The sequence below is a fragment of the Phocoena sinus genome, chromosome 2 (genome assembly GCF_008692025.1).
Source record: "Phocoena sinus isolate mPhoSin1 chromosome 2, mPhoSin1.pri, whole genome shotgun sequence".
In the NCBI taxonomy this organism is placed as follows: domain Eukaryota; kingdom Metazoa; phylum Chordata; class Mammalia; order Artiodactyla; family Phocoenidae; genus Phocoena; species Phocoena sinus.
In genome coordinates this window covers 151,732,759-152,021,116 of record NC_045764.1, presented here as the reverse complement: position 1 = coordinate 152,021,116, position 288,358 = coordinate 151,732,759, and the positions used below count along the sequence as shown (strand labels likewise).

The 288,358-nt window shown below is 48.4% G+C and overlaps 1 protein-coding gene and 1 pseudogene across 2 annotated transcripts; one reads left to right on the top strand and one right to left on the bottom strand.

The window, feature by feature from the left end:
- Window positions 1–6,488: 6,488 nt before the first annotated feature.
- Window positions 6,489–7,100, top strand: LOC116748645 (annotated as a pseudogene).
- Window positions 7,101–84,565: 77,465 nt separating this feature from the next.
- Window positions 84,566–259,491, bottom strand: ESRRB (estrogen related receptor beta). 2 transcript variants are annotated; one of them, XM_032624607.1, is made up of 8 exons: window positions 259,337–259,491; window positions 258,925–259,077; window positions 139,323–139,732; window positions 120,157–120,273; window positions 103,692–103,802; window positions 102,720–102,881; window positions 94,307–94,576; window positions 84,566–88,288 (listed from the first exon to the last, which is right to left on the bottom strand). In XM_032624607.1, coding segments are annotated over exons 2-8 (1,317 nt in total). In that variant the 5' UTR covers window positions 258,927–259,077; window positions 259,337–259,491; the 3' UTR covers window positions 84,566–88,043. The 2 variants fall into 2 exon arrangements, with proteins under 2 accessions (XP_032480498.1, XP_032480497.1); XM_032624606.1 differs by lacking the exons at window positions 258,925–259,077; window positions 259,337–259,491 and adding an exon at window positions 193,613–193,889.
- Window positions 259,492–288,358: the final 28,867 nt, after the last annotated feature.

The window sequence follows — 288,358 nt, the reverse complement described above, 5'->3', positions numbered from 1 at the left end:
CCATAGCACGCATCTCGTGGAAGTTTGTGTTAATCATTCCTTGCCTTTATTTACAATTTTACCACATGTGTAAGCATCTCTGAACAATATATTATTTCGTTGGCATGTTTTTGAGCTTTATACCAATAGAACTGTATTCTATGTATTCTGCAGTTTGCAGTTTTCAGTCAACATTATGCTTTTGAATTTCAACCATGTTGATGTATGGCTGTTGTTTAGTTTCACAGTTGTGTGGTTTTCCATTTTATGATTATGCCAACATTTATTTACCCATGTTTCTGTCAATGAACGTTTGGATTGTTTCCAGTTTTTGCTATTATGGTCAATGTTGCTGTGAAGATTCTCATTATGTGCATCTCTGGGGCGCATGTGCAAGTTTCTTTACCAGATGTACTGAGAGTTGAATGCTGGATGGTAGAGTTCAGCCTTAGTAAATATCACTGAATGGCTTTTCCAAAGTGGTTGCACCAATTTACACACCCAGTACCATCAACATCCTCATAACACTTGTCGTCAGACTTAAGTTTTGGCCAATTTAATGAGTGTAAAATGGTATCTTGTTATGGTTGTAATTTGCATTTTGTGGATTATGAATGATTTTTTTCTCTTGTGCTTATAGAACATTTATTCTTTCCTTTAATGTGTGTTTCCTTTTCATATCCTTTGCCAGATTATTTCTTGGGTTGTTGTTTCCTATTGAGTCCTATGCCTTCTTTATGTATCCTAGATATTAATCCTCTATTAGTGACCTGTGTCACAAATATCTTCTAGTTGGTGGCTTTTCTTTTTTTTTTTTTTTAACATCTTTATTGGGGTATAATTGCTTTACAATGGTGTCTTAGTTTCTGCTTTATAACAAAGTGAATCAGTTATACATATACTTATGTTCCCATATCTCTTCCCTCTTGCGTCTCCCTTCCTCCCACCCTCCCTATCCCACCCCTCCAGGCGGTCACAAAGCACCGAGCTGATCTCCCTGTGCTATGCGGCTGCTTCCCACTAGCTATCTATTTTACGTTTGGTAGTGTATATATGTCCATGCCACTCTCTTGCTTTGTCACAGCTCACCCTTCCGCCTCCCCATATCCTCAAGTCCATTCTCTAGTAGGTCTGTGTCTTTATTCCTGTCTTACCCCTAGGTTCTTCATGACAGTTTCTTTTCTTAAATTCCATATATATGTGTTAGCATATGGTATTTGTCTTTCTCTTTCTGACTTACTTCACTCTGTATGACAGACTCTAGTCTATCCACCTCATTACAAATAGCTCAATTTCGTATCTTTTTATGGCTGAGTAATATTCCATTGTATATATGTGCCACATCTTCTTTATCCATTCATCCGATGATGGGCACTTAGGTTGTTTCCATCTCCTGGCTATTGTAAATAGAGCTGCAATGAACATTTTGGTACATGATTCTTTTTGAATTATGGTTTTCTCAGGGTATATGCCCAGTGGTGGGATTGCTGGGTCATATGGTGGCTTGTCTTTTCATTCTCATTATGGTATCTTTTGGTGAACAAAAGATCTTGATTTTAATGTAGGCAAATCTAACAATCATTTCCTTTATGATTTTTACTCCTGTGTCTTAAGAAATCATTCCCTCCATCGGGGGCATACAGATATTCTCTTATTTCCTCTATTTGCTTCTTGTAGGAAGATGCCCCGAGGCTCCCACCAGTGGGTTCTCTCCCATCTCATGCTGAACATACCTCCTTCACAGCTCTTCCCCTTCTCTGTTGCAGTGATCAGTTTATTTACATTCATCCCACTGGGTCAGGAGCAGGGACCTTCCTTTCACCAAGTTCCAAATTTGCAGCTCTTTCAATGCCTGGCACACAGCTGTCTCTCTTCTCTATGGCTTCTTACCTCTTGTTTTGTTTTTGCCTCTGCAGCACTGGGTTCTCAGCCATACCTGCACACCTTGCCAAGCCCCTACTCCAGGCTTTCTGATTTAATCATTCTGGGTGGGGCTCTGGCTTTCATGTTTTTTAGAAGCTCTCCAGGTGATTTTATGTGCTGTCAGAGCCAAGAACCACTGCTCTGTAGTTTGTGAAGAAGGCAGCCTCCAGCACATGCCCTCTGTGAAGCAGACCCACTTCTCACCCTCCTCTGGCCTCTGACCTCAGCCCCAATCCCAAATAACAAGCTAGGAAGGAATGCTGGAATATTGCACTGCAGGCCCTGGAAGTCCCCAGAAAGTGGTCTGCCAAGAGCCCACCCTGTCTCCAGCCCCTCAAGGCCTCCATATTGGTGGTTTCAGTTGCTGATGATGGGAAAAGAATGAATGGGGTGTGTGAGGAGGTTTGGAAGGGGCAAGAGGATATATGTACCATCTGCGAGAAAGGCAGAGGGAAAGAGGGAGAAGCAAAAGAAACACATTTTGGAAAGCGCCAAAGTTTTGACAGGAATCTGCCTCCTTCCCCCCACCCTTTCCCATCTGTTTTGGAGAAATGTAAATGTGCCTGTGTTCCCAGGTGACTGGCCGGCGGGTTGCCTCTTTGGAATTCTGTGAACTGGCCATCTGTCGTCCTGTAATAAATGATAGCTATAAAAGAAAGTGATTATGGTGCCGATAGGGGGAGAGGCATTTGTTTATATTCTTATAATATGTATCAGATTGAATAGAAATTATCACTTAAAATTGACAAATGGAGAGCAGGGTTCCTTGGAGAGGGAGTCAGGGACACAGCAGCAGTGACGGGACCATGGGCAAACTTTATTTGACCAAGTGTCAGGGACCAGCTCAGCCTCAGAGGCTCCCAGAATCACTAGGTCCCTGAGGGTTGGGACCCAGAGTTCAAATTTCTCTGGATGTCTTGTGTGTGCATTTGGCGGATGTGACTCGGCTGGTGCATATGAGGGTCATCTGTCCCCACCTGCTAGGGAAGGAGGAGGGGTGTGTCTTTGAAACCAGCACAAAGCTAGAGTTGCCTCCTCTGTGTCTGTGGGGACTACTTAACCTTGTGACTCCTATGTATGCCCCCAACAAATGACTACCCCCATTTGATTTTCTCCTTCCAGCCAAGATTTTCCAGTCTCAGGAGTGAAGCCTGCCAGCTGGGTCTCTAATCTTCTGACTTAGGCTTTCTCTTGCACCCATCCTTGTCCCCCAGCTTGCCTTGTTTTCTGTCCTTCCAGAACAGCATGCTTCCTCAAAGGTCCCTGGGGGGCTTACTTCCCTAGGGTGTGGCTCCGCATTTCTGGTGCAACCCAGAGCAGCCTAATGAGTGGCCAGGGCTCGCGTCTTCCGGAGAGAAGCAAAAGGCTTGAGTAGCTCAGCTGCATCCTCATCTCCTCCCGCTCACACACTTTGGCTAAAACCTCCAGTCTCTTCAGCTCTTAAATGCGTTATTTTTTTCCAGGTCGTAGGTTAATAAAATTTGATGTTTATAGAATGTCAACCACTTTTTCATACCCTACAGGTTAGGCAAGGAAGGTTTTATTTCCCTCCGTCTTCCAGTTGGGATAACTGAACATCAAAGAAGAAGTTACAGCACCAAGGTGACATATTAGGGAGGGCAGAATGACCCACTCACTATTCTTTCCTTGCAATGGCTTTTTTTTTTTTCAGTACGCGGGCCTCTCACTGTTGTGGCCTCTCCTGTTGCGGAGCACAGGCTCCGGACGCGCAGGCTCAGCGGCCATGGCTCACGGGCCCAGCCGCTCTGCAGCCTGTGGGATCCTCCTGGACCGGGGCACGAACCCGTGTCCCCTGCAGCGGCAGGCGGACTCTCATCCACTGCACCACCAGGGAAGCCCTTTGCAATGGCTTTTTACTCCCAATTAAGACCTTTAAGGTAATCAGATATCTTATTATGGTTTTCAAATGCTCTTCACATTCTTCCCTCTTTTTTGATAATTTGACTGTATTTATATACATTTATATAAACATAAAATTACATTTGTATATTAAGCATATGTTTCTATATATTAAATATATTTATGTTTTTAATGCTCATCTCCAGCCTTAGTCAATATTACTCCAATCATTTTTATTGTCTTAGTTCATTTTTAGTAAAGTCCTTAGGAGGGGTTCACGGGGATTTCTTGGATGTTCAGAAGTCTGTCTGCAGTCTTTGTACTTGACTATCAGTTTGTCTGGATAGAACATCCTTCACTCACTTTTACTTTCCTGGCATAGCTTTAATATATTGATCTATTTTAAAAAATTTTTTAACACAAAGTAGTGCTGTTGGAAAGTCTGATGACAATTTGATTTCCTTTCCCTTATAAGTGACTTGGCCTTTTGGGGGGCACTTGACTGCAGTCCTTTTCCTTTGCCCTTGTCTAAGGGAGCTGTGTGTTCCTGAACTGTTAGGAAGGGGATATGGGAAAGATAGCTTTTGTAGCTTTCTACTCAAGAACTTGCTCTTTGGTTGTTTTCTTGAAATGAAAAAAAGATGACCTCTTTCTTTCTGAGGCCTCTGCTTCCCTCCCCGACTTTTATCTCCAGTGCTGTCCAGTAGAACACTCTATGATGGTGGAAATGTTCTATGTCTGCATTGTCCGATACAGTAAGCATAAAATGGAAGCCACCAGCCACAGGTGGCTGTAAGAATTAGGAACATGATGGAACCCTTGCACATGGTTGGTAGGAATGGAAATTGGTGCAGTCACTGTGGAAAACAGTGTGGAGGTTTCTCAAAAAACTAAAAATGGAACTACCATACGACCCTGTAACTCCACTCCTGGGTATATATCCAAACCAAAACCAAAACCAAAAACATGAATTCAAACAGATACATGCACCCCAACGTTCGTAGCAGCATTATTTACAGTTGCCAAGATATGGAAACAACCTGTGTCCATCAACAGATGAATGGATAAAAAAGACATGGTTGATCTATATATGCCCAATGGAATACTACTCAGCCATAAAAAAGAAAAAATTATGCCATTTGCAGGAATGTGGATGGACTTGAGGGCATTATGCTAAGTGAAATAAGTCAGACAGGAAAAGACAAATACTGTGTGGTATCACTTATATGTGGAATCTAAAAATAGAACAAACTAGTGAATATAACAAAGAAGCATACTCACAGATATAGAGAACAAACTAGTGGTGGGGGAAGGGCAATATAGGGTGGAGGAGGGGTTGGTACAAACTATTGGCTGTAAGACAGCCTCAAGAATGTAGGGTACAACATAGCCAACATTTTAGAATAACTATAAATAGAAAGTAACCTTTAAAAACTGAATAAAATTTTTTTAAAATAAATAAACAAAAGAATTTGAAACATGACAAATGCAACAAAAGAACTAAATATTTAATTTTAGTTAGCTTAAATGTCAAAAGCCATATATGGATAGTGGCTTCCATCTTGAGCCACGCAGAATTCTAGACTTTATCTCTCTTTTGCCCCCGCTGTCACAGTCCTCCTCAGTTTGAAGACTCCAACTAGTAGTCCCTCCACTGTGTGCGGTTCCGTCCTGAAAAGGAACTCTCATTTGTGAGTTTCAACAGTTGTGAGGTCTAGACTGCTCCAGGGCACCCTCCCCTGCTATTCAAGGCCTGCTGAGACCCCTCCCAGCATCACTGCTCCTTCACGTTGGCCTGTCACGCTTTCAGGCCAGCACCTGCTGGTGGTTTGAAGGGTCTCTAGCTGCTCCAGCCATCAGAAGCAACTTGCACAGTTGCTGATACTACACAGGCCTAATGCTACTGGGTGCTCGTCCTCACCCGCTCATATCTGGGTGTTCATGGGATTTCTCCTTACCAATTTTGTTGTAGAGGTTGCCTATAGGTTTTTTGGCTTTCCATCCTGGTTCCTCCATCTATTTCCCCAGGAGAGCTTACGAAAATTCAAACCTAGCCTGACCTTGGTGCCATGGTTCTGTTTTTATTTTGAAGACTTTGCCCATGTGTGTATCTCAGAAATACAGCCATTCTTGTGGATTTTCTGGTGCTTAAGTCCCAGCAGGAAAAGCTACATGTACAGGCATGCCCCGCTTTATTGCGCTTTGTATGCAGGTACTGTGGTTTTTGTTTTTTAAACAAATTGAAGGTTTGTGGCAACCCTGTATTGAACAACTCTATAGGCACCATTTTTTTCCAACAGTATTTGCTCACTTCATGTCTTTGTGTCACATTTTGGTGATTATCACAATATTTCAAACTGTTTCATCATTATTATATTATATCTGGGATCAGTGATCACTGATGTTACTACTGCAAAAAAAATTACGACTTGCTGAAGGCTCGGAGGATGGCTAGCATATTTTAGCAATAAAGTATTTTTAAATTAAGGTATGTACCTTAGTGCGGGCCGGGCGCCAGTGGGCAGGTGGTGGGAGGAGCTGCAGACAGCAAGGGTCACTGCGGGCCTCGGAGGGAGCGGGGAGCAGAGCAGGGCCACCGGGGCCCCGCTAGGGCCACAGCGGCTGCGGTTGGGCGCACCCCCCGCCCCCACCCCGGCCGGCGGCCGGAGGGCGCAGAAAGGGGGCCAGTGGGACACGCCCCTGGCCGTCAGCAGTCGTGAACCTGCCCCGCCCACATCATCCGCTTGGTGTACAAGGAGGCAACGACACTGACAGCTGAGCCACCTGATGCCATCAAGGTCTTTCCCAACGAGGAGGGCCTCACTGACCTGCAGGTCACCATCGAGGGCCCTGAGGGGACCCCATACGCCCGCAGACCTATTCCGCATGAAACTCCTGCTGGGGAAGGACTTCCCTGCCTCCCCACACGAGGGCTACTTCCTGACCAAGGTCTTCCACCCAAATGTGGGCGCCAACGGGGAGATCTGCGTCAACGTGCTCAAGACGGGCTGTACAGCTGAGCCGGGCATCTGACACGTGCTGCTGACCATCAGGTGCCTGCTGATCCACCCTAACCCCGCGTCTGCCCTCAAGGAGGAGGCGGGCGGCGCGCGCGCGCCTGCTCACAGAGATCCCCGGGGCGCAGGCGGGCCCGGCGGGAGGGCAGGGGCCGGCGGTCCCCGGCTAGCGGGGCTGCGGCCTCCACCGCCGACGCCATGGCTCCTGGGCACCCGGGAGGGGCCGAGGGGCCCATGGCCAAGAAGCACCCTGGTGAGCATGATAAGAAGCTGGCAGGCAAGAAAAAGATGGACAAGAAGCGGGCGCTGCAGCGGCTGTAGTGGGCTCTCCTCCCTCCCTCTCCCACCCACTCCCCACCTGACCCCACCTCTGTCTCTAAGTTATTTAAATTATGGCTGGGCTGGAGGAGGGCACTGGGGCACTGGGACCTGGATTTGTTTTTCTAAATAAAGTTGGATAAGCAGCAAAAAAAATAAAATTAAGGTATGCACATAGTTTTTTAGACATAATGCTATTGCACGCTTACTAGAACTACAGTATAGTGTAGACATAACTTTTATATGCACCGGGATACCGAAAAGGCCATCTGACTCACTTTATTGCTATGTTTGCTTTATCGTGGTGGTCCGGAACTGAACCCCCAGTGTCCCCGAGGTATGCCTGGTGAAGTACTTGGTATTCAGGAAGCACTTAAAAAGTAGGTGTTAGATGAATGAAGGCTCTCAACAACTTTGGGTCAACTTCAGACCCTTGAGGAGATCCTAATAGTGTAGCAGACATTCTGGGACCCTGAGCCAAAATGGCAGAAATGGACCTCTTGTGCAATGATACTTTAGTAGCCAGGACTGGGTGGCATCCATGACTTTGAAGCAAGGCAAAGGGGCTGACTCTAGCTAGCTCCGTGCTGCCCTTGCGCCTCCGGGATGCAGGTCGACAAGCAGCAGAGCAAGCTGGATCAGAGACCCCCAGCAAAAGAAGGGAGGCGGTGAATTTAGAATTGAGCACCAGAGGAATCGAGAGACATGACTTAGAGCGAACTATTTATTATGTGCACGGCCCCGCAAAGGAATTGTGGACAGAATAAGTGAATGGCTAAACGAATGAATGAGAGACCCGGGAAGACTTTCTTGGTGAGGAGACAAACCTTGAGTGGGCTGGATGTGGCTCTAGCCACCCTGATACTGCAGTTCTCAGAATGCTCTCCTGTGTGAAAGTAGCTTCAGGGGGCTCTTCCAGGCATTGACTCCGCCACCCCCGAAATCCCATACCTCCGAGGAGGTTTGGCCTATAGCTCCATCCTGAGCCTACTTGGTTTTGATCTCTACTTGGTGTTCTCTGCGGAGATGAACCGTCTCTGTTTTGCCCTAGTGTGGGAGGCTCCCGGTTCCGTGGGGTGGGGTTCCCCCTCCTCCCTTAGCCCTGGGGCTCCACCCCGCTTCTAAGCGAAGATTCCACGAGAGAATCAGATACTTTCCCCACATTTGCAAACACGCTTCACTCCATGTCAACTAAGAAGTTCACTGATGAGAAAGCACGCTCATGTATAGAGACCTGCAGAACGCACGTGGAAGCCCAGGACCCACAAAGTCTTCGCGTACACTCACAGGGTGCCCTGAGCCTCCCTGACCGGCTTCCAGAGGTCTTCACTGCTGCCCTCCACCCAGTGCTGGCCTCTCCTTGCCCCTTGGCCTCAGGCCCCAATGGGGCACCTCAGTGCTACCGTCTTTCTAATCTGGTGTCCTTTTTTCAAACAAACGCATGCAGCTTCTCCTCAGCCCACCCTCGCAGGTGTCTGAGTGGGGAACACCTGTTTGGGGCCTCTCCTGGCCCCTTGGCCTTCTCTTCTCATTCATTTCAAAGAGCTGAGATTGGGGAAGTGGTGCAGGGAGCAGCCCACCCCTACTCCCCTGGGAAGATATAGCACTTCCTTATTTCCTGCAAGAAGTGGCCACCATCCAACCCGAGGACCAGGACCCGAGGAGCTGAGAACCCCCGATCTCACCTGGGGCTGCACCTGCAACGTGGTACACACTGTGTCCCAAGGATCATGAGACATTCCAGGCATGGAACGCCCACTGGACAGGGACCCATAGGAGAACTGCAGAGGTTTAGAGATGAGAATTATCCTAGGGCCCTCCTTTACCCCATCCCAACACAACAGGGGCCTTTTGAGACTTTCTAAGGCTTAGAGTGTGTGTCATCCTCAGAAGCATGAAGTGAGCCGTGCAGACAGGTAACATCAGTAGCTGCCCCTATGACCGCAGGTTGCTGAACAGTCCTGTTTCTGGTGGTCTTCTGGGAGCTTCCCTCCCTTCCTGACAATGGGATGTTGATGTCTAGGAGCTTGTGCTCTGCACTGGTTTCTAGAAAACCTTTTTTCTCATTGCTTTGGTGAAGACAAAAATAAGACAATCACTCCCTGACTTGGACTCACAGATACTCTAGTCCAAGGGACAGGTCATGGGACCTCTGAGGTTATTTGAAACCTCCCAGACATGTCCCCAACCACACCCACTTTCCACAAATCACCCATTTTGGATTTATCAGTTTAAATTTCTCTAACTCTTCTAGAATCTATTTAACTTTTCAATCTGTATCAGCTTGGATTTTTGGGGCAGCAGTTAACAGAAACCTGAAGCTACAGTAGTTTAAACAAGTTAAGGGTTTGTTTTTCTCTCAGGCAAAGGGCTTATGGAGACAGGAGGTCCAATCCCTCGATGTGGTCAGTGTCTCTGGCTCCTTTACCTTTCTGCTCTACCACCCTTACTGCATGCCTTCTATCTCAAGGGGACCTCAGGGTTGCAGAATGGCTGCTGCAGCTCAGGTCATCATACCCACCTTCCTGGCATGAAGAAGGGGGGAAAGGATGAGCTTGCCAGAAGAGTCAGTCCCTTTTAAAGAGGCTTCCTGGAAGACCCGCACAATGACCTCCTCTAACATCTCATGGGGTAGCCTAACTGTGAGGGAAGCTGGGAAATGTAGTTTTTTAGCTGGGCACATTGCCATCCTCAACAACATAAGGATTTTGTTAGTAAAGAAGTATATAACGACAGCTAAACTTGTTGAGTACTTATTTGATGCTGGCTCTGAGCACACTACATACATCACTGAACACCCATAACAACCCTATTAGATGGAAACTATTATTACCCTTATTTTCCATAAGAGGAAACTGAGGCATAAGGATTTAAGTAGTTTTCTCAAATGGCAGAGCCAGGATTTGGATCCAAGCCATCCGGCTCTAGAGTCACAGCCCTTAACCTCCAGGCAATGCCATACCTCAAGGACGCAGGGGAGACAGCCCAGTTCCACCAGGGACGGCAGCTGTCACCACAGATCATAGACAACACGCCGAGGGCATTTGATCAGGGTGATCCTGAGGGCCACTGTGGGGCTACCAAGCTCCTCCCCCACCTGGGCCCCTTCATCCCTGGGCCCCTTCGTCCTGGGCCCCTTCGTCCCCAGAGCCTCCCTCTCCACCTCTACCTCCACAGCCTGTGGCCTGGTGAAAAGCTTGGCCTTTGGGGTCAGAGAGGCCAAATTCAAAGCCATTCTTTGAGACCCGAGCAAGTTTCCCCACCTCTGAGGAGCAGCCCCCCACCTCCCGCCCGTATCTGGTGCCCAGCCTCGTTAATTCCTGGTGCCCTCTCCTGTTCCCTCCTGTCCTTCCTTGTCTTTCTGTCTCTTGTTCTGTCTTCGCCTCTTTTTCAGTTCCCCCTCTCTGTTTTTCTCAAGCAACATCCCTTAATTCTTTCTTTAAAATAAAAGAAACAACCTTTCAACCAGGGTTTAGTGTTTTATAACACGCTGTGCTCCTCCCTCCTTCCCTCCCCGCACTCCCCACCCAACCCCATGCGTGCTGCTTCCCCCAGCCCCCCACCTGGCACACAGCCACCCCCTGAACTCACCGGGAAGCCTGCCCGCCAAGCCTGCCCGCCAAGCCAGGGCCATAAACGTAATGGAGCTGGCTTGGCCCCTCCCCTGGGCTTGCCCCACAGTTAGTCACTGTCACCAGCAGGCCCGGGGTCCCCAGCTCCCTTCACGGTGCTTGGGAGGAGAGAGCCTGGGGTGAAGGGGACTTTGATTTTCCTCTGAGGGCCTTTGCCTTCCTGTTCCTGCTGAAATCTCTCCTGCCCTGCTCTGGGTCCCCCGGCAGCTTGAAAGAGGTTTTGGCCCAATGGGTCTCTCTCCTTCACTCAGCAAACACTAATTAATGAACAAGAATAATCGATAGTACCAATAAAGAACTTGCAAGGGGTGGAGACAGCATTTTGGAAATGGAGGGCTGCACATTCTGTGACGAGTGGGCTGGGGCTCCAGGGTCGGGTCTCCTGTCTTCCCCCTGCATCTCCTCTGGCCCCCGCAGGCTGTGATTTCTGGGTAAAAGTAACTTGCTCTGCTACGTAACAAATCTACACAGCTTGTCTCATTCATCCTCAGAGCAGCTCTGCTTCACTGATGCAGAAGTGACCGCATTCACACAGCAGTGAGAGCCACAATCCTACCACGAGGCTCCCCTGATTTGTGCAGACAATCTGCTTGTTAGGACAGGATCGTGAAGAAGAGTAGTGGCCACGAGCCCCCTGCAGCACCCCGCCCAGTCCCAGGTCTGCTATGCAAAGCTGTGTGCGAGCTTGTGTGGCAGACATCACAGCACGGACACCCAAAGCCATTTCAAAGCCCCCTCTGTTTCACCTGCCTCTCTCCATACAGGATACAAAGTCACATACTTTCCCAGTGTCTTTTGCAGTTAGAAATGGCCATGTAACTCGGGTCCCATCAGTACATGCAAAAAGGAGTTTGTGGAAAGCTACAGGAAAGGTTTGTTGCCTTGGATGAAAGGGGAAGGCCTTTCTGCCTATTCTCTTCCTTCCTGCTTGGCATAGTGGTATGAGGATATAATGTTGGGGGCCGAGGCAGCTGTTTTGTGAGCATGAGGTGGGGAGCTTAAGAACCAAAGCCAACATATGGAAGGCTATAAAGAGCCTGAGTCATAAAGCAATGCCCCCAAGCCTCAACTTCCACTTCCAGACATATTATTATGGGAGGAAAATAAAGCTCTATTTATTTATTTTGACTATAGGCAGAATGAATTCTTCCCCCCGCCCCCCAGAAATATTCATATCTTCATTCCCAGAACCTGTGAAAATGGTAGGTTATATGGCAACAAAGAGTAAAGGTAGCAGATGGAGTTAAGGTTGCTAATTAGCTGACTTTAAAATAGGGAGATTATGGTCCAGTGGTCAAGACGCCGAGCTTCCACGGCAGGGGGCGCAGGTTCGATCCTTGGTTAGGGAATTAAGATCCCACATGCTGAACCGTGAGGCGTGGCCAAAATTTAAAAATATAAAATTAATAAAATAGGGAGATTATCCTGGATTATCTGGGTGGACCAAGTGTAATCGTATCAGTCAGGATTCTTCAGAGAAACAGAACTGTATAGGAAATATATATATGGAATTGGCTCACAGGGTGGTGAGGGCAGGCAAGTTTGAAATGTAAGAGCAGGCCAGCAGTGCTGGAGATTCAGGGAAGAGTGGATGTTGCGGTCTTGAGTCAGAAATCTGCAGGATGGAAACCCAGGCAGGGTTTTTTTTTTTTTTTGTGGTATGTGGGCCTCCCACTGCTGTGGCCTGTCCTGTTGCGGAGCACAGGCTCCAGACGCGCAGGCCCAACGGCCATGGCTCATGCGCCCAGCCGCTCCACGGCATGTGGGATCTTCCCGGACCGGGGCACGAACCCACATACCCTGCATCAGCAGGCGGACTCCCAACCACTGCGCCACCAGGGAAGCCCTCCATCTTTGCTTTTAAGGTCTTCAACTGATTGGATGAGGCCCACCCACATTATGGAGAGTAATTTGCTCCACTCAAAGTCTGTTGATTTAAATGTTAATCACATCCAAAAAATATTTTCACAGCAATGTCTGCACTGGTGTTTGACCAAAGAAATGGGCTGGCCAAGCTGACACATAAAATTAACCATCACAGTGATCATACAGTTCCTTAAATTACGGAAGAGAGAAGCAGAAGAGTGAGTGTCAGAGTGATTCCCTGTGATAAAGACTGGACTGGTTATTGCTGGCTTTGAAGATGGGAGGGGCCGTGAGCTCTTCTAAGGAACGTGCCGAGGAATGCCAGCAGCCTCTAGAAGCTGGAAAGGTCAAGAAAACGCGTTCTCCTCTAGAACATGGCCTTGCTGACATCTTGATTTTAGCCTGATAAGGCCCCTTTGGGTCTTCTGACCTCCAGAACAGTGAGATGACCAACATGTGTTGTTTTAAGCCACTAAGCTTGTGGAAGTTTTTTGTAGCAATAATAGGAAATGAGCACAGTCATTATCAAGTTTTTTCCAGGTCCTTGCTGGTCCCTGCAGCAGGGCAGAGGGCGAGGATCCCACACTCTCTTCCTTCCATTGTAACCTATTGGGGCTACTTTTCATCCCTTGAGATGGACTTTCGTCTTCCCACCTCTGGGCCTTGCTTGCTGTCTCTTCCTCACCCACCATGGGAGGCAGCCCTCTCCTCCCCTCTCCCACTTCTGCTTTTGGAAATCCCATCCATCCTTCAAAGCCCAAGTCACCTCCTGTCCTGACCATACATAGAGGTTTCCCGGACAATCCGACCCATCTTCCTTTGAAAACCTCGGGCTGCTGTATCTACAGGTGATGATCTAAATGTTTGAGAACCAGGGCACTGGAGGGTCAGGATGTGCCCCAGCTGTAAGTAATCGTAAGGCTCAGTGGGGCTCCCCAGATGAAGAACAACACTTGGAGGCCACTCAACTGGCACTTGGCCTTGGCTGCCTCGAATGGCAGGTATTTAAAATTTTTTTTATCCTTTTGCTCTTCATGGTGACTAAACTGTAAGCTTGTTTGAATTTCTCGCAGCACCCAGCCTAGTGCCTGTATCATGTGTATCTATTAGGAACACTTTTAGATGCAAATAACAGAAAAAACGATTATCGGTGTTTTCAATAAACAGAGGGTTATTTTTTTCTCCCAGAACAAAGCGTCTGAGAGTAGATGATTCTGGGGATGCTTCACGGGCTCAACAGCATCAGGACCAGCATCTCTACACGTCTCTTGGCTTTCCCCTCATGTTCAAAAAACAGAAGACAAGGAACAGGGACACCAGAACCGTCCTTTCAATCTTGCTCCCCCCCTTAAATCTTATTGGCCACATGGTGTCACATGACCATCCTCAGCTGCAAAGGAGGCTCTGAATCTAAGTATTCCCTTTTTTAGCCTGAGATGGAGGCAGGCTAGGAGAGCGGGGCTTGGGATGGATGTTGTATTAGACAGTGAGCCACCAGTGTCCACCACACCGTACCTCAATGAATGAATGAATCTAAGAGAGGGTTTTCACCTGGACAAGTCTGGGCTGGAAAGAAATGCAGGGATCTGGTTTTCAGAGCCCTGTGTGGTCACTACCTCATCAGGGGTCAGGCCTGATGAGACTTTGCTCCCAACTTTCCCTCAGGCTCAACTTCCCTCCCTCCTCCACTAGGCCCCCTTGCAGGCTCCCCTCAATCTTGGAACCACAATACAGCTCTTCACAGCCAGAAGAGGCAGGCAGGGGTCCAATCCCCTCTGCCGGTCCCTGCCCCCATCCTGTCCATACAAGATTGATAATGAAACCAATACCTTTCACCAGCGTAATTTTCATATTTAATGAGCGTGACTCAAAAACTATTACATTAATTAGTCAAATCCCACAAACTGTTAATGGTGCACGCAGTAATTAATATCGTATTCAATTAAAAAATGACCTGTTTTGGGGTCTCTCCCAGGTTAGAGGCGTGGGGACCTAGGAGTGTTTGCAGATGGGTTGGCAGAAACCCTGTGGTTGGTGCCGCTCTTTCTTTTCCTTTTTCTTTTCCCAGCGCTTCGTGGAGAGAGGAGGTGCCAGGAGAGCACGGTCCTTCCAGCGCGGCCGCCCTGGCAGCCTCTGGCTTCCCTTCTGCTCCACTGCTCTCCCCCTCGCCCCTTCCCCCTCTGCCAAGCCGACAGCCTACTTGCTGTGATTTATGGGAGGGCCTGACACAAGGCTCAGAGACTGGAAAATTTCCAGTTTACACAAGAATTCCCTGAAAAATGAGCTTGGTTAATTTCTTTCTTTCATTAACGAGTTTGAACTGTGAGATAATCTTTCTGAGCAGTACCCCCATGCCCACACTGCATTGTTCACACATCCTGACAAGCTGCGCCCTCGTCTGCCTCTCCTCCCGTCTGGGCAGGGCCCAGGAGGGCTGACGGGGGTCTCTGCCCATTGGCCCATCTGCTGGGACTGGCGGCCTGTGGCCAGTTGGGGATCCCCTTGTCTCCCACCCTGTTAGTAACCAGGATTGAAACTGGGGCTAAATCAACAAGACTCCTTGGCTTCATGTTTGCCCAATGCACTTAAAGAGGGTACAGCACCCTGCTTAGGCCCCGGGGGGTTGAGAGGAGTTTAAGTCAAAGTGCTTCTCAACCAGGAACTTAAGACCAAAGCGTGGAGTTGGAAACTATAGGCAGCACACAACTGGAGGGCAAAGCCTGAGAGCCCGCCCGCTCCTCACCTGTGTGGCTGCAACGAGAGCGTACAGGGCTCTCCCACTTCTCCTCCCCAAGGACAGCCCAAGCTTTGGCCCTGTGCCACACAGCTGACTCTTGACCATCCATCAGGCATGGGGTGAGCACGTTGGAAGCTTGACCCACCTCCTAAGGGTGGACCCAGGAAAGAGGCCCACATAGATGCTGGAAGCCATTTAGGGCCAAGTGGACGGGGAATAATGCAGAATATGGTCTACAAAGGGGCACAGGCTTGGCTCCAGATTCCTTGTCCCATGGGGAGGAGCACAGCCGGAGAATAGTGACTGTAGGGGGACAGGGACCCCATTGCCTGGGTGTAAGGGCAGATCTCGTGAGATTATGGTGGAAACAGAATTTAAAACCAGAGGAGGACAGGTTGAAGCCAGGAGGAGATGGCATAGTTTGTGGGTGGAGAAGCTGGGCTTTGAAGCAGGACTGCCTGGTTGGAATCCTGACTCTACCACTTTCTGGCTGTGCAACTACTGGCACGTTATTTAACCTCTCTGGTCTAAGTGTCTTGGTTTTAGGATGGGGATGAAAATTGTTTCCTCATAGGACTTTTGAGAGTCAGATAACCTATGAATGCACAGAGCCCACTCTCTGACACATAGTAAGGATTCAATTAGAGGAAGCGATTATTATTATATTAATGGAAGCATTGTTAGGAGACTTAATGACAGTGCTTTGGAAACATCCAGCCTTGTGGTTGATATTGCAGACTCTGGAGGTACCTGCTTTCTCCGCTTACTTGCTATAGGATTGTGGGAAAACCACATGACCTTCCTGTGCTTGGTTTCCTCTTTTGCAAAACAGAGATCATAAAAACCACCTCATAGGACATCATGTGAATTAAGTGGAACAACGTATGTTAAGACTTTAGCATACGGTAAGCACTTTGACAAGCTTAGCTGTTATCTGCTAAGAGTCTGTTACCCCGTCTAAATATTTGGGGTTCATCATTACCATCGTCCTCCTAACAGTGCTATGGGATGGGTGTGGCAATGCCCGTGAATCCCCAGGGATCTTGCTAAAGTGACTTTCTGACTCAGCAGATCTGAGGTGAAGTCTGAGATGCTTCATCTCTGTCCAGCTCCCAGGTGACACTGATGCTGCGGGTCCAGGGACCACACTTGGAGTTGCAGGGTGTTGTTTTACCTACACAGCTGATGCGGAAATGGAATTTCAGAAAGGTTATACTTCATGTGCATGGCTAAGACTAAATGACAGAACTAGGGTTTAAACAAAGGCCCTTGGACTCTAGAGGATCCCAGAAAACCTGTTTGAGATCTGAAAATTATCAATAAATAAGAACTTGATGGTGTTCTAAGTACTAACCATGCTTGGCCTGTCTCAGCTCTTTGTGGCACAGTGGAGGTCCCAGACCTCAGAGAGCTCCCCGAACCCAGCTCCCTGGATGCATGTCTGAGTCCTGGGAACAGTAGGCTAACATATAATTAGTGCTACACACTTTTAAGTGCGTTATCTCCTGTATCCTGCCTGCTTATTCTCTCTTTGCCGCAGTTGCCACCTCTGTAAAATGGGTATAATAACGGTTCTTATGTCCTAGGATTGTGGGAGGAGACGTGAGTTCTTTCAAGCAAAGCACTGAGAACAGGGCTCCCCATGAGGGACAGTGTGGCACAGAGGTTAAGCACATGGCCTCTGGAACTGGAAGGTCTGGGTTCAAATGCTGTCTATGCCGTTAGTTAGCTCTGTGACTGCTGGTAACTGAAGTTAATTACTGTGTGTCTTCGTTCCCCCATCTGTAAAAGGGGAATGATAATAGTTGGTGTGAGGATTCGATCTCTTAGAATAGTTCTTGTTTCGTATGAAATGCTAAGTCGTTATTATCATGCATCTTCATACAAAACCTATGACATAGTTACTATTGTCTTGCCTGTGTTTCTGATGTGGAAACTGAGGCTCAGAAAATGTCTTGCCCAAGGTCATGCAGTAGAGAGCAGATGTGGATACAAAAGCAAGCATTCTGACTCTAAGTCTGCCCTCACCTCCCCCTCAAAACAGTTTTTACTCCAAATCTCCTTGGGCAATTGGGTGTACACGCCAGCCCTGTTGGGAGGTAGGGGGATGCTAAGAGGAATTCTTCCCCCTCCATGCAGCAGAGATCGCTCTGGCATGTGGGAGTCCCCAGGGCACACTGTGTCAGCCGTGTCCACGACAGGAGGGGGCCTGTGGTGTAGGATGTGGCGGCAGTAGCTGTGGTGGGAGCTCCTGGTGTTGGAAGGGTGCCGGGTTCTTTGGGAGGCCTGAACGATGCCCACCACCTACGCCAGCTTCTGTAAGGGTAGGTTTGGTCAAAGGCAGCAATATTGGTGTCTGTGCCCACGCAGCCCCCTTGCAGAAGCCACAGAGGCAATGGTGGTGAGGGTAAGTGCTCTCAGGGGTACCTGGGTGGCACCCAGCTGTGGAAGCAGAAGGGTTTTGCCACCTGCTGGCCAGAGGGCTTGGTAATGAGATCACAGCACACGTCTGTTAGGAACTCCCAGAAAACACCTGGATGGCCTTTGGCTGATAAAGGGTGTGGAGGAGAGCCAGAGAGGTACTCTCCTCGCTGTTGATGCTACTGAATTTTCATCTTCAGATCCTGGGGTTGGGAGGGAGTGGGTCTTTGAACACCCCAGCGAGCTGTGAATTCCTAGAGAACAGGAACCATACTTAATCATTTCTGTGTTCCCTGTAGGAAGTTATACCACCCTGTCTTACAATGAATGTGAGTCCCTTGTTTGTTGGACAAATTAATCTAAACCAGTGTAGGAAAGTGCTATGGACTGAATGTTTGTGTCCCCCCATCCCCATTCATATGCTGAAGCCCTCATCCCCAGTGCAATGGTATTAGAAGCTGGGGCCTTTGGGAGGTAATTAGGTTTAGAAGAGGTCATGAGGCTGGAGTTCCCATGATGGGATTAGTACCCATATAAGAAGAGGAAGGGAACAGAGCTGTCTCTCTGACATGTGAGGACACAGCAAAAAGGCAGTCTACAAGCCAGGAAGGGGGCCCTCATCAGAACCCAGACTAGCATCCCCATCTTGGACTTCCACCCTTCAGAACCATGAGAGATAAGTAACTGTCATTCAAGCCACCCAGTCTATGGTATCTGTTCTAGCAGCCTGAGCTAAGGCAGAGAGGGAGAAGCAAAGGGCTAAAATTCTCTTGCACAAAAATAGCTAATACCCAAGCAAGCACACTGATGAGGTACCCAGCAGTGCAAGGGGACAGGGATGGTTACGGAGCTGTGGATGGCATTAACCTTATCAATTCTTCAATCCCGTCCCTCTCTTCTGCCAAATGTTTTAGTGCCTCTTTTACCACTGTAAAATGCAATCCACAAATAATATAACCTACATAAATGCATATTTTAAGAATAATAAGTTCTAAATGTAGAACAAGGAAGAAATCAAATAAAAGTAGTTTATTTAAGAAAATAATGTGACTTTAAGCATCATATATAGAAAAAAATATAAATAATTTATAACAAAACCATTTGTATTTTAATCTATTAATGACCAGGTCCAATGACACTAGATGACACAAAGGAAGAGTCAGTTGGAGAAATCTGAGTAAGGTGTATAGTCTAGTTAATTGTACTGTGCCAATCAATTTCCTGAATTTGCTGCTGAGCTATAGTTAGGTAAAATGTTTCCATTGGGGGAAGCTGGGTGATGGGTATCGGGCACCTCTCTGTACTATCTTTGCAGCTTCTTGTGAGTCTGTAATCGTTTCAAAATATGAGCTAAGAGTTTTACAAAGGAGTTGGAACCTTGCACCTATTCGTAGATTCACTGTGAATTCGGAAGTATAGACCAATACATGCTACCAAATGAGTGAAATACTATGAGTGGTGTCCCCATTTTCTGATTTCATTTTCTGAAATAGTGAACAATTCATGGCAAGTCCTGAACAAAACAGAGTCCAATTTCACCTTGATTTACAAGAGTTGAATGGCTGGAAAGTTTGGTCATGTTAAAACTTTGCAAAAGATCGCTTTGTGTTTACATGTTAAAAAAAGTGTCAGGTTCAGACTCAGATCATTCAAATCAGGTTTTTCAATTACATGAATGTCCAGTAGAGTTTTTAAAATTCACATGAGGTAGGAGACGATCTTTGTTGTGCAGGGTTATCCTGTGTGCTTTTGGATGCCAGTCTCCCTGGACACACCCACTAAATGTGAGTTGGGAAGCCCAATTATTGGAATAGCCAACCCCTCCCCCTTGCACACTAAAAGCCATTATCATGAACTGGGTTCCTAACCTCTAGGCAGGAGTTATTGTCTTGAATTTGGGCCTGTAATGCCAAGCTTCCCTTATTCCTTCCACTCCAGGAAATGGCTCAAATTCCCACTCCCTGCATATCTTTCCTCAACTCTGTATTCCTTTAACTGGTCCATGTCAACATCATCCTTATGAATGAGGCTTCTGAAGCCAGTGCCAGGAGTTGAATTCCTGGATACAGCTGCTGTCCTCCTGAGAAAGGAGTCATCCTCTCGGCTTGGTGCAGAGGGAGAGATGAGACCTAGCCACAATCCCAAAGACCTTCCCTGTCATGCAGCCCAGCCCCACACTTGAGACCAGGGTCTGCAGCACATCCTGCTCTTCAGGTAGCTCTCTGGAATTAGGAATTTGGGTAGGAGTTCCTACCATCATAATACACCCTCAAAGAATGAGCTGCTCAATCAGCCTTCATATTTTCTTACTAATAAGAGGGACGTATGGAAATGGGAGACAGATGTGACCCTTGGCAAAACTGATCTCAGGGACTTCCCTGGCAGTCCAGTGGTTAAGACACAGTGCCTCCGCTGTAGGGGACTGGGTTCGATCCCTGGTCCGGGAACTAAGATCCCACATGCCATGCATTGCGACCAAAAAAGAAAAGAAAACAAAAAACAACAACAAAAAACTGATCTCAAACAGAATAAAAAATGCCTCAAACAGATAAAAAATCTGAGCAAGTCACTTAACTTTTCTGAGTCTTCATGTCCTCAACTTATGTAAGGATCATGTGAAACTGTTTATATGAGAGAGATCTGTAAACTGTAAAAAGTTATATTAATATGATAAATTGCTATCACTGTTGTTATTTGAGCCAGTCCAACAATCCATTTAAATATGCCAATGAATAAAAGAAGAGTGGGTGGGAATCCTGAGTTATAGGACACAGAATACACATATACTTCAAATCCATCATCTAGACCAGGGGTTGAGAAATTGTGGCCCATAGGAAAATCCGACCCCCAGCCTGCTTTTGTAAATAAAGTCTTATTGGGACAGAGCCAAGTTCATTTGATTATATACTGTTTCGGGCTGTTTTTGCACTATAACATCAGAGCCGAGTTGTTGTGACAGAGAGCAGATGGCCTGCAAAGCCTAAAATATTTACTATCTGGTCCTCTGCAGAAAAAGTTTGCTGACCCCAGGTCTATACAGTTGACAGAAAGGTCAGTCTAAAGGGTACAACCATGTCCCGACCCACCCTTTCAATGGTTCCTGTTGGTGATGGAGTAAACATTTTAACCTAGAACGCAAGACGCTCCAAAGCCTGGCTTCAGCCCACAGCCAGCCTCACTCTTCTGTTCCAAACTGCATGCTTTAAAAAATAAGCTTCTTTCTTGCATTTCCCTTGCTCAGTGCTGTTTCTACCCCCTTGCCTTTGTTAAGGGCACAGGCTGGCTCGGGATGGTTCTGGAAGGCTGAGGCCTGAATGCCTTTCCCAGGTAACACTCAGACCCCTGGAGGCCTACGCCCCTCTGTCCTTGAAACACATTTTCAGCGTGTTCCTCTCAGCCTGGGAAGGCCCTGAAGGAGCGGCATCCCTCAGGAACTTGCCTCTGGGGTGTGTAAAGCTCCAGCTCCATGCCTGTCACCCAGGAAGTAGCAATGAAGAGCCACTCTTATTTTATATCACTGCCTTTGGGCCAAGGCTCAGAATGCTCCAACTTTCATGGGACCATGAGACTTCAAGGGGAGAAGACTCCCTCCCCCACTGCCTACCTGCTGCTTCATCCTCTCTGCCCTCTGGAAGATGGCAGGGACTTTTCTAAGGCAGGTAACTCTGTAATTTCAAGTGCTCTGTAATGACTCTTTAGTTACACAGACAGTTAATGGATTTTCTGAGAAAGAGGCTGAGTCCACGGTCATTCTAGACCTCCTACAGACTGGAGTGTAATTGCTGCTAATAGACAAAGAGGTAATTACTGTGTAACCTGCCTTCTGGTTTCAAAGCAAACAATCAACACGTGATGTGCTCTTGGAGGGATCTGAAGAGCATCACTGTTGTGCCCGATTGTGTCCGAGTCTCTGTCCTGCTTGAAAAGACCCAGTGATCCAATCAGTTATAGGACCCCCGAATCTCTGGCTGGGAAGGGACACGGAGGTCCTATGGTAAGCAGAACGGTGGCCCCCAAAAGTGTCCATGTCCTAATCCCACGAACCTGGGAATACATCACCTTACGTGGCAAAAGAGAAGTAAGGTTGCTGATGGAACGAAGTAAGGCTGACTTACAAAAGTCAGCCAACTTTAAAATACAAAGATTATCCTGGATTATCTGGATGGGCCCAATATAATCACTAGGGTCCTTAACTGTGGAAGAGGGAGGCAGAAGAGGAGGTCAGAGTGATGTGATGGGAGAAGGACTCAACCCACTGTTGCTCGAAGATGGAGGAAGGGGACCACAAGTCAACGAATGCAGGTGGCCCCTAGAAGTTTCTGATTTCATTTTCTGAAATAGTGAACAAAAGGCAAGACAACAGATTCTCTCTGGAGCCTGCAGAAAGGAACACAGCCCTGCTGACATTTGGATTTTAGTCTAGTGAGATTCATGTTAGATTTCTAACCTATAGAACTGTCAAATTATACCTCTCTGTTGTTTTAAGCCACTAAGTTCATGGCAATGTGTTATAGCAGCCGTGGAGAACTAATGCGAGACCCTCATTTATTCCAGCTTTTTACCTGATACAGAAACCCCTCTGTAGCAAACCTGATTTATGGTCATCAGCCTCTGCTCGAGGACTTCCTGTAAGCGGGAGCTCACTCCTAAAGTCATAGCCTATCAGATACTGGTCAGCTCTCATTGTTGGAAAGGGCTTCCTCTTGGGCTCAAAATCTGTCTCTCTGCAAACACCCTCCCTTGTTCTCCACTTGTCTTGGCTGACAGTGTTCCATTCCTACCCTCACCTCTGTCCACAGTGATTGATTTAGGATGGAACATGACTTAAGCCAGAAAAACTGGAACCAATGAGACCCAATTCTTGGACTTTGGTGGGAGGACACCATTAAGAAAGAGGCACTCTTCTCACGGGAGACCCAGGAATCCAAAATTTACACTAGTACCCCAGCTTGCATATATAGTATTGCATGTTCCACTGGTAACACTTGGAGAAACACTGCGTGGGTGTTTTTTGTCTGGACTCTCATACTGAACCCCACAAGTGTGGACTCAAACACCAAGCCTGAAGGTGGCTTTTCTGCAGGATCTTATGAAGGCAATAGAAGGAGTGTTTCAGAAGACTGGAATCTACATGAGAATAAACTGTGGGTAGTTTTGTTAAGCATAAAAATATATGGTTTAACAATATTATGGAGTCCCCTTTTTTATGGTTTATGTTCTCACTGGAGGTCCTGTCAACTTACTAGTCAATCAGGTTCTCTCTCTGTCTCTCTGTCTCTGTCTCTGTCTCTTTCCATATCTGTCTCTCAGATTCTCATGCAGACACCCAAGCTATGGAGAGCAAAGAGGGGCCCAGTCCAGGGAACCGTCCATTGCTCCCCCCCACCCTAGCCCCTAGCCTCAGAAAGAGTGAAGGCTTCATTGTTCCCATGGATGCGTCAGGGCCAAGGTGCTCTTGGGAGCCCCTCCAGGGGACAAGTACCCTGTCTTCACTGGGGTACTTGTGCGTGTTAGCAATTGGGCCTTTGGAAGTTCCCCAGGTCTCTTTAACTTTTGAACTGAGCCCTTTCTGCCCTTTGGATGGAAGCCCAGTTCAGGTGCCAGCCATTCTCTCTTTGCTCTGAAGGCAAATGGGAAGTTGCCACCAGAAGCCGGAGTGGCATCTGTAGTTTGGGGTCATGATTCCCTGGGACCTGGAGCTGGGAGTTAGCAATGCTGCCCAGGGTCCCCACATAGAGGGTCCCCCTAAACATTTGTTGAGTAAATGAATGGATGAGAGCAGAGAGGGAGGAGAAGGAGAAGGGGAGAGAAGAAGAGGGTGAGAAAGATTGAGATAGGGATCGTTCTCATTGTTTCCTTTCCTACCTTTGGGAGTGAGGAAGTGAGAGGGAGGGAGGGAGATTTCTCTAGAAGTCCTTTATTCCATTTTATTCCATACAATAACCACTGTAAACGCCCACTTGGAATACAAACATAATAACCATAGTAACTGTTCTTTCAACATTCACTTGGCCGGAATAAACAGCTACTTTCACAAAATTCCTATCAAAATTACATTGCATGCCCAGTAACTAAAAGATGGAAACAACTCAAATGCCCATCAAGGAATGATGGATAAACAAAATGTGTATCCACACAATGGAATATTATTTAGCTGTATAAAGGAATGGAGTACTGATACATGCTACAACATGGATGAACCTCAAGATGCTAAGTGAAAGAAGCCCCACACCAAAGGTCACCTATTGCGAAGTTCCATTTATGTGAAATACCCATGCAGAGAGGAACCAGATTAGTGGGTGCCAGGGAAGGAGTGGGGAGCAATGCTGAGTGGCTTCTTAATGGGGGTGGAGTCTCCTTTGGGGGTGATGAAAATATTTGGATAGATAGAGGGGATGGTTGCCCAACCCTGCAAATGTACTAACAGCCACGGAATTGTACCCTTTCAAATGGTTAGTTTTATGTTAGGTGTATTTCACCTCAATTTTTAAAAAAGATTACATTGCATGAGATCTTCCTCTTGTCACAGTGCCATTCGGCAGCTTCTCCGCACCCCCATCCTCCATCTGTGAGACAATCACCTTCTCAAAGACTTGCTTTAGGGCTTCCCTGGTGGCGCAGTGGTTGAGAATCTGCCTGCCAATGCAGGGGACACGGGTTCGAGCCCTGGTCTGGGAAGATCCCACATGCCGCGGAGCAGCTAGGCCCACGCACCACAGCTACTGAGCCTGCGCGTCTGGAGCCTGTGCTCCGCAACAAGAGAGGCCACGATAGTGAGAGGCCCGTGCACCGCGATGAAGAGTGGCCCCCACTTGCCGCAACTAGAGAAAGTCCTCGCATAGAAATGAAGACCCAACACAGCCATTAATTAATTAATTAATTTTTTAAAAAAGAGAACAAACCACTCAAAAGTCATAAGGAGAGTGTGCTTCCTTTAAAAAAAAAAAAAGGCTTGCTTTACAATTTGGGGATAATCCCATCTGCGCCCTCACGTGACTTTCCCCTCCACTTCTTGCCTTAGGGTATTGCTAGAATTCTGCTTCCTGGGCTTTCTCTCATAGGGCTTTCTCCACCAGGCTCTCTGTAATCCCCTGTTCCCTGCTGCCCACTCCTGCCCTTTCAGTGGCCAAGCCTCAGCAACCCCCTTTCCTTCTCCTTGAGCCAGTGTCCATTCAGTGCAGTTGAGAATGAAGCCAGGCGGTTCAGGGGTTAGCTGACAAAGCTGTCCTGCTAGGGTTTTGGTGACACCTATAGCCAGGAGTGTCTAGAATTGTACTTGTTTTTGATTTCCTCGTGTCCAGCTCTCAGTCGCCCAGTTCTACTTCAAGTGTCGTCTATGGCAGCAGCAGCTCACCAAGTCCTGGCACAGTGGGTCATTTCGGGCCCCAGGGACTCATAACTATACTCAAAGAGCCCTCAGCCCCTGCCCCTGCAGCTTCCATCACGGGGTCTCTCAGACACAGCCTCTGCCTTCCTCTCTGGACTCTGTCAACTCCTTCAGTAGCGCTCAGGCCCCTCCTCTTGGCCTCTGATGCTGCAGATGTGTGCTGCGAATGTGTGCGAGATGGGCAGGCAGGTGGAGGCTCCTGAGCATGCCCACGAGCAACTCCGTGAAGCCTTCCACGTGCCGTGGGGCAGAAGGGCTTTAGTGGACCTCACTGCCTCAGGTGGAAGAGTGTGGCCCCAGGGACTCTCCCCTCTTACAGCAGAAGACACAGCAGCTGTCTCTAAGGCTGATGTCAATCACAGGCTTGCCTGATTTCAAAACACATGCCTTTCCATCACTGTACCTCTATGTTATGGGTCAGATCCTGTCCCCTAAAAAGATACGTTTAAGTCCTAAACCCTGCACCTGGGAATGTGACTTTTTTTTTTTGCAGATGTAATCAAGTTGCGATGAGGTCATTAAGGTGGGCCCTAACTCCAATATGACTGGTGCTTTTAGAGGGAAATTTGGACACAGACACAGAGAGACGGCCATGTGAAGAGGGTGGCAGAAATTAGAATTAGGTTGCCACAAGCCAAGGACCGTCTGGGGCTTCCAGAAGCTGGGAGAGGCAAGGAAGTATCCTCCCCTGGGCCCTTCAGATGGAGCCTGGCCCTGCCAACATCTTGCTTGCAGACTTCTGGGCTCCAGAACGATGAGAGAAGACATTTCCATTGTTTTTTTTTTTTTTTTTTTTGCGGTACGCGGGCCTCTCACTGTTGTGGCCCCTCCCGTTGCGGAGCACAGGCTCCAGACGCGCAGGCTCAGCGGCCATGGTTCACGGGCCCAGCCGCTCCGCGGCATGTGGGATCTTCCCGGACTGGGGCACGAACCCGTGTCCCCTGCATCGGCAGGCGGACCCTCAACCACTGCGCCATCAGGGAAGCCCCATTTCCATTGTTTTAAGCCACCTAGTTTGTGATACTTTGTCACAGCTGCTCTGGTACACTAACACACTCTTCCACGCTACACATCCCTAAAGAGAGAGAGAACAGACATCATAGGAAAAGCTCTCCACACGTGTGAGGATTTTTAATTGCTTCACAGAATTGTTGAGGATCAGGAAGTTTACCCGTGAAAGAAAGAGGTTTAGAAAGTGTTAAGCACCGATCCCATAGATTATTATGAGATAATTATACATTATTGTAAAAGCAGAACCAATTCTGATTGCCTGGCCCTTCTTCTCCCTTCCACGCTCATCTGATAATTTCTTAACCACTTTCATTCCCCTTTCTGTCAGTTCCCGTCTCTCTTCTTCCACTACACCCTGCAAACATGAAGAAGCGATGTCCCTGACAGCCCAGTTAGGGACACGGGGTGGGTTAACCCAGCTCTGAGGAGGCGCACTGCACGCAGTTGACTTACCACCGGGGCTTGGGAACCCCTGTCTCCCTCCTGGTGTGTGTGTGCACTCATGTGTGCCCCCGGAGCACAGGGAGAGAATCCAGTGATATTTCACACAAATGAGAAATGTTATTCTGCAGATTAAAGCCTCGCCGAGCCTGGTTTTGTCTTTATTTATGCTTTTCCATTTCCCTCTGCGCTGACATGGGTGCCCACGCCAGGGAGCACCGAAGGACGTAATTGGCGTGGTGAAGGATTGTTGAGCGGCCCGGGCGCTCCCTCACAGGGCTACCCCCCTTCTCTCCCCCATCTGTCACCATCTAATGTGACAAAGTTTTTATCGGGCATTGAGGCACAGGAGATTAAAAGTAAATACTGCAATCAGGAGGCAGCTGGGGAGAAAATGCAGCGCATTTCACAGTAAGCTGCACAGCTCATCAGGGTAGCCTTGTGGCTCCCTGAGGCAAGGGTGATGGGGGAGGGAGAACTCCAGGTGGGGGACTGGGGAGAAACATGGGCCCAGGCAGCTGCACTTTCACACTTTGGTCAGTAATAGTAAAATGATAGCAGTCACCACATATCAAGTGCCTACTATGTGCCAGGCTTTTGGACCGGGTTCATTTGGGTACATTTTCTGATTTAATCCTCACGATGTTCATGGAAAGTTGGAAGAGGCTCCTCCTTTAAAAGAATCAAAAGGCCAGAGAAGTTAAGGAGCACACCCAAGGTCACTCTGCTGGTGAGTGGCCCAGGATTCCCTCTCTCCTCCCACTCCTTCTTTAATGAATAAATAGTGGAGCCTGGGTTTGCAAGATAAATTATCACAGGGGAGATTTTGTTTTGTTGCAACTTCATTACTATTTTGCACTAAACCACAAGTTTCCACCACTAATTAACTGATTCAATCATATATTTGTTCATTTAGAATCTAAGCTCTATGTTCTGTTTTTTGTTTCAGTTTTTTTTTTCTACTTGGTATCTCCACACTTAGAACATTGCCTGGCATATAGTAAGTGTTCAATAAATATTTGCTGGATGCTTGAATGAATGAGTGAATGAATGACTATTGGTCCAGTACCTCCTATGCCATTGTTACTAAAGTGTGGTTCCTACACCACGAGCAGCATCTGCATTCCCTGGGAGCTTGTCAGGAATGTAGAATCTCAGGCACCACCCTGATCTGCTGAATTAGAAGCTGCATTTTAACAATCTCCTCAGGTCGTGTGTGGGTTTTCTGACGTTTGAGAGACATTGGCATATACTAAGACCCTTGCCTTGATGGCCTAGGCTTTCCAGCTTCATCATCTTTTGTGAAAGGGGTTGAACTTCACACTTACTTCTGTGGCAGTGCTTTACTCCGTGCACCATTAAATCCCACTGTTAAATCACTACCGTTAGATGGTGTTTCAGGGTGGTCCAAATCAGCCATGGATGGACATCTGCAAATCCCTTCTCCCTTTGTCTCCCTGATCCTTGCCTTTTTCTCCTTCTGCCCTCCCTACAAGTCCCAGCCTTGTAATCCTGGACAATAGTGGATCCCTGAAATCTTCTTAACAGGCACCACCCTTAGCCACAGTGCTCTCTCCTGAAGAGTAGATCCCCTCTCACTGGGAGAAACAGAGGGGGCGAAGAAGAAACAGAACTCCATCCTGCCGAACTTGAGCCAAATAAACCTTGACTGGTAGTGGTCCATTGGAAAATGTAGTTCATTTCCATTTTACAGTTAGGGAAATTGAGGCCCAGGAGCGAGGAAAAGCTCCAGGAAGACTGATGACACCAAACACTGAGTCGTATAGGGTCCTTGATAGGAAGATACAGCACTGGGCCAGGTAATGCCTACCTGCTACGGAAGCAATTTCCCTCATGGAGCCTCTGCATTGTCCTTCCCTTCCTGCTTCAGACCCATGGGCTCCACTGCCTTGGGGGCAAACATACTCAGCTGTGACAGTCTTATGCTCCATCCTCTAACATTGCCAGTCTCTAGCTGCCAGCCTTCAGATACTCTAGGATTTAGAGTCATAAGGCATGAAGTCAGTTACTCAGTAGCATCCATTATCACATTACCACAAATAATTTTATCAGGTACTATAAATTTAAATGTGTTTTTCACATTTTTTTATATTTCCAAAATCAGAGTGTAACTTACAGTAGGTAAGTACATTTGATAGATTGCTTTATTAAAAAAAAACTTTTATTGAATTGATGTGTGTTACAATTGATGGCATTTTAGAATTGAGGGAATATGGTATTAAGGCTCTAGTAGAATGGGACACGTCGCAGGTACATTTAATGATAAGGGGCTTAGGAAATGTGGAAATGAGGATAAATTAATAATCACTGAATAACTATAATTAATACTACTTACTGTTTTATGCCAATTATACATTTTCTCTAATTCTTAAATAATCCCACAGGAAGATAATGTGACTTTAATCATTTTAAACATGTATATTGTGGTCTCCACCCTGTGGTCTTTTCCTTTAATAACAGTTTTACTGATATATAATTCACATGCTATAAAATGCATCCTTTTAAAGAGGACAATTCAGTGGATTTTAGTATATTCCCAGAGTTGTGCCTATAGTCTTTTTATCTGAATTTCTTGAGGATCTGATTTTATCTGTTCTGTCTGCTAACTTTCAGTCATGGTGGATTATTTCCCCACGTGCTTTGTAATTTTGGATTGGGAGCTCATTTTCAGGTAGGCTTTATGTGCGGAAATACTCTGTTGATTGGTTAGTGGATGTATCCCTCTAGAGGGGGACCCGACCCACGGGGTCCAGCAAGAAAATTGGTGGCTTCCCTGCCTGGGCCTCAGCGTCCTACCCAGGAGGTGGGGCAGCCTGCCACACATGGTTATTGAAGGAGACCCGAAGACCATGAAGCCTTGTTCAGATGTCTCTGTGTTAGCATGGTCGTCAGCAGGACCAATGCTGCTCCCAAACTAGGGTACAAGCTCCCCGAGGGCAGGTGTTTATCTTGTTCACCACTGCTCCTCCTGCATCTGGATCAGGGCCAGCTATGGTAAGTGCTCAACAACTAGCTGTTAGAGGAATTAGTCATTCCCTGGAGATTAGGATATGGACATCTTTGTGGTGCCATTATTCACTGTCCCACAGAAAGGATCTTATAAATAATCTTTTCAACTTTCTTAACATAAAAAAGAAACAGAGGTCTCAAGAGGTCTCCTGGCATGCAGCCTCATGCTTTTTCCATTCTACCTATCAACCTCCACCTGCTTACATGCTCAAGGTAGACTAGAAAATGAGTAACTAGAGTTCATTTGTGGAGCTGTCCTGAAAGAGGAGAGATGAGAGTGGAGCCTGAAATGAAAGGAAGGACAAGCCTTGCTGGGGGCAGAGTTCTAGCAAGAGGAGCAGTTGGGAAATGTCAATAAACTCAGGAGTTTCTAGTAGTCCTGAATCTGGGTACCTAAGCTAATGATGGAAGGAGTGATGGTTCTGTTCAATCTATAAGCATTTTTTGAGTTCCGACGGTGTACTGGGTGTTGTGCCGAGCTCAGCCACAAGAGGAATAAGACCTACCACTCATCTAGAGAAGACACCTGGAAGGAGGTATTATATGATGGAAAATAGGCACAAGTTTTGGAATAGGACTGGCCTGAGTTTGAATCCAGTTCTACTTACAGGAATTTTAGGAATTAATTGACATGAATTCCCTACATTACATGGTGAGCATCAAAAACTATGCTTTAATTTTTCCCTAGTCCTGGAACCAGCACCTAATTGTGTGACTTTGAGACTGACAGGCTTCTTGAGTCTCAGTTTGCTTACCTTTGTAATAAGGATAATATTGCCTATTTTGGAGACTAAAGGAATGCTTGCTAAGCACTTTTATGCTCAGCTCTGGCCATGTTTGCAAGGGCCCAGCAGGAGGCTGTAGGCAGCCAGAGGCTAGTGGGGACTGGGGTGCTCCCCAGCCCTACCTGGATGCCTCAAGGGTGAAGAGGAGGATCTGCTGTGTGTAACATGCTTATAGCTCTGGACCCGAGTTGGGAAGTTCTTCCTTAGAAGGTTGTCAGGAGGACTAATGATATGATCCACGGCAGTGCTTCTCAACCACTGCACTAGATCATTCTTTGCTGTGGGTATTGTTCTGTACTTTGTAGCATGTTTATCAGTGTCTAAGGCCTCTACCCAGTAGATGGCAACTCCCAGTTGTGAAACCAAAAATGTTTCCAGACATTGCCAAATGTCCTCTGAGGGATAAAATAGTCCTTGGTTGAGATCTATGGGAAAGGACTCTGTAAACCTAAATGTGTAAGATGTCATTCCTTTTTTTTCCAGTGAAAGTCATTTTTTTAGGATACATGTTATTATTTTTTTGAAGTATAGTTAATTTACAATGTTGTGTTAGTTTTAAGCGTAAGCAAAGTGATTCAGTGATACCTGTATAAATATATATTCTTTTTCAGATTCTTTTCCATTATAGGTTATTATAAGATATTGAGTATAGTTCCCTGTGCTACACAGTAGGACCTTGTTGTTTACCTATTTTATATATAGTGATGTGTATATGTTAATCCCAAACTCCTAATTTGTCTACCCACCCCGGGCCCCACCCCACTGTCCCCTTTGGTAATCTTTCTACGTCTGTGAGTCTGTTCCTGTTTTGTAAATAAGTTCATTTGTATTATTTTTTTAGATTCCACCTGTAAGTGATGTATGATATTTGTCTTTGTCTGACTTACTTCACTCAGTGTGACAATCTCTAGGTCCATCCATGTTGCTGCAAATGGCATGATTTCGTTCTTTCTGATGGCTGAGTAATATCCCATTGTATATATTGTGTACCACATAAGATAGCATCCTCGCAATGGTTTATTATCATCTTACTGCCACATGCTGAGTATATGCTACTTTGGAGGCAGCGTATGTTCCTTCTAACCAGGGCCCTATGGAGAGAATTTGAGGTCAAGGTTAAATGGAATTTGGAGAAAGCCTCAGCTAGCAAGCAGCACTTTGTGGGCGGTAAGCAGTGCCTGCCTCGCTGCCTCAACCGCTGCAGACTGGCTGGAAGAGGCAAGAGACCCAGCTCTAGTCTCGGCTCCTCCACCACCTGCTGGGTGACCCAGGCAGGTCCCTTTCCTCTTTAGGTCTCTGTTTCCACACTAGATGGACTCTGAGGTCCCTCAACATGTCTGTCAGTTCTGACCATCAAAATGGCCATGGATGGGGCAGGGAGAGCCTCCAGCAGGAGCTGGGAAGACGGCCCACATCTGTAGCAGTTGGAAACTGGGCGGGATTTTGAGCCAAGGCAGTAGGTCCACCTGGATAAAGAGTCACCAAAGCTAATTAAAGGTCAACTGTGGCCCCATACACCATGGGCAGAAGACATGGCCTTTCCAGGCTTGGTGATGAGAAATGCTACTTAAAACCAAAAGAGTACTGTTTCTGCTTCCCAAGGAAGAAAGAATAATTCAAATGAGTACAGAAAATCTCTCTACTGCTTTCTTCCTCTAGCTGACATGTGCGAGAGAAAGAGAAGAGAAAGACAGAAAGGTCCAAAGACCTGCCATGTGTCCTGTTGCTGAAGACAAGTCCTGCAGTAAATTGTCTTTGCAGAGCAGGGCAGTGGGCTTTGGAGGGTCAGGTGAACCCAGAGGAGAGGAAGACACGGGGACTAGATGGTTCTGCATAGCGAAGTGAGGAGGTTGATTTTCTAGAAGGCGGAGGAGAGACATTGGGGAAAAGGGCATCCCAGTGTCTTAAGGTCACAGGTCACTGATGTGACCAAATAAAAACTCCTCCAAACTTTCAATAATGTTTGCTACACACACAAATGTCTTGTGTCCATGATGGGTTTCATCTGTTTCTTGCAAGGGTGGGTATTAAGGAATGGAGTTGTATGGAACAAGGTCAGCCCAAGTGTATTAGATTCCTAAGGCTGCTGTGGGAAAACATCACAAACTGGGTGGCTTAGAGCAACAGAAATGTATTCTCTCACGGTTCTGGAGGCTAGAAGTCTGAAATCAAGGTGTCAGCGGGGTCGTGTTCTTTCCAAAGGCTCTAGGGAAGAATCTTCCCGTGTTCATTTCTGACGGCTGCCGGCAACCCTGGGCGTTCCTTGGCTGGTAGATGCATCACTCCAGTCTGCTTCCATCATTGTTTGGCTTTTCTTCTCTGTGTCTGTGTGTCTGTGTGTCCTCTCCTCTTCTTATAAGGATACCAGTCATACTGGATCTAGGGTACCCCTAATCTAGTACGACTTCATTTTAATTAATTACATATGGAGAGACCCTATTTCCAAATAAGATCACATTCTGAGGTTCCAGGTGGATATGTGTTTTGGGAGACATTGTTCAACCCAGCGCACCAAATGAGAGGCACTATGATCCGTAAACGGGATCCTGGAGAAAGAAGAAGGACCCAAATCTCTGCTTCCCCCACCCCCACCCTTACACCTGCATCACATACCTGCAGGGTGTGGCCTTTACCTGTGCAGTGGACTCTGGATCAAGCGAGGCAGACCCAGAGCTCTGGTCAAGTGGCCGCTGCACATAGTAAGTGGCTCCCGGTGACTGACCTCCACAACCTTCCATCCAAGGGTCCTCCTGGCCCTGGGCAACACATCCTCTTATTCTGGGTGTGTATTAATAGTGAGGATTTGTTGTTTGTGGCCTCTGCCCTTGGCTTCCATTCCCCTTCTTTGAGTAAACAGCACTCAGATTCACTTTTGGGGACCCATCTCCCTTACTCTCAGGGTATACAGGGCCCTGTCCAAGACTTTAGAGCCCGGTCAATCAGCATATTAAATACCCCTGGTCTCAAAGGTTGGTTCAGGACGGGCACATTTTCCAAATTAATGCAATTAGAGTGATTCCCAGAACTCGTACAGGAAGGGAGAATTCTTTCTTCTGGTTTTGAACCCACAAGGCTATGGACTGGACCTCTGGCAGCCATTTTGCCATTGTGAGGTCAGGACTTCTCCAAGAATGGAACTAATATGGAAAAAGTGGAGTCAAGAGACGAGCAGAGAGAAATTGGGTTCTGATGGGATCAAGCTGCGCCTGTAGCTCTGCTACTGGCCTTTTTAGTTATCTGAGCCATTAAATCCACCACCACCTCTCCCCCTTGCTTAAGTCATGAGTTTGGGTCATATTTTCTATCGCCAGGAAAGGAAGGATATTAATTGCAATTCATCTAGAATGGGTCTATCAGGGACTTTCCTGGCGGTCCAGTGGTTGAGACTTCACCTTCCAATGCGGGGTGTGCGGGTTCAATCCCTGGTCAGGGAGCTAAGGTCCCACATGCCTCGGGGCCAAAAAACCAAAACATAAAAAGAACAGAAGCAGTATTGTAACAAATTCACTAAAGACTAAAAAAAAAATGGTCCACATCAAAAAATCTTAAAAAAAAAAATAGAATGGATGTATCAGACTCCCTGCCTGGGTTTTATAATTTATCTAGTTTTGGAAAATATTTCTTTTTATTTACCTTTGGAACCATGCAGATTCAGAAGTGGATGGCACGCTCCCAGAGTGTCACTGCAGCACCCTGGCAGAGTAGATAATCTCGAGAGCCTTCGTAGAAGTTCAAGCCCGTCTGCATCATGCCTCCATCAGCAGAGATTTTTTTGAGTGCCCATCTTGTGTTCCCCTGGGGAGTGGCTTAGATTAAGGTGGTGGCAGTGGAGATAGAACAGGTGGCAACAGGAGGGAAAAATCCGTAGAACTTGGTGTTGATTGGCCATCAGTGATGGGGGAAAGGAGGTGTCCAGACTGGATGCTAGGCTTCTAGCCCGAGAAATGCAATGACTGCCACACTCTGAATGGGGAACATTAAAGGTGACCAGTGTCTGAGAAGGAGGGGAGATGATGAGCTGGTTTTATCCTTGTTTAGTGTATTGTGCCCTCACAACTTCCAAGTAGAGATGTCAGATAGGGAGCTGGATACACAGCACTGGGACTTGGAGGAGAGGCCAGACTAGAGTTATCTGAAGGGGGGGTCACTTGCCTACCAGGGAAACTGAAGCTTTGGGTGCAGGGAATTGGCTGAAGGAGATGATATAGGGTAAGAAATAGAGGCCCCTGGATGGAGCCATGAGGAGTACCAACAGGAGGAAGAGCTCATGGCTAGAGCATCCTCTACCCTCCTCCACTGGGTGCCAGAGCTCAGCTCTGAGCCACTGAGTCCTGACTCTTGAACTTGACTTCCTGGTCTTGTTCATTAGAAATAAGCTCCTTAGAGCTTCCCTGGTGGCGCAGTGGTAGAGAGTCCGCCTGCCGATGCAGGGGACGCGGGTTCGTGCCCCGGTCCGGGAAGATCCCACATGCCGTGGAGCGGCTGGGCCCGTGAGCCATGGCCGCTGAGCCTGCGCGTCCGGAGCCCGTGCTCCGCAATGGAAGAGGCCACACAGTGAGAGGCCCGCGTACCGTAAAAAAAAAGAAAGGGACTGGGTCTGCCTTGCGCACCACTGAGAAAAAAGACTACTGCTGTGGCCCACATTTCCTCTGCACTCACCTCCCCTCTGCACTAATAATCTCCCCTCCGTACTCACCCCTCCTTTCTGCACTCAGCTGTCCCCTCTGCACTCACCCCTCTCCCCTGCACCCCCTCTGCACTCGCCCTGTATGTACTCACCCTGCAGGTACTCCCTGCAAGTACCTGTGACCCTGAGGACTTGCTTGGCAGGGAAGTATGCTTGGTCTGCTCAAGGGTTAGACTGGGAGTGCCAGGGAGCTAAGGCCCCTGGGGGCACCCCTCAGCCCTCGCTTTTGATCACTGGGAGCTGAGGGTAAACGCGGGGCTCCTGGAACAACTGTGCATACTCTCTCCAATCCCGGCCACGCAGTGGTGAGTTGTTCATTGCTGCTCTCAAATCCCCTCCCTTCCCTTCCTAGTTTCACTCCCCACTCCCCGACGGGGCTTCCTGGGATCGTGTCCCCAAAACCCCCTTGCTCACATCTTAGGCTCTGCTTGGGGGGTGGGGAGGGGCCTGGATCCAACCTAGGACAACCCCTGAGTGCCCAGGACGGTGCCTGGCTCACAGCCAAATAAGGACTTTTTGAAGGAATCCATGGATTCACGCAGCTGCACTCCCTGCCACGAAGAGGCCGCCAGTGAACTTTGGTTGGAGTGAGAACCATTGATCCCGTCGTTCATCCACCCCAACCGCTACCACGTGCCCGTGCACACACACTCAGAGTCTCTGCCGTGGTCACTGCCGGCCCTTCCCCCTGGTCAGAGGAAGCCAACGAGGAGCCCAGGTCCCCGTGGCCCACTGGGGAGCCTTGACACGGGACACAGCAGCAGGGGCGTTGCCGTGGAGCAGGGCCCTTGTGCTCTTGGCAGTGGCCTTGGGTCCACCCACAGTGTCCCATGGTCATAGGGGCTTCATCCTCACCCAGGGGCTCCTAAAATATGGGCAGCCCAGTGGTCCCTGTGCTAATCAGCTCTGTGTGTGTGTGTGTGTGTGTGTGTTTAGCTTCCATGAGTGTACGTGTACCTATGTTTTTGTGCTTCCATGTGTATCTGTGTGTGCACGGCGGCTTCTGTCATTATGCCCCTAATGGAAATACTGCCACGGATCGCAACTCTCAATTAGCTCCCGGGGCGATCGCTGTGACAGCCAGTTACAGAACAGCAAGGCCTAAAGGAATGAATTAATTTGTAGTACACGGCACTTAGAATCACCGTGTTAGCCACAGACTCAACAGCCAGAGACCCTGAATAGAGGAGCTGAGACCACTGGTCACCAGCGGGGACCCGGGAGGCGCCTCCCCTGGGGGCCTGACCTGGGAAGGAGATCAGAGGAACCTCGGGGACCTTTGCTGAGCTCAGGGCTATGCAGCCTATCAACCACTCTAGGGCTGTACCACCCACCCACGGGGGCAGAGGGCTCTGGCTGGCACACAGCCAGACCAGAGGCCCAGGGTGCCAGGAGCTGCGAGAGAGGGGTGAAGCCTGTTCTCTTTCTCTGCAAACAGGACCTTCTATTGTCGCATTTTGGCTGGAGTGGAGTCAGGACTCTTCAAGGATGGAGTCTTTGGTCAGCGGGGGCAAGCCCTAGGGCACATGGGAAGGACAGAAGCCTCCCTCTCCCCTCCCCAAGTATCACTTAAGATTCTTTCTTTCTTTTTGTATTAGTAATTGAGGTGACATTCATATCACATACAATTGACCATTTTAAAATGTACAATCCAGCGGTATGTAGTGCCTTCACAGTGTTGTTGCAACTACCACCTCATTCCAGCTACGAAACGTTCATCACCCCAGAAGGACATCTTATCCTTTAAGTAATCACTCCCCATTCTCCCCTTCCCCCAGCCCCTGGCAGCCACAAATTTACTTTCTGATTCCATAGATTTGCCAATTCTGGATATTTCATATCAAAAGAATCATATAATACATGACATTTTATGCCTGTCAGTATGTCAGAGCTATGGGAAAAGACACACACACACACCCCTGAAACACTTATCTTTAAGTGTGTGATGCACTCTGCCATCATCTATTTTATTCCTTTTCATTAAAAAAAAAAAAAAAAGTGTGGATCAACCACCCCTGAATTGATTTTATGGTCCACACATGGGTTGTGACCCACAGTCTGGAAAGCACTAGTGAATCCAAAGCAGAGCCTCAGGGACCCCAAGGGCTTGTCCTAGCTGAGCAGGGCACTCTCCCTCTTCTAGGCCCTGAAGGCCTCCAAGGTTTCTTTAAAGCCAACTCACTATGCATTGATCTATAAGCTAAGTTGTCTGTCCAGCCTGTCTGAACTTAAGGAACCAAGCTCAAGATGATCTTCCCTGCTTGTGTGCACAGATGCTCATGGCCATGTGGTCTGAAGCAAATAACTTCAGGCTCCATGGGAAGCCTTGGGGTTTGGTATTTGTGATGTTTTTTCTGATGTGTCAACTTGGCTAGGCTATAGTCCCAAGTTACTCCATAGAACACTAATCTAGGCTTTGCTGTGACGATATTGTGTAGACGTGATTAAACTCCATAATCAGTTGACTTTAAGAGAGATTAACCTTGGAAATTCCCTGGTGGTCCAGTGGTTAAGACTCCACGCTTCCACTGCAGGGGGCATGGGTTAGATCCCTGGTCGGGAAACTAAGATCCCACATGCCATGTGGTGTGGAAAGAAAAAAAAAAAGAGAGAGAGAGAGAGATTAGCCTTGAAAATCTGGATGGGTCTGGTTTTTGTTTTTTAAGTTCTCTCGGACTATTTATGTTCTTATTTATTATCCACGTTATTTTCATTTTCAACTTGTTGTATTTACTTTTTTTTAAAATTAAAGATTCAACAACATACACAGGCACACTTATATGAAAAGTAAACTACAGACCGTCATACGAGAAGCATAGCCACTAAAGGATTAGCAAAAGTTTTGTCCAGAGAACCAGATGAAGAGGCAGTCTAGACCAGGAGTCAGCAAGCTACAGCTTTATCCTGCTCTTTGTAAATAAAGTTTTATTGGAACACAGCCACACCATCGGTTTACCTATCATCTATGGCTGTTTTGCCCTACTCCACAGAGTGGGGTAGTCGCAACAGAGACTCCCTGGCTCACACAGCCTAAGATATTTAATATCTGGATTTTTACGGAGAAGTTTGCCAACGCACAGTTTAGATGAACAAATGCTGAGAACCCAAACCAACGAATTTACTGAAATAGACGAGAAACTTGATGCCTGTTAATTCAGGCTCCCACACAGGACTACTTAGAATGGCCTTGCTTCTTCCATGTGGGTTAGCTTGTGAAATCAACATGTAAAGGAAAAATCACATACAGTCAAACTTATCCTGGAAGGTCCCCTGAAAGTTGTCATGTCAGAGATTGATCTATTTCTCACTAGGTCTAGCTCAGTCAGTTTACCAGCATCTACAAACCCATGATGAACGTTTCAACATTTGTACACGTAAGGTGCAAGGAACTCCTATAGGCAGCATCACCAGCCCTGAGACCTGTGGGCTCAAATCTGCAGTGTAGTCAACTGCAATTCTGAAACCAAATCACACATGTGCCGGCAATGTTTACAGGAAATAAATGATTAAAAACCCTAGGCTCGCATTCCCCAGAAGCTCTCTCATTTGGAAAATTGCAAAAGGAAATTGAAGAGAAGTGGGAAATGTTTTGCCAACATGAAAACTAGAAAAAAAAACCCTCTTAAACATGTGTTGAAAGAGACTTTATATTTTATATCTATATCCATGTCAATTACCTCAATTATTAGTGAGTGCAATAAACACCATCTAAGTATGAATGATTAAAGAACTGATTTGAAAAAACATTCCAAATATCTTTGAAAGGCTGTGATGTGGTTAATGCAAAAATGAGATACTATTTCATACCCATTGGATTGGCAAAATATAAATTGGATTACACTAAGTGATGAGCAAGATATGGAGAGCTGACAATGCTTACACATTGCTGGTGGGAGTAAAGTTAATAAACCCACCTCGAAGAGCGATCTGGAAGTGACAAGTAACGGTGAGATGTGTACATCCAACCACCTAGCAATTCAGCTTCTGCTTAGATACCCTAAAGCAGCAATTCTCAAAGTATAATCCCAGACCTCTAGGGATCTTTGAGCTGCTGCCAGGGGATCTGCAAGGTCAAAACTTTTTTCAGAATAATATTAAGTTGTTATTTGTCTCTTTTGCTGTGTTAACATTTGCACGGATGGTACAAAAGTCATGGTGGATGAGACTGCTGATACCTTAGCATGAATCAATGCAGTGGCCCCAAACTACACCAGCTATCATTGCATTCTGCACTGCCATGCACTTTGTAGAGGGAAAAGAGTTTCGCTAAAGAATGTGCTACTTAGAGCAGTAAAAATTTTAATTTTTAAAAATCTTGACCCCAGAGTCCTTGTCTTTTTAAAATTCTGTGTGATGAAATGGGAATTGCACATAAAGCTCTTCTGCTGAATACACAAGTACAGATGTCTGGAGGAAAAACACACCTGCAACTATCTTGAGTCGAAAGATAAGCTAGCCAGTTTTTTCATGGAACACTATTTTTCCTTTAAAGCACAACTCACACACTACAGTTATTTGGGGAATCCCCTGGCGGTCCAGTGATTAGGACTCAGTGCTTTCACTGCTCAGGCCCTGGGTTCAATCCCTGGCTGGGGAACTAAGACGCTGCAAGCTGCGTGGCGTGGCCCCAAAAAACAAAAACAAACAAAAAAACTATGTTTATTCAGGCTTGGCTATTTGGTAGATATTTTCTCAGAAATAAAGTGAGCTTCTCACATTAAGAATAAAATTTTGAACTTTAAAATTTATTGCCAATGTCAAAATCTGAACTTTTAAATTTTAGGAAACTTATGTCTGTCACCATGAGTGTGACAGCTTCCCACACTTAAAGACTTTTGTGATAAGATCAGAGGTGATATTAACAGATTCTTGCTATTGTATGACGAAGTGTCAACATCTGGAAGATCTACAGGACTTGGTGAACCAATATTTTCCAAATGATCAACGTATTATGCTACAAAAATCACGAGTAGGGCTTCCCTGGTGGCGCAGTGGTTGAGAGTCCGCCTGCCGATGCGGGGGACATGGGTTCGTGCCCCGGTCTGGGAAGATCCCACATGCCGCGGAGCGGCTGGGCCTGTGAGCCATGGCCGCTGAGCCTGCGTGTCCGGAGCCTGTGCTCCGCAACGGGAGAGGCCACAACAGTGAGAGGCCCGCGTACCGCAAAAAAAAAAAAAAAAATCACGAGTAAAAGATCTACTCAGAGTACAAGATAGATCATTGCCTTTTAATGTACAAAAAGTTAACAATATCAGGTTTCAGATTTCACACTGCAACTGACCTTAAGAAATGATGCTTGTTGAGTTTTGGTGTATTTTCAAACAGTATCCACAATTACCTGAAAAGGCTACTAAATTACTCCTCCCTTTTCTATAACTATGTATCTATGTGAGGCCAAATTTCCTTTATAGACTTCAACCAAAACCATGTAGTACAACAGATATTAGATTTGTAAAAAATGAAAAACAGTGCTACTCATCTTACTATATTTATTTTGAAAAACATTATTTCCCATAAAAATATGTTATCTATATTAACATGTAATGGTTTACTATTGTTTTAAATTAATTAATGAGTACCTATTTTTAAAATTCTCAGTTTTAATTTCTAAACTGGTAGCTCTGATACTTATTAATAGATACAACACTCTTACACAAAAGCTCTTAGGGTCCTCAATAATTGTTAAGACTCTAAAGGACTCCTGAGATCAAAAAGTTTGAGAAGTGCTCCCCTAGAAATAAAACTCTCCCACAAATACACAAGGAAATCTGTATAAGGAAGTTCATGCGTTGCTGTCAGAAATAGCAGAAAAATTGGAAAGAAACTGAATGTCCTTCAGTTGGAAAATAGATAAATTGTAGTTCAGTGATTTAATGTCATATTAGTTAGCAATTGAAATCAATGAATTAATGAAATCAATGAATCCATATATATATAAATATGAAAAAAATCCATATATTTATAAACATGAAAAAAACACAAGGTTTAAAAAGCAAGTTGCAAGAGACTATCAAAACAAGTTGATACTATTTGTAATTTTTAATTGTAAGACAAAATTGTTTATGGAGGCATACGTATAGTAAAGATAGTAAAAACATGCTTGGGGTGATTTACATCACCTTCAATATACTGATTTTTTTGAATACAAGTAGGAGAGAAAAGGCAAGAGAGCAAGGTTTATACTATATAACATTAACAACATTTCTTAAAAACTAAAAGTTCTAAAGCGAATAAGTTAACATTAGGTACATAAGAATTTGTATTGTTTTCTATAATATTCTGTATGTTTCAAATGTCATAATTGAAAACAAAACATTTTTCTTCGTTTCAATAAATGATTTATTTCGAAATAGAAATATAGAAATTTTTTTGTTGTTCGGTAAGTGTGCTTCTCCTCACCCCCACTGAATCCCTGTTGAATGTGTGCTTGAAGATTATCAGCATAACCTGTGTTAATTCTAACTTGGCCTGGGGAGCCCTCACGCTTTTGTCTGGCCTTGTGCTTGGGTATAGGGAGAATTTTCACTTTCTCTGTATTGTTTTAACTTTTTACTACAATAATGTTTTATCAGGAAAAAATTAAATACGCTTCCATTGTGAAATAACACAAAACTATGTCCTTCTGTTTTCACATTTTAAATAATATCGAGACCATGCTCTTCACCCCGCTTTAGACTGATTTACAGTGATCAGTGTAAACTGATTTTTCTCATTTAACCTTTAATCATTTTCTACGTATGTTCATGGCTGCCTAATATTCCATCTTACAAAGTGCCATACATTTTGAAAAAAATCACTCTGATTTTTAGTCACTTTGGCTGCTTCCAGCTTTTTGCCATTATAAAAACTGTTGTGATGCATCCCCTCATACGTAATCTCTTTTTACTTTTGATTAGGAAGGAGCTCAGAACATGCCATTCCAAAATATGCCTCTCTGGCATATTGACTGTTTTGAGTTAAAGGCACTTGAAAAACAGCGAATATAAGGAAAACTCTTGACCTTCCTTCTTTTTCTTAAAAGCAGGAGATGAAACTCCCACATGAAAGATGTTCTCCCTCTACCAAGGATAGTAACATTCTTATCACCGAGGACAGAAAGTTGAGACCAAGAAAATTCTATACAACCAGACCCTGTTAAAATATTTCTTCTCTTTGTTCAACCTAATATAAAAGCAAGGAGGTTTTGCCATTTCTTTGGGTCTTCCTTCCTTATGAAGGCTCCCATGTCACATAAAATGTTTACTAAGTAACATTGTATTCTTTTCTCTCTGTTCATCAGTCTTACGTCAATTTTATTCTCATGCTCAGGCAAAAGGACCCCTAGAGAGTAAGGTAAAAGTTTGCCTCTCCGATGATTTTCTGAAATCTTAGCTGTGTCACTTTTCTTTGGCAGAGAATTTAGCCTTTCTGAGCCCCAGGCAGAACTGGAATGATTCCTAACCAGGGAAGACTTTTGTCCCTTGGGGGACATTTGGCAATGTCTGGAGACATTTTGGGGTTGTCATATCTGGAGGAGGGAGAGGTTGCTGCAGGCGTCTAGTGGGAAGAGGTCAGGGATGCTGCTAAACATCCTACCCTACACAAGAGAACCCCCGGAACAGAGAATTATCCGACCCCAAACGTCAACAGCACCGAGGCTGAGAAACCCTGGAACAGAATGATCACTAGTGTCCCTTCCGGCCCTGAAAATCACTGGGGACTTCTGAAGGGCCTCACTGACTGGCTAGGGCTGGAGGAAGTGTTGTCTCACTTTGAAGCCCTCGAGGGGGATGCGTCAGAGCACAGGAGGTGTTTCCTAGCCACTGAGAGTCCTCCAATCCCTGCAGGCGATTGTTAAACTTTTACGCCCCGCCCTAGAGATTTCAGGGTGGGGCCCAAGGATCTGTGCCTTTAACAAGTGCCCAATTTGAGTCTAGTTACAGGTGGGTGGTTCCCGCCGCCCAGACTATCAGAATCTCCCAGGGGCTTTCTAAGCAAGGTTGGGGTGGAGTCCAGGAATCTGGGTGGTTTGTTGTTTGTTTGTTTGAAACTCCAAAAAGGATTCTAAGGAAATCATCTTGGAAGTTTACATCTTCAGCTTTGGGGAATATCTGTGGGAGTTACCTGTGCACACATTCATTCATTCATCATTCATTTATTCATATTCAAGGATTAAAGAGATACTTAGACACAGGATCTGCCTTGACTCAGGATTAGTAGGGAAGGACCAACCCATTAGCAACTCATTAACAATTCAACTGCCTGCGAACTAGGCGGGAACAAAATTCTTGGAGAGCTCGGAGGAGGGAGGGACCCACTGTGCCTGAGGGCTTCACGGAGGAGGCAGACTTTTGCAGTGGGTCTTCTTAGAGGATGAGAAGGGAACTATAGGGAGGAAACCGCACCCTCGACCATAGGAACAGTTGAAGGAGGCCCCTTGGCACAAGAGGCAACAGGAACAAAATGAGAATGGGGAGGAATGTGCCCCCTCTGGACTTAACATTCGACACAGCTGCATTTTTTTTTAAAGGAACATTTATTTATTTATTTTTGGTTGCGTTGGGTCTTTGTTGCTGTGCGCCGGCTTTCTCTAGTTGCGGCGAGCGGGGGCTACTCTTCGTTGTGGTACACGGGCTTCTCATTGCGGTGGCTTCTCTTGTTGCGGAGCACGGGCTCTAGGCTCGCAGGCTTCAGTAGTTGTGGCGCGTGGGCTCAGTAGTTGTGGCGCGTGGGCTCTAGAGCGCAGGCTCAGTAGTTGTGGCGCACGGGCTTAGTTGCTCCGTGACACTTGGGATCTTCCCGGACCAGGGCTCGAACCCTTGTCCCCTGCGTTGGCAGGCGGATTCTTAACCACTGCGCCACCAGGGAAGTCCCACAGCTGCAATTTTAAGCAAATCGGAAACTGGGCAATACGAACAATGAGTTAAGTTTCACTTGTCCAAAATTTGAAAGAATGCAGCTTTTAACTTTATTTCTACAGGAAAATTAGTCTTGAATTCTGTGAGTTTGAAATTAGGAGAGGTTTTCCAGGAATGCATCTCCTTAAAAACTGTCCTGCCTGGAATTGAGCACCTGCTGCGTGCCAGGACCTGTGCTCGGAGCTCCAGAGAGGCAGAGGCCCCGCCCCCACCTTGAGGAGCTCACGGCCAGGTGCCCATGCCCTCCCCACCCCGTGACAACATTTCTTCTGAGTTGGGCCAGTGGAGGGCCACATAGAAGGGAAGGGCCAGGAGCCCAGCCAAAGGGCAGGCTGGGATCAGGCGGGAAGGGCGGCGGATTGTCTGGGGAACCACAGGGGCATTTTAAGGAGGATCCCCAGGGCAGAGAACAGGCACTGGGCAGAAGAGTTGGAGTGACCGTGGGCTGAGCCTCCCCTTCCCACCACACAGACACCACCGCTGCTCTTCTCTGAGCTCGACTCTTGGTCGCTTAATTCATCAGTAAATATTTTCTGAGCACCTACTCTCTATCGGTCGCTGTTCTGTGCACCAGGGACATATCAGTGAACAAAACAGGCCAAAGTTCCTGTCCTCGTGGAGCTTACACTCTTGTAAGAGGAGACAGATTGTTACAAGTCCAAGTTTGCTCTGCTCCCCGGGCCAATAAATCAACAAATCAGAGACGAGGTGCTGAGGCAAGGATTACGATTTTATTCGGGAAGATGGCAGACTAAAGTCTCAAAATAACCATTTTATCGGGGCTTGGATGCCAGTTTCTTTTATAGCACAGAGAGGGGGAGGAGATGAGGAAGTAAAGTAAAAAGGCCATAAGTTTTGCAAATATCCCCTGGAATGGCCAGCCTGGGGGAGGGGATGTGTTAATTTCTTCTTTCTTATAGCCATCCACTGGTGGACGGGGTCGGGATGTTTGCCTGAACAAAGGCACTTCGGTTTTACATTAAGGCAGAGGGGCAGGGTTCCCGGAGGCAGGCCATTGTGTATAGACAGTTTCCTTTTAGAGAACAAAAGCAGCGGAAAGCAAAGGTTAAAGTGAAAGAAACAGATCCAGCTTGTAGTCAGATTTGTCTTCCTGCTACAAGATCATAAGCAAAATAAACACAATTTACAAACGTGGCGGCAGGTTGTGGGCGCACTGGAGGAGAGTGCAGACGGCACGATGGATGCTGGATAGGGGTGTCTGTGTGCACGCTTAGGCGCACAGATTTTAAAAGCCGGTCGGGGAAGGCCTCACTGAGGATAGGACGTTTGAGCGTTTCCTTTGAATCTCGCGTAACGGTCTCAAGTCTCATGCACACGTGTACGTTGGCAGTGGGAGCATCTTGCCAGCAAGGTTATACACCCCTCTAAGGGGCAGAAACCACTTTGCTTGTCTCTAACCTTGTCCACGGGGCCAAGCATAGAGTTGGCCCCTCGTGGGTATTCAAAACTACTTTTTGGATAAATGAATGAAAAAGAAATGAATAAATAAATTAAAAATGGGATGAAAGGGAAAAGAGTTCTGCCATCCTGCCAGCTAGTCCAGACGTTATAGAATCTTCGCTGCCCTGGCCCAGCCCGAGACACGCCCCCTCATCTGGGGGGAGAAAAGGCTGAGAATTGGGAAGGGGAAAGCCCAGGGTGGGGCGGGGAAGGGTCGGCAGGGTGGGGAGGGTGAGGAGGGATGGGGTGGAGTGAGGTGGAGCGGGGGAAGGGGAGACAGAAAAGCCAGAAGAACTGGAGGCGAGAAAACACAAGATCAATAAGAACAGCAGGAGGTGACAGCAGCCAGCCAGGGAGTGCGCCTCCCTTGATTAGAATTCATGAACTCTCCTCTTACATTAAGTCTTTATATGACACCTGGCCTTTAATGCAAAGCTGGCTGCGAGCATTAAAAATTAAAAGCCGAAGGTAGGCTACATCCATCTCTGATAGCGCAGCTCCCCTCCTATCTGAGGTCTGCACAAAGCTATTACACATTGATGAATTATTTGGGGTAATAGCCAAGATATTACATTGTTTCTGAGTGAAGGTAAAATCTCTCCCTGACACGGGCATTTATCAGGAGCGCCTTTCATCCTATTTATTATGGGCCAGGTGAACAGGAGCTACAGCTGGCTGGGGTGTGGGCTGGGTTCCCTTCCCTTCCCCCGCCTCCCCTCCCTCTCTCTCTGCCACTCCCTTGATGGGGCATTGATGAGCTTGTGACAAGTTAATTATTAACTTAAAGATCTGCAGTTCACCTTAAGAGAGGCAGGGACTCCTGGGGAAGAGGGAAGTTTGGTTACTGAGCAATCACAGCATGGGTCCGTGGCCCCACCTTGGTCCCGCCTGGCAGACCTGAACTCTACTCTAAGCCCGCCTCAACCAGTTTGCAGTCACCTGGGAGGAAATCCACAGAGCTGGTGCCGGGCTCCACCTTGCCCACCCCCACCCCTCCCCCACCCCATTCCGCCAGCTGGCAGCCAATCAGAGTTGCTGAATGACTGTTCGGCGAAGGGATGAGGGCTCGGAGCTCTTCACCCTGAAGCCCCCTCTCAAAAACACACACACCGAAGGTTCATCCGGAGTCTAGGCTGGAAGCCCCGCCTCCTGCTGTGGAGTTCCCAAACTGGTAATAACCCTTCCCTCTCCTTTTCCAACCTCCACACCCTCACCCCAAACTCCTCAATAGTGTCCCCTGTGTTGACAGTTGAGAAGACAGCCTTTGGAAGCTGGGTTTGACCGTGGGCAAGTCATTTAAACTCTCTGAGTCTCGATTTCCTCAGCTGGAGTAGGAACATCCATCATCACCATCATCACCATCATCCAAGCTCTCGGGGTCGCTGTTACAAAGGGTCACATCAGGACTGGCGTGGCATCTATGTGCGGGTGTGAATTGACACGTGACCCTGGAGAGGAACAGCTGCAAATGTGGGCCATCTGGTTTGGGGCACTTGGGGACCATCTATCCACAAACCCTTTTGGGAGAAGCATCCCCTCCAGAGTGCCTTCTCGTTTCCAGGCACCGCGCTAATCGCTGACTCGACCGTAATGAACAGAACGGCCCCTTTGCTGCTCTCCAGCATCTCACAGCTAATGGAATTGGCTTACTGTCCCCAGAGAGGAGAAGCAAGTGCTCTGGGTGGTTTTTGTCTCCAAGCTCACTGGCTTTCTAACCCTGGATCTGAGTCAGCTCCAACTCCTATCAAGTGCTTGACACATAATCGGCACTCAGTAACCATCTGTGGAATGGATGAATGGAGGACTGAAGTGAATTTGGAGTCCCAGGTGGAGAAGTGTGAGCTTGCTGAGTCGCACTGGGCCCGAGGGGTACAATCAGCTCTGCTTTCTAGGAATCAAAGGCTGCGAGCTCAGCTCAGGGGAACCGCCCATTTTCAAGCCCCAGCCAGGTAAGATGACCTCCAGCAAAAAGGAAAGTGACCTTTGTTGCTGGATAGAAACTGGGTGCTCAAGTCCCCACTGCTGCTGAAGGAGCCAGATGAGTGTCTTCTTTCTGGAATTTCTGCCTAATGACCAGACATGCAGGGACCCCACCAACCAGCTGGAGGAGAAGTGGGGAGGTCACCACAAGGGCACGTACTCCCTCTGAGCCCGGCTTTCCACTCAGTCTGGGAGGTGGCCCGGAATGCGGCACTGGTAGAGGCTGGAGGAGGCCTGGCATGAGGTATATTGTCGCAGTCATGCTCTACAAGCCCAGCCAGCAGCTCTCCAGGCTCCATCTCTCTAGCCAGCCTCTTGAACTCAGGTGGGACCATCTAACTGCTTCTCAGTTTTGGCGTCAGCCCTGCTTGCTGTCTTTCCAGTTTCCTGATTCCATTCTCTGCCGGCCAGGACCAACCCCACCCTGCCCTGCACCCAGCCTTGCTTCCCAAAGCCCAGGAAGGACCCCTTGGCCTGGAGGATGGATGAACCTGGGCATCTCCCAGAGTGTCGGACCTGTTTGGCTACGCTGAGGATTCAGTCGTCAGGCTGAACCAGCTCCTTTCTGATGGATGTCTTTTTATAGGGGAAGCAAGAGTGATTCTCAGCTGCTATTGGGGGCTGTTTCCTCTTCCCTCTGTGCGATTCTGATATCCCTGCTGGCTGAATTGAGAGTTGCTGCTGTCTGAGAGTGGGTCTTATTCAACAAGTGTGATGAAGCAGAATGAAGACAGAGGTGCCGCTCTAAAAAGTCGATTGCGTAAACCAAAATGAAAAGGAAAGCCCTCCAAGATTAGCTCAATGACAGAGGGATAGTAAGTCATCGTCATTATCATCAGCATATCAGCAGCTAACACTGAGAGCTCACTGCGTGCCAGGTGCTGTGATCAGTACTTTGTATGCAGTCTCTCATTTAATCCTCATAAAACCCCAGGAGGTGGGTTTTACAGAAGCTCAGAGAGATCAACAGTGAGGGGCAGAAATGGGGTTTGACCCTGAGCCTGACTCTAGACCACATGCTCTTAACCACGACACTGGAAAGGACCTTCGTGACTAGCTATTCCATCTCTTTATTTCTACACGAGGAAACTTCATTTCTTTATCCCCCAAAGAGGGAAACCCACTGCCTAGAATCAGTGGCAGAGCTGGGACTGGATGCTAAGTGTCCTAATCCCAAATCCAAAGCTTTTCTCTACTGTGCCACACTGGTCTCCTCTCCTATCCCATGTCCCTCCGAGGCCGAGGGAAATCATCCAGGCAGGGAGGGAACCCAGAGCCAGGAGAGCTGGAGTCTGGATATGAGCAAACATTGCCGAACAAACCAACAGGCATAGACTTGAGCTCCAGGGAGCTCCAGGAAGCTGGATTCAAAGATGGAAGCCAGAGTCAGGAGCCAAAAAGCAACTGGAGGTAGGGGGTGTGCAGGTACCTGGGGGCCCAGGTGCTGCAGAAGTCAAGAAATCAGAGAAGACAGCGGCTGTGAGGCCCCGGTGCTGAGGGCACTTTGGAACAGAAGCCGACAGAACCAGGGGTCTGCTGGGAAAGGAAAGATCCCGACAGACTTGAGATAGAACCACCAAAGGAAGGCAAGAAAGGTGCCAGCGGCAGGTAAAGGCAGAGACCGAGGGGACAGTGAGGCCCGGTGGTGAGGAGGAGGAGGGGGTCTAGTTACTAACAGGAGAGAAAATAGAGGCAGCCGCGTTTGAGGGCTGGGTGGCAGTGACAAGAAGCAGAGAGCTGGGCCACTGCCTTGCATAGCTTGCTTGGGCGTGGCAGCAACCTGACCTGGGGCCACACGCAGGAGCTTCAAGAACTTCTTGGGTAGAGTTGATAGTTGCGGAGGGAAAAAGATGTCAAGAGCACCTTAGAAATGTTTTCCGAGCATCAGATAAATATTTTCCCTTTGTTATTTTCACAAGCGACTGCTATAAATATTTAACTGGTATGAATGACTGTTTTGTCAGACTGGCTTTTTTCTCCAATGGAAATTTGTGTTGAGGCTGGACCACATGGGAGGCTAAATCTTTAAGGGTTGTATATTTACTCAAGAACAAAAAAAGTTTAAATAATAAAAACGTGGTACTGGTATACCTACACCTGTTCCTAGAACTGCTTCCTTTCTACACAATGTCAATTTTAAACTGATTTTTAAAAAATAAATGCATTTATTTAAATTACTTTTATCTTTGGCTGCGTTGGGTCTTCGCTGCTGTGCACGGGCTTCCTCTGGTTGTGGTGAGCGGGGGCTACTCTTTGTTGCGGTGCACGGGCTTCTCATTGCAGTGGCTTCTCCTATTGCGGAGCAGAGGCTCTAGGCACGTGGGCTTCGGTAGTTGTGGCACGCGGGCTTAGTTGCTCCGCGGCATGTGGGATCTTCCCGGACCAGGGCTCGAACCCGTGTCCCCTGCATGGGCAGGCGGATTCTTAACCACTGCGCCACCAGGGAAGCCCCTAAACTGATTTTTTTAAATGTTGGCGAGGAAGGGTACATGGTATAGGACATTGTTTGTCTTGATTTGTCTCTCATGAGGCTTGCCGGGGTCCTCAAAAGACTTTCCATCTCCAAAAGGAGTGCTCCAGCCAGGTGGGAAGTGTGCTCGGGACTTCGCACTTTTAAGGACGTAGACGGGCCAGGAGAGAGACTTCCCACATCAGATAGCAGAGGAATCGCCATCATTTAGGATGCACAAGCAGGCCAGCCTTGCGCCTGAGGTCTTTGCTAATTCCGCACATTCCTAAGCTCTGTAATATTTCAAGCGGCTGGATTTTAGACTTGGCTCTTTAGAGTTAATATTGCTATGGGGGTGGGGTGGGGGTAAAAGGAGGAGGGGTGACGAGTTTCTACAAACCCAGTGCCTCTGCACCCAGAACCTGGTAAGGGGGCAGTGGTCAGAGGGAAACAGAGGGAGAGAAAGATATCAAGTGTAGTAATCAGGATGAAAAATGGAGCCACGGTTACTTTAAACAAGAGCTAATTCATCACAAGAACGAGTGGATAAGTAGCTGAGTTTCAGGCGTTCAGTAAGTTCCCCGTTCTGCTCCAAAAATTATTCCACCCCTGTCTGCACGCTCCCATAAATCATCCCTTCTTCACATCAGCTCCGATTACCAATTACTCCTGCCTGTAACATGCTTTCCTTGCCCAACACCATCTGATGGGGCCTTGCCATTTAATTTTACAAATGCCTTTTTTCCCCCACTTTTCCTTTCTTCTTTCTCCTCCAGTCTCTCCCCTCCCCACCCCCATTCTCTTGCTCTCTTCCCCTCTCTCTGTCATCTCTTACTTGCACAAAGCCCCTCCCCAAACCCCAAACCCCTGCCAACCTGGCCCTCTGCAGTGGTCCCTTGGGAAGGGGAGGGAAAAGCCGCCTCAGGTAGCACTGGCGCTGGGAAAGCCTGCGGAAGATGTGAGAAGGATGCAGGTCTCAGCCCTCTGGAAATTGCCCCATAGGGGACCATCCTCTCTGCCTGCTTCCTGGTCTTCAGACCTGGGTGGAGTTTGAGTCTAGGGTTCTGACCACCTGTTGGAAAGGGTTATGGATTGTCCCTAAGAGGAGAGCTTTACACTCCCCGGGCACCTGGCATGATGACAATGGTCGCTGTAAATATTTACCATGCTGTTTATGGGCTGCTGGCGGTGTTTGATGCAGAGGTAGAGTCTGTGCAGGGCGCTAAAAATCCCTTTAGAAGCAGTCCTGCCTCCCAGCTTCACTTCTGCTCCTGACATAGAATCGCCCAAAGTTGTGTTTCCCAAACTGTAATGATTGTTGTGTCACTTTCACAATTTTTGTCATATTGCAGTACCACATGTGCCATCTTTTCTTAAAATCAACTTTAAATTGATTTCAAAACTTAACTTTACCCTAAGCAAAAATTCATGAACTTATGTGCTTGAAGTGACAGTTATATTTTTCCCAATACTGTGAAAATGAATGCTTAGCTACTACAACCAACGAACTTAACTTCATACCAAGCAGCACCGTGGCACACACACATGCTACACATTGGTTGAAGCATCACTCCCTCCTGGACACTCAGATATGTGGTGTGATGGCTGACATGGGACCACAACACAGAAGTCAGAGAAGTTAGGACCTCCACAAGCTTCTCTACCCATTCCAACCCCACCTCCAGAGACTGAATTGGGAGGTCTAGGGTATCGCCCAGGCCCAGAAATCTGGACTTGGACAAGTACCCCTGGTGACGTCTGACTCTGCTTTGAGAAATACTGGTCTAGCCAGTGCTTCAAACCTAATCTGCTTTGTGACCTTAGGAGAATCACTCATTTCCCCACCTCCTAATCGCTTAAACTGGGAGAACCCTAACTGTCCTTCCTACCTCACGGAGGTCAGAGAGGTCCAGACTTGATGAGCTAAGTAGGGGATGGATTGTGAAAGGTGCCCAGCTCTGTTCGGGTGGGTCTGGGAGTCACGGCATGTGTCCTCCAGCAGCTGCACGGGGACAGGGATCCAGCCCCACCGCCCAAGGGCTTTTGCATACTGACCTAGCATCAGCACTTCACCATCTGTTTTGATTAGATTTGAAAACTACAGATTCCAGCAGGTTTTTTGGGGTTTTTTTTTGCGGTACGCGGGCCTCTCACCTAGCCGCTCCGCGGCATGTGGGATCTTCCTGGACTGGGGCACGAACTCGTATCCCCTGCATCGGCAGGGGGACTCTCAACCACTGCGCCACCAGGGAAGCCCAGATTCCAGCAGTTCTGAGAACCCCAAAGGGGATTCCAAGCCAGTTTCATGTTGGTCATTTAAATTAAATTGTGTATCGGTACGGAGATACAAAAAGTCATGCAGGAGCCCCAGGTGGAGACTAAGTTGCTGCAAGCAAAGCATCTAGGGAGCAACATTTAAGGAGGCGCTGACTCTCAGGGGCTGACCATGCACTTGCATAACCCTGAGAGTCGGGACCTCCTTAAATGCTGTGGTGTCTTGCCTCCCCTCTGGGGCCTGTCCCACCCGCACCCCCCCACCAGGCCTGGGTCTGTAGAAGCTGCAGGGTGACTGGATCTAAATCTTTACAAGGCAGGGCAGAGTCAGGAGTACTTGAACAGCCAAGGGGAAAGGCTCTGTGTCAGGTGTACCCATACGTGTCATATCCTCTTGTCACAGCAGCCTGCAATGGAGACATCATTAATTTCACTTTACACCTGAGGAACTCAAGGCTTAGTGAGGTTGAAGACTCTACCCAGTAAAAAGAAGGAAAGGAGGGAACTGGTAGATCTGGAATTTGAACCCAGGATTCCCTATGTTCTATTCTCTTCACTATTGACTTTCCTGTTCTTGTCGGATGTTAGTTAAAGTAGAATTGATTCCACCTCACAGATGAGTCCAGTGAGACCCAGACTCCTTGTGTTTTCTGTGCATTTAATAATTTATTGCTTTTAAATCACTCATTGCCCGGCAAGACTTTAGGTCATTCATATTCATTTAGATGTCACACCCGTCCACCATCAAACATGACGGAGTGGCCGTCCGGTGAGACACAGCAGAGAACTGCAAGACTTCTTTTGGGGGATCCGAGAAGCCAGTGGGGAGACAAAATTAGCTAGTGGTAAGGAACGAGACCAAGGGAAGTAAAGAAGGGTGACAGACTTATACCAGAAAACTTTGTCTAAAGACGGTTGTCAAAACGTCGCAGAAACGGGTCCTGAGTTCCCTTGGTAACACAGCAGCTGTTGTTAACCAATAGAAGTGCTCCGGATAATCGGACGAGAGAAAGGTTCCCTACACTAAACTGTAAGCATGACTTGTTGCTGAGAATCTTTACCTAAGGGGCACTGACAGCAGCAAAGCCAAGAATAATCATATGGGAGTAATAGCAGTAATAATGATAGCTACCATTTATTGAATAGGCACTGTCAAATGTTACTTAATCTAAGCCTTACAGCTCTACCAGAAGCAAGTATCATTATAGCCCTGTTTTCAGAGTGGGAAACTGAGCCGTTAGCAGCTTGGCCACAATCCCACAGTCAGAAGTGGCAGATCTGATTGAGAGCAGGTTTTTCCAAAGTGGCCTGTCTCCCTCGGCTGTGACCAAAGCTGCCGGTCACAGGATGAAAATCACCTCTTACTGCTGAAGGGATATATTAAATAAGTGCCACAGACATTCAAGTTAATTAACTCTTCTGCCCTCTGCCCTTTCATTTCATAATCGATCCTATTTATCTGAGGCCGAATTTCCTCATGTCTCCTATTTTATTAAAGTCCTCTCTTCCTGCACGCACAGTACTGTATGGAGCTATGGGGGGAGGGCTCTCATGAGGGAGGGGTGACACAGAAGGGAGATGCACAGTGTTTTGGGTGCCCAGTAGTATCTGCATGATTGGGTGAGACTTGAGTGAGGCCAACTAGAGCATCGGTTCTCAAAGTGTGGTCCAGCAGGGGCAGCGCCTGGAAACTCATTAGATATGTAATCCTTGGGCCCCATTCCAGCACTACTGAAAACCTGGGATGGACCCGGCAATTTGAGCTTTAACAAGTCTTCCAGGTGATTCAGATTTACTCCAGAGCTTGAGAGCACTAGTGTGAGAGAGTTTTTCAGCTGTGGCTGCATGTTGGCGTTGCCCGGAAAGCTTTCGGAAATACCAACTCCTGGGTCCCAACCCAGAGATTCTGATTGATTGGGTCTGGGATATGGTCCGAGCATCAGGAATCTTTTAAATTCCCCAGGTGATTCTAGAGTGCAGCCAAGGTTGAGAAGCCCTGGCTTCGAGGGTCAGCAGACTCAAGGCTGCTCCCCAGCTTTGTGCCCATGAAGGACAGGGTGGGTGGGCTCCCGTGGGCTCAAGAGTTCAAAGTTGTCTCTTTGTCCTGGAATTCTCCTCAGCTGGAAGCTTAGAACAAGACTTTGGGAGCTAGGAGGTAGGTAGCGTGCTATCAAGAAAAGAACCTGGATTGGAAACAAGGTCATAGTATTCAGCTCTGTAACCACCCCCTCTTCAACCTGGCAGAATACTAGAAACAGAAGTTGCTTAGAAAAGAATGAATTAGATGAGATTATCTGGATGGAAAAGAGCCTCTCCCAAAAAGCATAGTTAGCGTTTACTAAGCACTTACTATGTGCCAGGACTACTTGCACTGTCTCATTGAGTCCCACCGTGAAGTTTTAGAGTAGACTCCACTGTCCTCCTTTGATTGATGAGGAAACTAGACACGAGGAATTCAAGTAACATCCTATAACCTAGAAGTGGTGGAGGCAGAATTTGAACCAGACCCCGTGCCTGTACCCAGGCATCTACCTGCCACTCAGGTACAAACTCCAGACCTGTCCGGTCAGGGACAAAGAAATACTAGCAAGAAAGGTGATCCTTTCCTGAATGACTGGGAGGTGAGTGAAATTAATCAGGGCCCTTAAGTGACTGAGAAATGAACCACCTATTAAAATCTGTCCTTTTTTTTGCAGCACGCGGGCCTCTCACTGCTGTGGCCTCTCCCGTTGCGGAGCACAGGCTCCGGACGCACAGGCTCAGCGGCCATGGCTCACGGGCCTAGCCGCTCCGCGGCACGTGGGATCCTCCCGGACCGGGGCACGAACCCGTGTCCCCTGCATCGGCAGGTGGACTCTCAACCACTGAGCCACCAGGGAAGCCCTAAAATCTGTCTTTAATAAGAAAAATAAAGTTAGGAAATGGGTGCAATTAGTAAGTCACAATAAAAAACAGGTAAAGGGTCACTTAGAAAAATTAAATCTAGGAAGATGCATAAATCAGAGCACATAAACTAAAAGGTCTGGCCAGAATTAGCTAATGAACTTAAGGAACTCTTGACATTTACTTTCAAAAAGAGAGTGAACCATGGGAGATGGTGTAGAGAGGAAGAACATGGGACTGGGCTTGAAAAACAGGAAGAAAACCGATTCCAGCAATTCCCCCCCAGGGAAGCCGTAAGTTCCGTTTGTAGGCAAGCCACAGAACAAATTTTATGATTAAAAATTTACGATAAGTTTTATGAGTAGAAAATCCAGTAAGCAGCTGGAGGGCAACAGAGGCCTGAGCCATAAACTGTGCTGGCAGGTTTACGCAGAAGTCATGCCGGGAAACCATAACCCTTTTTTTATTCTAACTAATTTGTAATATTAGTGGGAAGAGTGTCCACTGAAGATTTAGTGCTTTTTGATTTTTAGAAAAGCTTTTGATTCAGTGTCTCATGAAATCTGACCGGCAAAGTTAATTTAAATTGGCATGGACAGGGAACATCTCTGGGATGGGGTTACACTGAAAGGCTATAAACAAAGGTGTGATGAATGGGAGCCACAAACAGGAGGGGCGAGGGGCCAGGACCGGGCTGCTGCTGGCGGAGGTGAGCTGAGCGGAAGTAGGTGCCTGATTACATCGATGGGTCTCAATGAAGAAAAAGTTAATGGCTGATCAATTAAAGCTGCATGTATAATTCAGCCAGAGTGACACAAACAGGGGAGGGTGGGAAACCCGAGAGACATGAAAAGGACAGAATTACCCCCAGGAAACAGTGTGTGCTGTGCAGCACATGCCCAAGACCCGAAGAACCAAGGTCCACCTAGCAGGAGAAATCTGAGTCCAGATGAATGTCTAGCAAGATCCCCAAGAGATGGGGACACACACAGGTGGTCGAAGCTGGAAGGGATGCAAGTAATAGAAAATCTGCCTTGAACAACAAAGAAACGTATCTCACATGTAGGAAGTAGAGAGGTAGGGTTAGCTTGGTTTCTTTGCCATTTGTTGGCTCTGCCCTCTCCCACATGTTAGTGTTGTCCTCAGGCTGGCTTTCCTCAAGATTGGAAAATGGCTGGGATGGGGTGAATGGTGGCCCCCCAAAAGATATGTCCATGCCCCAGAACCTGTGAATATGACCTTATTTGGAAAAGGGTCTTTTCAGATGGAATTAAGTTAAGGATCTTGGGATGAGATCATCCTGGATTGGCCTGCTGAGTCCTAAATCCAATGACAAGTATCCTTATAACAGACAGAAGAGGACTTGGGCACAGAGGAGAAGGCCACATGAAGACAGAGGCACAGACTGGATTATACAGCCACAAGCCAAGGAACGCCTGGAGCCACCAGATGCTGGAAGAGGCAAGGAGGATTCTCCCCTAGAGCCTTCCAATCCTGCCAGAGCCTTGATTTTGGACTTCTGGCCCCTGAACTGTAAGAGAATACATTTCTATTCTTTTTCTTAAGCCACCGGTTTGTGGTCATTTGTTACAGAAGTCTCAGGAAATTGCAAATGCAGTGCCCGCTAGGGAGCGGCGTGGCTTTGTTCTCGAACAGACTAGCTTTGTGTGGCCGTCTGGTGAGACTGAAGAAGTTCTTTTCCCGTGATCCCCAAGCAAGCCTCTCCCCACATCTCACTGGCTGACATTAGCCCAGCCTTGTCCCTGAATCAGTCACAGGCAAGGGGCTGAGACCGTGTCGCATGGCTTCCACTCACCAGCTGGGTGGAATGGGCGACACCCAGTGACTACCTTCAAGATGATGGAGCCTCGCAGCCAGCGTCTCCTGTGAGGGTGACGTGGAGCAGAGACTGTTGTTCTCTGTGATGAACATGCGACGTGCGTGAGAAAGAACCCTTTCCCATGAACCCACATGGCACTGAGATCTGGGGGCTATTTGTTACTGAGGCCAACCTGACTAACACAGAGGGGAAGATTATTGATGTTACCTGGAAGAACTGGCAGAATTTTGACAGGAAGATATGAGAGACAGTCCAGGCAGGCAGAACTGCATGAGCAAGAGATGAGGGGCCAGTGTATTCAGGGAAAGATGGGTGAGGAAACAAGTGCTAGAAAGGAAGAATAGGGCCCAGTCAGGGAGGGACAAAGGCTCCCAGTACAGAATTTGTATGTGAAAAGGAGGGAATATGGGGGTGACAAGATAAATTTAGGAAGCTGTTGCCAAAATCCAAAGGTGCTAAGGACCTGACCCAGAGAGGGGCAGTGAAAATATCAATAGTAGTAGCAATATTGTAGTAACAGCAGTAATAGCTACCACTTATTAAAGCCTCGTTATGTTCCGGGCACGGTGCTAAGTGCTTTATCTTCATACCCTAATGGAAAGGAGGGTTAGGGTTGCGGGGGAGGCAGCCAATGCAGATCCGACACAGGTTAGCCCCGAACTAGCCAGGCCTAGTGCCCTGGGCCACAGCACCTCCACTTTGTCTCTGTAGAGCTCCCACTGCTAGGCTTGCAGACAAGGAGAGTTGCCCTGTTTTCTAGGTTGGGGACCCACTGGGGAGGAGACAGACAGGTCCGGGGGGCAGCAAGCCCAGGGCCGCAGGATCACAACCCAGGGAGGTGAGCCCTCTCTTGTCTTGATCAGAGATGCACTGTTCAGAGGTGACGAGGAAGAGTGTGCTCTCTCTCCAGGGGGCTGCTGAGCTGTCGCGGTTTTTGTGCACTCGGCCACCTTGGAAGCGGCAGACCCAGTGAGACAGCACAAGAAACTCCCACTGTCCTTTGAAGACGGTCACCTCCGCTGGGGTCATGAGAAGCACAACGTTGTAAGGAAACTAAGGGTTTTATCAGCTCATGTCACGGAAAGGTCCACAGGTAGGTTGCTTTCTTGCGGAGCTGGGACCTGGGTGCTTTCATCCCTCCCACCTTCTCTCGGCCTTCTTGGCCTTGGTCTTTCTCTACTTGGCGATGAGGCAGAATCTGGTAGCTGCAGGCCTTCCTGGTCTTTGTGGCCAGTGACCCCAGTGAAAAAGGCTGTCCCCTTTTCCATACGCTACCAGCGAAAATCACAAGGACGACCCTAGCCCCTGCCTTGAGTCGGCTCCACCTGAAATGCATGAACGAAGGATGGTGAAAAAGTGAAGTCTTTGGCTGGGTTCCCCCAAAGACCCTGAGACAAGGGTCTGAGTGCAGGTGTTTTCATTGGGAGGTGGTCCCAGAAAGCATCATTAGGGGCATGGGAAAGGGAGACAGGGAAGGGAAGAAACAATTGAACTGCATGAACAGGCAGGTTACATGATGGGCAACTGGGGCTCAGCTCCACCGAGGCCCTTGGGAGACTGTGTGGAAGCAGATTTGAAGTTGTCACACCCGAGGGCTGAGGAAGTGGGGCATTTACCCACCACTGCACAATTTATCTTTAGTTGAGGATTGTTCCTGGGGACGTTAACTCCCCAGCACTTCTTACCTGCTCCATGCACGTGGGCTGAGCATGCTTCTGGGGACAGAGAGCCCTCTGGCAAGTGCTCACAGTGAGAAGTCACCAGTGTGTTTGGGAAAATTGGTACTCTCTGTTGCAATTGGTCCCCAAGGGGAAGTAAGAGGCTACTACCGAAAACAGAGGATGGGGATGCAGGGCAGGCATAAAGAGCAGATATCCATTGTAGCCAAGCTCCTGACAGAATGTACTCTGACAAGGCAGGGAAGCTGATTTATGACGCTGTCCCCCCCCCCTCCAAATTTGTGCATGTTTCTGGACAGAACATCTATAGATTTCATCAGACTCTCAAAGAAAGTCTGGTCTTAATTCCAGAAATTTTAAGAACCATTTCTCTAAGGGATAACCTGATAAAACTGAAGGTATCACCACTCCCAAAGGATTCATACTAATAAAGAATGATGATAGATCCAAACAAGTACATCACTAACGGTAGAATTTCAGACTCCACAAAGTTGTTTACAGTGGAGAGATTCTAGGTGAGGTCCTTAGCATTGATACCCCACAGGAGGTCATCCTCCATGGCTAATTAGACATAAGGTGATAGGACCACAGCTAATAACAATCATCACTAACCTTGTTTAGCTCTTTTAATAATCGCTGAGGCAGAAGGAATAAGTATTATCCCACACAGAAAATTGACGCTCAAAGAGGTCACACAGCAGAGCAAGACTCTAACCTGGCTCATCTAACTCCAGCTGATTCCCCCCTTGCTGTCCCACAGGTGACAAAGGGCACTGGCAGGAAAGTGTTTGCAAATGGGGCGTTATGCTCCAACTCAAAGCACATTCCTTTAAGACTCTTCCCTGTGGTCCTAAGCCTTCTCCCAAATCCAGACTCCACATGGGGGCTGAGTCAGAATGGGACGAAAGCATGGGGCCCCCTGGAGCCAAGTGTAGAAGAAAACTCAAAAGAACACCATATAATAATAATGGCAACCCACATTAGACTAGGAAGACAGGAGAACAAAAGTCTCAGAGTCTCTAAAAGCATCCAATTATTGATTTTGCAGTCACTTGATTGAGCATTTTTGCCCTGTCTGTGCCCTCTTATATATGCACAAAACAAAGTTCTCACGTGTTCCAGAAAGCATTATCCTTCTTGGTAACTGCTGCACCCTCTGGGCACTCGTGCCAGCAAATTGTGCCCCACCCTAACCCATACCATCCAAAGCGCTCAGATCAACTCTCCAATGTTGGTATTCACAGTACAGACACACCTGAGCTAGAGAAAAATAACTTACAACACTCGTGTACGCCCAGGAGGGTTTGCTGGTGTCCTGTGCGCCTTTGTGTGTTATAGCAGAGGTCCAGAACGCTTGGCTCTGAAGCTAGACTATGTGAGTGTGGATCCTCGCTCTGGTGCGTCTAGGTTTTGTCATCTTGGGCAAGATTCTCAACTCTCTTGTTTCCTTAAAAGGCAGATAATAACAACACATACCTCTTAGATTGTTTGGAGGATTAATTGAATATATATATATGTATATATATATAGTGCTTATATTTTTAAAATTTATTTTAGAGATTTTAAAAAATTAATTAATTAATTTTATTTTTGGCTGTGTTGAGTCTTCCTTGCTGTGCACGGGCTTTCTCTAGTTGTGGCGAGTAGGGGCTACTCTTCTTTGCGGTGTGCGGGCTTCTCATTGCAGTGGCTTCTGTTATTGCGGAGCACGGGCTGTAGGCGCACGGGCTTCAGTAGTTGTGGCACGTGGGCTCAGTAGTTGTGGCTCACGGGCTTAGTTGCTCCGCGACATGTGGGATCTTCCCGGGCCAGGGCTCGAACCCGTGTCCCCTGCATTGGCAGGTGGATTCTTAACCTCTGTGCCACCAGGGAAGGTATTCAACAAATGTTAGCTATTTGGATCATTGATAAATGAGTGAGGATGTGAGAGGCATCTAGCCCTGGAATAGAGCTGCTGTTTGCAGGAGGGGTGTTCCGTGAGGGTCCCTTACAACTTCTAAGGTGTCCTTATTCTTGCACCATCAACGTTAGGTGAGCTGCCTGTAAGAAACATCACCTCTGTTTTCCTGCCCAGCAGCTCTCCTGGAGAAGAGGCACCAGGCTGTGGAGTGGCTGTCTTGCATAGAGAAGCTTTAGATTTGCTTGAATTTCACTCCTAAAAGGAAAGAGGGCAGGCACCCTCCCTTAGTTCAGCTGGGGATATTAGACAGAAGACAATGGCCAGCTACTCCCCCACCTCCAAGAACTTGTAGAGAGGAAATTGTCCTGACGTGAGGATACACGTAGGTTAGTTATTGGATCAGACATATTTCGAGGTCTCCTTCCTGAGAGTCTTGAAGGTGAGTGTTGGCTGCCTGTCTGCACTGGGGACAGCCAGTTTTATTGCCAGGACCGCTGCCCTTCCTAACTCTACTCACTCCCCAGAATTTTTTTTTTTTTTGGCTGTCCCTCGAGGCTTATAGGATCTTAGTTCCCTGACCAGGGATTGAACCCAGGCCCTCGGCAGTGAGAGCACGGAGTCCTAACCACCAGACCTCCAGGGAATTCCCATCCCCCTGAATCTTGCTTGGCCGATTTTTTTCCAGGGCAGAAGTATCTCACTATTTTATTTGATCTTCACAATAGTCCTCACGAGGTAGGTATAATTTTATCTCTATTCTAGTAAAGAAACAGAAACACAGAGACGTTAAGTAACTTGCCCAAGGTCACACAGCTATGAAGTAGAAAAGTCAGGTTTCAAACCCAGGTCTCTGGATCCTATTCCAGAACTTATGCTCTGAACTACTGCTTGCAGTTGCCAAGGAGAAGAATGTCTGTAACTCCTTTCAGTGCAGCCATCAGTGATCTGCTCTAAGCAATTAGGACATGAGCTGCCTCATTTAGATCCCTAACTCTTGGCTGCTCTGGTTCTGCCCTTGTGTGTTGCAATGATGTATAACATCCGCAGAAGAAAGGAGGCTCCAAGGTTCCTGCGTTTTGTTAATGGGAGAAGAGATCAAAGAGGTTCCCCCCAAAGTTCCTAGTTGGATGACCCAGAGATGGTGGCAGTGCCATGGAGGGGAGAATCAAATTCAGAAAGGAGAAGCCAGAGGCAGAAAAGGCAAACTTCCCACAAATTCTCAGTTTGCCAAAGACTGGCTCCGCCTGGCACTTTCCTTCCCAGGCACCCCTTCTGGCCTCCCCAGCCTCCCTTTCTGGTCTCCCCAGCCCCCAGGCCCTGATCGGGATGCAGCATCACAGTGGGCTGTTTTTAATCCTTGCTAGATCTCTTTTATTTTTTTCCCCCTTTGCCAGGCTTGCTGGGCTGTAATTTTTCCCTCTGTGTCATCCATCACAGACACAACATCGCTTGTGCAAATTAAAATGCACCTCAGAATAATAAAAAAGGGGCCTTCTTTCCCCCCTCCTTTTCCTTCCCTGCAGCAACTCCTCAACACAAAACATTTGTCTCTGGGCAAGAGCCCGAGCATTAACCCTGCACGTGCCATCACCAGGCCCATATAGTCCCAGCAGCCTCGTGTAACCAGTGATCAGGGCCAGGGGACAGCTGGAGAACCAAAGAGCCTGGTTCCCACCACTTCACTGTGTGCTGTGTACCAGGCACTGTTCATACATTGCCTCTTTAGTCCTTACTATAACCCGATAGGGCAGGAGCTAAGCTGTCTTCATTTTACAAATGCAGAAACTGAGGGGGGTGTTTAGCGACTTGCCTAGTTAGTTGGAGCCAGAGCTGGTATTTGAACACTGTCTGACTCCAAAGTCCATATTGTACCCTTGTTACTCAAAGTGTGGTCCGTGGACTGGTAGCACCACGGGCATCACTTGAGAGCTTGTTAGAAATGCAGAATCTTGGGGCCTATTCCAGACCTACTGAATAAGGGTCTGCATTTTAACAAGATGCCCTGGTGATGCACATGAAAATGTAAGAAGTGCTGCTCTAAACTATTTTGCTATCCTTGCTCTCACCTGCTCCCCACTCCCACAGCTTTGATGTCCCCACCTTGACCTGCCAAGAAAGGGCCATTTCTAGGGATGGGCCAGGAGCTCCAGTGGACTCAGCTCAAGCATCTCCTCCTCCATGAAGCCAGGCCCCAGGATAATTTGACCAGATCTCTTTACCTGGGCCTATTTCCATCACAGCAAGTGTAACAGGTATTATACCTACTTACCTATGTGCTCGCTTCAACTCTCCAGGCTGAGGTCCTAGAGGCTGGAGTTGTGCCTTATTTTGTTCTGTCCCTGTAGTGCCAGTACAGTACCTGGCAGCTAACCAAAAGGCTGACAATGAGCCTTGATGGGCCTGTGTCCTTTTTTTTTAATTAAAAAAAATTTTTTTTGGCTGCGCCAAGTGTCAGGCAGGATCTTAGCTCACCAAGCAGGGCGCGAACCCCTGGCCCCTGCAGTGGAAGCGTGAGGTCTTAACCACTGGACGCCAGGGAGGTCCAATGTGCCTGTATCCTAATGCTCCCAAACACACCGACACAGGCACACACACACCCATATACACTCACTGTTTTTTCTAATTTTAAAAGTCATGCAGTAGGACTTCTGCTTCTGGGAAACTGGAATAGACATACTTTCCCCTATTACTTCCACTAAGTAAAACTAGAAACCCTGGACATTCCATATAAAACAACCAGTAAAAGGCTCTGAAAGGTGAAGAGAAGATGGCAGACCAGGTAGGGATGTCGAGACCCAAGGAACAAAATGCTGGTGCCTTCTCTGTGTTTTCTTTTCACCTCATAACCCCCCAAATTGAAGCTGAAGAAGCTCGCAACCTGAAACACCAATAAGCACAGATTTTTAAAAGCCCAAACAAAAGCCTGCTCTCCCCATCCAAAGGATCAGGAAAGGCAAGACAGAAAACTTATAGACGATAACTACTCTAGCCAAATACCACTGAAAAAAATGAGGCCACATCCCCTCCCAGCAGCAAAGGCCAAGTGCGAAGCCTAGGTTTCCATCCTTGCCAGGTTGTGATGAGGTACCCTACCCCTCAGGGTAGTGTTGGAGAAGGCCATGTAGGGAGCTGGGAATTTTACCCCGAGTTGGTGATGAGGCCACTCCCTCACTCTGTGGTGTCAGTGGAGGCCACATGGAGAGCAGTAACGAGGCACTCCTACTCCTCCCAGCCAGGGAGGTGTCAGTGGACGGCTGGTGAGGAGCCAGAGCTCCCACCCCCCACCCAGGAGTAATAAGAAGCACTGTCTTCGGGCTTCCCTGGTGGCGCAGTGGTTGAGAGTCCGACTGCCGATGCAGGGGACGCGGGTTCGGGCCCTGGTCCGGGAAGATCGCACATGCCGCGGAGCGGCTGGGCCCATGAGCCATGGCCGCTGAGCCTGCGTGTCCGGAGCCTGTGCTCCGCAACGGGAGAGGCCACAACAGTGAGAGGCCAGCGTACCGCAAAAAAAAAAAAAAAAAAAAAAAAGCACTGTCTTCTACCCTCACCTAGCAGTACAAGGCTGCACCCCCTCACCTCCTGCTGGAGTAGAGTCAAAAGAAAAGTAGCTAAAAGAGAAGGCTTAAATAAGATCCAGAGTTTCATAATATAATACCAAGTTTTAATGAAAAATTATCATACCAAGGTTCAGGAAGATCTCAAACTGAAAAGAAAAAGACAATCAATAGATGTCAGTGTCAAGATGACAGAGATGTTAGAATTAGATGACAAAGATTTTAAAGCAGCTATCATTAAAAGACTGCAATAAGTAACAAACATGCTTGGAACAAATGAAAGAAAAACAGTCTCAGAAAAGTAATAGAAAATATAAATTAAAAAGAAGTGGACATTTTAGAACTGAAAAGTTCAATAACCAAAATTAAAAAAAAAAAGACAAAATTCAATGGATGGGCTCACTAGCAGAGTGGAGAGGGCAGAGGAAAGAATCAGTAAACTTGAAAATAGAACAACAATAGACTTTAAAAATGAACAGTCACAGGAATCTTTGGACTATAACAAAAGATCTAACATTTGTGTCATCAGAGTTCTAGAAGGAGAGAAGGAGGGTGTGGTTGAAAAGTACTCAACGAAATAATGCTGAAAACTCCCCAAATTTGACAAGAGACATAAACCTACAGGTTCAAAAGTTAAGCAAATCACAAACAGGATGAACCTAAAGAAATCCACACCAACACACATGATAGTCAAACTTTTGGAAACTAATGACAAAGAAAAAATCTTGAAAGCAACAAGAGAAATGACACCTTACTTATAGGTGAAAAATAATTTAAATAGCAGCAGGTTTTTCATTAGAAGCCATGGGGCCAGAAGGAGGTGGCACAACAGTTTTCAAGTGCTCAAAGAAAAGCGCCATCAACCAAGAATCCTATAACCAGAAAAAATATCCTTCAGGAATAAAGGAGGAAATCAAGACATTCCCAGAAGAAGGAAAGCTGAGATAAGTCATTGCCATTGGAGCTAACCTTGAAAGAATGACTAAGGGAATTTATTTAAACAGAAAGAATAAAAGAAGGAACTTTGAAACACAAGGAAGAAAGAGAGAATACAGTAAGCAGAAATTCGGGTAAATACAACAGACCTTCCTTCTCCGCTTAGTTTTTCTAAATTACATTTGACAGTTGAAGAAAAATTATAACACAGTCTGATGTGGCTCTAAATTGTGTAGAAGAAATATTTAAGAAAATTATATAATAGAGGAGGGTAAAGGAATATATAGGGGAGTAAAGTTTCTACAGTTCATTTGAACTTATAAAATGATGATACCCGTAGATTGTGATTTGTACATGTAATGTAATCTCTAGAGCAACCATTAACAAAGCAATACAAAGAGAAATACTCAAAAAATAGATGAATAAAAATGAAATTCTAAAAAATGTTCAAGGAACCCAGAGGAAGTCAGGAAAAAGAAAATAGAGAAACAAAACACAGAGAGAACACAAAGAAAAAAACCTCTAGCATATCTATAATTATATTAAATATAAATGACTCAAAGATACTACTTAAAAGAGAGTGGGGACTTCCCTGTGGTCCAGTGGTTAAGAATCTGCCTGCTAATGCAGGGGACATGGGTTCAATCCCTAGTCTATGTGCCACAACTACTGAGCCCATGCTCTAGAGCCCACAAGCTGCAATTACTTAGTCCGTGCACCTCAACTACTGAGCCCGTGCACCACAACTACTGAAGTCTGTGCGCTCTAGAGCACATGTACCACAATCGCTGAAGCCCACGCGCTCTAGGGCCTGCAGGCCACAACTACTGAGCCCGAGTGCTACAACTACTGATGCCTGTGTGCCTAGAGCCCGCACTCTGCAACAAGAGAATCCACCACAATGAGAAGCCCGTGCACCGCAATGAAGAGTAGCACCCGCTCACCGCAACTATAGAAAGCCCACGCACAGTAACAAAGACCCAGCTCAGCCAAAAATAAATAAATAAAATTTAAAAAAAATAAAAAATAAAAGAGAGTGGATAAAATAACATGACCCAACTGTCTTAGCTCAAGCTACTATAACAAAATACCATAAATTTGGTGACATAAGCAACAGAAGTTTATTTCTCACAGTTTTGGAGGCTGGCCGTCCAAGATCAGGGTGCCAGCATGGTTGGGTTGCCTCTTCTGAGTTGCAGACATCTGACTTCTTTTATCCTCAAAAGGCAGAGAGAGCTAGCTAGCTCTCTGGCCTCTTCTCACAGAGGCCCTAATCTTATTCATGACCTCATTACCTCCAAAAAGCCCCACCTCCAGATATCATCACATTGGAATAGGGTTTTGACATATAAATTTGGAGGGGGGACACAAACATTCAGTCCATGACACCAACTATATGCCATCTACAAGATATTCACTTTATATGTAACAATATAGGTAGGTTGAAAGTAAAAGGATGGAAAAGATATGTCTTGCAAATACAAATCTGGAGAAAAGAGAAATGTCTATATCAATAACAGAGTAAATTTCAGAGCAAAGAAAACTATTGGTGACAAAGAAGTACTTTACATAATGATAAAAGTGTCAATCCACCAAGAACACCTAGCAATCCTAAAGGTGTATGCACCAAACAACAGAGCTGCAAAATATTGATAAAAATGCAAAAGTTGATAAAACTGGAAGGAGACATAGGGAAATCCATAATTAATGTTGGAGACTTCAATACCCCTCTCTTAGTAATTGATAGAACTAAACAGAAAACCAGCAAGAGTATAGAAAAATTTGACAACACCATAAACCAATAGAATCTAATCCACTCCACTCCACAAAGCAGAATACACATTCTTTTCAAGTGCCCATGGAACATATATCAAGACAGATCATATTTTGGGCCATAAACTAAATCTCAACAAATTGAAAAGAGTTGGAGTCATTCAGGGTGGTTTATCTGACCAAAATGGAATCAAACTAGAAATCAATAACAGAAATATAATAGAAAAATCTCCAACTATTTGGAAATGAAACATTCCGTGCAATTCCACGTAATCTATAGGTCAAAGAGGAAAGTCTAAAGGGAAATTAAAAAAAAATCAAACTGAATGAAAGTGGTTAAAGCTTGTGGTTTTGTAGCTAAAGCCATGTTGAGAAGGAAATTTATAACATTAAGTGCTTATACCAGAAAAGAGGAAGAGTCTTAAATCAATAATCTAAGCTCCCACCTCAAGATCTTAGAAAAATAAGATCAAAATAAATGCAAAGCAAGAAGAAGGAAGGAAATAAGAAAGATGAGACCCAAAATCAGTGAAATTAAAAACAGGCAAAAAATTTAAATCAATGGAAAACAGAGCTGGTTCTTCAAAAATATCAATAAAATTGACAAACCTCTAGCAAGACTGACAAAGAATAAGAAGAAAAAATGCAAATTACCAATATCAGAAATGAAACAAGGGGTAACACTATAGACGCTGCAGATATTTTTTTTTAAGTAAAAGGATACTACAAACAATTCTACACATAAATTTGGCAACTTAGATGAAATGAACTCATTCCTCAAAAAACACCAACTACCACAGCTCACCCAATATGAAGTAAGTAATTTGAATAATCCTATACTTTTGAAGAAATTGAATTTGTAATTTAAAAACTCCCATATTAGAAACTCCTGGCCCAGAAAGCTTCACTGGAGCATTCTATCAAATGTTTAAAGAAGAATTAACACCAGTTCTACAGTAATCAAAACTGTATGGAATTTGGCAGATGGATAGACACATGGATCAATAGAACATAATTTTTACAAAACAGAAACAGACCTCCCATAAACATGCCTACCCTTAATTCTCCTTTGTTATATAACGTAATCCCCCAGGAATTAGGACATGGGCATCTTTGGGACGCCGTTATTCTGCCTACCACAAATATATCTAGAGAAATAAGTTTGAAGTAAGAGCAAGGAGTATGAGAATATAAAGAACAACTTAAATAGCTGGAAATAAAACAAAAGGAACTTGTAGCAGTGGGAACATAATAATTAAACTTAGAATGTCAATGAAAGGATCAAACAAAAAATTAGACACAACTGAAGAGAAAAATACTAATAATATGAAAGATAGATTTAAACATTTTCCAGAATTTAGTTCAAAGAGACAAAGATGTGTAAAATATGAAAAAGATGTTAAAGAGGCATGGAGGGTGGAGTGCGAAGATCTAAGATACGCCTGTTTTGAGCCCCAAAAGGAGAGAAGCAGAATGACGAGCCAATACTTGATGAAATAATGCCTGAGGATTTCCCGGAGTTGTTGAAAGACATCCTCACATCCTGGATGTCCAGTAAACTCTAAATATAATAAATCAAAACACATTCATTCCAAATACATCAGAGTAAAATTGCAAAACATCAAAGAAAAAGGGATTTTAAAAATAGCCAGAGAGGGCTTCCCTGGTGGCTCAGTGGTTAAGAATCCACCTGCCAATGCAGGGGACACGGGTTCAAGCCCTGGTCCGGGAAGATCCCACATGCCGCGGAGCAACGAAGCCCGTGTGCCACAACTACTGAGCCTGCGCTCTAGAGCCCGCGAGCCACAACTACTGAGCCCACGTGCCACAACTACTGAAGCCCGAGTGCCTAGAGCCTGTGCTCTGCAACAAGAGAAGCCATCACAATGAGATGCCTGCTCACCGCAACAAAGAGCAGCCCCCACTTGCCACAACTAGAGAAAGCCTGTGCACAGCAACAAAGACCCAATGCAGCCAAAAAAAAAGCCAGAGAGAAAAGACAGATCACTTAAAAAGGAACTGCAACTGGGTGATGGCTTACTTATCAATAGCACTAATGGAAGGTAGAAGACAATGATGATATTATCTTCAAAATGTCAACCTAAGATCTATACCCAATGAAACTATCTTTTAAAAACTAAAGTTAAGTAATACATTTCATATGAATAAAGACTCAGTTTACCTCCAATTAATATTTTATTAAGTACCTACTATGTGCTAGGCACTCTGTGTGAGCCATCAGTCTGATGAGGTAAGTATGATCATTCCCATTTTAAGTATAGAAAAACTGAGCCTCAGAGAGGCTAAGAGACTTTCCCAGATCCTTCTGATTCCAGAGTCCATGTTCTTTACCCCACACCAAGGAGGTGCATCTTAGATTGACAGTGGATGTTCCAGGATCATTCTATTTCCAGGCTGGATATAGGATGGACATTTTGAAGACAGGAAGCCACCTATTTGAGGAAGTGGAGCTTCAGACTCCCAGATCTCAAAGAGTTTACCACTTTCATCCAGCAAATCTGGGTAAGTCTGTGCAAACAAGCGATCAGGGCTTGGGTGGAAGAACTTTCTACACGTGGTGGTTGTGTGTGTGCGTGTGTGTGTGTGCGTGTGTGTGATGCTGTGGGGAGAGGGCTCTGGGAAAAGCAGTTCAGCTCCATTCTCCTCCCTTTTCTCTCCTCTGCTTTACCCTCTCATACCCACCTTGCAGGTCCAATGTTCCCCAGCTTGGACAGTCCTCGTGATAGTTATAATATCATTTACCCTTGGTTGCCATGAAAACTAAGGGAGCAAATGTCCAGGAGAGCAACTCCCAATGTGTACACCCCATCAACGTTACTCTCCTCCTCTCTGTCCTGTCCCCATCCTCATCAGCAACATTTGATGCCATGTTCTGTAACTGGCACTGAGAATCCAGACAAAAATGCCAGAATGGGATGAGAATCACCATCATCACCCAGCCAACATCTTCCCAGTCCCCCGGGGAAAGAAGAAAGTCAAGCGAAAATTCATAAAGAAGCAAACATGTAGCCTTTCTGTGGGAGGAGAGGAAAAGGAGATAGGGGAAGGAAGGGGAAGGGAAGTGGAAATCACCATTATTCTTAATCATTACATGGGGCATTAGAATACTATGATTACGCATTGGCATTCTAACTGGGCTTAATGGGTATGAGAGAAGGCCTAGAATATACATGGTTTTATATGCTGTACATACCCCGCTGCCAGGGAAGCACAGGACCTCACATCAGGACCCCAGGACTCAGAGGCTAGAACAACATGGCACCCAACCATAACTCCCTACATGTGTGGCTGATGGCATTGGTATCTGGGGAACCATGATACCAATGTGTTCAAGAACAGACAGCCCAGGATTTCCTTGGTGGTGCAGTGGGTAAGACTCCACGCTCCCAATACAAGGGGCCCAGGTTCCATCCCTGGTCGGTGAACTGGATCCCGAATGCCGCAACTAAGAAGTCCACATGCTGCAACTAAAAGATAACACACGCTGCAGTGAAGATCCCACATGCTGCAACTAAGACCTGGCACAGACAAAATAAATAAATATTAAAAAAAAAAGAACAGGGTGGGGACTAGCAGAGGGACATTTTGTGAGCTGTGAGTGGTATGGACACTCGCTGAAGGCAAGCTGGTAGGTGGCATGGGTGTGATATTGTGTGAGTTGTGACCTCCTCTCCACTCAGGGTGTGTATACCTACCTATAAAGGGTATCTCAGGGTACATATGAGTTAGGAGTGGGACGAGGGTCAGATTTAGAGGGTAAACTCACTGTGAGTTTTAAGGATCCCCAAATAACTGGTTATATAGAGGACAGAGAGGAAAACTACCCAGCTCCCCCTTTGCTGTCTGAGCGTGGGCTGGGCTGTCTTCATGGTGGTGAACTCACTATGGATTTCACAGTTCTTTTTTTTTTGTGGTACACGGGCCTCTCACTGTTGTGGCCTCTCCCGTTGCGGAGCACAGGCTCCAGACGCACAGGCTCAGCGGCCATGGCTCACGGGCCTAGCCGCTCCGCGGCATGTGGGATCTTCCCGGACTGGGGCACGAACCCGTGTCCCCCGCATCGGCAGGCGGACTCTCAACCACTGTGCCACCAGGGAAGCCCTGGATTTCACAGTGCTTGAGGCCATGTCTCCCAAGTGGCCATTCAGCTGGGTTCCTAGTTAATGGTATGATGGCTTTCCTTCCTTCCTCCCTCCCTTCCCTCCCCACTTCCTTCCTTCCTTCCTTCCTTCTTGTTTCTGGGTGAGAGGGGTATGGTTAGGCAAGGGTCAGCATGAGCAGTGAACTAGACCAGAATGAAGATAGAAGGATAGAATATAGTTTAGATTAAGTCCTTTGGGCCCCAGGGGCTACATGGGTGTGTTAGTTGTGATAGGTAATGCTGGTTAAACAAAAAAAATCAGAAACTTACTGTAACAAAGGCTTATTCTCATTTATCCCACATGTTAATCACAGGTCAGCGGGGGGCTCTACTTGGCATTGTAGGCACTCTAGGATTCCGACTGATGGAGAAGCCACCATCTGGATCATTGCAGGTTTTCAGAGCAGAGGGAGGGAGAGCTCTGGCATTAAATGCTTCAGCCTAAAAGTGACTCTTGGTAATTCTGCTTAAAACTCATTGACCAGAATAACCACATGGTCCCCACCATGTGGGGGGCTACAGGGGGGCCAGGGAGTGCAATCCTACTGTGTGCTGAGCAGGTGGGAAGTTAGAACTACTTGGTGGATAGCACTAATGAGTTTAAGAGGCTCTATGGTTCCAAGCCCCTTTGTCATGAGCTTTCCCAGGACTGTGGCCATCAGCTACTCAGTAGTCAAATACTTGCTGAGGGCCTATTCTCAGTCCATCATTGGGCTGGGTTCTGGAGATATAAAAGTGAATAAGCCGGGCTTCCCTGGTGGCACAGTGGTTAAGAATCCGCCTGTCAATGCAGGGGACACGGGTTTGAGCCCTGGTCTGGGAAGATCCCACATGCTGCAGAGCAGCTAAGCCCGTGCGCCACAACTACTGAGCCTGCGCTCTAGAGCCTGTGAGCCACAACTACTGAGCCCATGAGCCACAACTACTGAACCCCACGTGCTTACAGCCCATGCTCCGCAACATGAGTAGCCACCGCAATGAGAAGCCCGCTCACCGCAACGAAGAGTAGCCCCCGCTCGCCGCTACTAGAGAAAGCCGGCGCACAGCAACAAAGACCTAATGCAGCCAAAAATAAATAAATTAAATAAATAAAATTTTTTAAAAAGGTGAATAAGCCATGGATCCTGCCTTCAAAGACTTTGAGGATTTATGAGGCAGGTGGACAAACAACTGGGACTCATTATTGCAAGTACTAGGATGAGTAAGGGTAGGTGCTGTGGGAACATGAAACTCAAATTGAAAAGTCTGGGCTGGCTTCTTGAAGGAGGTGAAGCTTCAGTGGATCCTGAGGATTGAGGGGGAGTAAGGCAGAAGAAGAAAGGGAAGGGCATTTCAAGCAGAAGCAGTGGTATGTGCAAAGGCCCAGACGCATGGTGCTTTCAGGGAAAACTACAATATGGCTGATGAGTGGGGTAGGGAATGCAATTGGTAAGAGATAATGTTGGAGAGGTAGACAGAGGCCAGGTGACGAAAGGCCTTGTCTATCATTCTAAAGACTGTGAGTTCAACCTGTGAGCAGCAGGAAGCCATCAGGGGGTGGAGCTGCATTTTGGAAACAATCCATTGGCTGTTGGGTGAAAAAAATGGCTTAGATGTGGCAAGACTGGAGACAGGGACAGTAGTCAGGAGATAGCAACAAACAATATTTCAGGTGAGATATATTGGTGGCCTGACCCGGGCAGTAGCGATGGGGATGGATAGCAGTAGACAGAAGGGGTGGTTTTAAGCTACTTATCGAGTGGTTGGGATTGGTTGACCAGTTGGACAAGATAAGCGTGCTGTGAAAAAGGGCTAGAATTTGTGTCATGCTTTGTTTCTGTGCAAGTCTACTCTGTGTCGTCTGCTTTAATTGTTTTCTAGAGCAAGGCAGGGCATAAAACTATTATTTAATCTGTCAGTACTTCCTATTTGCTGGCTGTGCACTAGACACAGAGGAGTCAATGCGAACGAAGCCTAGCCCGTGCCTGGAGGAGCTCACAGACTCAAGGTAGGTTCCTCACCCAGCCACGCAGAGGCAGAGGTGTTGGCTGGAGGTGGTGAGGGGGCGGGGCAGGAAGTGGGGGGAGGCTCCGAGCTTCTCTTACACAAGAGCTGCCCAACTTCAGTTACTCCAGCTCCACCTTCGCAAAGGTCACCAAATTCATATCCCACTTATACTGTTACATACTTGATATCTTTATTCAAACGAACTCACTTTTTAGCCTTATGAACCTACTTTAGCTTCTTCCTAAGCAAAATATCTGTAGATCGTATTTGTATTGGTTAGTAATATTTTCTCTAATACACATTAAAATAAAATAAAACAAAACAAAATTTAAAAATAAAAAAAAAATTTCTTTTTTGGCCACACCATGCGGCATGTGGGATCTTTGTTCCCTGACCAGGGATCGAACCCGTGTTCCCTGCATTGGAAGTGCAGAGTCTTAACCACTGGACAGCCAGGGAAGTCCCAATAAAAATTTTTTAAATGTCCAAGTGCCATGAGAAAATATTTCATAATCACACTTTGAGAAACACTGTCATATAGGGAAGAACTAGAAAGTCCAAAATAGAGTTCCTTTTCAGGTCTGCTCCCTACGTGGCCAGGTGATCTCCCTTCATCATTCTTTTTTTTTTTTGCGGTACGTGGGCCTCTCACTGTTGTGGCCTCTCCTGTTGCGGAGCACAGGCTCCGGATGCGCAGGCTCAGCGGCCATGGCTCACGGGCCCAGCCGCTCCACGGTTGGATCTTCCCAGACCGGGACACGAACCCATGTCCCCTGCATTGGCAGGCGGACTCTCAACCACTGCGCCACCAGGGAAGCCCCCTTCATCATTCTTATACTCAAATTCATTTAGCAAAGATGAAGTCCCTGACCTCCACTCTTGCTCGAGTTCTTTTCTTTCCAGCTACCTAAGGTTTCAGACATTCAACAGCACACTTGTTAGGGCTTCTTGTAAGGCCAGCTCTATAAGCCCATGGAGGGCACTCAGTGGCTCCTTCCTTGTTGACTTGTTAAATGCTATTGGGCAGTGTTGGGTCAGGGGCAGTTGCTGAGGTTATGTGAACTGCTGACTTACCTGGCCTGGCCTGTTGGAAGCATCATTCAGGTCACAGGTGCACCCAGGTCTGGGCTCAGGCACAGAGGAATACCCTCGGTGGGAAATGCCAAAAGACACTGGCATATATGGCATTCTCTCAGGGAGCCTCAGAGTTTTCTCAGAATTCTCCAAGGGATCCCCAGCTGCTGAACAGGCACCCTTTTCTCTCAGGAGCAGACAGTAAAACTTAACAAGATTACTCCCTGTTTCTCTATTAAAAGTCTCCCCAGCCGAGAGGCAGCTTTATTGACAATTCAATCTGTGCCATCTCCAGTCACTTTCTGATCCTGGATTCAGGATTCTAACAATTTATCATCAAGGTCACTGATTATAAGCACCAGACATTGACCCTGGAGAAAAAGGAATTTTATTGGAGCAACACTGGAGAGCTTGAAGAGCTGAGGAGATGGACAATCTGACCTCAGGCAGGGCAGGAACTGGGGCAGCTGGGTAGCTGGACCCACGGCAGGTCCCTTGGGGGGCTGCTGACATGTGACCCTGTCCCAGAGTCTGATTGGCCGAGCTTGGATCCTGGCCCCACCCCTTGTTGGGGAGGGCAGGATGGTTGACAGCCTGGCCAGGACTATGTGGAAAGGGAATGGTGAAGTGGGGTGCTGTTATCATAAAGACAGAAATGGGTTGAGAACACCACAGATGCCCATTGCTGAGTTGCACAAGGAATAACAGAATAAGAAAATAGGAAGGTAACTCGGGGTTCATTTACTCAACCCAACAAGTTAGGGATTAGGAGATCAAGACTCAGAGAGGTGAAATAACTTTTCCATGGCAAAGCCAGACCCCGAATCCAGGCAGGTTTCCTGACTGTCAGAGCATGGCTTCTTCCACTTCACACCCTACTGTGGACAAAGGAAGAAAATATGCAACAGTCAAGTCTCTGGGATCTTCTCATCACCCCCAGCAGGTGCATTTCAGTTTGCTTATTCTTGGAGCATCTTTATTTTAATATTTTAGTGCTCCATAAAAAAGGGTGGGACAAATGCCCTGCAACACGCATGGGAGCCAACACCATCTGGTTGACCCCAGGCAAGGAAAGGACCAGTAGGGTCACATGAGACCACTACTGCCCAGGAAGGGGACATTGAAGAGGACAGCTGGCTCAGGTTGACTTCCTTCCGTCTCACCAACCCCAGGATACACATCTCCCCCCAGTTTCAGAAGACACCCCAAGGAAGACGAGCAGAAGGGGACTGAGAGTCTGTGCCTGTTCCGAAAGCAAGGCACTGCCAGGTGCCCGCGTCTTGGAATGTGTTGGCTTCATTGCTCTGACAGCATGAAAGATGTTTGGTTTTGTTCCCAGCGCTGCTATCATTTATCATCCTCTTATAAAAGCTGGCACCCTCTGCCTGGTCCCCCTTCCTTCCCTCTCTCTCCCCACCCCCATCTCCAATCCAACCTCCTCATTCTGCCACTGAGGGGAGCCCTCTCACATTTACCCCAGAGGAAATTCTCTCACATTTGTTCCCAGAAGTGTCCCAAGAGACACCCCAATTGAATTCAGCTCATAAATGTGTACTGAGCGATTCCTCTGGCCAGAGCAATGTGCTTGGGGCTTTGGGTGGTAAAACATAAGACAAGTCCCTGACTTCAAGGACCTTGCATTCAAGCGAGGAAATAACATGATGTCCCAGGCAGCAGAACACAGACCTGTGCAGAGGGTGAGGGAGAAGAACCACATGTTTAGGAAGTCTGGGAAAGGTGGTACTGACTGCCTTTCAAAGAGCAGAGGCCATTGGGTGGAAGATGGCAGAAGACAGAAGGCATGCGTGAGGAGTGAATCAGAAGGGAAACAATGAAGACATCAATATCTTCAGAACAGAACAGCTAAGAGCACAAAGGAAGAGATGAAAGTCACAGCTGGAAGAGGAGCTATCAAGTTTGAGCTAGTTTGAAGGTGAAAGAGGAGGAGCCAGTGGAATGGGCAAGGTTGAAAGTACAAGACAGAGGAAATAATTGACGAAGCAAAGGCCCCAAAGGGGCTGGGGGGAGGGCTGGCTATGGAGGGAAGTCAGAACAGATTTCAAGAACAAACGAAAGGAAGAAATTGGTGTGTGACCATGGGAGGAAACTTGGTGATAAAAGGAAGTGTGTTGCCTCCATCTTCTTCGTGAATCAGGAGGTGAGGTCACCTGCTAAAGGATGAGATTGGCTTGGGATCTTAAGAATACTGGAAGTCAGAATATCCACTGAAGATAAAAATAAAAATATAAAATGAAAATTCTGGGCAATGAAAGAGTTGGCTAACATTAAGCCCCACTGCTGAGATTCGGTCTCACCCCAGGGCCTTTGCACATGCTGTTTTCACTATTTAGAACATACTTCCACTCACTCTGCACAGTTAACATTGTCTCATCTTTCAGACCTTGGCTTTAATGTCATCTCTTCAGAGTGACCCTCCCCAATAATCCCACCTAAATTAGCTTTCCTCCCCATCCCATAGTTCTCCATCTCAGCTTCCTTATTCCTTTCTATCCCTCACACTTATAATTACTTTATTAGCTGCTGCTTCTTCTTTTTAAAAAAAATCTGTCTAACCCAAGTAGCATGGAAGCCCCAGCGAAGCAGAGACCACAATTGTCTATTTTACTACTGGATCCTCAGTGTCTACCCATGTGTCAGACACATAGCATGAACTCAACAAACAGTTGCTGAGTAGAGGAATGAATATTGAAGACAGTGTATTTGGAGTGGAGCTCACAGCAAAGCTGAGTGGTTTTCCCCAGGGTTGAGGACCACAGGCAGAGGCTAAGATGGGGTTGGGAATGCAGGACATTTATGGGTGGGGAGAAGTATGGGGAACCTGTGAAAGATAAAGGGAAGGAAGTAAAGTTGTTGCACGTGGTCTGGAAGGCAGAACCGGGATGGGCTGGGATGTGTAGAAATAACAAGAAGGCAGAGGTGGGCTCAACCCATGACTTAGTGATTAGATATGTGCAGAAATGGAATGGATCGTCCAGGCTGTAGGGTTGCCAGATTTAACAAGTAAAAATACAGGACACCGAGTTACATTTGAATTTCAGACAAAAATCTCATGCAATATTTTGGGCATGCTTATACTAGAAAATTATTCCGTATTTATCTGAAATTCAAATTTAACTGAGCATCTAGGATTTTACCTGGTAATCCTACCAGGCTAAGTTTTTGTCACTGAAGTTATACAAGCTGAGTCTGGAACACCATGATGAAGAGCAGGTACGGTGATTGGCTGAGATATCAGATGGTGGGCTTGAGTTTAAGAGCCCCACCCCACCCCTAACCAGGCCTTCGATTTCCCCAGTTTTCCCGGGGCAGAGTGTTCAGGCAAGGGGCATCCTCCCCGCTCACCTATAAGGATTTAATTCACTGTCCCTGAGCCTGTCAGCTCCTTGTTTAGAGCTCTGTCCTTCTATCACCTGCAGCAGCATCCCACGCCCTGCATCCCCATCCAAGAGCAGCTCGCCTGGAGCGGGGGGTGGGTGGTGTGCGCAGGTGGCAAAGCTCATCCCTACTGCTGGGGATCCACCGACACCCCGACCCCATGCCCAGGGCTGGGCTCCCTCCTCCCACCCCCTTATCCAGCCCCTCTCCTGGATAAGGAGAGCTGTCACCCACCCTTGTGCTGCTCCCGCGGCCTGCCGTCACCACACGCACTCGATTAGGGGATCCGAGTGACTTACAGGGGCTCCTCTTCCCCAGGGTCTGTATTTGCATAGGGTGATGAATTCTAAGATGTCATCTAAACACATCTGCACTTTGCATTTTAAACAAAGCAATTTCCAGAGGAAGCTGGGGGAGCTTTGTCTCCTTCCAGGCACATTGCCTCTGAGTCAAATTCTCTCTCTCTCTTTTTCTGTTGGCCAGCTTTTCACATCTGTCTCAGGTCCCTCTCCTCTACTGGCCTCCTACTCACTCCCCACACCCACCCCACCCTCGTGGTAGTGATCTCAGTGTGGAGTAGGGGGTTACACATGCCGTAGGATGAAGAGGACGTAGGACCTGGCCAGGGACAGGCAGGGATCGCGCATCCCCTCCTCTGTGCTGGACACTTGTACCCCCTCCCCATGTCCACTCTGCAGGAGACCTATGACTAAGAAAGTGACCTTAGGCAGAACCAACCACCTACCAGACATGGTTTGAGGGACACAAAATACCTGCCCCAGGCATCCCTGTCTACCTCCACCTCCCAGGGTACCCTACGATCCTCCGTGTTTTATTTGGGGACAGAGGATCCCTTCTATCTAAGCTCTGACCTCTGATAGCATATAACTGAGGCTTTTCCTCTTAATGAGTCTACGCCTTCCATCCAGGGACCTTTCGGATGATGACAGAAATGTCATCACAATATTGGCCCATGAGGCAAGGCTGACATTTTTCAAAGACAAGTGGGTAAGAATGAGGTATGGAGATCCTGGAATTTTGTCCCCAGTAATGTGGTCTGAAGGCCAGCGGCGTCACCCCAGCTACCTGCAAGGGGCATGACTTTGGCTAAAGTCACTTAACTGGCACAGCAAGACACCCTCCAAAGGCCCCTTTGCGATCGTGTACATGAGCTACATGGCACAGAAGAAGGCTCCCTATCCAGCTGGAATATTGGTGAGCTGACCTGGATTGGCAGCAAGCTGGCCCTGGCAGGGGTGGGAGCAGACATCTGTGGCTTGGGGTGGCTCCTGTGAGGCCATGTGGCCCCCTGCTGTGGGAGGAGATCTGGGAAAGGAACAGACACGTGCTGAGTGCCTACTATGTGCCTGGCCCTTAAATAATTAGTCTGAAATATGGTGTGGTGGTTAAGAGAAGAGAGTTTAATTGAACTCATACAAATCTGGATTCAAATTTGAGCTCTGTGACCTTATGCAAGTTGGTTAACCTTTCTGAGCTTTAGTCACCCATCAAAGGAAGACAGCAGCATTCGTGTCAAACACTCATTATGAGGGACGAATGGGATAATACATGTAAAGTGTCTGGGATGCAGCTGGGGTCCCACGAATATGTAACTTGTTAGCATCTTTACAGGGTATGGTAAGCTCCATTGTGCAGATGGAAAGGGAGGTGCCTGGCCTCGGCCAGTGAGGGCAGAGCAGGGACTTCTGAGCCTAGGCCGTGACCGGAGCCAGTCCATGGAGGACAGAAAGCTTGACCCACTATCTCTAGGTGGGAGAGACGGATATGACTATGTCCCTTCCCTGTTTAAAACTCTGCCAGGCTTTCCCGTTTGTTCTGGGATAGAGAGCAATGTCCTCAACAAGGCTGACCAATCCCTACGCAGTCTGGCCCCTCTGACTTCCAGTCTTCTCTCTTCTTCCACCCCTCTGCCACCGACCAACCAATCAAATGGTCTTCTTCCAGTTTCTTGAGGAAGCCTGGAGCACATCATCCTCTGTGTGTGTGTGTCTCTCCTCTCTCTATTCTGGAAATTCTCTCCCCAAGGCTCACCTGGCTTCCTCCTCTCCTATAGGTCTCAACCTCCACCTGCTCCCAAAAGATGGTTACTTGCACAAACCCCACTCCCCCAAACACCAGGTTGGTTGCCCTGTTACACATGCCCATATGTTGCTGAAAGTCTCCTGGATAAGATGGCCTCATAAACCGCTAGTTCGCCATCTATCTTCTCTGCTAAATCAGGAGCCCTCACCATACCCCCAGATCTAGCCCCATGCCGGGTGATGAATGATGGAGTAAAGAGAGCAGGCCAAAGTGACTAGAATTAGCAAGGAAAAAGAGGGCTTACTGGGAAGAGACAGCACATCCTGGATCGGAAAAGATTTGCCTTTCTGGGTGTTTCCCTAAAACAGCTGCCAGCCTTTTAGCCTGGAGGTGGGTTCCTGGATGGGCACGTCCTGATTCTGTGGGACTACAGTCTGCACGGCAGAGCCTCGGGGCAGGTAAGGGACAGCTCTCTGGGATTCCAGGTAGCGTCTGCTCCTTTGGGGGCGAAGTGAATTTGCATCAGAGGCAAAATAAGATATATGAGGTGGTGAGGTTTTCAGTCTTCTTCCACTGCTCCCACCCCACACCCTCTGCTCAAGAAGAGATTTTGCTGCTTGGATCAGCTTCTAACTCCTCTTTAGCTTGTGCAGAAAAGTGGAAAGAAGCTGGGGAGGCTGAGCTGATCTAGGTAGCAAAGAGCCGAATCAGGGATGGGACAGTTGAGAAGGGGCGCCCAGAAGACTGAGTTAGGGGGAGCTGGGACAGTATGGAGATGCACAGGAGAGATTTCCAGGAGCAGGTGCTGCCTGGGAGAGAGAGATGTAAAAAGAGGTTCCTGATGAAGCTTTGCTGTACGTTGATAATTTAACATCCCACTGGTGGTGTTAAGCGTATGCTAAGGGTAAGACTACAGTCACTTTTAGTTATTTTGTGGCTGCTGGACTGTTGTTTCTTTGGAAGGGACCAGCTGGGCATTGAATGTGGTATTGCGGCTTTACCCGGAACATGTATTTAACGAGGGGCCTTGAGAACGGGGTCTAGTGCAGTCCGTGTGGCCCATGGGTTGCTCCGGAGTCTTCTCTCCTTTATGCCAGCCCCTGTCCCAGCCTTGCTCCAAGCTTGACTATAGGGCTTGTCATGTGCGTGTGTGGGAGGAAGTGACGGGAGGCTCTGGTGTTCCTTCTTCTCCGCAGGGGAGGTGGGGAGACTCTTCAGTACCCAACTGAAAGCCACAGTGCCCTCGCTTTGACTTGAACCGGCTGCCAATGGGACCTTTGCACAGATGGGCTGGGCATTTGGTCTGAGAATGGGGGGATGACTGCAGAAGTGAGACCAACTTCCTGGAAAAAGTAAATTGGAAAAAAAGGTCTCCTATAGAGAAGAAGGCTTGGCATGTGACCATCAGACACGGGATTTTGAAAGGCTAAACCCCAGGTTCCCTGCCCATCCCAGGCCAGCGAGGGAAATGATCAGAAAAAACTCACAGATGGAGCTGAACTTGTAGGGACAGTCATGGGAGGGCCGCTGGAGGCCTAGAGGAGCTGGAGGCAACTTCATTCTCAGCACCTCAGACAGGGAGCACGGGGTTTGCCAGCAAGGCGCTCCACTTCCTCCAGACAGGAAGCCACAGGTGTGACCTTGCTTCCCCAAACCAAAAGTTTACATGTAAAAGGAAACCAGATCGGCCTGACTGCAGGACCGGACCCTCTCTGCTCGTACCGCTAGGTCGAGTCTAAGTAGGAATCGTTCACGTAGAGCGTAGGACGTCTGCCCGACAGATGTGTTGGGGTCAGAGCGACACCAGGTGAGGCAGAGGTGGCATCTAGTGGTGGGAGGGGCTTGGTAAGGTGAGTTGACACCCCCAAAATCTGTTCCCTGGAACTCAGAGTGGGGGGTTTCCTTGATAATGCCCAGAATGTGTGTAAATCAGGGTTTTTCAACCTCAGCGCTGTTGGCATTTGAGGTCAGATTATCCTTTGTTGTGGGGCCTGGCCTCCACCCACCAGAGGCCGGTAGCGCCCCCCTTTGTGACAGCAAAAGATGTCTCCAGACGTTGCCAGTGTACCCCTGGGGACAAAGTCGTCCCCATTTGAGAACTTCTGGTCTAAATCAAGTCAAGTAGCTGTGCATGCCTGAGTCCAGCACCCCGCACTGTTTTTGAGAATCAAGGGTGAGGTTAGAGTTTAGGCTCATTTCTCACAACTGTCAAATAGGGATATAAAACGGTAGTTGCTAAGCCCCTTCTGATCCAAAAATCTGTGTTTCTAAGATGAATTCTACTTTACTGGCTTAGAGAGCAACGGCTGCTGTTGGCTGGATGTGAGAAGGAATCCACAGCCGCTGAAGATGGTCAGTGCTAACATCTGCTCTCTAGGGATGCACTCTCATTCCCTGGTCCCCATTTAGCAGGCCCCACACCTGCTGTCTTCTTGGTGTCTCCTCTGGACTTTCAATAGCTTCTCAAACGTAACACAGTTGATTCCCCGCCTCTGGCTCCCAGAGCTACCTTCTCTGAGTCTTCCCACCTCAGTGGATGACAACCCTAGACTAGTTGTTGGGGCCAAAATCTTTGAAATCCCGTATGTCTCCTTTTTTCCCTCACATTCCACATCCAATCTATCAGCAGATCCTGGTGGTTTTGAAACTGATCCAGGACTCAAGCACTTCTTAACCCCTGCTCTTCCCTGACCCCAGTCTAACCCACTGTCACCTTACCTATGGTCTCCTAATTGGTCTTCCTGCTTCCATCCTTGCCCTTCTATGGCCTGTTATTAACACATCAGCCAAAGGCTCCCATTGAGACATGAGATCATAGGACTCCTTTATTCAAAATCTTCCACTTAAAGTGAAAGCCACACTTACTGTGGCCTCAAGCCCCCTCGTGATTTCCCCACTCCCTCTCGCGTTACCAATTCCACTTCGGCCACACTTGTTCCCTTGATGTTCACTGAATGCACCAGGCATACTCCTACCTCAGGGACTTTGTACGGGCTGATCCCTCTACTTGGAGAATTTTTCCTCCAGACACTCACATGACCCTCACTTTTTCAACTTACTGTTCAATGAAACATCCTCATTGAGGCTGCTCTGACCACTCCTTTAAAAATTGTTTTTGTTTGTTTTTGCGGTACGCGGGCCTCTCACTGTTGCGGCCTCTCCCGCTGCGGAGCACAGGCTCCGGACACGCAGGCTCAGCGGCCATGGCTCACGGGCCCAGCTGCTCCGCGGCGCGTGGGATCCTCCCGGACCGGGGCACGAACCCGTGTCGCCTGCATCGGCAGGCGGACTCTCAACCACTGCGCCACCAGGGAAGCCCTAAAAATTGTTTTTTTAATTAATTTATTTGGCTGCGCTGGGGTGGAATCTTTAGTTGCAGCATGCTGGATCTATTTCCCTGACCAGGGATTGAACCTGGGCCCCCTGCACTGGGAGCACGGAGTCTTAACCACTAGACCGCCAGGGAAGTCCCTCCTTTTAAAATTATATCCCAACCCCCCATTCTTGATCCTGCTTTTCTCCCCTCATGGAACTTATCACATTCTAACAAACTATATAATCTGGTTATTTATTGTGCTTATTGTCTCTCTCTTTCTCCCACTAGACTGTGTGTCCATGAAGACAGAGACTGTGCTTGTTCTCTTTACTGATATAGTCTCTCTGCCCTGGCACAGGGCAGACCCTCAGTAAATATTTGTTGAATGAATGAATGACCCTCAGTTGTGTTTTTTCCCCTTTCTTTGAAGCTTCAATTCTTTTGCTAACATGAAGGGGGGAATATTTGGAGAACGAACAAAGAGAGATAAAGAAATGGATAAGGGTTAAGTCTTTGAAAAAATAAACTATTAGCTAGTCTGATCACAATTATCTAGACAAATCGAAGACGTAGTACAGAAAATCCTAAAATAGAGAGTCCAATAAGAATTTCTGTTTTGATTGCATTATATGATGCTCTGGTTAACTCTTTCCTAATTATTTTTTCTTAAGGTAGTAGCATGAATACCAGCTGTGTGTTTGTGTACACACATGTACACATGCACCAGATATAGGTGAATTGGGAATTTACCTAAAATAATCCACAGATCAGGTACTTTCATTCCCACAAACAGTTTATGTATCAAATGCACAAGACTTGCTAGGTATTGAGTTCAAAGACTGCCACGTGGATCTTCTCTTTCAAGAGCTTCAGGAAACTTACAAAGAGCCCACTGAAAGTTGAGCAGACCTTGAGTTGTCTAGGTGTGTGGGTTCTGTGGGCATAATGATTGGTTGGTCACCTCCTAGACTTTCAACCTAACCCTTTTTGTGTAGCAGCTAGACTGATGTGTGGGACTGGTCCCACCCCCAGGTGGTCACAGTGGTCCATTAACAGATAGGCACAAAAGCTGCTGGGATTTAGAATGAAGCTCTCAGATATTTTCCATGGTTGTAGGAAGAGATTTTTTTCTCTCTCCCCATGATGCTAAATAAAAATCTGGCAGCCTTCTTGCTACTATGAAAGAGGCTAGTTTGAGGACAAAGCATACAGACAGAAGAGGGCAGAACTGAGAGAATCACAAATGTAGAGCCAGAGCCCTACTGATTTTGTGAACCTCTGGATCAAACCCTGCCTGAAGCCTGATCCACTTTTAGACTTCACATATATCCAAGGCAATAAGCCCAGTAAGCCTTATAAGCTGTGGTGTCTTTAACTTGCAACAAAAAAAATCCTGATACAGTCCTCTCGATTTCTTTCAGGCCCTCCCTTCTGCCTCTCACAGGTCCTTAGTGTGTCCTGGTAGAACACGTGGGCTTTCTGCACTGTCTGTGTCATGTGCATGTATACACAGATGCATTTCAAAATCCTAAGGCAATGAAATGTTTTTGGTTCACATATACTTGACGCTCCATTTCTCTGACATTAATGAAAATAATAAAGGGCCTCACCACTAACACTAGAAGTCTGAAAAGAAGTAGAAGTGGTTCTCAGACCTGTATCACACTGCTCAAGTTACGTTCCTGAGTTTTGCAGCTGAATACACATTTTAATGCTCACTTGAATCCCCAGAGGGCTCTGAGGCTGAGGTGGTTCTCCTGACGGTCTCTTCTAGCATCCATCTGAGACCTGAGGGCAGTGCTGTCCAGGGGACAGCCAGCCAGCAAAGATAATGTGTGAAGAAACTCTCCGATAGGCCGTTCCTTATTTATTAGATTCCAGATACATGGGACCCGGATGGAAGCATCCTAGGGTGTTTGGGAGAACATATACAGACGTGGAAGTACGTACAGGTGGGTGATGCAATGAGGGACCGCCATTTTAAAAAATATATACATCTTAAGAAGCCATTCCAGCCATATTATCATTATTAGAAAATAAAACAATCTCCACATAGTGCTTTTCTTTGGTGCTCTTCCGTGGGCACGGGCCCCTCTGTCTTCTGGTCACGAGTTTGTCACTACCTCCCCTCGCCACAACCCCCCTCCACCTTCGCCAACTGCGCAGGGGGAGGGGAGAGTCTGGAGGGAAGGGAGACCCCTGACACAGGGGTGGGTGCAGATTCTGGCTCCTCTAAGGCCCTGCCATGACCTCCCACCCAACATCCTACTCTGGTCTTCCTACTCGGTTCTTAAATTGTGCCCTGGGAAATCACTGAAGTTTCCTCTATATCCAAACTGGGAGCCACCATCAAGGTTCACATGAGACAAAACCAGTCTAGAATCTTTAGAAAGGGTGGGGACATGGGGACCAAACAAAACCCAGCCAATACCACCTTCTCCACGGTTGGATTTTTTTCATTTTATTTCTTGGTTCATTTCAATGACCTGTATCATGAGAGTACAACTGAGAAGGGCTATTTCCTTTTTACAGATTTTCCAGGAAGAGCGGATTTGTGGGTAAACTTCAGTTTTGCTCTGATTGGGGGGATGGGGTGTCCTAAACTCTCCTTGCTCCACTGTCTTCCACTAAGTCAGGGCCCCCCCTCTTCCCAGGGAGGTCCCAAAGCTGGCTAGACTTCCACCTAAGAAGCTGGCTCCTAAACTTTTTCTCTGAATGCCAATGGATCCATCAAGTACACACCAGGGCCTTTCCCATTGGACAGAATTCTCATCATTACTGATACATTTCCTTTTGCCATTGGCGCTTTTTAAGTGTAAAAGCAGCAGCAGGGGGATCCATCTCGTTAGCACCAAGCCATCAGGACCACTGCCCCCTCTTTGCTTTAAAGGGGCTCTGATGCCGGGACACTTGCAGATGTGCGTGATCCGGCGAGGCAAAGCTGCCCTGCGTACAGAACACCCACCCACCGCAAACCAGCTGTTGCACTGTTAGCCAGAGACGCTTTTTCTAGAAAAGATGGACTGCAAAGGCCAGTTGCGCACAAGCCCCGGCCGCAGCTCACAGCTTGGGTCCTCGTGCTTGAGCAGTGACGCTACAGACAGCGGGGTGATGAGGTGCGACTCTCTGCCCCACCTCCTCGAGCGCACGGCACAGTGAGGGGCTAGGGGAGGCTCCCGCACGGCAGACCCCAAGTTCTCGCACCGTGCCATCTCCCTAGTCCAGACTTCATGGCATGGCCCCCAGTGGCTAGGTTAGGCCTGGGTTCTACCCCTGGTCCCTTAGAGGCACCTGTGCGCCTGTCCTCCCAGATTGGAGACTGCACAGAGAGCTAGGGCTGAAGCATCCCGGATCATTCCAATGCTGACTGACAAGTGACTGTGGCCATCTCCACAGGCAAAAGGGAGGGGGGGCACACTTTGCTGGTCTGTGAAGTCTCTTGGAACCCCTGACATTTTCTATGTGAAGGTATCTGAGAGCAGCTGCTAGGATTTAGCCAACCCTCCTGCCTGGGGTGACCTCAGCACGTCCCAGCAAAAGTTCAGAAGGAGCGGTGTCTGGGGTTGGAGAGGTGGAGCCAGCGGTAGCTGCTCCCCTTGGAAAGCTGCGAGACTGGCGGAGGGCGCCTGGCCTCCTGGTCCTAGCGACGGGTGGGTGGGATCTGCCTGTCTCTCCAAGTGACTAGAGGTCGGGTTAGAATGTGTGTGTGGATTCCCCAGGGATGTGCCCCAGCGGGGATGCTCTTATCCCTGCTTTAGAAGGCAGCTGATTGGAAGCAGCTTCTCCAGAATGCTCAAAACCATTCATCCTCGGGCGATCCCCCGAGCGGCCCTCAGCCAACCCCGTGAGCACCAGATGGCATGTTCAAGGCTGCCCCAGACTTACCACAAGTGGGTGAGAACAAACTTTCAGAGCCACTCGCAGAAATGGGTGACCAACTGTCCCTATTTGGGCAGGACTGAGGGGTTTCCTGGGAAATGGACTTTCAGTGCCAGAACCGGTCCTGGGCCAACTGGGGTGGTTGTCACCTTACACAGCAGCCTGGAGGACTGATGGGGGGCTGGAGTGGTTGTCCTGCCAGAAAGCTGGTCTTCTAAGTGCACCCAGGGAGCTATGCTACACCTCCTTAGGCCAAGGATGGCAGGAGCAACCCCTCCTGTGGCGCTGATTCACCCAGCCCTTGGGATGCAGGGGAGGGGGCTTCGGTGTCCACTGCCCCTGGATACCAGGAAAGATCAGGTGGGCTGGTGACCTCCAGCGAGCCTCTGTCTTCAGGGTTCCCCCGCCTGCTCATCTCTGCTTCTGGGACTTTCTGTGCTCAGCAAAGATTGGTTTGGGCTCTCCCTACTATCCTGACCCGGTCCTCCCAGGGCTGCCAGAATCAAGTGCACAGGGTGCCTTCAGACGGGGTCAGGCCCCTGCATCTCCCTGACTTCCCAAGGCCTACCTGCTCTGGACCTGCCCCCGGGGAGTGGGAGAAGCCAGAAGAAGGCGGAGCGCTGGGGAGTGTTGCCTGGCCCCTGCTCTTCTCTGAACCAGCACCAGTCCCACCCACGGGCCCTGAGGTCTTGGCTGGCTGAACCCACTGTGGGAGTGAGCTCTGAGGTAGGGCAGGAAGTAGCAGCAGGACTCCTGGGGGAGAGAGGGGGAGGACAGGCCCTGGGGCCGCGGTGACAGGCAGGCAGGGGGGCGCACCGAGGGTTGGGGTCACCAGGGAAACGCATGAGTTCTGGCGCTACTCTCCTGATGGTGAACCGGGCCTGGGAGCTTAGAGGAAGGATGGAGGGAGGGAGCCGTCTGGACTGTGGAAGGCGTAGGGCCTCTTGAGGGGCCCCACAGAAGCCCAGAGTAGGCAGCACCCCTGCAAGAAAGTAACTGCACTCTGGGAGAGGGAAACCTCCAGAAGGTACCCCACTTGAGTATGCTGGGCGCTAAGCGCTGCCCACCCAGGCCATGGACAGAGGACAGGGGGTCGGGCATGGGGTTAGGAAACGTGTTCTGTTCGTGCTGCCTCTTGGTGATTTGGCAGGGAGAGGGGGCACTTCCTTGGTGGTCTCCAGCCTCAGGGGAGTCAGCTCTGGCCCAGGCCTCAGCGTTGCCCGTGGCGGAGGAAAAACATACCAAAGAAAAAGCCAGTTACAGATGAGCCCCGTGCCCTGCCCTCCCATCCCCGTTCCCTACCCCACAGCACCCAGGGCTCTGCACACAGCCAGGAGGCCAGGAGCCCCTTCCTCTGGGACTGCTCGCGGCCATGATACAGGACTTGAATGTTGAGGCTGGTGGCTGTGGAGGTCTCCCCGTCGGTTTGTCTGTCCTTGGGTGGGAGTCGGTCCTTGGGCTAGGCCATCAGACCTTGGCCTCCAGCATCTCCAGGAAGAGTTTGTGCATGGGCACCTTGCCTTGCAGTTTGAGGCTGTAGAAGTGCTGCACGGCCTTGGCAGCCGTCTGCCGAAGCAGAGGCAGCGTCAGCAGCAACTTGCCCGTCCTCCGCGGCTCCTCGTGGCGCTGGCTCAGCTCGTAGTCCTGCAGCGCCTCATGCAGCAGGTCCTGCAGCTTCTGGACCGCCTCCAGATCCTCGATGTACATGGAATCTGTGGACACAAGGCAGAGCATCAGTGGGCGTGGCCGGAGAGCACTGCCCTGGGCGTGGGGGCCACCCCAGGGTCCTTGATCTCTGCTTTGGAGGCTTCCAAATCCTCACTTTACAGAGAGAGAAACCCAGGCTCAGAGAGGTTAAGTTGCCAGTCTGAAGTCACAGAGGCCAATGACGGAGCTGTGGTTCATACCCAAGGAGAGATCTGTATCCACTGGGGACTTTTCTTGAGAACCCACCAAGAGGTGGCAGTGGAGACCCTGAAGGGCTTAAACACGAGCAGACCTGTCATTGTCCTGGAGGTGTCAGGTGGACTCTGGACCCAAACTGGTGGAATTGTAATCTTGTGTCCCTCACCTGCTAGCTCTGTGACTTTAGGCAAGTTATTTAATTTCTCTGTGCCTCATTGTCCTAATTTTTGAAAAGAGATAATAGCCATACCTACACCTCAAGAGGTTAAGTGAGTTAATACAGATCAAGGGCTTAAAACAGTACTTGTCACAAAATAAGTGCCCAGCTGGTGGTATCATCATCACCATCACCACCACCACCACCAGCATCATCATTAACACCATCACCACCATCATCTTAGTACCACCATCATCACCGTCAATCATCAGTACCACCACCACCATCACCTTCATCATCATCGCCATCGCCACCATCACCTTCATCATCATCGCTATCGCCACCAGCATAACCGTCAATCATCATCGCCATCGCCACCATCACCTTCATCATCATCGCCATCACCACCAGCATAACCGTCAATCATCATCGCCACCACCACCATCACCTTCATCATCATCGCCATCACCACCAGCATAACCGTCAATCATCATCGCCACCACCACCATCACCTTCATCATCATCGCCATCACCACCAGCATAACCGTCAATCATCATCGCCACCACCACCATCACCTTCATCATCATCGCCATCGCCACCAGCATAACCGTCAATCATCATCGCCACCACCACCATCACCTTCATCATCATCGCCATCGCCACCAGCATAACCGTCAATCATCAGTACCACCACCACCATCACCTTCATCATCATCGCCACCACCACCATCACCTTCATCATCATCGCCATCGCCACCAGCATAACCGTCATGACCGTGACGACCTTCATCATGATTATTATTGTTACTGCTGCCAGGAGGCACCAGCTCAAGTCTTCAGCGCATTCACTAACCTTACAAAATAGCTGTTACAGTACACACACACAGATAAAGGGGCTGAGCTCTGTGTCTGCGTGCCATGTGGTGGGGGATACGGGGGGACTAAGCATGGCTGGACACACGGGGCACAGTGACGGAAGATGCTCTTGGGAGTTCTACAGAATCCTGGAGAAGGCTTCGGGCTCAGGCCATGAACTTCAAATGAAATTTACCTAAATCCCAGAGGGGCAGGGAGGTGCCTGCTGACAGCTGGGTCTGAGCAGAAGCAAAGTAGAACCCACTTCATGGCCTTGGGGAAAATAACCAGCCCTCTGCTGATGTGCCTGAAAGATATGGAGCCACCACCCTGAACTGCAGCCCCCAGGGCCTGCCAAAGGTGGGAGGGTATGGGTGCATGTGAAGCAAGGGAACTTGAAGCTCTGCGTGGGTTGTCAAGGAAGACTGGGCAAGTTTCCTGAATTCTTCAAAAAAAAGCAGGGCAATTCCTTTGCATTGCTGGGTTGGTTTAGATACCAGACTGCCAAGGGCAGTTGTACCAACTGGCTAACCCCAGTAATTCCCTCTGACGTTTTGGATCCATACTCAGCCCATGCCTCCAAGGGTCCTGTCTCTTTTTCTTAGGAGAATAGCAGTAGAATGAGGTGGATAAGACTCTGGAGTCTCAGATGCTGTGTGACTTTGGCCAAGTTACTTAGGCTCTCTGAGATTGTTTCCTGTCTGTGAAACAGAGCAAATGAGAGTGCCTACCTCACAGGGTAGTGGTGAGGGTTAAATGAACTAGCACGTCATCAGGCACTAATAAATGCTGTTATTATCATTACTGTGAAAACTCAGACTGCAGGAGAGTGCTCCTGCAGGGCCGGCCCCATACCTAAGACTCCTCCACATTTTTCTGCTCCTTGTTACCAAGGGGGTGAGGACTCTTCCTTTGCCAGCTGGGGATGAAGCGTGGCTCCATTCCTACACTCTTGGCTGATTCCAGAGCGTGCAGCCAAGATGCACTAGTCCCTGTAAGGCTGGGACCTGGCCATCCAGATTCCTTTCCTTCCTGCCGGTTTCCTCTCCCCACCACCCCACGCTCCCCAAGGAGGCCAAAATTGGCAGCTGGCTTCGACCAAAAATGAAATAAAATAACATTGGAAGATTAATTCCTGTGCAATCCATCAGCGAGTCTGTATCGATGGCATTGATAAACTGTTAATTACAAAATCAATGGCTATGAATTCTTTCTGCTGTCAGGGAGCCTTGGAGAGGCCGGGAGGTGGGGTGAAAGACAGCCAGCAGGCTCCGAGGGGGCGTGGTTTGGGGCCAAAGCCTCTGACCTGCTACCACCCACTCAGCCTCCGCAGTGGCACCTGCGGTGGCCCTGGGGGCTGCCACCAGCACCACTCCAGTGATCTCCTAGCCCCTGTCTCTCCTCCAGCTAACACGCTGTCTGCCTGGGTGACTGTCCTACCTCACTGCTGGGGACAGGTCGCTCCTCCACAACCTTTCACGGCTCCCTATACTGACCCTATTCCACCCCACTCCCTTCAGAGTCCTGGAGCCTCTGCTCTGACACCAACAGCTGTTCTAGCCATACCTCCAAACAGGTCTGCTCTTTCTCTGTTTCCTGCCTGCACCTGATCGCTCCATGACGCAGCCAAGGCCTGAGGCATCACAAACTCCTCTTTTTCCACTTGGAGCTCTTGAACCTGCACAGAGCTGCAGGATGGCCTGGTAAATGCCACTGGGGCAAGAAGTCCAGGTTCCCGGCACTTTGTCTCTCATGGCAAAGCACCTACTCCGGCAAAGCTTGATGCTAGCGGCAGCTCCTGCCGGGCTCCGTCGGTCCTCAGGTGTTTTATATTTGTATGTGTGTATGTCTGTGTGTGCGCGCGTGTCTGTATGTACTGAGACCTAAGGCCAGAGCAGCTGGCAGAGCTAAAGAGTCCTCTGAAAGCTTGGCGTTGAGGAGTGGGTGGAGGCGACAGATGAGTGGCCTCCTACCTCCTCACGTTCCTCTCCTGGTCTGGGCAAGCGTGAGCTCCGGTTCTTGTGAGAAGTGGTCAGGAGAGTCCAACATCCAGGAGGTGCCCTCCAGGATCTGGGCGGCCTCGCTGCATCTCGCTGTGCTTGCCCTGTGTCCTCTGATTTCACTGGTTCCCTCTCCTCCTCGGCCCACCCAAACCCCCAGCCCCTCTACAACCGCTGATGACAATGCTTCCCTTGGAATAGGAGAGTGCAGGGAACTGTGACGGTGTGAAACTATTCTGCATGATATGTGATGATGGAGATTTGTCGTTGTGCATTTGTCAAAACTGATAGACCAGACAACACAAAGAGTAAGCTCTGAAGGCAACTGTGGACTTTTGTTAATAATAATGTATCAGTATCGGCTCATTGGGCTTCCATGCTGGCTCAGTGGTTAAGAATCTGCCTGCCAATGCAGGGGACATGGGTTCGAGCCTTGGTCTGGGAAGATCGCACATGCCGCGGAGCAACTAAGCCCGTGCACCACAACTACTGAAGCCCGCGCACCTAGAGCCTGTGCTCCGCAACAAAAGAAGCCACTGCAGTGAGAAGCCCGCGCGCCACAACAAAGAGCAGCCTCCGCTCGCTGCAACTAGAGAAAGCCAGCGCGCAGCAATGAAGACCCAATGCAGCCAAAAATAAATAAATAAATAAACGAAACTTAAAAAAAAAAAAAGCCGTCAGATTAAAAAAAAAATTGGCTCATTAATTGCAACAAATTACCAGACTAACGCAAGATGTTAATGGGAATTGTGTATAGGGGCTGGGGAATGAAGGTGGGATGGTGTATGGAACTCTATATACTATCTGCTCAGTTATTCTGTCAATCTGAAACTGTACCAAAAAGAAACCAACAGCGTTAACATTCTCTAACAGACTACATTACAATTTTGGAATCAAGGTGTGTGTAAATGGTCTCTACAGAAGTATGTAAAATGTTTAACTCTTTTTTTTGCATTAGTTTTTTAATAAAAGGGATTTGAACTGAAAAAAAAAAAAAAAAGCTTCCTTCTGTCTATTAGGTCACATTCCCTGGAAGCAGAGCCTGAGATGGGGGTTCAGGTGCATGGGATTTGTGGCGAGCGTGCTTTCAGGAGAAAGGAAGGTGAGGAGGCGGGATAGGGCGAGGGCGGGGCAAGCACGGTAAGGATGCACGTAGCCTGGCTTGTGCCTGATCCCACTCCAGGAGTCCAGCCTTTGGCTCCCCTGTGTGGGTCTGCTTTTGGCTGAAGGTGAGAAGGGGGCGGGGGGTTGGATATGTAACCCTCCAAGCAAGGCAGGTGAGGGTAGGTCTCTGGCGAAGGGGGCAGGTGTGTGCTACCAGCAGCAAAATTCAGCAGCTGGGGCACGGATGCACTAACCCAGTAAAGGGGGTCTGAGTGGGGCAGTGACAGCATCCCCTGTATTCTCTGTGAAGCCATTTGTTAGGGGACCAACTGTCTCAGTTTTACAGGGATTGAGGTTTCCCAGGACATGGAACTTCCAGTGAAAGTGTGACAGCATTAAGCAAACTGGCTGGTTCCCGTATTTGTACTGTCTCCATCTGGAACCAGCTCTCTCTCTTCCATACACTGATTACACTTGTTTTCTCTAATATTAATAATAATGATAATAATTAATACTTATTGAACATTTCCCCTAGGCCAGGCACTGGGCTAAGCGCGTTATCTTCAGTCGATCATTTAAAAAAGTGCTTGGAGGAGGGATGGGGACATCCCAACTTTACACACAGGAGAGCTACGGAAGGTTGCCAACTTGCCCGAGGTCACACTGCTACGAAGTATCAGAGCTAGAATTTGAACCTGGGTCCACTTTGAACTTGACTGAGATCTGAGCAATTGACTACTGCATGCGCCCAGCAGCAGAATTATGTATCTGCGTGCCTGACACTCTCTCTTTAGGACAGGGACCCCGCCTTTCTCCTTCTTCTGCAATCTCCACCTGGCCTGGTACCTGCAGAGTGTGGACACAGGTTACATTGAAGCTCACTCACCTGAGTTACCAATGCCCGGTCCCTCTCCCCAGATAGTCTAGCTAGAAGTTGGTGGGCGCTAAAAGAAATGGAGTGAAGCCTCCTTTTTAATGCCAGGAAAGTTTTCTCTCTTGGGCCTGAGCAATTTGAGTGGGAGATTCAAGGAGTGTGTATAAGCTTGGAGTTGATTTTGGAATCAGAGGACCTTGGTTTGGGTCCTAGCTCTGTCTGACACTCTTTAACTGTGTGACCCTGGGCAATTTGCTTCACCTTTCCAAGCCCCAGTTTCCCCATTTGTAAAATGGGGTTAAAATAATAACTTTGCTCATAGGGTTGACTGTAAGATGAAATCAGTTCAGGGCTAATTGATTTAACAGACTGAGCACTTATTATATGCCAAGCATAGTGTAAGCGTAACTATATATAAATAAATCCCTTCCATAGTCTTCTGGACTGTTTGTTGTTCCCATTTTACTGATGAAGAAACTGAGGCACAGGGTGAAGTGCGGCACAGACTTGCCCAAGTGGCAGGAGCAGGATTTGACTCTTAGCAACCTGCCTCTCAAATCTGTGCCCTTAACCCTGTGCTGATCTTCATGGCAAGGGCCCAGGAGGATGCTCTGCAAATCAAGGCCTTAGGAAATACTCAGCCAATGCCAGTCTTCATCACCATCTCTTCGACTCCAGGCCACCCCTTGCACAATCTTTGGTGACAAGAAGCTCTGGCGTTCTCACACCATTCCTGCCCCTTACAGAGGTCCTGCTCACAGGCCCCAGAGCTGTGCTCCCCAGGCCCAGAAGACCTCTTGCGGCTCCCCCTGGACGCCGCATACCCGCCCGTACCTGAGTTGGCCAGGGCCAGGGCCTTGAGCGTCACAAACTCCTCCTTCTCCACCTTGAGCTTCTTATACCTGCGCACCAGCTGCAGGATGGCCCGGTAGAGCTCCAGCAGTCCCGCGAGGCGGGAGCGTTCCTCATCCATGATGTAGTCCTCAGCGTACACCAGCTTGTCATCGTAGGGCAGTGAGCGGTACACGATGCCCAGGATGAGGATCTCCATCCAGGCACTCTGCAGCAGACTCATCTGGTCCCCCAGAGAGAGGCTGGAGAAGCCTGCAGGAAGAGGGGGCAAGCAGGGCAGCAGAGGTCAGGGGGCCTCCCTGGCGCTCGTGGGGAACCTCTGGACCCTGCCCCTCCCTTTTACCTGCTGGTCTCATTGTCCTTCCCTTGGTGAATGAGTCAGACATGGAATTCACGGAAAAGACTTAACAAAACAAGAGCTCAGTCAATGCTGACGGTTGTTATTATCATTATTAGTTCTATGGCATTTTTCGAATGTGCAGAGAGGCTTTTTGATTAAAAGTATTTGTAATTTAAGGAGTTATTGAATTCATAGTAGAATCAGGAGGTGGCAGTATAGGGTGCCTTCCACTCAGAGGAGTTTCCATATCCCCCCTCTCTGCTCAGCGCAGGGGAGGCTTTAGTGCTTTCGAGTGACGCCTGACCTCAATGCAGAGTCTCAGCTGTGCTGAGACCCAGGGGTCCAACCAGGAAGGAGGAGGAATCAGCTGTCCCCGGCCAGTGACCACAGCCTGGGGCTGCTAAGAGCTCAAGAGCGCCCAGGGTCAGGGGGCACTTTCTCACAGGCAGCCTGTCCTCCCAGAGGTCAGACCCCCATTGGCCTGGCCATCACTCTCCACCTAACAATGACCCAAGCAGTCCTGTATTCTGTGAGCTTGGATCATGGGCATTTCCCCCTCCCTACTAGCAAGGAGGCTGAGTTCAGAGTGAAAGAAGGATGGGGGCAGGGGCGGCTCCAGAGTTATGACACTGTCTTGTTCAGTGTGCTCTGGAGATTGCCTGGGCTTGAATCCCGACTCTGCATTTACTACCTGTAGGCTGACCTTGTAAGAGCTGTGCTACTTCCCCAAACCTCAGCTTCCCCATCTATGAAATGGGTATAACAGTAGTGCCTGCTTCAGAGAGTCACTGTGAGGTCTAAATGAGACCATGATTACAAAACATACATTTACTGAGCTCTTACTATTATTATTAATGATGAGAAGAAAGTCTTCATCTGCAAAATGAGAATGACGCCCTGGAACTGTATTATATATGCACTTAACTTAGGTAAAGTCACTTCACATCTTGATTTAAGAGAAAGAAAAAAAAAGGAAGGAAGGAAGGGAGCAGCGAGGGAAGCAGGGAGGGAGGAGGAGAGTTGATTTTCAAATACCTTGGTCACTAAACACAAGGCAGTAACTTCAACCAGAAACTCAGTGATGGGTTCCAGGACTGACCACACCCGATGTACCAAAAAGGAAAGGTATCCACAAAGCCATTGCACTATGCACCCGTCATGGACAACTGAAATTAAGGGAGCTCCACGGGTAATTTTGCTTATGTAGGACTCTTTACTTGCTGACCTAGAACCTAACCCCACTTAGATGCAGTGTTCTGACTCAGGGTGCAGTGAGGATGAAAAGAGATGGCCGCGGGAAGCACCTAACACCTCCCCCTGCACACAACTGGTGCTCAGTACATGTGAACGAGGAAGGTAGGTACTATTACTGTTGCTGTTGTTGTTAGCACGCTACTGACGTGATTCTTCTCCCCCGCCCCCAGACTGGAGGCCCAGGGGCGGTCCCAAGCCTCTGGATTTCTTGGAGTCTATTCCACCCTCATCTGCTGTCCTCTGTCTCTAAAAGCCACTGTCCCTCCCTGTTTTCCAACCAGCGCAACAACCAGTGTCCAACTGTAAGGGGCATCCCGGGGAGGAAGCCCCCCTTCGCTCAGCAGGTACCCCTTTCCCAGTAAACACCCTTTTTAGTCTGACTATCACAGTTCGCAGGCCGATCTGTACAACCCGGACCTGGGATCACCACCCGGCTGCTGGCATCCCCGGGTGATCGCCCACAGAGCTGGAGCGATTATACTGCCGACACGGGGTGAGCGTGGATTGATGCGCCTTCTCGGGGGAGAGGCTGTGGCACAGAGGGGTCAGGTGCTTGTGTGTTGTCGTCCAGATCCCAGAGTGGGAGCGGGTGTGGGCTGCCCGTGGTGGCGGGGAGAGCCGGGTGGTAATGAAAGATAGATAGAAATGGACATCCAATTTCCCTTATCGGGCCTCTGAGCAGGAGAGGCCTGGGGCGACATTAATTAACAGATACCAATCAGCCAGCACGGGGGGTGTGTGTACGTAGGGACGTGTGGGAGTGCACTGGGGGTGCGGGTCTGAAGGCAGACAGACTGGGAGGGAAGATGTAGGAGGTGGACGGGGCAAAATTAATAGACAATTGAACTGGAAGGTGGCAGAGAGGAGGGTGAGGTAGGAGCTAGGCTTCTGGAAACGAAAGACAAAAGATTCACGAGAGGTTCAGGGCTAGGAGAACATGAGCGACACGCTCTGCCCCCTTGTTCACGCCCCACATACTTTCTGAGCACCTACTAAGTGCCAGGCACCAGGGACAGAATGGCCAGCTGGAACCAGAGCCGATCCCTGACTTCCAGAGCTCAGTCAAGAGGGAAAGCCACACCCCAAGTTACGGCGTGTCCCCATGAGGTTACAGCTGTAAGAAGAGCTCCAGTGAGATGAAGGGCTGAGAACATGCAACGGGGGAATGTGGCCCAAATGAGAGAGTCCGGGGGACTCTGCAGAAGAGGAGACTTTGGGGCTGAGCTCTGAGGGGCGAGGTGGAGCCCTGAAGGGGTGTGTCTGCACGGACCGCTGTCACTCCTGTGCCCCGGGCTCCCGGGAGCACGGGCACCAAGCCGCTCACCTTCCGAGCCCCACTGCCAAGTGCCCAGCCTGGTGCAAAGGGGCCCCACAAACATTCCTGGCACAGAGGCAAGAATGGACAGATGCCACCGGGCCTCGACTCCTGGGTGACGAGAAGATGGGCCAGAAGAACATAAGATGGACCCTCTTAGTCCTCTAGACATGAGTCTGGATTTAGCTGCCTTTGCTTATCATGCCTGAGTCAGAGGCAGGCCTACAGGGCAGGTCAGTGGCAGAGGGTGCGGTGGAGGGGGGGATGGAGCAACTTGGGGATGTGGGACCACCACCTGAGGGTGTCCTGAGGCCCGTGTGCACACCCCTTGCTAGGCTGGTTTGAGGAGTGACTCAGCCCCTGACTCTTCTCTTCTTCCTTGAGCTTCTTCAGAAGGATCTAGAAATAGCTTTGAAAATCCAGGTGCACACCCCAAAGTGCTGCACAGTGGATAGAGGCTGCTTGGTTTTGTGCAAGGTCAGGGGGGAAATATTGGATATTTTCTAATATTTGAAATAGCTCAAATATTTTCTAATGTTTGACAAAAGAAACACAAGAAGGAAAAATGAGAAATAAAAATTATCTCTAGGAGAAAGGAGGGAGAGGGGATGGGGATGGAGGTGAGAGTTCTGCCTACGCGTTTTTGTCTAGTTTTGGCTTTTGAACCTGTCCGTGTTGAAGAAGTGACATTAAATCAAGCATAACACAAAAGGCATTCTCCCTCCAACCTAGCAATCTCACTGCTAGGAATTTCTCCTAGAAAGAAAAGTATGCATAAACATAAAAAGATAAATGTGAAAAGGCTGTTGGTCAGATCTGTTTGTAACGACCCAAAGCAGGCGACAACCTGAATGTAACCAATGTACTATATGTACTTATTATATAAATGTAATAAAATGTAATTATTAGCTAGGTGAATGGAACAGTAGAAGCCACTAGAGAGAATAAGGAAGAACCATGAATGTGGATGTAGAAAGATACTCACTGCCCAAGAAAGACGTTAACTATTAAGGGCACAGATGCCAGAGCCAGCCTGTCTGTTGGAATCCTAGCTCTGCTGACCACTGGCTGTGACCCTGGGCACATTTTCTATGCCCCAGTTTCCTCATCTGTAAAATGGGAATAATAATAGTACTTACCTCATTGGGTTGTTTGGATTAAATGAGCTAACGTGTGGACCGCTTTAGAACACGGCTTAGCATATAGTAAACGCTACTATTTCATATAACTAAATGAGAAAAGCAGAGTGTAAAGCAGTGTCATAGTATGAACGATGGCAGGGAGGGGACACACACACAGTGGCTGTACACATACACAAATTCCCAGAATGAGACTTAAGAAAGATGGGTATTTGGAACACATCACTTCCACCCCTCTGCCACATCTTTACTGGAAGCACATATTCTTTCTTTTATTAAACCCAAACAAAGGAGCTGAAGCACTCCTCCCTGCCCTTCAGCAATGCACCCTTCACTTCTGCGTTCCTGTGCTGGGCGGAGTCTCCTCCATCAACTGATCAGCAATTCTGGGGCAGAGGGGCTGCTGGGAGAGGCTATGTGTGGCCCGTGCCCCTGGGGCTCTCCCAGCTGGCTGCCTACTCCCACCTCTCCCACCCTGAGCTCTGCTGCCCCCGGAAAGTTGCTTTATCTGCATCAACTGATCTAATAACATTCAGGCTCTTCCCAAGCCCCCATCCCCCAGTGATTTGACAGCATGAGCTTCTAGAATTTAAAAAAAAAAAAAAAAAAGAGCACATAATTTGTGGCAAGTGGAGTTCATAATCTGTTAATTTATTATCGTTTCTGTCGACCTGGAGGGCCATTAGCAGAGGTAATAAAGGGAGATGTAATTATAGGATCTGAGGCCACTCCAGACACAGCTGCTGTCACTCGTCAGCCCATATTTCATCGGCCGCTGGTGTTCTTCTCTCCCCAGTGTGAGCCAGACAGTGGCTTCCTGGTAGCAGGGTCTCTGAGGGACCCTCCGCTAGGAGGTCCCTTGGGGGTGTCCCCTGCAGAGGCCGTGCACGTGTCAGCCTGGGCTGGGCAGGGCCAGCTGGAGGAAGCTGTCCTGGCTGGGGCACCCTCGGGGCTGCCTGGGCTGGGAGGATAACACCTAATAACATCTGCAGGCTGCAATTCATCAAGTGATACCCACTGCCTGTGAATGTTTGGTGCCTCTTGTTCTAATCTCTCGCTCATGGGGAATAAGAGGCGGACACTCTAAAGACTTGGGCTTGTTCTCTGGGCAGCCCAATACTTGGAAAATTCAACTCAAGGGAAAAGCCTGTGCTGGGGTGGGCAACTTCAGACTGACTCAAACGAAAGAGTGGCTGCTGCTCTGGGGGAATCACAGCAGCCCCAGCTTTCCCACGGAACTCACCCTTGCAAAAGTATCCTGTGTGTTCAGTAATATGGGGAAAAGGGAGGGGAGTGCTGGGAATGAGTCCGTGCTCAAATGAGGCTTCCTTCCGGCTAAGCTGGCCACTCAGTGCCCGCATGAATATGTCCGCTTCTGTGCACAGCACTTAATGTCCCTCTGGACTTTTCCTCCATGGCCACTTGCCCATCAATCCTGAAGGCCTCACTCTTGTTCAACTCTCTCCCCACAAGCCCGTGGCATCCCTCCTGCCTCTGCACTCCATCCTGTGGTTCTTCCTGCTGCCTTCTAACTAAGCATCTGCCTTCTCACGTCTGAGATACAGGAGGTGGGAAATGGGTGGGTAGAGAGGAAACAAGATTGGCCGTTGAGGGGATAACTGTTGAAGCAGGGTAATGGGGAGGCTCATCATACTCTTTGGTCTACCTCTGTTTGAAATTTTCCATGAAAAAAGTTTTTTGTTTTGTTTGTTTTTAATTATCTAACTTATTCCCAAATGAGACCCTTAGGGCAGCAATTAACCTAATACTTTAGATGGGCCACAACTCCTAGCAAGAGAGTTTACATACAGTTAGTGCTCAATAAATGCATGCAAAAGCAAGTAGGAAGCACCCTCTGTGTGCCAGGCTCTGGATTAGACGATACTGACGCATGAAATGTGGTATCCTATGCTTAATTCAGGGCAGCGGCTTGGGCTCCTCTCCAGAGCTCTAACCTGAGCCATCTAAAGAACACAAGCCAGTCCTTCTGTCTGTCCAGGGACCAAGATGGACAGTTGCTGACAGAAGTCCCAGGGTGGGGCCCTGGCTTGTATCCTCCCTACTCAACCTGCCCTGTTTCTCATTCTCATTCTCTGACCAGGTCTTCAGATAAGTTTTCCATCTAACCTGAGATGGGATTAAGTCAATTAGTTTAACTATATCAGGCACTGGATTACGTCATCACCCTTAATATGAGGTTTACATGCAGTAGCAGGAGACCCTATTAATTAATTTTACCTTAAACACTAGAAGGTCAGGCCCAAATAATTCAGCATGCAAATGTATGCAAAATAGGCAAATTAGCATTTGAGACAGACAAATAAGCCCCTATGCTTATTTTATTTTTTAAGCAAAAAGAATTCAGCTTTGGACAAGGAGAAATGATGATGTGAAAGGAGGCTTTTCATACTATTAGCAATGACAATGGTCACAGTCTCTGCCATTTATCAGGTGCCCACTCTGTGCGGGGCCTGGGCTAAGCGAGCCAGGTCCTCCCAGCAACCCAGTGAGGGAGGCTCTACTACTCACAGGTGGGGACCCTGACGCACAGAAAAATGAAGCAGCTCGCACAGAGCCAGTAAGGACAGAGCTGGGATGAGAGGCCAGGTCTGCCTGAATCCAAAGTCTGTGCCCTCAGCAGCCATTCTGCTCTGCCCACTGCCCTCTCGGTTGGGCACAGACGGGAGGTGGGGCTGGGAGATGAGAAGGAAAATGGGTGCAAGGGAGGCACTGCCTCCTGGTTCTACTCTACCCCCTGGGGGTTAACTGTGGGCACGAGGTGGTAGAAGAAGCAGGCAGTGACCCACGGGCCCGCCAGGAGCCACTCCTGAGCCGTGGCTGCGATGCAGTACCTGCTCAGCCTGGAAGAGGAGTGTGTGATGGGAAGGGGGTGTGTGCGGGGGGAGCGGTGCCTAACCTGGCCCTGGGTTAGTGGAGCAATCCAGGCTGAGGTGTCTTAAGCAGTGGCCTGACCCCACAGTGGTGCTGAATCAGCGCAGGGCAGATTCAAAAACTACTGAGTGTGTAATCCCAAGAGGCTGAGCTCCTTAGTGAGGGCGCTCCAGCCCAGATCCCCAGGGAGCCCACCCGTGAGTCAGGGAGTCCCTGTGGAAGGAATTCTAGGCTTCCTGCCAGCTAAGTGACCCAGCACCCCCTCTGAGCCGTTGTCCGCAGGAAGGCTCCTTCCTGTAAGCTGTGCCCATAACATCTTATATGAGGACTTTCTGACTTGCCCCAATCAACTGTGGGCCTTGGCATCTAAAGTTTCGGACACCTTTGCTACATAACCATGCATGCTGTATTCATCTTTCAGAGCCGGTGGCAAACACAAAATGGATCTAGAGACAGGAAGATAAACTGTCCCACATCACAAAGGTAGGAAGAATCTGAGTCCGTGGCAGGCCACTGCCAGAGAAGAACAGGACGTCTCCCCGACGGTACGAGCCAAGCTGTTAGGACCGCAAAGGAATAAGCTGCACAGATTTTAGAAAGCCCCCCGAGAAGGGTGTGATGCAGAATATGTGGCTATCGGAGTCTACAAAAACAAATTAAAAATCAGCTCCCTCCCTTTATCCAGGATGAAAAAGACTGAAAGAGGGGTTTGGGGCCACATGCAACGAAGACAAGTCCAGATCACCCAAAACACATTTGTAACATGTACTTTTCATGCCAGAAATGATCTTAAAAATCATAGAATCCAAACTGAGAGACAGGCCTCCCTTAAGATCAGGCAAATGGCAAGAGTGAGCAGGCAGCTGACGCCAGGGTGTGCCAAAGCATCACACACACGCTCGCCTTTCATCCCCACATCAAAGCCCATGAAGGGGGTACTGCTGGTATTTCCCGTTTGCAGAGAGGTCGGGCGACCTGTCTTGGGTTACACAGCTAGCAAGTTGCAGACCCAGAACCTGAATCTCAGTCTGATTCCAAAGCGCATGTTCTTAACCACTCCACTTCACCTGCCTCTAGTAGGAAACAAGAGTCAATCCCTCTTCTGTGTTGTTTTCCAGTATATTGCCAATAAGATTTAGGATAAGACCCTGTTCTTTGGCCTTTAAGGATTCAAAGAACCTGCTCTGATTATTACCTATTGTAGAAGCAATCATACCCCTGCTAGAATGATAATCCGTTCTGAAGAGCCCCCAGCAGTTCAGGAACATCACTGGACCTTCCAAACAACTGCTCACCTCCAATCCCACAAAGAGAGAAAGGAGGCCAGAGAAAAATAGTTTTGCCAAGATTCCACAGGGCTCCTGGGTCACGGGTTCCCATGCATCAGAACCAGAGCCACAGAGAGAGCGGCTGTGAGCCTCTGACTACACTCTCCCCCAGTCCTATGGGACTCACCTGGGATGTGCTTGGCCCAGCCAATAATGACCACGAGCTCCCTGTCTGCCAGATCACAGAGAGTGGTCAGAGCCTTGATGTCGCCCTCTGGCATGCCAGGGGGTGGCATGGCGTAGAGTTTGTCCGGCTCAGCCACCAGCAGGTAGGAGACGATTTTAGTCACTGCAACAACAAAAGGGAGAATGTAAATGCCTGGGAAAAGAGGAAAGGGGCCAAGGTGGAATCTGAGATGGCTCAGGAAGAAAAGTCGGGTTCCGAGGAGCCCCAGGAAGCTCAAACATGGCTAAAAACACCCCTCCATTCCTCCCTCCCTCCCTCCCTTCCTTCCTTTCCTCCCTCCCTCCCTCTTTCTTTCTCTCTTTCTCTCTCTCTCTTTCTTTCTTTCCTTCTATTTTATTGGTGATAGTTGATTTACGATGTGTTAATTTCTGCTATACAGCAAAGTGACTCAGTTATACATATATACATTCTTTTTTATATTCTTTTCCATTATGGTTTATCCCAGAACATTGACTATAGTTCCCTGTGCTATACAGTAGGACCTTGGTGTCCGTCCATTCTATATGTAATAGTTTGCATCTGCTAACCCAAAACTCCCAGTCCATCCCTTTCTGACTCCACAGAGCTGCCGGCAGTGATGATTTGGGCTCTTGGGAAATATCCCAACAAGGGAAGTTGCCTGGTGAATTCTCTTGAGATGAACGTGGTTCGAGTGGGAGGTGAGGGATGCTGGGCCTGTGCCCTCTTAGGATCATGCTGCATTTGGAGCTACATTCTGTAAATGCCACAGGAAAGAAAGGTCTTCTGAATGAAGCCTGAAGTACCCGATACCAATGCCAGACACTGATGCCCCTCCCCGTGACCCTCTGTGCCCCATAACCCAGCAGTGTGAAGATGGCATTTCCCCAAAGGGACGCCAGATGTTCCAGGAACAGATGCTGGCGAGAGGGGCAGGGACTGCCCTGCACTCACATGGCTTTTTAGCAGGAGGAGAAATCTGTAAGCTCAGGTATGGGCTGCTCTCTGAGTCCAGCCGTCGCTTGTATTTCTGGCGGCCTCCACGCACTCGATCAAGGCGCACACCTTTTGGGGAGGAAAGGGAGAAGGTCTCAGAGTTGTTCAACATCACCAGGGGTGTTAGCGCTGACTTTGGAATTTCAGCAATGGCTAAATCTTCAGGGCTACGTGCCGATGGCTTTTTTTTTTACAGCTGCCACATGGCCAGCCTCAGGCCAGGTGATTGGACAATCCTAAGATAATTGTCTTCACAGTAATAATGGCCCATCCGGGTTGCCCTAGGCCTGGTCCTGCCTCTCTGGAGTCAACATCCTCCTGCAATCCATCCCAAGCAACCTTCAGCTCTTGAGTCTTTCTGTCTCCAAAAGACAAAGCACAACAAACACACTCCTCCAACGGCTGGGGAAAGAAGACACATCATTTTAGATCTGCCGTGAAGCCAGGCAGGACTGAGTTAGCTTTACCAAGAGAGGAAAGGAATCCCTGCCATGCGCGGCCCCTCCAAAGAGCTGTAACAAAGATTTGCAAACTGCTCACATAAAAAGCATCTAGATGGGCACTCGTTACAGATGTCAGTTTCTGGATCCCTCCCTCAGAGATTCTAGGATTCAGTTCTGTCTGTCTATACAAACGCCCCACGGGATGAGCACGCTGTCTGTCCTGCCCACACCGGGAACACCGGTGCCGGAAGGCTCTCAACAGCATGTACAGAAGCAGCTGTGGCCATTCCACCCTGACGTCCCTTTCCAGGAGTGAGGCCCTATCCTCGGGAGACAGACCCCTTATTGTCACTGGGTCCATACCACCTTCAAGAGTGCTGCCCACCCACAGCTCCTGCTGTCTGGACAGAGCTGTTGGTACCATTTGACAGCCCCACCAGCAGGCGGGGCGGACAGGACCTCCAGGGGGCTCCTCACCCAAGGCTACACAAGCCTGTGTGTGGCCACCAACCTATGTGACCTGACATGAAAAGATGGATGGGACACATCAACTGAGCTCCAAGTGAGAACGAACACAGAAAGCAGAGCGGCTCTCCTTTCCTTACCATGAAATGGACCTTGACTAACACACATAAGAAGTCAGAGACAGAGCCAGCATCCCCAGAGGAAGCAAGCTCAGTGGCTTCAACTCCTCCTCCTTTCCCCAAAGGTCAAGAGTGTCATGGGCACAGGGCCCCAGTCAGGTGATCTTCGGGGCCCTGTCTTTCCCCGGCACTTCCTCCTGCCGGTCCTACCTTCTTCCATCTTCCTAGCGCACGGGGGTGCTCGGAGGACCAGGAGGATGCTGTAAGCACACCCAGCCAGACTGCCTGAGGGGACTGTCTTTTGGGGGCTAATCAGTGCTCGCCCTTTCACCAGCAGCATCCTTTTTACCCCACAACCTGGCACTTTTGTGTTTGATGCTGAACATGGCTGTAGTGAACTCTTTTCCCCAGGAAAGGGTCTACCCAGCATCCCACCCCTGCTTCCTATTTCAAGGCAATTCCCCTGTTGTGAGTCATCTTACTGGGGAGGGTAGCAGTAGTGCTGTCAGCCGCAGGGGTGTGGGCAGCCCTGGGCCAGACTCTCCTGATTACTGCATCTCCCGTGCCTGGGCTCTCAGGGGCTTCCCTTGGTCCTTGTCTGACTAAGTGTGGTCCTTGAGCCTCCTGACGGGTGTGCAATGAACTCCCCTTCTGCTTCGAGAGTCAGAATGGGTTGCAACTGACCACCTCTACAGTGGGTTCTCTGGGACAAGACACTGCGATAAGGACATGAATGTAGGCAAGTTTATTTTGGAGGCGTTCTCAGGAAGAAAGTCAATAACGACCACAGCTTCCTAGCGGATGTGGCTGTATAATCCACATCCATCAGTACCTCGGACCTTGAAGGGGCAGACGAATCTCATCCAGCACAAGACCAAACTCATGTGCTGATGGGACTCTGGCTCACCCCTCCCGGCCCCTTCTGTGAGGGTAGAAGGAGCAGGCACATAAGGGCAGGAAGGAGGATGGTTCCTCCCTTTGGGGAAAAGGTTTTTGGGGAGAAGTTCCCTGTTTGGAAGAGTCTTCTTGACCCCATCCTGTGACACAGCCGCAAAGCAGCTCAGCCCTGCCTAATACACCTGAGGCGAGTCAAACCCTCCACCAATCTTCTCCCCCTGGAAAGCTGGCAAGACCAAGAGTGAAAATGCCAAGCGTCAGGCATAAAGGACCGTGAGGACCCCAGTTTCCTGAGCACCTACTATGTGCCAGGGTCTGACTTGGAGTCCAAGATGAACCCCTTCCCCGCTTCACTGACTTTGTCTGCTAGATGCCAGTCTCATGAGCTTCCCCCTCCCACCCAGGCTGCCTGATCCCAGACAGATGTCAGCAGGAGAGTAAACTGTTCCACAAAAGTAAAAAGAGGCGCCCATCCCTCAGCAAGGCGAGAAGATGGGCAGATGCCACCTCTGTCGCGGCATCCGTGTGAAATACTCTCTGTCCTGATACAGGGCCTGGCTCTTCGTGGGTGTTCAAGAAAGTCTTGACACATACAGGAATGGATATGCCTCCACCCAGGCTGGGTGCTTCTTCCTGGGCTCCAATAACACACCGGGCTTCCCCGAACGACTAGGCGCCCCTGACAGCCAGAGGCTGCTCACTATGCTACTCCAGGGACTGTCGTGGCACCCAATGTGCCACGTGTATGCTTAGAAAATGTGAGCTGTTACTATGATCACCGCTGTCATCATTATTATTACTCTTCCCCTGTGCTGCGTACAACCCTCTGGTAAGTCACATTGATAATGATAATGAGAACAGCCTAACTTATGGAGGACTTTCTGTATGTGTTGCCCTATTTAAGCCACAGCATATAAAGCAGGTGCTATTATCCCCATTTTACAAACGAGAAAAACTGAGACTCACAGAGATTTAGCAATGTGCCCAATAAATGAGCCAATATCTAAGCTCTTTGCCATTCCAGTGTATGACTTCCCAGGGCACAGCAGGTATAAACTCTCTAAATTTTCTCCACAGATCTTTATAGCACAATGGTCAATAGCTCCAATCAATAAGTGTATCAATTAACATGTTATTCTGTTTAAAAAAAAAGTAGCCTGTTGTGTTTGATTATGCACGGATTGATCCCTGGTATGAGGTGTGTGTGTTCTCCTTGCTTCCTGTCTGCTTTCCAAGTCCTACTCTGAACACAAACCCAAGTCACTCAAGCCCACGGGATCCAGCGATCAAGGTCCCTTATGAGTTGTGTGGCCTTAGCCAAGCTGGCGCTCGTGGCCTTGGTCTGGGATACAGGGGAGGGGGCAATGGTAGTAACAACTCTGCTCACCGCATGTGGCTGTTGTGACAAATGACATCATAGTGGGAAAATTATTGGTAAATTGGGAATTGGTTTCAGTAGCCAGGTGAGGCCATCACTCCCATGGCTCTGTGCTCTGACACCCACCTGGCACTTCACATGCCACCTCCAATTCAGTGGGCTCTTGGAGGACAGGGCCCAGGTCTGCCCCATTTTCTGAGTTCCCCTCCCCCCCACCTACACTGCCCCACAGTCAGGGTTTATCAAAGACCATTTAGGGTAGAGGGGTCCTGGGGCATAGACCCAGGCTGGGGTTGGGCAGATGGGCCCCCACCTAAGTGACCTGCCCATACCATCAAAGGTACCCTTGAAGGCCCCGTTCAACTATTATCTCTACCGGGAAACCTTTCCAGACTCCCCTGGCAGAGCTGGCCACGCCATTCTTGGGCTCCCTTTGTTCTTTCTCTGTACAGCAACTAAGGTCAAAACAACTCTTCACCATCACGCACTGTGTGCCCATCTCCCTGGCGGACTGTGGGCAACTTCTGGACAAGGACTTTCATTTATCGTTGCAGCCTAAGCTCAGCACACAGCCTGCGGTCAGTAACCAAGTGTCTGAGTAAAATGACGTGCCCAGTTAAAATGAAGCTCTTCAGAGTTAAGAAACAAAAGAATCTCAGGGTCTGATCCTTGCCCCAGCTTCCATTTGTCTCTCCAGCCTCCAGAAATTCATGCTCTCAAGGCAGCCTATTCCTCATGAAACTTCCTCCTTGTATTGAGATAATTCTTTCTCCAGATCACTCCTTACCCTGCATCCCATCCAACAAGGCCACCTCCCTTCCATAAGACAACGCTTTATGGACTTGAACATCCTTGGGCATCCACCTTCTATGCTCAAGTACCCTTTATGTTCTACATTTATACAGTGTTTTAGGCCAGCCACCTCCTCGCCTTCCACACACTTGTCTGTACTGATGCGACCTGATGCGAGAAAGGTCAGCCCCTCAAGGGCAGAGACAGTGGACAGAGGTCTGAATTCCTTTGCGCTCTGCCTAAACAGACATTGGTCTATGTTTATACTTATTATCTGCCAATGTGTGTTTATTGGGGGACTTCCCTGGTGGCACAGTGGTTAAGAATCCGCCTGCCCATGCAGGGGACACGGGTTCGAGCCCTGGTCCGGGAAGATCCCACATGCCATGGAACAACCAATCTCGTGCGCCACAACAACTGAGCCTCTGCTCTAGAGCCCACGAGCCACAACTACTGAGCCTGCGTGCCACAGCTACTGAAGCCCGTGTGCCTAGAGCCCATGCTCCACAACAAGAGAAACCACCGCAATGAGAAGCCCGCACACCGCAGCAAAGAGTAGCCCCCGCTTGTTGCAACTAGAGAAATCCTGTGCGCAGCAACGAAGACCTAAAGGAGCCAAAAATAAATAAATAAATTTATCAAAGAAAGAAAGAAAGAAAGAAAGAAACAGCCCCTCCCCAAGAGGTAATACAGCAAGATGTTGTATCATGAATCCTTTAGAAGTGGATCACCAAATACTAACAGTTGGATCTGGCAGACATTATTAGTTTCCCACCCAATTTCATTCCATTCCCCCTCTTCCATGCTAACAGAGACTGGATTTTCTTCATAGGCACATAGGGCTTTCTTCATAGAGAGCCCTAGCCAGTCCCAGCATTCCTGTTGCCCACTTTCCCAGTTTCTCTGGTAACCAAGGCTGGTCATATGACCTGGTTCTGGCCAATGGGATGTAAGGTGAAGTCCATGGTGGGGGCTTCTGGGAATGGTTTTGTTTTTCTGATAAAAGAGACAGACATTAAAAAAAAAAAAAAAAAAAAAGAGACAGACATAGTTGGTGCAGCTCTTTTTGCCCTTCTACTGCCCTGACCTGGAAGATGAAGCCTAGAGCTGTGGCAACCACCTTGTAACAATGAGGCAGCCATGTGAGGATACCGGAGAAGAAAGGCAGAGCCTGAGCCCTTGATGCTGTGGCTGAGAAGCCTGTGCAATTGGCCATTTCTGGTCTTCTTAGGTGGGGCGATCAATCTCATTTATCGATGCTTAAGCCACTAGCAGTCAAGTTCTCCATAACTTGTAGCAGAAAGCAATTTTCACTGATAAAATGGGCAATTACTTTTTAAATTAGGATGCTTAAGTCTTACAAACAGCAAATGGAAAAAAATAAAGGCGGGGACTTGAACCTGAAATAAGAGTTGCCTTATTGTTTGTGTTCTTATGTTAGTGAAATATCTAAAAAAGTAGGCTCAGGGAGCATATTAAAATACTAATTAACTTAAAATTGCTGTCCAGAATTATTAGATTATATCATCTTATTGATACTTTCTGAATTTAAAAAAGCATCAATAATATTCTCATGTAAAGTATACCAGAGCTCCAAATACTATAATAAATACTTATCCTTTGTTTTAACTACAGTTCAACACTGTGTCATCTTTTAACATGTGCAGGCCAAAATTTAAACATTCATAAGTGTGTCATGAATACGTAGTGAGTGCTCAACAAATGTTAGCCAATGTAATTATTATTAAAAATATCAATACTTCACCCTTGAAACTGTTCCGTATCTTGACTGTATCAAAGCAAATATTCTGGCTGTGATATTGTACTATAGCTTAGCAAGATGTTACCATTGGGAGTAACTGGGTAAAGGGTACATGAGATCTCTCTGTATTACTTCTTACAACTGCATATGAATCTACAATTATATCAAAATTTAAAAGGTTAATTAAAATTTTGTTTAACTACTTGTGGAAATGTAACCCAGCGATTCCACTCCTAGGTCTATACTCAAAAGAACTGAAATCAGGACCTCGAACAGATACTCATCTGCAAATGTTCATGGCAGTATTATTCACAATAGCCAAAAGGTAGAAGCAACCCAAGTATCCTTTCTTTTTTTTTCAAAGGTCCTTTTAAAATTTTTTTTAATTTTAAGTTTCTTTTTGGCTGAGCTGTTTGGCTTGTGGGATCTTAGTTTCCCGACCAGGGATTGAACCCAGGCCCTGGCAGTGAAAGTGCCAAGTCCTAACCACTGGACTGCCAGGGAATTCCTCAACCTAAGTATCCACTGACACACAATGTGGAATTATACACACAATGGAATATTATTGAGTCATGAAAAAAGAATGAAGTTCTGATACATGCTATGGCATGGATGAACCTTGAAAACATTATGCTAAGTGAAATAAGCCAGACACAAAAGGAGAGATGTTGTAGGATTTCATTTATAAGAAATAACTCGAATAGACAGAAAGTAGATTGGAGGATCCCAGGGGTGGGGGTGGGGGAGAAATGGGAGTTATAGTATAGTTTCTATTCGGGATGATGAAGAAGTGTTGGAAACAGGTAGTGGTGATGGTTGCAAAACACTGAACGTGCTTAATGCCACTGAATTTTATGTACACTTAAAAATGATTTTTAGGGAATTCCTTGGTGGTCCAGTGATTAGGACTCAGCACTTTCACTGCCATGGCCCAGGTTCAATCCCTGATTGGGGAACTAGGATCCCACAGTCACACAGCTTGGCCGGGAAAAATAAAAAGTTTTTAAAAGGCAAATTTTGTTGAATATGTTTTGCCACAATTAAAAAAACAATGTAATATACCTAAAACCACTGAATTGTACAGTTTAAATGGGTGAATTATATCTCAATAAAGCTATTAAAAGATTTTAAAAAATACTTCACTTTTCTCTGATTAGTGGAATTAAATAACATAAAATGTGTGAAACATAGTAATGTGCTCAGTACACAGTAGGCCCTCAATAGTCATCTCTTTCCTCTCATCTGCCTGTGAAAGTGGTAGTGTCTGCCTTAAACTGCTAGCTTTCTTCATGGGAAGAGAGAGAAACATACCCCTTTAGTTATAACTACCGTGGGTCAGATGTTTTAAAACTCTCAAGAAACTAAGGTTCAGAGAGGTTGAATATTGTGCCCAGGGGCACACAGCGCCAACACAGGTACTCTCTTGGATATGCTCGGCTGCAGCCATATAGTCCCCAACCCCCAGCGGTACCATCACTAGGCTGGTGGCCCTATAGCTACAGCGTCCAATCCCACTTCCCAGCTCAGGGCACAGGAAAGAGCAAAGAAGCTGCTGGGCTGCTCTGAGGAAGAAACTGCCTGTGGGGAGGGGAGTGGGGCTCCCCCAAGCCTCTGCCCCATCTACTGACCTATCCACACTGCAGGCACGTCAGAGCAGCCGGAGCCCGCGGCTGCCGTGTCCTGGATCACATGTCCACTTGCTGACTTGATAAGATGAGGCTTCTGACTTTTTTCTTAATGGAAGTAAAATAATTCCTGCTTCCCTCCGACTCCCCCGCTTCCCCTCGGTCGCCCCCCACCCCGACGCTGGATGAGATCCCAGCCTTTCCGAAGTAAAAATAGCAGAGTGTGCCAGGGCGGCAGCAGCGTGGGGGCAGTTTTAAGTTTCTTTCTTTTATCCCAGGCACTAAAAATAACCGGTTAAAGCTCAGAAAAGCCTGGCCCTGCACCTGGCCCCCAGCCTGTCCCAGGCGCTGCCCCATCACATTTCTCTTCCCACAGGAAAGGCTCAGACAAGGCAGAGAGGGAGAGGCTCTGAACCTGTGTCCTTCTTCTGCCTCCTCTGCAGAGCTGCCGTCCTGACACTGCAAAGCTGTCATGGTCAAGACTCTTCTCTTCCCCTTACCTAGAAACCCTCCCCCCCCCACACACACACAATTTAATGTCCTTGGTTTATTAAGGATGTGTGCAATGCTTTACAGTTTACAAAGCTATTTCCATATGTCATTTGATCTGTGTACCAAAATTGAGGGAGGGAGAACACATGATGGTTATTATTATTCCCATGTGAAAACTGAGGCTCAGAAAGGTCAGGTGACTTTCTCAGGGCCACACAGCCAGGAAAGGTCTGAGGGAGGATCTGAACCTTAATCTCTAAGTCTTATCTCCTTTGCCCTGAACTTGAGACCACCTACCCTGTATGATTGTCAGAATGCCCCGAAAGCCTTTGAACTACACAGACCTTAAGGACTTACCCACTTCGAGGTTCTAAGTCAATAGGGGAGATGTACAGGAATGGATAATTTTGCAATGCTCCTCTAATGATTCTGACTACCTACCAGGTCTGGGGAGCATGCACTAAACCTATTTTATGCAGTACTTTTGTCTAACCAGTGTTCCTTCCAGGAGACTTAGGTGTTGACTCTCTACCTATAAGTTCTACCAAACTATAGCTGACTCATCTCCAGAAAGAGGAACAAATCACACAAAAGGTGATAGGAGTACTCTGGGCTCCTGAGGGCCCAGGGGCTGTGGGTCACGTGGACACACTGATGGATACCCCAGCCCAGCAGAATGCCCTGCCTAAACACTCATCTACACCCCCCGCACGATCTGAGCTCCCTTCAGCCACCCTGTCTGGCAGGAGGTCCTGGGTGACAGGTGAGCTCACCTTGCTGCCTCCGACAGGACAGCTATCTCGGGCTGCCCCTTACCTGGTGCCATATCATAATGGTGAAGAGTGCCTCACTCCTGACTCACTATAAGCCCAGAGAGCCTTGCGGGTGGATAAACACACATGCCACCTAATATTCCAGGGCTTGTGCCAGCTGCTCCAGGATGGGTAAGATGGTACTGGGTGATGAGACCCTGGCCTTCGGCTTATTAAGGAAGTGTCCGCTCTCCTGCTGCTCTCTCCTCTGGACCCTTCTCACCCAGGGCACCGTGTCCCCAAGGACGTTTCAGTAGGGCTGTCCTATCCTTGCATTCCCAGCTGCCAAAAAGTCTCTAAAACTGAACACCTAACCAGGAAAGACTATTTCAGCCCAGCCTCCCTTTCCACTCCCTTCCTCTTTTTCCCACTTTGAGGAAGGGCTACAGGCTTTGCTACTGGCCAAGGCATCTCAATGAGTTGGACTGGGCTTCTTAGAAGGAATTCTTGTATAACCAAGGAGACTACATTCCACCCAGCTCTGTTATTTACTAGCTGCGTGGCCTTGGGCAAATCACTTAAACTCAGTTGCACTAGATCAGTCATGGCAAAAAGCTGTCAGCTGTGCCACCACCCTCCATTTCCTAGTCTGTGGCAGACATTGCTAATCAGTCACAGCACTCTTGCTGTGACTGATCCCAGGCACTGCCTAAGAAGCCTTCCAATCGTGCATTCTAGGCAGCTGGTCCCCACCCTACAGTTGACAGTCCAGCTAAAAGCAATTTGCCATCCTGGAGCCAGCTCATTGTACTCAAAAGTCAAGTCCAGCAGGATCCAAGACCAACATGGGTAAGGCAGATTAGGAAAGCATCTTTACAGTAGCAGGTTAAGTAAATAAATAATATATATTTTAATGACACAGAACTGCAAACCATAAAGGAGAAGACTGATACATTCAATTTATTAGAATTATTAACTTCTGTTCATCAAAGGATGCCATAAAGAGAAGAAAGCTACAAATGAGATTTTTACACCACCAGCTACTGAAAAAATGACTCATAAAAATGACCAGAATATATAAAGATTTCTAAATAAAGCAGAAAATTTGAGGAAAGCCTCAGACAAGTACCTCACAGAATACAACTCTGTTTACTCCTCTACATACTGTCTGTGGCTACTTTCACATTACAACAGCAGATTTAAATAGTTAAGACAGAGACCTTTTGGCCCACAAAGCCTAAAATATGTATCCGGCTGACTCCTGTAATACAGAAATGAAAATAAATGAATGATAGCGCCATGCAACAAGAAGCATTCACCTCAGAAATACTGATTAAAATAATTAAGATGCAGAAGAATATGTATAGTATAATTTCATTTAAAACTGAAAAACATGATATGATTTGAGATACAAATATATGATAAAACCATAAAGAAAGGCAAGGGAAAATAATGTGGAATCAGGATGATAGCTGCCCCTGAAAGTAATGAATGCGGCTCAGGCAGAGGGAAGCTCAAAAGTAAGGGTAAAATTTCTTTTTCTTAGACTGGGTGGAACGTTATCAATATTCTTCCTACTTCACATACGTTTTTGGCAAATGACAATGCCTGCCCTTTAAAATATGTTATTCTTTTCCCATCCCAACATAGTTTTAGCTGGACACATGGCATCCCAGCTAAAGACTACAATTCCCAGACATCCTTGCAAAGACGTGTGGCCGAGTGACTAGATTCCACCAATGGGCTGTGAATGGAAGGAACTTGTACTACTCTGGGTCTTGCCCTTCGAGGGATCGGATACAGGCTTTTCTTCCTTTTGGCTGTCTCGGAGATGGGTCCACAAGTAGAAACCACTTGTTAAGGATGGCAAAGCCGCCAACCAGTCCTGGATCACCTTAGACATATTGGACTGTTATATGAGAGATGAGAGAGAATTAAAGTTCTATCTTGCTTAGGTTTGAGTTTTTTGCTTTGAGGGAGGGAGTCTCTTTGCACAGAAGTTTAGCCTTACCCTAACTAATATAACATACTATAAATATTTTTCTGGATCTACTTGATGCTTACTTTTTTAAAAAAATTATTTATTTATTTATTTTGGCTGCGCTGGGTCTTAGTTGTGGCACGCAGGATCTCTTAGTTGCGGCATGCGGGCTCTTAGTTGCGGCACGCATGTGGGATCTAGTTCTCTGACCAGGGATTGAACCTGGGCCCCCCGCATTGGGAGCACGAAATCCTACCGACTGGGCCACCAGGGAAGTCCCTCAATGCTTACTTTTTAAGGAAGTGTTTTGCTTGTTTTCATTTTTATTTTTAGAGTGGATAGATATATAGTAAGGGCTGTCAACCCTTCAGGAAAGTTTTGTTGAGAAAGGGAGCAGGGTAAGGTAGCAGCAGCTGAACAGAGATCAAGTTTGGATCAAAATACACTTGTGGGTGTTTTAAATTAAATTCTGTTTGGGTGCTGATGAAAATGATCCAGCAGTGAGGAAGGGTTTGATGGGGTTGGAAGCAGACATGATACTATAGGAGTGAAGTCCCTAATAAAGAAAGAGGAATGCGATTCAGCGCAGAGATGGGGAGACTGGCTTTTGATAGGAACAGAAATACCTCTACCAAGAGTGAAGACAGAAAACAAGTAGGTAGGTTTGCGGATTCAACAGCAGGAAGTTTAGAAATTCCCCACTTGACTGCTTCTATTTTCTCAAGCAAATATCAAGCAAGGTCATCGGCCAAGGAGCAGGGAAAGAAGCTACGGGAGATTCACAACTGCCTTCTGAAACACGGAAGAAACCAGTGATGTAACATGATGCAGAGTATCTTAAATCAGTGACTAACATTTTACTCTGCGGTACAACTCTAGGGGTTTTCCCTGGTGAATCAGGAGCAAGATGAAACAGCAACTAACTACTATCATTCCCATTTTACAGAGGAGGAAAGGGGAGGCTTCAAGAAATTAGTAAATCACCCAAGGAGCTGATAAATGGTGCCGCTGGGCTTTTACCGGGTCTGTATGACCACTGAACCTGTTATCCAATGTCTGACGAGCCAGAAGCCCTGAATGAACAGTAATAAGGGCTCAGCACAGACAAGACCACTCCTGTGACTTCATTCAATTAACACTTCCCCAACCAGAGGTCATCAGGTCATCGTGCCTGAGTGGCCCAAGGCGTGAGGCCACATGGGAAGATCTTGTGAGGCGTCAGATGTGTGTGTGTGAGCATGTGTGTGTGTAGGGTGGAAGGTGGTTCGGGGGATACAAACAGCCATCAGAGTTCTTGGGCTCTAGTTCAAAACTATTCTTTGAAGTGCTCGAGAGTTGTTTTGTTTCAGAGCACTAATGTATTTTGGAAAAGAAAAAGAATTTTTAAAGGCAAGTCATCTCTCATCCTCCTTCTTCATTCACAGGGCCAGAAAAGTGGTATTTCTGGCATGGGCTAGAGGCGGGATACTCTATAAATACAAAGCCATTAAATCCCATGCAGCGGGAACCTGATCAGGGCCTCCTTTTAATTTCCTGACATGAGCTGGCCACTAACCCAATTACCCAGAATCCCCGGAGGAGCCCTCTGCCTTCCCAACAAGCACAAAGAGATTGAGAGCGTATTGCATGGATGTCAGCCCAGCTTTCACTGAAATCAAATATCTTTTAGAAAACACTTGGGGAAAGGCAGACCAGGGGCTGAGGGGAGGAGGAAATGAAGCGGGCCCGGGAGGCTGGTGGCCTGAGGGAGGTAAAGTGAGGTGAGCAGAAGAAGTTTGCGGGGAGAGTCTGTGCGGGAAGATTTGCAGAATTCCCGGATGTACGGGTGCCCCCTGTGACATGCAGCAAATGGTTTTCCAGGTTCTCCTGGCTTAGAGGCCATCAGGCCACACCCTCACCTATCTGGGGAGGGCGTCTCCATGGTCCTCCCAAGGGACCCTCTCATTCTCATTTTAGACCCCAGACGGGGTCAGCCTAAGGCGATGCCACCTCTAAGTCTCCCACCAGCCAATCCAGGAGGAAACTCAAGGCAGCTGGACACTAGTATGCCCCACCTAACACAATGGGCGCAAAGCAGAATATCTTTGAACCCAGTATTACTTTAACACGCCCAGGAAGCTGACATTTTAAAGCGGTCCCACAGCAGATCTTACCAAGGAGTCGTCCCATCTGGTCCTCACCTTGACCTGGTGATAGACAGGTGAAGAAATGCAGGCCCAGGCTCGTAAGTGAGAAATCATAGACAAAGCAAGGATACCTAAGAGCCAGGAGGGGACACAGGCACTGACACCCAGCCCAGAGCATATTTTGTATTCAGTTTCCTATAAAGAGAATCATCACTCTTTTCTCTGAAAATACAGATTTTCATACACGGGATTTGCTTGAAGCAAGACAGACCCTTGGACATCACCTGTGCTCCACAGCCGACGCTTCCAGAACTGACAGCAGCCTCGAGGCAGAGGCTGAGCCAAAGAAAGTCCCACTTCTGACCTTTTCCCTGGCAGCTGCTGGGCCCCCAAATCACGTGGCGCTCTCTCAGGTTATTTTACTTAAGAAAGGAAAGACCGAATAAGGCATCCAGAGCTTCTGGACAGAAGAGGGAAGCAGCGTTCTGATGTGCAGGTGAGATGCAGAGGAGGGGGAGGCTGGTCTTCCATTCTCCCCTTCTCCATCCCCCTCCCCCAGAAGACCCAGGACCCCAGCCCCTGGCTCCCCGATGTCGAGGAGCCTTGAAGATGGGGCGGGGGGGGGGGGCACCTGGGGAAGGCTGGGGTCTGCATTTCAGAGTCAGGTCAGAGTCTGAGGGAGACAGAGGGAGGCTGGGTGCCTGCACATGATGGGGGGTGGGGGGACGGGCACCTAAACAAAAGCAGAAGCCAGGGCAGCTCCCTGGCAGGGACACAGGCTTCTCGAGGAGGCGCGCTCCTCTTAAGGGGCCGGTCCCCGTGGAGCTTCAGAGCCCAGGATCTTGCCAAGGCTCTGTACTGCGGAGAAGAGCTGAACGAAGGCGCTCAGAGCCTTTGTGTCATCTTCCCCCGTCAGCAGCGGGGGCAGGGCAGGGGGGGGCGGAGGGAGCGTTCTGGTGACTGCCCTTCTCCTGGGGCAGAGCTCCTGAGGGCTGAGCCCCCGGGAAGTTCACCTCAGCACACCTGCCCGGCTCCCGCCAACAGCCTCAGATGCCCACCACGCGTGTGCTCCCCACCTGAGGCTCTCGTTCCCCCAGCAGCCCACACCATCATCCTGGGACACACAGCGTCCATCTCACTCCTTTTAAGTAGCTGGCGGGGTGCCTGGCCTGCTGTTGTCGATGGATTGCGCCCCCGGCCACCTGCTTCCCTGCCTCTGTGGATCCCCTCATCATTCTGCCTTTCTGGGGCGCCACTGGGAAGTACCCCTGCTCTCTTCCCGGCACCGGGTAACCCCTCAAGAGACTCTGCTCAAAGGTTGCAAGGTGGTCCAGGGATTTCAAGTGGCGGTCCCCACTTTTTCCTTATCTCTCCCTCCCTGCTCATAATCCTGGGGGGGCGGCGAGGTGGCCTGGGATTGGAAGCCTCCCCACCCCTGACCTGGGCCATGCGGAGCAGACACAGCAGAACAGAGAGAAGCTCCAGGCTCTGGGACCAGCTCCCCTCAAACCAGCGTGAGTCGCTGCCGGACTCAATTTTGTCTCCCTTCAAATGCAGGAGTATATTGATAGCAATCAGCTTCTTCTGTTCCAAGCTCCCCAGACGCTGTGAAGTAAGCCAAGAAGGCTACACGCTCCAACCAGGAAAGGCTGTTGGACAGCTGGCCCCTGCCCAAGTCAGGCCCCTCACACCTGGCTTCCCAGAACATCCTCACAGACTTAAGAGCAGAGTCTCTCCAAGGCTGACAAAGCCTTCGGTTGCTTCTCAGCAGCATGCAGAGGGGGGAGCCAGGAGACCAGCGCGGAGGCACGCTTCTGAGGGCCTCTGCGCCTCAGTTTCCTCATCTGTGCACCCCAGGATGCTCTGGAGGAGGTACAGAGGACCTGGTTCAGCCACTAGCTGGGGTCACACCCCACACAGGGGTAGACCAAAATTGGGGAGAATCAAAATGAACAGACACAGTCTTTCAGCAGGTCCAGCACAGCCTGTTTCTAATCTAGAAAGAGAACTGCTTCTTCAGTTGGTTCCCCGGGTGGAGCAGCTGGCATGCGAATAAGAGCTGAGGGGCCTCCTCCACGTCAAATGGGTTGCATGAAACAACTAGTAAGAAACGCAGTTTAAAGGTCGATGTGCCATGTTGACACAGGGGTGGTGGAGGAACCGGGCTCAGCTGAGGTGGAGGGAGCGCCTGGAATGGAAAACGGAGGGAGTCCCCGATTTCCACATCACAACAACGTCCAAGTCGTCCTACTAACAAAGCACCTTAGATTCGGGCCCTCTTCCCAGAGGGCACCTGGAAGCCAGGATGGGAGGAGGGCCTCGGGCTCTTAAAGGCTGGTAAAGGCTGGGCTGGGCTCCAGAAGCCCCTCCCAGTGAAGGCCTGCATTCCAGTCCTGCCCCTTCCTCTCCTCTCCCAGCCCCTCTGGATTGGATAATCTGATCACCAGCACACACCTCTTTTCCTGACTCCTCTCATTTCTGCAAGGATCCCAGGGCCCAGAATCATAAAAGCTGATCTGTAGAAATTGTCACTGGCTCCCCTTGAAAGCAGGGGAAGGGGAGAAACACACACACACACACACACACACTACCCGTACCCAAAAATGGCACTAAACGAGCCTCGTCGGCCTGAGCAGATCAACAGGGAAGGTGGTGCGGGAGACCGAGAGCCGTGCTGTCCTAATAACGAGAGCCACAGGTCACTTACAATTCTCTAGTAGCCACACTAAAGAAGGTAAAAAGAAGCTGTGATATCAATGTCATAATATGTTTTGTTTAATCCAATATGTCCAGAATATCATCATCTCAACATGTGATCATTTAAAAACTTATTACCACAATATTTTACACTCCTTTTTATCATCCTAGTAAGTCTTCAAAATCTGGTGTGTATTTTACACTTAGAAGACGTGGCTCACGCTGCCGTTTTGGATGGCAGGGCTCTAGAGGAGAAAGAGAGGCAAGAGGCAGAGAAAGGAAAGGGAAGAGAGAGGATGGGGGTGGGGGCAGGGGACAGGAGGAGGAAAACACTGGCCAGCTGACAGCCATGTCCTGTGCACCTGCTGGGAAACAGAGGTTGACCTTGGCAGGTGAAGGGTACGTGACGTGTCATTCTGGGCCTCAATGTCTCTGCTCTCTGCATGCCCACACTCCATGGGCCACCGAGAGGTAATAAAGCATCCCAAGCCTTCCTTCCCAGGGTGGAGAGGGTTCTTGGCCCCGACGAGGGCCTTCCCCAGAGCGCCAAGCCAGCTTTTCTAAGGCCCAAGTGGGGTCATGATTCCCCAAAGGATCTTTAATGGAGAACTTCCAACTCCTGTTGCCCAGAAGCGTCCCGAGAGCACGGAGAGCTTTAGCTGCACACGGGGACTGGAGGCTGCACACCTGCCTGCAGGGTGTGTGAGACAGGCAGCCTGGGGGGCAGGGCCTTCACCCGGGCTACAGGGAGAGACCTGTTCTCGTGCGCCGCTCAGGGAGAAGGTCCTGAGCTTGCTGGCATTTCCCGGGGGTCTGAGACTTCCCGTGGGAAGAAGAGCTTGCCCAGGACCCAGGCTTCAGTTCCGCCTTGCATGGCCAAGCGGGGCCTCTTACCTTCCTTCAGCATCCCCACTTTGAGGCATTTCATGAAGCGACAGGCCTGGCAGGACTTGCGCCTCCGTTTCGTGATCTCACACTCGTTGGTGGCCGGGCAGCTGTACTCAATGTTCCCTGTAAGCAGACACAGAAGGGTTGCCAGGTACTGCCCCCATCTGCCAGCCACAGGCTGGATGGGGATTCACCGACCAAATCACTACTCTCCAGCCCCGAGGTTCCCACAGGGCAGTGGTTCTCAAAGTAGGAGGTGCTCCGAGACACGTGCCAGGGTGTTTCCTACTCTCTTAAATACAGAGATCCCGGTACCAGAGGTCAGGTCGGCCAGGCAGCCACAGCTTTGAAGAATGGTCACCCACAGTTTTGAAGCCACCACTGAACTGGGACATCAAAACTCACTGAGCTGACATTTTATCCCAAGCAGAGAAATTTTATCCCACTGCTGACCAAAACATCAGTGTGGCCCACCGGCCCTATGCCCTCCAGCCTGGGCCCCAACTCATGGGAAAAACCTCTTGGCAGCTCTGAGCCCGCAGGGACCGGGGCCTGCATCCCACATCCCACGGCAGAGGCCCAGGCCACCCAGCTTGGCTGACCTTGAGAAAGTCACTTTCCTCTCACTGAGTTGCAGTTTCCTCGTCTGCAAAATAGTCTGGTATCTGCTAAATGAAGGACTGAGCGGGACCAGGTGCAGAAGACTGCCTTAAAGATCGTAAAGCGCGATTTGAAGGGAGCTGGTGATTTTAAGCACAGTTCATCACTGCAGAGGGAAACTGTGATTAATTTTCCATGTCACCCCTTAACTGGGTGATAATAATGGCTTCCGTGAACCTGACCCCATGCTCCTAGTAGGCTGTGAGCACCACGAAGGCAAGAGGTGTGCTGTTCATCACGTCATCTCTATTGCACTGAGATCAACCCCTGCTGCCCAGAAGGCGTGCAAGACCAGCCTGCTGAATAAAAAATCTACCGAATCCTCATAGCAACTCCATGACGTAGGTACTGATACCATCCCCATTTTACAGATGAGAAACCTGAGGCTTACAGAGTGGTTTACAGTCTTATTCAGGATGAGCTGATCTTCGAATGCTCTGGGGAGGCCATTGTCCCTTTGCAGGGCCTCATCCTGGGAGGGCTGACAGCATGGTCGGGAGAGGCTGCAGCTGCCTTTCTAACGTTGGGGCACAGCATCTGCCCTGAGTGCTCTTACGTGTCTGCACTCATGTCACAGATGTGCACTGTGCAGCTATAACAAGCCTGGAGGCCAAAGGAAAGGCAATGGGAGGGGGAAAGGGACTGGAATTGTTGGGGGTGGGCGGAGAGACAGGCAATAGAAAGATACAAGTGCAGGACAGCGGACCACTGTGCCGTTTTGGATTTTATCAAGTCTCCTCGGCCCCCGTCCCAGCCAGTGCAGTCTGCTTGAGTCTGTGGTTTTCAGAGAACAGACTCTGAACTACTGCAAACCTTTCATCCCAACACCCATCCAGCTGCCACCTTCTCAGGGAGCAGGGACAAGTGATGCCCAGCAAGCCGCTTGCCCAGATTCCCCTCCTGGGCCCAGCTCACCCAACAAGGACACTGCCTGGCACGGAGCAGCCTCCAAAAGGCCACTCCCAGCCCTGCACCGTGCTAGAAAGGGCAGCTCCAGGCCTGCCTGTGCCCAGAACCCCGCCCCCCACCACACACACACAACCCATCCACTTTAGCAGCAATAAAAGCCACCTTCATTGTGCACCTGCTATGAGCGTGACCTGCCTCAGATCCCTCCATCCTCACGGCAACCCTCTGGGACCCACCAGTGCCCCATTTTACAGACCAAGAAACTGAGAGTCAGGGAGCTGAAGTGAGTTACCCGAGGCCACACAGAGCCGCTGTGCCACCCCTGCACCCCACAAGAAGCTTGGGGACTTCAGACAGGCCCCTATGCTAACCCAGCTACTGAGGTGGTCTAGAGGAAGGGGAGAGGGGCTGTCCTCAGGTGTCCCCGTGCCTCAGCCTCCCCAGGTAGCATTTGGATTTTCTGAGAACAAACATGAACCAGGTTCCACCACTGACAAAAGTGTTTTGAAGTACTGAAATCATTGAGCCCCAATTACAAGATGCCTAAGTACACTGAGTACTCACAACGTCCCAGTGAGGATTCCGATCCTCATTTTGTACAGGTGAGAAAACTGAGGCTCACAGAGGTCGATTTGGCTGGAGCATCTTATAGATCTCTCTCTCTCAAGTCTAGCCGGCACCATGCTTCTGTGGGGAGGGGGGCCAGAAGCCATCCTCTGTGCTGGAGGATGGGAGGTAAGAGGAAAGGGGAGGAATAAAGATTCCGTGTGCCCCTCCCTTCCATTACCTGACCCTAACCATTTCTTAGGTCACTCTCTTTGTGACTTCTTGGGAAATAATTTCAATATTCACATAAGCATGGTAAGATTAAAAAGAGAAACAGGGGAGGGATGAATTAGGAGCTTGGGACGTACAAATAAACACTATTATATATAAAATAGATAAACAGGGGCTTCCCTGGTGGCACAGTGGTTGAGAGTCCACCTGCCGATGCAGGGACGTGAGTTCGTGCCCCGGTCCGGGAAGATCCCACATGCCGCGGAGCGGCTGGGCCCATGAGCCATGGCCGCTGAGCCTGTGCGTCCGGAGCCTGTGCTCCACAATGGGAGAGGCCACAACAGTGAGAGGCCGGGGTCCCCAAAAAAAAAAAAAAAAAAAAAAAAAAAAAGATAAACAACGAGAACCTACAGGGAACTATATTCAATACCCTGTAATAATCTATTATAGAAAAGAATCTGAAAAAGAATAGATATATATGTATAACTGAATCACTTTGCTGTACACCAGAAACTAACACAACATTGTAAAGAGAGAGAGAGAGAGAGAGAGAGAGAAACAGAAAGGAAGAAATCCCATACATAAGCTAGTCCATCCAGGTCTATCCCGGCTTAGAAGGTTCTGTAGGATTTGGCCCCGACCTCCCCCCACTCCCCTCCTCTCTCTCCAGCTTCGCCTTCCCCATTGCTCTGCGTAACTACCAGTTCCTGGAACTCAGTGACCTCCCAGGCTCCCAGGCCTTTGCTGCTTAGGACAAGGCCACTCTGCTCCCTCCGCCTCCTGGCCTGGCCTGCCCACACCTCCTGGTCCCCCTTGGGAAGGTGACCCTTCTCTCCATCACCCGGTCGCCACTGTGTGTCTCCTCCTCCCAAATCATCTTTTCTCTGTAGTCCCAGTGCCTGGCACACAGTAGGTGCTCAATACACACTGAGAGCTAACACTGACGAGAGCTTGTTATGAAGCAGCTGCGGTCCTACTTTTCTTATGTTGAATCTTTAATTTTCCCAACAACACTGGAGGTAAACATCTTCCTCTCCGTCTTACAGATGAGAAAGGTGAGCAGAGTCCAGGATGAGGCAGAGCAAGGACTTGAAACCAGGGGGTCTGGCTCTGCTCTGCTCCCCTGGGCGGTGAGTTTACAGGGCCTGGGGCATGGGGACTCGGGCCGCCTTGGGATGCCACTTGCAGGTGGCTAACTCTTCATGTTCACTGGCCTCAGCCCCCGAGCCAGCCTGTCAATCCCTTGAAGGACAGATCTTAGGTTGTCACTCCAGCAAGGGGTCCATAAGTATCTGTTGATTTGGCACTGCTGCTCTCCCAGAACAAGAGACTGAGCATTAACAAGAACCTAGGGATGTTCTTGACTCTGTGGGTGTGGCTGTGTGTGTGTGTGAGAGGGAGAGAGATCTAATTTTTATTTATTTATTTTTGTTCCTTTCAATTTGTTTTATGGCCCCAGCGGCTGACTGCCAGCAAAGCCAGGCTGGTGGCCTTGCCTTGTAATTTCTGTAAGTGCCTTCTTGATAAAGTGATGAGATTAATTCATCAGAATTCCTGTGGTCTCTGGAGGGCAGTCTAGGAGAGCACAGGAGCAGGGAGGGGCGTGTATACACACACACACACACACACACACACTCACTCACCAGGGGCTGAGGGGTGGCAGGGTTGGGGATGGGCTCTCACAGGACAAGGACACAGCCAACATCTAGCATAAATTCAGAGTTCTAACCTGGGAGTGTGCCCAGTATAGACATATGCAGACTCTACCTCAGGCAAATCACCCAACTTCTCTGGGCCCCAGCTTCCTCATCTGTAAAATGGGCACAATATGTTCCCAACTGTACAGTCCTGTGGATTCAGCACATAAAGGGCTTAGTGAAGTGCATGCACTGGGTGGCAAGCAATCAAACTGAACATGCTTATTTTTACATGCATCAGGGCTGCCAGGGTACATATAGCCAGAAGACCCCAGGGTAAGTCCTTTCCAGGTGTCAGACCTGAGGCCAGCCACCCATTCTGCCATTTAAGAACATTAGGACCAGGCCTCCCATAGATAGACCTCAGAGCTGATGCTGCCTGTGGGAGGGAGGGAGTCAGGAATGATCTGGATTTCAGTGTGACCTCAAGGCACAGGGGAACTCCCCACCATCAACTCTCTTCAATCCTGTGCCCCAGGAGAAGGAAAGCCCAGGGGCATCCCCATCAGCTGTCCTGAAACAGCTGCAGGAAAGTGGGCAGTCCCCTCCCTGGGGCTCAGGGATGGGGGCTGCAGAGCTTAGATAAACAGCTCTTGAGGAATTTATGGGCTCAGGGGCTGCTGGTTAACATCAGAGCCTGAATGGCCACCATTTTTAGCTCTGGAGTGATAGGGCTGGGCTGGGAGTCACTTGGTTCCACTCCCTTATTTATCTCACTCCTGGAGGAGAGAGACTCTCCCTTTCATCTCTGCACGGTCCACTGTCCTCAGCTCTCCACTCTTCCCTCCTCCTTACCCTCCAGCTGATGATCTCATTCATGCCACTGGCTTCAGCTTATGTAACTGGCAAGGAAGGGCAGCAAGAGGCACTGTCTGTGCTTCAAACCCTTATATCCATCTGCCTGTTGGCTACTTCCACCTGGAATTCCCTTGGGTTCTTCATACTTCCTCCACTTGAACCCATCCTCACCCAGACTTTCTCTTACTGTGTTCCTTGTCTCAGCAAAGCCATCACTAAGCCACCCGCCACCTGGGTCAGAAACTGAGGTGGCATCGTAGACTCATGCCTCTCCTTTACTTCTAAGGTCCTTTTCATCCCACCTGCCTGATATTTCCACCCTCCTTCCCCTCCAGCCGCAGCTAGTTCCCACGCCCGTCGTCTCTTCCCTCTCCTCTAATGCACTTGCTTCCTCTTGTCACCACTGCCCTTTCCAATCAGTCTACCCTCCACACCGCCCCTGGAGAGACATGAATAACTCCTGTGCAAAATGCCTCGATGGATCACCCACTTATGTCTGCATGCCTTCCCAGGAGCCCACTAAAGGGCAGCAAGGGAGTGAGAACAGTCACGGAAGAATGAAGGAAGTCAAAACCAAAGTAACCAGAGGGGATTCCAGATAAGAAATAAGCCCTTGTACCGCAGAACCTCAAAAAGCCTCAGGTGTTGAAGACACAGTAGAAGATGGAGTGAGGTATGGGAGTAAAAATAGGAATTTGCTGGAAGTCTGTATTTAAGGAGTACTTAGATGCCACTACAGGTGGCCACCAAGGATCTCCCCACAGCCTGCACAAGAGAAGCCAACTTAATCTCTGGAGAGTATAAGCAAGTGAATCCGGACTCAGGGGCCCCAGGCTTAGCTGAGGGCAGAAGGGAAGCTGAAGTTTCCGAATACTGCACACCAAAGAGTGAGACCGCCCAGCCCCACTCCCCAAGCTCACTCCCCAAATTCTAGCAGGCAGACATCTACTCCACACCCTCACTCCCACCCTCCACTCTCCACTCCCCTAGCCCGAAGATGGGAATTTGTAGCAATCTTCTCTGGAAAAACAAATGGCATCAGAGAAAAGACCAGCAGGTATAGGGGCAGGACAGGAATAAAGACACAGACGTAGAGAATGGACTTGAGGACACGGGGGAGGGGGAAGGGTAAGCTGGGACGAAGTGAGAGAGTGACATGGGCATATATACACCACCAAATGTAAAAAAGATAGCTCGTGGGAAGCAGCCACGTAGCACAGGGAGATCAGCTAGGTGGTTTGTGACCACCTAGAGGGGTGGGATAGGGAGGGTGGGAGGGAGGGAGGGAGACGCAAGAGGGAAGAGATATGGGGATGTATGTATATGTATAGCTGATTCACTTTGTTATAAAGCAGAAGCTAACACACCATTGTAAAGCAATTATACTCCAGTAAAAATGTTAAAAAAAAAAAGACCAGCAGATAAAAAATAAGCCAAAGGAAAGCTCCTTCTATGCTTTTTATCCCTGTTTGCATTTAAGACAGCCAAGGATTATCACTACATCTGTGAAAAGCTTCAATATAAAAACTAACCAAGATAAACAGGGGGAAAATTATGTGGGAAGAAACCAGGACAAAGCAAGAAGGAGAAATAAACCTCCACAAGCAATACTCAGTATACTGTTGACTTGAGAAGATAAAAATACTGCATTCATGAAACAAGAACAGCATGCAATAAAAATAAAGTATAAAATGGAGCTCAGGGACTTCTCTTGTGGTGCAGTGGTTAAGAATCCACCTGTCAATGCAGGGGACATGGGTTTGAGACCCAGTCCGGGAAGATCCCACATGCCGTGGAGCAACTAAACCCGTGCGCCACAACTACTGAGCCTGTGCTCTAGAGCCTGCAAGCCACAACTACTGAAGCCTGCACGCCACAACTGCTGAAGCCCGTGCACCTAGAGCCCGTGCTCCACAGCAAGAGAAGCCACAGCAATGAGAAGTCCGCACACCTCAACCAAGAGTAGCCCCCGCTCACCACAACTAGAGAAAGCCCGTGTGCAGCAACAAAGACCAATGCAGCCAAAAATAAATAAATAAATTTATTTTTTTAAAAATGGAGCTCATAGAAATTAAAAATACAAAAAAATTCCAAAGAATCAACTAAGCAGCTACTCTAAAATAGAACAAAAAATCAAAGAGATGGACAATAAGCCAGAAAAGAGGTAAGAACTAGAAGATTGGTCCTGGAAACTCAATATCCAACCCTGAGGAGTTTTTGAAAGAGAAAACAGTGGAGAGAAAGTTATCGCCAAGGGAGAATGGGAAGGCGAGAAGAGGGGAGGGACGAAAATGTCTAAGACCAGAAGAATATGAGTTTCCAGGTCAAAAGGCCTGCTGAGAGTCCAGAAGAATGAATGAAAATGACCTGGACAGCATTATAGAGGTGGAGAACAGATCAGTGGCTGCCAGGGTCAGGGAGGGAAGAGACAGGGAGGTGGTGTGGCTGTAAAAGGGTAGCACCAGGAATCCTGTGTGATGGAACCGTTCTGTATCTTGACTGTGGTGGTGCTCACAGGAATTTGCAGTGATAAAACTGCACAGAACTTAACACACACACACACACAGATGAGAGTGTACAACTAGTAAAATCTGAGTAAGGCTGATGGATATCAATGCCATTTTCCTGCTTGTGGTATCTTGCTATATATACTTATGTTATATAGCCCATATGTGTTATGTCATATAGCTACATATAGTTATATATGCTACATTGTTATGTAAGATGTTACCACTGAAGGAAGCTGGGTGAAATGTATGGGATCTATGTACATGGAATCTCTCTGTAATATTTCTTATAACTGCATGGGAATCTACAATTACCTCAAAACAAAAATATAATAATAATAATAATATAGGGCCTTCCCTGGTGGCGCAGTGGTTAAGAATCTGCCTGCCAATGCAGGGGACACAGTTCGAGCCCTGGTCCAGGAAGATCCCACATGCTACGGAGCAACTAAGCCGGTGCACCACAACTACTGAAGCCTGCGCGCTCTAGGGCCTGTGCTCTGCAACAAGAGGAGCCACCACAATGAGAAGCCCGCACGCTGCAATAAAGAGTAGCCCCCGCTTGCCGCAACTAGAGAAAGCTCACGCACAACAACGAAGACCCAAAAATAAATAAAATACATACATTTTTTAAAAAGTATCTGAAGGTACTAAAAAAAAATAATAATATAAAGACCTATACACACAACATAGATTTTTTTATCATGGAAGACCAAAAAAAGATCCTAAAAACTTTCAGCAAGAGTGTTAAAAACAAGTCAAGGGCTTCCCTGGTGGCGCAGTGGCTGGGGGTCCGCCTGCTGATGCAGGGGGCGTGGGTTCGTGCCCCGGTCTGGGAGGATTCTGCGTGCCACGGAGCGGCTGGGCCCGTGAGCCATGGCCGCTGGGCCTGCACATCCGGAGCCTGTGCTCCGCAGCGGGAGAAGCCGCAGCGGTGAGAGGCCCACATACCGCAAAAAAAAAAAAAGTCAAATACAAAGGATCAAGAATAAGATTGGCCACCATATCTCAAACCATAAGGGAAAAAACCCTCTCTGTACACACACAAATACACAAAACTAGTGCATATACTCGCCACTCTTTTTTCTTCTTAGCACTCATCACCTGACTTTTGTTTATTTAGCTTGTTTATTATCTGCTTTGTTCATTGCTGTTTTCCAACACCTAGAACCATGTCTGGGAAAGAGTGAGGCCTCAGTATACATTTTCTAAGTGAATGAATCAAACTTCTGGACAGCAGCACTAGAAGCTAGAAGACAAAGCAGCAATGGTGTCCAAATTCTGGGGAGAAATTATTTTCAACTAGCGTCTAATGTATGGGTTGAAGGATTGAGTAAAGACATTTCCACACATCCAAGATGTCAACAATTTTACCTCTCCTGTGCCTTTCTAGCATGAGCTTCTCCCCCACGCCCCACCCCAAAAAGGAAGGACCCAAAAGGGGAAGAGGACAGAGGATCCTACCAGGAGAAAAGTCAAGGGGACATCCAGGAGGAATTGGCAATAGACAAAGAGATTTAACCAAAAATTGTGATATAACCATATTCAGACAATGGGAAGACGGGAAATGTATGTGTGTTGGGATGGTTTGTATAATGGGAACTAACTCTTCATCTTCCATAACAGGAAGTCAAGAAATAATGTAAAATTGCTGTCAGTAAGTATAGCTATAAAATCATAGTCGTAATTAAGAAGACAAAGGGCTAGCAGAAAGATTTTCTTAAATGGCTAACTCTAGATCACGGAGGGAAAGGGAGAGAATGGATAGGGTCAGGGACCCTTATTTTTCATTATAAGAGTTATACTTTGGATCTTTGTAAACTATGTGCATACATTACTTTGGTAAAAGTTAAAAATTAATTTAAAATTAATTTGTTCATTGTGAGGGGCTTCCCTGGTGGCGCAGTGGTTGGGAGTCCGCCTGTGGATGCAGGGGACGCGGGTTCGTGCCCCGGTCCGGGAAGATCCCACATGCCGCGGAGCGGCTGGGCCCGTGAGCCGTGGCCGCTGAGCTTGTGCGTCCGGAGCCTGTGCTCCGCAACGGAAGAGGCCACAACAGTGAGAGGCCCGCGTACAGACAAAAAAAAAAAATTAATTTGTTCATTGTGTAAAGATGAAATCTAACCTCCAGGGAAAAGCACATCGGGCCCTTTATGATCTGGCCACCTCTGACCAGTCCACTGTAACCTCCCTCCACCTAGGCCCCCGGTTTGTAGGCTCCAGAAAACCACATGGAGCCTCTGGGCCCTCTCATACCTCCCTCTAGCTGAAACCCCTCCCGGCAAACTCTTCCACATCCTTGGAGCCTCAGCGCGCATGTGGCCTTTTCAGTGACGCCCTCTTCCCTTCTGTCCCAGGTTGGCTTACATGCCCCTTCCTGTTTGCCCCCATAGGCCTCATCCATCACCCCGCCTGCCACACACATACACACACTGAAAGCAACTAGCTTAATGTTTCATAATCAGGATTTTGCATGCTGTCCTCCCTTCTGAACTGCGCGCTTACTGGGGATAGAGATTGTTAGGTCTTTCATTTCTGTATCTCAAGTACAGTGTCTGCCCCCTGAAGCACCCGTTGATCAAGGCAAATAAATTGAAAGCAGGAGTTCCCACCCAGAGAAACCTAGAATTCAACAATGACCTTCCAGTTGTCAAGTGCAATCCCCTCCCTTGGGCCTTCCCCAACCTGGTCCTTCCTGAAGCAGCAGACACCCATCACACCTCTTAAAACCCACTCTGTTAGATTTCATCTCCCTTCTCTCCAGGGACTCTTGTAACGTCTCTGATCGCATCTATATTTATTGCATAGAATCTAAGATGCTTTTGATGGTAAGATTGCACCATTATTTTATATACCACCAAGAGAGGAAAAACATCTGCCAATCAAAGTATGGCTGTGCTTCCTTGACACTAGTATTTTCTTTTTTTTTTTCTTATTAAAAGAGCTCTTTGAGACTTATTGATAGATACAGATTTGATCATACGCATTCTTGTGGATACATGAAAGGGAAAACATAAGAAAAATAAATTGAAGATATTGCTAAAATTTCTCAGAGTGTGACTCTTCTTAATCCTTTTTGATCAAAGTCATTGTTTTTGTGTTTTTCTACAGTTCGGTCCTCTTTGCTAACAAAGGAGCTGAGGACGCTGTGCTTCTTGAGTGTCCCTTGTTCTCGTAGGGGTCTCCTTCCAGGTCACTGGCCCCCTTCTGCAAGTTTTAATGTGCTTGTGAGGGCAGTGATAACCACATACATCTGTCACCTAGCAGACAGTAATCGGCCCAATTCAGAGATGTTACATGGGGGAAACGTGCATCTTACAACTGACAAAATATGGTATTTCTCAGTCTCCTTTCAAGGCTCTGACCCCTTCCTTTCACCAGGGTCCCTCTTCCTGGCGCCTTATCCCTTCACCCTCTCCTTCAGAGCAGCTTTCCCTAGAACAAGCTCTCCCAGAGGGCCTGTTAAATCAGAGCCTCAGATTCTGCAGTCCTGAAATCTGCATTTCTAACCGGCCCCCTAGTGGAGCCTGTGCTGAGGTCTGGGGACCATACTTTGAGAACCCCTGCCCTAGAGGATCTCATTGGACCCAAAACCCCACTCGGATTTTACTCTTGGGGTCTAGCCCTGCATTTCCAACTGCCCAGGTTAAGGCCTGTGAACTGATCAAACTCAACATGCCTCAGACTTCATCCATTATCCCAACCTCTCCTCCCTGCTCACCCTCCTTCCACCAGCAAAATTATTCTTTCTAGGTTTCTCCCCCGCCAATGGCCTGACCATCCTCTAGTAGCCTAAATTAGAAATCTAAGAGCCAGTCTCACAATCCAGTTACTATTTTTTTATACTGAAATCACTTTCAAAATCCTAACCTCTCCTTTTAACCTTTCTGCCACTGTTGGGGTTTGGATGCTTCTAAGTGGACTGTTAACTAGATCTCTGAACTGGACTGTTAAAATCGCCACCTAGTCTGCCGGCCCCTAGACTCTCCCATCTCCAGCCCATCTTCCCTATCACTGCCAGAATTATCTTGCTAAAAGGAGATGTGATTAATTCCCTGCTCAAAAATCTTCAATGGCTTCTCGTTGCCAAGTATAAATAACAAATAACAAATCCTATTTATCTAATGGTTATCATAGTCCAGGCACTAAGCTAAACACTCTACATTCATGTCTCATTTAATTTCTGCAAGAATATCCTGGGAGCAGGAACTATTTATTAGCCCCATCAGTCCCCTTTTACTGACAAGGAAATGAAGGACCAGAGAAACGAAGTAACTTGCCCAACTTGACACAACTACGAAATTGTAAAGTTGGGATCCTAAGCCAGGTGAAGCAGCTCAAGCAGAAATATTACTCTATACTTTTCCTACCAAGGGCCTGTGAAAACCTTTGACATCCGGTCCCAGCTTCTGTTCCAGCCCCTCACCTACCACTGGTCCCCTCTTGCTGAGCAGAGCACACTCAACTCCTGTGGGCCTCTTCCTGCTGTTCTTTCTACCAAGGATGTTCACTTTCCACTCCAGCTTAAATGCCCCTTCCTCCGGGAAGCCCTCCCTGCTCTGTCTGGCTGTGTCTCACCTGACTTTCACCCTGGCTGTGCCCCTGAAAAGAGGAAATGTGATTTGTTCTTCCTCTCATTGCCTCAGTGCCTGGCAGACAGCAATGTTTTGTGGGTTTAATTGACTCTTTTTATGCATTTGTACAGACGAGGAAACTGAGGCCAGAGGATCCTAGGCCCTGCTCAAGGTCAGCTGGCTGGCGAGTGGCAGGGCTGGGACAGCACTCCACTCCGGGCTCCCACTTACTCCTGGCTTGTCTCTGCATCCCTGTCATAGTCTCTGTCCCCTGGGATCCCAGGCCTCATTCACCAGGACAAAAGGCCTGGAGGTGGTCCAAGGCAGGATAACCCATCAATCATCCCCCTGCCCCTCTCCTTGGGGAGTTTCCTTCCAAGCCTGCATCGGGGCCCCATGTGAACAGAGGGAGCTCGGTGCCAGGGCCTCTTTCTTGCTTGTTCCTCTTCATCTTAAGGAGCTACTCAAGGGGCCTCCTGGTGACCTGCAAAGTTGGCCACTTGCCCTGGGAACACAGGGAAGGGGACAGGGCAGTTTTACCCTCCGCACAGCCCCTCATGGCCACGCAGCATGTGTTGTCAACGGCTTCCATCCCACCTAGAAGAAAATCCAAGTGCTGCACTCACCACGGCCTGAGTTTTATCAGCCTCTCAGCCCCGTCTCCTTCCACTTGGCCTTTACTCACTCGTAACAGCCACAATGGCCCTCCTTCTGGTCCTGAAACAGATCCGCTGTTTCCCCTGCCTGGAACGCCCGAACTTGCCCTTACCTTGAAAGTTCTTAGCACGGCCTTACCTAATCCTCAGACTAAATTAGACCCCCTCTCTCAGCCACCTTTGCTCTCATCACTGGTTTTTCTCTTTCACAGTACTCACCTGGGTCTGTCATTATGCCTCTTTGTTATCGTGTATACTGTCTGCCTTACCCCCGAGAATACAAGACCACAGAGTAGGGTCCATTGTTCTGTCTTCAGCTGCCAGCACAATGGTTGGGACTCAGTAAAGTATCACCAAAGAACTGAACAAGTGCTTCCTAAGCTCAGATGTAAGGCAGGAGTTTTCCCCCAACACTGTCCTTTAGAAAAGAGGAAGTGGGCTTCCCTGGTGGCACAGTTAAGAATCTGCCTGCCAATGCAGGGGACACGGGTTCGAGCCCTGGTCTGGGAAGATCCCACATGCCGCGGAGCAACTAAACCTGTGAGCCACAACTACTGAAGCCTGCGCATCTAGAGCCCATGCTCCACAACAAGAGAAGCCACCGCAATGAGAAGCCCGCGCACTGCAACGAAGAGTAGCCCCGCTCGCCACAATTAGAGAAAGCCCGCGCGCAGCAACGAAGACCCAACGCAGCCAAAAATGAATGAATGAATTAATTAATTTTAAAAAAAAGAAAGAAAGAAGAGGAAGTTGCTTAATATCTTTATCTTTGTGAAGTCTCTTATCAGAGGTGCTGTGTCAGTCCCTTCATATTGAACAACTGCCTTTTGGGGAGACTCAGTGCCCTGAGAAGACCCCAATCAGGGCTCGTCACAGACTGAATCAGTAACAAAGGCAGAAAGAAATTTAGCCCAAATTTAGTTATTGCTGGGGATATGAACCATAATTAACAAACACTGAGAGTCAAAAGCAGTATGGGGGCTTCCCTGGTGGTGCAGTGGTTGAGAGTCCGCCTGCCGATGCAGGGGACACGGGTTCGTGCCCCGGTCCGGGAGGATCCCACATGCCACGGAGCGGCTGGGCCCAGTGAGCCATGGCCACTGAGCCTGCGCGTCCGGAGCCTGTGCTCCGCAACGGGAGAGGCCACAACAGTGAGAGGCCCGCGTACTGCAAAAAAAAAAAAAAAAAAAAAGCAGTATGGTACCTGGTATGTTGTGGAAACCATGACTATAAATTGACCCAACTATATAAAATAGGTAAACAACAAAGATCTACTGTGTAGCACGGGGAACTATACTCAATATCTTGTAATAACCTATAAAGAAAAAGAATCTGAAAAAGAATATATATATACACACACACATATATATGTATAACTGAATCACTTTGCTGTACACTTGAAACTAACACAACACTGTAAATTAATCAAACTTCAATTAAAAAATACTGACACAACTAAAAAAGAACTATCCTAATGGTCTATGAAATGTACTTAGTGCTCAAAATAAAAATCTGAGGGACAGCAGCACATACATGCTCACATAATCTCCCATAACCAAGATGAAGTGAAGGTGGTGTGCTCTGGAACACGGCACCAAATGATGCGGAAAGTGGCAAAGACACTTTCATCAAAGAGTCACGTGAAACATTTGATAAACCTTGCCTTCCAAAATGTTAAGAAAAAGTTTTTCAAAAAATAATACATGGTCTTACATAATATGACTGAAAATATGCAAGTTTAACAAAAGGGCATATTGTTGTGGGTTTTGTTTTGTTTTGGGCCACGCAGCTTGCAGGATCTTAGCTCCCCAAACAGGGATCAAACCCATGCCCCCTGCAGTGGAAGCACAGTCTTAACCACTGGACCTCCAGGGAAGTCCCGGAAGGGACTTTCTTTTAAGACTGGAGATACTAACAGTATTTAAATGCTGATGGAAAGGAGCCCATAGGGAGTGAGATGATGAAAGAGAGGAGATGATGGGTAGGAAGGTCTCTGGGAAGTGGTGAGGAGATGGATTCCAAGCCTGAGAAAAGCTGAGCCTGGGGTGGGAGCCACCTCTCCCCGCATGAGTGGGTAGCAATGAAGATGTGTGCCATCAGTGAATGAGAGATGCTGCCGAGAGTGGGTAGGGCTGGTGGCAACAGGCTGAGGGAGTTCCCATCTGAGGGCCTCCACTTTCTCCATGGAACAGGAGAGGAGGCAGGGTGGTTGCTGAGAGAGGGTCAGAGTTTGGGGGTATAGCTTAGCAGAGATCCCCCAGGTGGCTCCCCGAAGGGCCCCCTCATCACTGCGGTACTCATGACAAAGGTTTTCATTACTGTGGGTCAGCGTCACAGTCCAGAAGCTGGCACTTAGCCCTATGATCCAAAAGCCTGACTGTGCCAGCCACAGAAAAGGGCTCCATCTCTCAGGGGCTGACTCCCATTGCCCAAATTCAGGGACCAGATGTATAAGCCCAGGATGCCTGCACACTCAAGTATGATAAGAAATTGATCTACCCAGCCAGCATTCTAACCAGCAAGGTGGCTCCAAGCAGAAGACCAACAGGGTACCCAGATTATAATCAGAAAGATGTTAATCAAATCCATTGAATGTTTAATCACAATAGGCTGTCCCAGGCTGACTCCCTTTACCTCGGGCGGGGACTTTGCCAAAGTCAGCTTTCTTTTTCTGTGCCTCCAGGGCTGATCCATCCTCTTTTTTTTCTATAGATATGCTAGTAAATTCAATCAGGTTGAGGGTGGTTCCTTTGCCTTGGAGCCTTTCTGTCCCTTCAGGACTGTGCCTTTTTGTCTACCTCCGAGCTCATCTACTCTGGGTGAGTGTCATAAGCCCCAGCACTGACAGCATAGAATTGGACAAAGTGTAATGAAGACTTAACATGCATTACTAGGCATTGAGGGCTGGTGGGCTGCATCTACCTTGTTCAATGCTGAAGTGCAGGGCGGCGGGGGGTGGGTGGGTGGGTGGTACAAGTTTTTACTGTAAAAAGCCAGAAAAGTGTCAGTGCTTTCTGCGTGTGGCCAGAAGGTCTCTGACAACTACTCCACCAAAGCACCAAAACAGACAATATGTAAACAAATAGGTGTGGCCCTGTTCTAATACAACTTCAGTTACAAAAGCAGGAAGCCTCCGGCAAACTGTACTTTGCCCACCACTCCCGTCCCCTCCCCCCATCCACACAGCGCTAGCCGCCACGCACACACACCATCCCCCCCCCCCCCCCCCCCCCCCCCCCCCCCCCGCACAGACAAACACACACTGAGTGTTCGATAAATATTTGTAGGCAAGGAATGGCGGTCGGAGGGCTTTCTCCCTAAGTCTATCGTGACTTCTTTGTTTCCATAAATTTCTTCTCATGTTGATGTAACCACCGAATTGGGCAGATGGAAGGGATCTAAGGAGGGAAGGGGGGGGTTGTGAGCTAGCATGATTTTCAGAGCTGTCCAGGCGTTTACTTTGTGAATGGATCATTCTGTGACTAAAGGCCTTTTTAAAGATGGCCTACATACCCTCCTTAATCGGGGAGGTGCTTAGGAGACTGCCTTGGCTGGGCTAAGGCTCTGCCTGCAGCCTCGTGTGCTCTAAGCCTTAGATTCCAGCTTCTTGAGGGCAGGTACCCTGTCTCTTTCTCTCCCTGAAGCACCTTACTAAGCGCAGGGACTAAATTAATGCTCTCTTGGTACTAAACTGACTCTGGGGTTGTCCAATTGTAGACCATTTGTTTCCTCTTTATATTTTCCCCATTTTTCCAAATTTCCTACAACTATTATGCTCAGAAACAACAAAATCAAAATCTTTGTTAGAAGAAAACCAAATAATTGATAAGATAACCAGAGCAATCCGTCAGCCTTAGAGTTCACTGGTCCCTGTTTCAGATAGAAACCTTTCTGGTTGGAAATGAGTTACTCTTCTTGTGACAAAGAAACGAGAGTACTTCAGTTCTGATCGCAATAAAGCCTGCTGTTTGTCTTTGGACTTCTAGGAAGAGATCTTTTATCCTTTACAGGGTAGCAAATAACTAAGACTATTTACAAATCCTTCCTCTGGGCTCTTTATTTATTTATTTAAAAAAATTTTTTTTTGGCTGTGTTGGATCTTTGTTGCTGTGTGCGGGCTTTCTCTAGCTGCGGCGAGTGGGGGCTACTCTTGGTTGCGGTATGCGGGCGTCTCATTGCGGTGGCTTCTCTTGTTGTGGAGCACGGGCTCTAGGCACGCGGGCTTCAGTAGTTGTGGCATGTGGGCTCAGTAGTTGTGGCTCGCGGGCTCTAGAGTGCAGGCTCAGTAGCTGTGGCGCAGGGCTTTGTTGTTCCACGGCATGTGGGATCTTCCCAGACCAGGACTCGAACCCGTGTCCCCTGCATTGGCAGGCGGATTCTTAACCACTGCGCTGCAAGGGAAGTCCCTTCCTGTGGGCTCTTGACTTGCAGAGGATGTTGTCAGCACCCAGGCCGCTGTTGAGGGTATGGTAAGGTTCTTGAGTCTACACCAGGCTCTGCTTTCAGAAAATTTAATCCAGAACTCTCCAGCACATTTAAGAATATGGACAGAAGAAAATTTAACTGTCTCTTAAAAAGCAATTTTTCAAAAACCGCCCTCCGAGAGTCTAAAATGGTGGCAATCTTACCAAGATTACTTCCCAATTTGGAAAGAAAAACACTGTTATTTCAGTAGCTTAAATTGGTTTAAACATCTCATGTTTATTTGTCAAATATCCAATGATACTGATTGGATATTGGACTGGAGGTTTTCAACCCTGGTTGAGGCAGGATACTGAGAATTAATGCAGTGCTTTTGACATCTAGAGATTCCAGGGCCTCCTCCCAGACTGGGGAATGTGAAGCTGGCAGGGACCAGGATGCATCCGTTCACTGTGCTGAAGGCTAGCACGGTGCCTGATACAAAAGTGCTCAATCAATATTTGCTGAGAGAAGTTGGTATCATGACTCCTTTGGGGAAAGGTCTAGGGAACTGGGGCCTAGGGTTTTAGGAAAACTTACTCTTTACTGTCTTATTCCTTCGTACTGTTTGAATTTTTACCATGTTTATATTTTTTTAAAGGGTTCACTTAATGAATAAATTTATCTATAACTAAAGTAGCTAAAATAATTTAAATCCTGTTAAGTCAAAATAGTGATTGTACTGTTTCATTTAAATGTATGTTAATTACAAAGGCCTGCTCTGGAAGATAAAACAAATTTGATCTGTTGTCTTAATAATATGTCCTAAGTGATATTGCAAAAGTGAAAATAATAATTGCAAACATTTATTTAGCGCTTATTAAGTGCCAGGCAAAAGTATGAGTGCTTTATAGCCATTAATGCACTTAAGCCTGTTTTAGCAGCTCTGTGTGAGGTAGGCATGACATCATCGCACCTTACCCAAGAGCAAACTGAAGCAGAGAGAGAAACTGAGGCAGGCCCCAAAGGCATTGAGGTATAAGGTAAGGGATGGAGCTGTGTGACCCAGGAGCCCGCCTGGCGGTTGGCCAGGACAACACACCATCTCAACTAACACATAGAACTGGAAACATAGCCAATCCTAGCGCCCTCAATTAGTTTAATAAATAACTCATCACAAGAAATTGAAACAAATATTCGCTGAATGAACAGGCCAAGAATCACCCCAGGGAAGCTCAGCCTGCCTCTTCCAAAAGTGAAATAGGGGAGTGGCAGAAGGGAGGACCCCCTCGGACTGCCGGGCAGGACGGGGACAGGATTGGCACCCCTGGGTTTCCTCCAGTCTGGTTTGCAGTTTCTGTCCCCAGGGGTCGACATCTGCTCATCTCAGTGACCTCCACAAGCAGGGCTTTTGGTCTATCCTAGAGTCAGGCTGGACGGGAGGGAACGCATGAAGCAAGCGCCCCACGCGTGACCTACTGTAGAAAGAATCTTGGCTGGCATGTCCAGCCATTCCTCTGCGCTGGGCCCTGTGTCGTGACCTTCATAACAGCCCTGTGAGGGCCGACCCGTTGTTATCCCCAATTTGCGCAGGACTGACTTCCTCTGAGTGAGTACCCACCGAGAGAGACAGCCACCTCATGGCCTTTGGAACATGACTCAGCTGATATGCACATGCCCTCAAAGAGCGGCCCCACGGGGATGGGACAGGATTAGTAGTCAGGGGGAGATTTCCCTTGCTCTGTGGCCCTGACCGTTTCACGATGAAGAAAATAGTCACATTCCATTTGTGCAATTAAAAAAGATAAAACCAAAAGGAGAGATCCGTTACAGTTCAAGAGGTCTGGAGTTGCAGGGCAAATAGGGCTTTTTCTCCAAAAAATTCAGCTTTCTAGGGACACTCATTTGACAGCGTTCCCCATCCTAGCGAGAGAGACACCTGTGCTAAGGCATTTGTGTGGATTTTCTTTGGGTCTTCTGGGGCTCCCTATGGGGGTGCATGCCATTTCAACAAAAGCCTGGGACTTAGAACCCTTGTCCAGAATCCCAAAATGAGAAAACCTGGGATACAGAGAAGGGAGCCTCCAGAACTTGGGCTCCAGTGGCTCCCAGACCCAAGCTGGCAGCTCGCGAGAATCACCCGGTTCCCTGCCGGGCCCGCACCCTGCCTGGGCCCACCCTGCTGCCACGCACCTTGGATGGTCCTCTTGAAGAAAGCCTTGCAGGCCTCGCAGGAGGCCACACCGTAGTGGTAGCCGGAGGCGATGTCCCCGCACACGAGGCACAGGCGCTTGGGGATGGCGTTGAGCATGTACTCGCACTTGATGGCCGAATCCTCCATGATGCCGCCGGCACAGTCCTCGTAGCCCTTGCGGCAGGGGGTGCCTCCCAGCCCGGCGCCCGCGAACATGGGCGGCGAGTCCAGACCGTTGGCGTGGGCGCCCAGGGCCAGGCCGAAGCCGCCGCTGGCGTCGGACGAGCCGCTGGGGCTGTGGTGGCTGAGGGCATCGATGCCCGAGGACGGGCTGGATGGCTCGGTCTTGATGAAGGAGCCGCAGCTGGAGACCAGGTGCCGGTCGTCTGCGGACATTCTGTTCAGCAGCCTGGGGACACAGAGCGCAGGAGTCAGCTCGGAGAGGGTGCGGTGGGTGTGACGCTGTCCCCAGGAATTAGCTTTGGGCTCCGGGCACCGGGTGGGCGGGGTGGCTGGGAGGGGCCCTACATTAAGGCATTGGTGAGATAAAATGCTGGCCGAGAAGGTCAATTGGGCTGAAAAACGGCACAGCCCAGAGCAAGTTTCTGGCATTACCCACCAGAACCTTCTAAGTCCTCCAAACAAAAACTACATTTTGATGGATCAGTAAACTTCAGATGAGGCCCCCCAGTCCTTTGCAAATTGCTGGTCTGAGGGTGACAAAAGTGGTAATAATTCAGCCAAAATATTTGGCCAACCTTCCGGCACAACCATAATACATTTGAAAGTCCAGGGGTGCCAGCTCCTGGACCAGACACCCTCAGTACAATGACCTGATGACCCACTTCACCTGAGCCCCGGGGGGCAGCAGGTAAGCCCGAGCTTGGAGCTTCCCACAAATGCCACCATCGCTGAGATTGGGACCAGAGATGCCAAGTCACCTGGCCAGGGCAAGAGGCAGGGCTTGTGGCTGCCCTCCGGGTTTTGCCTGTGGCCCAAGGCACATCTGGTGGGTGGCCCCCAGGCCCCCTCTTTCATTCCTCTTCATAGCCCCATCAGGCTGGCCTCCCCCTCAAGAGACTGTGCCTCAATCATGCAGCATGAGGAGGCCTTCCAACCCCAACTCCGCACATCCCCCAGCTGTTTCTTAACCTTAAACTTCAACCTCTAGGGCCCCTGCCTCACTGTAGAGTCAAGGGAGCATTAACAGTGAGGCAGGATCACGAGGAAGGGTCATAAGACGTTTCCCAAAACGAAAACCCCTCCTCCCAGAACCATGCTGAGAGGGTAAGAAGGCAAAGTGCGACCCTCACACATCCTAGCTCCCAGGATGAGGGGAGGGGCTTCTTTCCCACGTGAGCAAGGAGAGTGAAGGGCCGGGAAATGCATTCAGGAAAGCCCAGCTGCAGTCCATATGCTCAAGAGCTCTGGGCCAGCCAGGCCCTGGAGTCGGGAGGCTGGGTCAGGGTTCATCTGTCCATGTCCTGGCCTGGCTGAGTGGAGGTAAAGAGGAGGCCAAGGTGGATGCCTAAGAAGCAGGTGAAAGTTAAGAGGGAAGGGTCCTGCACAGGTTCGATCCCTGGTCCGGGAAGATCCCACATGCCGCGGAGCAACTAAGCCCGTGCGCCACTACTGAGCCTGTGTGCCACAACTACTAAAGCCCGCGCGGCTAGAGCCCGTGCTCTGCAACAAGAGAAGCCACCGCAATGAGAAGCCTGAGCACCGCAACAAAGAGTAGCCCCCACTTGCCACAACTAGAGAAAGCCCGCGTGCAGCAACGAAGACCCAACACAACCAAAAATAAATAAATAAATAAAATTGATTGTTTAAAAAAAAAAAAGAGAGAGGGAAGTGTCCTGGAGAACGAAAAGGGCTGGAGAGGGTGGCAGTACAGCCCCATTCGTCGAAAGATGGCCCCAGTGGGGAGGGAGGGAGTGTCCCAGTGCTGGAGGGCCCACTGGGGAAGCAGCCACAGTCCAACGATGCTCAGAGGTAGCCCCTGTTTTCTGAGCAGATCACTGGGGAAAGGATTATTCACCATGTGGGGAAAGGCCTGTCTTATCACACCCACAAAGCCCACCCTCCCAAGAAAACCTTGGCCACACACTTGCACCACCAAAAGCAATCTTATGATGGGGAGGGGCCTCCACTGTCCCTGGTCCCACCAGTGATTTCATAGTCAATACCCCTCCCAGGGCACTGTCCCATCCATCTACACTTGAACATGTCCGGAGGCAGGGAACACATTGCCCCGCAGACAGTTCTAATCAGAAGCTGGGAGCTGCTTCTGATAAAAAGATAAAAGATACCTATAAGGAGCCTACTGTCAAGAAGTTTATTATCTACTGGAATGTACTGTTTGAAGATAGAGGCTCCCAGGTCTGTTCTGTTCCAAACTGAATATTCCTGAGTCTTCTGAGACACCTCTCCTACTAGCCCATCCCTTACATTGGCAGAGGGTACCACACTGAAAGTCTTCTCTGGTGGTTTTTTTTTTTTTTTTTTTACATCTCTGGCTGGTGCCCTGTCATGTCCCCAGCCTCCACAAGGCTACCTGCCACCCCTCCATCCACCAGAGGCTCCCTGGTGTGTTCTCAGGAAATGCCATTGGCCTGAGAAACACAAATGCACCTGTGGGTTAACTCCCCACAGTGCCTTGTGCTGGGCCTGCAGGGAGAGCGGACCAGGTGCTCTTACATTTGTAATCCCCTCCTACTGCTGCTTTAGGCTCTGCAGTGCCCAGGAACATCCCAGGCCCACTGTGACAAACACTGCAGGACAAGGCAGCTCCCAGACCCAAGCCCCCCATCCCACTCCTCTCCCAGGCTGTGAGCACCCCAGAGATTTCAGGAGATACGCTTGATATAAGCAGTAATTATAGCACTGCTATTTAGTGAGCACGTGTTATATGCCACCCGCTTCAGATCTGTCTCTTGGATGGATGAGAAGCTTGTGCCCTGAGAGACGCAGCTGGGGAGCCCTACAGCCATGCCTGGTGGACAGCAGGCCACAGTTTCCCCAGCTGTCTTCCCCAGACTCATGGCTCAGCCAGCCCTGAAGGACACTCAGGGCAGGCAGTAGTTTCATACCCTAAGCCACAGGTCTCCCCTCCTGCCTCTCTCCTTATTGGTTCAAAGCCTTCGTTAGTGACCGCTGCCCCCAGGCCCTGGTCAGAGACTCTAGGACTGAGAAGGAAGCAAACTTGACCCTGGCCTCAGCGTTGGCACAGAAATCCACCTACTGGTTTAGTGCCTGAGCCCCAGCTGAGGAGGCTCTGATGATTTCATCCCTGCAGGCGTCTCGCTTTGTGACCATTATTTTGGCCCCTAGAATGTCTTTTCCAGGGTGAGTCAACAGGTACTTCGGGTACCTACCATGTGCCAAGTGCTGGCCAGACAGCAGGACGTGACCAGCGCAGCCCGTGATGTCAAGAAGCTCATCCTCTCACCGGAAGGACAGACACGAAAGAAACACACGTGTGCAGAGCGCCAGCAAGGCAGGGGCTGGGGGTGTGGAACACAACACAGACAGGGCTCCCTCCGCACCCCCCGCCATGCCCCTTTGGTCTGGCTTCATTCATTCACTCATTCATTCATATTTGCCTTCATTTTCCCTCCAGGAAACCTACCCCTCCCTCCACCCATCCTTGACCTCCTGGACATTGTTCCTTTATTCAAAAGCAAAATTTAAAGGAAGGACAGAGGGAAAGAAGTCCAAGAAGAGGGCAGAGAAGAAGTGGCCAGAGGAGCTGGAGGAGAAGAGAGAGAGTCGTGGACACGCAGTGAGGAGAGCCATCGAGAGGGAGGTGGCGGCATGTCACGTGCAGCCACGAAGTCAGGTGAAGTCAGGAGTGCAGTGTCCCCGGCAGTGAACAGTCAGGATGCGGCTGGTCAGAGCAGTATCACGCGTGGGGGATGGGAGCCACAGGGCCGGGTCTGCAGGAGGCATTGAACAGCAGACAATCCTTTCAGGGAGTTTGGCCATGTCTGGCCGAGCCGGGCAGAGGAGGGAGTAGGGGTGGCGTCCTCCTTGCTCACCTGTAGGCAGCACCATCCACTTGAACTGAGGGGCGGTGGTGGCAGGGAAGGAATGTTTTTGTTGTTATTGTCCGTAATTTATCAGCCTCTTGATGAGGAGGGGGTGTGTCAAGAATGTAAGGAATTTAAAAATTACTTTCCAGTTTGCCCTGGGCAATCATGATCCCACCTACTGACCCCGTATTATTACCCATCACTCCCCATTACTCCCCAGAGGAGGCAATGAATTCTATGGTGACTCCATGTTACATGCTAATGGTAAAGAGCAAATCAAGATGGAAAGATTGCAGTTACAAAAGATTTTTCTCAAATTCCAGTGCAATCTTCATCAGAGTCAGCCAACGTGCTGGTTGAACAGGTAGCTTCCTGGACCCAACCTCACCCCAGTCATATTCTGGACATTCAGCCCTGCAGGAGGGGCCCAGAAATCTGCATTAAAAATTTTTTTAAAAATTTATTTATTTTAGGCTGTGTTGGGTCTTCGTTGCTGTGCGCGGGCTTCTCATTGCGGTGGCTTCTCTTGTTGAGGAGCACGGGCTCTAGGCGCGTGGGCTTCAGTAGTTGTGACTCACGGGCTCTAGAGCGCAGGCTCAGTAGTTGTGGCGCACGGGCTTAGTTGCTCCACGGCATGGGGGATCTTCCCAGACCAGGGCTCGAACCCGTGTCCCCTGCATTGGCAGGTAGATTCTCAACCACTGCGCCACCAGGGAAGCCCCTGCATTTTTGGTTTTGCTTATTGCTTTGCTTTCAGCACCCCAGATGTGAATCTTAGGGGAGTCAAGTTTGAATCCTACAGGAATAACACATGCAGTCAGGGGACCTGGTGGGAGTTTGCAAGGTATCTGGATGCCCTGGAAGAGAAGAGAAACGAACCAAAGCAGTAAGAGGGGGAGGGAGGGTTGGCTGTGCAGAGGGGAAGTTTGGAGGTGGCCTCCCTTGCCCACCACATGGCCTCTCCTCACTCTGTGAAATGGGAGGTGAGGTCAGGAGATCTAGGAAAAGGAAGGAAGTTTGCAACAGCAACTGTGGGAGGAGGAGAGAACATAAATCAGGGGCATAAAGCTTTACCAGGCCCCTTAACTCACTCTGCAGGGGCAGCAACACAGGGGAGCTTTGATCTGCGTTTCTCAGCCCGAGCACGGCTGACATTTGGGGCCAGTGATTCTTCACTGTGGGTCCTGTGCGCTGCAGGACATTTAGCAGCACCCCTGCCCTTTACCCACTAGAAGCCAGTAGCACCCCCAGCCCCAGATATGACAACCCAAACCTTCTCCAGACACTGCCAGATGCTCCCCGGGGGGCAAAATCACCGCCAGTTGAGAACCACTGACTTGGACGTTGGCGGGAAAGGGGTAGGCACAGGGCCCGGGAGCTGAAGCGTGGGCACATGGTGTAGTTTGGGGCTAGAGTGATGTCACAAAGAGAGGAATTGGGGGAAAACGGCGCGCCCAAGAGCATGGGGGTTTCCAGGCGGGGGAGGCTGAGGTACGGCAGGAGGAAGGAGCAGGACAGCTGCAGGGATGGGAGATTGGGTCAGGGAAGATCTCAGAGGTGGAGCCTGGATGCCAAGGCCCAGGAGGATGTGGCCACTGGGTAGGTGGCTAGGATGGGCAGCAGGGAGAGCACAGCCTAGGGGTGAAGGGGAGGTGGCTAACACTTGCGCTCTGGGGAGGAGAGGGTCATGTCGAGTCCATCATCTGTGGTTGGCTGGGTCCCAGTTCCCAACTGGTCGATGACTATTGACTTTACAGGAGGGGACCGCTGCCCCATCTGAGCCGCCTTTGAAAGAGCAGTAGTCAGTGGTCGAAGCCCCTCGAGGCATCATTTTCCCTCTGATCCATCTCGTAACAGGAGCACAGCCAGAGCTGCTCTGGCCTCAATGTCACCATCTGATTAATGTGGGTCCCCTCCCCCACCTAGGCCTGCCCCTCTTAGCGTCCAGTGTGGGACCCTTACCCCAGAGCGGCCTGACCTCCTGAGCTTACTGGGGACTCTCTGCCTCTGCTGGACATCCCCTTGCTGGACAGTGAAGTGGGTTGAAGTTTTTCCGAATACAACAGAATCTTGGAAGTTCTGAAGGAAACCCAAACTCTTCAGCTATTTAGCCACGGACCTCTAGAGGAAGAGAAACTCCAGGATATCAGCAAGAGACAGTCATAAATCTTTAGGTTGGAACAACTATACTGCAATAAATATTTTTTAATAAAAAGAAATAAAAAAATTTAAAAATAAATTTATAAAAAATTATAAAAATCTGAGCTGGAATCCCAGGGATCTACCCCCCTCAAGGCTACCTACTGGTGGGCAGGCAGCAGAAGAGAAGCTTCTGGAGGAACAGAGGCTCCTGGAGGGAAGAGGGATGTGATGGTCTGATTAGGGCCTGGCTTGTTGTCGTCTACTGAGTAGAGTCCACCCTACAACACGCCAGAAGCCAGATCACATGCAGAGGGGCTGCCCTCACAGCCGCCTTTTGGCTCTGAGCTGGGGTTGCCCCTGTAACAGCAGAAACAAGCCACTGAGTCACTTAACGGTTAAGAGCCATCACTCTGACGTCAGATGAGCACTGCAGTTCACAGTAGCTGCTGACTTTGCGTTAAACAGGTCACCATCTCTGGGCCTCAGGGTCCTCATCTGTAAAATGGGCTCCACCACAGCACCTCCTTCCTAGGTTGTTCTGGGCGAGCAGAGGCTAATGCAGGCAAAACGTTTAGAACGTGCTAGAGCCCAGCAAGCTCTCAGGGGACAGTGGCTGCTGTTGTGATTCTCCCAGGAAGCCCCTTCCAGAAAATCCAGCAGCTGGCGGCGGCCTGTGGTTAAACCTAGCAAAGTTCTTCGCTCAGCCAAGTATAATAATTCCACAAGGAACTTGCCATTTACCAGGAAACAAAGTAGCAGGTTAGGTGAATTAAGAGGATAAATAAGCCTGAAATGGGAATCCACTCTACAGAAGAAAAATGGTTTTGGAACACTTGAAAAACTCTTGTGTACATTTCCATGATTAATTTGCTAACCAGGGGTCACTGAGCTATTCATTAAAGCAGACCTTCAGACCCTCCAGCAGGCTTTATTTGTTATGAATCAGCCCCTCAGCCACCTGAAAGTAACACAGCTAAACTTCCTTTAAAAATATTATTAGATAATGCACAATGGGGCCTTCAATGGACATATAGGATGGGGGGGGGGACCGTATGGCTAAATTGACAAGGTCCCAGTATTCCTGTTGGGACACGGATCCATGGGTACTTATTACACGGGAGGGAGGGAAGAGAGGAGGGAAGGGAGGGGGAAGGAAGGAGTGGAAATGGGAAGCCAGTGATGAAAAGTATTAGGAACCAAGGATTATAATTAATCCACTTCCATGCATCTGAGTCTATTCGTTATATAGTCTTTCCTTAAACACAGATATTTCTTTAATTCAAATTGACCTTCCCTCGGAGTGGTCTGAATCACCTGTTTTAATAAACAGTGTTTTTATCACTCCTTGTGAAATCCTGCAATGAGTATCTTTCATCAGTGGATCTATTTTTCTGGACAGACAGAGCACAGAGGGAGTCAGTGAATCATAAGTGCTCAGAGATTCTCCTGCCTGGCCTGGTGGCTTTCAGATGAGGAGCTGAAGGCCCTAGAAGTCGTGACTCACTCAGAGACACTCACTAGAGAGCCAGGCTGGCTGGGGGCTGGCTGGGGGTGTAGAGACACGGTGGGTAGGTGACCTGCGCAGGGGAGCAGGTTGACTCAGCCCACCTGCTACCCTCCATCACCACGTCACTACCACAGCACCGGTCCTGTGCTGGTTCGATTTTGTCTGGTCTCCTCAGGAATACTTTCCTCATTCTTTCTTTCTCTCTCTCCCCTCAGGGGACCCTCTGGGACTTAAGACTACAAAATGACCTGATAGCAAACTGGCTTCAGTGAGAGCTGCCTCCCCCTGTACGCCAGAACTCAGGCAAAAATCTGTAATTAAGCATCTTGTCGTTAGAAAGATTAGTCAAAACCAGGTTGATCCCAGACAACTGATTGAAATCTCGTTCCATACAAATTACAGCATGGAAAATAATGATGGGTAATTAGTGCCTTTCAATCAGGGCTTTTTATCCATGATGTCCCAGGCTGCATCCATCATCATGAGAAGTGAGAGGCTCGCCAAAGCAGGAGGAGACCACTGGAAGCGAAGTGGCTGCCACGGGACAGCTGGGAGGGCCCAGCCCCCCACCAAAGCTCCGGCCCACAATGGGCAGCCGCTGCTGGCTCATTCTGTGGCTGTGTGTGGATTAGAAAGAGGGGCCCCCTCTGGGGAGACCAATTCAAAACTTCAGCCCTCACCTCGGTCCTCTCAAGGGAGTGTCCTCATGCAGGAGCCAAAGGTACTTGATGGCTCTTACTTTAGCCCATATGGCCAACTCTAGCCTCTGACACCACAAAGGGGTGTGTCTGGAGGAAGGACAGCTCACAATTTCAGAAGATGCCCCCAAACACACCTCTAGCGATCTTCCTTTCAATATCTCTTGGAGATCTGACATCTGTGAATTTATCTTAACTCTACTTGAATCTGTTTTATTTTTACCCCATATCAAGCAGTGATACAGCATAAACATACCACCTACTGTCACTGAACAAATTCAGCAGTTTCCAGATGGCATTCAGTCCTGGAGGAGCTGAGATGCTGGGCCGTAGAGCTGAGTGGTTGGAGCTGGACTGCCTGAGTCCGAATTCCAGTTCTGTCTCTTACAAGTTATTTAACCTTTCTGAGCCTCAGTTTCCTCATCTGTACAATAGGGATGATAATAATTATTGTATTCATCTTATAGGGTGGTCTTGAGGGTTAGCGAGTTAATACAGAAAAGAGCTTAGAACTGTGCCTGGCAAAAGTGCTCAATAAATACGTTAGCAGTTGTTACTAGCACCCTTTTTGGTAATGAGGAGATGGCTTCCATTCAGTCTCTAAAAAGTCCATTCCCACAGCAAGCAAGACTGTCTTGCTCCCTCTCTCCTTCCCATCATTCATCCATCCGTGCATCCGTCCATCCACCATTTAATCATGCATTTGTGTGCCTCTCTGCATGCTGGAACATCCACTGAGGAAGTCCCTTTTCAGACAAAGGGGTTCCTTATTCAGGCACTACTAGAACCAACTATTAAAACTAACTAGGCTCTCTTCTAGGAGCTGACAACCGACTCCAGCCTCCTTTCTCTCTTATTCCTGTGTGCACGCCAAGCTCCCCCAGGAATCGCCACATTCGTATGCATCTCCACCTGCTACCCAGCAGCGTCACCCAGGGCTGCGCAACTGACCCAGGCTGGGCAGTGAGTCTCCCCCATGAGACCTTGGGTGTCGTGGCTGCCTCTCCAGGGACAGAGGCAGTAAGACGGACAGCTCAAGTGGAGCGAGGTCATACTTCACACCAAGAAAGAAGAGTACGGAAGCTGGCAGCAGAGAAGGGTGCCAGCCAGGGGCAGGGGGCCCGGGAGCCTTAGTTGGCAGCTGCTCGGCAATGCGGCAGCACCTCTGCTCGGGTGAGCGATGAGGCCTGACTCCCCGGTGTGGCAGCTCACACAAGGGGGTTCTGGCAGCTAACCAACTGACACGCCCTCTCATTCGTTCATCCACTCGCTCCTTCCCTCCCTCATTCATCCCATTACTATTCCTTGAGTACCCTCGGTGTGCCAGATACCGTTCTAGCCCTGGGGATGGTTGGTGCCCAAGGTGGACACCGTGCCTTTCCTCAAGGAGTGACAGCACATATTTCATTGACTCTAAACTACACCATTTTTTTCACTTTTTAACATCTTGGCAATCAGAATGCATCTTGAGTGGATGGCTTGCCATAGTTTAATTTAATTAGTGGTTCCAAAAATAATGGTGTCTATGATGTCAAAGATTCAATGAAATATGATAATGAGTAGAGCTGAGACTGCCACGAGGTCGTCAAAAGCAGTTCCGTGTTCTTTCTAGACCCAGGAAGACCACATTTCCCAGTCTCCCTTGCAGTGAGCTGTGTGCATCAACTGGGTCCTGACCAATGGAATGTGGGCAAAAGGATGTAAGGCAGTCTTCCCTCTGGCCCATAAAAATCTCCCATGGCCCTCCCCGCCCCCACTTCCTCCCTCTCTCTGTCCTCCCCCATCTGCAGGCCACACAAGATCCATGCAGAGGCTCCAGGAGGGCCCTCCAAGGCCCTGGGGGATGGCAGAGCCACAAGTTGGAAGGAGCCCGGGCCCATGAAAAACCTCATGAAAGGTGATCTGCCAAGTACCTTCACCAAAATGTTATGTGAGCAAGATGTAACCTGTCATGCTAAGCCACTGAAAAACTGAGGTTGTATGTAACAATAGCTAGTGTGACCCACCCTAACGAATACGATAAGCAAACAACCAAATAGTATAAATTCAGTTAGTGATGAGCACTATTAAGAAAGATCAGGGCTGCGGACAGACGGCAGAGTGGAGGAGTGTCCAGACACAGTGGCCAGGAAAGGCTTCTCTGAAGGCGTGACATTTAAGCAGAAGCCCAAGGAAAAACAGATAAGGAGGCATGCAGGGAGAGCTCCGTGTTGAAGGAATAGCAGAGAGACAGGGAGAGGTAGGCGGGCAGGGCCCTGTCCCAGCCAGGGGCACTCGGACCAGGCCAGGACCTCAAAGGGCTCCTGGTCTGTCCCATAGGCTGCCTGCCTTTGCTAAAGACCCCAGTGATAAGGAGATCACTAGTTCAGGCAGCAGCTGTTTCCATCTTTGGACAACTTAGATTTTTTTTTTTTTTTTTGCGGTACGCGGGCCTCTCACTGCTGTGGCCTCTCCCGCCGCGGAGCACAGGCCCTAGACGTGCAGGCTCAGCGGCCATGGCTCACGGGCCCAGCCGCTCCGCGGCATGTGGGATCTTCCCGGACCGGGGCACGAACCCGTGTCCCCTGCATCGGCAGGCGGACTCCCAACCACTGTGCCACCAGGGAAGCCCTTTTTTTTTTTTTTTTAAGTTCTTTATCAAGAGCCAAAATATTTCTTCTTTCTGGAACTTTCAGTTATAGTTTATACAGCTCTCTCCCTCAAGACCTACAGAACAAGTCTAACCCCCCACTTCCATCTGACAGCCCTCTAGATTGCTGAAGGCAGCTTCCTGCTCCCTGCTGAGCCCCGTCTTCACCAGGAGCACATCTCCTGGACCTAGAATCACTCCCGCAAACATTTTGCCCTCCTTTGAGAACAGTCCATCTGCTCTGTTTACTCCTCACAGAAAGAAGCATCAGAATACAGCACAGCCTTCCAGGTGAGTTCTGACCAGTGCAGAGCAGTTCTGACACCTCTCTCGTCCTAGATACTATACTTCTGGTTTTTTTTTTTATCCTCTAAAGCTAAGTTTGTTTTAAAAAAAAAAAAAAATTTTTTTTGATACTGTACCTCTGTTGATGCAACCCTAGACGGGATCAGCGTTTAAGGCCCTTGGTTCACACTGCTAACTTCCCCTCGGCTCCTTATGCAATCACACACCTGAGTCTCTTTCATGTGTGCTGTTCCTGGGTGTCACCACCCGCTTCTTATGTGCGTTCCTGCAGGGCAGTGTGCAAACCCAGTGAGAGGAACCACACTTTCATATATCACCTGGTCACAGCAGTGGCCCTTTCCATGTGGCCTTATGCACGGCAGGGATGACACAGGAAGCTTGGGGCTCCCAGAATCCATTTCTCTTCCTGACCCAGTTTTTCAGTCTTTGTGCCAATGGGCAGCCTGGGCAGATGACAAAGATACATCTTAACTCGGGTGAACAGGTGGGGACCTGACACTGCAGCCAACTGGGAACCTGCTTCTGAGCTCCATAATGGTGACGACAGAGGGCTCACTCTGCACTGGGCACGAAACTATACGCACGAGGTCAGCGATTCCTTTCAACAACCTGTCGTCATTTTGCAGATGAAGAAACAGAGGCCAGAGGGGCTAAATATCTTGGCAGGGGTCTCACTGCCAGAAAGTGCTGGAGTGAGTTACAAAGCAAAGGGGAGTAAGTCACAACACTTCCCTGCTCCAGACAGCCAGGGACTTCCCATCACACCCCCAGGAAAGCAGGAGTCCTTTCCGCAGCTGCCCACTCCCCCACGGGGTCACTCCGGGCCGGCCACACCGGCCTCCTGGCTGTTTCTGGACTAGACCGCATGCTTCCACCTCGGGGCCTCTGCCCGCCGCACAGGAGGCAGAGGCTGCCTCTGCTTTCTTCTCTGTTGCTCTCCACTGTCTAGGACGCTACCGGACACGACAGATGCTCAGAAAAGATTTGTCGAGTGAACAAATGAAGCAGGAGGTCTGAGATTTGGGTGGGATACGAGGCCCCAAGGCCTGCCCCCGCCTTGGGCTGTGACAGTCACAGGCCTGAGCCACAAGACAGGGCCAGAGTCAGGGCAAGGGAGTCAGCCAGCACCTCAAGAGCAGAGGCCCAGCCAACAGTCCCACTGAAACCTGCCCCCAGTTCCCATCAAATTCCACCAATCCTGGTGGAAAAAGCTTTGCTTATGATGTATGGATTTTTCTTACTTTTATTTATTTATTTTTTTAAGCACCCGAATGCCTGTCATGTGTTTGGAAGGAACTTAGAGAAGCTAGCATCTCAGACCCACTTATCAAGAAATCTAGTTTTGAAACGTTAAAGAAGATATTTTAACACAAAAGGCAATGTAATTAATGAAAACCTGTGGGAAGTGAGGTTGGAAAAAGCTTGCCTTGACTTCAGAGCCAGGACCCCGACTCTGTATAAGTGAAAAAAAAAAGCCACTGCCTCTCCCTGCCCTCTAGAGGGGACAGAACCAGGCCCAGGCACAAGGGTTCTGGGCCCAGATCACCTGGGTTCAAATCCTGGCTTTGTCACCTACAGGCTGTACAACTGGCTGCTTTTCCTCTCCATGCCTCAGTTCCTTCATGTGCGAAATGGGTAATATAAAGATACCTACCTCCGAGAAGTGTTCTGAGGATTAAATGACACAATAAATGGGAAGCGCTGACACCAGTGCCTGCACATAGTAAGTGCTCAATAAACGTGAGCTGTTACTATGATTCCTCAGGTCTCTGGGATGCAGGTCCTTCCAGCCATGGCAGGTATGGTCTGACAATTTGGCTCTCAGTCGTCTCCTCTATAAACTGGATATAAGAAGAAAATGAGGAAAGGGGGAAGCAGTGGTGGGTCACTCCCAGGCTCCTTGGCTCTCCTTAATCTAAACCTTTGGGAGTGAGGGGCTGGATTCACCAGGCTGGCCCTTGGAAATGCTGTCACTTATCACGCGGACTTCTCCAGATGGGGCATTTTGACTATTGATCTGATAAATAAACAGCCTGCTGGCTCGATCAAAATGTTATTTTGCATTCCAATTACTGCTCGCTAATGCAACCTTCATCCCGCCAAGATGCTGCTGGCAATGACACCAGCCCTGCCACTGGCTTGAGAGGTGGAGCCACCCCCTGCCAGTACTAAGCAAGGATTAGGGCCCTTCTCCCTGGGAAGTCACAGCCGGGGTGGGGAAGACAGCTGCTCCAGGAAGGCGAGACAGGAGGATGACAGGAAATTGTCCTTTTCCTTCATGAGGGGAGCCCCGGAGGGGCAGGGGCTGCTGTCATTCCGGACAGGAAAGGCCCTTGAGGCTGCAGGTATGCCAGACTGGGATACCCCTAGGGACCTCAGGGTCAGGCCTCAGTGCCTCCACTGCCTTGTTGAGTGGCCTTGGACAAGTCACTATACTCCCTGCATCTCAGGTACTGCACTGGTAAACTGGATCCAAGAAAAACCACCCTACTTTCCTGGGTGGTTGTAAAGACTCAGTAAGAAAATAGACGTGGAAGCCCTTTAAGGGAAAAAATAATAATAATGCTGCTGTATTATTTAACGCAGTAATTATACTAAATTTCCTATCTTGTTTAGCAGGCATTTACTATGTACGAAGCGTTCTGCGCATACAAGCTTATTTAATCCTCCCAATAATTCTGGATTTTTAGTCCTGTTTTACTGGGAAAACGGGAAAGTCTATGGGGGCACCGATGGTGAGCCTCACAGGCCACACAGCTTCTATGGGTCATTGAAGGTTGAATGTTAATCCAACCTGACACCCACGGTGAGGGGTTCAGCCACTCTGCCCAACCTGCCCCCTTCCAAAGATTAAGGACTGTCTCTGGAGAAGTGTGATGACTCCAAACAGTTACTTTTTCCCTTTCTTGGCCAGTCTGGTCTTTAAAGGTGGCAGAAGAGAAACTCTTTCCTCCTCCTAGTGGGTCTGGCTGGGAAGAGGGGCAGAGGCTACTGACAGCCAGAAAGAAGACAGCAGGTGTCATAGACCCAACGTGTATGTCCTCAGCCCAACATTCATATGTGGAAAACTAACCGCCATTGTGATGGTATTGGGGGGCCTATGGGAGGTGACTGGGTCATAAGGGAGGAGCCCTCATAAGTGGGATCAGTGCTCCTATAAAAGAGACCACAGGGCTTCCCTGGTGGCGCAGTGGTTGAGAGTCCGCCTGCCGATGCAGGGAACACGGGTTCGTGCCCCGGTCCGGGAAGATCCCACATGCCGCGGAGCAGCTGGGCCCGTGAGCCATGGCCGCTGAGCCTGCGCGTCCGGAGCCTGTGATCCGCAACGGGAGAGGCCACAAGAGTGAGAGGCCCGAGTACCGCAAAAAAAAGAAAAAAAAAGAGACCACAGAGAGCTCTCTCCCCTCCCCCTGCACCACGTGAGGCCATAGGGAAAAGACAGCTCTCTACGAACCGGGAAGTGGCCCCTCCCCAGACACCGAATCTGCCAGCACCTTGATCTGGGACTTGCCAGCCTCCAGAGCTGTAAGACATAAATTTCTGTTGTTCATAAGCCACCCAGTCTACGGTATTTTGTTATTGAATCACAAACAGACTAAGACAGCAGGTCTGAGCAGAAACTCTTCTCTGGATCACCCAGGTACGGTGACCCATGTCCCAAGGCCAACCACCAGGGCCAAGAGGAGGAGGGAGCGGGCGAACACTCAGCCTGCTCCGTGAGACGCTAAGCTTCTCAGAGATCTGAAAACCTGGGCACACCTTGGTGATGGGGGACACGCAGAGGAGATGTCACTTAGAACCAGAAGAATTGCCAGGTCCACGTCATCCTTGTGCAGAACTACAAGGGGGTGGGGGCAGCCTGTGGGCCCCGAATGTAGAAAGTTCAAAGAGGATGGAATGGGAACCTCAAATATCAAGGGAATGGCAGCCACAGGCCCCAGAGGTCCTTTCAGAAAGGACTGCCCACCCCTCCACCCTCTGTGTGCCTTGGTGGAATAGAGGGTACATTTTGGCTCTCAGGCTTAAATGCCAAAATTGCTTTGTTCTCTGTCCTCATAGTGTGCGTACACACACACACACACACACACACACACACACACACACGCCCTCCAGCTCCCTTTTCAAGGGTGGAATTGCCATTTTGTAGTTTACATTTCAGGTTTTTAAAGAAATAGTAAACAGCACAAGGGTCTTCTGAGCTCTTATTATGCCAGGTAGAAAGAGCCCAGTGACTAATAAGGCTTCTGCCCCAGCTCCAAGGCTGTGTGTTCTTGAGACAGTCATTTGCCCTGTCTGATCTCAGTTACTCCATTTCTCTTTCTGCAAAATGGAGACAGCCTAGCCATCTGCAGGAGAGGCCTGAAGACACATGACACAGGAGGTAGCACAGTGGGCCCTCTGGGGGGAAGCTGGAGCCACTGGTCCCAAGATTTCCCCAGGAAGCAGGCCCCAGTCACAAGCTTTTGGCTCATCCCAGTTTCACAGGTAATTCAAGGGTTAAAAATGAAATCACTTAAAGAAAAAAAACAAACAAACCCACATTACAAAATGAAAACACTCCCTGGGGCTTCCCTGGTGGTGCAGTGGTTAAGAATCCGCCTGCTAATACAGGGAACATGGGTTCGAGCCCTGGTGTGGGAAGATCCCACATGCCACGGAGCAGGTAAGCCTGTGCGCCACAACTACTGAAGCCCGCGTGCCTAGAGCCCGTGCTCTGCAACAAGAGAAGCCACCGCAACGAGAAGCCTGTGCACCGCAACGAAAACCCAACACAGACAAATAAATTAATTAATTAATTAAAAATAAATAAATAAAATAAAACAGGGTTAACCCATCTTGCTGCCTCATGGAGTTACTGTGGGGATCAAGTCAGGATCTTAGTTTCAAAAGCTTTGCAAAGTGTCAGCTTCCGACAAAGTTGTCACACCTTCCCGGCCATCCTGCTCGCTCTGGCATTTCACAACCCTGGCTCCTGGAGAGGAAGTGAACAAGGTCTTCAGGGCAATCAGTCCCAGCAGGTGTCCATCGAAATGAAAATGAAAATGAAACCTGAATTTCTGAGCACTTAAGCAACCATCCAGTGAACCCTCACCAGGTCCCAGCGGGAGGCAACTCACGCCCACTGTAAGGGGGGAGGAACGGAGGATAGAAGGGTTCCTCAGTCACCTCCTGGGTTGGGGGCACAGCCAGGATTTGAACCCAGGCCCTTCCAACTCCTGCATTCCCAACGTCACGATTTCAGATGGAAATAGAAAGTTTAAAAATGCAAAAGCAAAATACCCCAGCAAGCTTCAAAGCTGTCAAGGTCATGACAACTAAGAAAAGTCAGAGAAGCTGTCACAGACCAGAGGATATTAAGGAGACATGACAATTGGATGCAGGGTGGGGTGGTGAGCTGGGTCCTGGAAGAGAAAAGGGACAGCAGTGGGAAATGAATGAAACCTGAACAAAGTTCAGTGTTTAGTTAATAGTAGTGTCCCCATGTCATTTTCATCATTGTGACAAATGTACCATGATAACGTTGTAAGAAGTTAGTGACGGGGAAAGCTGGACAGGGGTATACAGGAACTGTCTACACTATCTTTGCAATTTTTCTGCAAAAGCAAAACTATCCTAATAAAAAGTTTTTTAAAAAATGGGGACTTCCCTGGTGGCGCAGTGGTTAAGAATCTGCCTGCCAATGTAGGGCACATGGGTTCGAGCCCTGGTCCGGGAAGATCCCACATGCTACAGAGCAACTAAGCCCGTGTGCTACAGCTACTGAGCTGGCACTCTAGAGCCCGCGAGCCACAACTACTGAAGCTCGCACACCTAGAGCCTGTGCTCCGCAACAAGAGATGCCACCGTAATGAGGAGCCTGCGCACGGCCATGAAGAGTAGCCCCCGCTCGCCGCAACTAGAGAAAGCCTGTGTGCAGCAACCAAGACCCAACACGGCCAAAAATAAATAAATTACTTTTTTAAAAAAACTGGAAAAAATGCAAAAGCTCCAACTTTGCCTCTTGAAGAGAAGGTGAAGAGCCACGCGTGCTGACTGTCCTTAGGTGGCATCTACCTTCCCATCGCCCACTGCTCCTTCAGGGCCAGAGGCCTCCAGACAAGACTTACTCTTCCTTGGCTCTGCTCCTTTGCACTCACACATCCGCTGGCTGCAGTGCCTTCCCCTCTCTCCACCACAAGTCACAGCCTGGCCGTACTGGTCTAGTCACACAAATGATCAATCACCAAACCAGTCACCTCAATGCCTACTGCTTTAGACTAAGAAAGTTCCAGAAGCCAATAGCCATATGCCTGAAATGCAACCTGTAGTGTTCACTTCAAACACACATGAGTGCACACACACACACACAATGCACACACACTGCCCCCTGGAAACAACCTCAGTGTTGGTAAATAATGTCACATCCACTGGGTTGACTTTTGAAACAACAGGAACTGGAAGACAATGGCAAAACCTGTTGGGAATAAAACCCAGCCCCTACCAAGGTCTACAAAGCCCTCATGCCCTAGCCCTGGCTGCCTTTCCAACTTCACCTTCCACCCTTCTCCCCATATTGCAGCCATCCTGGCCTCCTTTCTCGTCCCCAAACACGCCAAGGGCATCACCACCTCAGGGCCTTTGCACTGGAGAGATGTATATATTCACAACATAAAAAGGGTATGCGTGGAAGATAATGTACAAAAAAATGAAAAGAGAAGTGATATTTGGGGAAATTAGCTGAACATTTTAAAACCCTTTCTCAAACTATTGAACACTGTACATGGTAGAAAAGTATATAAAGAGGACATGCTTTCATATCATTCGCACCTCATTTACTTGGTGTGTGGCTTTAGGCAAGCCATTTAGCCCCACCAAGCTTCAAGTGTCCCGTCTGTAAAACTGCTATTGCATTTCCGTAGTCACAGGCTTGCTGTGAGGATTACAGAGGAAATGAGAAGAAAGGGCTTAAGCACAGTACTTGGCACAGAGGGGTGACCTCCATAAAGGCCACTGCCCCCCATCACAGTCTGTTTTGTTTTGCTTTGCACTGAGGTCACCCCCTCTACCGCTTTCCAGAGTTAGGGACTCCCCTCAAAACCCTGTTGAACTTAGAACACAGGTAAGTTATAAATGCTGGAATCTGCTGCTTGTCAGGCTATCCCCACCCCAGCTCCTGGAAGGCAGGGCCCTGGTCTCACTCACATCTGGATCCCACAACACCTGGCTGAGTGCTGGGCACAGGGTCTCAGTGATGCTGAATGAATGAATGATTCACAGACCAAGGCGGGAGCGGGGGCAGGGGCGGGGGATGGTGGTACTTAGATGTAGAGTTTTTATAGCATTTTTGGGCAGGAAAGGATCAGAAGGCTCACTGAGTTCAATCCCCTTTTTACAGAGGAAGAAATTCAGGCTCAGAGAGGGTAAGGAACTCACCGCAGGTCACTCAGCCAGGTAGGGTCAGGTGCCTGGCTCCCAGCCCACCAAGCCATGCCACTGCGTCCCTAGGGCAGGAGCCCTGGACCCCAACAACCAGCCCAGGTCCTCTCTGGGCAAAGGTACAGGCTGGGGGAGGAGAGGGTTACAGAGTATCTCCTTCCAATCAGTGATTGTGCTAATCAATCAACTCAATTAAATCTCGAAGGCTTTAAAAAAGTAATAAACAAAAACAGCAGCAGAAAGTAATGACTAATAATCAAGTAAAATTGGATTACTTCCGTGCTGACTGGCTGTGGTGGGGAGGGAAGTGAGAAAGTTCACCGGAGCGAGGGGAGAGAGAGAAATGGCAAGCTCAGCAACTTGGGGGCGTGGGAGGGGGTGAGGGTGGGCTGGGAGGATCCGCAGGGGCAGGATTCCAGAGCCCTCCGGAATGAAATCCACTGCCCGGCACAGAACAACGTCCAGGCCCTGTTCTAAGTGCAGCACTTACTTCATCTTAGCAGCAGCCCTAAGAGGTCTGAACTATTACAGTCCCACATGAAGGTTGGGGAACCTGAGAGGCAAAGTAATTTGGTCACAGAGCTGGTGTAGAGCCAGGATTAATTTCGACTCCCACAGTCTAACACCAGGCTTTGGTTCTTAAGGACATGCTGTATGCTTCCTGGGGGATGTGGTGCCTGGGGATGAAGCACATTTACCTCACATTAAAAAAATTTCATTTACTACAAGCTTACTGAGTCAAACACAAGGACCCTGCCCCTAATCTCAGCAGCTCATAGCAGCTACAAGCAAGTGAACGCTGACAGTAAAGTGTCCAGTAATGTTCTGATAGAGTCACACATGCCTATGCACGGGGACTCCTGAAACAGAGAGGAAGGGTGTCTAACCTTCCTCAGGGGAAAGGGGGTCAGGGAAGCCTTCCTGGAGGCGGTGTCCTCTAGGCTGTCTTGAAGGACAAGTAAGGCGTTCGCTAGGCCAATACGGAAAGCGGGTGTGGAATGGCCTCTAGGTAACGGGACCACCACGTGCAAGTCACAGATGGGAAACAGCAGTATACATCGAGGAATCGGAATCTGGAAAGTCTAGGACAGGGGCAAATGAGGGCACGACAGGAGATCTGGATGGAGAGGTGGGCAGCGGCTAGTTCCAGAAAATCCCTGGGGGCTACGTTAGGGCGTCTGGACCTCTGAGCTTTTGCGGGGTAGCTGCGGGGCTCTGGAGCATCTGCTGGGCTGGTGCATCACACCCACAGCGCGTGAGGCGGGTCTGTCCCCCCTGCTGCGGTTTGAGCTGGGCGCCTTAGCTGTGCAGCTCAGCCTTGACACAGCGGTTGGCGGTCCTCCTGCCGGCTCCTCAGGGCAGACGCTTCTCATTTCCGTCAAGGAAACTGAGGCTCCACGAGGTAAAATGCCCGTCACGCAGCAGGCGTAGAACGAAGACCTTCTGCCTCACAGTCCTGTCCCCCTTTTTCCCCCACCCCCTTTCTTTGCAGTACAAATGCATTAGCAAAGCCAGCTATTTAAAGGAACCCCGCAGCTAATCCTTGTGTAAGCAGAAAATCTTTAAGCAAAGCTAATAATCGCCCTGTAATCCAGCTGTTACATAATTCTGGGTTTTACACTTCAGCATCAGGGCTGAGGTCTTCTGGTCCCTACAGACTGTGGGGAGAGGGAGCCTAGCCCCCTTACCCCATGCACTTCCCAGTCCCCCCCAAACAGCTTGGACTGCGATTGACTCCCCTGTTCTCATTCTCCCCTAGAGAAATTAGATTCAGAATGGAGATAAAAGAGAACCAAGATCTCGATTTAAAGCTGGTAAAGGGAAGGGAAAAAAAATGCAAAATCACATTTATTGAGCATTTCTTGTACGCCTATCATTACACTAATTCTGTTCTTTAAAAGCTCTATTATGTAAACAGAATTATAATTTAATTAATATTAGCTATTAAGTAATAGTAAATAACAGTATAATAATATAAGAACAGTACTATTCTTATATTTTGGTTGGGGTAACTTGTACAGAGTAGATGAGTAATATATGAAAGTTTACCTAGGTAGTATTACTAATAATTGCTAATATTTATTGAGACATTACCATGGGCCAGGTGCCATGCCATCATACCATTCAGACCTCCCAAGAACCTTATGAGGTTGGCACCAGTACCATCTGTAATAAGCTGGGCGCTGACCCTGGGTTCTGAAGCCACACTTACTTTACAGCCCACACTGCCACTTGCACACATTTCTTCCCTCCTCCACACACACACAAGTGCCTGGTAGGGAAGGGGACAGAAGGAGGCCGCCCACCATATCCTGATAAAACAGACAAGGATTCACTCAAGGCCGTCTCATGAGGGCTGTCGAATTGGAGTCTCCCACCAAGATGCCCTTGCAAGTTTCCATCCTGTTTTGAAGATTCTTGAGTAAAAGTGGACCAAATGACAGCACATGAGTGGACTCAAGAGAAGAGCTGGAGAAGTAAAAATCCAAGGGTTTAGCTTTAAGCAGTCCCCTCTCTTTTCAGGACTGGTACACGATTCCATGAAAAGACTCCAGGATTTAAAGCCAGACCATTGACAATCTGGATCCTGGCCCTGCCACTCACCAACTGGCATTTTACCAATCTGAGCCTCAATTTCTCCAGGCTCCCTTGCAGGTTTGCTGGAAGCGTTAAGAAAGCTCTGTATGCCCATGGAAAATCTGAGAAAACATATAAGATTCATAGAAAACTTGGTAACAGTGGTTACTTTGGGAAGGCTGTCTGTGGAACCAAGGATTATGGGAGAAAGAATAACTTACCAGTCATTGCCTATACTCACAAACTCTTTGACTTTCTTGGTTATACATATGAATATTACTTTAAAAAAAATTTGTAAAATGAAAACAAGATACATATAGGAGCTTAATAAATTGGCAAGCAATGCAAGTCCCTTTAAAAGTTGGCTTCATTCTCCTGGACTGGCTAAAACCATCAAAAATGCACACCCTTGGCAATGTTGGGTACAGCTACACCCAGGACCTGTGCAGAAAGCACCTCTTTCATTTCCTCAGCCTTCCCACCATCTCCCTGCCTCGACCCCACCAAACCCTCTCCCCAAAGGAGCCCCCTCAGCTTGTTTGGCTAATGTATTTGCAAACCAAATTAGGGGCCCTGGCTCCCAGGGAGGTCCCCAAGCCAGTTGCTAGATGCAGGGAATTAGATACCATCTAGTGCTCAAATCCGATTAGGTCCCCCCAACTCCCACCCCACATGCACAAGCCCACTTTCTAATCAATTTTACAAAGGGCCCTCTGCAGATATACACTAATGGTATTGAGCTGAGATCTTTAAACCAAGTCTGCAAGAAGTCTGCAGAGATAAAATGTACACACTGTACGAAGGAGGAGGCCTGTCGCCACAGTGTCCTGCCCCTCAAGGAGAGGGGCAGGGGTGCAGGGGGATTGTCCGCTGCAGACAAATGCCATCCCTGCTCTAGGGATACCAGCCTCAACTCTCTTTCTCCTCCCAGACTGAACCCTCACCCCAACTCCTTCCCCTTAAGGTTCCTTTTCACTTAACCTTTACACACTAGAGCCCAACAAGTGATCCAGAGACTAGTATGTTATTCCCCCTCTCCTAATTCTTGGTCCCCTAACAGCCTCCCCACAGTAACCCCTGCTACCAAGTTTTTTTTGTGAATCTTGTATCTTTTCACAGATTTTCCATGTGCATTCATGCATAGATTTCTTAATCCCTCCAGGAAACCTGCAAGAGAAGCCTGGGTATCCCATTTTTACAGATGGAGAAATCGAGGCTCAGATTGATTAAGTACCAGTTGGTGAGTGGTTTAACACCTGGCTCTACCACTTACTACCTGCATGGCCTGGAGCATTAACTTAACCTCTCTGGGCCTCGGGCTATGCAACTGTATAATGGGAGTGATAGCAATCTCCAAGGGTTAAAGAGATTGCTATCACTCCCATTATACATTGGCATCCCCTGAGGGTTAAGAGCATATGTAAGAACATTGCCTGGTTGGGACTCAGTGTTTAATAAAAGTTAGCTCTTACTTCTCTCCTCTACACTGCCACTCACACCAAATTTCTTGGCACTCCCCGAATATTTTATGACTCTCACACCTTTGTCTGGAATGCCTTTTCCCTTGTCCTTAGAGAAGAAGCCTTCCCTTGCGCCATTCTCACTCCCTCCTCAATGTTCCCCTGCACCTCTCTCTTCAACAGAGATTTACTGGGTGTCTGCTGCGTGTAGCACTGTGCACTCAATGGCTGCTTGCTGCTCTGTAAGTGCTTGTGCCTTGGGGCATCATTTATTGGTTAAGTTCCTTGAGGACAGGGACTATCTTATTCATCTTGGTGTCCTCATAGAAGGTGCCTAATACATTTTTGTGGAATGAACAAAAGAATGAGTCAGTGGGGTTTCCTTGGTGGTGCAGTGGTTAAGGATCCGCCTGCCAATGCAGGGGACACGGGTTCGAGCCCTGGTCTGGGAAGATCCCACATGTCGCGGAGCAGCTAAGCCCGTGCGTCACAACTACTGAGCCCGCGTGCCACAACTACTGAGCCCGCGTGCCTAGAGCCCCTGCTCCACAACAAGAGAAACCACCGCAATGAGAAGCCCGCACACCGCAACGAAGAGTAGCCCCCGCTCGCCGCAACTAGAGAAAGCCTGGGCGTAGCAACCAAGACCCAGCGCAGCCAAAAATAAAAATAAATTAAATAAATAAATTTATAAAAAAAAAAAAAGAACGAATCAATGAGTGAGGCCAGAGTTCTGGCAACGGCCACCTGCACTCTTTTTGGGCCAAGTCCTGATGGCCCCTCAAACAGGCCTCATGACTCGGGGGTCCCAAGTCTGCTCTGCAGATGTGAGTAACTGTGGCCAGATACCCTGTCCTCGAAGATTACTGGTGCATTTGTGACCTGCACACCACGTGCTACCTGGTGTCTGTGAGAGGGCTGGGCAGCCAGGACCCACAGGCCCGTGTCAACAGTCACCCAGCCAGGGCCTGCACCAGAGTAATTCACGGGCCCTTTGCGCAAGCAGATCAGGCTGGGAGGATCTGTCCTGCTTCAGAGAAGCAGCCAATCAGCTGCCTCCATCCACACTGGGCTCATTCGCTTTGGGCTGTTCAGCTTCCAATGCCAGCACTTCTGTGCCCCGTGCCAAGGTCTTCAGGCAGCAACCGGTTACCTCTGACCTCCTGGGCGCACCCAGACCTGCTCCTCCAAGACAGTTCAGCCCCTATCGATGTTCAGGCTGAGTGTGAATCAGGCCCAGTGGCCTGGCTGGCCTCGCAGGACCTGGTGTGCGCCCTGAGCTGCCTGTGTGGTTGGCAGCTCCCAAATCCTCTGGTCTAAAAAGAAGAAATAGGCCAACTAGAACTCCAGCACCCAGGGGTACCAAGCCAGAGTCACGGTTCTCAGTGCAGGCTCCTGGGACCTTCAGAGGGGCAGCCCCATTCCCACCTGCCAACAACTTTGGAACCATGGGCTCTGGAGTCACACTGCATTCCAGCTTGAGACAGCCCAGGGGCTCTGGGTTCTTGTCTTGATCTGCGAAATGAAGCGAAAGTTACAGCTAGTGCTCGGTGAGGGCTTCTCTCAGTGTGGTCTGGTGACCAGCAGCATCAGTATCAGCCAGAAAGTTTGTTCAATTCAGATGCCAGGGCTCTGCCCCAGACCCGTGGAATCAGAATCTTTGGGTGTGAGGCTTCAACCTGCACTTCAACACGTTTTCCAAGTGACTGTTACCAAGATGGAAGTTTGAGAACTGCTGTCCTGTGAGCCACGTAGTGAACACCTGGAAAGCCCTCTGCAAACAGAAAATGTGCTCTGACTCCTGGGGCCCCTGGTACATTAGTTTATCATTTGAAGAGTGCATCTCTTCTCACCTGATTCTCCTAACAGCCACTGGAGGCAGGCAGGCAAAGATCATTCATTCACTCATTTATGGAGCCAACAAGTATTTACCATGTGGAGTTACTAGGTGCCAGACACTGTCCAAGGAGCTGGAGACGCCGCCATGAACAAAACACAGTCCCACTCAGGAAAAGGGTCCACACAGACCACACGCAAGTAAATAAACTAATGCACGACAGTGGACACTCCCTACTCCCTTGTCCTGATTTATTTGTCTTCATAGTATTAATGGCTTCTTAACACTGCATCGTATATTGGAGAAGGATGAGGTACCATTTTAACTAAGATGACATTTGAGTAAGGTCTTGACTGAAGAGAGGGAGGGAGTTAAATGGCTGTCTGGAAGGTCGGAGGAGAAGCACCCCAGGCAACAGAACAAGGCTTCAATGCCTTTTTACAGATGAGATCAACTAACAATCAGAGAAGACTCCAGAACACAGCCCTGACTCTTAGCCCTAGCTCCACCCCAGTTGGCTCTCAGAGACCCTGGGCTTCTCCAGCCATCACCTTCCCCTTCCCCACCTCCCCCTCCTGCCCCTTCCCTACCCTGTAACTCCCAAGGGTGGAACAGGGTCGGTTTGTCCACTCAGCTCTATATACACAGAGCCTCTGGCCTGTGAATTTTTTCAAAGACCTTCATATATTTGAAATATGCAAAATATTATTAATCCCCAAATATGAAAAGGAAAAAAAATGCAAAATCAAAAAATTTTTAATGTTTAATTAAATGTCCACAAAGCATAACATGGTGTCAACTTGCCTCGTTAATGATTTATTCATAAACATTTCATCACATCTGAAAATAATCGGTAGGTTAGATTGTTTTTTTTTTAGTAAGAATATCTGAGTTGGCTTAATGATTTCCAAGAAATCAGAGTCTATTGTAAATTCAATGAGTTATTTGCATTCCTGAAATTCCAAATGTTTTTCAACCTTTCCAAGTAATTTTTACAATAAAAATTATATTAATGAGGCATTTAATATGGATGCTTTGATATGGATTTGTGAAGATCTCAAACAGCCTTGGCTGGGAGCGTGCAAGGCTCTGTGCTAAGCTGTGAGAGCAGCAGCAGGGGCAATGGCTCCAAACCAGGCTCAGTGCCCAGTGCCCCAGGATCAGGGCTCCCGGAGCTTGGGCAGAAAGTGGCAATGCAGCTCAAGGGCCAGCGCTGTAGACAGAATGAAGGGCCTGCCCAGCAAGAGGTAGTCTGTGAGGCAGGGCACAGCCATTCTGTCCCACTCTAACTATGCCCAGGGGTAGCAGGGCCAACCTCTGCCTCGGTGGGGGTCCATCCATCACAGGAGAAGGGCCTGGCTTCCTGGGTAGCTGCTCTCCCAGGCAGGTAGTGAGCACAGGGTGGAATAAGATGCAAGCCCAGGAGAGAGGAAATCAGAGTGGGAGGAGTCGCTGCCGAGGTCCCACAGTGACACATCAAAGGCGGAGGGAAGGCTTGGCAGAGAGGAAGAGCTAAATTAACCTTGGTTTACCAACCTGACCAAAGCAGGCCCTTGGAGATTCTGGGCTTCGTCCACTTCCCTCTCCCCTCTGGGATCTGTTTGCTGAAGTTCACAGAGCCTCACCCCCAGGTTCACTAGGAAAAACTGCTGGGAAGACTCTACCCTCTTCTGGTCATGCCCATAAACTCAGCATCCAAGCTCCCAAACCACCTCAAGAGGAAACTTAGAAGGCAGTTCATCCCACCCTCTGGGCGCTGGGCCGTCTTCAAAAAGGTATTAATAGTCAAAAATATATTAGTCTGATTACTACTACACTCATTTATCATCTCTGGGTTAGTGACCAACTTGGCCAACAAACCAGCTCATATGCTTGGTTCCAAATGACTTTTGTCTCTTAGAAAAAAAGGTAAAAATCGTCATTAAGGATATTCAAGAGGCTGGGCTGAAGCCAGAGATGACTCTGAGCACCAGGGACCTGGAGGGGAAACTGAGCAAGAGGGAGGGGGAAGAGGAGACGAGGGAGGGGGAGGAGGAGTTGGGGGAGGGAAGGGGAGATGAGGGGAGGGGAGGGGGAAAAGGAGGGGGAAAAGGAGGGGGAAGGGAGGGAAGGAGGGGGAGGGGAGGGGGAAAAGGAGGGGGAAGGGAGGGAGGGGACAGAGAAAGGAGGGGGAGTGGCAGGGGGAGGAGAGGAGAGGAGGAGGTGGGGGAGAGGAGGAGGGAGAGGGAGGGGGCACAGAAGAGAGGAGAAGGGGAGGGTGAGAGGGAAGGGTAGAGGGAGGGGAAGAAGGGAGAACTGGAAGGGAAGGAGGAAGGGGAGGGAGAAGGAGGGGAAGGGGAGGAGGAGGAAGGGAGGGAGAGGGTGGGGGGGAGAGAGAAGGGAGGAAGGGAGGATAGGAGAGGGGAGGGGAGGGGTGGGGAGGGGAAAGGAGAGGGGAAGGGGAAGAAGGCTGAAAGAGCTAACTGAAGTTTCCGAAGGGCTCTGCTGAAGGGGTGCAGTTCACATGAAGGTGTAAATTTCAGGACAATTTACTAAAAGATTATACCTAGTGGTCTGTCCATTCATCCATTCATTCATTCATAATATTTCTTGGGTACTTCAGTGCTCTGGATACTCCCTGGCAGTGAAAATAAGGTCTGTGACCGCAGGCAGCTTTTATTGTCTTGGGAGGGACAGATGATTAACAAGGATATAATACATTATAATACATACTTATAATATAATTGAAATAACTTAAAAGTACTGGGTGATGCAGGAACACATTTATGTGTGGTGTGTACACAAGTATGCAGACACACTCCTGTGGGCACCTCTGTGGCAGGAGCCAGCCCCTCCCTGATGGGCACCGACTGCTGAAGACAGACATGGTCACACACGCATGCACACACACCGCTCCTCCTCCGTGGAATACCCTTGTGCCAAATCGGATGCAGCTGCCTTGCTCACTTAGCAGATAGGCAGACAGCACGCCAGATGTTTGGGAGCACCCAGCTTGTCCAAGCCAGGCCTATGATTGGACCAGAAGTCCTGCTCCCGGTTAGCAGGACCTTGCTGCCTGTTACCACCTCAGCCCACTGGCGCTCTCAGGGATCATCTCCAAGGGCACCAGGCCGTTCCTGCACCAAGTGAAACACACAGCTGAGCAGGGTCTGTCTGTCACCAGCAAGGGGGACCGTGGGCCAGGACATTCTAAGCTGCTGCGCTTCTGCCTTTCCCTCTGGAACATGAGCACATTTTACAAACACAGTCTCTCTTCCCTAACTGGCATTATCTTCCTCCCCTTCCCTAATCTCTCCAATTTTCTCTTTTGCCATCAATAGACCGATTTCAAACTACATGCCTGTGAGAACTTTGCTTCCTTTTTTCCTAAAGGTTTCCCAGTCACACATTGCAAATCAGGGTAGCACGGTGGTAAAGGGCATGGTTCTGGAGCACATGGGCTCCAGAACCCATGTTCAAATACTGACTTCCCATTTGCTAGAAAGTAATGGAAACTCTGTGCCTATTTCTCTCTTTTTTTTGTCTGCGCCACGTGGCATACGGTATCTTAGTTCTCCAACCAGGGATTGAACCCATGCCCCCTGCAGTGGAAGTGCAGAGCCCTAACCACTGGACTGCCAGGGAACTCCCACCGTGCCTATTTCTTTATCTGTAAAATGAGATACCAGTTCCTAACTCAAAGGGTGGTTGGAACAATTAAATGAGATCATTCATATAAATAAGGCACTTAGCAGCAAGCCAGCACTGGTAAGTACCTAAGAAAAGCCACCTAATTAAGAACTCTCAGAAAGTTCTCTCCTAAGTCCTTTTACTTTTGGTTGCAGTTTGACCACGATAGTGCGTGAAATCTTCTACATGCACAATAGCCCCAATCGTGGACAGGCCACCTTTGTGCCAGCACAGCATGGGGGAGAGCAGGGAAGAGAAGCCCAAGAAGCCAAAATCAAATATTGGCAGGGATGCAGTTATGGCAGAGGAAGTTCTGAGGACCAGTGATGTCTCAACTAATGTCTCCAGGGCAGTGTTTCCCACTGCCTGGTCCACAGAATCTAGTTACATGAGATTTTAACAGGTATCTTGTCTGTTCCCCACACCACCTCCACAAAAATAAAAGAAAGAAAAAAATCATTGTCAAATAAATAAGCAGAACACTTGGGTGAACAAGTCAAATAGGTTTTTTTTAACTGCAGAACTTCTCAGAACCTTTAATATACTAACACACACTGGAAGGTGTAAGACACAGCTATAGTATACAGAGTATCCCAAGTTCTTCTGACCACGTGATGGTTAATTTTATGTGTCAACTTGACTGGACAACAAGGTGCTCAGATATTTGGTCAAACATTTTTCTGGCTGTTTCTGTGAGGGTGTTTCTGGATGAGATTAACATTTGAATCAGTAGACTGAGTAAAGCAGATTGTCCTCCCTTACGTGGGTGGGCCTCACCCAATCAGTTGAAGGTCTGCATAGAACAAAAAGGGCCTCTCCCAAGTACGAGAGAACTCTTCCTGCCTGACTGCTTTCAAACCGGGACATCAGCTTTTGCCTGCCTTTAAACTCAAACTGAAACAGCAGCTCTTCCCGGGTGTCCAGTCTGTCGGCATTTGGACTGGAACTACACCATCAGCTCTCCTGGTTCTCAGGCCTTTGGACTAGCTGACTGCTGGGATTTGTCAGCATCTGTAATTGCATGAGCCAATTCCTTAAAATCTCTTTATATATACATATATATGTATATATATGTGTGTGTGTGTGTGTGTGTATCTTGTATCTATATGTGTGATACACACACACACACACACGCACATACACCCTCACTATTTGTTCTGATTCTCTGGAGAACCCTGACTAATACAGCCACAGAAACCTTTTTTTCCCCGAGAGCATCTTGCAGTCCCTAAGTTCCACGAATGCTTCAAGGAGTGCTGTAGCTGAGGGTCAGAATCGAAGAGGGCTGTAGGATCTGCTCCCACCCACTGCCCAGAAAGTGGAGCCACCCCCAACCTAAATCCTGGGGTGCTCTCTGAAGTAATGTGTCACTGTGGTCACTATTCATCATGGCCCTTTAATCTGAAGTCTTCCAAGCTGGAAAGGCTGGAGTGGGGATTAAGAAGACATGCTCTTTCATGGATGACAATTCCCAGTCTGTTTCAGATTTTCCTTTATTGTTCCCTTCTCCTTTGACGCAAGGAGTTGCTTGCTTTTCTCCTCTCAATCCTCCCACGTGAATATCTGGGGCTATGCTGGCCTCAACAGTGGCCTGGCCCTGAACTGCCATTACCACAAAGGGTAACAGGAGCCTTTCTTCTCAGACACACAGCTGCCGATGCCTCGCAGGAGGCCAGACCTTCGGGTGGAATCCAGGGAGGGTGAAGACAGCGTTCTCAGCAGCACTTGGCCACAGCAGAGAAGAAATCTCCTCTCTCTGTGACTTCTAGTCAGCTGCCCTTTGAACAGCACAAAGAGCAGAGCTTCAAGGGGGAAGAAGATTCCTGGGTGGACGGAGCCCCATCTCGTAGGAGCCTCCCCTTGAAAAACATCAGGTGCGAGCACTAGTTTCCCGTGTCTGCACTTGCTGCCCCAGGTTCCCTGCAGAACCCGTGGTCCAACCTGAGGACAGCTGGTGTCTGGGTTCTGTGGTCTAGGCCAGTGGTTCCCCGTCTTTCAGTCTCACAGAATGAACCTCACTCTACCCTACTACCACCAAATTTGGGAATCAGTACAAGGTTGACTATTTTGTCAGGTAAGAATGTTAATGAAAAAAAAAAAAAAAGAACCTAGTATGACCATCATTTCATAAAAGAAGAGCCATTTAAAAATAAAAAATGAAAAAAGAAAAGCCATTTTAGCACCCCAAATGAGGAAAGCAATAATCTCACAATAAAGGACAATCTTGCCCTTGAAGTGGGAGGTTCGTGGTACTGCTCCTTTCCCATTTTGTTCTGATCTCTAACCGTCTTCAGACCAGCATTTGAGGTCCACCTGCCACTATTCAGGGTTCTCTGCCCCCGTACTCTGCCTTTCTCCCCAAGTTATGTTCTTGGCTTGCTATTTTCTTATTCAAAACTTCCGAATTTCTACGTTTCCCAGAACAGTTTCTCTGGAAGTTTTCCCAGAAGCAAAATGCCAGGGAATGGCAGTACAAGAAAAGGGGAATTAAGTGCCCATTTTTAGGGCTCCCACTGCCAGGCTAATTCTCAAGAGCAAATGATGTACTGGGGGTCGGGAGGGGCTGAGTGTCCTTTTTCCCTTTTGCCTCCCGCTAGACTCTCCAAAGCTCCGGCTCATTTGGCCTTCCTGGCCAAAGCAGCATGGGTTCTGCTAGGTAATTTGCAGGTTTGGCTGGTAAAACGAGAAAGTTATAGGCATCTTGCTGGGCCGTTACTTATTCTGCATGGAGCAGGGACTGAGACTGACCCGTGGCTGCCACAATTACCCAAGTTCCCCTGGATGCCTGCATGAGCCCCCCGTCCCCCGCCCCCCGCCCCAAGTCTGCTCTGCCAACGGGGGCAGCTCGTCAGAAGCAACGGAGTGTGACTGTGAAGTCAGGAGACCAACCGATATTTATACACCTGGAGAGTGCTGTCCCCTTCCACGTGGTCACCTTGGGCATCCCTTCCCAGTTCCCAGCGATGCTGTCTTTGGTCAAAGCCTTTTTAAAACGCCTCTTGGGAACTGCCTTGAGAGCTAGATTACCTGAGACAGAGTCACATCCTCACTTTTCCTTGTAATCAAGAATCGCTTCGTCACCCAGTTAATTCCCTACACTTGCCTCCATATGACCTTGGCTACATTAAAAATGACATCACCCCCGTAGGAAGAAGACTCTCCACCAGCGGGCAAATTCAGAGATGATGCAGACTGTGGGGCCCACCAAGGAGGAGTGAGGGATGGAGGCACTGCTAGGCTGTACCTCCCAGGGAGTCGAATCTCACCGTTGTTGGAGACTTGATTTCACCTAACCCTCACATGTACCCGGTGAGCTGGGGTGATATTATCCGCATTATACAGATGAGAAAATGGAGGCTCAGAGGCTGACTAGTTAAGATGACAGATCTACCAAAGGGGCTAAGCTAGGGCCTCAGACTCCGCCACAGGGCACTTCCTGTTGGACTGGCCAAAGCATTCCACCTGTTTAAATCAGGATGTGAGTACTGATTTAAAAACAAGCAAAAAACAACCAGCCAGCCAACACATCATCCAGTTTCCTCCCCTTGCACACAGCCATGTGACCATTTCCTTCCAAATGACCAGCATCTACTGTGTGGACCCCTCTGCAAAGAGAACAGACCGGAGACGGGGGACAAGGAGGGGCCTGGTGGTAACTTTGGTCCCCAACTTCTGACTTCAACAAGACACTCTGGGGCCTCACGGTCTTGATCTGGAAAAGGAGGATTAGAATAATCCCTCACTCACCTATGGAACTGCATCTCTTCTGTTTCCCCATATATCCCCTCAACAAGAGAGCAGAGACTGATCTCTATAATATGCAGGATGGCGGTGGAGAGACTGAGTTAGGAATCAGGTAGATCCTGATCTGATCTGAATCTGACTCCACTGTCCACTAGCTGATCAACCACGCAGCCAATCTGGGCATCAGTCTCAGTGTCTGTGCAGCGAGGCACGGGAGAGCTTCTGCTCCACTGCGTTATTGCAACGATTGGATGAGCATGTGTATCTGGGGCCTGGGAAGGCTGATGCTGAATGAGGTGCCTGACGTTAAGCACCCCCTACCCCAGGTGAATGCCCTCATGTGGCAAGAGTGCTGCCCAGAGAGTCCTCTTCTCAGACCCCCTCCCCTGTAGCCCTGCCCTCCTCCCAGCCATTAGGCCTGCCAAGGCAGGAAGCAGCAAAGCAGAGACCACCCAGTTTCTTGACTGACTTTAAACTCTGATAGCGTAAACAGTGACAAAAAGGAGAACCAAACAATTTCCAACGGGGAGCAAAGAATACAGAGGGAGCCATTTGTCATCTACAAGTGTGTCCAGCAGAGTGGACTCCGAGGTGGATCTGGGTTCAAATCCTGGCTTTGCCTTTTATTAGCTCTGTGACTTTGGGGATGCTACTCAACCTCTCTGAGCCCCGGCCTTCTCATCTGTCAAATGAGAAAAATATATGTGCCTACCTTGCAGTACTGCTGAGATTCAAAGACGAAAAGTAGGTAAAAGCATGCAGTGCTATGCCTGGCACATAGTTAAACACATAGATATGTGTTAGCTATTAGGGTTATTGAACCAACTTTCCAGTAAGTGCAAGGTAGCTCAGGAGGCGCTGCCCCATGCTGGAAAGATCAGAAGTAAAAAAGTGAGATGTTGTCCAATGTGGCCCCGTGCAGGTGCACCGTCTCCTCCCCACCGATATGAAACGAAGGGGTTTTTTCTAAAGAGCAAAGTGTACAACAGCAAGCTCAATCCAAACAGGTCCCCTTTCCACTTACATGCTCCTAGTGATGGAGAACTCACTGCTCAGAAGATAGTCCAACTTTGAGTACCAAACATCTAGGTTAACCAAAGACCCTCTCCTTTGGGACTTCCCTGGTGGTGCAGTGGTTAAGAGTCTGCCTGCCAATGCAGGGGACACGAGTTTGATCCCTGGTCCGGGAAGATCCCACATGCCATGGAGCAACTAAGCCCGTGCGCCACAACTACTGAGCCTGCGCTCTAGAGCCTGCAGACCCTAGAGCCCGGGTGCGGCAACTACTGAGCCTACGTGATGCAGCTACTGCAGCCCGCGCGCCTGGAGCCTGTGCTCCGCAACATAGAAGCCACCACAATGAGAAGCCCGCGCACCACAACGAAGAGTAGCTCCTGCTCGCCGCAACTAGAGAAAGCCCGCGCACAGCAACGAAGACCCAACGCAGCCAAAAAAAAAAAAAAGACCCTCTCCTTTGCACAAAATTACTTTACCCCAAATCACTCTGTTTTGGAATTACTCTAAAGCCAGCAACCTCTGCCTTCCTAAAGCAAATACGGATCTGAGACTAAAGCCGATATTCCCAGGGCCAAGGTCAAACTCTACACATTTGCTGACACCCCAGATTGGGTACCTGGCACTTTGGCTATTTTGTGTGGGAAGAGTCAGACTGCAGGGAAGGAAGCCCAGAGCTGGTAGCACCAGGAAGTTCTGGGGCCAGGCCTGGCCCTGTGGGACTGGCCTGCCTGCGGCGGTGAGTAGGGTCTTGCCCCCTCCTGAGGCATCCACAGGACGGGAGGCCCCTGGTCCCGCAGGCAGCCTCTGGAGGCTGCACCTACCTGTGACCTTGAATCAGAAGGCCCCGCCAAAGGAATAACAATGAGAAATGTCACCAGACACAGCTCTATTTGATGTGTCCCGACCTGGGGAATTCGTGTCAGAAGACACACAGAAAAGCCAGATGGTATGTTCCAGGGTCACGGTCCACCGCAGAGAGAAGCCCAGGGCCCCTTTCATGTCCTTTCCCGAGTCCGTCTGTGCCAGGGCTCAGCGGGGGTGGGAGGCCGAGGAGACACAAGATTAATGGCTTCTGAGGCACGTGGGGCAGCCGCCCACTCATCCAGCCAAGATCCTCCAGCGACTCCCCCGGCCTGGCTCTGAGAGGTGTGAAGCGGAGAAAGGCTGTGGTGAGGAGGTCAGCCCTTGCCAACCCGGGAGAGCCCGGCTGCCTCATCCACTGTCAGCACCACGCCTGCGAGCCCAGCCTGCGGGCGGACCTGCACCCAGGCTCGTCTCTGCGGCTGCTGCGGGCAGAGGTACCCACCCCTGCGTGGTGAGGCGTGCACTGCAGGGGCCAAGGGGGAGCAGGGGGGCAGGGAGCCCAGCAAGGACAGAGCCCCGTTTCTGGAAGTCTGTCTGTCCAGAGCGCTGGCTTCCAAGCTTGTAGAGGACCCTTTTTTATTTCGATGTTTTTCTTGTGAGCATTTGCCAATGTGCTTGCTTAAGTCGGTTTCCTTAACTTTTAAATTACAATTGTTTTCATATAGAACCCACACTCACATATGACCAAAAGGGTAAGGTCAAAAGAAAAATCTTTCCCAATTCCAGGATTTCCAAGCCGACTCCCCAGAGGTAACTCAAATGACAGCTTTTTGTGTCTCCTCCCAAAATTCCCAAAGCATATGCCCAGCATTTGGAACTTAAAAAGCCATAATGTAATTTTACTATATATTCTGCGTCAGCCATCTGCTTTTTCACTTAACTCTATGCTGTCTGTATTTCTGCATCAGTCCATATGGACCTAGGATGGTTTTTTAATATCAAAACATTTCCTGATTCCCCTGTATCATAATCTTGGTACCTTTATTCTTCATCAGTTGGAAAAATACATAATAACTTCACAATTCAGTCCATACTTTAAAATGCATTTGCACGTTTCCTTTCAATGTACCGCAGAATGTTTACAGAGAATGCTTGGGGCATAATGGACCATTGTGAGGTCCTGTATGAACATTTTACAAGCATTATTGCACTAAAGCTTCTCACAACCCTTAAGGAAGGCTTATTATTTCTTTTTTATTTTTTGGCCGTACCGCGTGGGCATGTGGGATCTTAGTTCCCCGAACCAGGGATCGAACCTTGTGCCCCCTGCAGTGGAAGCGCAGAAGTCTTAACCACTAGGACTGTCAGGGAAGTCCCAGAAGGGTTATTATTTCTATTTTTTCAGATGAGGCCAGCGTGGCACAGGGAGGTTAGATGACTCTCTCAAGGCTGCACAGCAAGGGGAGCCAGAATTACCAGGTGAATTCAGACCGGTCTGACGTCAAAGTTTTCCACCCTCTCCAGCACATCACACAGGGCTGGTCTATTCCTGCATGTCTGCTAGTGTGAGTCAGGAGTCAGGAAAGGGTACCCTCTCCTTCCTCCAAGGGGCCCTTCTCTATCCTCGCCAGCCCAGCCGGGTGCATTTATGTACACGGCAGTATTACAGACCCTGACGCTGACCTCAGATCAGGGATGGCCAGTTACGTGCTGACCTTGGACATGGGCTACGGCAGCTTGGATGCTGCCTGAAAGTGCCCACAGTGTTGGCAGCAGGGCAATGTGTTCTTTTTTGGTGCCAGCCATGGGGTGAGGCACCAGGAAGGCCAGCGTGAGCCAGACAGAGCACGTGGTCATTACCTGTCATGTGGCTCAAATCTCCCACCTTCTCTCCTCCACATGGGGAGATCCTTGCTGTCTTCCACCTTGGTCACCGAGAGCAGAGGACCAGTCTAAGATGCCCTGGGAGGGAAACATGAAGGAGCTCACAGGCGTGCATCGGGGACGGATGGCAGGGGAACCACGAGGGGGGGGGCCTCCTTGCCCAGGACCACCAGCTCATCTCTCTTCCTGCCAGTTTCCAACTATTGAAACTCTCTCAACCCTTCGATGTTTTAAAATGATTGGAATTGTTCATGTCAGTCTGTCCAGCACCCCTATGATTCTGTCTGGCTCCCACCGGCTCCTGCTGTTGCCTGACCCAGCCCGGCTAGGGTGGACGCACAGGGTAACAGTGGAAGAGACAGATGGTGACGAGCACTGCTCGGCCCTGAGGCTCACAGTTCGGGTCCTAGAGGCCCTCCCTGAAGCTGAGGGCAAAGAGGATTTCCATCCAGAAAGATAGGCAGTGCACGACCAGGCGCTGGGTGGGGCCTGGGCTGGATTCTGCACACGAGCTGCAGGACTGCAGACAAGACCCTCATCCGCTCAGGGCCTCAGTTTCCCATCTGTCAAATGAGGGCTGAGGCGCCCATGAGCCTCCTGGGTCTTCCCCAGCCCCCAGGTTCTGCCTTCTCCCTCTGGGAAGTAGGGAGTCCCACACGCCACCCATGTATGGTGCTCAGGGGCTCCCAGGGCTGAGTCTTTAGAACAGAAGGTCTGGAAAGAGAGGACGGAAAAGATGCGAGTGTCCACAGGAAGCGCTTTGCACGGTGCCTCACTCATAGCAGGCATTCAGCAGATGTTAGTGATGATGACTGTGGCCATGAGCAGCAAGAAGAGAAAAATACAGTGAAACAAGCCTAGGATAACAGAGGCAGGACTACAGGGCTGGGAGGCAAGTATGATGGAGAAACAGAAAAGAGCTGCAGACGCGGAGAGAAAGTGGTTTAGCCTGCAGTGGCTGGGTCTCCCGGTCATGGGCACCATCTCTGGCCTCACCTGCATGGCCAGGAGTTGTGATTACTGAATAAACCAGAATCCAGTGACCCGCCGAGAAGACTGCGGCTATGGCGTCCCTTGCCCGAGTCCCCACCTCTACACCCCTCGGTCCTCCTGCATGCCCGTGGAGAGCCTCTGCTTCAGATCCTGCAGGTACCTGCTGCACATGGCCACTGGCTGCTGGGCCCCTGCTCGGCAACACTGTAGACCCACCGACCCATGAGCAGCGGCCCACACCGGCCGTACCCACGATGACGACCTGGCACTGCCAGGACCCCTGCCTCCCGTCCTGACCTCTGCACTCCCTGTGGGCCTGGCTTGGCTGCCAGGGGTCCCTATTTTCTGGGACTGCTCTGATCTCAGGTTACTTTAACCTCTGCCATAAAGGTATTTCATGCAATATCTAGATGTCACAACATGTAACATTTTTTAGATAAATATATTTACAGACCAAATAAAAAAAGATCCATTGCGGACCACTGTAACTATATTTTTTACTATTACCGGGGGAAAGTACCTGGCAGAGTAAAGACTCAGGAGGTTGCAGGGGTGGAGGAGGGGTGGGCAAGGCTGACAGCCATGAGCACACGTGCGGGTGTCTAGTTGCGCCAAGCTGGGGCCCTTCCCAAGGCGATGAGAGCCTTTTTGCTGAGGGGTGCCTGTCCCCAGGGAGGGCAGGGTGGGTCCCCTACTATCGCCCCAAGTCAATCCTGGGACTGCTCTGCTGGTCGGGATGAAGCTGCGGCGATGGGGAGGTTGGATATACAGCAGAGAGAAAACCTCAAACCCAAACCCAGGCCTGCTAAACACTGGCCACAGCACAGACAAGCCAATGCAGGCTCCCTCTCCACTGTGCCCTAAAGGCTACACGCAGGACCCTGGCCTCTGGCACATCCCCTCCCCCACAGACCTGCATGGAGGCCCTTGGAGGCACCAGCCACAGGCCTGAGTTCTGCTCTCAGCAGCTCCAGGCAGCTGACCTGGAAGCAGCGAGGGGGTGGTACTTCATTCCTCCTCTTCCCTTTTTGGCGAGAAGAGGCACTTCCCTCAGCCCAGCACAGACATCCACAGGCACCTACATCCACACTTCCGGATGCCCTGACCCTCTGCTCAGGTGCCCCGGGCAGCTCAAGAGCTACATGCCCTCCTCAGGGGCTCTGCTCCCCCTTCCTGAGCCCAGGGGCAGCTCGGGACCACGTTATCGTGACAGGGGAAATGTCAGGAGGGCTGGTCTGGAGTGCTGCACTGTTTCAGGGAGGCTTGGATTTGCAGCCTGGATCTTTAAAGTGGACCCACATGTCACCTTGGGCAAGTCACTCAATCTCTCTGGACCTCCAGTTTCTCTTCCCATAAAGGGGGATAGGATCCCCTACTTTACTGAGGTGTTACTGTAAATTTAAAGAGATCATGCCTGTGAGCACCCGATCAAACGCTAACACAGCAGTTCCCTTCCCTTTCAAGTTACTAAGCTCCAGCGCTCCCCAAAATCTACTCACCGAGGCCCTTGGAGCCCAGGGACCATGTGAGACTCTCCCTCTAACATGCCCTGCCAGCCAGGGCCCCCGTCTGCCCACACCCACACACCACCCGGCCCCTTGAGTCTGGGAACACAGGGGCCCAATGTGTTGGGCAGCAACAGAACAGGGCCTGGGTGACCCTTCCTGGTCTTGCCTATGGAGAGCTCTGGGGGCCCACTAAGAACTGCAGTTAGACAAAACAGAAAGCTTTCTGAAGACCTTATCAGGCTCTAACTTCAGGCTGCAAGGATGGTGCTGAGCAGCTCTAAAAACACAGCGGCTTTTAGAGAACCAAGGCATATGCTAGTTAGGGGGGTTGTTCCCATTGTGTGTCAGAGCCTGAGACTCCTCAGCCCCTCTAGGCCCTGAACTTGAATACTCACTGCCTCTCCTCCCTGCCATGTGCATCTTGGGGTTAATTAGAACAACTAGGTTCAGACCTCACCCACACCCTCAACCAGGAACTCTTGGTCAGTGAACAACCTGTACAACTGTACAGGTGGCCCATCAGCAGCTCAACTCAGCACACAAATTTTCTCAAATTGTATCCAAGCTTTCACCTCGTATTTACTGAAGGCTCCTCCATGCCTGGCCCTGCACTGCAGATTCACAAATAAATTGGACCCAGGCCTTTAAGGGGCTCAGGGTGATGGGGCAACACTCATGGAGATGTGGGAAAGAGGGTTTGATTCTCAGGGCTGCCTCTTCCTTGACAAGGCCACTTCTAAGGGCATTTCTCTACAGAACAGGGATTCAGAGAATGAAGTGAGCCCCCAGCGATGAGATGCACCCCTGGCCTGGAAAGCTGTGCAGATCTAGCTGTTACCCATGTCTGCAGGCTTGCAGGCCACTCAACACTGAAAGCGGGCTGGCCTGGCCTGGCCTGGGGGCCGTGTGTGACTGAGTCATTGAGCTGAAACTCCTGATGCCAAAGGTCTGAGCCAGAAGCAATTTCCAGGGAACTGCCAGTGCAGAGACCTCCTCTGGGGCCAGAGTTGACCGCGGCCCGAGAATCCAGCCGAGGAAGAGTCCAGGAGAGCCTAGCCCACTCTGGCCTCTCCTGGGCCTCTGCTGTGCTGAGAGCTGTGGATTTTCCTGCGGCTTCCCCAGCAACTGCAGCACAGCCCATGCAACTCCAGCTCAAGCTGATTACAGCATGTGTGCTAACTTGGGGATGGTCTGGAATATTCCTTCAACTCCCAAACCAAGGGAGCCCTTGCCTCCGCAGGCATGGCTGCACTGCCCAGCATTTCCTGGGAGACGATCTGCCCCCTCATGTGATCTAAGGGACCCATTGCAGCCACTGCACAGCCTCCCTTCACCCTGGCGCTTGGCTATTCTTTGCATCTGCTCTGTTTCTCTCCTGACTTCACCTGTGCCCACCTCACCTGCTCAGCCACACTGGTGGCTGCTGTGGTCCCAGTTCCTCTCTTGGCCCGGAGGCTTGAGTGTGCCTCTCCACAGGGGCCTTTCCCCCTGGAAGATTAGTGCTTTCTGCTTCCTGCTCTTGGCTACCACAGTTAAACCCCATGGACAAGGGTCCAGCAGGGAAAAACGATAACCTTACACTCTAAGGATAAAACTCACACTCTGCTATCTGGGAAAGTCATTAGTTTTGATAGAATTTCAATAGGGACATGCTTGGAACCGTGAGGAAGAAACACTGAAAAAGAGTCAAAATTTCTGGAGCACTTACTGCGTACCAGTCTCTGCTTTAAGTACCTTATATTGATCAATTTTTAATCTTTACAGAAATGAAGGTCGTCACTGATAATGAGGAATCGGAGGCACAGAGAGATTAAGTAACTTATCCGGGGTCACAGAGCTGGGATGTCACACAGCCAGGCAGTGGTGTGACAGTAAATGTTTAAGAACTGGATGGAAGAAGGGGAATGATTTGCCTGCTTCCGTAGTGTAAATACCATCGTGGCCAGCTTCAAGCTACCAATGTGACATCACTGATGCCGTGTTACTGTGAAGAGATGGGCAGTTAACAATCCGTCATATAGTAATTACTACCATGCAGACATACTAGATGCAAATTTAGTTCAAGAACATAAAGGTAATAAAATATTAAAGTAGTGAGTTTTGAGTATTTATTACCTTTGGGTTTTTTTTGTTTTGTTTTTGTAAAAACAATTATTTTCTACTTAGCTTTTTTAAAAAAATTATTTATTTTATTTGTTTTTATTTGTGGCTGTGTTGGGTCTTTGCTGCTGAATGCGGGCTTTTCTCTAGTTGCGGCAAGCAGGGGCCACTCTCCGTCACGGTGCGTGGGCTTCTCACTGCGGTGGCCTCTCCCGTTTTGGAGCACGGGTCTAGGGTGCGCGGGGTTCAGCAGCTGCGGCACGTGGTCTCAGCAGTTGTGGCACAAGGGCTTAGCCACTCCGTGTCATGTGGGATCCTCCCGGACCAGGGCCCAAACCCGTGTCCCCTGAACTGGCAGGTGGATTCCCAACCACTGTGCCACAAGGGAAGCCCTACCTTTGTTTTTAAGACAATGTATTTACTAGTAAGTTTATATAATTTCACTTTTAATGATGATTGTGTTTAACAATCAGCTACAAAATTCCTGAAAATGTAATGGTCGGTTCTCCCGAGCCAGTTTGAGCTGGTTCCAGCACACCACTGGGGCCAGGATTTAGACTCAGTCATTCTGGAGCCAGCGCTTTCCCCCCTAACCATTACATTATACTGCCCCCAAGAAGGGCATGGAGACCACCTAGCCAGCCAGATCTGCCCTCATTGGTCAACAGGGCAATAGATGCTGCAGAGCCAGGCCCCTCCTGGCCACTGTTTCCACGGCCTTCTACCTCCCTCTTATGCCTCCAGAATTCCCCTTTACCCATATCTGATCTCCCTAGGTGAGCCCCACCAACATGCATTAAGCACCTTCTCCATACCAGGTGCTGTTCTAGGCGGTGGGGACAGAGATGAGCTTGTACTCTAGGGGCTCATGAAGTTGTGGGAAAAGATAAGCATATATTCAAATCCAACAGGTTACAACCCAGTCAAGGGCATGGGCCAGACTGTAGCTGCAAAAAGAGCGAGATTACTTCCCCCTGGGAGGCGTCAGGGATGGCTTCACTCAGAGGGGGACACATGAGCGGGGTTTAAAGGATAAATAGAGGGGACTTCCCTGGTGGTCCAGTGGTTATGATTCTGCACTTCCACTGCAGGGGTCTCGGGTTTGATCCCTGGTCAGGGAACTAAGATCCTGCATGCTGCGTGGTGCAGCCAAAAAAAATAAGTAAATAAAATAAATAAATAAATAAAAATTTCAAAAAGTTCAATAAAACTTACAAAATTAAAGTTAAAAAAAAATAAATAAAGGATAAATAGAAGTTTGCCAGGCAGACTGGGGGTTGCAGGTATGTAATAGCACGAATAGGAAATAGATCTGAGGTGTATATTTAGATAGATGCTCCATATCCTAGCTGGGGGCCCCTGCATCAAGGGAGGGTGAGACAAGGGAGACACGGGGAGAAGCAGTTTGGAGGGCGATGCTTGCAATTCTCTTTTGCAAGTGCTTGGAGTGAGGTCCAGCCAGGAGCCCAAGCTGGACACCAGAGTCCAACCCTGAGATTCAGACTTAGGAGTTGTTGGAGAGCGGGTGATGAGAAAACAAGGGGAAGGCATGAGATGAGAGAAAATTACAGCTTCAACATACACTGATGACAGTCTCAGAGGGAGGCACGAAGGGGGTGCCCCTGGAGGTTGGCCATGGGCTCTTGGAGGATGAGGTCAGGAAGACTAAAAGTTCCTTTCTCCAGCCTTCCCTTCTGCCCATGACACAGGCTAAGGGGGGAACAGGGCCCAACCCGCTGTGGCCATTCTTCCCTCTGCTTTTCTAGGAACAAGACATGAGGCCCAATTTTCCCCTTCCACCTCCACCCCAAACTTTACCTATGTGTTCGACCCACACAGCTAAGAAGGGGTGGTGTAAAAGCTGGAGTTAGAAAGCTAGAATTCTAGACTCAGTGAGTGACATACAACACATATAGCACTGGCTGGAGTGCAGGCACACAGCCAGATTGCTCCTGAGCAAATCCCAGCTTTGTCAGCTGTGTGACCTTGGGCAAGTGACCTAGCATCTCTGTGCCTTCGTTTCCTTACCTGTAAAATGGGGATAGTAATTGGACCTAGTTCCTATTTTCTAATTAACCCCAATAGGGTTATTGTGAGAAAGCAGTGAGTTAATACATGAAATGTTCTTAGGACAAAGCCCGGCACCCAGTACGTGCTCGATAAATGTTAACGACTGTTATTATTAGTAGTATTACAATTGTCCACCTCTGACCCTGCAGTTTATTTTCAGCTCTCTTGTCTTCCCCAAAATTTTTCTTCCAGCAAACCCTAAATGATCCCCAGGGAGTTAGGCGTCTTGGAGAAGACAGTCTGGACACAAGTGTCAATTGGGCTCTGAAAATAGCACTGGCTGCGGTGACGCCTGGAGGGCATTCCTTAAGCTGAGTGAGGCCTGAGCACTGCTCAGCCTGTCGGGAGGTCAGGGCAAGCCACGGAGGCAGAGTCCTGCGTGTGTATGTGTGCGTGGGGGGAGGGCATTGGCATACCACACAAGGAGGCAACTGCAGTGCTAAAAAGCATGGAGCATGGCTCCGAAAGGCGATTCCGCAACCAGAGCTACTTTCTGAAGCCGGGATCCTAACCCTAACCCACTCCTCCAGGATCCTGTGTTGCTGCAGGCTCACCTGCTGGGATCCTCCACATTCCTTCCCACCCTCATAAGGCTCTGTAAGTGGGAGTCGCCCACGAGGTGCAGTGCCACTGATGGCCTGCAGGGGGCTCTAGAGCTCTTCCATTTCCCATATTCTGGGCTGCGAGGGTACCACGCTTAAAACAATGGGTTGTGTTTACCGGGCTGAGCAACTATGCTGCTCTGGGAGGTGAGTGAAGAGAAGCTGGGATTTGCTGGTCCCTCGTGTGCCCCAGTTCATCCATGCCCCCAACTGACTGTATCAGGTTCAGCCCCTTGGTCTTCCTACTCCACCATCTAACACTAATTTGGGCCGTTTCCCTCACAGCCCCCTAGGGGATGCCTCCAAAAGGTCAGCCTCTTGTCCTTGTGCGGGAAGGCAGGGAGAGGCCGCTGCTTTGGCCTCCCAGGTGCAGCAAGGGTAGCTTCCAATTGCTGGGAAGTCAGGTTCTAACAATCCAGCCCCTCAACCTGCTTGTCAGGGAAACATCACGTAGAGGCAGGTTCCCGAAAAGACTCTGCTTACCCTGTTTCTCCCTAAGGCAAAATTCAGAAGCTCTGGGTGCTACGCTAGGAGACCTCATTCGGCAGATCTGCTTACCTGATTGCAACTCTATCGATATATCTGGATGACAGAAATCACTTGTACGCACTAACTTCTAAGGACATGGCCAACCTAACAAGTTAATCTTGGCAAAAAGTTAAAGATAGTCATTTTAAAAACACTTTAAAAAACTACACATAATTGTTTTTTGGGGCTTTGTCGAAAGTAGAAAAGATAAGGGAAATGTGTTTTTTAATCAGACCAATTTAAGAAAAACACCCATGGTAGGGTTGCCAGATTTAGCAAATATCACATGGGACATACTTATACTAAAAAATTATTTGTTGCTTATCTAAAATCCAAATGTAACTGAGTGTCCTGTATTTTATTGGGCAACTCTACTCATGGTCCAAGGATATAGGGATTCATTCAGAGGAAATTTCCTATTCATCACCTCGGCCCCAAATCATAATTCCCTCTGTAATCCCCTTGTGTTACATATGGAAACCCAAGCCACATTGATCGCATTAAACAAAGTAATCAGTTCAAGCACCCCAATCTCACTGCTGAGTAGGAAGGACTTTCATTGTGAGGTTATATCAAAGGAATGAAAAGTAACTTCCAATAAGATAGCATCAAAAAATTAACAAGAACATCAAACATTTAATGTACACCCACTATGTGCCTGACACTTGTGAATTACCTCTGTCTAATCTTCACAATAACCCTGGGAGGAAGATAGTATTCTGGAAACTAAAAAGAGTATCTACAAGTCTAATTTCTCTACTTCTTGCAAAGGCATGTAAATTTCTAGTCAATTACTTCCCAGGGAAAGAAAGGGGAGGGAAATCGAGAGACAGACTCCATTCGATCAACAAACTGGCTTATTCATAATGCAATGCCGGGTCTGTTGCTCTTTGGTTATGTGCCACTTACACAGGGAACTGTCTTAATTTCAATGAATGATCACTGACTTGCGGTATGGGATCATGGGAGAGAACTGGGAGGGAAACCCATAACGATCTTCAGTAAGTTGGCCTTACAACTGAGGAAGACGTGTTACACTTCGGGATAATAAACAGCTCATTTGCTGTGAATAAAGGCACGCTCAAGCCACCCGGAACACTCGGTGACAATGACACGCAGATTCCAAATGTTCTCTGTAAGAAAAAACACCCTTTCTCCTAATCCTTCTTAACTCAACAAGACTGATTGGTTTTTATTATTCATGAATTAATTTTTTACTCAGGGTCCAGCAAGGGAATTGAAGCTATAACATTTCTCACCGACTGAGGGGGAAAAAAGCAGATCTCAGCCTCAGCAACACAGCCAGATCCTTGCTGGGATTCCTTGTGGGGTAGGATGTTTTGTTTGTTAAATCAGATAATAATCAATTAATAACCCAAAAATTTAGGTTGTTGGGTATTTTGGGGGGGGAAATTGAGTAAGAACACGAGTAAGAATACTGAAGTAGAAAAAAAAATACAGTCGTGGGACCTTGGTATATTAGGTGTCTCCTGTTATGTTAGGCTGGTATATTAGGCTGTCTCCTATTTCCAAGTCGCACATACAAAAATAGGGGGTGGTGGTGAGAGAGGAAATAACAAAGGCAGCACCAATTTCAAAAGTAATGCACAGATGAGCAGTTTGCAGGTGAGCCGGTCCAGGCCTGGGTATCGGCATGAAAAGTCACAAGAGGGGTCTCAGGGATCCAGAGGGGGTGGCTCCCTGGTGCCCTCCCTCTAATTTCTGCCTCCAGAGAACAGGTTGAGGTACCCAGGAACAGGGACAGCAGCCCTGGGAGACGCTGAATGGCCAAGAAGGTGATCAAGGGTGGTGAGGTGACTTTGCCTCTCTCTTCACCCAGTTCTTTTCCCAGCTATTCACATGTGCCAAGTCATAACCCCTCTTGTCCTCTGTGTGCCTTTGGTCTGCAAACTTCTCCTGAGATTGCAGCCAGAGGAACCAAGGAACGTTGAGGGCATGGAGAGGCAGAGCCTGGCATGGACCTCAGATGCTTGTGACAGGAGGGTCAGACCCAACCCAGTGTCCTTTACAAGAAACATTTCTCCCTTCCCAGTTCAAAGGCAACACACCTAGCATTTCTGAGGGGGACCGTGTGGCTGACACCATATTCTCCTTCACCAGTCTGTTCAAATTTCAAACACCAGGCATTTTTTGCTCTTGGATGAATTTAGACATGCAAACCTGAAGCCTGTGCAAGTTATGTTTGCAGAAAAACATTTATGTTCAGAGGCAAGACACAGCAACCCTAATCCAGTTACCACGAGGAAACTGGTTATGAGAATTGCTTTGCGCTTTTGGGGAAGAAAAAGCTGCAAGCTGTTATTACTGTTATAATTATTACAACCATCACATTCTTGCTGTTATTTCTGTGAAAGCGGTGTTCTTTCTGCCAAAGCTTGTTAGCCTGACTGCTTAGGTAGACAATGTCAACACACCCAAGGGACAAATGACAAAGAGTGAGGCTAAAAGGAAAAGGATAAATACTGCACTCTGCATGCGTGCTGAAGACATGTCTCACCATCAAAAGGGAATGTTTTCTGCCGATCGATTAGGAGAGCAAAAACAAAAGCATACACTAGCTCATTCACTCAGCAACACCAGGATCCCAAACTAGAGCTCAACGTGCTAGGAAGTGAGATAAGAGAGCAGAGAGATGGAAAAATAGACTTCGAATAAAGTTTGGTGCGTCCTGACACCCTCTCACCTGTACCTCCTCAGGTAACAGACAACCAACCTGGAACGTACGGTTTTTACCCTCTTTGGTGTCCCCACCAAATGCGAGCAGGCCATTGACAGTGGGTCAAGACCTTGATGGCTGAATCGGAACAGGGTGGCCCACAATAGCCGTTCTGCTTGGGGACTTGTCTCGGCTAATAGCACGCAGCAGCTCAAAACGGCTCCAACACACCCTCACGCTCAGACACACACACATGCACACACGCTCAGGTAGACACACACACAGACGCACACACCCTACACTCCTCCCCCCAAAACGTATAAAACCAAAGAGGGATGAAAGGACAAAGGCAAACTAGAGCAAGTTGGGATGAAAATAGAGGGAAAAAAAATAAGACAAAGGAAAATGTTAAATTGTAGAAGACATGAGAGAATTTCATCTGAAGCATCACCCTTCACATCCTCCACCCTCCCCTAGAGCATTTTCTTACGACTGTATTTCCTTGTTCTTTGCCCTTTAGAAACCAAGAACACACGAAAAGACCAGTGATGATCTAAAACCTTTTGCCGGGTATCTTTTTAAACATACAAGCCAGGTGAAAAAAACCGAAAGCATAAATCTAAGTAAATATAATACTTTAAGAATTTTCTAACAATAAGAAGAAAAAAACCCAAATTTATGAATTCAAGTTAATTCAAGCAATTAAAAAAAATAAAGAGCCACGTTAAAATAACACTTAGCATTTGGGGTTTTGAAACTCACGGCTTCCTAGATAGAAAAGCTTGACTCTAATTGGGCCCTTCACATCTGTGCAATTTTAATGTAGTGTTTCAGTAAACACCGATGAGGCGTGAGGCTGACTGCTGCTGTAATTGGCAGGAGAGGATTCTGATACAGTTTTAAATGAAAATCGATCACATTTGAAACAAGAAGATAAAAACAAAAGCTTGTTGGAGTTTGTTTAACTGCCTTTTGACCTCTGGATGAAATGACATTGAGAAACAAAATAACATTATCCAGAAAACCATTTCCAGAAAAGGCTCAATCCCGGGGACACCAAATGACAATATTGAATAGGATATTTTAAAGTCCTAAGGAACTGAGGACAGAAATTTAAAGAGAGAGAGAGGGAGAGAGAGGGGGGAAGGGAGAGAGAGAGGAAAAGAAGGGGAAAAAAACTTCTTTGGGACTACAATGTGTATAGGTTAAAAAGCATGGCAAAATGAAGATGAAAAAACTTATGTCTGTAACCCCCAGGAAAACTTTTGCTTGGGGCTTATTTTAACCCAAGCACACACAACTCTGAATTTAAGACATTTTGCCAATAGATTTTTCCCCCATCTTGTCCAATTCCATACTGAACATCCCATGGGCAGATTAAAACCAGTCTGATTTTCCTTGACTTAAGAACACGTTTGACCTTTTTAGCGATAGACTGTCAATGGCCCTATCCAGGGAGAGAAGGGTTAGTCGGGGACCTGGGGCAGAAATCCCAATGCTCCTTTGAGCGTGGCCATCTGTTCTGCTGGAGAAGGGCAGTACGGCCTGCTCACCTTCTCTGGGGTCTGCCAGCCTTACCCAGGCCCAGAAAACTCAAGAGAGCCTCTAAAGAAAGACTGAACTCCTCTGGCAGCAGGGACAGCCAGCCCTTGAGTCTCTCTGCGCTCCCTCTCACACCACGGAAAAAACCCCAAGCCTCAGCAGCCCCTCATGGAAATGTGGCCACAGCCTGACCTCAGTCTAGGCAAGGGGTAAAAGGCAGGGTGGCCGGGGCTGTGTTTAAACAGCAGAGCCCGTCGCCCCCGTGACGCCCATCTGAAAAGGGACCCCACCACAGCACGCTCTCACACCCGTACACACACAGACACTCTCCTAGGAACAGATGCGGCTCTTGACGTTTCGGGGTTCAGAGATATCCTCTATATCAAGGGTGTTGACGGCAACAAGAAAGGTCTTGACACTCCCTTAAGCCAATGCTTACAACTAAAGGTGCTATTAAAAATCCTTTCTGTTCTAATCCTGATCGGTATAGAAAGGCCCTCTAAGTGGGCAGAGACCAGTACACTCACAGGAGGGGCTGGGGCTAGGGACCAGGCGGCTCCAAGTTTCCCACTCACCTCGTTTGTCAGTGTCTTTTTTTTTTTTTTTTTTTTTTTTTGCGGTATGGGCCTCTCACTGCTGTGGCCTCTCCCGTTGCAGAGCACAGGCTCCGGACGCACAGGCTTAGCGGCCATGGCTCACGGTCCCAGCCGCTCCGTGGCATGTGGGATCCTCCCGGACCGGGGCACGAACCCGTGTCCCCTGCATCGACAGGCGGACTCTCAACCACTGCGCCACCAGGGAAGCCCTGTCAGTGTCTTTTGTTGGATGGTTGCTTGGCGGTCTCTGCTCCTAGGGACAAACTGAGCCCACGCTGTCCTATGGCGTGCCTCCCCGTGCCACATCCGGAGTGGGGGGCAGCCCCGCAGAACCTGGGGGCCAGCAGGCACTCACTCCCCTCTGCTCTCTGAGCCCCAGGAGCAGTCTTCCGAAGCCACAGGACGCCCCCTCCAGAGCCCTGCTTTCCCCAGCAAGGCGCCCAGAGCCACAGACCAGCACGCACCCGCAGTCTTCTGGTGACCTGCTTCCAGCGTGGCCCAGGAAGTGCACGAGGAAATGCCCCAGGGCAGCCTGCCATGTGGGGTCACACTGTCACTAGTGGTAAGGGTCACATGCCCAGTGGCCTAGGGAAAAACTACACCCTCAGCGACTGACCTCTCCCAGGCATTGCCCTGACAACCTCTCCGAGGAAGGGGTCTGGCCCTGCCATCCCTCCCCCGGGACAGCCCTGCCATTATCAGTGAAAGGTCAGCGGCCTCACCAGAGGGAGGGCGGGGGCAGGCTGGCCCGGGGAGGGTTAATCTGCCGGCCAGCCAGCACAGGGGTCACTGTGATGTGCAGAGAAGTTGAGCTTCCCAGTCCCCCCAGAGCTGGTCTGCTAATTACATTTGCAATTATAAACACCGCAACCTCCCTGCGCAGGGACCTGGCCATACCAGCCCATGGGACAACCGGGATGTGATCCTGCCGCAGGCCACCCCAGCCACGCGGGACACCGGGGCCAGCAGAAGCCTATGGGCCTCTCCTCCGAGGAATGACCATGCATGTGACCCTTCCCCGGAGGTCTGAGGCTGATGGGACTGAGAAAGGGGATGTTCACCAGAGATGAAACCCAGTCAGGGGTCACCAGCACTTAACAGTGTTAAAAAGACCTTTGATTTATCCCTAGAAATCAGCAAATGACCTCAAGGGCAGGAGGTGGGCTCAGATTTGTCTGGTCCCAGCATCCCCAAGTTGAGCCCTTCCAGGATTCCTGGCATGGTCTGTGGACCCCCTACTAGCAGCCCCCTCCTGGGCCCACGCACCCTCTGGGAACCACAGCCACTGCGGAGGACATCAGAGGCTCAGCCCTCAAGCCATGCTGGGGTCCCCCATGGGATCATTCAGCCAAAAGCCACCCGATACCAAGAAAGAAGCTCCCAGCAAGAGCTGTGAGGAGTCCTGACTAATTCTGGGCAGACCTCCTGGTCAAGCTGGAAGAGACTGGGAGGGCCTTGCTTGCAGAGAGAAAAGACAGAGCCAGATGATGGCTAGTAGGTGTGGAAAGGCACCGGCCTGGGGTGTTCAGGGTGTGGGCTCTGGACTTTACTTTGAAGGAGTGGATTACGGTCTAAGTATCTGCTATTCCTTCCCCTTAAATTAGAACATATTGAGGAAACCACTTAAAGCATCCACGAAGAGAAGTTCTAGGGAACACCGCGCAGAACCGTGTCAAAAGCATCCCGCCTCTTATCTAACTGTTCGGTTGTCTTCCGAACTGAACTTGATTTCCTTTTGAATCCTCACACAGCCAGCTCCATCGCCCACCCGCCAGGCAAACACGCTTGCAATGTCTCTCTCATAACCCACCCCTCTTTTTGGGGGCTGCCAGACTTGTACAGAGCTTCCCAGTTCCAACTGCTCAAAAGAAACCAGGCATTTTGCAGAGCACTGAGGAAGGTGACAAACTTTCAATGAGTATGGATTATCTTAAATAAAAACCATTTGGCAAAATGTCCCATTATCAGGAATACGGATCAAACACACAGGACAAGGTCACGAAGGCCCCCTGGGCTAGGGCCGGGGTGGGGGGGGGCACTCTGAGAAGGCAGGGTTGTGACATGAAATCTCTATCACAGCCACTTCCCTCACAGAGCTTTCCCCGAAAGTCCCCTCTGTCCCTCCTCTCTTAGACTAAATGGAATAGGTATTGATTACTCCAAATCAATAGAATGGAAATGTTCTTGTTTGGTGGGTCAGTTTGTTTCTTCATATATATTTTTTTAAGAAACATATTTTTTTTTTTTTTTTTTTTGCGGTACGCGGCCCTCTCACTGTTGTGGCCTCTCCCGTTGCGGAGCACAAGCTCTGGACGCGCAGGCTCAGCGGCCATGGCTCACGGGCCCAGCCGCTCTGCGGCATGTGGGATCTTCCCGGACGGGGGAACAAAACCCGTGTCCCCTGCATTGGCAGGCGGACTCCCAACCACTGCGCCACCAGGGAAGCCCAAGAAACATATTTTTATATGTCCCAATTATTGGTAAAATCAAGGACTGTTTGTAAAATGGAGTTGGGGAAATAAGCTCCGAGAGGAAATTTCCAGTTGATGTCAAGACCTCACTGAGCTGGAAAGGGCCTTACCAGGGACTGGGGCCCTCTGCGTTGACCCACTGTTTCCTCCTAGTTTATCACCCTCAGGCCTGAACGAGCCCACCCTCTTCCATGGCAGCCCACACCTCCAGAAGTGTGGCAGGCACGTAAAAGTTTATTTCCTAGAGCCCCTCCCTCAGAAAACCAAGACTAATGTCCTCACTCTGATTTATTTTTACATGTACCATTAAAAATTAATTTCCCCCTTTGTTTTTCTCTGGGTCACTGATTCTGAATTACCATGTGGCATTTTTCCTACGTGTGAACCCACATATTTTACCTTCAGGACAGTTTGTTCTCTGTTTCTTTAACATCAGCAAAGTGGTCATCGGACGCTGGGTGACGCAGCGCCCCCTGCTCCCTGGATTTTATGCTGAGGGTCTCCATCAGGTCCGTCCCCGACGCATTTGTACACAATCCCACACAGGCCAGCACACTCACTCCCACTCTGGCTGATTATACATGTACATAAAATATTGATTAGAACTGGTAATGGAGCCACCTACAGGATTGGCTACAGGAAAATGAAAATGAAGGAGAGAAAGGTACGAAGGTCCGGGTATATCTGTGTGTGTGTGTGTGTGTGTGTGTGTGTGTGTTAATTTCTCACCTGGAAAGTGAAAATAACACTAAAGCATTAAAAAAATGCTCTCTGTGTATCAGCAGGTGAGAAGGAAGTATGGGAAGTTCTTTCTCACTGGACTGTGGTCCCTGCACCCTTGGGTTTTTTCCAGTCCAGGGATATCAACTAAGCCAAAGAGGTAGAAATTGTGTGTACAGAGCACTCGAACCCACTCTTGTATATGTTCCCCAAGAAACATCGGCACCGTAATGGATGGATTCATTCTATGGTCCTTCCAACAGACCAAACAATGCAGTCCTCTGTCTTGTTACTTTGCTACCAGTGGCTCTAAAGCTGCTTGTGAAGCACCGGGGCTGAGGTCAGAAAGACGCCTCCCCCCAAACCAGCCTCTGACCTCCACAAGCTCGTCCTTGGAAATTTTGGACCCCTGTGACTACAGCAGAGGTAAACCCTCGCCAGGAGGCACACACCTGTATATGGGGCCAGCTCACTAATGCTTCGGCGGTTGCCCAGCAGGTCCTGGGCTCTGAGAAACAGCATCTCACAGGGATGCTTAGCTCCTCCGTAGAAAAAGCAGGCATGTTTCTGGCTTTTCCTCTGTCCCATGGAGTGAGAAGCTAATTCCTTGCAAAGAAACCAAGAAGGCTAGGGAGCCCAAACCACTCTCAGGCTTACTTTATAACTGATTTCCACTTCAAACATTTCCCAGACACCCAGGACCTCAGCTCCCTCTCTCCCCTTTGCCGCTTCCCCGACATTCCTTTTTTGCCCATATTTCTCCTCAAACTCAAGCCAGGGTTGTCGTCAACTCGATGAATTACCCAACTGCTAAATCCCCCATCTCTCCTTGCTTTCTTGGTCAACATAATCAAAAGATGTACTTCCCCATAGGAAATTTCATATTTATTGACTGTGACTTGAGCCAGGGACAAATACATAGATATTTCAAGCTCAACTGAAGAAGGCACCTCTGGAGAGAGTGACCTAAATAATTTAAATATCCAATATTTGTCGTACTTGGTAGTTTTACATGAGGAAATGCCCCCACAAGCATCCTACATTGTTCACAGCTTCGCCCACGCCGGAGGTTCCTTTGGGGGCTCCCACTCTCTTACGGAAGGAGCGTGAAACTACCCCTCACTCCACCCCCACCAGCCACGCAAGCTGGGATCAGTGTAACCTTTAAAGAGGATGAAAAGCCACTTTTCAAACTGATGGAAATCTGAATCCATTATAATTAAAGATTCCCCTCATCTCCCAGCGCAATCGCCTTCTTCTGACACTCTGTCTAAATTCTGGCGGCATCTAAAGGACCCTCTGCCGAGGGAAACCCCAAAACTACAAGCAAAAAGGTCAGCGTGGAGGCTGGACAGTCCGGTCACCCCCAGGAGATGCTGCTGTGAAGTTGCCTCCTCTCTCACGCGTGGTCCACCTGGGGTGGAGGTATTCTGTGCAGCGAGGGGGATGTAATCACACTTCCTGGGACCCCACGTTATCCAGAGTATTGTTGTAGGGATGTCGCGGTTCTTGGGAGGAAGGGGTGGTACAAAAATGAAAGGATGGCGGTACGAGAACTGACTTTGGTAGTTCTGTTTGCTTCAGGAAAAAAAAGGGGGAGGAAGAAGAGGAAGAAGTTAAACAGTTCCGCGAGAACCTAGAGTTTTCATTGTATTATTGTTTGAAGCCTTCCGAGGGACCACTTTGCACGAGCTCACACACCCCGACGCCGGGACACCAGCCCGGAGCGCGGCGGCACGCGTAGAGCCCGCGGGGAGACCAGGGCAGGTCCCGGGCAGGTGGGACGACAACCGCGGAGGGCCCTGGGAGGGAAACCGCGGGTGGCCGGGGCAGGACCCCGGAGAGCCCAGGCTGGCCGCGCGGGGCAGCCTCCCACCGTTCAGGGAATCAGTTCTCCGCTTCCTCACTCTGCGCGCTCGGCACGCTGCCCAAGCTCGGGGACCCGCGGTTACTGCGAGTCGCTTCCTGCAGTCCCCGCCGTCACCCACGCGCACGCCGCTCAGACAACCCCGGGTTCCAGGGAGGCGAGCGCTAAGCCGCCCCGGGGCACGGAAATCACGCCAGTCTGTTTCGCAGGGCGCAGCCTCTCCTAAAGCCGCGAACCAACTTTGCCTCCGCCGCTGCGCTGAGCCGACTGTCCCCACTCCCAGCGGGATGCGGGCTCCCCTCGCGGGGCGTGCGGGGCGCAGTCTGCCCGGGCCGCGCCGCCCGCACCCCTGGGGTGGCTTGAGTCCACCGCGCCGCGTGCGTGCCCTCGGGGCGCCCCACTGGGACTGCGGTGCGAGGCGGCGCTGGCCGCCCACAGTTTCCAAACCTGCGCGGCACGTTCGATTTCGTCCCCTTGCCGGGATCGTTTTTGGTCCCCAGTATGGAAATAAACATTAAAGTCAAAGGGCTCGCAGGGAGGCTTTCCCGGATGGGACCCGGTATCCTTGCGACACTCCCGCACCTGTTCTAGGCTTGCTCCTCCCCAACCCACAGAAACGCAAAGATTTTCTCCCCGCAGGGAAGGTCTGAGAGAAAGAGTGAATGAGAAAGCTCCGCTCTTACCTAAAAGTGAGGGTTTGTAAAAGGGGGTGAGGGAAAAGTTAGAGTCGGGTTTATCCCCAGAAGGAAACCCAGGAAGTGGGTGGTTTTCCCTTTCCAACCTCCCCACCCCCCCAAGTGCCCCCAGGATCCCTGCCACTTCAAGAATGCCTAGAAGAAGAACTGCGACACCCAGACGGAAGGACAGACACAGATGGAGAAGCAGAGGACCTACTGGTTGTGGTAGCCGAGGGGGTCCGGGATGCAGAGTTCTGACACGTCCATCAGTCCCCTTTTAGCATTCCCAGTTGGTAGAGAAAGGCGGCGGGGAAATCACGCGGAAGAGCGAGTGAAGGGCACCGGCGAGGTGCGAGTCCGGGCAGGGGCACGGTGAGCGGGAGAAGGCAGAGTGGAAGGAAGCACCGTGGTGGGGCGAGAGGGAGGCAGAGAGCCTTGCGCGCCCAGCCCAGCGCTCCCACTGATGCACACACTCCGAGCGGGCAGAGGGGATGGGAAGCCGTGGAGGAGGCTCGGGCACCAGAGACTTGGAGCCCACTAACCCTACTGTAGCTTTAAGGCTGGGAGACTGATGTATGGTTTGGCTCCTATTGGCTATCTCTCAGGGGCTGGACTTAAAGTGACAGAATCGAGCTGGGGTGGGGGGAGGGGGGTGAGCCAGAGAGACTTCAATGGAATCAGACGCTCGCGCGAGGTCCCCACCTCCTGAGGAGTAGGATTGTGCTGTAGAGCTGCAAGGCCTGTCCTCTCGCCATTAAAGAAAAAAAAAAAATTGTCCAACTGGCTGGTGGGTTTGGGGGGTTGAAAGATATGCCCCTTGTATATCTTCTCACCCCCATCCTATCTTTTAACTGGCAGGTTTAGCAAACTCACCCCTCAGCCTTTCGGAAGGGGTCTGTTTTACAAATTAAAATGAGTCACATTTCTCCTCCCTCATATCAAGGAGAAGAGGCCAGCGCCTTAGAAATTCATAGCCTCAAACCTGGTGTTTGGTGCACAGAAGTGCAAAGGGTCAGGCCAGCAGGCGAGGCCCAGCAAGAGAGAACAGGATAGAAACTGATTCCCTTCCCAGCTCTCATCACCTGGGCCAGTGGGTTCTGAAAGGCTCTCATATGGTGAGACGCAGGGCACGCTTCTATAAGACGCTCTCTAGATGTATAAAAATGATGCTCACTGGCAACTCTCAGAAACAGTACCCAGGACACAGACACGAGCAAAGAAATTCCTGTCTGCTTAGAAAAACACAGTTGTGGTTAAACAACCAACTTACCTGCCACATCCACTTCGAGGCACAAGTAGACACTTCAACATACACACCTGAATCCCCAGCTACAAACACACCTGCAATCCCTGTCTGCTGCTCCCTCCATGAACCTGAATGTTACGGGCTGCCACTGTACCAAAACCAGCTTTACGTCGAGCCCCAATCCTTCTTCTGGGGCTTGTCATCTTTTGAGATGTGACAGCCACAGGGATAATAATTTGATGATTCAAATGAGTGTGGGGAGAGGACAGGTATAGAATTATTTAAAGAGGGGGAAAAGCCCTCAGGAGAGACCACCACCTTATTCTCCTATATTCTGCAAAAGACAAGGAGCCCAAGGGGGGGGAATTTCATTTTATCACCCAAATAATGTCTAAATGGAGTGTAACTGCAGGCAGTGTCCAAGCACTTCAGGAATAAAAGCAGGGGGGTTGTGAGCAACCCCAGGAGGGGCTGGCCACTCAGGAGGGGCTGGGGAATGGGCAGCAAGACAGCAGATGATGCTTGACTTGGATAAATGGAAGCTCGTGCAGGCTGGGAAACAAAGCTGAGGTTTTTCCTATGTGCTGAAGTGCAGGAACGCATGGGATTCTCCAGGCTCGGGGCGCTGGCAGATATCTCACAGAGAGATGGATGAAGATGTCGACTCTGTCAGCAGAACCCCTGGCAGCCCGGATTGTTTTAATCACATAGGTACTTGGTTACGTTGGAGACGGAAAGAGAGGTGCAGAGACACAACCACCATCTCTTGCCAAGACTTCAGTGACTGGTTTCTCTGTATCCTTTCTGGCCCCTGGAAATCCACTCTCCAAGCCACAGCAGCCAGGGAGTGCACTGTCAGATGCACACCCAAAGTCTCCTTTGCAATTTGTTGCAATCAGGAAAAAGGCCCCAGTCCTTCCCTGTGGTCTACAAGGCAAGTCCCAGATGACAGGCTCCTGTTGTCTCCCCACCTCTCCTCAGTCCGTGCCGTGTCCCCCTCAGGCTCTGCCCCTGCCACCTAGAACGCCCCACCTTCCAGATCACGCCAGAACCTTCTGCTATTTGCCTTGCTTCAGGTAATTTATTAGTTTGCAATTATACGCATATTGGTATGAATAATACCCCCTACGCCGGCACACACACACTAGATTGTAAGCTCCATAAGGGCAGGGACCTTGTCTGTCTTTGCTCACTGGAGAAACCCCAGTGCTTACCGGTGCCTAGCACACAGCAGTTGCTTGATAAAGACTTTGTTGAATGAAATGTTAGACCACAGCAGTTTGGAGGGTGGGAGTGGGCAAAGCCCACAGGCTGGCTACCCTGGAGGGGCTTAGTCCCTGACAGGTTGTATGAGATCTGTTGGCTCCTTGCTTTGGGTGGGTGCACCTTTTTTTAAACTGGAGACAGAGCACAGTCGATGGAGCATGAAAAGAAAGACAACTTCACAGCCCGGAGCAGTGGGTGCAAAGCCACTGGGGGCGAATGAGGGAAAACAGGCTCAAGACACACACACGCTACTATATATTATATAAAGTAGATAATTAATAAGAATACGTACAGCACAGGCAACTCTACTCAGTAATGACCTGTACGGGAATAGAATCTACAAAAGAGTGGATATATGTATATGTATAACTGATTCACTTTGCTGTACAGTGGAAATTAACACAACACTGTAACTCAGCTATACTCTAATAAAAATTAATTAAAAAAAAAAAAGCTAGGCTAACGCCCACACAACTACTGTCTGCATCCAAGGCACAGGGATGCAGGAACTGAGGGCCTCATCCCTGGGCACAAGCAGATTGTCCTCCAGGGCGAGAATGAGGTCCCTAAGATCTGGTCCTCTTCTGACCGTCTTCCTCAGTGGTGCCTGTCCAGTCCCCTTGCACATGGCCCTGGGGCAGAGTTCTTCCTCCTTTCCCTCCCTGGCAAGTGTGAGCCTGTGGACTCCACTGCAGGGGAGAAGAGGACCCACCAGTGGAGACATCCTGGCGACCTGATTCAGCCTGGCAGACCCAGGCTTCTCCTGTGGTTTTTCCAGGCAAACATGGCCAGGACACACACTATTCATGGTACCAGCTTTTCTCCCTCTCTGTCCTCAGCCAGCTCATGGGGGGATGGATTTCCTTCCGAAGCTAGAGTGGGTTCCACACCTGTAGCTGGAGAAGCGGTAGTGTGGGAGCGTGCAGAGGACTCCGGGATCTGGTCCTGACCACTCCGCGTGGCCTTGCTGATGTCATCTCTTCTCCAGAAAACAAAGGGGGTAGAATGGGGTGGGCAAGGCTCTCGTGCTCCCTCAAGCTTGAAATTCATTCAGCCAGTCATCATCTCAATCTTCCACTGCTCCCCTGGAGCAGGGGCTATTGGTAATCCACCCCAGCAAAAAACTCTAAGCCACCCCTTCACTGTCCCGTGTCCCAGTACTGGCATGCCTAGGTGGGCGAGTCAGCCCAAAGGGAATGGAACAAAATGTATTAGACACAGTAATTGTGGAGGGTAGAAGGGGGACAGCAGCTGACTTTCTCTTGTGACAAATTCCTTTAAATAGATATTTATTACATTCGTAGGACCTTACGGCTGGGGAGTGTGGGTGGGGAGGGTTCAGGGAATCATTTAGAATCATCAGCAGACTTTATAAATACGGAAATGCGTAAATGGCCCGGTGTGGTGAAGGGACCTCCCCAAGGTCACATGGCGAACAACTGGCAAAGCACGGGTTTCTACTTATTCAACTCCTAACTCTCTGTATACAAGTCTCTTCACTTTCCCTCCTCCCTGCTTGCCCAAGTTCAAGCTCTTTCCTAAGGAATACGAAGACAAACCAGAACCATGCCCTTGGCAACAACACTCCACACACACATCACCTGGGAGATGGTGGGGACCCAGACTTCTGTGTCCACACCCTTCCCCAAGTGGTCTCCTTGGGGTGGGGTCCGGGAGGCAGATAAGTAGGAAAACATACCCAGACACAGCTCGGAGTGTTCTGTCCCCCAAATCTATGTTCCTCTGGGTACAAAAAGCACCAGGTATCTCACGCATAGCTGAACCCAGGTCCACACTAGCCACCCACTCTTTCCCATCCCAGCCTGGCTAAGTCCTTAGAATGGGCTGTCCGAACGCCTGCACCTGGATCTCGAGGGCCACTCGAGCTGTCTTGCCATGATCTATGCGGCTGACCCCAGCGCAGCACCCCTTGCCACAAGTGTGGTGAAGATCGCCACCTTGCACTGGTCTTGGTGTGTATGTCCCTGTCTTGAGGCGCCCCGCTGCCCCTGACACTGCTCATTTCTGCACATGCAAGGCAGCAGCGAGCGGTGTCTCTCGGGTTCTTGAATCCCCTCCCTGGACGGGCTACTTCCAGCTCAACAATGGGGAGGCTTTTCTCATCTTTCAAGCCAGGCAACCTAGCAGGAGGACCTAATGGCTTCATCACTAAAAGACAAGAGCGACGAGAATTTCTGGCAATTCCACCACGTGCCCCCTAAGCATGGTGAATGCGGGACACTGCTTGTTTGGTTACAGCGTCCCTGTCCCTCAACCTTATCCATGTTCCCCAAACCAAGTTTCCAGGTGAGAATGATGCCTTGAGAAACACAAGGTGTATAGTTAATTCTTACCACCAGCCCAGGAAGGAGAGGATGCCTCCGTGAAACTGTCTGAATCACAGTCCAAGCCTGTTTCTGTTCCACCCCAGGGTAAGCGCTGGGGGAGGTGAGTCGGGGAAGCACAACCATTGACGGTCCATGAGGACTAAGGTGGGCCCAGCCTGGAGAGTCAGCCTAACCTGGACATCTCTGGATACTGTGCTGATCAGGCCAGGGCTCCATGGACTCCTGGCCAGAGACAATGTCCCAACCACACACCCCTGTGGGCCCACTCTCTTCTCAGTGCTTGAATTTGGGGTGTGGAGTTATATCCCCGAGCGCTGGTCAGCAGACTGGCAGCCCACTGGCTGGCACGCGTCCCAAGAATCATAATGAACTGATAACGCTAATACAATGCGAGTTTGTGCTCCCATAATAGTCTCCTGCTGACAGATAAATGCTGCGGAAACATGATGGCTTTTCCTGAATCTGTAATGGGCCATTATTGGGGCAAGAAGGCTCGTGTCCTATTAGTGCTGCCGCCATGACACCAAAGATAAAATGTGAAGGGGATGACGTCTTGAGTGGATAAATGCTTGGGTTCCCTCCCACCACCACTATCAGCCGTTTCATCATCTGAAATCCTTACCAGGGGCCTTGGAATAACTTCCAGATATTTCAAAGCTCCATTTTTTTTTTTTTTCCCTGAGCCTCAAGATCCCATTCTCACCAACACAGCTGAATGGCATATTGAAGTTCTCTGCTGGCCAAAAAGATTCCTTGCCCTGTGCAAGATGGGGACTGCAGTGAGTGGGCCAGCTGTGGGGTCATGAGGGTGAGACATCTCTCTCCATAGAAACAAAGATCGTTTTCCTTCCTCATCACCAGGAGAATAAGAACACATCATGACTCTAAGAGCTTTGTCACCTGCCAAATTTGGGGGGAAAGAAAGATGATCCAGAGAAGGAGTACAAAGAGAGGAAGAGAGGCAGAGAAGGAGGAGAAGGATGTGGGGAGGGGGAGGGGGGAGGAGAATGTGCCTTGATAGTACCTGCTACCTAGGACGCATTAAACAACCAGCGATTAACTGAATGAATGATCTGTCTAATGAAATATTTTCCATTACAGTGGATTGTAGGGTTTTTTTTTTTTTTTTTTTTCAGTTCGCGGGCCTCTCACTGTTGTGGCCTCTCCCGCTGCGGAGCACAGGCTCTGGACGCGCAGGCTCAGCGGCCATGGCTCACGGGCCCAGTTGCTCCGCGGCATGTGACATCTTCCCGGACCGGGGCACGAACCCGTGTCCCCTGCATCGGCAGGCGGACTCTCAACCACTGCGCCACCAGGGAAGCCCTGGATTGTGGGGTTTTTTCGTAACTAATAACAAAGAGATTTGACCTTATTTTCATCTGTCACATATTAATTTATCATCTAATTTTTTGTGGCTTTTGCATCAATTTAAGCATAAAACAGTTGATTTCAAATACCAAGCAGACAATTTGTTTCTAGGGCCTCGTCATTGGTAGAAGTCAAACTTTTTCTTTGATGATGGTTTTAACTGCCAAAATCTCACAGTCAACACTAGCTACAGAAAGAGTGAAGAATTTGCTTTGCAAACTCACAGATTATGCCTCTTAGTTCATTTCTCTTCTCAGGGATAATCATCTTAAAGAAATCACGAAATACATGAAACTTTGGGCAAATTAATTCTAAACTACCAAACACATGTAAGGTGTTGTTATCTACTGGGAACAAAGAAACATGTTGGCTGAGCCTGTGTCCCTAGCATTAATGACATAAAAGTCAACCCTGGGAACATTGAACTGTGTTTTCATTTCCTAATGGCTCAGTTAAGGTAAAACTTATTTCATTATTTTTCAGAATAAAATGCATTTAATTTTTGTTCTAGTAAAATGTTTTATGGAGAGGGAAAAATAGCAAATGCTTTTAGGTTTTAGGAAAAGTCAAACGTGTTTTATAAACTGTCAAATGCTCTAGCTATGTAAAACGTGATTAAGATGATAGCTTTCGGCTGTGTTTTTACATGAGAAAAGTGCTGGCCAACTGTTAGCTTCCCAAATGTATATTGTAATGAAACCAGCTCCATCGGTGAAGTCCCCACTGCTCTGAATGATGTAATTATGAGTGGGTCAGTACCAATTCCAGGTGAAGTCTCCAGCCTTGTAGCAGGGCCACCTCTAACGGCTTTATCCTTCGTAAACAATTAGGAACAAGCTTCACTAGAACTCCTGACTTAGAAGGGTTTGCCTTTCCAAGAAGGACATGGCAAGGCAGGAAGGGAAACTGCAGGAGGACCAAAGAGAGTTTACAGAAATGGGTAAAGGGCAGTCAACGATACAAGATTTAATATGGATAAACACGGGTAATACACTTGTCAGCAATGACCCTAGAATGAGCCAGACTGTAGGAGAGCTGGTGAAGAGCAGCGATGCAGAGAGACATCTGGGGTCAGGACAGATAGCACATTAGCATGGGCCTCCAGCTCAATGGCATGATAAACACTGCTTTGGGGTAATTCTACAAAACCCAGCCGAGCAGAGAACAGCATAATTCCTCTTTACTCTCCCTTACTAAAGGCACTGATGGAATTTTATGCTCAGCCCTGAGGGACTTGCTTCGAAAGCAGACTGGAAAGGGTGATGAGGAAAGGAATGGAAGAGTGGTGGAGAACACGTCAAGGCCTCCTGAAGGGTGTCTGAGCCCCACAAGGAGAGGGACAACTGTGGGACAAGGTGGGATGGCTTGCCCCTGCACACTGAAGGACATTACCTGGCTCCAGAGCCCGAGCCACACGTGCACACGGTAGGTGTCATTGCAGGTTCCCTCGACTGTCTCCATTTTTCTCTCTCTTGCTCGACACCCACTCAGGCTGAGTCTCACCTCCACGTCTGGTGCATGAGGTTTGGTTTACTGAGGGGCCGGACGATGCACCCCAGAAGTTCAGGAGGGTAGCTCCCTGAGTTCTTCCCTTTTTTTCTGCCCTCTGTGCCCTGTTTCATGGTGTGGTTTCTCTTTATAAACCTTCCAGAAGAGACATGCACCCCAAGCAACCTGCTAGGTCTCTTTGAGGCCAGATGAGACGTGGTGGCCAGCACAGTACACACCATGTCATATTGCTTGGCATCTGTCCTCCCCCCCACCTCCCCTTTACATCACCCTCCATTCCCTGGCCTTGTACCTCTCCAATGAAGTATCAGCATTTCAAAGCTGGCCTCAGGCTCTGTTTTCTAGGGGACCAAGGCTAGGATAAAGACTGAATCAGCAAATGGCTCAGGGCCACTGACTTTCTCTCAGTTCACACTATTTTATTGTTTACTATGCCTTCCTTGTTTGGGAAGGAGAAGCACAGTGAGTGCAATGATTGATGGATTACATGGGTGGTCACTGCACTAGTAACAGCCTCCCTGGCTCACAAATGCCCATAGTGCAACCCTGCCCCATCCATCCCCCAGCTCATTCACTCAGATACCTTGGTTCTGTTCAGTTGCCAAAGACGTTCAGGCCAGTGGTACCATCCAAAAGCCAAGATCAGAAGCCCCTGGCCCCATGTCTCTTCTCCACTCCCCTCTTTTCCTTCTCCCCCATACCACGGGAGGCCCAGTACACACTGTGCTCTCCCTTCTCCCTGCTTTTCTCCATACTGAGCTGTGCCACTTCCTTGGGTGACCGTCTTTCCCCACATGCACACCCACTCAACGATAACTCTATGCTGGTTTTGGCTTCAAGCACCAGGAGAGTCCAGTGGCTTCAGGGATAGGAAGTCCTATGATCTCACACGGCAAAGAACTCCGGGGGCAGGTGGTTTCATCTTTTGGTGGCCGTCCTTAGCATACTGGCTGTCACCTTCGCCTTGTTCCCCCAGGGATGAAGTTGCGTCTTGTGGCGTAAGCACCACTTCCTCACCGAGTGTGTCCAAAGCCAGGAAGCGGATGTATGCATATGTGTGTTTATGCTGGGAGAAATGTCACCCCTTATGTCTCTAGTTTGTTTTTCAGTGTTTGTTTGTTTTGATTTGATATGATTCCGGAGGACAATCTTTCCCAGAAGTTCCCCATTCCCACTCCAGCAGACTTATCCTCACATCTTCTTGGCCAGAATCCAGAAACATACTGACCCCGAAGCAATCACTGTCAGAGGAGAAATGGATTGCCATGATTGGTTTAAAATATGTTTACTCCCTGAAGCTGGGGGAGAGGCTCACTTTTTAAACGTTCAGTGACAACAAGATGGACTTCTGTTAGAGGAGGAAGTAGGAATGGCTGGTGGGTGAGCACTAACAGTGCCTGCCACACCTGGGCCTTACCGTTGGCAGGGCCGTGGCGATAGGCCACCGATGGGATGGGAAGAAGAAGAGGTTCATCGTCTGTAGGGATGTAAAAACAATAATAAAACTGACTCTAAGTCAGCTACTTTTTTTTCTCGTCTTGCTCTAGAAAGTCGAAACAATGTCAGTGATAAAATACCCCTCCCCAAGAAAACCTCTCATTGGTCTAAGTTCTAAAACGACTGCTGCAGTTGTTGTTGAGTTTTAATAATATACATAAGCTTCAAATTAGCATGTTCTTATTACCTGTTCTTTAATAAAAATCACATTCCACCTGGAGGTTATGAAGTCAGCCAAACACACACAAACCTAGCTCCCCTTAGCTCCCTGGGTGTTTCAAGAGTCCATACTTTACCTGCCATCTACTCCCTACGGGTAGCCCTGAGGAAACTCAGGATGTGAAAACACAGGATACTGCCCCAGATAGCTGAGGTGCATATCAAAGGGATGATTTCAGTGAGCCCAGACTCTTGCATCTTCCCATGCATAGAAAAGCGCTAAATTTCTTAACTCGAGATATGTTTTTTTTTTTAATTAACAATAATCTTTTGAAGGTCAGACGACCTGCCCTTTTGTTGCAAAACTTCTGTATAACCTGACGCCCTGCCTGGCCTCCTTGGAGCAGTTCTCTCAGCGTTACTTGAGATGCTGCCTCCCAGACTTGAAGTCCTAAAATTCCTGCCGAATAAAACATAACTCTCAAAAAAAAAAAAAAAAGTCCATTCTTAAAATGCAGAATTGTTCAAGCTCACTTATGGCCCGTTGTGTCTTGGTCACTGTGGTACTTACTAAACATATCCCTGTGTTCAAATGGTAGGTTCAAAGTAAACAATGATAGCACGGTGTCCTAGAGACAGAGAAAGAACTCAGCTTACTTCAATCTTGTTATTCTATGTGAAATTTTTATTTGCATTTAAAATTTAAAACAGTGAAACAGAGCAGAACTGTGAGATGGGATATTTGTAAGCTCAAATATTAGTTCCTACATGATAAATTTTACTGAGTTTGAATAATATCTTTAACATTGAAATTTGTTCATGGTTTCAAAGTGTTTATTTATTTATTTATTTATTTTGCGGTATGCGGGCCTCTCACTGTTGTGGCCTCTCCCGTTGTGGAGCACAGGCTCCGGACGTGCAGGCTCAGTGGCCATGGCTCACGGGCCCAGCCGCTCCGCGGCACGTGGGATCTTCCCGGACCGGGGAACGAACCCGCGTTTCCTGCATCGCAGGCCACTCTCAACCACTGCGCCACCAGGGAAGCCCTCAAAGTGTTTATATTTAAATTAATCAACAATCAGGAAAATAATGATTACTATTAATCATTACATGATTATTACTCAGTAGAAATTTGTCGTAGAGAAGGGTGGGTCCAGGCATCAAATATTCAGGGTCTGTCCACCATCCCTCCTCTTGCCCAGCTGTTCTGTCTCTTCCTACCCCCAGCTGGACTGGCAGTCCTGAGAAACAGAGAAAGACAACTGACCACATTCCCCTAGGATATTTTTAAGGGAATTCACCTCCAAACAGGCCAGCAGTAACCAGCCCTGAGCCCAGAAACTGTCCAGACAGCCTCTCAGCATCTTCATCTTGTCTCCATCTACTCCATCTTCCTCCAGTTGAATAATTCTGCCTGTTACCTAATACCAGCAATAGAGACAGAAACTCTCTTTCTTATTCATGATATGATCGATTCCCTGTTTTGGTGCATCGCTAATGTTGTAGCATTTTCATTTTCTCCTCTTTTTTCATTGTTCATTGAAGAATGCCAATTCTAGTACGACTCTTCAGACTCAATGATGGCGGTGGAGAGGGGTGATAGGGAAGTACCATTTACTGAGCACCCACTCTGTGCTGGGCACTCAGAACTGTTCTGCCAGTTAGCCCTAACTCAAGGTAATCAAGCCTACTTTACACCTGAGGTGGGTGTCAGCACTCTCATTTTATCTACTGAGGAGGAAATTGTAGCTCTAAGGGTAAGTGGCTCAAAGCCAGAAGATAATCTGAGATTTGAACCCAATTCTAGCTCATCCCCAAACCTGTGTTCTCTGTCCATTCCACCATGTCACCTTGAGAGAGTCCACACCTGCGCTGCGTCCCATGGCTAGAGAAGAGGCTTCTGTGGGCAGGCCTGGGAACCCAGGGCCAATGGCTGGATGGGAAAATGTGTGCTTAGGTCCAGTCAACCAATTTATAAAAGTACTTTAGGGACATAGCCCTGGGAAGTCAATATGGGTCAGACCTACTTCCACTGTACATGTATTTAGCAAGACATGTTCATCCATAATAGAGAAGGTCTTTCAAATCAGAAGGAGGTGTGTGTGAGAGAAAGAATAACACTGGGGAAGAACCAACTGACTTTATGGAATGATGCCAAAGGGTGAATTTTAACTTTCTATGACTTGGGAAAAGATGAAGGGCAGCCGGAAGACGACAGAGGGAGTGGTGAAAAGGAAGACGATCTACTGCCAAGGAAAATTTCCCCATTAGGGTCAATTTGCTTGGTTGGAGCAGGTTCAAACGCGCAGCAATTCTGAAACAGCCTGGATGCACGCGAATGGTTTCTGCAAACACCCGAGAGATTAGGAGGCCCCTCTGGAGGTAGAATACGTTCCCTAATAAAACAAGGAGGGCTCCTTACCCCATATTCCTTCCCCTTCCAGTCTGAAAGGCCACCATGAGACCGAATAGGTGGTTTTATTTTCCTGTTTCTTCCAACATCCACCAATGCACATTTCCTTTTGTTCCTTGGATCCTAGCTAGCCCAGCCACTCCACAAGGGAGACTCACTTCTTGCCCCATTATCAAAGGATAGGCCAGAGGATGGGTCTTTACATAGATTTAGTGCCTGAGCAACTCTTCCCTGCCAGCCGGTAAGTGGGTTCACAGGAGAGGGACTCGCCCATAAGCAGGAATGATATTGCCTATGGGATTGCAAAAGCATCATTTTAAAGCAGTGGCTTTCGAACTTTTAAAAAGATCCCCAAAAAGTCTTTCTTCAGATGGAACTGTACGTAGAACTCTGTTACATAAAGCGCAAAAAAGTAGCTGTTCTCTTTGGTAAGTCGTTCCCAGCCTAGGTCCTTCACCAACACCTCCAAGAAGTCCGTGAACCATATCTATGGAACCTCTAAGCCCCACTGGAGCATGCTCTGATGAAAATCAAAACAGTATCTCTAAAATCAGTGTTCTCTAAGCAGCATCGAATCAATCAATCAACCAGTAAATAAATAAATAAAATAAGAAGCGTCACTACTACAAATCAGACCCATGCCTAGAACGGCAGCCCCTTGGAAACCCCGGGGGCCACGTTAGAGGAGGACTTGGTTGAAAGGTAGCAACCTGCCTAAACATCCTTGCTTTTTGTATCGATGTCCTTTGCCACTCAGGATGAGACCAGCCCCATTTAGGTGGCTGGCCTTGCAGCACACGTGAGCGAGGACTAAACTCACCATCATGGGTAGTATAGCTGGGTGATTCTCAAACAGCGTCATGATGTACAGGTGGATTTCAAATCGGGTATGGTAAGAAGTCAGTTACTAGGAATGTTAATATTGGTAAAGCACCCAAATTTGCAAGCACATATTCTTTCTCATTTAGCACTTAGTACTATCAAATGGTATTTAATGATACCACTTTCATTCACTCGCATGGGATGTGCTTTTTTGAGTGGGAGCAAAAGGGGTGAAATCAAGATACAGCGAATGCTTTGGGAATTACAAGGAACACTCTGATGCTGTTGGGAGACGGTCTCCAGGTAAAAGTCTCCTGCCATCTGTGTCTGGGGGAAGCAGTTAAGAAGCACAGTAAAGGGTCTGTCTTGGAGGCTGGCAGACCTGAGCTCAAACCCTCACTCTGCCCTTCATTAGCTCCATGATCCTGGGGCAGCATGTAACCTCCTTGCCCGTGTTTCCTCAGTCTTTAAACTGGTTTGTTGCGTGGTAGTGTGGGTAGAGCTCTTTGCACAGTAGCTGGCACAGAATCTGTGTTCAACAGACACTGGCTCCACTCTCACAGTGATCTTCTGCATAACACATCCACTGTCCACATTACGTTCAGCCCTCCGGAGAAGAGGACCACTGAAGTGGCTAAACTTATTCACTGAGAGTCCTGTTGACAGCTTCCCTCTCTGCTCTATCGCTGCTCCAGAGCCCCCAGCTGTGATGGGAGCATAGCTCTTCCTAGCCTGGCCACCCTCTGCCCACCTCACCATGAGCTTGCCAACCACGTAACCCAGGTGTTGAATGCCTGGTCCTCATGCAATATCAGGGGTCAATGCCACACAGTTAGGACTACCCATTAGAGATGGGTCTTTGTTGTGAGTCTTTGTTGTGATTCAAACATGGAATTTCATGCTGACCTAACATTCCACTGGGATCTGAGTCTTCCAACAAGGGTAAAAGGAACTGCCATTCCTGTAGCCTCTGAGGCTTATTCCATGCTTGGAAATCCTCCTACACACCTGTTGATAGCATCGGGTGTTGCCCAGGCAACCCTCAGAATGTATATATTACTCCCATCTCTTAATCTTGGAAGAAGAGTCATCAATATGTAAAAATCCAAATACTGGCTATTTCTTCTCTAAAGGACCTTTTGGAGGTAATGAAGAGACAAGGATTATTTAGTCTCCCATGGCTGGACTCACTTCACCTCACTGTGTGGCAGAGAAGAAGCTGACTACTTTGAGGTGCCCCTCACACCTCAGTCTCCCATCTCAAGGGAACTCTCAACGCAGCCACCTTGAATGGCCTCAGATAGCAGCCCAGGCAGAGAAATGTGTGAGACCCCTGATCCTACCTGTCTGGTCCTGGGTAGCCAAGTCATCTGGGATATGTTGGGACCATCTCCAATGAGGATGGTTTCAGTGTAATGAGAACACTGGAATGGCTTCTCAAATGTGTCCTTTCATGATACCATGACCAATAATGTGAGAGAGACTGCAGGAGGGCCAGGTAGCAGCCCTTCAAGTATGGTGGAAGCTGTGTGTGTGTGTGTGAGACAGAGAGAGAGAGAGAGAGAGAGAGAGAGAGAGAGAGAGATGACTTGCCATCTCAAAGCCCCTCCTGGAAACTGTCTCGTGGCTCTTGTTAGCTCATGATCAGAGGCAGAACAGTACCTTCCATCTGGTGAGGGGGAAATAAATAAAGTCAACCCACCCTCTGGGTGACACTCCTGGGTCCCTTCCTAGTGTGGGGGTGGGTGGATTGTGGAATGAACAGATATTAAAGATGAATAGCATGTCCTTACAGTTCAGGATGGAACAACCCAGAAAGGCAGGCAGGTGCTATCAGATCTGAGATCAGGGAGACAGAGCAATAGTGAATCTTGATCATCTATTAAGTCTTGTTATAAAAACGCCAGCCAACACAACAGAGCTTCATGATAAAGCGGTCTGCAAAGCAGTAGACTTGGTGAGGTGCCTCAACTCATAGAATGCTGTACACTAAAGAGAAAGGGAGAGACTTCCCGGGTGGTGCAGTGGTTAAGAACCCGCCTGCCAATGCAGGGGACATGGGTTCGATTCCTGGCCCAGGAGGTCACATGCCGCGGAGCAACTAAGCCCGTGTGCCACAACTATGGAGCCTGCACTCTAGAGCCCACGAACCACAACTACTGAAGCCCACGCGCCTAGAGCCCATGCTCCGCAACAAGAGAAGCCACCGCAATGAGAAGCCCCGCGCGCCACAACCCAGAGTAGCCCCTGCTCGCCGCAACTAGAGAAAGCCCGCATGCAGCGACGAAGACCCAACGAAGGCAAAAATAAATAAATTTATTTTTTAAAAAAGGGAGAGAGAGAGAGAAAGGGAGACCTTCAGCCCCCTCCCCATGCCTGCAAGTGAGAAGGCCAGGGTCTGCTGCAGAGACCCAGGTGCCTTGGGTCCATGGGGAGGCGGCAGGGAGCAGGGGTGAAGAACAAGCACCTATGGGGGGAAATCTGGGTACCAACAAGAGCCCTACAGAGTCACGCAAGCATCGGGAGTGGCTGCACAGGGTGGGCTCGCCCCCCTCACACACCAGGTTGCATCCAGAGCAGAGCACCACGACAGTGCGACAGGGGTGCCAGCAGGGCACTCTCAGCCCGCCACGCTCACCCAGAGGAGGGGGGAAGAGCAGCTTCTGGAAGGGCTCCCCACCAGGAGGCCTCAAAGCACTTCAGCAGCACCTTCAGGCCACTAAAACTAGACCCCTGGCCACCTGACCGTAGCCACTCCTTTTTCTTTTCCTATTATGTCCCTTGTAGAAAAGTCAGAAATTAAGGAGAGGTGGAGTCCTGGTAGCCCTGGTGGATCCACCAACCCCTGAGGGCAGGATCTGCAGATAAGTGATCCTTTGGGGCTTCTGCTTCTCTGACTTGCATTTCTTCCATCCCCAAATCGAGCCCATGGTGCCTTGCTTCCTGGATCTTTCCCTGCACAATGTATCCTCCCTCCTCCCCGCCTTCTCAGGCCAGGCTTCCCAGAGCCTACCTCTTCCACCACCCTTCCTACAAAACCCATCCTTTCCCTGATCTGCCCGTGCAGGCCGCCAGGCATCCCTCCTCCCTGGCCACCGCTGCAGGTGGTCCCAAGGGGGAGTGACTGGGTGCCCACCAGCTCTCCCCGCGCATGGCCACACGCTCTGCACCTGGGCTTCCATCCACACATCTATGTATACACCACGGTTTTGGGCTGTCCATGGGGGCAATGATTGTACTGACCTCGGAGGGTGGTTCTGAGAATGCACTGAGACACAGAACATAAAGCTCTCGGCGTAGTGCCTGGCCTAGGGTAGTTGCTCAGTAAAAAATGTAACAGTAAAAAACAGTAAAAATAACAGTAAAAAAAACAGTAAAAAATGTTGACTGTTTTTTCACCCCCTAAAACGGCACTCATTTGAGTTTAAAGATACAATGCCAGGCATTCTAATTTGTATGTTCCCCATTCTTTTTTTTTTTTTGCGGTACGCGGGCCTCTCACTGTTGCAGCCTCTCCCGTTGCAGAGCACAGGCTCCGGACGTGCAGGCCCAGCGGCCATGGCTCACAGGCCCAGCCGCTCCGCGGCATGTGGGATCTTCCCAGACCGGGGCACGAACCCGTGTTCCCTGCATCGGCAGGCGGACTCTCAACCACTGCGCCACAGGGAAGCCCTGTTCCCCATTCTTGAATGATTTTGACTCTGTGTCCCTTTCACACCAATACCAGCCTTGGCTAGAATTTTTGGAAGGCATCTGTAAGGCCCATCAAAATCAATTCCTTCTGCACAGAGCAGAGCACCGATGACCAGAGGCACTGACATCTTTTGGGGTGGTAGAATCAAGATCATCAAGACCTAACACTAGCTTTGGTTTTGCAGAAGGAAGACTATGTCTTGACATTCAAGCCTATGTCCTTAACAACTCTCAGAATGGGAGAAAATATTTGCAAATGAATCAATGGACAAAGGATTAATCTCCAAAATATATAAACAGCTTATGCAGCTCAGTACTAAAAAAACAAACAACACCCAATCCAAAAATGGGCAGAAGACCTAAGTAGACATTTCTCCAAAGAAGTCATACAGATAGCCAAGAAGCACATGAAAAGCTGCTCAACATCACTAATTATTAGAGAAATGCAAATCAAAACTACAATGAGGTATCACCTCACACCAGTTAGAATGGGCATCATCAGAAAATCTACAAACAACAATTGCTGGAGAGGGTGTGGGGAAAAGGGAGCCCTCTTGCACTGTTGGTGGGAATGTAAATTGATACAGCCACTATGGAGAACAGTATGGAGGTCCCTTAAAAAACTAAAAATAGAATTACCAGATGACCCAGCAATCTCACTACTAGGCATATACCCAGAGAAAACCGTAATTCAAAAAGACACATGTACCCCAATGTTCACTACAGCACTATTTACAATAGCCAGGTCATGGAAGCAACCTAGATGCCCATCCACAGATGAAGGGATAAAGAAGATGTGGTACATATATACAATGGAATATTATTCAGCCATGAAAAGGAATGAAGTAGGGTCATTTGCAGGGGTGTGGATGGATGAAGAGACTGTCATGCAGAGTGAAGTAAGTCAGAAAGAGAAAAATATCGTATATTAACGCATATATGTGGAATCTAGAAAAATGGTACAGATGAACCGGTTTGCAAGACAGAAATAGAGACACAGATGTAGAGAACAAATGTACAGGCACCAAGGGGGAAAGTGGAGGTGGTGGTGGTGGTGGGATGAATTGGGAGATTGGGATTTACATGTATACACTGATATGTATAAAATAGATAACTAATAAGAACCTGCTGTATAAAAAAAATAAAATTAAATAAAATTTTTTTAAAAAGACTATGTCTTAGCCCTCCCCTACCACTAAGCTTGGGATTCCAGATGGTTATTTTAGGGCAGTGATTCTCAAAGTGGGTTCCACAAACCAGCAGCATAACCTGGGAACTTGTTAGAAATGCAAATTCTCAGACCCCACCCCAGACCTAAGTGGACCTAACAATCTATGTTTTAACAAGCAGTCAAGCCATCCAGAAGGTTCAGATGCATGCTCTGGTTTGGAAACCATGAAACTGAGGTTTCACAGAGATTAGGCACTGTAAGTTCTTAAGCCCATCTTCTTTTTTGTTGTTGTTTTGAATTTATTTATTTATTTTTTATACATAGGTTCTTATTAGTCATCAATTTTAAACACATCAGTGTATACATGTCAATCCCAATCGCCCAATTCATCACACCACCGTCCCCACCCCCCCGCGGCTTTCCCCCCTTGGTGTCCATACGTTTGTTCTCTACATCTGTGTCTCAACTTCTGCCCTGCAAACGGGTTCACCTGTACCATTTTTCTAGTTTCCACATACATGCGTTAATATACGATATTTGTTTCTCTATTTCTGACTTACTTCACTCTGTATGACAGTTTCTAGATCCATCCATGTCTCAACAAATGACCCAATTTTGTTCCGTTTTACGGCTGAGTAATATTCCATTATATATATGTACCACATCTTCTTTATCCATTCGTCTGTCGATGGGCATGTAGGTTGTTAAGCCTATCTTCTTGCTACCCAGCTTCAAACAATCCCAGAGAAAAGGACTTTTAAAAACAGTCATTCCTTAATAAACTAAAAATAGTGCTACCACATGATCTGGCAATCCCACTCCTGGGCATATATCCAGAGAAAAACATGGTTCAAAAGGATACATGCACCCCAATGTTCATTGTAGTACTGTTTACAATAGTCAAGACATGGAAGCAACCTAAATGTCCGTCAACAGATGAATGGATAAAGAAGATGTGATATATATATATATATATACACATATATAAAATGGAATATTCTTCAGCATTAAAAAGAATGAAATAATACCATTTGCAGCAACATGGATGGAATGGACCTGGAGATTATCATACTAAGTGAAGTTAGACAGAGAAAGACAAATATCATATGATATCACTTATATGCAGAATCTAAAACAAATGATACAAATGAACTTATTTACAAAACAGAAAGACTCACAGACTTACAGAACAAATTTATGATTACCGGGGGTTGGGGGGGAAGTATGGGGGAGAGGACAAGACTGGGAGTTTGGGATTGACATGTACACACTGCTATATTTAAAATAGGTAACCAGCAAAGACCTGCTGTGTATAGTACAGGGAACTCTGCTGAACACTCTGTAATAACCTAAATAGGAAAATAATTTGAAAAAGAATAGATATATGTGTAAATGAATCACTTGCTGTACAAAAGAAACTAACACATTGTTAATCAACTATACTCCAAATAAAAAAAATTGTTTTAAAACAGTCATTACTGATTTTTAATAAAGAGGGCCTTTAGGGAAAAAAAGAAAAACCCTTACTAACTGTGTAGGTTACAGTTCAGAGTGTATCCAATAAAACATGAGGTAGTCACCATTTCTGTTTTTAAAATCTCATTTTTTTCTTTTATTTTAAACTTTTCGTTGAAGTAACACACATACAGAAATGTTCACATATCCCAAGTGTACAGTTCACAAAATGTTCATAAAATGAACACATCTACGTACCCAGCACCCAGATCGAGACATTGAACGCTGCCGGCACCCCAGGTGTCCCCCTTCCAATCACTACCCCTGCGTCTTTCATTTCTTTCTTTTTCTTTTCAATTGTAGGAGTATTTCAAGCAAGGAAAATTATTTTTTTTTTTTTTTTTTTTTTTTTTTTGCGGTATGTGGGCCTCTCACCGTTGCGGCGCACAGGCTCCGGACGCGCAGGCCCAGCGGCCATGGCCCACGGGCCCAGCCATTCCGCGGCATGTGGGATCCTCCCGGACCAGGGCACGAACCCGTGTCCCCCCGCATCGGCAGGCAGACGCTCAACCACTGCGCCACCAGGGAAGCCCAGGAAAATTATTTTAAAGGAAGTGACCACCCTAGTCACTTCACTTACACTGGAATTATGACAGCTTTGCTCATTCCCTTCAGCACATACATTTTACGTAGTTTTGTATTTTATGTAGTTACAATGTATTGTACACATGTTCCCAGTTGTTACATATTCTTCATAAGCATCATTTAAAAGGGTCTCACATGCTACCATCACATCAAAGTCTCCATTTATTTCACCATTCTCCCATATTTAGGTTGTTTCTAATTTTTCACTTCTGTAATGAACCCCTTTAGGCTTCATGTTTCCTTCTTCTCTGAATGATTTCCTTAGAATCAGCTCTCAGAAGTGAAATTACTGAGTCAAAGGCCCTGAATGTTTTACTAGGGCTCTTTATTATTTGTGCTGTTTTTTAAATACAAACTCCATTTCATTTTGGGTAATACTTTTGCACATTTCTGAGCTCCTCCCAGCATCTTACATTTCTGGATAGAGATCCTTCTCTCCCATCCTCCTGTGAACTCAGAAGAATACTTTTGGTAACCTTGGAGAGGAGTGGTGAGTGCTAGTAAATTACCGTCCGCTGTGCGCCACCCCCCCCCCCCCGCCCCCCCGGCCCCATTAGAGGCTCTGCAGCTGGGCAGCGACACCAGGCAGGAGCCCGGACAACACCCCCCCCTACGGCGTGCATGCGGGGAGGAGGGGGGTTTCAAGGATAGCGGAAGCCTTCCCTGGGGATCCCCACAGGAAGCTTTTAGTGGCCATCAGAGGTCCAAAAAAAGCCCTTTCCTCTCCTCAGGAGAGACAGAAATCATGGTGGAGGCGGTACAGTGAGGCAGTATCAAGTTGGACAAAAGAATAAGGCCAAGTTAAGCCCACAGAGAGTGTCCAGCCACCCAGAGCGATCGCAGGGCTGTGCGGGGGGGGGGGGGGGGGGGGGGGGGGGGGACGACACAGGAGTGTTACCTATTCATGAGCTGCTTATTCACATCCCCTGGGAACTCTCCTCTTCCCCTTGAGAGCTGGGCAGTGCCAGGAGGGTAGGATGAGTCTCAAGGGAGCTTAGGGCTGGGAGGTCTGAGCAGAGAGCACTCCCAGGGGCCATGAGACACTGGCAGGCCCTGGTACCAGGCCATGAGCCAAAAAGGTGGGCTGGCACTAGAAGAAATCAGGCTGCGGGGTTTAAATTAAAATGTTCACCTGTCAACCCGGAGACAGTACAACAGTGGTAGAGAGCACAGTTTCCAGAGGTAGACTCTCTTAGTTTCCTTATCTGTAACATGTGAGAAATATAGTACCCAGCTCACAGGGTTATGGTGAGGATGAAATGAGTTAATATGAGGAAACACTCAGACACATCCAATAAACCTGTCCACACCATGGGAGCCTATGCTTTGGCTTAAAGACACAGCCAGTGGAGAAGGGTAAGACGTGTCTGTCATGCCCTTCGCGCCATCACTCACGAACCCAGCGAGAAATCCAAGCCCCATCCCCATCTCCCCCCACCCATTCATTCATTAGGCCATTTCTGGTGGAGGCGGGATGGGGCTCTGAAGCAGGTCAACTCAATGACAGTCACACTGGCAACTTCAACCTTGAGCTCCGCAGTGTTCCAGCTGGATGCTGGGGCGACAACCGAGACCCAACCTCCACTTTGCTGGGGCCAGGGAGTCCCCAGCCCTTCCCTTCTAGTTCCCAAGGTTGCAAAGAAGACTACAAAGGAGAAGGCATTTGAACCTCTGAACACCAGCCACCAGGGCCCAAGGTGTAAGGTGCTACTCACCCCCAGTCAGAGCAGGAAGCCGGGGGCTGATCCAGCCTGATTTGACAGGGAAGATGGGAAACTGACATTGAATGTTTGCCTCCTGTGTGCTGGGCCCTGTACTAGGTACACTGACATACCCAGTCTCACACATATGGATATATTATCCCCATTTTACAGAGGAGGAGACTGAGGCTCAGATGAGTTAAGCAATTTGCCTTCTCTTAAGCATCTACTAGTGCTCAGCATTGCGCTGGCCACTGAAGGGAGGCAAACAGGACAGAAGACCTGGTTCTTCTCTTTAAGAAGCATCCACTGGCACAGGAGAAACAAGACTAGCCCAGAAATCCCTGACATGGTCCACACAGACCACAAACTCAGTGCTCAGTGACATGGCTCAGTGGAGTGCGATGGAGTAGAGCAGAGGAAACAAACAGTAATGTGGCCAAGAGAGACATGGTGAGGCTTGGATGCGGGGGAAAGGGGAGTGAGGCAAGCACTGCAGTCATTAAACAGGGAGTGAGTGAGTGAGACATGCCAGGGCCCAGCAGGCAAACACCCAGCATCCCAGCCCCCAGCTGCCCTGGGTTCTCAACTCCTCCAGCCCCTACTTGGGTCCCCACTGCCTTGTTCACATGGTCCCTGCTTCAGCCTGCACAGAAGTCTACATGGAAAGGAGACATGCCAGGGAGGAGGACGGACCCAAAGGATAAGATCTTTCAAGGGGAGACCCTGGAGAATAAGACAAGTGCTAATTTTAAATTCTCTCCTCCCTGGCCTAGGCAGATAAAGCCCAGGACCTCCCCACACGAACACCTCCACTCTCCATCAGGCCCTCACCTTTTCCTTGTCTCTCACTCGTCTCTGACCTGAGAAGTTGAGCACAGAACAAGGGACTATGTAAGAACATCTCCTGTTTGGTTCACTCTGTGCAGTTGGCTGAATCCCTTACCCTCTCAGCATTTCCATCTCTGAAATGGGACTAATGTACGTTTCCTCCCCACTTCAGAGGCAATGGTGAGATGTGTCCCTGGAAGAAGGCAGCTGCTATTTGAGCCTCGCTTCATCTAATGAGCACCTGCCGTGTGCCTGGCCTGACAGAGCAAAGACAAACAGCAAATAGTCCCAGCTGTCAGCATCTCCAGAGCCCAGTAGCAGAGGCAAACAAGTAACACAGGTGACAGGCATATGGAGAGATGGGGCTGGGAGTGGGGGTCCAGGGGACCCACAGAGAGGCAGGGAAGAACTCACAGGAGAGTTTGGCCAAGTGGGCATCCTGGAGATGAGGAGGGGAATTCTAGAGAGAGGGGTCGGGGGCATACATATACAAGGGTAGGGGTGCAGCACCACGACACAGAATTCATCAGGGGGTCAGCAGGACCGGTTGGTGGTGGCATCAGCTTGGAGCAGACTGTCAGGATCCAAATCCTTGTTCTGTTTGATCTTCCACAAATCACTAACCTCTCTGAGCCTGTTTCCTCCTAGGTGCTACTGTCCCTCTAGGTCCGACTCTTTGCAGGATAAAAGGAGTTATGCACATATGGGCTTCCCTGGTGGCGCAGTGGTTGAGAGTCCGCCTGCCGATGCGGGGGACGCGGGTTCGTGCCCCGGTCCGGGAAGATCCCACATGCCGCGGAGCGGCTGGGCCCGTGAGCCATGGCCGCTGAGCCTGCGCGTCCGGAGCCTGTGCTCCGCGACGGGAGAGGCCACGCAGTGAGAGGCCTGCGTACCGCAAAAAAAAAAAAAAAAAAAAAAGGAGTTATGCACATAAAGCACTTAGAACCCCACCTGGCATGGGCTTAGTGCCAAATAACGTTAGAGATGATGACAATGAAATCCTGAGGCTGGGATGCCAAAATAGGTCCACATAACAGGGCAGGAACTCTAATCCCCTAGTCTTAGGGGCTGGAGATGGCTGGATATTCCAAGATATATGGGGTGAACCCCCAAAGGGGAAAATTTATAGATATCAGGCCCTTTTAGCTGTCCAGTCAGTTTCAGCATCATACCAAGGAAAAAAGTAGTGCGATGGGGGAGTGTAAAAGAGCCCCTTAGCTCTGCTCTCTGGATGAGGAGGGTGCCCTCTGTCCGCCCCCTCCGTGCTCTCCAGGCCGGTTCGGCTCCTGGACCCTCCAGAACAGCTGCAAGTGCGCGAAAGAGGCCGCAGAGAGACATAGCTTTTCCTACAGACCCCCCGCAGGGACGAAAGCCATGGTCAAGGGCATCTCAGAGCACAGGAAGCGTCAGAGCCCTGAACGTGCCCACAGATGACTCTCAGCGCGGCCGCCGAGCGCCACCAGAGGGCGCACTGGATCTCACAGCGCGCGGAGCTGTCAGGCGCGAGTGGGCGCTGACGCGGGTGGGCAGGTGCATGCCGTGCGCGCGCTGGGGGTGAGGAAAAGCAGAAAGACAGCCCGTGTCCCCAGAAGTCAGCCCGGAACTCGAGGGTCAGGTTTTCCAAGGATCTAGCCGCGAGCAATCAGGGCAGAGTACTTACAAAAGTGATACTAATAATACTAACTGTACATACTTCTCACTGTGTGCCACAGTCACTGCAATTCAATCCTCACTAGAACCCCAGGAGATAGATGCTATTACCTCCCCACATTAGAGTTGGAGAGACTGAGTCTCAGCACAGCTGGCAAAGGCCAAAGCTGGGATTTGAACCTCCAGGGGCAGCCACAGACAGAGCCTGTGCCCTAATGGGTCACTCTATCACATTATCTCCCTAGCAATCCATTCTCCTCCTTCCACCTGAGGGTTAATCACTTTCTCACTAGCAGGTCACTGGTTAAAGCAGCTCAACCCTTCCCTGTGGAAAAGGAGTGTGTAGCTACATTTCCACTCAGCAGGTTGGCATCACTCCAGCTGTAAAACTCAAAGACCACACCATGGCCTCCAACAGATTCTGATTTAATTAGCATTTATTGAACACTTACTATGTGCCAGGAACCAAATTAATGCCTTTACATCGGTTCCATACAGTACTCCCAATAATGTGTGAATTGTGTGTCCTCATTCTTATTTCCATTTTACATGTGACTCAGGGAGGTAAGTGACTTTCGTGGGGTCACACAGTTAAAACCTGACAGCCTCTGGATTTCCCACCACCATATTCATTCATTCATTCATTCAGAAAACATTTCTTGAGCATCTACTTTGTGCCAGGCACTGTTTAAGTGCTGGGGACTCAATAGGCAACAGGACAGATAAAGACTCTTTCTTTCTTGGAGCTGACATTCCCCATCAGCTATAGGAGTCCCCAGTGACATTAACTTAGTTCTTGTTTCTAGATGCCTTATGAGAAGAGGAATTGTGAACTGAACAGAAAGGAAATCAAGCTTTTTGCATAGGGTGCCATATATGAGATAATATTCCTGACCTTCACCTGGAATGAAGGGCATGGATGGTTATTATGGGTAGAATGGTGTCCCCAAAAATGATATATGAAAGTCTAACCCCCAGTATCGTGAATGTGACCTCATTTGGAAATATGGCCTTTGCAGATGTAATCAACTTAAGATGAGGTCATAGTGGAGTAGGATGGGCTCTCATCCAATATGACTCGTGTCCCTATAAGGAGAGAGGAGACAGTCAGACACACACATTCACACACATGAGGGGGCAACGCCATGTGACGGGGGGGCACAGGCTGAAGCGCTACAGCTATAAACCAGGGAACTCCAAGGATTGCAGGCCATCGCCAGAAGCTAGGAAGAGGCAAGGAAGATTCTCCCCTCTAGGTTTCAGAGAGAGCATGGCCCTGCTGAGACCTTGATTTCAGACTTCTAGCTTCCAGAACTGTGAGACAATAAACTTCTGCTGTTTTAAGCCACCCAGTGTGTGGTACGTTGTTACTGCCCTAGGAAACTACTATAATAGTATTAACTCTTTTTTTTTCCATTAATGGGGTTAAACCTGGCTTATCCGCCCACTGTTTGCCTCACTCCACCCTCACAACTATCAGGGTCAGGGTATTCCTGGTATAGAGCTCACTGGCCGCGATGGCATCAATCCCAAGCCTGTGGTCTCAGCGTTGCTGTCCTCTACCTGTCTGAACTAGCCCACGGCTCCCACCAGGATGGCAAAGGTGCCTCCAGTTGGCAGATAGCAGGGAAGATAGCAGGCAGGTGTGCCTGGGAGCCCGCACCTCATCTGCCAGCCCCAGCTCTGCCAGCCTCAGTCAGCATCGCCAAACCCCCGAGTTACTGCTGTAGCGCTCGTTGATTCCTGGAGAGGGGAGGGGCAGAGGGAGAGGCGGCATCATGCCAGTCCATCCAGCTGTGTCCAGGTGGCCCACGACAGTGGCAGACAGAGGGCCCGAGCCTACATGGGGAGTCACATGTGGCCCAGACCCTCTCACTCAGCAGCCGCCCTACAAAGTGCCTTCAGACAGCCGTCATTGTGCCTGGTTCACCTGAGAGCTCCAGGTTCTGGGAGGCAGAATATTGACTCTCTTGGCTTAGAATATTCTGGTTTGGAAACGCACGAAGTGCCAGATCTGAAAACTACGAGGGACCCCGTCCCCCACTGTGAAGCTGCCGATACATACGGGCCTAGTGGCTTCTGCTATCCTGGGAGGGCTGGGGCCCCGGCAGCGCTCGCTCTGAATCTCCCTGCAGCCCTGCAGCTCAGCGAAAACCCTTCTGGGCAGACAGTTTTCAGATGCAGCTCCAAGAGACAGCTAACTTCGCAGGGCGGGGCTGGCCTAGCACAATGCCTTCCTCAGTCAACAGAAGCTGGGCACGTGGACCGCCCTGCCCGCAGCCCCAGCTGGCTTGAGGGAACACATGCTTCAGGGAGGAGTAGAGGGTCCTTCCGAATTGTCCCGCCCACCTTACGTGGGAAGGAAAGGAGCAGAGATTCCATTTACGTGTCCGCCTGGGACTGGGGACAGCTCTTGGCTGGAACCTCCCCTGGGGTGGATATTTCAGAAATCAGAGCAGGTTGGTGGGTGGCAGCAAGGGTAAGGAGGCAGATAAGAAATCTCCACATCATTTGCTAAGAGAACACTTGTCTTCCCCATGAACAGGTGCCCAAGGAATGGGGTGAGGATGGAAGGATGGTATAGAGGAAGAATGGTACCGCTCTCACCAAGCTTGCCGCTTTTCATTAGGCCTACCCTGTTGCATGGATTTCCCCCCATCTCCCTCCCTCCTTCCCTCCCTCCCTCCCTCCCTCCTTCCCTTCTTTCCTCCCTCCCTCCCTTCCTTCCTTCTTGGTACACTCATCACTTAACAAACCTTTAAGGAGTTCTACTCTGAACCAGGTATTGTTCTAGGTGCTAAGGGACCCAGTGGTGAGAAAACAGAGGAAACATCCTGCCTTTGTGGAACTTACATTCTAGAGGATGCGTCTCTCTCTTGCCTCTAACAACTCTTTTCTTTCATTCCTCTCTTACAAACCTACCCAGCTATTGGCAGCCAAGATAAACCCCAACTGGAGAGCCTAAACCTCATTCATTCATTCAAAGCTGTCAATTAAGTGTCTACAATGTGCGGGTACCATTCTAGGCCCTGGACATCTTGGGCATCTGTCAGGAGGCCACACCTCCGTGGGTGAATAGCAGTCGAAGAGAATTACCCCCTCCCCGCCAGACCAGTCCATCTCTCTGGGCACAGAGAACGCACAGGGAATTCTTGATTATTTGTGAATATTGTGTACAGAATCCAAAGGACAGTGGAAACAGCCAATATTAAGCCAAAGTGTTGAGCTAATTTGGAGAGCCAAGGAGGCCTCCATCGCCCCCTGGATTCATCTCCCTGCCTAGACTTGGATCACCCCCATTGTTACCATGGCCCCCTTGCACCCTTTGGAGCCCAGCAGACCACAGCCAAAAGCCCAGCTGCACTGGGCCCAGTGCCTGCTGGGAGTCATCTCCTGCTGCAGCAGACCCCTCTGGCGGCCCCTGCCAGCCCTCCCCGCTTTAATTAACTCCGCCCGGATGGGCTGACTCACTCGTGGGCTCCGTGACCCGCCTGGTCGAGGAGGACACCTCCTCAGACACAATTACATTTGAGGATGAAGCGTTTCCTCTGGGCACAGAACAAGCTTTTGCGGGGGAGCAGGGAGGGGGCTTGTTTGGAGATGACTCACCAAACAGGCCTTGAGGTGAGGATGCCTCTCACTCAAACATTATCTGCCAGGCCGATCTTATTACTCCATGGAAGTTTCTCTTCTGGGGGAAGGAAGGAATATGTCTACCTTCCCAGACAAAAGGGGCCTAATACACACATTGACGGGGTCATATCCAGGCCCCAGCCAAAGCACCTATGCTTAGAACTCCCGAAGCTCCAGGTGGCAACTAACAGTTCCGTAATCAATCACCCGTACTTATTTAATACATTCTATGTGCCTGGGAAGACACAAAAGACATGGAATATGATCCTTTATCCTAGACTTGGGGAAGCATCAAGGACTCCAAGCTCCGTAACGTCCCCATGAGACAGATATTTTTAGTCCCATTTTATGGATCAGGAAATCAAGGCTCGGAGAGACAAAGTGACCTGCTTTCTCAGGAACCGCACCGCCTTTAAAAATGAAGTTAGCTAAAAATGATTCTGGGGTCTAGCACAGGTGACTGGGGACCAGCCCAGAAAAAATGGAAGCCTTAGTCCCCTTTCCTGACTTGTGTTTTGAAGACATGAGGAGAGAAAAGTGAGAAATCAGCCTGTGGGGATGTGATGGAACAGTGTTCTGCTGGGAGGACTCCTGTTGTCTTCCAAGTCCAGCCCCTTGCAAGTCTCTGGGGGCCAGCAATCCAGACCCTCCCCGGAGGCCAGTCCAGCCCTGCACTCGGGCCAGGGAGGAGGGGTCGGAGAAGGTCATTGGTGTTTTCTTTGCCGGGAGCCAGCGTCTCTGTTTAAATTGAAGCAGAGGGGACTTCCCTGGTGGCACAGTGGTTAAGAATTCACCTGACAGTGCAGGGGACACAGGTTCAAGCCCTGCTCCGGGAAGATTCCACATGCCGCGGAGCAACTAAGCCCGTGTGCCGCAACTACTGAGCCTGCGCTCTAGAGCCCATGCTCCGCAACAAGAGAAGCCGCTGCAATGAGAAGCCCGCGCACCACAACAAAAAGTAGCCCCCGCTCGCCGCAACTAGAGAAAAATCCCACGCGCAGCAACCAAGACCAAATGCAGCCAGAAAGAAAGAAAGATAAATTGAAGCAGAGAAATTTGCATTTTAATGATGATTTTTCCAGGTATGTGCCACCTTGAAGTGGCTGTTACTAAGGATATCGGACAAGAAAGATCCAATGGGAAATGTGGCACATATTTAGTTTAAAAAGTACCCAGACGCTTTTCTTAGGAAGCTGGTAGGGACATATCCATCCATCCATCCAACCACCCAGATACTTCCTGCCGAGTTTTCAGGTGTAGGGAGATCAGTGAACTAGACACACATAGTGCATAATCTCTGAAGCTCACAGCCTGATGCACATGCTATAAGTCGTATAGACACTCTGTACAAAAAAAGCAAAAATCTAATAAGCTCCACCCCTGACCCCCCACTAGCCTTGAGCAACAAGATCAGGGTTTAAGCTCCACAGGAGGAGAAACGTCCATCTGAACAGCCCCTGCATGGGCAGGAGAGGGGAGGGAAGGAGCCGCTGCTTTGGCAATTGAGTGGGTGGTGACTCAGTGGGGCAAAGAGACTGCTTCTGAACTGTTTTCTTGGAGTCCTTCACTTCAAAGTGGGCCTAATGGACATACCCTGGCACGTAGCCACCTCCAGATGGAGCTGGCTTTGAGTCCGGGCTCCATCATTTAATAGCTATGCAACTTTGTTTTTGTTTTTGGTTTTTTTGCGGTACATGGGCCTCTCACTGTTGCGGCCTCTCCCGTTGCGGAGCAGAGGCTCCGGACGCGCAGGCTCAGTGGCCATGGCTCACGGGCCCAGCCGCTCCGCGGCATGTGGGATCTTCCCGGACCGGGACACAAACCCGTGTCCCCTGCATTGGCAGGCGGGCTCTCAACCACTGCACCACCAGGGAAGCCCTTAATTTTTTGTTTTTGTTTGTTTGTTTGGTTTTTTTAGCTATGCAACTTTGGACAAATTACTTAGCCCCTCCGAGGCTTGAGTTCTTTATATGCAAAATGGAGCCATACCCACCTAGAAGAGCTGCTGGGCAGATTAGTGAGCTGGCTCAGTATCTATGACATGCCTGCAGTAGCATTAAGCATCCATAATAATAGCTAAGAGCATCTATCCTGCTACTGTGCTAAGTGCTTCACATGAATTCTTAGTTACCCCTCTCCCTACCCCACCCTACTCTCCTCTCTTTCTTCCTCTCTCTCTCTCTCTCTCACACACACACACACACACACACACACACATTCATGAATGAGTGCTATTATTACTTCATTTTACAGATGAGGAAACTAGGACTCAGGGAACATGTAACCAGGGCAGGGTTGCATAAGTGGTGAGGGACCTCACTGGGATTTAAGCCCCATCTCTCTGGCCCCAGGGCCCGAGCACAATGTTCATCTTTTCTCACTGCCTGCATGGACGGGCACAGACTGACTGCAGGCTAGTCTAGAGGCTGGACCCCTCCCTAAGTCCACAGACAATAAGCCCAAGTTGGATGAGAAAAAATAAAGTCTGAACGAAACCCTCTCCTTCCAGAGCAAGGCTGCTGCCTGGGCGACCAGGCCTCTAGCTTGTTCCAAAGGGAACGGGGCAGGGGCGGGGAGGCAGAAGGGGAAAGGCTCCCTCCTGCTACCTCCCCAGTCGAGGTGGCTGGAGACCCAGCACAGGCCAGCTCTGTGGGCAGTGGTGCACTAGCATGGGCCTGTGAGCGAGTGTTGAGGGCGATGATATTCATAGCCGCTGGCCAGTGGTAAATAAGACAGTGGGGCCTGATTCATGAGGTCTGACAGGAAATCTATAGCGTGCGGTGTCTGTAATCCGCATGCTACGACACGGCAAAATGAAAGAACAACGGTCCAATTACGGAATCCCGGTTGATCCCGGGCACATTCCTCAGACTGTGCAGGGCCTGGCTCAGCCTGGTCGGGGACAGCCTGTAGGAGGGGCCGGGAAGACGCCCCCAGGGCCTAGCCATGTGGACCCCAGGCCCCAGAGGCAGCAGAGCCGGCTGCTGGGACATGGGAAGGGCTGGCCTGGTAGCCAGCTTTCCCTGCCAGCTCACCGAGCAACTAGCGCCCTGGCCTGGCCCCAGAGGAGTCCCTCCGGCAGATAAAAAGCTCCTATCCTCTCCGCCTCCTGGACCCAGGAGACCAGTGTTTTGTCCTGGCTGGTGGAGTCATTTCAGGGTCTGGCCTTGGAGGTACTGAGAAAGGCCGGGTTCTAGGGTCTCAGCAGGGCTGTTAACTTCCCCCTTAGGCCATATAGCAGTTCCCCACCAGGTGTGACAGTTATCCATGAAGCGGGTTTCCTTCATCTTTTGGGCAGGATCTGCAGCTATTCTATCATTTTAGCCCCGAAAACAGCCCTGACAGTGTACTGACTGCTGTACCACTAAAATGCATGTCCACCTGTGAATGTGACCTTATTTAGAAACAGGGTCCCTGCAGATGTTATCAACTTAAGGGGAGGTCATGCTGGATTACAGTGGGCCCTAAAGTCCTCATAAGAAGAGGGAAATCTGGACACGGGAACACAGACACACAGAGAAGACCATGTCGGACAGAGGCAGAGATGGGAGTAACGCATCTAGAAGCCAAGAACTCCAAGGATTCTGGCAACCACCAGAAGCTAGGAGAGAGACATGGAACAGATCCTTCCTTAGAGCCTGCGGAGGGAGCATGGCCCTGCCAGACACCTTGATTTTGGACTTCCAGCCTCCAGAATTGTGAGAGAATAAATGTCTGCTGCTTTAAGTCACCCAGTTTGTGGTACTTTGTTACAGCAGCCCTAGGAAACAAACACAGACAGTATCCTGCACACAGTAAATACCTAAGGAGATGCATGTGTGCAGAGCACCTGAAAGGTCTAAATTCAAATCTTGGCTCCACCACTTAACTGAGCCTCCCTGATCCTACTCAAGTCACACTGCAATGCCTTCCCTACATGGCAGCCAGAGCAAGTGTTTAAAAGCATAGCTCTAATGGTAATAGAGCAGGTTTTGAGCACATCATATGTGCCACGCACTGTTCTAGTCCTTTACAAGCAAGAGTTACATTGATTTCATCCTCACAACAATCCTCTGAGGTAGGTACTGTTACTAATCCCATTTTATAGGTGGGGAAACTGAGCCCAGAGAAGCTATGAAACATATCCAAAGTAACACAGCTAATTAGTACAGGCATTGAAATCCAGGCAGCCTAATTCCAAGAATGCATGCTATCACCCACCACATTTGCTGTCACCCCCATTTAAAATCACCCAATGACTTCACATCACACCTAGAATAAGACAAAAACGCCTTACCATGACTGACAAGGTTTTGCCTGATCTATCTCTGACCTAACCTACCTCTCCAAACTCCCTGGTACATGGTTAAATTCTTTACTATTCCTCCTATTATGAAATGGAGTCTGATTCCTGTCCCCTTGAGTTTGGGCTGGCCCCAGTGGCCAGCTTAGTCAATAAAATGAGGCAAAAGTGATGACGCATGATTTCTAGAAGCAGATCAGAAGCAGCCAGTCAGCTTGGATTATTTGCTCTTGGAACCCAAGCACCATGCTGTGAGGAAGCCCAAGCAGCAGAGGCTCACGTGGGGAGGGCCTGAGGCCCCCAGCTGACAGTCTAGCCAGTAGCCAGCACCACTTGCTAGATACGTGGGTGAGCCATCTACTCTAGCTCCGGCCCAGTTTGATGTACACAGATCAGCCACAAACCATTCTCCCCGTGCCTCGCCCACGTTTCAGGTTTGTGAGCAAAATTAATGATTTTTATTGATTTAAAACACTAAGTTTGGGGAGGGGCTGGTTACACAGGACTCGGATCCAGGTAGCCTGGCTTCAGATTCCATGCTCTCAAGCACTGCATCACACCACCTCTCCCGTCCTTAAAACCACTCCAGGAGTTCACACTGTGCTTAGAATAAACCACCACCTCCTAACCATGACCTACGAGGCCCTGTGGGTCCATCTGTCCAACTTCCTCTTGGACCACCCTCTGCCTCACTGTGCGCCACACATTTCTGTTCTCAGGACCCCAGGCCTTTGCACGTGCTGTTCCCTCTACCTGGGCTGCTCTTGGCATGACTGGGCCATTCTCACACTTCCCGCTAAGGTCAAGAAGTCCTGAGCTGCCTTCTTTGCATACCCTGGGATCTAGACGATCTCTCCGTCTCTCCAGCCACTATCTCCCCACCACCCTGTTTAATTCCTTCCTCACCGATTATTCCACTTCGCAGGGATCTCACTCTATGTTTACTTGGTCACTTCCCACCTCCCCACTAGAACACAAGTCCCTCAAGAGCAGAAATTTGGGGGACTTCCCCAGTGGCACAGTGGTTAAGAATCTGCCTGCCAATGCAGGAGACACGGGTTCAAGCCCTGGTCCGGGAATATCCCACATGCCACGGAGCAGCTAAGCCCACATGCCACAACTACTGAGCCCGCATGCCACAACTACTGAAGCCGATGCGCCTAGAGCCCACACACCGCAACGAGGAGTTAGCCCCTGCTCACCACGCTAGAGAAAGCCCACATGCAGCAACGAAGACCCAACACAGCCAAAAATTAAAATAATAATAAATAAATAAATTTATAAAAGAAAAAATAGAGTAGAAACTTGGCTGTCAAGTTTGCTGCTGTGATCCCAGGACCTGGTACCGTGCCTGGCATGCAGTAGGTGCTTGACAAGTATTTTCTTGATGGATGAATGAATGAACGAATGAATGAAGAATCCAGGCAGTTACTATTTATAGTTTTCTCTGAGCCAGAAAATATGCTAAGTAACAGCTGTCTAACAACTCTGTGGCATGAACGTTACTCTTCCCATTTTACAGATGAGAAAATCAAAGCTCAGGTGGACCGGATTCAAACCAGGACTCTTTGGTCCCATAGACCATGCTCCTAAGCGCCTGTTTCCTCATCTGGATTAATGGGGATGATCCTATCACCTACCTCTCAGGGTAGCCGGTGACTGGGGAAGAATGCAGGTGGAGGCATGTGGAACGTGTTATGTGTCGGGGGAAGGGACGCCTTTTCTGTGATCGGCAGTGCTTTCCTGGTCTTGGAAAGGCCTGGAGCTCAGTGGGCTTTGCTTGCAGGCCTGCTTAGGGCTCTTGCCGAGTTTTCCCCGACCCCCCCACCTTTGCTCACCATGTTCATTCTTCCCTGCTAGGATGCCACCTCTTCTGAAAGATGTGTGATCTGCAGAGGCAGAGGGGCCCGCTCCTTCCCGTGAATGCCCATTTTGTCGTCCAGTGAGCCCTCTGCTGTTCCCTGGTGGGTCCGTGTGTTAGCTCCTCCCCCACACATACGTCCTGACGTCTCTAAGACGAGGCTGAGCTTTGCCCTTCTGTTCACCCTCATGGCCACCTCCACCACCTGTCCTCTCATGTCCCAACCAGCCTGGCATTCTGGAACTCCACCCTGGGGTCCCCGTCAGCCCATGCCCAGCGTCAACCAGGCCGACGGCCTCACGGGGCGCTCTCAGGGGCCATAAACTCTGCCTCTGAGAGCGCCACCTTCTATGCCATTCTCCAACAGACCTGGGGCTGTCCGTTTAGGGAAAGGTGAGTCTTAGTTTGTTAAAAGCATCTCACAAGAATTATCGCCTAGGGACATTTTCAGATTATCCCCGAGCTTGTGGTGCCCAGTCTCATTCAGTTTTGAATGTTCTCACTTGCCCGTCTGAGTAGTTTAAAGAAGATCAACTTGACCTCCAGAACTAGGTTCAAATTCTGGCTCTGAGAGACAGTGGGTGAGTTTATTCACCTATCTGAGCAGGGATTAAGATCTCGGTCTAGAAAGGCTGTTTTGATCAATTAAATACTTCGTAAAGAGCTAGCGTTGAGCCTCTGTTCCCCACTCTACCCTGGGAGCCCCAGGGCCTGTACCTTCCTGGGACTTGGCCTGAGACCCCAGAGGCCAGAAGCATGTGAAAGCTTTAAAGCCAAGTCTCTTGAGAGAGAAGCGCTGGCCGCTGGGGTCTGGGGACAAGGTTTCAATGGTGTCAGGAGAGCTGGGAGGCCTTGTGGGACAGGAGGCCACGGGGAGTGACCACAGGAGCCGGTTACTGGAGGCCTGGCCAAAGGGGTGTGAATCTGACGTATCTGTGAAAGAGGCCCGAATGTGGTATGAGGGTAGGGGCCATCAGGACAGGAGGCCCCCAGCCTGAGAACCAGTGAACGAAGAGCTGGGATGATGTCTAGACAAGTGAGCACCATGCAGCCCTCTCTTCTGAGAAACGGCAGGTCTCTGAAAGCACCAGGCATGTGTGGATTAGAGCGGGGTCGGGCAACCTCAATCTCAATTAACCCACCAAGCCGCTACCTGGGTGCAGGGCTGGGCCGAGTCTGGGTACTTCATGTGCCAACCTCCCAGCCCTGGAGGGAGGGGTGATTACACCATTCTCATGAGGAAACTGAGGCTTGGAAATAATAAACAATTAAATACACTCATAAGAGTGCAAGCATTCCAATTCAGGTCCCTGACCCTACGTGTGTTCCTCCTGTCACCTCGGAGGCAGCGGGCCTCACCCGAGGCAGAGTTCACCAGCCTGCTGCTCTGTACCTCATTTTCCACCCCCAGCTCCACCATCCCTGATGATTTTCAACACTGCTGAGCAACAGACTCACCTCGGAATGGCAGGAGGCTTTGTCTTTAGCCTTTGATGATGTCAGCTGTCCCCACTCCCTAAATAAAGCTGCTCACCACATGGACGGGAAGGACGGAAAGGCAGGCAAGGAGGGAAACACACGCATACCTGGACACATTTCAGTTCACGGCCACAGCAATCCCACGAGTGGTGCGACCATCCCCAGTTCGCAGTGAGCCCGGAGAGGATAAGCTACTTGTCTGAAGTCACAGAAACAGACTGACATGGAGCCAAGTAGCCAAGCCATAGGATTCAAACTTAGAACTTCCTTGCTCTTTCTACTATGTCATTGAAAACACGGAGCAAAAGTGGAATTCAGAGCTATAGAAAAGAAAGAAGCCAGTATCAGGAGTTCAGGGGTTGGAGATGGGGATCCTTACACCCGTCCATCTCCTGGCCTGGCCATTCCCCATGCCCCATCCCTGCAATCACTCTGAGGGCTGTTATCTGAGGCCACATCCCCTGTCCCTGGGTATCAGGGCCAGAGCGATTCCCTCCAGGTTGCTTGGAAAGGACGCTCTCCTTGGGTGAACAGCTGCTCACCAGGCCCTGCTGTCCTTTCCCTGCCTCCTGGGCTCCCCACCCTACCCCCGACTTGTTATCTGTCAGTACACGGTAATTAGAGATGTGGCATGCTTGATAAAGATTGCCGCCTGCCCCAAGATGGAACTGCCCTCTCGGACGTGTCTAATTAAAGTCCTGATTGATAAGATGAAGAAAGCCCACCCGGATGGATGTGTGCCGGCCTCTCCCCTCCTCTGTGCACTCAGCCTCTTCATTATGGTGGCGAGGGAGAGAGATATAAAGGACCCCAGGAAATGCTCCTACAAACCAATCAATATGTCCTTTTGTGCGACGTGATGAGGCATGCGGCATGGCCTTTTGAACCATTCCTGGGGTCGTGGAGATAGCTGTGCAGCTGGAAGAGCCCGCATTGCCTCGGGCTGGCCAGGCCAGGGGGCTGTTCCTCTGCTCCAGCCTGGGTCTGCTCAGGGGATGCTGGGCCAAGGCGCCAGCCAGCCTGGCCCAGTTCTCCCACCCAGCCCGCCTCCTCCATACGGCGAACCATAGAATTCCTTGCAAAGAGCGCACACACGTCCACACAACTGGACACCACACATCCTGAAGCAGCCTCAGGCTGGGTGGGCATGAACACGTACACTTGAGGTGGAGCCCAGAAACCACATGGGCCCCCCCATGAGGTGCAAGCGGAAGGGGGAGAGAGGATGTTAATGATGACGTCCTTTATCTGCGAGCACTCACCACCTGCCAGGCACATGGCCCAGCGCGTTTGTTATCTCACTTCTTCCTCACAACAAACCCTGGCAGGCGGGTGCTGTTATTATCCCCAATTTAGAGGTAGGGAAACTGAGGCATAGGGAAGTTAGGTTACTTGCCCAGGGTCACAGAGCTGCAAGCTGCAACTTGATGCCACAGTTCATGCCGGCTGACACCCATGGTGCTACAGAGTGGAAATGAGCAACAGTTCCCAATAGACTGTACCATCCTTGGACACACATACGTTATTTTAAAGAATTTTTAAGAGCCTAGAAATATACATAATAAATTCATGATACTTGTCACTGGGGAGGGAGTGTGGGGAATAAGGGAACCGGAGGATGGGCACAAAGGAGTCTCTAACTTACCCGAAATGTGAATTCTGTTGTTATATATGTTTCCTGTTTTAACAACATATTATCAATCGTTGATTTGGGGTGGTAGATACATACTGTTTTCTGTACTGTTTTCTTAAAAACACTATTTTCTTTCCTTCTTTCTTTCTTTTTTTTAAACCCTATTCCCCAAAGGAAAACAAAATAGTCTATACTCTTCTCTCCCAAAGTAGGGGAGAATGCATGTGTTCTTATAAATACACTGCAATTTCCTTCCCAGCTCTGCCAAGGACAGGCAGTGTGGGGCTGAGATGCGCCCTCTTGTCTATGAGAATACGCAGGTACCCGCAAGGGGCCATCACGCTTGAGTAATAGGTGACTGCAGTTAGGTGTGCCAATAGCTCAGCCTGGCTCTCCTGTGAGGCAGGGCTGGTGCCGAGGTGCCGGGGGGCAGAGGGGCTGAGCCGCAGGCCGGGCATCCAGCAGTGCCCTCTTCCAGCAGCCAGGGTACTCTCTGTTCCTGCCCACCTAGGCGGGCGCTTCATGGGATGACACAGTGCTGTACCAGCTAATAAATAGAAGTAATTTGATTAGCTTTCTCTAACTGGTGATAAGATCCTGACAAACCTTTTTAATGCGTTTCTGGAGCAGGATGAAATTGTTTCATTCGGAGAGTAGGGCCCCCGGGAGTCGCCCTGAAGCTCCTTTAGTGAGAGGTAAAAATATGCCAATCATTAATGAGGGGAGAATTACGGAGCCTTTAATGATATCAGAAAGAGGAGCCCTCAGGCAGCTCGGGAATAAAACCTGCCCTTAAATCTGAGAGAGGCGGCTGGAGGCGGGAAGGAGGGGCAACGTAACCACAGGAAGCAGAAGCCTCAGTCTCCACTGGGCAAAATAGCCTTAGCCCCGTGGCTCGCTCCCCACAGGGGACATGTCACATCAGGGCCCCCTACTTCCGGGCAAGCAGGAGACGCAGGACGCAGGACGGGGTGATAAATAATGAGGCTGTGTTCATTGAGTGTCCCTTGGGTACAGTCTCCTCAAAACAACGACCAGGAGCTCATAAGTTCCTAGCAAAGTCATTGCCTGACTGAGGCCTCCTTCCTAGCGCAGCTTGGGAACAGGACCTTGGAAGAGTCCTTTCCCGGAGTGAAGAGAAGGATCATTTCCATTGTAAAGAATTCCAGGTGATGGAGCTTCGGCCAGACAAAAAGTCAAGCACCTGCCCCCACCTCAACACACTCCCCATAACCCATTCCCTAGAAAGTTCTACAGATTCCGCCCACAGTACCATGGAAGGTAAGAGGAGGACAAGGGGTGAAAGTGGACCAGTCTTTTTCTAGAACTCCCTTGGTCAAGAAGCAGGGGTTGGAAGGACAGAAACTACTACCACTGTCTACTTTTTCTACCTGCCAGTGGTTTTCACAGACCCTCTCGTATGTCTTGAGCCAATCATTAATGGGCAGCTCAGGGAGACTGACTCCATGGTGAGAGTCCTCTACTCCCACCCACTGGACAGGCAGCCTCAGGGTCACTGCAAGTGATTTCTGTCTCTCATTGACACCTTCAGTCAATGGCATCAGAGGGTGTCCATTCATTCTCTGAGGTTCACTCTCTCACGGCATCTCTTTCCACGCTTCTCATTTGCTCCACGCCAGCTATCAGCCTCCTTGCTGTGCCTTGAACACACTGGGCACGTTTCGACCTCAGGACCTTTGCACTTGCTCCCTATTCCTGACACTTCTCTGGACTTTCGCAGGGCACCCTCCCTCACCTCCTTCAGGTCTCTACTCAACTGCAGTAAGGGCTCTCCAGCTCCCTCGTTTTCCTATTTCTCCATATACTTACCTATTTAATATACTAACTGCATTTCTTATCTTAGGTTTGGTTCTGTTTTGTTTTGATCTGCTCCCTCCCACCCCCCAACACACATGAATGTAAGATCCACGAGGGCAGGGACTTCCGTCTGTCTTGTTCACTACTGCATCCCCACACCCAGGACAGGCTAGCGCATGTGTTGGGAGGCATGAAGAGCGAGGAGGGTCCTTGGGGCAGACTCCCTACTCCCACTCCTGCCCTGGGCCACATGGGGAGAAGCATGGGCTGATGCTGACTGGCACCCCAGGGGCAAGACAGTGGAAAGGAGGGGGGAGGCGCCGGCTATGAAATGGGGGCATACGGTGAGGAGGGCAGACAGCGGTGGGCCCAAGAGCCCAGGAATAAGGGTCGATGGAGTTCAAAGATTGCTGAGAGGCAGGTACAGACTCAAGGGGTCAGGGGCTGCTCACAGGCCTTTCTTCCCTCTCCATCTGAGATCAGCTGTCCACCCCCACCCCCCGGTCTACTAACCCCTGTAAAACAATGCTCAGGAAGTCAGCCCAGGGCTGAGGCTACCCTGGGCCAGGAGGCCCATTCAGTCAAGACTTGGTCTTAAGCCCTTGGACCCGTCCCTTCCCGTCCCTGGTCCTTGGTTCCTTTGGCTGAAACATGAGAGAGGTGCAGAAGAGGACCTCTGAGGCCTCCCAGCAAGGCCTTCTGTGATTCCTGGAGGGTGTGGTGCACAGCCTAGAAGTAGCTAGCAATGGCTGTCAACTAAAAGGCAGCACGTTTCTGCAAATGGGGTGAAAAGGTCTTTCTGACCTATTTTATATATGATAGTAGGCAGCTGCAGGGCGACCCAGTATGGTTTAGAGCACAGACTCGGGTCAGGCTGCCTGGGTTTCTTTCCCAGCTCTGCCCTTTACTTGCTGTGCAACCTCAGACAAGTGACTTAACCTCTCTGTGCCTGACGTTCCTCTTTGGTAAAATGAATAATAGTACCCATTCCATGGAGTTGTTGTAAAGATTAAACGGGATGGTATTACCTGTATTGGCCAAGTGGTTAGCACCTGACACATAACAAGCGCCTAATAAACGTTGGTGGTTGCTGTTATTAATTTATCACACCTGAGATCAGAGTTAGCCGAATCAGGACAGGGGCTTCCTGGCAGGAAGTAGGTAAAGGCCCAACCTGGGAACCAGCCTCATAACTATAGAGCAAGGGGGAAGAAAGTGACACAATCTGAGAATTAGGCAACTGAGAACTAGCCAGCCAGCAAGCATTTACTGAGCACCTGCTGTGTACAAGACACAAGGGCAGATACAAAAAGACGCATGGGACACCTGTTGGTTTGTTTAATCTTCTCCACCAAAATGTAAACTCTGTGAAGGTGGAGAAATGGCTGCTTTCTCCACCCTTGTAGCTGCAGCACCCAGCACAGTGCCTGGCACAGATAGGTCTTTCATAAATGCTGGTGGAATAAATAGCATGTACACATTAAAGCATCCTGGCCCCTGGTTCCTACAGCTTCTTTTATGCCTCCCACTACAGCACTTCCCTTACAGTGAAAAGGTTTAGGGGCTGACCATTTGCCTTCCCCACTAGACAGAGCAAGCAGGCACAGCGCCTGGTGCATATTGGGTGCTCGGAGATTGGGAGGATGGACAGAGGGACGGTCAGAGGGCAGCAAAAGTGCCAAAGGGATGGTGCAGACTTGGGTAATGTGATTGGAAAGGAGACCAGGAGCTGGTTGATGGTGACTGTCATTGTGGCCCGGCAGCCAGGGAAGGCTCATGGAGGAGATGGGATGCAAGCGGGACTCTCAAGAATTCCAAGAAGGACGAGGGAGAGCATTCCAGACTGACTCAGTGCAAAGCTAGTCACCAAACAGGATGGGCCAGGACCCAGCTGATGGCAGAAGGTGATCCAACAGGGAACTAAGGTGCAGCTTCCTTCAGAGAAGGGCCAGCCAATCACCAGGTATCACCACGGTGAGGTCAGCTCAGAAGGCCCGCTCCGTGTAACCAACCCCAAGCGTGACAGAGGCTCAGAGACAGAAGAACGACTCCAGGTCTTGGAGGACGGGCAGGTCAAATTCTCTGCAACCTCCATACCCACATGGCCCCTCACCACCCCAATGGTTCCTTGTCCCTGCCGTGGACCAGCCAGAACCCTTAGGGAGATGGTCAAGTCTCTACTACCCCCAGCTTCTACCAGCCCTAGCCGATGCGCACCCAGTGTTTCTGGTTCCCCTAACCCAGTAGCCCCCTTTTGGAAGAAAGTCACAGCCCAGAGAGAATGGCTTGCAGCGCACGGCACAGCCGGAGACTGGCACCACAGTTAGACCCTCTAGGAAGTCAGGGAACAGTTCTGGCACCAGAATGGGGAATGTCTTGTGGGCTGGGAAGCCAGTTCCCCACAACCCCCTAAGCAGACCCTTCAGGGGGGCCAGCCAGCAGGGGCTGCCTTGCTGCAAATGACTCCCTTTGTCATTCTGTTTTGTTATGATTAAAAATGCATGTCGCAGGCGAGGCCCTGGAGTGGAACCCGGTTGAAAATTGAATCATTAATATTCCCCCTCCAGCTGACGCCCCGGTGCTTCCCAGACGGCTGTGAGTGGGAAGCATGCAACAGTTTCAGAGTCAGAGCAAGATGGGGAAGACTGAGGGATACACCAGGCCTCCCACCCGGGGCTCCCACCCCAGCCCTTGAGACAGGAACAGGTGTCAGGCAAAGTCTCAGCCCCTAGAATTTTCCCTCCGGTTTCTCAGGCTCTGCTCAGGGAGCTGTAAAGGAAACCAAGCTTTTCATGGTGTCCTGATGGTGTCCACCCTGCTGGCCTCCTCTGCTGCCCCTCACCACCCCGCCCGGCCACCAGCCTTTCCACTCTTCCTTCTGCTGTTTGTTTTCTGCCTTGAGTGAGTTCTCTTCCTTCAGAGATTTATTATTCTCAGTTTTCTAATTCTTGTTATTAATAGCTAACATCTAATAGCACTTTCTACCGGCCAGGCACTATTTCAGTTCTTTATGTTTATGAGCTTAATTCTCATAACAACTACAAGGGATAGGGTCTATTACTATCCCATTTTGCAGGTAAAGAAACCGAAGCACAGAGGGGTTTAGCAACTTGCCCAAGGTCACACAGCTAGCAAGCGGCTCCAGACTTTGTACTCTTTTTTTTTTTTTTTTTTTTCAGTACACGGGCCTCTCACTGCCGTGGCCTCTCCCGCCACGGAGCACAGGCTCCGGATGCGCAGGCTCAGCGGCCATGGCTCATGGGCCCAGCCGCTCCGCGGCATGCGGGAATCCCCCGGACCTGGGCACCAACCCGCGTCCCTTGCATGGCAGGCGGACTCCCAACCACTGTGCCACCAGGGAAGCCCCAGACTTTGTACTCTTAACCTCTGGACTTGTGCTGTCAAATACAGCAGCCACTAGCCACGTGTGACTATTGAGCACGTGAAATGCAGTTGTTAGTCTGAATTGAAAAGTGCTGTGAGTGTAAAATAGACACAAGAGTTTGAAGATTTAGTACAAGAAAAAGAAGGTAAAATATCTCAGTCATAATTTTTTACATTGATTACATATTGAAATGATATTTTGATATATTGAGTTAAATAAAATATATAATTAATTTTACTTGTCTATTTCGACTTTTTTAAAATGTGGCTACTAGAAAAATTTAAATTACCCAAATGGCTTCCGTCTGTGGCTTGCATTATAGTTCCACTGGCTAACACTGCTCTAGCCCACACAGATCCTAATTTAGCTCTCTCCCAGTTACTCAGGCTGAAGCTGATTGTCACCTCCTCAGAGAAGCTGTCTCCATCCTCAGAGAGAGGCTGCCCCAACCATCCTCTTACTTACTTGTGTAACACTGGATTCTCCCGCTATGCAGAAAATAGATGCTTCGTGAATATTTGCTGAAAGAATGATCTGTAAATTGGCGGGGGCAGGGGGTATAGGCAAGACTGGCTCTTTGATTTTTCTGACTCTTAAGCTAGTTTGAGAGGCAGGGACCAAAGCCACAGTGCCCCAAGGCAATGGCCATCGAGGGACTTCCCGTGCTCCCAGTGCAAGGGGCCTGGGTTCAATCCCTGGTCGGGGAACTAGATCCTGCATGCATGCCATAACTAAGAAGTCTGCACGCCGCAACTAAAGATCCTGCACACCACAACGAAGCTCCCGCATGCTGCAACTAAGACCTGGCACAGCCATAAATAAATAAATATTAAAAAAAAAAAAAAAAGGCAATGCCCATTATTGAGAGGTCTGGGGGCTGGGCATCAGGCCTCCTAAACTCTGTTCCGTGGGCCAGACCAAGTCCAGGACCAGGGAGACTCCCAGTCAGCACAGTCAGGGAGTCACCCCTCACCCCCTGCCCCCCAGGGTCTAGGAACCGCCGCAGCTCCTCTCCATCAGAAGCACAGAGACAGGGGCAGGGCTGAGAGGGAACAAGGCTGGGCCTCCGTCTCCAGGTCAATGTGGAGATCTCCCACATCTCTAGTCCCTGGACAAGAGGACCGGGTACTGCCCAGCACAACAGCGCCCCCTCCACCCCCGTCCCACCTCTCACCCCCTCCCATCATCCTTCAATCTGAGACCTTGGACGGTCCCAGTACAGCCTCGGCTGTCCCGCTTCACAAGCAAGGAAAAAAACTGGGTGAAAGCAGGGGCATGAAGCTCCCTCCCCAGACCCTCACATGTCCCCCTCTCCACCCCTATGTCTTTTTTTTTTCCATTGAGCTATAGTTGATTTACAATATTAAATAAGTTTCAGGTGTACAACATAGCGATTCACAATTTTTAAAGATGATACTCCACTTATAGTTATTATGAAGTATCGGCTCTCTTCCCTGTGCTGTAATATATATCCTTGTGGCTTATTTATTTTATACTTAGTAGTTTGTACCTCTTACTCCCACCCCTATGTCTTTAAGGGCAGGCACTAGATGGCTGAAGTCCTCACCACAGCCAGCTCTGTGCTATGAACCTCACAGGTATTAACTCACATGAGATAGGGACTCTTTCATCCCAAGTTTATGGATAAGGAAACTGAGGCACGCAAAGGTGAATAGCGGATGGAGCCAGGATGTGACCTCAGGCCTTCTGATTCCAGAGCCCACGATCCTAGCCACTGGGTGGCCACCACAGGGCACTACAGCCAGGGGAAACGTTCAGCTCAGAGGCAGGCCAGTGAGTAGGCAGGCAAGGGCTGGTCCATTTCTAATGTCCCCTGACAAGTTCCACCTGGCGGATTTGAGATTGCAGCTGCAGGGGAGAGGGAGGAGTCTGGGAAAGCCTATCCCTCTCCCTTTGGCCCCCTGGAGGTCCCTGTTCCGGTCCAGGCCATTTCACTTGAGTTCCAAGCTGAGGGTTTACCCTAACACCTCTCCTCCAGGGTAGGGCAAGGCCATCCACAGGCTCTCTAGCAGGGCTGCTGTGCTGTTAATTTGGGGGCACAAGAGATGAAGACCGAGCCCTCGGCTGCCAGTCAGGCCCTCCATGGGCCGGCCTCCCCCTCCATTCCCAGAATTTCCCGGGAGTCCTCAGCACGCCCCCTCACCCATCCCCCCTCCCACAAGACCTGACGCCTTTCACCCCCAGTCCCAGGATTCCCCCTGTGCCTTTGCCCATGCTGTTTCCCCCACTGGGCTCACCCTCCCTTCCTGCCTCTCTACCTGTATTTGGTTTCAGATGGAAGCTCAGCTGGAATTCTGAATCCCTCACATAGCCACCTGACTACCCAGGCCACGGCTGCCAGGGAGGGGCTCTCCAAACTTTTATTCCCAGGCCCTGCTCACTGTGGGAGAAATGGGTCAGGGAGAGTGCACCAGACTGAGCAAGGGGGCAACCCGACCTGGGGTCACCTCAGCCTCATTTTAGGGATGCACTCAGCCACCTCTGTGGCCCCTGCAGACTTGGAGGGGTCTTTGAGTTGTCATCCATACCGTTCTGCCAACAAAAGTATAAGGCAGCTCTTTGGGGCATTCTAACCGGCCACCCTCTGCCACTGTGTCCAGGCTGGATGACAGTCAAGGTCCAAGAGTTCAGCCCTTGGGAAGACAGAGGCCTGGCTCCAGGGGCCCCACCACCCAGCCTCAGCCCCTCAGGCCCCAGAGGGTAATAGAGCGTGATCTTCCCTGAGCCCAGAGCCTCTTCAGAATCCAGGGCCCCTCCCTGAGCCGTGGAAAGTCTGGATGCCTTGCCACTTGGTGGCTGCTGCCCTGCCGGGGGCTGACAAACCGTGTCACTCACCCGCCGTGGGAAGCGGGTGCCCAGCCAGTCGGGGAGACCGGAGCGAGCAGGTGCATCGTTCATTCGCTCCTCTGTTCCCCACCCCTTTGCCCCAGACCCTCACCCGCCCCACCTTCAGGCACACTCAGTCCCCTCCCCCCTTACCCTTCCTCCCTCCCCCACCCCACCTCCCCAAGGACAAGCAAAGTTATTACAATAATGAATTAGCCAACCCGCTTACTGCCGCCACTGGCGAAGACAATTATCCCCCCGCACATCCCTAGCCGCTGCTGGCTCCCTAGTAAAGACAGGCTTTTGGGGCCGCTTTGTGCTTTGATTGGAAATGAAGAGATTGCTAATTAGGGAACACCTGCTGGGACCCGGGCTGGCTGGAACAACGGCAGGACCAGGGCGGACGCAGCGGCCATTTAAGGCAGGGCTGTGTCCGCGTGCCCGAGGGGTGGGGGGAGGCAAGAGGAAGCAGGAGGGCCAGCACCGCATGCGCACCCCAGTGATTTAATCCGACTCCCCGTCACTCCCACCTCGAAGCCGTAAACAAAACCCAGACATCTTATGGAGCTTTTCACCTTTTAAAGGATGCTAATTTGTTTATGCGTGGCTGTAGTTCCTCCTGTGTTTGCACAGGTCAGCGCCTGGCTTGGGCTGAGCGGTGTCTGTGATGCGCACAGCTGTTTCCAGCTGCGCCAGCTAGTGTGGAGGGGCACACGCAGCCTCCAGCTCCCTGCAGAGGGACAGGGATGGGGAATTGGCACGCAGGGGTGACCTGCTGGCACCGGCACTGCTTGGCGGCAGTGACAGTCGGGGACATGAGGTCAAAGGGAAATTAAACCTGAAATTGACTTGATTATTCTTCAGCTGGGAACCGTCTCCTTCTCTTCACTCTTTCCTGGGCCCTGGGAAAACAAGCTTATCGGTGGCCCCTTTCCCAGAATGAAAATCCAATTTTACACTGGAGTTAGTGGGGCATGGTGGCCAAACAAATACGCAATTGCTTTTGCCTGAGTACCGTAAAACCCTGGCGATGAGCCCCCGACTCACTCCCCCAGCCGTGGCCCACGCTGAGCCGGCAGCTCCCTTCACAACCGGACCTTTCACTCATTGCTCCCTCTCTGAACTGGATTCACGAAAGTGTTTTGAGCAGCTATTGTGTGCACTGAGGATTACACACACACACACACACACGCACACACGCACACACACGCGCGCGCACACGCGCACACACACACGCACACACACACGCACACACGCACACACACATCTCTTTAGGACAGTCTTTTGAACATTTGCAACACAGTTTCAAGAGATCTCAGCTCTGGCAGGAAGACACGTCACTCTAATTCCAGGGAGAGTGGAGAAGGGGGCACAGGGTCCATGGTGCACCAGGGCCAGAGAAGTGACTTCTACCAGAGGGGGCGTGAGGGAAGGCTTCTCTGAGAAGGGCATAAACAGTTGTAAATGTGTCGTGTGAGCTGGGACACAGGAGTGCAACTCAGCCTGGCCTGTGTTCAGGAAAATAGAGTGTTTGAACAGAGCTAGCAACTGGGACTCAAGGGCAGTGAAGGGCAGGAGGGAGGTGGAGGTGAGGGCGGAGCCTAGGAGGTGTGCTGGGGGCTAAGTGGGGCCTGGGCCGCGGAGGAACACAGGATTTGTACACACTCAGCCTATTTAGGCTGTCTGCCGCTCCTGTGCCTGGATCCCCAGAGCCATCCAGAAGATGGTGGTCCTGGACCCTGACTCGGGGCGGTTTCAGGGGCCTTCCATCCAGCACACCTCACTGCTGGGCCAACTCTTGATGCTTCCTCACTCGCCTCTACATTCTACGATTTTGATTTCTAAAACACATGAGTGCATTTGCCCTCAGAATGGAGCATTTGCTAAAATGCATGAAAAGTCTCCCAGCAACCCTGCAGTTCACTCCGGGAGGTGAGGACCCTCACGGAGTCCTGTATTGGCCTGAGCACTAGACTGAGAATGCTCTGACCACTGGCCTCAGTTTTTCCACCTACAGAATGCGGAAGTATTCATGACTTGTTTGGGGTCTCCTACAGCTTTGATATTCCATAATTCCACTAAGCATTGCACAGTGTTGAAATGCAGTGCAGGAATGGCTGTTAAAAGTATAACTGTTCCCAGAAATAAATCCTTGCAAATATGGTCAAATGACTTTCTATGAGGTTGTCAACACCATGCAATAGGGAAACAGTCTTTTCAACAAATGGTGCTGAGAAAACTGGATATCCACATGCAAAAGAATGAAGGTGGGCCCTTACCTGACACCATACACAAAAATTCACTCAAAGACCTAAATGTAAGACCTAAAACTATAAAACTCTTAGAAGAAAACATAGGGCAAACTAGATATGGCAATGGTTTCTTGAATATGACACCAAAGGCACAGGCAGCAAGAGAAAAAAAGAGACAAATTGGAATTTATAAAAATTTGAAACTTCCAGACATCAAAGGACACCATCAACAGAGTGAAAAGGCAACCTATGGAATGGGAGAAAACGTCTGCAAATCATATATCTGATAAAGGATTAATATCCAGAATATATACAGAACTCCTGAAGCTCAGCAACAAAAAGCCCCAAACAACCCAACTAAAAAAATGGGCAAAGGACTTGAATAGATATTTCTCCACAGAAGATATACAAACGGCCAATAAACATGTGAAAAGATGCTCAACATCACGAATCATTAGGGAAATGCAAATCAAAACCACAATGAGATACCACCTCACATCCATTAGGATGGCTACTGTCAAGAAAAAAAAAAAAAAAAAAAAAACCCAGAAAAAGTCAAGTGTTGATGAGGATGTAGAGAAATTAGACCCTTGTGGACTGTTGGTGGGAACGTAATATAATTCAGCCACTGTGAAAAACAGTATGGCAGTTCCTCAAAGCATTAATAATAGAACTACCATAGGATCCAGCAATTCAATTTCTGAAGAACTGAAAGCAGAGTCTCAAAGAGTTATTGGTACATCCTTGTTCATAGCAGCATTATTTACAATAGCTAAGACGTAGAAGCCCTCTAAGCATCCGTTGGCAGATGAATAGATAACAAATAGTGGTATGTACATACAATGGAATACAATTCAGCCTTAAAAAAGAAGGAAATTCTAATGCATCCTACAACATGGATGAACCTTGAGAACGTTATACTTTGTGAACTAAGCCAGTCACAAAAAGACAAATACTGTATGATTCCACTTACATGAGGTAATTGAAGCCATCGAACTCATGGAGACAGAAAGTAGAACTATGATTGCCAGAGGCTGGGGGAAAGCGGGGATAGGAATTTATTGTTTAATGGCTACGGAGTTTCAGTTTTACAAGATGAGAGGAGACCTGGAGATGGATGGTGGTGATAGTTGCACAAAAATATGAATGAACTTATCACTTAAAAATGGTATAAAAATGGTACATTTTATGTTATGTGTATTTTACAATAAAACATCTGGCAAGAAAACTGCAACACAGCTATCAACCGCTTAATTTAAAAAAATTTTTAAGTTTTTGAATATATAATATATACTTGTGGTTCAACTATTAAAATGTATATAAAAGTATGTGGGGGAAAAAAAAAAAAGAAAGCACACATGTTAGAGAGAGGCCAGCCTCAAATCCCTGTGCTGCCATTCAGCAGCCGTGTGGCCTAGGACAAATGGTTTAACTCCTCTGGACCTCACCTTTCTCATCTGTACAATGGGGGAAATGATAGCACCTACTTCCTAGGGTTGCTGTGTATGAGAAGGAACAACAGGACTAGAGCACCAAGCATGGTGTGTGCTTGCTCCCTCCCGCTCCCCCTCCCTTTCCTCCTTCTCCTTCTCCTCCCCTCCCTCCATCATCATCACAAGCTATATATTTTCCATGGAGTCAGGTTAGGAAAAAACCCATCCCTAGATTAGTGTCAATATCCTTTCAGTACAATTTATCAGGTGTCTCTGCTTTCAGAGCCATCTGCACGATTTTCCCCTTTGACTCATGTGAGAATGGATACTTTTTAAGGAGTTTCCAGACCTGTCAGAGAGAAATGGAAAAGCTGGTAAAGACCCACACTGACCTGGGGTCTATGCCCCTGGTGGGACAGGCAGCCACGGACGCGAGAGGGCCTCTTGGTTGAGGATCCTTTGCCAACTGCTGGCACAGGCCGGGCAATGAGAGCCTCTGGTATTGAAGGACAGTGGGCCCTCTGCCTGGCAGCCAGGATGGGCCCCAGAGAGACACAGAAACACAAGCCCCCGATGGGCTGAAGGCACAGCTGCGAGGTCACCCAGCCCGGGCTCCCCCAGCCCAGACAACTGCCAAAAGCTGGGGCTGGGGTCCCGGAGGCCGGGCTGGTGCTGGGCCCGGGCACGGTGGCTCCAGCAGATGGTGGCCCGTGCACCCCGGAGTCCTCCCTCCACCCAGGGAAGCAAACGTGCCAGGTGCTCGGAAAAGCTGCTGGCGGGAAGGTGCTTTCTTTCCCCACTCTGTGCATGGCACAGCCAGGGACGAAAGCTGTGTGGCCTTTTAAATGTGTCATGGGGTCCTAAAGGTCGAGGAGGAGTGAGGAATGGTGTGGAAACGTCTTGCAAAGCAAACCTCATTCCTACCCTCTTCCCACGTCTATGATCAAATTCTTGAGTCGGCAGAATTTCAGATTAGACTAATATTGTTACCATCAGAACCGCCCCTACCCTGGGGGCTTTGCGTCCATGAAAACCCTATGGTACTCATCGCCCGTGAACTTTAGCCACTGAGCCGTGAGGAGGGCAGAGCTCCTGAGCCCAGCCGCGAGCCCGTGCTTCCTCCTGCCTCACCTCACTTAACCCTCACGCCAACCCCATGAGACTGGGTTTGATCAACCCCTTTGCACATGTGAGAAAACTGAGTGCAAAGAGGCACATTAACTTGCCTGAGACCATGAACTGAAGACACAGCAGAGCCAGACTTGGAACCCAGATTTGCCCTAAGTCCAATGCTGGCATCGGCCCACCAGGTAGGCTCCTTCAGCATGGGGACATCATTGTGTCTTGAAGTTCTCTTTTTGTTTAAATAATGCAGAGCACAGAGCGGTGTTGGGGACAGACCTGTGGGCGGCATTCTGAGTGGGTACGTAGGAAGGGCGGAGCAGAGAATTCCTTGGAGGTCCAGTGGTTAGGACTTGGCACTTTCACTGCCAAGGACCCAGGTTCAATCCCTGGTCGGGGAACTAAGATCCCGCAAGCTGTGTGGCCGAAAGGGCTGAGCAGCTGGCACACAGAATGAGCGCCTGTATCCATGAGTGTGGCCGTGAACATCTGTGGGCTCCGGGTGCACAGACACCTTGTGGGAATCAGCGATGGGTGCTGGACATGCGGAATGGGGCTACTTTACTGGGCTTTATATCACTAGGGCGGCTCCGGGGAGGAGACATCTTAAAATATCACAGAGAAAATGTGGTTTGGCATAGGGCTCGGGGGGAGGGTGCACTATGGGTGTGCATGACGGCAGGTGGATGAGAGGAGGGGATTGAGAGGGGCAGAGGAGCTCAAGAGGGAGAAGCATCAAGCCCTTGGGGACTGGGATGAACTGGGCAACCTGGAGTCGCTGGGCCAGCCTACCCTCAGGGGCCTGACCACAGTGTTCCCAGAATCGGGTACCCAAGCCCTCCTGGTTTAGGGATGGGGTAACACGGACTAGAGAGGGAACCAGGCTTGATTTGAAACTCATCTTTACCATTCATAGGTCTGCAGTGCTCACAGGTAGGCTGATGTGAGAGCCTCTGTTCCTTCAGCTGTAAATTGGAGATAACAAGTCCTTCAGGGTTTGCTGTGGCCATCAGATGCAATAACACACAAGGACCCTGGCTGCGTACTCTAAGCATGGTCCTTCAGCACTCGTGGTTTCCTCCCGCAGCTACTTGCTTTCCTTACACACATCCCTGGGCCTGAGGCAGCTAGATGAGTTACAACCAAGTACAGGTATGCAGGTGATCCGTCCCTCCTCGCAGCTCCGCCTCCCCCCCCCCCCAACTAATTTCAAACTCAAAAAAAAAAAAAAAAAAAAATCCAAGAACTGATCTTTCGGTATTTTCTCCACACGGAGCCAGGCACGTGGCCATTTATAACACAGTAAGTCCCCTACATGCGAACCTTTAAGTTTCGAACTTTCAAAGATGAGAACGTGCGTTCGCACGTCCAATCTCATGAGTTAGTTCACGTGTCTGGCGTATATTGTCATGTGCGTGCATCCTCTAGTAGTGGCTGTGCTTTTGTGTACTTTACAGTACTGTATAGAGTATAGTAGTACAGTATCTTTATCTCAAGCCCAGGCTGTCCGGAAGCAACATAAAAGCAGCGGTGATGTAGCTGGTACTACTGTACTTTTCAAGGTACTGTACTGTGAGATTAAAAACGTTTGCTTTATTTTCTGTGTATGTTTGTTTTTATGTATTATTTGTGTGAAAAGAATTAGAAGCCTATTACAGTACAGTACTATATAGCCGATTGTGTTAGCTGGGTACCTAGGCTAACTTTGTTGGACTTATGAACAAATTGGACTTACGAACACGCTCTCGGACCGAACTTGTTCGTACGTAGGGGACTTACCGTAAAGGGCTGCTTGGTAACAGGTAATGCCTACATACCCCATCCTTTCCTTTGGCTCTAGGCAAATCAAAGGCCAAAAGTTTCTCCTGTAGGGAGGCTCTTAATTCCACCAAAGGGACCTAGAGGGAAGCCATCCTCTGTGCAAGAGGAAGAGGCTATTTCTTACTCTGTTTCCGGCTCCCACAGAGTGAAAGCGTGAGGTGGTGAGTGATTCTCTCTTCCTCTGCCTTTCGTGAGCACAACCAGCAGGGAGAGAAGTGGAACGCAGCTCCGGGCATTGGCATATTCAGAGTCCTTGTCTTTGTGCCCTGCCATCTTCAACACCCAGGTGCTTTATAATGGCTCTTCCCTGGGCTCATGTTGGAGAGTGATGGAAGCCCACCGTCAAATTCCAAGTGGAGGTGGGGAGACACACTCGGACAGTCTGTCTGTAGCAGATGCTGTTGTGGCTCTGCTCAGATCCCTTTGCCCCCCACACCCCCCGTACAGCCGTCTCAAGATGCTAAGGGCTGCAGCCTTCTCCTGAGAATCGCCCTTGACCAATGTTGCCCCCTTGGTCCAGAAGGGTCTGGGAGGTTACTGACTCACCTCGGGGCAGTTCCCAACCAATGCCTGATTGACATGGAGGTGCACCTGGCCAGTATGCTTGCCTCAAGGTGGCACAAGTCTGTGGTATAATTCACGCTCCAGAGCGCCCCGCGGGATCAGGCTGAAGCTGGACCTCAGCTGAATCCACGCACTTACTCAGCTCCCTCCCCTCCCCTCTCTCTCTTTCCTCACTCCCCTACAGGTGTCTCCAGACAGCACTCCCTCAATACATCTCTCGCCCAGAATTTCCATTTCAGGCTCTGCTTCTAGGGACACTGACCAAAGACACTCTCCTCCCCATCTCTCAGGAGTCTTCCCCAAACTGCCAAGGTGATGGTGGAACCCCAAGCAAGGTAAATGCCAAAACGGCGAAGCAGAGACACTTGCACACCCATCGGATGAAGAGGCAACAACTAAGCAGCAGACTCACCCAACCTGGGGAAGATGCTGGCCTTGGATCTGCAAAGGCCCCAGAAGTAGGAGAGAATACTATCGGTCTCCTCTGGGTCACTGTTATCTGGGGAAGCAGAGCCTGGGTTAAGGCTACGACTCAGGAAACCAACAGGTCCTGCAGTTCACACTAATACCCTGTCCCACGCAGCTGAGGACCCACTGGGCTCCACCAAGAGCAACGACAGTCACATCAAACATGCTGCCGCCACCCCCGCCTGCCGAACACACACAGAAGAACTTTCATATTCTCCCTACAAAAAGAGAGATGGAGGATTAGAGACCCTAAGAACCTCAGACAAGGCAGGAAACAAAGTCTCCAAGGCAAGCGAGTAGTTCAGAGACAGAAAAGTTCTCCGCTGACTGTCTAAACAACTTCAATGATCTCACATAGTTTCTCAATGTGACACTGTGGCTTGGGGACAAGAGGGAAACATGAAACACTGGAAATCATAGCAGTGACTGTCAAACATCCATTAGCATTTCATTGCAAAGGCCAGACAAGTGAGCACCATCGCCCCCTACCCACTGTATTCAGGAGGCGGACTGTAGGCTGTGAGGGCCCCTTAAGAGAAAGGGAAGCCAGAGGAAAGGCGGAAACCTGATGAACCTGTACCCACGGAAGGTCACAGACAGGGAGACGATAAACTCTTTGTCCTAAACAGTGAGCGCACGCTGGACTCCATCTAAGGAGGGGATTTATTATAACTCTGCTCTGGAATGTGATTGGCAACCCAAGAGCCAAGGTGGGCAGATAAAGAGGAACTAAAGACCACAGGAGACTAGGCAGCAAGTCCAGCCATCCAAGGCTGTGGCGTTGGCATTGGCGAGAGACCCCTCCTCCCTCACCTCACTCCCTCAAAAAAAAAAAAAAAAGTGTGGTGGATTATGGTTGGTGTAGCTCACACAAGAGGGAAGGACACACAACATCCTAGTCAGGATGATATTGATGGCGGGAGAGGGGTACAGCACCAGTGTCAGGTTTACAAAGTAGATGTAGCTCTCAGCAGACAAAGTCAAGACAGATGACGTGTGGTTAGAGGAAGGTGGGGGAAAAGACAAAACAGGAAACGTAAAGCGAATGAAAACACTGTCTATGGGCTAATTGGAGGGAGGATATAAAGGCAGAAGTGGGACAGGTGATGGGGGAGCAGGCAAGGAACAGTCGGAATAAAGCAGGAGGAACAGGAACGTGCTTTCTGAAATAGGAACCCTGCATCATGGGAGCTTTTAAAGTCTACCCATTTTAGCCACAGGTTAGGTCCACCTATTACCAATAGGGTTCCCAGTTCCTCTGGAGAGGTTTAAAAAATTGATGTCGGGGAAAGACTGTTTGTTAGTAGTGGCAAAGGAGAGCTAAGGGTGATTAACAGAGGACTCCCTTGATGGAAGCATCTGTGCTGTACTATTTCCAAGGATGCAGGGACTTGGGGAAGAAAAGCTAGAATTGTAGGATCTCTTGACAAGTCCGTTAAGGGGCACATCTGACACTTTTCGAGAAAATAAATAAAAACACTAAAACTTTGCAAATGTTGGAACAAGTTCAATGTTGATGTAAATGATACCAAAGGGTACTGGCGTGGTTTTCATCGGTTGCCTGCTTGCACTTAGCCCTGCGGTATACTGTGGAGGGTGATGTCAGACCATAGAGCTTCCTACCTGGGTGACCTTAAGCAAGGTCCTCAGTGCCTCTGACCCCTGTTCTGTAAAACGGGAATAATAATAATACTTACATCTTTCAGTCGTTACAGGGGCCAAGTAAGATAAACTATGTAAAGTTTCCAACATATAATGGGCCCTTGATAAATGCCTCTTTTCTTCTCCCATACTCTGAAGAGTAGTTGCAGAGGTGGGACACATGAAAAAGCCAAGAAACAAAGCAAGCAGTAAGCAACAACGTAAGGAAACTGTAAAGAAATGTCTCAAGGAAATGTCATGCTTAGGTACCAGGTAATGGTATTGTTGACATGTGGTGAGAAGGAAAAAAAGTGGAATCCTTCACAATATGGCGCAAAAGAGGGATGCTGAAGATTTTTTTAAGGCTTTAAATTCGTAATCTGGTTCATCTGCAATGGGAAAACTGCTGGTTAAAGAAAATATGAGTTTTAGGGGAAAGACAACAAAGCACGTCCCCAGGCTCAGTATGGAAATGACAGCGACCCAAGACCACCTGAACTGTGAAAGTCCAATTGTCAGAACCGTCCTCCTGGGATATTTTGGTGGAGGACTCGGAAAGGACTGAGATCAAGGGTCCAACTTATAAAGGAATCACTTTATAAGTTTTATGAAACAGCAAAGACAGAAGTGAAAGGGGCACAAGGGATCAATAAGAGTAGAGTTGGGGACTCTTGTGGGAGAATATTTTAGAAATAAGTTAAGACAGGAAAAGAATTGTTAGACAGTAAAAGAATTGTCACACAGAGATTAGTGATAAAATTAAGGCCATTTAGTAAAAAAATAAGAAAAAAATCTTTATAAGGAAGCACATAGGGACCCAGAAAATGGATAAGGGATATTTTGTGCTCTGAGGTCTCTTTATTTAGCAAGTCTCCAAATGTAATATTTTCAAATTAATAGAGTATGATGGAGAGAGGGGAAAAAAGAACAGAAACAGACAGCAGAATGGTCATACAAAGAAGTAGGTATGGCAGTTGGGAAATCATGTCATTCCTAAAAGGTGTTTTCAGCGGGTTGGTTTTAGACAGCTCAATTTACATGCTGCTAAAAGATTTTCCAGTTCACACTATGGAGGCACAAACCACCACCCCTGACCAATGAGGGAGGACACAGAGGGTGGAAATTCAAGCCATTAAGAACCATCAGCCAGGCCTGTGGCATTTCTGGAAACAGCCAAGTTGATACCGGGTTTGGGAGTTGGCATTTACTCATGTCAGTTCTTTCATTAGTACCTTCAAAGGCAAGTTGGATGCCTGTCATGTCCAGGCACTGTGCTGGGTAATCGGACCACCAGTCCCTGCCCTTGGAGCTTTAATTCTGGAGGAGAAACCACCACACAAACAGCTGTGGTTCAAGATGATCACTGTTTAGGTGGGGCACTGAGGAGGCTCAGAGCTGCACCCAGAGGAGCACTTGGAAGTTATCTAGTCCACCAATTCCTCTTACACATAAAGAAACAGAGGCAGAGAGAAATCAAGTCGCTTGAACAAAGTCATCAGACAGTGGCAGAGCTAGGAGCAGTACGGGCACCTGGAAACGAATCTAAAGCCTCACTCAATATACTGCCAGACAAATCAGTTTTATTTCCGTAAGCAGTTTGGTGGCCTCCACAACAGTGTCCAAGCGCGTCAGTAGAGTGTCATATTTCAAAGTAATATATCAGATATTTTTAGCAAATAAATTCTGCAGGTTTCATTATAATGCACCCACCTGCCTTCCCTCTGCCCCCTTCCCCACCTTCAATGATCAGGCAAATTCACCCCCTCCCTCAAAACGGCGATGCACAGCATCTTCGCATGTTTTAAAACTTTAAATAAATGCTACAATCCTATCTCTAGAATTCTTCCGAATGCCTTTCCTTTATCAGTGCTGCTGACTTCAAATCCACCAAGACTGCTCATTCGATTAATGGTTGGTTCTGCTTCGAAGCTTCTATTAAGGGCAGAGATCTGCGTGAAAGTTCTGCATGAGAAAGATGCCACCACACTACTTCTGTTGCCCAAGAGTAAACCTTGACCTTGCAGGGACTAATATCCGTCACATGACCTTTTTTCCATGTGGTGCTCGGCTCCCACTGACTTCCAAAGGAGCAGCAGCAGATGGGCATCTGAAGGCAGAATTAACTCAAGAGTCATTATTACATGAGGGTGTTCCCAACTGAGTGCCCTAGAGTAAACAGTAATTACATGTTCCTTCAAGATTACTCTCAGCCTGAGATGGGGAAAGAAGAGAGTCCGGGATGACTGACCACGATACCCTTAACGTGAACACGTGTGCACAAACACACAGGCTGGTCCCAAGTCTGAATCTGGAATTTTCCCCTAAGAAGGTGACGTTGGTTCTACAGGTCCCTTGAAATGTACAAATCGGGCCCCCTTGGAGACATCAGAAGTTGCTCTTACCTATTCCCATTTTTCTTTCCTTGCTAAGCACTCCCTGAATATGCACCATCAAATATATGGAAAATAAGCAATCCCCACTCCGTTACGTTGTACAGGAGAAGGAATTGGCCCTGTGCAGGAAACACACTCTAGTGACTTCACTGCACTTATGGACACACAGGACAACCCATCTAAACCATTTCCAACCTCACACCTGGACTTCAGCAGCCATGTAAGCTAGGCCATGGAGAACAGATTTCCATGACAGATGACAGGCTTGGGCAGATCACCCCAAAGCCCGGCAGGCACTGGGACAACGCCCACTTGGTTATTGGATATGGAAGTGCAGGGAATTGCAGAGGACCCGGTATGTCTTTAAATCACCTCTAGAGTAGCACCTTCTGCTGCATTTGTAAGTTACCCAGGGGGGCTTTGGGAAGAATGTAGGGAAACTGTGAACGTTTCCTGCTTCTTGGCCTTTTTGGCATGGGACCCTAGAAAATGATGACAACAGCCAAGATGTCATCATCTTCAACAATGGCTTTCTGAATTTGTTATCTAGCAGGTACTGTTCAAGGGCCTTTACGCGGGTCTCCTTTAATCTTCACAACAACTCCACGAGGGAGATGCTCTTACCATGCCCATTATACAGATGAGGAAACTGAGCGTGGAGTGGACAGGGTGGGCAACCTGTCCAAGGTCACAGCTAGTACAAGAGGACATGGGTCCGGCAGCATGGTTCTAACGCTCGTTTCGTCACCACCCAACCACTGCACGGAGTCACCCTGCAGGAGAATAAGTTAGTCGGAAATAGGTAAGCACTGCCCTTTCTCAAGGAACGTTTGCCCTCTGATTCTTATTTTAGCTTCACGCCAATCTCATGAGGCACTCAGAGCAGGTTTCAGCCCCTTTTGCTGATGAAGAAATGAACGTAGGGTGAGGTTAAGGACTTGCCAAGGTCACCCTGTTTGGTAACTCTCTTCCCAAATCCCAACTGTGCTCCCACCTAAGGGTTTGAGCAAACCCCGAGGAGCAGCAGGTGCCCTGCCGCTGGGGCTTCTCCAGACACCTAGAGGCCCGGATGCAACTTCTGGGGCGGATTGTGAGGGAGGAATATTAGGACCACAGAGATATAAAACCATGGTCGCCACCAACTGAAAACAAAATTAAAAATGCAGAGTTTATACAATATTTGTTTTTGAAAAAGGCGGCCTGACCAGTTTTCCACTCATCGCCCAGGTGTACTCACAGACAGAGGGAGGTGAGGATAGAGGACAGGCTGAAAAAGATGATAGATAATAGGGACTGACTGAGTTGGTAAAGGCACAGAGCCCCCCAAAGCCAAGTCTGGGCCCAAGGTTTTGCATTAAAGGGACACAGGCAGGGGCTTTCCTGGTGGTGCAGTGGTTAAGAATCTGCCTGTCAATTCAGGGGACACGGGTTCAAGCCCTGGTCCAGGAAGATACCACATGCCGCGGAGCAACTAAGCCCATGCACCACAACTACTGAGCCTGCGCTCTAGAGCCCGCGAGCCACAACTACTGAGCCTGTGTGCCACAACTACTGAAGTCCGCGCGCCTAGAGCCCGTGCTCCGCAACAAGAGAAGCCCCTGCTCGCCGCAACTAGAGAAAGCCCACACACAGCAACAAAGACCCAATGCATCCAAAAATAAATAAATTAAATAAATAAAAATAAAAAAGAAGGGACACAGGCGGTCTGAGCTGCAGTTATTTGTTATGTCAGGAGTACCATGAACCAGGTCCACCACGAACAGTTCTAAAATGTAAACTTTTAGAGCTGGAGGGCGTAAGAGATCTCGTCCAATCCCTCATGTTATGATGCAGGGAACTGAGGCCCTGAGAGCCTGTGTATCTCAATTATCACTGATCTGGGAGTGAACTGGACTGAACCCGCCTGGCACCTGCCTCTGCCCGGGGTACCCGGCTGGCCCTCCATCCACTAGAGCCACAGATAGAAGCAGCCCTCAACAGTGGGCTTCCCTCCAGTTGACTTCGGTCTTTAATTTTTTTTTTTTTTGGCCGCACCTCGCGGTTTGCAGGATCTTAGTTCCCCAACCAAGGATCGAACCTGGGTGCCTGGCAGTGGAAGCGTGGAGTCCTAACCACTGGACCGCCAGGGAATTCCCCGTTTTTAACTTTTTATTTCAGAATAATTCTAACGTCACAGGGAGTCGAAAAGAAAATGGCCAGGGAGATTCTGTGCACAATTCATCCTGCCCCTCCAGCTGACTCGTACCCACACAGAGTTCTAATATAACTGCAGACACACGTGGGGTGATAGGTCTCTTCCTAAGACTGATTTAGGAGCAAACAATCCATAACATTGCTTTCTGAGATCTTATCCTACCCTCCTCACTGCTGTGAGCCCTAACACACACACACACACACACACACACACACACACACACACACACACACACACGGTCTAATCAGCAATAATTTCACTCCTGAATATTGCTAGAAAGATCACTAAGCCAAGCTAATCAATTGTCTCAGCCAGCGACCAGTCCCCAAGAGATGCCTAGATTTTTCACTGCTCTCATTTAACCTTCTGCAGCCTGAGCTTTTCTCCCCTGACTTCCCAAAGAGCAGAAATGCTGTGCTGGGAAGAATCCAGTGCCTAAGATGATGTTCCCAAGTTGCCACCTTTCAAAAGCCTTGTCTGTGCTAATGGCAGCAGACACTCTGGAGCACTTCAGAAGGAGGGTCTCCCTCTCATGTGCACCAACCGGGACCAGCGTGATTAAAGCAAAGGAGGAGGATGTGGACCCCAGAGTGAGAACAGGCAGAGGAAGCAGGTACAGCCCGGAGAGGGAAGAGGGGAGGGCGTGACAGATGAGGGAAAGCATCACGGGAGAGGTACCAGTTTAGCAATTAAATCTGACATCAACTTAGACAAAGCTTCCTTACTGAACAGCATAAAATTCCGGGGAAGGTTTGACCACATGAGCATAAAAGACACACCTCATTCTTTTTTTTTTCCTGGATGGAGGAGTGTGAAGACAGGAGGGACAGAGAAGGGTAGGGGCAACGACCATGGTCAACGGGTCACGAGCTGATGTAGTTAAGGCAGCTGGACATTCATAACTTCAAATCACTGCCCCTTCCCTACAATTAATGGGTTGGGAGTGCCCCCTTGAGAGGAGAGGCTCCATGCAATTCACTTCGCGTGCGGTTATTGGACACATACTGTATGCCAGGCATTGCGCTTGGCATTGGGGCATCCAAAGCTGAAGAGCAAGGAGGCAAAAGGGAGGCGGTGACAATTCAAGTGTTTAGTACTGTCATCTCCAGCTCTAGGAGGGAGAGCAGAGAGGAGGCGGGGAGAGGAACATGGGGCATTTTGTAAGTTTGGGCGGTGCTGCATACATACTCCGATCCCCTGATCAGTGGGGGCAGAAAAGGAGGGGGGTTCACTACCTTGCTGCGTAGAGTCTCTACAAAGACACACGGGGAGGGTCAAGGACATCGGCACTGCAGGCAGCCCAGGGGAGCACGCCTCTGGCAGGAACTCTGATGACACCCGTGTGGCTCTTGGATTCATTGGTCAAGTGACCCCGTTGAGAGAGAGGACTCTAGCAGGCACCTGCTGCCTTGAAAACACAGCCCAGTGGGCCTGACAGCCAGGACTGGCCTGGCCTACTGTGAGGGTAGAGCCTGAACTGCCATCTGAGAATGTAGGGCAGAGAGGGGTGCAGGGTGACTCAGAGACCCAAGATCAAAGCTGTTCGTTGGAATGTGAGTGAGGCCAAGAGAGTTCACCAAACTCCGTTTCTGCAGAGCAGAAAAGAGTCAAGCCTTCTTCCCCTGACTTAGGATTGCTGCCTGAAGCCCAGCTCACATCCTCTGCTCTCCCAGAGTGGTTTAAAGCCCCAAGTTCCTTTTAGGTTGCAGGGAGGATGTTCCCAATATGCCTTGAACTCTGATTTCCATTTGGAATCGCCCATTGGAGGATGAAGCTGGAAGTCTTGCTGACACAGGACTCTGCTCACCAAAATTCAGGGAAAATAACCTGTTATGTACTGAATGTTTGTGTCCCCACCCAAACTCGTGTGTTGCAGCCCTAATCCCCCATGTGATGGTATTTGGAGGTGAGATCTTTGGGAGGTAATTAGGTTTAGATGAGGTCATGAGGGTGAAGCCCCCATGATGGGATTAATGTCCTTTTAAGAAGAGGAAGAAACCAAAGCTCTCACTCTTTCCTCCATGTGAGGACACAATGAGAAGATGGCCTACAAAGAGGAGGTTCCTCACTGGAACCCAACCATGCTGGTACCCTGATCTTGGACCAGCCTCCAGAACTGTGAGAAAATTAATTTCTGTTGCTTAAGCCACCAGTCTGTGGGATTTTGTCATGGCAGTCCAAGCTGACTAGGATAGCCCCTTAGTGGGAGGCATAGGGACCTGTTTTTAGTGGTGTGACATGATGTGTGCAGAAGTGACTGCTCTGTACTGAGCAAATAAAAGGGCTAAGACTTATTAATAGGGCAAAGGGCTAACACTTCACATGCATTTCATCTCCCCGACAACCCTATGAGGTAGGCTCTATATATCCCCACTTAACAGATGAGAAAATCGAGACCTTAAGAGATTAAGAGCTCAAGTCTCACAGCTGAGAAAAGGTGATGCTGGAACTTGAACTCTGGCTCTCTGACTCAGAGTGTACGCTCTTAACCACAGCTCCATGCCGTCCGCAGGAGGCACCTGTCAGGGCAGGAGGACAGGAATGAGCAAGGATGAGATAGGCTTACAAAGGGGAATGTCACGTAGCCCCTGCAGTTGGGGGTTCCTGGTACAGTGAGGGAGACCCATGGGGGCAATCGCCCCATAGGGGTGAATGAGATGATGGAGGGACATCAGCTGGGGCCCCAAGAAGAGGAAGATGCCAACCAGGTAAGCAAGGCAGAAGAGCTGGTGTAGACAAGTTACAAACGCCACCCTGACTCGAGAAAGGGCAAATACAAGAGGCCTCACGGCCCCTGAGCATGAAGCACTAAGAGAAAGATCAGTGCCCAGGTTGGAGGGGAACAAAAGGACCCTGTGGACAGAAAGGTGGCTTCCAGAGCCTCTGCCAACTGACCTTGTGGAGCAGGAAAAAAGACCCAAGCGAAAGGACTAGAGACTGCTCACTTGGCTGGTGGAGAAAAAAGGCCAAGTGTCCACAGAGCAGTCAGAATCCTCCTGTATAAGGGATTCCTGCCCTTTTTCCCAAAGCTGGGGAAGGAAACTGCACTCTGGGGGAGCCAGGGCACGTTTTTGGCAGCCTTATGGCTCTGAATCTCCCCTCTCCTCTATCGTACGCTTGTGCAGAACTTAAGACTCCTGACCTCAGATTGGCCTTGACTTTGCTTGACCTTGGTCAAGTTGCTCCATGCCTTCTCTGGCTGGAGATGGGTGTTCTCCACCTGCTTTCTCCTGGGCACAGCCATCCAGATGGGCTTTGAGGTCCTGGTGTGCAGAGAGCGAAGCCAAGGGACCGAGGGACCCAGACCGATGACATAGCAAAGGGGGAGCTTGTGGGGATGTGAACTTGCTCTAGAAGGGGAAGCCAGCCCTCAGCATTTCAGAGACAGGACGGAAGTGGGGGAGACTCCTGCCCGCCAGCTTCACCAGGCAGCTGGGGGAACTCTCTCGCTGCTGGTAGATTGAGCCATTCTCCTGTCTCCACAAGCTCACCTCCGGACTGGAGGAGAATTGACTGGGGGAGTTGAAGGCACACAGGCCCTCCAGGCCCTTGGTGAACCCAGGATCCGTGTCTGCTACGGGGGACTTTTTTTCGGCGCTTCTGTCACAGTTTCCAGCTTCAATCGTGAAATGAGTCCCCTCTCTCCCCTCCGCCTTCCACTCTGCCCAAGTTGTACAGCAGCCTGAAAGTGCTGATGGCTTAACCGGTTTAATTTTTTCCCCCAGCAGCCCTGAGGGGCTTTAACTCTTTCCTCCTGCAGAAACCCTGCTTTTGGAGTTGAATGTTTAAACTCTCACTGGGAGACTCATAAATATTCGGAGTCACTCTCTCCCTCTCTGTTTGATTAGGAAATGAGCCTTTAACTCAATGTAATCCCCAAGCCATTAACAAAAAAGCCCTCAACAGCTCCACGATTAGAATTTCACTCTTAACCCGCTGAGGATTGAATTAGATTAACATAACTACCCACAATCTGAGTTTATTTTCTGTGCCAGATAGAAATGTGTTTTTCAGGGAAGGCGAGAGTGGGGAGGAAAAGGAGGAGGGAGGGAGAGAGAGCGACAGCACGCAGGAAGATAATGAAATGTAAAAGTAGAGATAAGAAAAAGATGGACAGATACAGTGTAGAGGTGAAGTGATGGGGAGAAAGAGTTGTACATGGCCTGTGGTTGAAAAATCCTGCCAGCTGCCATTTTTTTATTTGTGGGATATTTGGAGAGACCTCAGCTCTGGAAAATTGTTTGAATGAGGGGAGCGCTTTGCGATCCCTTCTTCCTCGAGATTGATGGTCCTGTACCTGAGCCTGCTGCGTCCAAAGCACCTGCTCCTTGGCCCCACTGTCCCCAGTTTGGGAGGAGGTCAGGGCTGGGTTTCCACAAGCTTAAGGGAGGAGGGGGAACACATAAAACGACAGCATGTACACAGGCAACTGCAACTTTACATCGAAGAAATAAACAAAGATGAGGGTAGAATGGGTGAGATTTTACAGACTTGAAGTCACAGACAGCCCTGTGACCAATTGCATGTAAGCAATCAGTTTGGGGAAAAAATGAGATTGACGACAGCTTGGTCCACATAAAATGAATCGTTATTGAAGCAGAAACTAAGTAATCAGAGGCTGCCTTATGCAAATACATTGAAGTTTCCCCAACTGCATCGCTGTAAATAAGCCCAAAGGGGAAAAGCCACATCCTGAACTTGAGGACGAAAGCCAGGCCTTCCATCACACTGCCAAACAAGCCCCCATCCCACCTAAAAGCAGCCACAGGTGGCCAAAGGAAGGAGCAGTTCTTGTCTAAATGTGCCAACAAATATTCTTCCCTCTCAACTGTTAACGCTAATGAGAACATAGGACTTGCTCAGAAATTCGGGACTCTCTCCCAGTGCATTTAATCACCGGCCAGCAGGCTCCAGGGTGCATGTTGAGAAGGGGAGGGAACAGTTTGCTCTTGTATGAAAAGGTTTTTAAAATGTCACACTTTTCCTAAAAAGCCATTGAGATCAGAAAGTCATAACAGTTCAATTTTGCCAACAGCTGACTGCTGAGATTTCTGAATGCAAGGTCTCAATCCTTTGATTCACTTGAGCTTTAATTAATGATCACCCACCAAATCCCACTGCAGTATTATTGTGGGAAACCTTTGCAGGATATGTTTATTAAATCAGAGTCCTTGGAATAGAGAAAATAATAATGCTATGTATATAATATGCTCAATTCCTGTTTTTTATTTTTTCCTCTCAATTTCTGGGACTTTACTTTCCCTAGTAGGTTTGAAATAGTGACATTTCCCCCGATTTTACACCAAACTCCTTATTCCAATTTCTCTACCAATGACTATAGTGAACATGTGAAGTGTACTTTCTAATCTCTTGTTCCTTCCTGATCCCCATTCTGTCCTCCAAAATAATGAATGAATGGATTAAAGGCATTAATAACCTTAAATAAATACTGGTAAAAATAAAGACCCAAGAGAAGGAAAGCGAAAGTTTCATAAAGGTCAAAATAAAAATGAGACCAAACTGCCTCTCTAAATATATGTGTGTGTCCATGTTATTTAACTTTCATCGTTAGATTTGCTGCTGAAACAATTTTGTTTTTAATCAAAAGCAAGCCAGACATGTCTGCTTTGTTTACTGCTTTTAAATTGCTGGGAAGATTTGTTTTGTTAGGATACTGTTTTCCCAAACAAGCCAAGAAGTGGTACTTAGCAATACAGTATATGGTAAGCATTGTTTTAGTAAACAGAAACTCAGGGATTATTCGACTCGTAAAAAGAGATGCATTTTAAAAGTTGTATATCATATACCTTAAGCATCATCGCATTCTTTTTCAAAATTTAGTAAATTAAATTTTACTAAATTTATTATTTACTAAATAGTACTACTATTTCTTCGTAAATAATATATAGCAAATCTCCCCAAGTGTAGCATTTTTAGTTAACACTGGTGCATTTTCCAGAAACTAAAGTCCCAAATGTTCCACAGGAAGCTGGTGGCATGTTAGCTGTGTGGACCAGTGGACAATGCCTGGGGACTGCCATCTCTAGGAGCCTCCAGTGTGCTCACAGAGCCCGTGCTCTGAGTGTCTGAAACAAGCATGGCTTTGACAAGGATCGTGATATTAAGTTTCTTCCTTCGGGAAGGATGCAGAGCAAGGGCTCCATGGCACTCCACACCTGGCTTCTGTCCTTTCAGACATTCTTCCTCCCCACCTGCCCTCCACCCAAGTTCCCCTTTCAGGATGAAGAAAACACACCAAATCAGTGAGCCAACGAAAGCCCGGAAGGCCAGACAAATTGTCAGCTCTCATCCCTACTTCTCAAAGCAAACTCGCCCTGTGCAGCAAACAAAAAGTCATTTTCCTTTAAGGTGCTATAGAGAAGCTGGCCATTGGGACTGTCAAGACTCCCCCTGAACCTGGAAGCTCTTGGGCTCAGCCCGAACCTGCCGGCAGCCCTCCATCATCACCTGTCCTGTGTGAAATGGGTCTTCCCTCTGGAATCTTCCCAGCTCACCCTGTGCCGGAGCTGCCAGCAAATAAAAGTTTTTATGCTGGGAGACAACCACCCGCTGAGTCGCATGTAAACTTTCCCTTGCCCTTTTGATTTACTAACTTTTTCTCAGTGAAAACAAAAATAAAAGAGAACGTACTGATTCTAAATGAGTTTGTATAACTGTCCCACCCAGCCATTCCGGGTCCCTCTGACCTTCCCAGGACAGTCTGTGAGAGGCAACATTTTCCTCTGGGCCACCCAGAGATGCTCAATGGTGCCGAAACCCAGGATGAAAGAGCAGGCATGCGGAGATATTTTTATCCATTAAAAAGAGAGAGGGAGAGAGAACGAGAGAAGGGGGGGGTGTGTGGGAAAAAGGACAGGAAGGTCCAGGGCAGAGTCTGGGGCAGAGGGGAGGGAGAAGTCTGGTACTTACATGCTTGGGGCTGGGGAGGGGACAGGGCTGGCAGGGAAGGGTCTCTCCCTCAGCTGTTTCCAGTTGCTGATGGCTTGTTGCTCAGCTCCTCCGGCACCAGCTGACAGTCCCCTGTCTGTGTCTCTTTGTGACTAAGGACACAGTACTCCCAACCTATAAATAGATCCCGACTCCGTGATTGATATAACAGGCAGCTGACAAAAAAAAAAAAAAAAAAAAAAATCCCACAACCATAACCAGGTCTTAAACAAAACAGCAAAAGGCTCTAGACCTTCAACTCCGCAGAGCTCCATGCAGACTACACAGATGGGCACTGGAAAGGCGGGGGGGAAGAAAAATATACAATAAAGGGCAGGAGGAGACGGTGGGGCAGGGAGGACAAAAAAAGAGAGAAAGTGTGGAAGACAGTTACTTCTCTGGTGGTGGAGCAGTCACTTGGTGTCACCGGAGAGCCAAGGAGTGATGGTCTGCGGCAGAGACAGCAAGGGGGGGAACAGGCAGGAGGTCCTGACCCCCTGAAGGAGAGGCCCCGCTCCACATCCCTGAGTCCCTGGCCCGGTCAGGGCTGGAGTCAAAGTCCTGACTTGGGAGCATTCGTCAGCACAAGTGCTTTCCACGAAAGTTTCCATGCCTCCTGCCAGATCAGGAGGAAGGGAGGGAGTAGACAGAGCTTTCCTAGCCCAGAGGCCAGGCAGGCTTCTTGGGGGACACGCAGGAGGCTCCTGGAGCCGGGAAGGGTCGGGGGAGGATTTGCAGGTGAGGGGTTGGGACAGCATCACCTGTGCCTGGTGAGGCAGGGCCCAGTGGGCCCACTCGCACCACATAATGGGTTTTTAAAAGCTCAGGGGGTGACATTCCAGACAGAAGAATTGCCCAAGATTAAAAGGCCATGGGGGCATTGCTGTCTCTGCTTCTTCTAGAAAGATTTCCTAGGAGGCTGAATTGTCTGAAAAAGTTTCTTCTTGGGGAAATGAGCCCCAGTCTTTGGGATACTGAGGGGGTCTCTAAGAAACACTGGTTGCCCCAGTTTCTGCAAAAGTGGGGCAGCCTCCCCAGGGCGGTCCAGCCCATCTCTGAAAGCTGAGCCACGGGGCAAAGTTTCCGGAGAGTTGTGGAGAAACGACAGAAGTGTGAACGTCCAACAAGTAACCAGGTGAGCTCTCGATCACCCCGGGGACTCCCATCCTGCCATCTGGAGACCACGTGCTTTGATCACACAAGGGTCCTCTACCTTTGATGATCTGGTTACCTGTACACACTGATTTAGGTGGAATTTCAGGTGAGGCTCCCCGCTTCCAGAAGAGTGATGGATAGGCCCAGCCCCTTGCTGGTGGCACTTCATCACCCTTAGAACTTCCCCATCTCCAGCTTTAAAAAAACATGAAGTGGAATTGCCTCTTCACATTAGATCTAATTCTTTACTCTCCAGGTTAACAGAAACTCTGAGGCTAAGGGTACCCAGGCTGTTGAAGTCAAAGCCTGTTTAATATGCAGGACCTCAAACATTTCCATGAATAACCTGCCATTGGAATATAAGGTCTCAGAGGGGAAAGACATGTGTTCGTCTTATTCACCATTGCGTCTCCAGTGCTACCACGATACCTGACACATAGGAAGACTTTCCTGGGCGTGGGTTGACTGACTAACTGATTGAATGAATGAATGAATGAGTGAATGAATGAGTGATGCCTAAGATACCCACCATTTGAGTTACGCGTTTAGACTAAGACATTCTCTCTAGAAGAATGTCTGTATTATGAGAGTGCCCCTAGGAAGGTAGAGAGTTACGAGTAGGACTTTAGGCGGATACTGTCTGACTGACACACCATTTATCCACAGTTTCATCTGAGAACTTCTGTGTTCTGGGTTCCTGGCCAGTGTGGCCACCAAGCACTCCCTCTAATCAGGGCTGAGCACTCACGGGCGAGATTCTCCGGTGAGTGTAGTTGCTAGGAAGTCCGATAACTCTGCTGAGAGGCAGGGTTGTAGACCAATTCCCATGCTGATGACTGGGGCTATGGCCACTTGGACCCACATTCACTGCCAGGCTCGTTCTCAGGGGAAAACCTTTGTCTTCCGATGCAGATGGAAGACTTATCTGCTTTCTATTCAAATGTTTCGGCTGCGCCCATTCGGACTCTTGCTGACCCTTCCCTGACTTCTGGCAGAAATCATGCATGAGTCTCTCCCTGTGGCTGCAGCCTCTCCCAGAGCCTCCTGGCCTCCAGCACCATGCCTTGTCTGTAGTAGGCGCTCAGTGAATGCACTGAACCAAGCCACACCTCCTAAAAGGCATCCTCCTTAGAAAGCTCCTGTGGGACTTCGGTTTTGGCTTTTTACCTCCAGGCTGATCTCTGCATTATTCCCAGTGATTCAGCTCTCGCAGCTGAACGAACCGAGCCTTGGTGTCTGCTCCGCTGAGCGGCCCTGGGCGGGGGTTGGGGGTGGGCCATCTGATAACCATCAGGCACCCCTCTGATCACGAGGGGCGCCCTTGAAATGCTGGTCGTCGTCATGGGAGACTATAGGCCTTTTTTTTTTTTTACATCTTTATTGGAGTATAATTGCTTTACAATGGTGTGTTAGTTTCTGCTTTATAACAAAGTGAATCAGTTATACATATACATATGTTCCCATATCTCTTCCCTCTTGCGTCTCCCTCCCTCCCATCCTCCCTGTCCCACCCCTCTAGGTGGTCACAAACCACCTAGGTGATCTCCCTGTGCTATGCGGCTGCTTCCCACTAGATATCTACTTTACGTTTGGTAGTGTAAATATGTCCATGCCTCTCTCTCGCTTTGTCACAGCTTACCCTACCCCCTCTCCGTATCCTCAAGTCCATTCTCTAGTAGGTCTGTGTCTTTATTCCTGTCTTACCCCTAGGTTCTTCATGACATTTTTTTTTCTTAAATTCCATATATATGTGTTAGCATACGGTATTTGTCTTTCTCTTTCTGACTTATTTCACTCTGTATGACAGACTCTAGGTCTATCCACCTCATTACAAATAGCTCAATTTCATGTCTTTTATGGCTGAGTAATATTCCGTTGTATATATGTGCCACATCTTCTTTATCCATTCATCCGATGATGGACACTTAGGTTGCTTCCATGTCCTGGCTATTGTAAATAGAGCTGCAATGAACATTTTGGTACATGACTCTTTTTGAATTATGGTTTTCTCAGGGTATATGCCCAGTAGTGGGATTGCTGGTCATATGGTAGTTCTATTTGTAGTCTTTTAAGGAACCTCCATACTGTTCTCCATAGTGGCTGAACCAATTCACATTCCCACCAGCAATGCAAGAGCGTCCCCTTTTCTCCACACCCTCTCCAGCATTTATTGTTTCTAGATTTTTTGATGATGGCCATTCTGACCGGTGTGAGATGATATCTCATTGTACTTTTGATTTGCATTTCTCTAATGACTAATGATGTTGAGCATGCTTTCATGTGTTTGTTGGCAGTCTGTAGTCCTTTGCTTTCAGGAGGCTCTTAGTAGCCCCGTTTTCTCATCTAAAGCTTCTCTAGCTTCAAGAGCCAGGCGCCCTGGGCAGATGCACACGCAGACACACCCCCAGCAGTTAAAACACGGACTCTGGATCGGGGCTCCCAGGGTTGGAATCTTGCCTCTTCCACTTAGTATTGGGAAACTGGTGAAATCCCATAACTTCTCTGTGCTTCAGTTTCCCATCTGTAATGTGGAAATTCTAAGTGTCTACTTCTTCAGATTGTCACTTGGACAAAATGACTCAATGCAAGGAGATGCTTAGAACGGTGACTGTCACATGAGAAACCTCCATAAATGTTTCGGGGAGCATTACCAGCCCCCGTGCACACCTCTGCCTACCTTTGCCACATTACTCAGCGCGCTCTGGCTCTTCTCCCACGGCTAGAGGCGGTAGCATTGTCAGGGCGAGCACCTGACCACAAGAAGGGCTCTGCCTGCAGAGCCTGGCCAGAGGTCAGAGGTCAGGAAGAGAAAACTGTGTGGGGACCTGGGGGCTTTAGTGTGTGAGCTTCGGGGCGGGTGAGGCGAAGAATGGGAGCGCCCAGAGGACCCTGACCCCCTTACCACCCAAAGGGCCAGGTTCATAACCTGCTCGCCCCTCTGTCCACCACCCCCTCCCATTTCCCAAGAGATTCTCTGCCCACCTTGAGTATTCTGAGCGTTCTGGTATCTCAGGATCCGGGAAGACTTGAGGATCCCACCTCCAGCTACTATCCAGCAGCTGACCAGAACACGGCTTTGAAAAAAGTGACCAAAGTATCACTGAGACCCCAATTACTGAACCTATAATTCCCTGAGATTATGAGCTTTCCTTCCTCCTTCAAAGGCGATTTCAACTCTGGGGCTTCCTGAGTTTTCTGTACTAACCTTTCTTTTTTAGCATGCGATATATACTTTTTCTTAATATTTAAAATTCACACGACGCAAAATTCACTGTTCTGCCCATTTTACAGTGCACAGTTCAGTGGCATTTAATATACTCACAGCGCTGTGCCGCCAGCCCCACTATCTGGATCCAGAACATTCTCATCACCCCCGGAGGAGACACTGTTCCTATTTCTCCCTCCCCCCACCCCCTGGCAACCACGAATCTGCTTTCTGTCTGAATGGATTTACCTACTGTGGACAAATCCTGTAATTGAACTCACGTAACGTGTGGCATCCTCCTAACCTCTTGCGCCCACATGTCTGTCTTATAGAAACAGGAGCCTGACCGTTTTGTGGCACCTCTTGTTTCATGTGGTCCACCAGCCTCCACCTGTGGGCCTCCACCCTGGTCTTGGCCCCTGTGTCTTAGGGTGAGCCTCCTGGCGTGGAGATTTGACAGTTCTCTGTGAGCACCCACGATGTGCCAGCTCCCTCACATGGGTTCCCCATGTGACATTCTCACACACACCTAAGGGGAGAATTATTATTTCCCTGTGTTCGTTTGCTAGGGCTGCCATGACAAAGTACCCTAAACCAGTTTGTTTACAGCAAGAGAAATTGATTGTCCCACATTCTTCGAAGCTAGAAGTCCAAGGTCAAGATGTTGGCAGGATTGGTTCCTTCTGAGGGAATGCAGGAGAATCTGTCCCAGGCCTCTCTCCTAGTTTTCGGTGATTTGCTCGGAAACTTCGGCATCCCCTTGACTTGTAGAAGCATCACCCCAACCTCTGCTTTCTTGTTCATATGGCGTTCACCCTGTGCATGTGTCTGTTTTGGGATCCAAATTTCCCTTTTCATAAGGACACAGTCATATTGGATTAGGGCCCACCCTAATGACCTCACCTGAACTTGATCATCTGCAAAGACCCTATTTCCAAAAATAAGGTTATGTTCACAGGTTTTGAGGGTTAGGACTTGAACATCATTTGGGGGGAAGACAATTCAACCCATAACATCGCCTTTTACAGAGGAAGCAGCTGAAAGTTCAGGAGGTCTTGCATTCAGTATGAGACACAGCTGAGTGGGTGTCACCTCGGGAAAGACACCCACTCAGAGGGAGGTGAAGCCTTGACAGCCCATCTTCATGCCGTAGGCATGCAGGCTCCTGCCCTGGCTTGGTGCCACTGGACTCCGTATGGCTTGCCCCAACGTCATTAGTCCTGGCACATCAAGGTGACTTTATGCTGTTTACAAGGGCCACTGAAGGTACAGTCATGCCTGCTCTCACCGGCTTATCAACTCATTTACCTTTCAGAGTTCCCTCACAGACTGCCATGGGGAGGGGTGGGCAAGGACCCGCCGCAGCCCAGGAAGGGCCTGCCTTCATTTGATCTGGAAAGAAAAATCTGTCTTCTCAGGAATAGACCTAAATACAACACATTGGTGCAGCTGGGTCATTAATCATCTCCCACTGGGACACAGGAGACCAGGGAGCAGCGCTGGCGTGGGCACTGGCGTTCCACACAAGGGCCAGGCGGAGCTGGGACACTGCTGGCTTTTCCCTCTGGGGGGCATTCCACAGGGATGTGGGCTGGGGATGTCTTGCATGGGAGGAGGAGGTGTGAGGGGCAGCTGATCCCCTCCTAGACGGTGGGCCATGAAAGGAGGTGCCCCCACTGAAGCAAATACCCACCCCCCCTCAGTGGACGCAGAACCTCTTGACCAGGAACCCCATTTACCTGGGAACTGCCAGGCCCAGCCTTTTGATGCAGGCCTGCAACCCTCTTGGGGGGGTCCTACACTCTTAGAGGAAGGGGAGGTACCAGAACAGGGATGGGGAAATAACAGGAGACCTAACAAGGGGCCAAGTCCACAAATCAAAAAACCCCCGGGCCCATCCCCCCTCCCCCAATTTCTCCCATTCCTTTACCCCAAGTGACCCTGCCCTGCTGCTCACCCAGGCTACACGGGTGTCCCATCAATAAGCTCTCCCTGCGGGGTGCATTCCTAGCTCTACTGCCTTCCCTCTCTCTCTCCCCTAATTTGTATTCATTCTTCATGAGTATGACGTCCTGCCTGTGCACTCCCTGCCCACCGGGGTCTGACCTGCTGGTCTCCCCACCGCCAACAGTACCTCTCCTTCCAGGCACCCACCGCAGGCCACTTTGCCCTGAGTCGTGTACCGTCTTCTCTCGTGTATTTGCCTCGTGCTACAGCAAAGCGGTGATCATGGAAATAAGGCACCGTGACCTGAGCACCTGCTGTGCGCCAGGGTCTGTGTAAAGCTCTACGTTGCCTTATTTAATCCTTACGACTACCCTGTCGGGCAGGGATACTTTTCCCCATTCATCATCCAGGAAAGTGGCAGTCAGAGAATGAAGTGAGATCACCCAGTGGGAGTCAGGATTTGAACCCACATCTGCCTAACTGGAAAGGCTGTGCTCCTAGCCACTGTTGAACCATCTCTGCCGTGGATTCCCGCTTGCATGGCTCTCTACATTCCATGGGATAAAATCCAAGTCCTTTGTCTGGCTCTAATCTATAGTGAATAATTCTGCTCTGTGTATTATATTCCTGGTTACATCTCTCACTGTATCCTGCCACGTGGAGCTTTTTCCTCTACAACGTTGCGTTCTCTTTCATACCTCTGCCCGGAACATAGCATGCAACCTTCAATACCCAGCTCCAATGCTACCTCCTCTGGAAGCCCTTCCCAACTTCAGCCACTCCTTCCTCTGTACTCCTACAGGATTGTGTGGCACACTCGGCTACAGCACTTATCACCTGGTACTGTACATATTTGCTCACATATTGGTCGCCATTCCTGGGATGCGGCTGCTAGAGGATGAGGACTTGTTTTTTGTATGTTTATTTCATCCTCTGTCCCACTACCAACCAATGCCTATCACAGGTCCTGGCATTTACTAGGTAACCAACAAAGGTTTATTGACTGAATGAATGAAAACTGATGAATTACGAAATATAGAGTAAGAAGGTGAAGGGTGAGGTCAGAGATTGATGTAGGATGAGTGAGAAATGGTCCACAGTGCTGCTGGTGGAGTAGGTGGTGCACTGCACAGTCCCAGGAGGCACCATTCACGCGAGGGTCCACACGAACTTCCTAGGATCACGCAGATCACTACCTTTGCAGCTATACGCAGCAGCCCCAGAAAAAGAACAGACTTAGGAAGGCATAGACCCTTTCCCAGGGAAAAAATAACCAGCCAGTTAATGTGAGTTGGGAGGGGTTTTGGGAAAAGGGAACATAGATGAGAATTCTAGAAGAGGAGCTTGAGCGAGCTTGGCAGACATGATTGGTTGGCTACCCTACAGTCTTCTCCCACTGCGTTTCCAGGACCCGTCACACGCTGTAGAGGCTGAAAATGCCACTGGTTTTCCCAGCCTTCCTTACAGCTAGAGGCTGCCTTATGTCCCAGTTAGACAGTAAGACTTAAGGAAGAGTCTGTTTGGGGAGAAGCGACATTTGCAAGAGACAGAGAGAGAGAGAGAGAGAGATGGGAAATGTTGCAGAGGCCACCTTGCCACCATGAAGAAAGAAGCTTGAAGGAGAAAAGCCCAATATGCAAAGGATGGCAGAGCACAAGAGGGGAAAAGGCATGGGTCCTTGAGGGTATCCGTGACCTGCTGAACCAAAATCGACCCTGGAATCATGTACTTCTTGTTATAGGAGATAATGCGTGTTTTAATCACTTAAATCCCTATTCGTTTTTTTTTCCATTACTTACATCCCCAAGCGTTCTAAGTGATGTATTGGTGTGTGGGGGGCAGGGAGAGTTCACGCTAAATATGGCAATGCAAGTTGGGAGCCAGTTAATTAATGTAAACTGGGTGTAAATGAGCAGAAAAATCCTGAGACTTCATAAATTAAGAATCCCTAAACACAAACATCAGTCAGTATCAACAGTGTGAATTTGATTTTTGGTTATTCCATTTGTCTCTGATTTGTGTATGATAAGTTGGTACTGTCTCCCCTTTGCTGTAATCCAAGCCCCAACCTTCACCTTCCCCCAAATGGTTAGTCTTTGGGCCAGAAAAAAAAAACCCTGTATACTTTTTGTTGCAATTTACAAAACACTATTCATTTAGTTAGGCCACAATAACCCCCAGGTAGACGGGACAGGGGTGAGGAAACAGCCAAGGGACAAGCGGTAGCAAAGAAGATCACCCTCTTTCTCTATATCAGTTGGGCCTTGTGTATGAGTCTCTTGAAGAACTCCTTTTGCACCTGAGCACTTATTATGTACCCTGTTCTGAGTACTTTACATATGTTAGCTTATCTGATCCTCACAGCAACCCTATGAAGTGGAGATACCATTCTCATCCCCATTTTACAGATGAGGAAACTGAGGCAGAGGGAGGCCCTGTAACATTCCCACCTTGAAAGAGGCAGGGCTGGGACATGAACCAAGTTAGTCCCACTCCAGACCTACACTTCCCCCACAACCTGCTCAATGATGGGGGCAACTCCTTCCTGGAAAGAAAAGAAAGCCATCCTATGTTTATGAATCTGTTTCCCTCCAGGAAGAACCTAGAGTTTGGGGAGGAGCTAAGCATCCCTCTGTCTTGGCTGGTCTTTATATAAGCGTCCTGCCATCCTCCTGCTGGCTCACTCCAAGATCTAGGGAAACGTGGGTTTCCCTCCCAGCACTTGACACCCAAGGGGTCGGTATGAGGGGTGGGGTTACCACTGCCACCACAAGGACTACCAAGGCTTACTTAATAAATAACCTGGAACTCCATAATCTTTCCCCGTAGATTGCTTGGTATCTGCCTACAGTAGACTCAGAAGTAATTAAACTAGCATGCCACAAGCCTGAGCTTGTGTAAGACCTGAGCTAAAGTAAAGCTTTACTAATTCAGACAAATGGAAGGAGGGAGCGGGGGAAACCAGAAGGAACTGTGGCTTTCCTTTTAAAAGAAACACATTTTTTACATTTCTAGTACTTACAGTAAATCACACTAAACATTAACAGCAGCCCAATGGGGTTCCTGCTGAGTTTGCATGAATGAATAAATAAAACTAACTTTAATTAGCATATTCCTTATATGCAAATATCTTCTATTAATACTCTTTCGAGAGCTTGTTGATTGAAGGTTAAACATTCATTCATTCATCCAACAGGCATCATGGAGAAACATTACTGAGAACCTACAATGTGCTACTATGTACTCTGTGCTAGAAGCCAAGGATAAAGAGTTGAATGAGATTCAGACGATGCCTTGGAAGATTCTATATATGCAAACAAATAAACTATGATACAGTATGCTAAGATTTATTAGAAATACATAAGCAATGTACTGAGCAACCACAATCCATAGAACATCTGACTCTCCTTAAGAGGAGGTAAAAGAAGTCTTCCCTGGGAAGGTGGTATTTGAGCTGGGTTTTGAAGCATGAATAAGAGTCTGCCAGGAAGAGAAAAGGAAAAAGCCTTGGGTGGCCACACGACAAGGGTCTGAGGATCATTCAGGGACCCAGTGATGATGCTTCAAGGTGGCTACTTGTCATTCATGAGAGCTACCGCTCACATGTCACAAATTGTGAACTGTTGGAGTAGAATTTTTCAATTAGATGATTTAAGGCAGAAAGCTTTTTTAATACAGAAAAGTGCAACAGGTAATAAATACCTATGTACTCACCACGAAAGGGAAGAAATGTTATGTCGTTAGCTGCAGATTTTTTTTTCTTAGGAAACAAAATTTTATATCATTAAGACACTGACATTGCTCATCAGGTGTTCTGTTACCTCTTCCAATGGCCCCTTCCCTGACTGCCCTCTACAGAGCAGACCCCTCTCCTCTCCTCTCTGTCTGGGGCCTCTGCTTATTTCCTTTAGAGCATCTCCCAAAGTTAGAGGTCACCTTGTTGATTTGTTGACTCGCCTCTCCCCGACCCCACTGTGAGGTCATCGCTGTAAAAGAGATGTCTGGAATGGCTTATTTACCATCGGCCCCTCTGTGCCTGACATATATTAGGCGCTCAATTAACATTTGTAGAAGAAAGGAAGGAAAGGAGGAAGGAAAGGTGGGCAAGCTTCTGGGTTAGTGTGAACTCTTCTAGGAAACAGGCCATCTTCACATGAAGGAAACTTAGCAGAAGGACAGCAATTTGGTTTAATTCCACAGATACTCTTTCAGTACCTCCAATGTACAAGGCACAGGACAGGCCGTGCCCCCTAGGCTCTTACTCTGAAAGAACACCCAGGGCTCCTAGGAGCTGGACCCTGGTCAGGGATAGTTTGGGGGAATGTCCAGGAGACTTGGGAAGTCTAGCCCTGGGTCCCTGGCACTGGAGACAAGGTGTCAAAGCCTCCGTCAATCAACATGGAGTGGAGGTGGGCAGGCTTGTGGAGCGACGGCAGTGGGACTGGAGCTGCGCATTGTAACCAAGGAGACTGAGCAAGGTGAATGTGCTACAGGCAAATAACAGAAATTGACATTCAGGAAAGGTGACCAGTTACACATTAAACCATGGAGGGCCAAACCTCCCCCACAGCATATACCTAAAGACCTGCCTTGTGCTCAGCACACAGAAGACAGTTTCTCCCTTTCAGACATGCTTACCATTTCCCTTCCTGGTACTACGGGGGATGAGGCATTGGGCTGGGGGTGTAAGGACTTGATAGCAGTGACTTAGGAAGAGGAGTCAACCCTGGCTAATTATCCTGACTACCTGCCCAGCCTGCTGATACCATTCGTGGAGCAAATGTTTATTGAGCACCTACTAGGAGCCAGGCATAGGGCTGAGGACTAGAGATCTGAAGATGAGCAAGGCTTCTTAAGAACTCAAACATACAAAAGCAAAATATAACACAACATAATAAATACTAAGGCAGAGGTCAAGGTCAATGATCAAGTGCCTTGGATGCTCAGAGGACCCCAGTGAAGTTGTCAAAAGAGAGTTTATGAGGAAGTAGGATATTTGAGCAGGGCTTTGAAGCCTGAAGAGGAGATTGTAGGCATATAGGCAGGTGAGTGTTGTTTTCCAGGTCCAGACAAGCAAAAAGGCTCTGGCATGCCCAGGAAGAAGGAGTGGGGAGGGGGAGGGAGTGGCAAGAGCTGGTCCCTGTGCCTAAAATGTCCAACCTTGCCTGGCAGGCTCCTTCTTGTCATTCAGACCTCAGCTTTGTGGTCACCTCTCCGAGACACCTTCCCTGGCTACCCACCTGTCAGAATGTCTATAACTTACCTTAAAAGACCCCAGCATGTAAGTGTGGTATTATATGTGTGAGACCTAGTTTAAGCTATAACCTAGGGACCTCTAGCATTTCAATCAAGAATACACAGTGCTGGGGCTTCCCTGGTGGCGCAGTGGTTGAGAGTCCGCCTGCCGCTGCAGGGGACGTGGGTTCGTGCCCCGGTCCGGGAAGATCCCACATGCCACGGAGCGGCTGGGCCCGTGAGCCATGGCCGCTGAGCCTACGCGTCCGGAGCCTGTGCTCCACAATGGGAGAGGCCACAACAGTGAGAGGCCCGCGTACTGCAAAAAAAAAAAAAAAAGAATGCACAATGCAGGGTGAGGGTTGCCCCAATTAGCTGGGAGGCCCATGGTCAGAGCATCTGGTATTTTTGTCTAGATCAACCGGCAACACTTGGCTAAGTAGCACAGTGAATGTCAGAAATGGAATTTTATTGGTAAATTAGAAATGAGTTCTGTTGTGAAATTTTCAACAACCGTGTGAGAGGTTGCCCCACCCCATAACCCCTCTGCCCATCTGGGTTCACCTGCATCTGAGGTTGACAGTGTCTGACAGCTTGGCCACTTCCCACCTCAACTGCCTGTGTCTTTTCTGTTTTCTGCTTGATTCTTTCCTCTGCCACCACTGGAGCTTGCTCTGCTAAAAGCAGGTCCAGCCAGGAGAGTTAATGCCCCCAGGGGCAAACTTCAACTGATAGGAGATGGGAGTCTCCCAGTCCTTTGGTGGAAAGATTTTTGAGGTTTGCTCCACATGGCGTCCCAGACGGTCCCTGAAGGGTTAAGGTCCAACCATTCACAGCAATAACTCTCTCCTTAGTAAAACCTTTGCCGTCTTTCCTCTCTTCCCTGTTCTACTTCCCCTATTCCCTCACTTGTGTTTCCTGAAATAATCTCTGAAATAACATAGCTGCACCCAGGGTTTTGCCTCAGGGGTCTGCTTCTGGGAGAACCCAAAGTAAGACAGCAACTGGCCTAACTAAAATGTGTGGAAACATTCTCCCTCCCTTGTATGTACAGAGTATATGAATCCAGAGGAGTCTGTAGGTTTTACCCATTGGGGAGATACTCTAAGTCAAACCCAAGTTATTCTATCATCAGCCAGCTGTGAATTATGGAAAATTCTGGTTGCTGTTGGGCTTTCAGCATAGTAAGAATCCTGCCTCTGGAATCTTGGTAATTTTTGGAGCACCTAAAAGGACAGAGAGCTGGGATTCCTTTGAGCCTACAGAATAGGTGTATGAACTGCTTTTGTGCTTGACTCCTGGTAGAAGTTTAGTTCATGAATATCTCTATGAGGATGTAATTCGGTCTGCAGTAGCTTCTCTAATAACATGGTTGTGAAATTGTGGGGGAGAGCTAATACTCATCCTCTTCAAACTTCTTTAGCCACTCCCATTACCAACCAAAAATAACCTAAGGGTTATCATTGACCAAATGGCCTAGTTCAGTTTGCAACACCACCTAAAGTAGCCTCTTACTAGCATTCGTATAATCTTACTTCAATTTCCCAAGTGGCACTTATTAGTTTTTTTAAAATGTTATTCTTTTTCTTTATTTGTTGTTTTCTATCTCTATACCCTCTCCAATCCCAGCCCTTAATTAAAGGTAAGCGCCATATGTTGTTTATCTCCATTTTCTCTGGCACACACAACAATGCCCAGCACTTAGTAGTACAAAAATGCCTGGCTCAACAAATGTTCTGTTAAATATTGAGGAGTGACAGCAGGTACAACTGAAGTCAAATAACAGGGGACCTTGTATTTTAAGAAGGGCGATTGCCTGCTACCCTTCAAGCCTATGATTCTTAACCTGTGGAGGTCATGGACACCTCCGAGAATCTGAGCAAAGCTATGAGCCGCTGCCTTCCCCAGAAAAAAAAATGCACACATAGTGACACACATTAAATTGTACCTGAGATTTCAGGGAGTGTATACGCCCCAGGTTCAAAATTCCTCCCTCTAGCCATGTGCAAGCCAAAAAAGGCTTTTAAGGAGATATGTGACAAATCCAGCTTTGTTTTTTAAGAGGATAACTCTAGGGGTCCTATAATGATGGAGGAACAGAGAGTAGGAGGCAGGGAGACCCGTAGGAGGCCTTGAGATAGACCAAGAGGAAGAAGACATGGGTGTAGATTTAGGCGATGCTGAGGGAATGAAGAGGCATGGGGATCTGCAGTAAACATCTCTGAAATAGAATTTACAAGATCTGATAATTGACTAGTTGGTGGAGGTGATAGAGGGAGAAGAAGCAAGGTAGCTGTGAGAGTTCCGGCCTGGGGCCCTGGTGGATGATAACAACCGGAACCAAGGCAGAGATGGGTGCGTTCCACCCTCTGCCGTGCCGGAGAAGTGATAGCCTGGCCTTCAGGGCTGAGTCATAACTGCAGACTTCGGTCTCCCCTCAGGCTGCCCTGCAGTTCCTGGAAAACAGCCTGAACCAAAGGGCACGGGCAGGAGAGAAAGAATCTGCTTCTTCTGTGTCTGAAGGTGCCGCTTTCCCTTGGCACAAGTTTTTCCCCCTTTTGTCGAATCTTTGTTGGAGGAGCCAACTATTTGAGAGAAGTGAGGGACTTCCCTGGTGGTCCAGTGGTTAAGACTCCGTGCTTTCAATGCAGGAGGCGTGAGTTTGATCCCTGGTAGGGGAACTAAGATCCCACGTGCCGCATGGTGCGGCCAAAAAATAAAAATAAAAAAATTAAATAAAATACAAGTGAAATACAGCAGTCATAGGATGAACAGGTCAGAAAGCTTATTCTTATTGGATATCTGTGGCCAAAGCAGCCTTTGGCCCACGTCACGTGACTATTGTTGAACTGTCTGTGGTCCTTGCTGAGGCAACCCCCATGCATGCACGTTGCACAGTCTCTGGCACCTACTGAAGGACATTGCTCCTGTAATTCTCCCCTCTTTCTCCTCTGTCATCAATTTCCCCTTCCACTAGACCATTCCAGCCATAAGGGCGAACATGCCATTTTTTCTCCAATTTGAAAAGACACTCTCTGACTTCTCTTCCCAGTGCAGCTTCTGCCCATCTTCTTTGTCCTGCTTTATTGCAAAGTTCCCAAAAGGAGTTGCCCATACTTACTGTCTACAATTTCTCTTCTGCTGAGCTCTCTTGGACCTATATATGAGCCTTTCCTTCCTACCATGATGCCAGAAGGCCCTTATCAGAATCACCAAATGCCTCCATGCCACTGAATCCAGTGGTCAGTTACCCATCATTATCGAACTGGGCTTCAGTGACATAGGTGGTCACTCCCTCCTGGACATCATTCTCCTAATATGTCTTCATTTTCCTAGTATGTCTCTGGATGTTCCTTCCTAGTCTCCTTTGCCAGTTTTTCCTCATCTCCTGGACCTCCAACTGTTGGAGGAGCCTGGGGATCAGTCCTGGTCTTTACCTCTTTTCTACCTACATCTCTCTTGGAGACATCCTTAGGTCTCATAGCTTTAAATACTAGCTATATGCCAATGCCTCCTAAATTTACATTTCCAGCCCAGCCCTCTCCCTTGAATTTCATATTTTTATATTCAACCATCTGATTCCACTTGAATATCTAATAGACATTTTCAGTCATCATTCAAAGTTGAGCTTTAGCAATCTCCCTTCCGGCCTCTACAAACCTGCTCTTCTCATCTTAGTAAACGGTTTTTCCATCTTCCAATTGCTCAGACCAAAAATCTTGGATATCCTTCATTCCCCTCTTTCTCACACCATATCTGATCCTGTGGGCTTCATCTTTGCCTTTCTTGTTTACATCCTGATCCAAGACCTTTCCTACCTAGATTACTGCCTTCCAACAAGTCTCCTTGCTTCCTCTGTCACCCTTCTATCTGTTCAATACACAGTAACCAGAGTGAACCTGTTCAATCATAAGTCAGTCATGTCACACTTATGCTTAAAACCCTCCTATGGCTTCCCAGCTTATTCAGAGTAAAAGCTAAGGGCCTTACAATGACCTCCAAGGTCCTTCATAAATGGCCCATTTTCCTCTCTGACTTCACCTTCTACTACTCTCTCATCACTCATTTTTCCAGCCACACTGGCCGCCTTGCACATCCTTAAACATACTGGGTGCCCCTGCCTCATGGCTTTGTACTTCCTGTTCCATCTGCCTGGAAGGCTCTTCCACCAGATATCTGCATGACCTGCTCTCACACCTCTTGCAGGTCTTCATGTATGTGTTACCTTCCCAGAAAGACTTTAGCTGGTCATCCTGTGTAAAATTACAACTCACTCCCCTAAACATTTTCTATTCCCCTTTCTTCACGTATTTTCACTAACACTTTTCATTATTTCATACACTATATATATATTTTTTTTATTTTTTAAAAAACATCTTTATTGGAGTATAATTGCTTTACAATGGTGTGTTAGTTTCTGCTGTATAACAAACTGAATCAGCTATACATATACATTTATCCCCATTTCTCCTCCCTCTTGCGTCTCCCTCCCACCCTCCCTATTTCACCCCTCTAGGTGGACACAAAGCACAGAGCTGATCTCCCTGTGCCATGCGGCTGCTTCCCACTAGCTATCTGTTTTACATTTGGTAGTGTATATACTTCGTCCCAGCTTCCCCTTCCCCTTCCCCGTGCCCTCAAGTCCATTCTCTACATTGGCGTCTTTATTCCTGTCCTGCCCCTAGGTTCTTCAGAATGATTTTTTTTTTTTTTTTTTAGATTCCATATATATGTGTTAACATACGGTATTTGTTTTTCTATTTCTGACTTATTTCACTCTGTATGACAGTCTCTAGGTCCATCCACCTCCCTGCAAATAACTCAATTTCATTTCTTTTTATGGCTGAGTAATATTCCATTGTATATATGTGCCACATCTTCTTTATCCATTCATCTGTTATGGACACTTAGGTTGCTTCCATGTCCTGGCTATTGTAAATAGTGCTGCAATGAACATTGTGGTACATGGCTCTTTTTGAATTATGGTTTTCTCAGGGTATATGCCCAGTATTTCATACAGTATATATTTTACATCATCATTTAGCCAATTTTCTATCTTTCCCACTAAAATACAAGCACCACATGTACAGGTATACCGCGTTTTATTGCACTTCACTTTCCCACACTTAGCAAATATTTCATTTTTTACAAACTGGGGGTTTGTAGCAACCCTGCATTGAGCAAGTCTATTGGTGCCATTTGTCCAACAGCATTTGGTCACTTTGTGTCTCTGTGTCACATTTTGGTCATTCTTACAATATTGCAAACTTTTCCGTTACCGTTATATTTGTCATGGTGACCTGCATTCTTTAATGTTGCTGTTGTAATTGTTTTGGAGCATCAGGAGCCTCACCAATATAAGACAGTGAACTTATTTGATAAATGCTGTGTGTGTTCTGACTGCACCACAGACTGGCCATTCCCCATCTCTACCCCTCTGCTCGGGCCTCCCTCTTCACTGAGACACAACAGTATTGAAATTAGGCCAATTAATAACCCTGCAATGGCCTCTAAGTTTTCAAGCAAAAGGAAGAGTCAATTTATTTACTTCAAATCGAAATGATTACGCTTAGCGAGGAAGGTGTATCAAAAGCCAAGATAGGCCAAAAACTAGGCCTCTTGCCCCAAACAGTTAGACAAGTTGTGAATGCAAAGGAAATGTTCTTAAAGGAAATTAAAAGTGCTACTCCAGTGAACACACAAATGATAAGAAAGAGAAACAGCTTTATTGCTGATTTGGAGAAAGTTTTAGTAGTCTGGGTAGCAGATCAAACCAGCCACAACATTCCCTTAAGCCAAAGCCTAATCCAGAGCAAGGCCCTGACTCTCTTCAGTTCTTTGAAGGCTGAGAGAGGTGAGGAAGCTGCAGAAGAAAAGTTCAAAGCTAGAGGAGGCTGGTTCATGAAGTTTAAGGAAAGAAGCCATCTTTATAACATAAAGGTGCAAAGTGAAGCAGCAAGCGCTGATGTAGAAGCTGCAGCAAGTTATCCAGATCTAGCTAAGATAACGAGTGAAGGTGGGGACACTAAACAACAGATTTCAATGTAGACAAAACAGCCTTATAGCGGAAGAAGATGCCATCTAGGGATTTCATAGCTAGAGAGGAGAAGTCAATGCCTGCCTTCACAGCTTCAAATAGGCTAATTCTCTCATTAGGGGCTAATGCAGCTGGTGACTTTCAGTTGAAGCCAATGCTCATTTGCTATTTCAAAAATCCTAGGGCTCAAAAATTATGCTAAATCTACTCTGCCTGTGCTCTATAAATGGAACAACAAAGCCTGGATGACAGCACATCTGTTGACAGCATGTTTTATTGAATATTTTAAGCCCACTGTTGAGACTTATTGCTCAGAAAAAAAGGTTCCTTTCAAAATATTACTGCTCATTGACAATGTACCTGGTCACCCGAGAGCTCTGATGGAAGTACAACTAGATTAATGTTTTCATGCCTGTTAACGCAACATCCGTTCTGCAACCATGGATCAAGGGGTAATTTTGATGTTCAAGTCTCATTATTTAAGAATACATTTAGTGGGACTTCCCTGGTAGTGCAGTGGTTAAGAATCCGCCTGCCAATGCAGAGGACATGGGTTTGATCCTCGGTGCGGGAAGATCCCACATGCCGTGGAGCAACTAAGCCCATGTGCCACAACTACTGAGCCTGCGCTCTAGAGCCCGTGAGTCACAAGTACTGAGTCCGCGTGCCACAGCTACTGAAGCCCGCGCGCCTAGAGCCCATGCTCCACAACAAGAGAAGCCACTGCAGTGAGAAGCCCGCGCACCACAACGAAGAGTAGCCCCCGCTCACCGCAACTAGAGAAAGCCCGTGCCCAGCAGCAAAGACCCAACGCAGCCAAAAATAAATTAATTAATTTTAAAAAAACCCAATACATTTAGTAAGGCCATAGATGCCATAGATTGTGGTTCCTCTGATGGATTTGGATAAAGTAAGTTGAAAATCTTCTGGAAAATACTCACCATTCTAGATGCCAATAAGACCGTTTGTGATTCATGGGAAGAGGTCCAAATATCAGCATTGACAGGAGTTTGGAAGAAGTTGATTCCAACTCTCAGGGATGGCTTTGAGGGGTTCAAGTCTTCAATGGAGAAAGTAACTGCAAATGTGGTAGAAATAGCAAGAGAACTAGAATTAGAAGTGAAGCCTGAAGATGTGACTGAATTGTTTCAATCTCATGATAAAATTTTGACAGATGAGGAGTTGCTTTTTATGGATAAGCAGAGAACGTGGTTTCTTGAGACGGAATCTACTCCTGGTGAAGATGCTATGAAGATTGTTGACAGGACAACAAATGATTTGGAATATGACATAAACTTAGTTGACAAAGCAGTGGCAGGGTTTGAGAAAATTGATTCCAATTTTGAAGGAAGTTCTACTGTGGGTAAAATGTTATCAAAACAGCATTGCATGCTACAGAGAAATCGTTCATGAAAGGAAGAATCCATCAATGCAACAAACTTCACCGTTGTCTTATTTTAAGAAATGGCTGCAGCCACCCCAACCTTCAGCAACCACCGCCCTGATCACTCAGCAGCCATCAACATCAAAGCGAGACCTTCCACAAGCAAAGGTGGTTCAGATGATGACTGGCATTTTTTTAGCAATGAAGTATTTTTAAATTAAGGTATGTACATTGGTTTTTTAGACATAATGCTATTGCACACTTAATAGACAACAGTATAGTGTAAACATGACTTTTACATGCACTGGGAAACCAAAAAGTTTGTGTGACTCGCTTTATTGTGATATTAGCTTTATTGTGGTGGTCTGGAACTGAATCTGCCTTATCTCCAAGGTACGCTGGTACAGTGATTTTTGCTCTTTATTTACTGCTGTATCTCCAGCACCAAAACAGTGCCTAAAATTATAAGTAGAAACTCAATAAATATTGTTCAGAAAATGTATGAATTCTAGTCCTGGATCAGAGCCTAAATGACAGTTCTAGAGATTATAAAAAGAACACTTGTTACATTCTGCTTCTCACTAGGATGCAGTGGCTTATATTAGACCAATGTTCCCACCAAGAACAAATAGAAAAGCTGGATAAAATACAAAATTCTATCTGAGGTCAGCGGAGCGTTTCCAAAACAGCTGGACAATGGGCACGGGCCTTGAAAACATCCTGAACTCCCAGTTAGAACTGTCGGAGGGCTACACCCTAAGAGTAAGAAGCGTCAGAGGTAGAACAAAACTTTAAAAGTCTAAGTCCAGCTTTGCATTATTTCAGTCTCTAATTGGATTGAGGTAATTTTCCTGCCCTAGCTGCCCAAAATCCAATACCTGCCCAAAACCCTGCTCAAATCCAATACCACGAATCTGGTATTGGATAAAATTTCCTGGCACAGAAAAGAAGAGGACAAAGCAATAGAAACAGATCCACAGATGAGCCAGATATTAACATTATTAGACATAGGTTTTAAAATAAATGTGATGAAAGTGTTCAAGAAAATAACTGACAAAACACTGGAGTCTCTATCACTGAAAACTATAATGTCAAATTAAGAAGTCAATACATGGATGTAACAGCATAATGGACAAAGATGAAGAGACAATCGCTTTGCTAGAAAATAGGTCAGTAGAAAAAAAGTCAGACTGAAGCACAAAGAGTAAATGTGAAAAAAAAAAAAAAAGCAAACAGGCATGAGTTAGGGTAAGAGTTCTAAAATATGTGGATTTGTAGTCCCAGAATTTGCGAAGAGAGAATTAGTGGAAGCAATATCTGAAGGCCTAATAAAGGCCTAGAATTTTCAAAATTGATGAACGATATCAAACCAAAGAAGCAGTACAAACCCCAAGGAGGATATATACAAAGGAAATCACACCCAAGCACATCCTAGTCAAACTTCTGAAAACTGAAAACAAAGAGAAAATCTTACAAGCTGCCATAGTGAAGATACATCACAGTCAAAGGAGCAACAATAAGTCTGACAGATAACTTCTTAATATAAATGATAGAAGCCAGAAGACAAGGAATGGCATCTTTAAAGTGCTTAAAGTTTTCGGAGTACAGGTCTTTTGTCTCCTAGGTAGTTTAACTCCTAGGTGTCTTATTCTTTTTGATGCGATGTAAATGGGATTGTTTCTTGAATTTCTCTTTCTGATCTTTTGTTGTTAGTGTGTAGAAATGCAACAGATTTCTGCGTGTTAATTTTGTATCCTGCAACTTTACCAAATTCACTGATGAGCTCTAGTAGTTTTCTGGTAGCATCTTTAGGATTTTCTATGTATAGTATCATTTCATCTGCAAACAGTGACAGTTTTACTACTTCTTTTCCAATTTGGATTCATTTTATTTCTCTTTTTTCTCTGATTGCCGTGGCTAGGACTTCCAAAACTACGTTGATTAAAAGTGGCAGGAGTGGACATCCTTGTCTTGTTCCTGATCTTAGAGGAAATGCTTTCAGCTTTTCGCCTTTGAGTATGATGTTAGCTGTAGGTTTGTCGTATATGGCCTTTACTATGTTGAGGTATGTTCCTTCTATGCCATTCTGGAGAGTTTTTTATCATAAATGGATGCTTAATTTTGTCAAAAGCTTTTTCTGCATCTATTGAGATGATCATAAGGTTTTAATTCTTCAGTTTGCTGATGTAGTGTATCACACTGATTTGCAGATATTGAAAAATCCTTGCATCCCTGGGATAAACCCCACTTGATCATGGTGTATGATCCATTTAATGTGCTGTTGGATTTGGATTGCTAGTATTTTGTTGAGGATTTTTGCATCTATGTTCATCAGTGATATTGGCCTGTAATTTTCTTTTTTAGTGGTATCTTTGTCTGGTTTTGATATCAGCCTGATGGTGGCCTCATAGAATGAGTTTGGGAGTTTTCCTTCTGCAATTTTTGTGAACAGTTTCAGAGGATAGGTGTCAGCTCTTCTCTAAATGTTTGATAGAATTCACTTGTGAAGCCATCAGGTCCTGGACTTTTGTTTGTTGGGAGTTTTTAAATCACAGTTTCAATTTCAGTGCTTGTGGTTGGTCAGTTCATATTTTCTATTTCTTCCTGGTTCACTCTTAGGAGACTGTACCTTTCTAAGAATTCATCCATTTCTTCCAGGCTGACCAATTTATTGGCATACAGTTGCTTATAGTAGTCTCTTATGATCCTTTGTATTTCTGTGGTGTCAGTTGTAACTTCTTTTTCGTTTCTAATTTTATTGATATGAGTCCTCTCCTTATTTTTCTTGATGAGTCTGGCTAAAGGTTTATCAGTTTTGTTTATCTTTTCAAAGAACCAGCTTTTAGTTTCATTAGTCTTTGCTATTGCTTTCTTTGTCTCTATTTCATTTATTTCTGCTCTGATCTTTATGATTTCTTTCTCTCTACTAACTTTAGGTTTTGTTTGTTCTTCTTTCTCTAGTTGCTTTAGGTGTAAGGTTAGGTTGCTTATTTGAGACTTTTCTTGTTTCCTGAGGTAAGATTATATTGCTATAAACTTCCCTCTTAGAACTGCTTTTGCTGCATCCTGTAAGTTTTGGATCATCGTGCTTTCATTTTCATTTGTCTCTGGGTGTTTTTTGATCTCCTCTTTGATTTCTTCTGCAATCCATTGGTTGTTTAGTAGCATATTGTTTAGCTTCCACGTGTTTGTGTTTCTTATAGTTTTTTCTTGTAGTTTATTTCTAATTAGAGCAGAAATTATTAAATAGAAAATAAAGGTATGTAAGATAAAATCAACAAAGCCAGAAATTGGTTCTCAGGGGCTTCCTGGTGGCGCAGTGGTTGGGAGTCCGCCTGCCAATGCAGGGGACGGGGGTTCGGGCCCTGGTCCGGGAGGATCCTACATGCCATGGAGCAACTAAGCCCATGTGCCACAACTGCTGAGCCTGCGCTCTGGAGCCCGCAAGCCACAACTACTGAAGTGGGTGCGCGTGGGGCCCGTGCTCCGCAGCGGGAGAGGCCACTGCAACAAGAGAAGCCACCGTAATGAGAAGCCCGTGCACCACAACGAAGAGTAGCCCCCGCTCGCCACAACTAGAGAGGGCCCGCGTGCGGCGGCGAAGACCCAACGCAGCCAAAAATTTAAAAAATTAAAAAAAAAAAAATTGGTTCTCAGAAAAGACTAGTAGACTGAAAAACCCTTAACAAGAATCACACAAAAAAATTAATAATAGGAAGAAGAATGAGAAGTGGAACACAATTACAGATTCTACAGACTTTTAAAAGATTAGAGAATAACAACTATGTGCTGATATAGTTGAAAATTTAAATGAAAAGGACAAATTCCTTTAAAAATAAAACTTAAAACTGACACAAGAAAAAAACAGAAAATCTGAATAGTTCTCTTTATATATTAAAGAATTTAAATTTGTAATTTCTAGGCCTAGATGGCTTCATTTGTAAATGCTTCCGAAGATTTAAGGAAGAAATAAAATAACAGTTTTATCCAGTCTCTTCCAGAGAAAAGAAAAAGAGGGAACACTTCCTAAAGCTTGTTATTTGGGTGAGCATAATCTAACCAGCATAATCAGACACAAAATATAATAAAGAAAATTACAAGAAAGAAAAGTACAGTCCAGTATCCTTCATAAATACTGATGCAAGAAATCTTAAATGAAATACTAGCTAATCAAACCCAGAGTTATATAAAAAGGAAAACTAGGGTTTAGGATTTATAGAAAAGCAAGGTTATTTTAACATTCACAAATCAACATAATTCACTATTATTGCAGAATAAAAAGAGAAAACATATGGTCATTTTAAGACGCCCCAATTTTTTTTTCATAAACTATATTCCATAACTAAAAAAAAATAAAAGCTTCTTAACAAACTAAGAATAAATGAGAGCTTCCTTACCATAAAAATGTGTATCTATGTAAATTTTACCAAAAAACCTTATACTTAAATCATAAATTATTGAAAGCCTTCCTTCCTCTATGAAATTGAGAATGAGATAGGATTCCACTAAAATGACTTCTGTTTAATATTGTACTGGGATACTAGTCAGAGTAGTAAGGCAAGGAAAAGAAATATAAGGTGTAAGAACTGGAAATGAGGAAATAAATTTGTCACTATTTGCAGGTAACATGATTGTCTATGTAAAAAATACAAAAACGATACAGATAAACTATTAGAATAAGTGAATTTAGCAAGGTCTCTGGATACATGACCAATACCCAAAAGTCGATTTTATCTTTATATACTAGAAGCAAACAATTAGAAAATGTACTTTAAAAAGATGTCATTTACAATAGCATTTAAAAAAATCACAGGGCTTCCCTGGTGGCGCAGTGGTTGAGAGTCCGCCTGCCGATGCAGGGGACACGGGTTCGTGCCCCGGTCTGGGAAGATCCCACATGCCGCGGAGCAGCTGGGCCCGTGAGCCATGGCCGCTGAGCCTGCGCGTCCGGAGCCTGTCCTCCGCAACGGGAGAGGCCACAACAGTGAGAGGCCCGCGTAACGCATAAAAAAAAAAAAAAAAAAAAAATCACATACCTTAAATATAACGAAAGATGTGCAAAATTTTTTTACATAGAAAATTACAAAGTTATTGAGAGAAAGTGAAATCCAAATAAATGGAGCGATATGCAATATTCATGAATTGTAAAAGGGGTAACTGTTCATTAATTGATGTATATATTCTGTATAATCCCAATTAGATCCCAAGCAGTTTTTTAAGAAATTGATAAGCTGATTCTAAAATTTATATGAAAATGCAAAGTAAGAAAACAAAACAAACAGACAAACAGATAACCCAACGTTGAAGTAGGAAAACAAAATTTGAGGACTAAGAAGATACCAAGAATTTTTACAAAGTTCCACTAATTAAGATAGTATGCACACTTCTAAATAACACATGGGTCAAAGAAGAAATCTGAAGAGAAATTGTAAAATATTTTGAATGAAATGAAAATGAATACACACTTTATCAAAATTTGTGGGATGCAGTGAAAGCAGTGCTTAGGAAACTTATAGTAGTGGGGAAATTTATCTAAGCTTCCATCCAACTTAGGAAACTAGAAAAGAATAAGAAGTTAAGTCCAAAGAAGCAGAAGGAAAGAAACAATAAAAGTTTGGGCAGAAATCAATGAAATTGAAAACAGAAAATTGATAGGGAAAATCAATGAAACCAAAAGCTGGTTCTTTGAAAAGATCAATAAAATCAGTAAGCCTCTAACCAGCTAACTAAGAAAAAAAGAAAGAGGTCACAAATTACTAATATCAGAAATGAAAAAGAGTACATCACTACAGATTCAATGGACATTATAAGGTTAATTAAGGAATACTATAAACAACTCTATACTCACAAATTTGATAACCTAGATGAAATGGACCATTTCTTTGAGAGACACAATCTGCTAAAACTCACACAAGAAGAAATAGACAATCTGAATAAGCTTATACTACTAAAGAAAATTACTCAATAATTAATAACTTTCTAAAACATAAAGCACCAGGTCCAGGTAAATTACAGTGAATTCTACGTAACATTTATGGAAAAAATTATATCAATTCTCTACAATCTCTTTCAGAAGACAGAAGAAAAGGGAATGTATCCTAACTCATTCTATGAGGCCAGCATTACCCTAATATCAAAACCAAATGTTTTGATAAGAAACCTCATAAGAAAAGACAGTATAGTATTAGTACAAAGACAGAAAACTAGACCAATGGAACAGAATAGAGAAACAGACTCACACGAGGGTTACTTGATTTATGACAATGATGTAACTGCAATGAAGTAGGAAACGGTTGCCTTTTCAATATATGGAACTGGGTCACTTGGATATCCATTCACAGAAGCCATTTCCAGATTGAATAACTAAATGTGAAAGTTAAAATAATAAAGCTCTTTCAAGAAAACAGGGAAATATCTTTATAACCTTGGAATAGGTAAAGATGTCTTAAACAGGTCGTAGAAAGCACTAACCATAAAGGAAAATATTGATAAGTTGGATTGTATTAAAATTAAGAGCTCTGTTCAAGAAAAGACACCATTAAGAGAGCATAAAATGTCACACTGGTCAGAATGGCCATCATCAAAATGTCTACAAATAATAAATGCTGGAAAAGGTGTGGAGAAAAGGGAACCCTCCTACACTGTTGGTGTAGGGAATGTAAACTGATGCAGCCACTGTGGAAAACAGTACGGAGGGTTCTTAAAAAACTAAAGATGGAGTTACCATATGATCCATCCTGGGCATGTATCTGGAAAAGACAAAAACTCTAATTCGAAAAGATACATGCACCCCAATGTTTATAGCAGCACTATTTACAATAAGCAAGACATGGAAGCAACGTAAATGTTTATCAACAGATGAATGGATAAAGAAGACGTGGTACATATATATACCATGGAATATTATTCAGTCATAAGAAGAATGAAATAATGCCATGTAGCAGCATGGGTGGATTAAGAGTTTATCATACAAAGTAAAGTAAGTCAAACAGAGAAAGACAAATATCATATGATATCACTTATATGTAGAATCTAAAAAAGTGATACAAATGAACTTATTTACAAAACAGAAATAGACTCACAGACATAGAAGACAAAATTATGGTTACCAAAGGGGAAACAAGGGTGGGCGTGGAGGGGGAGGGATAAATTAGCAGCTTGGGATTAACAGATACACACCAGCATATATAAAATAGATAAACAACAAGGATTTGCTGTATAGCACAGGGAACTATATTCAATATCTTGTAACAACCTCTAATGGAAAAGAATCTGAAAAAGAATATATATATATGTATGTACAACTGAATCAGTTTGCTGTACACCTGAAACTAATACAACATTGTAAAACAACTGTACTTCAATAAAAAGAGCATAAAGTCAACTGTAGATTAGAAGAATATATTTTCAATACCCATATCTGAAAAAGAGACCTGTATCCAGACTATACAAAGAATTCATACAAATCAGTAAAAGGTAAACAACTTTATTTTTATAATTTTATTTATTTTTGGCTGTGTTGGATCTTTGTTGCGGTGCACGGGCTTCTCATTGCGGTGGCTTCTCTTGTTGCGGAGCACAGGCTCTAGGCACGTGAGCTTCAGTAGATGCAGCATGTGGGCTCAGTAGTTGTGGCTCGCAGGCCCTAGAGTACAGGCTCAGTAGTTGTGGCTCGCGGGCCCTAGAGTGTAGGCTCAGTAGTTGTGGCACACGGGCTTATTTGCTCCGCGGAGGAATCTTCCTGGACCAGGCATCAAACCCGTGTCCCTGCATTGGCAGGCGGATTCTTAACCACTGCGCCACCAGGGAAGTCCCAACAACTGAACTTTAAAATGACTTAAACAGGCACTTCACACACACAAAAATACCCAAATGGCCAGTAAGCATTATCAAAGGTGCTCAGTATCAGTTGTGACCAGGAAATATAAATTAATTGCAATGAGATACTACTCCACACCTGCTAGAATGGCTAAAATTAAAATGCATCAAGCTGTACACATCATTTGTACATTTTCTGTATGTAGCTTTCCAAAACATTAACTTCAAAAATAGCTACATAATATTTTTGATTTGTGTTATTTTTATCGATGTTATATAATATAATAAAATGTACCTATTTAAGGAATATAGTTTGAAGAGTCTAGACCAGGGGTCAGCAAACTATGGCCCTTGAGCCAAATCCAGCCACATTCATTTGTTTACATATTATTTATGTCTGCTGTCATGCTACAGTGATAAAATTGAGTAGTCGTAACAGGCACCATATGGTCCTCAAAGCTTAAAATATTTATTATCTGACCCTTGATAGAAGAAAGTTTACTGACCTCTAACCACCATCACAATCAAGACATAGAATATTTCCATCATCCCCCAAAAGCTCTTTCCTGCCTCTTTGCCTGCCCCACCCCTGGTCCCAGACAACCACTGATCTGCTGATACTCTAGATTCATTTTGCCTTTTCTAGAATTTCATGTAAATGGAATCACAGTGTACTTTTCTGTGTCTGACTAAATTTATTTCTCATAATGTTTCTAAGATGCATCCATGTTGTTGAATGTGTCTGTAGTCTCGTCCTTTCTATTGCAGGTTAGTATTCCTTTACTGATATACCATAATTTATCTATTCACTGGTTGATGGACATTTGGGGTTGTTTCTAATTTTTAACTTTTACAGATTAAAGCTGCTATGAGCATTCACGTTCAAGTCTTTGCTTGGACATATGTTTTCATTCATCTTGGGTAAGTAACTAAAAGTTGAATTCTCAGTTATGTAGTAAATCTATGTTTAACTTTATAAGAAACCAGCAAACAATTTTCCAAAGTGGTTGAACATTTTGCATTCCCACCAGAAATGTATGCAAGTCCAACTCGTCCTCCTTCTCATTAGCACTTGGCATTGGCAGTCTTTTCCATTTTAGCCATTGTAATGATCATGAGATAGTACTTTGTGGTTTTAATTTGTATTTTCCTGGTAATTGGTGATATTATGCATCTTTTTGTGTGCTTATTGGCCATTTGTATGTCTTCTTTTGTCTGTTTGAATCTTTTGCCCATTTTTAAATTGGGTTGTCTTACTACTGAACTATAAGACTTTATGTATTCTTGATATAAGTCCTATGTCTGTGTGCATGTGTGTTTTCTCAGTGGTGTCTGTATTAGTTTCCTATTGATGCTGTAACTGGTTATCACAAACTTAGTGGCTAAAAAACACACAGATTTATTGTTTTCTAGTTCTGGAGGTCAATTTCACCTCCTTTGATGGCTAAAATCAAGGTGTTGGCAGGGCAGCATTCTTCTTGGAGGTTTGAGAGGAGAGTTGATTTACTTGTCTTTTCTAGTTTCTAGAGGCTGCATACACTATTTGGCTGGTGGCCCTGCATCATTGCAACCTCTACTTTCATCATCACATCTCCTCTCTGTCTCTGACCCTCCTGCCTCCCTCTCAAAAGGGTCTTTGTGATTATACTAGGCCCACTGGATAGCTCAGGAACATATCCCTATCTCAAGATTCGTAATTTAATCACATCTGTAAAGTCTCTATTACCATGTAAGGTAACATATTCACAGGTTCCAAGATTAGGACATGGACATTTTGGGGAGGCCAATATTCAATCTACCACTGTGTCTTTCAATGAACACAAGTTTTCGTCTGTATTAGGGTTCTCCAGAGAAACTGAACCTGTAGGAGATATATCTATATATTTATGGAAAGAGATTTATTATAAGGAATTGGCTCATGGGATTATGGAAGCTGACAAGTCCTAAGATCTGCAGAGTTGGCAAGCTAGAGACCCAGGAAGAGCTGATGTTTCATTTCAAGTCTGAAGGCAGGAAAAAGTCATTGTCCCAGCTCAAAGGCAGGAAAGCAGGAGGAATCCTTTCTTACTCAAGAGAGAGTCAGCTTTTTTGTTCTATTCAGGCCTTCAACTGATTGGATGAGGTCCACCAACATTAGGGAGGCTAATCTACTTCACTCAATCTGTTGATTTAGATGTTAATCGCATCCAAAAATATCCTCATAGAAACATGGAGAATACTGGTTGACCAACTGGGCACCCCGTGGCTCAGCCAAGTTGACACGTAAAATCAGCCATCACAAATCTATAGCCCATTTTGAATAAATTTCTGTAGGTGGTGTGAGGCAAGAAGAACTGAGGTTTTTGTTTTGTTTTGTTTTTTCCAAATGGATATCCAGCCATTTCAGCACCATCTGTTGAAAATATTATCCTTTCCACATTGAAAACCTTGGCACCTATGTAGAAAAGCAACTAAATGGGTCTACATTTGAACTCTTCATTCTGTTTCATTCATCAATACGCCTATCCTTATGCCAATATTTACTGCTGTAGCTTTTAAGTCTTAAAATCTGGTAGTATAGCTCTTCCAACTTTTTTCATTTAAAACATATTTTGGTTTATTATGAGGCCTTTGCATTTCCATATAAATTTTAGAA

Bases quoted from the DNA above. Each gene is read 5' to 3' on its own strand.
- ESRRB (XM_032624606.1), bottom strand. From the start codon at position 193,662: ATGGACGTGTCAGAACTCTGCATCCCGGACCCCCTCGGCTACCACAAC. The intron at 102,882-103,691 runs GTGAGTGCAGGG...TTGTTGTTGCAG, and splicing joins TCCTCCTGCTAAAAAGCCAT to TGACTAAAATCGTCTCCTAC. The intron at 94,577-102,719 runs GTGAGTCCCATA...CTCTTCCTGCAG, and splicing joins CTGGGCCAAGCACATCCCAG to GCTTCTCCAGCCTCTCTCTG.